The 243,793-nt window shown below is 46.3% G+C and overlaps 3 protein-coding genes and 2 pseudogenes across 16 annotated transcripts in view; 3 read left to right on the forward strand and 2 right to left on the reverse strand.

Moving 5' to 3' along the window:
• SH3BP2 (SH3 domain binding protein 2) overlaps positions 1-21,729 on the reverse strand; it is a 34,585-nt gene extending 12,856 nt beyond the window's left edge. For 2 of the 9 annotated variants that reach the window (XM_072737698.1, XM_072737689.1), the window contains exons 1-2: positions 21,601-21,729; positions 7,125-7,175 (exon numbers count right to left, since the gene is read on the reverse strand). Coding sequence is in view for 4 of the 9 variants with exons in the window: in XM_072737688.1 (XP_072593789.1) it covers positions 4,396-4,478 (83 nt within the window). In the remaining 5 variants the exon portion in view is untranslated. Of the gene's footprint in view, positions 1-4,395; positions 4,901-7,124; positions 7,176-19,662; positions 19,789-21,600 lie in introns of those variants that run through there. The other 7 variants (XM_072737692.1, XM_072737697.1, XM_072737690.1 and 4 more) reach the window with 6 other exon arrangements.
• Positions 21,730-42,948: 21,219 nt separating this feature from the next.
• On the forward strand, positions 42,949-68,708 carry TNIP2 (TNFAIP3 interacting protein 2). Of its 3 annotated transcripts, XM_025999056.2 has the most exons (7): positions 58,226-58,334; positions 58,927-59,129; positions 63,067-63,354; positions 64,907-64,996; positions 65,418-65,684; positions 65,848-65,967; positions 67,963-68,708. In XM_025999056.2, the coding sequence occupies exons 2-7, from the start codon at positions 59,076-59,078 to the stop codon at positions 68,224-68,226; spliced, it is 1,083 nt and encodes a 360-aa protein (XP_025854841.1). In that variant the 5' UTR covers positions 58,226-58,334; positions 58,927-59,075; the 3' UTR covers positions 68,227-68,708. The 3 variants fall into 3 exon arrangements, with proteins under 3 accessions (XP_025854822.1, XP_025854832.1, XP_025854841.1); XM_025999037.2 differs by lacking the exons at positions 58,226-58,334; positions 58,927-59,129 and adding an exon at positions 42,949-43,286; XM_025999047.2 differs by lacking the exons at positions 58,226-58,334; positions 58,927-59,129; positions 64,907-64,996 and adding an exon at positions 42,954-43,286.
• Positions 68,709-77,121: 8,413 nt separating this feature from the next.
• On the reverse strand, positions 77,122-243,308 carry FAM193A (family with sequence similarity 193 member A). 4 transcript variants are annotated; one of them, XM_072737703.1, is made up of 21 exons: positions 242,826-243,308; positions 177,516-177,761; positions 152,039-152,196; positions 151,129-151,296; positions 147,688-147,922; positions 141,480-141,604; positions 136,116-136,263; positions 128,456-128,533; positions 126,863-126,975; positions 126,487-126,729; positions 123,712-123,865; positions 123,415-123,594; positions 118,172-118,423; positions 109,768-109,966; positions 108,516-108,788; positions 106,842-107,121; positions 100,523-100,706; positions 99,296-99,526; positions 96,092-96,923; positions 87,074-87,155; positions 77,122-77,864 (listed from the first exon to the last, which is right to left on the reverse strand). In XM_072737703.1, exons 1-21 carry the CDS (start codon positions 243,057-243,059, stop codon positions 77,771-77,773), a joined length of 4,509 nt encoding a protein of 1,502 aa, XP_072593804.1. In that variant the 5' UTR covers positions 243,060-243,308; the 3' UTR covers positions 77,122-77,770. The 4 variants fall into 4 exon arrangements, with proteins under 4 accessions (XP_072593804.1, XP_072593801.1, XP_072593803.1 ...); XM_072737700.1 differs by having other exon boundaries at positions 152,039-152,193; positions 242,826-243,180; XM_072737702.1 differs by lacking the exon at positions 126,487-126,729 and having other exon boundaries at positions 152,039-152,193; positions 242,826-243,180.
• LOC112922651 (mitochondrial pyruvate carrier 2 pseudogene) lies at positions 202,664-203,075 on the forward strand (annotated as a pseudogene).
• LOC112922641 (Golgi SNAP receptor complex member 2 pseudogene) lies at positions 203,308-203,914 on the forward strand (annotated as a pseudogene).
• Positions 243,309-243,793: the final 485 nt, after the last annotated feature.

The following is a 243,793-nucleotide window of genomic DNA, read 5'->3' on the forward strand; positions in this document are numbered from 1 at the left end:
TCCCACTGCAGCAAGAGGCTCTGTCCCACCTGTATGCTTCTGTTCCTAGTGCCCTTGCTAATCCCTCCCCTGGCAGCATACTCTGCCCTCAAGGCCTCCAGCTCCTCCCAGCCACCCTGCCTGGGCAGCCACTCCCACCCTGCTCAGTTCCCTCCCCTGCTTCCATTCTCTCCCTCCATCATCCTCACTCAGCAGCATGCTCCCCCCCACCCACACATGCCATTCCCATCACTACTTTTCCAGATCTCCAGGGCCTCTTCCTGTGCACTTGGCCTTTCCAGATCTGGCCCCCATGGATCTTTCTCAGGGGATCTCTTCCTGCCCTCCACTTCCTATGCATCTGTGCCATCCAGACCTTGTGAATCCTAAATCCAAAACCCAGAACTACCAAGCACCACCTCCAGGCTGCAGTTCACAGGTTCCACTGCTTGCAGTGCAACCACACTAACGCAGCCCCCAAGAGTTGGTTCAAATGAACACCAATCCAACATTAACTCCTCCAAAAAATAGAAGAGAAAGGAACTCACTTTCTAAGGCCAGCATTATCCTGACACCAAAACCAAAGATATCACAAGAAAACTACAGACCAATAACCCTTATGATTATAGACATCAAAATCCTCACCAAGGGGTGCCTGCATGGCTCAGTTCATCAAAATACTAGCAAACTGAATTCAGCACCATGTAAAAAGGCTTCTACACCATGCTAAGTGAGACTTATCCCAGGAATACAAGTGTAACACTTAGAATTCAATGATCGCAATACAACATATCAATCAAATAAAAGATAAAAACCACACGATTATCTCAGACACAGATAAAGTATTTGACAAAATCTGACAATCTTTCATGATAAGAACAACACTCAACAAACTAGGAATAGGAAAAAACTTCCTCAACATGGTAAAAGATATTTATGAAAAACCCACAGCCAACATCATACTCAAAGGTAAAAGACAGCAAGCTTTCCCCTAAAAGTAGGGACAAGGCAAAGACAACTGCTCTTGCCATTTCTATTCAACCTGTACCAGAGGTGCTATCCAGTGTAATTAGACATGAAAAAAGAAAATAAAAAGTATCCAGATTAAACGAAGAAGTAAAACTATTCACAACTTACATGGTTATGTATATAATACATATCAAGGAACTCACTAAAAAGTTATTAGAACTAGTTAATGAACTAGCAGGATATAAGATCAATACACAAAATCCAGTCCTACTTCTACATACTAGCAGTGAACAGTCCAAAAGTGAAATGAGAGTTAGTTCAAGTGTCCCCTCTTTCAGGTGGGCTTCCCTGACCTCTAGGGCGTCCTGTGTCTCTCTGTGGGGCTAGCACAGCTTTCCCTCCACATAACACTGACCACACTAGCATGTCACCATCCCCCATCCTCACCAGCTCAGGCCCAGCACAGAGGGGGCTCCAAAGGAAGCATAGAATGTTGACCCTGGAGGGTGGTAACAACTGCAATTGCCTGGAAGGCACAGAATGCCAAAATACAGCCCCCATTCTGGTGTACCCATCGTCTCTGATCTGTAAGAAGACCTGGCATGTGTGCTAGGGCAGAGGCAGCATCTGTAAGGACACATGGAACTCACCATTTCACCTGGCTCCACGTGTGGGGGAAGCTGGAGGAGAGGAGTTATAAGGCAATCTACAGCCCCACTCGGGCTCAGCTCAGGGGCCAGGCCAGCACAGGCCTATGAAAGCCTTGCTCTTGCCTGGCCACAGTCTCTCTGTGGGCAGGATGAGGGCTCTTAGGCGGCCACTGACTGACCTTGGGTGGGGAGGTGGGTGGTGACAGAATTAGGTTGCGCCCTACCTTCACCTCCCCCAGTATTGTCCTTGCTTCAGGGACAGATGCCAACATCCTCAGCTCCTCTCAAGAGGTCGGACCACCCAGAGGGAAACCCACCCGGATGCCCCCAAAGCTTCCCCCCGCACCTGGTTCTGCCCTGCACCAGGAGGTCAGCTGGTTTGGCACTGGACCAGGGGCCAAGTGCCAGGCAGGCTGGAGCAGAAAAGGGAAGGAAATGGCGGCTTGTGGGTAGGGGTGATGACGACCATTGTTACTGAGGTGACTACACAGCTTTGGGGACTTCAGTCCATCTCAAAGATTCCAACTCCATGGTGCCTGGGAAAATTTAGGGGAGTCCCCAGGAAACTCCCATACTCCTGGCCACCCTGGCCTTCCTGGTTACCTCCTTCTATGCTCATGGTATCACCCAGCAGCCTGGTAGTTAAAGTCCACTCCTTTATCCCATGGGCTCCTTTATCCCATGGTATCACCCAGCAGCCTGGTAGTTAAAGTCCACTCCTTTATCCCATGGGCAGTAAGGAGCTTCTGTCCCTTCTCCTGCAAGGGTAGACACAGCAGTGGGGGCCCCCTCACACCACGCTGAGCCACCCTGGGTGGGAGCTGTCAGGGAGCCCGGGTTCAAATCCCACCAGGCCTTCCTCCACTGAGCCTCTGCTTCCTCTAATTTAAAGTGGGTACAGAGAGTCCAATCTTCAGAGCACCCCAATACCCCTCAGGGCGTTAATCTCTACAGAGGAGGGTACTGAGGCCACCCTGTGTCAGCACTAGGTTCCATGCTGGGGGGGATCTGTTCCCCACAGCTCAGAGGGGCTGTCTGGGGGCAGGATTCTGATGACACAAGGTGGCCAGCATGGTGGTGGCTGCTGGGCTCCAGGAGCCCTTCCAGAAGGCATGAGATCTTGTGTGCTCGAGTGTGCACTGGGAAGACAGAGACCTCAGGCACACTCTCTGCCCTCTGCTCTTCACTCACCCTGGACCTTCTCTTCAAGTTGAGATTAGTCTAGGTGACCAAGGCCTGAGGTGCAGGGCAGATGGGTGAACAGTGCTGTTCCACGGAGACGGGCCCCATTGAGTTCCATGAAGTATAGGGTTTGTGGGTCTCACCTCCCATGGGGCTGTGAGCCCAGAGGCGTGTGGTCATTGCCAGCACAGGCCCACAAGTGAGCTGAGGCTCCACCAGCTGGTTGGTGCCACAGACCATGGGCTCAGAGAGCTCACAGCCCAAGTGCAGGTTACAGTGTGCACACCGGTGTATGTGCATGCATGTGCACAGGTGTGAAACTGTGCAAGAGAGTGAGCAGGGGCTCTGGAGGCCAAACTCCTGCATCTCTCCTCTTTCACACCTGCAGACACAGCCCTGGCTGTGGTGAGGGAGCTGGTGCCTCAAGTGACCACAGTGTCAGGGGTCCCTTATGGGAACTGCAGGACAAGGAGGGGCCAGGGGTCCCTGACTACACTCACACACACTCACCCCATACAGTCCAACTCATCATATGCAAGCACATACACAATGGTACACATGCTCACTCATTCTCACACACACTGGAGTGTACTATATACTCACACATGTACTTGTGGGCTTACACTGATATACACACACACTCATTCACTCACTCATATGTACACACACACACAGCCTCCAGAGACTCACAAGACCTTTTGTGGGTACCCCCGGTACCCTGGGCTGACAGCCCAAACATAGGTCAGAATCGTCATGACCACCCTCCAGCCCCGCATGCGCCCATGGCCAAGTTCCACTTGAGGCTTGGTGCTTTAGTCCCATTTCACAGACTAGAACAGTGGGCCTAGGAGAAGCACACTGGGCACTCACCAGTGGGCAGGCTCTGCCTTTTGGGGATCTCCCATGTTATCATCTCAACATCCCCTGACGTGTGAGCCAGCAGCAGCATCCCCACGCCACTGATGAAGACACCAAAGGGTCTGAGTGGCTGAAAAACTTGCCCAGAGTTACAGAGCCAGGGAACAGTGCAGGGGGGGGAGGGAGGCTCATCAGGCACAGCCACTCCCCTAGCCAGCCCCCAGTAGCCGCAGAGCCCATCTGTTCTCCCCTTTCAGGTCCCCCCCTGCTTTCTCTTCCCAGAATCTTTCTCCATAAGAGAATCAAAACCAAAAATCTCCTACGGAGGCTGGAGGCCAGTGAGCAGCAGTACCAGAGGGAAAGGGCATGACCTGGTTTCATAAGGAGAGCCCTTCACCCCCTCAGCTCTGTGCCAAACCCCCAAGCACACTCCCCAGGCACACACACACACTCACTCTCATCTATATTCACAGGCTCACTCAATGCGTGTGCTCACAGGACCCAAACGGCAAGCCCAGCACCCCCCCACCCCCGGCAGCATATACGGTGGGAAGGTGCACCCCAACCTTCAGCCAGATGCAGGCTGAGCAGCACATGGTGGGGGGCAGTGGAGTTCCCACTGTGCCCCACTCGGCTCTTGGGGCTCTCCTCAAAGCTTATCACTCTGGAGTCCAGAGCTCAGCTTTCCTGGCCAGTTTTGCAGACACTGGGCCAGTGCCACCTCCCGAGTCCCTAGTCCCAGGGCAGCCCCACTGACCTGATAGCACTGACCCAGCACATGGCTCTCCTCTTGTCTGTTGACGGGCTTGGGGCAGGCTTCCTGAAGCCCAGAGAGGTCATGTGACTCAGGGGTCACAGGGCACATATGCAGCCTGCCTCCCCCAGGTAGGGAAGGGCTGCTGACCCCGCATTGCTCTGAGCACCCTCCCGCTGACAGCCGTCTGCTGCATCTGGGGCCTGTGGCCACCAGGGCTTCCTCCTCACCGACACTTCCTGTTGCCTGTTGCCGGGTCCTTGGGCAGCCCCAGCTTGCCAGCACTTCCTGCTTTCTGTCATCCAAGTCCCAAGGCCAAACCGAGGCCCAGAGCTGCACCCTTTGTTAGTGCTGTCAGGTCTGCTGAGTTTTTAGCCGACCCCTCCTCCCAACCCATCCTGTGGTCAGAAACCACAGCTCTCCAGGCCCAGGGGCAAGGCTGCCTCTGTCCTGGTCCCCAGGGAGGAAGCTCCCCGCAGGTCCCCTACCGCACATACTCCATGGCCACTTCTGCATACTTGGCTTCTCCCCACCAAACCACCAAAGCTCCTTCACAGCCCGGGCTCTCAGACTCCCTTCCTTGGCTCCAGAAGCCCCCTCCCCACACCAAGAAGCTGAGGCTTCCACCCCAGGCAGAGAGCTCACTACTTCCCTCTCTGCCCTTTCATACCAACGGACCAAGGAACCAGGTTCCCGGCAAGGCCCAGGCATTTCCCTTCCCCCTCCCTCCCTCATCTACTACAGGCCTCCCCCATGCACCTGCCAGGCTTACATACCTCTTGTGATCACCACTCCCTGCTGGCCCTGCCAATGCCAGGCTTGCTCTTGCCACTGCTTGACCCTGCCCCAGGTCCCACTCAGGCTCCTCCCAGGCCTCTGCTGCCCCACCAAGGAGGGCTTCCTCCCCTGCCTAGACCCAGAGCCGAGAAGTTGGGGAGCAAGGATTCAAGACCAGGCTGTTTGGTGCTGAGCCCCCACACCCCCTGGCCCTCCTCTCCTGAGCCTGGGCCTCAAGGTCTTACCTCTCCCACAGAGGACAGGGCAAGCCAAAGGAAGGAGCACCCCAGGACCACCCGTACAGAAGGATCTGAGGGTCAGAGAGGCCACAGAGCACAGGGTCCCCGGGAGTTGCTATCTCATCCAGCAGGTTTCCTGGGGCACATCCCCCACAATCGACCATGCTGGCACCTAGCCATCCCTCATTCTTGTAGTTGGGGCACTGGAGCTCCCGGGCTGGAGGGACCTCTGTCCTCCACTTTGATCACAGCCTCAGACCTCTGCCAAGGCCCTAAGCCACCTGGAGGCCTGTTTGGGGTTACAGACTGCCTGCTGTCTCTTGGAGGGTGGGAGTTTAGGTTTCGTGTTTGAGCTCTCCTCAGGCTGAGCGTGGCCCCCCTGCCCCCCTCCCAAGCCTGTGCCAGCTTCAATGCCCTCTGGTGGCCAAGGGCAGACTATGCTTTTGGCAGAAAGATGGCTGGGACAGACAGACCTTATGTAGCAAGAGGGAGGCTTTGCGGGGGGTGGGAGGACTTCTTCCTCTTCTTCCCCTTTGCAGCCTGCCTGGGGTGGACAGAGAACCCCAGAGCAAGACACACTCTGGACACTTGGCCTACCTCCTTTCTGTACTACCCATGTGGCCTCACCCTACTTAGCCCCTCTAAGCCTTAATTTCTTCATCTGGGGGATCCCTGGGTGGCTCAGTGGTTTGGCGCTTGCCTTTGGCCCAGGGCGCGATCCTGGAGACCTGGGATCGAATCCCACATCGGGCTCCCACTGCATGGAGCCTGTTTCTCCCTCTGCCTGTGTCTCTGCCTCTCTCTCTGTCTCTCTGTGACTATCATAAATAAATAAAAATTAAAAAAAAATTAAAAAAAATTTCTTCATCTGTGCTAGGGATGCTGAGAGTTGAGATAAAGTACCAGGGTGAGGAGCTCCTGGGCCAAGATCCAGCCAAGACAAGCCAGGGGGGCAGCGCTGGGCTGGGCACTTTGGCCTCAAGGGGCTAGAGAAGGTGTCAGGCCCAGCAGGCACTAGCTAGGTCAGGGGAGGCCTGGGAGGGGGGCAGGTCTCACAGAGGAGGTGAAGTCTGCTGAGAGGGGCTGGGGTGAGGGAGTCAAACACAAGTCAGGGCTCAGGACACCATCCCAGGGTGGGGAGGAATCCAGGGGCAGCAAGGTGACTGAGGCCCAGGAAGGCTGGGGGACAGGTGTAGGGGTGAGAACCTGCCGTGATAAGAATGAGGAGCCAATGGCTCTCCCTGGGATGTACAGCCCTCACTGGACAGATGGAAGCATGGGTAAGCAGGCCTGAGGTCAAGGCAGCAGCCAGGGCCTCCCCCGCCCTCACCCCCTGGAGGGCCCCCCAGCTCCTAAACACAGCAGAGTTGAAGTGGATGGAAGGGCATGAATTAGGTCCCTGTGGGGGTCAGACTAATGTCGGCCCCTTCCCCAACCCTAGTTGGAGTTTCCTATAGGGGCTGAGGTCAGGAGTCCTGGGCTGCTATGTGACCTCTGCAGACTCCTCTTCCCTGGCCTCAATTTCTTCATGGGCCCTCCTATCTCCTGAGAGGTCCTTAATCCTCGCAGTAAATAACACTGCCATCTATACTCCTGAAAACAGAGCCTCTCCAATAACAGCATCTTTTACGGTATGTAGAAATAGCCACGGAAATGATGGCATACCAGGTGCCCCAAAGTCCTAGGCATCCACCACACTGGATGTAGGGCACTTACCCGTGGGGGTGGGAGGGGGCCAGCAGGGCCAGGCAGGGGCTAAGGGTCGGCCTGGAAAAAAGAGAGAGAGGGAGAGTTTTCAGTCTGGGTTCCCAAGGTCTCAGCCTGCTCAGGAGCAAGGCCGACCCCCAGCACAGTGCCACCTCTGTAGCTGGGCACAGAGTCGGCTTCACATCTGTGCTCACAGCGCATGAAGCTGGTGCTAGCTTCACCTGCACCTCCCACGAGGACACTGCCATTCAAGAGGATGGTGCTCGCCAGGCTGACGGCCAGAGAATGGAGGTGTGAGGAATGGAACCATGTCCCTAGGAACCCCAGCTGCAGCTCTCCTGCAGGCACCCTGGGCCCTCGTACCCAACCTGGTGCCTGCCTGCCACTTTTGGGGGCAGCGCAAGTGCAAAAATTGCCAAGGAGGGCCTGCTGGGCTCAGGGAAGGGTGGCTGGTGCCCATACCGGGGGAAACCTCAAGCTTTCAAAATAAGATGCTTCATATCAGCCACTCCTGCAGGGCCTGGGTCCATCCGCCCAAAGCCAGCCCTAGGACCCCTACTCCCTGAGCCTCACTCTTCTCTCCACACCTGGGGCTGGAAGCTGCCTTCCAGAACAAGGCTGCCAGGAGGGTACTAGGCAGAGGGAGTGGGTAGTGTAGAAGGCAGGGCCCTGCCTGGGTCACCTGGTGTCATGAGCTACATGGGGGTCCCCAAAGAGATATGTCTAAGCCTTAGCCCCCAGGAATTATACATGGGACCTTATACAGAAAAGAGACCTTTAAAAAAAAAAAAGAAAGAAAAGAAAAGGGACCTTTGCCTATGTCATTAAGGTAAGGATCTCATTCTGGATTAGCCAGATGGGCCTGAAATCCAGTGGCAAGTGTCCTTAAAAAATGAAGAGATAGAGGCGATCCCCAGCATTCCCCATTAGCCTGGGTCCCACCAAATCTCCATAGCCAGGTTGGTGCCTGGTCCACAGCAGGGCCCGAAAAACGGATGGATGGATGGATGGATGGATGGATGGATGGATGGATGGACAGATGGGTTCAGAGTTATGTCTGCACACACGACCATCCCTCTACATGGTCTAGGCTGTAACTAGCACGTGCCTAGCCTGGCCCTCAGAGCCACAGTGAGGAATTGTGACTTACAGCTAATCTGACCGTCGACAAGAACTGATGTTCAGGGGATCCCTGGGTGGCTCAGTGGTTTAGCGCCTGCCTTTGGCCCAGGATGTGATCCTGGAGTCCTGGGATCGAGTCCCATGTCAGGCTCCCAGCTTGGAGCCTGCTTCTCCCTCTGCCTCTTTATGTCTATCATGAATAAATAAATAAGATCTCTTTAAAAAAGAAAAAAAAAAAAGAACTGATGTTCAGGGTGGCTACAGCCAAGGCCCACCCATGGCCCAGGACTCTCCTTGGGGGAGTGAGCAGCCAGCTGGCATTGAGCAGGTATTCCAGATTGCTAACTGCAAAGAACAAATCAAGGCACTGGAGCCTGCCAGCATCCCCAGAAAGATAGTAGGGTGCTGGGGGCTAGAAGCCTCCCAAGGCTTTCTCAGGGCTACCCAGGGCAGAGGCAGGAAACAGCTCCGCCACCTCTGTGTCCAAGGACAAAGGAAGTTAAGGGAAGTGCAGAAAGAGGCCCATGTGGGCTTGGGCTTCTGGGCCAAACCAGGGGCAGGGACAGGGCTTCTACTCTGGGACACTTGGACCCCAAACTCTGTCCCCATGGAAGACTCACAGCACCCCTGTCCCTGGATGTCACAGCAGCCCACAGCACCTGGAGCCTTCCTCTCCCTGGCCAGCAATCTCTGCCTCCAGGAAACATTCCGCAGCTGGGCAGTGAGCGAGCTGGGCTGGGGGCTCCCATGGGGAGCAGAGGCTGCTGCAGGCTTGCACCTGGGCCAGAGCATGCTCCAGTAGAGCCGGGGAGAGGGCAAGGCTCTCCAGACGGGAGGTGGGGCCTGGCCATGAAGAGGGGGAAGGCTGGAGGCCCATCAGGCCAAAAGGCCCATGGGAGGGACAGGGTCCACGCTAGGCTGTGGTGAGGGGCAAGCTGGGTCTGGGGTGGGGGAAGCACACGATGCCAAATTGGCATCGTCACAGGCTGGAGCCACACTCCTGCCTCAAACCACAAGCCAGCAAAGGCGTTCAGGATTCACACTTCAGTTCATCACAACACAGACAAGTTTGCAACTTTTAATTGCTTGAGAAAAGATTCTCCAGAGCACTGATGTGTGGGCCTGGTCCACACCACCCCCTCCCTGAGTTCCTGGCTGCCTGCTGGTGGAGGCAGCCTCTATCAGCCTTGTTCCTGGAGTGCTCCCCTAAGACAGACACTCAGTCCTGCCTGCCCTGATGGCTGCCCATGAGAGGGCTACTGTGCCCACAGGACCTGGGTGGCAGGATAGCACAGCGGTTTCCTGTGCAGGCGTCCTTGGGGATGGGCCTGGCTCAATCCCCTTTCCTAATCTTGTGGCTCACTCTGATCCTTAGCCTCCTCCTCTGAAGAGTGGGGCTGACAGCTCTGGAGTCAGGTTGTCCCGTGGTGGGCAGGGGTACCTGGTCGCTGGCATTCTGTTGGAAACACAGTCAGCAGGGTCAGGCTGGAAACAGGGAGAGTTCTCTCCAACCGTCCTGCTCAGAGCTGGGTAACACCTTTCCACCCCACCCCTCTGGGCCCAGACCTTGAACCCTCCAGTCTCCCGGCCCACCATGGGCCCCCTTCTGAGCTACACCCCCGTAGTGCTGGGAACTCTACCCAAGGATGACTCACAGCACAGCACACTTGCTCTAGGCCCAGGGGTGCCTGCCCCTCCCCTCATCTCCAGCACTGGAACATCTCTAGCATCTGTCTGTAGACTGTCTGCCCCTCCCTCAACATCAGCTTGGGAGGACAGCCACTCCCTGTCCATCTCCTGCAAAGTGCCTAGCACAAAGCGAGCACCAAGGACCTCTCGCCCCATCCTCACCCTGACGAGGCTGATGCCCCTTGGTCTCCATGGCATCCAGTTCAGGAGCCTCATTTGTTGAATTAAACCACTCATCTTGCCTCAAGTACCTCAACTTCTCCATCCGTGGGGGTCTCTGGCACCCACCAAGCAGGGCCTGGACCCCTCCCAGAGTGACTTCTTCCAGCCTGTGTCCTTATCCACAAGGCAAGGCTGGTGACCGTCACTGACGAGCAGCACCTTCACACCCCAAGAACCTGCTGGGCCACGCCCGAGGCATAGGGCTGCCCAACACTGCTGCTGACCTTCCAGGGGCCAAGGGAATATGGTTGGCCAGGAGATCTGCTCAGCACCTTGGTCAGGATACCCAGAAACAGAGAGCATCTCCTCTGGGTCAGAGACAAGCTGACTTCTGGCCACACAAGGAACCAACAGAGAGCAAGTCTTCCCCAAATTCATCCTATTCTACCTCTGTCCTTCCCAGGTCACTATGCTTGGCGCTAAGGTCATGCCACACTGACACCCTATTCTGCGGGAAAGCACAAGGCTCCAGCAGACACTCCTGGTGCTGGGTGGTAGGCCTGCCTCCCTAGCCAGACAGGGCCTGCCTGGTCCCACCCCCAAAAGAGGCCTAGTTCCTGCCACCAACCCCAGGCTGGCCTCCTCAGGGTCAACCAGACCCTCCTGGGGATACCTCTGTCATCTGCATATTCCCAGGGGACAGCTTCCCCACTTGCTGAGGCCAGGGCATGGGGGTCATGAGGCTAGTATGCTTTCCTTCTTGTAGTCCCCTCTTCTTACAGAAAGCCAAACTAGTGGGCTGGGGCGGGGACTAGAATGTCCACCCTGTGCCAGTGTGTCAGCCCCATGGCCTACTTGGTCCCCCACTGCTCAAGGATACACACTCCCCTCTATCCCAGGGTGGAAGTACAGGCAAAGCGGGCTTTGGCATGGCCACCCGGCCAGCACTGCCCCGGGGGCCCAGAGCCACCTCGCCCACACTACCCAGCCTGGCATTGCCTGCCAAGGCTAGCTCTAAGAGGGGCATGAGGAAGAGACGGAGGAGCCCTCGAGCCTCCTCTCAGGAAGGACAGTGGTTCCCACCTGGGCAGAACCCGTATCGGCCCAAAGGGCAACCAGAAGAAAGCTGGAGCTGTGGGGAGGCATTGGGCACCGGGCAGAAAGATTGCAGGGTGCAGGTGTATGCCAGCCTGTCCTGATGGGGCTCAGAGTCTGCTTCTGTCTTACTCACATCCAAGGCCCAGGGGGAGCCCAGTCAGGAGACATTCGGCTACAAGCTCCCACTCTGAGCCCTGCTCACTGCTGCCAGTTCCCACAGGGGGAGGGGAGCTGGTGCTTACCCTAGAACGAGGTCTGGCAAGAAGCAAAACCCAAGGCCTCAGTCTCCATCCTAACACGGGCTGTCCCAAGAGCTGGAGGGCTCAGCAGTGCAAGCAGTGCTAAGGCCAGGTGCTCCATGCTAGGGCTCTGTGTACAGGCAGGTCCACACTTCAGCAGAGGTTCAAATGAAGCCAAGGAGCAGGCAGCTAGATATTCCCGGAATAATATCTCCATCAGAAAGGTGGGTGCCCTACAGAGCCATGGCCAAGCCCCACTGGATAGCGAAGAAAACTGAGAAGGAGGGACCAGAGGATGGTCTTTGTTGTCTACCACTGGGCTGGGCTGGGCAGCAGTCATGGGGGCCTGGTCTCTCCTGCACGTGGCATTACCCTAATCCCCAAGTTGTCTTGGTACTGGCACAGAGGGAGGCAGTCAGGGCACTGCCACCTGCCAGAAAACAGCGCATCCTTCACCCTGGGATCCAAGCTGGCCTCACCCTTCATCTGGGGCTCCCAATCTGCTGGGGAGGCACCCACCTCTGACTCACATCCTTGTGACAACTATTCCACTCAGACATGGTGACACATCAGCCAGGTCCTGGGAGCAATCTTCCACGTGAAGTAGCCAAGCAAGGAAATCACATGGAGGGTGTCTTAGATAGGAAGCAGCTAGTGCAAAGGGCCTGGGGTTGGGGTAGGAGGAGGCATGCATCTTCAGACAAGAGGGACAAAAGCAGGCTCATTCCAGAACTGTTTGTCAGGGCCACCTGCCCAACTTAGTGTGGATGAGATCTCAGACCTGCTCCTAGGCTGAGCTCCCAGGCCAGGGTCCCATTTAGGCCTAGGGTCCTGTCCTGGCTTCTGGGCACATGGTACAAGTCACTTCACACCTTCAGCCTCACTTCTTCATTTCCCAAATGAGCTTGTTGCTAATGGCACCTTGAAGACTAAAGAAGACAGCTCCAGGAATTCTGACACAGACCCTTGGCCCAGCAGTTGGTCTCAGGGTCTCTGAGCATCTAGAGGCCTGGCTCAGCCCAGATCTCAGCACCAGGGAAAGGTGACAAGAAGGGAACACAGTGGGAATAACAAAGGCTGTGAAGCTTCCTCTAGGGTGGGATGGCAGTAGAGGAAGCAGCCAGAGAGACCCAGCCCACTGCTCCAGAGGTGAGCCATGAGGGGTGCACTGTACGGACAGTCACGTGTGCCTAGGCCAGGTCAAGGCAGCTGTATGAGCCCTCCACACTGGCTACCACTTGCCAAGTCATCTCAGACTGAGCCGTCAGGGACGCAGCCATAAGCCCCGCAGCCGTGGCTGCTCTGCCCTCTGCCCCACTGCCCATCTCGTTGGTATCCTTCCTGCCACGGCGGTCTCCCTCGGATGGCAGGAAGCCACGGCCCTCTTCAGCACTTTACCTTTCTCCAGGACAGGGTCCCTAAAAGCACCAAGGCCCAGGGGCAGGAGGTGTGGCCTCCAATCTGGATCCTCTGGCCAGGGGACTGACCCTTGCAGGTCCCTGGAGCACTCAGTCACCAAAAGACCAGGTCACCACTGTCCAGTGGAGCTCTGGCCTCCCGCTCCCCCAGCCCCTGCCAGAACCCAGCACTGAGAGTCCACACAGCAGAGCCCCTTCCCTGCTTGTTTCAACCTTGTAGAGTGAGGTCTCTCTTCTGTTTTAATCCATGTGCTGTTATCCTTTCATCTCTGACACTACTGTTTTTAAGCTGTTCTCAAACCATGTTTGTCTCCGATGCTATTGATCAGCTTTGACTCCCTGAGGTTTTTATTTTATTGCATTGTCTTTTGCTTTTGGTCACCTTTTACTCAGTAAAGTTCAGCTTGGCCTCAGTTCTCACACTTGGGCCGGGTCTTACCCGCTTCCTGGCTATCCCCTGGGGTCACCCCCTGGCCAGGAGAGGGGGGCACCCTAGTGAACAGGCCAGCCCCCCTGCCTGGGCCACAGTGGGTAGGGCCGGGGTGGGGAGAGCAAGCTACAGCCACTCCCTGGCCTGGCCCGGGTCTCTGGCTGGATAGAGACAAGGAGCCAGAGACAGGCCCAGAAGGCAGGGAGTTGGAAAGAGGACAGAGGAAGAGGCCAGAGAGAGGGGCCGAAGGGGGAAGGAGGACCAGGCCAGCCCCCCCACACCCCGGGAGAGGAACCGAGAGCAGCGTGTTCCTCCTCTGCCTTGGGAACCCCGGGCCTGGGCGCTGGACAAGATGACTCACAGCTGCTGGCTCCTGCCTGTGCCCCTCATCACAGGCCCACAGGGAGACCAGGCTGTTCCCAGGCGTCCTCACACTGCCCCATTGTTCAGAGGCCCAGTGAGGAAAAAAGCCTGGCAGGGGCCCAGGTTGGCCAGTCTCCCCTGCCCCTCCCAATGTAGGCGAGGTGAAAGGGGGGTCCTCCATCCAGCCATCCTGCTGTCCTCCACACCGTCCCCTTCCCCAGGCTAGCTGTCCTGTGAGACTGCACCCCAGGCCCAGCCTCCCACTCCCCCCACCCCCATGCCATCCGGGGTCTGGGCCACAATCCCAGCCACAGCAGAGGGGGTTCCCAAAGGTGACTGCACTCAGGCTGAAGTCCAAGATCCTCAGCCAGCTGGTGCTCCAGCACGTTGCACACCTCCTACACCGCTGCCCTGACCTCCTCATACTGTCTCCACCTGACAAACTCCTGCCTGGCCTTGGGACCCAACTCAGATCACCCAAGACACTCCCTGAGGCCCCCAGTCAGGCTGGGTAGTGGTCCCTTAGGGGTCCCCAGGCAGTCTGGACGTTCTCAGAACCAGCTGGGCTGGAAACGAGGGCCTCTGGTGGGAGCTTACCTAGGGTGATCCCTGGTGGCTGCCTAGGGATCCCAGGCCAGGCCCTTCCTGAGGAGTGAGAAGCTCCAGTCAGACCTCCAAACACCACAGTCCCTACTAGTATGAGCCCATGGCCAGAGCTCTCCCTGCTGCCCACTTCCCTACACCCTAGCGCCTGCATAGAGCCTTGGAAATCTTCATCAGGTCCCTGGGGCCAAGTGTCTGCCTCGCCCTGACATCTGCCCCTTGGGGCAGCATGAACAGCACTCTCATCTAGCATTCAGTCTGAGGCTCCCAGGGGTGTGGAGGCTTCTGGTGGTTAGCAGAGCCAAGAAGCAAGCTCTTGGGTGCCAGCCCCTAAGGCCTCCCCCTGGCCCGGAACCTGCCACAAGGCTGGGGCAGACTGCACCAAGTGGGGGGGTCCAACTTGGTGGGTGCTCTAGGAGACCCTCCCCTTCTCCAGGGACACAGCCAGGGGGTCACAGCACTGTGGGCTGGAAAAACTGGCAAAGAAGATTGGGATGGGGGGTGTGCAGAGTCACCTACTCCGTCCTGGTCAGTGGACCCCGTCTCCAGCCACCTGCTAGCCTCCTGCAGGCCTGACCTCACCCCCCTACATCAACCAATGCTTCCCCACAGCCATTGTGCAGGGGGAGGGGGCCTGCGGGAGCCTCTCCAGGCCAACCCCTGCTCAAGACCCTCCCATGCCCTGGGGCCTGACCTCTGCAGGCCCTCTGCCTCCTCCAGGCCATTCCTTTATAGCCTCCACACCAGCCCACCTTTCGTCCTTTTCCCTGCCTCCACCTCAAGGAGGCCCCACCATGGATAATTCCCATGGCACCTCCCATGCCACTCTTGGGTACTGCCCACCAGCAGGGCCAGGACTACAGGGCCAGCCACCCCGGAGGACTCCATGCAGGTCTTTAAGGGGTGCATGACTCAGCATGGAGCCCAGTGGCCTGGGCTTGGAGTGAGGCGGTCTTCCCCCACTTCCCAAGACCCAGCCCCAGAACCGCTGCCCCCGTGGTGCGTGGCTATCAGGAGACTGGGGCTTGGTGCAGGGCCTCCCAGGTCCCCTCAGGAGGGGAGTTTCTCTTTCTCAACCCTCTTCCTTCCCCAGCAACTTCCTGCCCCGCAGTGGGCTTGGCTACTACCGACCACAGCATTTCACCCTCTAGTCACAGTCTCAGGACAATGGGAAGACTGGTTTCAGAGAGCTCCGACCCCAGGTGGCAAACCTTTGGAGGCCAGGCACCCAGGACCCCAGAAAGGGTGGGGGCCTTGGAGACAGGCTCCATTCTTTGCTCCATAGTGGACCCCAAGAACTGCTCACTGTTCCCCGAACCTGGGGACTCTCACTGTACCCCACCACCAGACCAGAGACAGATCCCTGACAGAAAAGCCAGGTAGTGCCCTCCCCTGGGAGCTGCAGCCCATGGTCTGGAACCAAACTGGTCTGGGTGGAGGTTATCACGTCTCCTGCCCCCATGGCCCACCCCCACATAGCTCGCTGTGACAGGGAGCTGGCACCGGGGATCCTGGCCCTGGCCCGTAGCAGGTGCACAGCATCATGATAAGGTCCCTCAGAGGAGCATATTGCTCCTGAGCGGATGTGAGAGAAGACAGGAGGCAGAGGGGAGGAGGACCATGTGGGGGAACGGTGACCAGCTGGGGATACAACACAGACAAGGCCCTGGCAGGCGGTCGGGAGCAGGGCAGCTGTGCAGGGCGGCTGCAGCCTGTGCCTCTAGCGCCAAGCACCATCAGCCCCGACAAGAGCTGGGGGGTCAGCAGGGAGGCCTTGGTGGCCTGACACCAACCACTGGGGCTCTGAGGCCAGGTCACTACCAAGCACCCTGCTCAGCCCCAGGTGACCACCTTGCATTCCCAGAGGTTTAAAGCCTGACAGTGACTGGCAGTGGGAAGTCACCTCCCATCTTGGGCTGAGTGGTAGGAGACACAGCCGCTCCACCTTCTGCCTGCCCAGCTGACCACTGACCTGCCTGTCAGGGCCTGGATCCCCGTGCTGCATCTGCCCTGCCGTGAGGGGACCCAGGGAGTTGGCACAAGCTGCTCATCCCTTTCTGGCCCCAAATAGGAGGAGCGGAAGCAGCTGCATCAGGGAGAGATGTGTTCCTGACGTTGTTCAGGAAACAAGGTGGGCGCTGTTTCTGGCATACCTCCCTCTCGCTCTGACACTAGGCAGTCCTCCTCACACCTGTCCAGTTGGGGCCTCTAGGTCCTTCCTCATAGTTGTCCTGCTGATTGCACATCCAACTCTGGTGGCCCCCCTAGGGGACTGGCTTCCTGGGACTCAAAGACCAGGTTCCCAGAGTGGCCTGTAGTTCAGGGGAGCCCAGGCTGACCTCAGCCTTGGCCCTAACATATGTCTCTAGGAAGGAATAGCCACAGAGAAAGGAACCACTTCCGGTTACGGCGCGGCTCCGAGGATACCCCAGCTCAGTGTCCCGTCTGTGCCATGCTGGGACCACTGAGGGCCTCTGCATTTCATGGCTGGGCCTGGGTGGCCGGCTGGGCTGTGGGGCTACAATGGAAAGCCTTCAGCAAGGTTGTGGCACAACCACCCCTGATTATCTGATTGGCAACTCTGCCAAGCTGGGTGGCAGAGGCCTTCCAAGATGACAGAGCACATTTGTGTCAGACGCTGAGCAGACAGTTAAATGTAGGCAGGTAGCAACAAGCCAACCTTAAAGAAGGCCCGGCCCCGCCCGCAGAGACCTGCCCATCCGCTGGCCCTTCGGGCCTTCAGGAGTTTCTGTGATGCTCCTCAGGGGACTTCCCACTGGGAGAGCCTACATGCACCCTCCCCACCTCTGTGCCAGGTCTAGGTGGGCAGTATCACTCAGATATGGCCCTGTCCTTTAAGAGTTCTCAGCTGGGCAGGGGAAGGCAGGGAGGTGAACATGATGACCAAGGAGTGGAGTGGGGGGCCCAGAGGAGGCACCCAGATGGGGGGGGGGTGGCAAGCAAGGGTCCCCAAAGCACCAAGCAGGACAGATACTTAGGCTTTTCATTAAACGGCTTAAAAAAAGAGATTTTATTTATTTATTTGAGATGAAGGGGGAGCATGATGAGCAAGGGGAGGGACAGAGGGAGAGGGAGAAGCAAGTTCCCTGCTTAGCAGGGAACTCAACTGGGAGCTCGATCCCAGGACACTGAGATCACGACCTGAGCTAAAGGCAGACGCTCACCCACTGAGCCCGCCAGGAGCCCCCATTACACTGCTTCTGAGGGAGGCTGGCAGGGTGGGCCAAGGGCTGAGCGGCTACCTGTGGCATCTGCAAGTCTTGCCCTCCAGCCTGTAGGCCTGCCTACTCCTGGGGCCTGTGCTGACCTGGGACTGGTGCACAGAGCACCCAGCACATACGGAGCAGCAGAGGGTGGGGGTAATAGCTTTCTAAAGGGTTCCACCTCTGCTTCAGAGGCAAGAGCTAGAGCAGAGAGAGTGGCAAGCCGCCCAGGCCCCCAGCCAGAGCCTCATGTTGACTGTGGGAGCATGCCACAGCCCCATCCTGGCCTCCTGGGCCCCAAGGCTGACCTCTGACCTTCTGCCACTTCGCTGGGGGCAGCCAGCAGTGAGGGCTAGAGAATGACCGGCTCTTACTGCAGCTCAGGGCAGTGGGTGGGGCCTCAGGCAGCTCAGGGTAGGAGGCCACGTGTCTCTGGAAGACGACAGAACAGGGTTGCTGGATTGCAACATCACCTCAGGAGAGGCTGGAGCACATCCTCAAAATGGAGCGGTCTGTGAGGGGCCAAGGGCCGGGAGGCTTTGCCTGGGCCTGGGGTGCTGCTTTGCTGGGGCTCCTCAAGGGCCTTAGGATGCCTACAGGGAGGGCTCAGTGGCAGCATCTCATTTACATTCCCCAAGGATACAGGAGTTAGAACTGGTTTTACCCTATTTCACAAGGAGGGAACTAGAGCGTCGAGGACGCAGGCTGCTCTGTGCTGGTTAGGGAGGCTGCCCTCTGCCTCCTGACAGAGGCTCTGTGCCAGCCCGAGAAGCCTCCAGGAAGCCTGTGGGCCCACAGGGGAACCCACACCATCACAGCGCACACACCGCCTCTGGGGCTGTCACGCATCGGTGTGGCTGACCCCGGGGCGGCGGGGGGGGGGGGGGGGGGGGGGACTTACTCCCTTTGCAGGCTCCAGCAGGCAGGCACCCACACCCCACCCAGTGGCCTGGAACAGGCATGCTTGGCAGGAGGCCATCCCCTCCCTGGGCTCAGCAAGCGCGCAATAAACATCTGATTCACAAGGAAACGGAGGGCACTTCTCGGAACCAGAGTAGGGCCACAGGGGATAGGGTGTGGATACCACAGGGGTGCTTTTCAACTCCTCAGACCCCCTTGACCTCCCCAGGACACTGACTCCAGTGACCGAGCAAGCTCACACCATGCCAGGAGACCAGCTGGCAAAGAGTGCTAGAACCCGACATGGAAAAAAAGACAAACAAAAAACCTGAGATGGCCAGCCCACAGGGGCCAAGGGTCAGTCACTGCTGGACCTTGGGCCAGGGGTGAAGGAAACACCAGTCCTGCCAGCAGGTTCCAGCATGGTCTATAATCTGGGACAAGGGTGAGCTGGGGGTGACCATTCAGATGGCCTTGGGGCTGGAACCTCAGAATCTCTGGTGCCTGGGCAGACAGAAGGAGGTGAAGGGGGACCTTTATCGCCTTGAGCAGAGTGAGGTCCACCCCAATGAGAGCCCAGCCAGGGCTGGCATTTCACTTGTATTGTTCCTAGCGTTCAGGAGCAGCTCGGAGCCTGGCCTCCAAGGCCTAATCCATCAGTGTGACCCAGAGCCAGGGGCTTCTATCACCTGAGGACCAGGAAGGATGTCTCACTAAGGAGGCTCCGATCTCCTGGTATCATCTTGTCCACCCTCTCATGCACAGGCCCTTGGGGGTGGTGAGGAGGGGGTCAGGTAGCGCCACTGGGCCTGCCCACCCGAGGCTACACAGAGCCCAGAATGTTTTCCCCACTACCTTTGGGACGTAGATGGCCCACATATGGGGCTCCCCAGCCCATGAATGTCAGGGCCACTGGAGAGATCCGGAGGCCTTTTGGATAGGCTGCTGACCTCAGGGGGAGGACTTCACAGCATTCTGAGAGCCCCTCCCGCTGCCTCCCAGGCCCCCTGCCCCTTATTACATTGCCACCATTGCCTGGTCCATGTCCTCACCTTACCCAGCGCACACCAGGCCATTGTGGTCAAACTAGTCTGCCACTCTCCCCACTGCCAAGGCTTTGGCTCAGTCAGTCCCTCGCTCCATGGCTGTCACCAGGGCTCAGAGAGCAGCCCTCCTCCTCTCTGCAAACCCTGCATCCACAGGCCACCAGCAACCCACCTTGCCCAGCCAGGCTGCCCGGGGCTGGCCCTGCTCCCTGGGTTTATTTAAGGACCACATATGTCCGTGCCTGGGACTTACTTAGGTCATCAAGCCTCGGTGTCTCACCACAGAGCTCTAAGGACAGAAGTCAGGAGGATCCAAGTGGCTCCCCAATCCTGGCCACTCCTGATAGATTCAGGCCTTTGCCTCGAGACCCAAGTGGGCAGGGACTTGGAGCCTGCCCTTTGCCCTAGGCCTCTCCATGTGTGACCTCACCCTTGCTGTCCAGTCTAGAGGACCAGTGAAAGCACCCCCAGTGGCTCAGTCACTGAACACCAACCACTTGCCACCACTGGCCCCTTGTCTGCGGATGAGGTAGACGCTCAACTCCCATGCTCCAGATAAAGAAACCAAGGCTCAGCAGCCAAAATCATATAGCTGATACATGGGGGTGACCAAGTTCAAACCCAGGACCTCACCCCTCTGTGACCTAGCTGGGCCACTTGGTCCATGTTCCCTCAGATCTCTTGTTCGCAGGGCTTCAGATGTGCCTGCATCCACATCGGGGGGAGGGATGGCAGGGGCTACCTCAGCACCTTACTTCCCCCTGTCCACGTGAACAGGAAGGAAGGGCCAAAACAGGTTTGCATCCCACCTACCCACCTCCTATCTCTCCCAGGCCAGCCTCCTTGGTGGGTTCTTTCCTGACTCTGCAGGCCTGAGGAACTCCCTGAAAGGGCCAGGACCTGGCAGCACCCCTCTTCCCAGACAGTTGACAGGGGCTGGCCTGGACCATCTATCTGTCTGCCCCCCTGCCTGCTCCCTCTGCCCAGGGTCTGCTCCAATATGGGACAGTCAAGTTACAGGGGTGGGGGAAGGGAGGGAGCTAGTGATTTCAGGAGGTGATGGAGCCCAGCCCCCTCCTCTGCTTCTGAAAAGCCTCGCCCAGAGAGGACAGGGGGCTGATCTCAGGCCACACTGAGTCTGTGCTGAGCTGGATATAACCCTAGAATTCTGCTTCCACTCCAGGATTTGCCATGTTTCCTCAGCCCTCCGACCACTGAGAAAAAATTTGACAACTTTCATCATCACCACCGTTGCAAGTAACATCTCCTGAGCCTACTTTGTTTTGGGGACTGGCTAGATGCTGCAGAAGCAAGATCACATGTGTGCCATGCACAAGGGCACCCTAGCAGTCCCACGGAGTGCCCTCATCTCAGGCCGGGGCCACTTCTGAGGGGTGTTTTACATCCTATGGCCATCCGGGCCGCAGGCACAGACATCACCAGCATTGGCAGATGAAAAAACGAAGGCACAGAGAGAGGCTGTGAGGCACTCATGGTCACAGAAGGTGGCAGAGGGAGTGGGCTCCAACTGACCACTGCAGCAGGGCTAAGTCCCCAACACCCAGAGGAAGCAGACTAGGTCAGCACCATTTCTCAGGGAAGCCAAGGCCCAGAGCAGCAGGAAACAGCTGGGTTGCTGGGAGGGACCGGCCCTCATGCCAGGGTCCATCCCCAACCCTGAGCTCTCCCATCCCCTCTGCCATCCTCTCTGATAGTCACTGTTCCAAGTTCCACTCGCAGACTCCCCAGGGCCACGGGGCTATCCGTCACTCACACTTCAGTGTGAATCAGCTACCAGAGGCAGCTTTCCTCCTACCTTTGTTGAGTGGGCTGAGGCAAGGGAAGTTTGGATTTCCAGGATGGGTAGGGGGAAATCCCCCCCCCCCCCCCCAGCCTTCAGAGTCCTGGTCCAAGGGGTTTGCATGTGGTGGTGGTGGGGGGGGGGGACGTGGGGAGTGCCGTGCAGCCCATGAGCCCCAGGGGCCTGGAGAAGCGGGGAAGGGGCGGGGAGCAGAAGGACATGAGAGCCGCGGGACAGACGCCACACCGCCGCTCTCCACCCCTAGGCCTCCGGGGCACACCGAGCGCGCCCCCGACCCCGCACGCTTCCCCGGGCAGCGGAGCCGGGGACCTTGGCCCCGGGGACCCCGGCCAGTCCGGGGGACGCGATCGCGCCCCGCCAGTGCCTTACCCGCGAGGCTCTGCTCCCGGCCCGCGGGCCCTCCGTCCCGGCGGCCGCTCCCGGCTCCGCCGCCAGGCGCTCCTGCCCGCGGGGCCCGCAGCCAGGCAGCTGGGGCCCGCCGGGGTCCGCCCTGTCGGCCTGGCCACGCCCCCTCCGGGCCCGCCCTGTCGGCCTGGCCACGCCCCCTCCGGGCCCGCCCTAACAAGGCCCCGCCCCCATCGGCCTGGTCCCGCCTCCCGGGCTCCGGGCCCCGCCCCCATCTGCCGGCCCCGCTGCTCCCAGTCCCCGCGCCGCGGCGCGAGGAGCCGCGTTCTCTCCCAGCCCCCGCTCCCAGGGAGGAGAAGGCCGGCGCCGGGGGCGGTGTGAACACACCGTCCGTGCGCAGCACACAGTAAGTGCTCAGTAAATTCAGGCTACTGAACGAATGAGCCGTGTTTCTGTTCCCCGTGCGAGACCGTCCCCGGGACACCCAGTGGCCCTCCTGGAAGTGGCGTTGCCCACCCCATCCCCCCATTTTGATCCTGCAGAAGGAGGCCCTGTGTCCCTGACCCCACCCCTGCCTCTGGAGTCTGATTCTGACTAGGAGGTGTGGGCAGGGGCACGGAATGAACCCTTCCTGACAGAGGAGGACTTGCTGGGAAGTGAACCACTGGAACCTCGCCCTTGTGGGGAAGGAGCCTCCCTTGCACTTTCAGCTGCTTCCAAACCGAGACATGCGCTCTCTTGGACCCCGGGTCTGGCTCCAACGCCAGGAGGCCCAGGAGACAGGATACTTTTCACTTTGCCTCCTGGGAAGCTCCCAACCAACAGGGCCCTTCTGCGCATTTGAAGAAGTGAGGGGGTAGTGCAGTACAGTTGTTTTTTTTTTTTAAGATTTTATTTATATATTCATGAGAGACACACACACAGAGGCAGAGAGAGAAGCAGGCTCCACGCAGGGAGCCGGACTTGGCACTCGGTTCCCTGGTCCCCAGGATCACACCCTGGGCTGAAGGCGGCGCTAAACCGCCGAGCCACTGGGGCTGCCCCTGCAGTACAGTTTTAGACCTTGTTTAGGGGGCGGAGGCTTAGTGGAGGAAGGGGGTTTAGCAAGTCTCCTCGGGGAAGGGCCTTCCAGAGAGGAAATAGCTCTCCACCCCTTAAGGTAGGCAAAGTGAGCAGTGGAGAGAGTAAAGTGTTCTAGGGAGAGGAAGCAAGGCCTGCAAGCTTGTAGGTGAGTGGAGCCTTCTGGGGAAGGCGCCCACTGCTTAGGGCATGAGGAGCAGGAGGCAAGGCTCATCCCCATGAGGAGTGGGGGTTGGATCCTGGTCCCGGAGCCTGGGAAGCTGTGAGCAGAAGAAGGACGGGACCTGGCTGGAGGCCTGAAGAGCAGTAGAGGGTGAGCGTCACCCCAGTGGAAGTTCAAGATCTGCCTCTCTGTTGCACTGGGCATGACAGCCAGAGTCCAACAGGGGAAATGGCTGGACTGGCTGCTCTGAAGGAGGCAGGGATGGGAGCATCCAAAGGCTGGGTTTAGGTCATGCTGAGGCTGAGGTCCCTGAGGGTCCTAAGGAGAGGTAGCCAGGCAAGGTAGGTGCCAGGTTGTAGCTGGACAGAGCTTAGGCACATCACTGTCCTCCTGTCCTAGAGCTGCCTGGCAATGGGTCCCAGGCCCCAGAAAGGGGAGACCTGGCTGCAACAGTTCATGACCCGGCAAGACACACTTGGGGTCAGAAAAGTTACACGGGAGTGGGAGGGGAGTGGGAGAGGAGTGGGAGAGGCCAGAAAACCAAGTGCCAGGCCCTGAACCCATGCATAGGGGAGAGGCCCGTGTCCACCAGGAGGAGACCAGCATAAAGACAGAACCACTGGAGAGGAGGGGGCAATGTTAGGGAGGGGTGGCCAGAGGCAGGTAAGTCTATGGGAAAGCCTTTAGCCAACAGGGCTTCAGTTTCTCTATCTGTGAAATGAGGGTGGGGGCCATCTGCTAGAGAGTTGGCAAAAGTTTGGTGGAGGATAGAAGCAAGCAAGGAGCCTAGTACCCCAGCCCTTCAGCCCTCACCACTGATAGATACTCTCTCTGCTGGCCCAGTACCATCCTCTCTCACCCTGGCCCCCCATCTGTGACTCCACCCACCCACAGCTGAGTCTGGCTCTCCGGGTTGCACATAGACCCCAGAGATTCTGAAATTCTGCCCCTCCAAGCCCACACCATTAGCATCCCACGTAGTCACTCTTGGAACAGGGCTCCATGTGGAGGAGGCCCAGGGCTGGCTGGGCTGGGCTGGAGCTCCTGATAAAAGTGCTTACCACCTCACAGCTGAACATGTGTGTTTTCTGATGGTTCAGCAGACCAAGTGCCAGCCCTCTGCTGCACCCTGGAGACCCCAAGGTGATATAGGAAAAGCCCCACTCTTGCAGCTCATGGGAAGGGGCAGATATATACACATGTGAGCAGACAACATCGTGTCAACCATGAGTGACCTCTTCCTGGAGTGGGTGGCTGGGGAGGGGGATGGACCGGGAACAGGGTGGAAGAAAGCCAGACATTTGTGCCTCCAGCCAGAGCATGACAGCAGGGGCTGGTTTCAAATGCCACGTTCCCAGGTGACTAATGGCAGAGAGGCCTCATGGCAGAGAGGCCTCATCATCAGGGTCACAGCAAACAGTTGGGACAGACCAAGCGCCCCAGAGATATATCACCTGCAAATGCACATCCGCCTCTATGTGTGCAGGGCATATCAGCCAAATGGGGAACAGCAGGCAGCCTCCACCTTGGAGAGAATCGAAAACTCACCTTGCCGCTGTTCTTCCTCGACAGTGTAAGCCAAGCCTTGGGGAGAGAGGGCATCCTGGCTGGACCTCAGCGCTGCTCAAAGCAGCCTGTCAAGCCAGGGAGTACAGGAGGCAGAGGCCAGAGGAGCTGGGCCCTCAGGGGGTTTCCACAGGAACCAGCAGGACAGTCACAGGTAAGAAGGAGGCTCTCAACTGCTGGGGAAAGTATGCAGGCAGGCTGGCCCGGCTCTGCAGGTGAGCAGAATGAGGCAATGAGCTCTGGGTGGCCAGGGGGAGGATGGGGCAGGCCACCGCAGAGCACAACCATATGAAAGGCACACAAGTGACTCCTGAACTGCACTCAGCGGGGGAGGGCCAAAGAGCAGGGCTAGTCCCTCTGCCATAGCCATCAAGAGGGTAGCCATGACTGCTGACTTGGTGGGCTGTGCCAGGGCCCAGCACATCTAGAGCAGCTGCAGTCTAGGGGTGGGGTGCGGGGCAGGACTTTGATAAGATTAAGATGGAGTGGGAGGGGGCAAGATCTGCCACCAGCCCAGGGGTCATCCCCCTTCCCAAAGCCTTGGAGCTGCATGAACCCTGACCCTGCCTAAAGTCATGTCACCAGTGCCAGTCTCTGTGCTGACCACCAGGCTTGGCACAGACTTGCCAGGCTCACAATCCAAGGCCCACTCACCATCTCTGCCTGGATATCTCCAAGCATCTCAGGTTTAACACATCCGAAAGCAAGCCCTTCATGTCCTCTGCCCTCCCCATCTCCAGCCTGTGCTTACCCTGTCTGCCTAGAATCCTGCCCCCTCTCAGACCCTACCATACCATCCTCACTCATCTCGTCTCCTGTTCCTGTCCTTGCTTTGCAATATCCGATGTCGGAGGGATTCAGTCACAATGCCAGTTAGATCATGTTCCCTCTCTACTCTGGAGCTTCCCAGGGCAAATGCCTGAATTCTCACTGTGGGCATGGACCTGTACAACCCTTCTGTTCTCTCTCAGCACCTCTCCCCCCAAGTGCCCACCTCCAGGAGCCACACTTCCTGCCTTCCTGCTGCTGGGGAAAGAGCTCAGTAAAGAAGGTTGGGCCTCCCACACACCAGGCACATTCCCACCCCAGGGCCTTTGCACTTGCTGTTCCTTCTTAGATGATTCTGACCCCAGATTTCTGTATGGCTCACCTCCTCACTTCCCTCAGTCTCTGTTTTAGCTCCACATTCTTAGATAGTTCTCTCCTCATTTCTCATTTCTCTTTTTAAAGCTGCCCACCATTATGCTCTCTCCCTGCCCATCCTCCTCTGAACCCTTATGTGTATATATATATTTTTTTCTTCCCCTTCCCCTAAACCCCTATGTATTTTTATTGATTGTGGTTGGACCTCACCTGGAGTATCATCTTACAAGGCTGGGACCAGGCATCCTCCTTCCCCAGGGCTTCAGTGCCTTCTGTTACAGAGTAGATGCTCAATAAGTGGTTGATGGATGAGCAGACGAAGGCCTCAAGGGGCAGCAGGAAAGGGCAGGTTTACGCAGCTGCTCACCTGGGTGCCCATATCCAGAGGACCCTGGAAGCATCAGCCTCCTCTCCCAGCCCAGCCCCAGGAGTGGCCCTATCGTCATGCCAGGTACTGCCTCACCAGGTTGGCTGTGGGAAGGGGGTTCAGTTCAGGACACCCTGGCAGGCTTACTCCTGGGCCAGGCCAAGGCTGATGGCTGTAGCACTGTACCCTCTGGCAATTTAGCTCCTAGGCGGGAACATGGGGAACCAGTGTCCACCCCATTCCCCTATCCCCCAGGTGAGAACATTTGGAGCCACCCTGGGCAGGGCCCTGGCCACATGGCCCAGCAGGTGAGGAAGAGGCAGTGATGCTGGGAGGGTGTGCTGATTGCTGGGCTCTTCCAGGGGACTCATTCACAGTATGTGCCTGACAAGGGGACAGGCTGGGCAGGAGCTGTCTGCCTTTGGCTCCAGGCCATTTCTGAACCTCCGGCAGGGCCTCCAGTGCTCCCTCATACTGCTTTGCCCTGGGTGGAGGTGGGGATGTCTTTTCCTTTGCTGGAAACAGGGGGACAGCAGTAGAGTGGGAACCAGGGCTGGAGGATGGCAGTATAGGCAGCAGAGGCTTACAAGATGCCTATGCGCTGGGAAGAGATGGGGAGTCTCATTGAGACTCCAAACTAGAGCTCCCAAGCTGGTTTCCCCACTACCTCCTCAGCCTCCTACATCCGTCCTAAGGACCCAGCTGAGTATCCCTGTCCCAGTCACTAGAATTCCTGTCCAGATACCCACCCACATCTCAACCCCCAACTGCCCCATTGCATAGAGCTCACTGGACTTCCTGGCCCGCACTCCCTCCAGGCAGGGACCCTGGGGGGAGGTCTTGTTGGCCAGGTCTGTATCCCCAGAATCATCCAGAACAGGGCCATGCTCAGAGGCTGCCCTCAGCAGGTGGCACTGTCTGTGGGCCTCTGGGTGGGCTGCCAGGATGAGCGCCTGGATGTTGCTCTGCTGCCCCCCGGGCCCTGGCATGGCCTTATGGGTCCACATGTGCTCGTTTCTCAGCCAGCCTGAGACAGGGTGTAGGTTGATAGAGTCAGAGAAGCCTTTCTGGGGATGACAGAACCGAGTGGCCCTGGTAGCCCGGAGGGCTCTCCTGGAAAATGGAGTGCTGTGGGCTGTGGGCCTTCCCTGCCCATCCACCTGCACTCCCCAAGTGGGCTGTACCCTGCCAGAAGCCACCAACAGTGTCCCCCAAGGCCAGATTGGCTGCTGTTTGCCCTTCCAGGGGTTTGTTTGGGTGAACTTTCCACAGAATAACAGTGTCAGGCTGGCCCCACTAAGACATTCTATTTTAAGACACTAACCCCACCGGTAGAGGAGGTAGGGCCCACGCACAGACTCTTGTTTCTATTTTTGCATCCAACCACGCCTGCTCTCAGCCCCCGGAGCCCAATTTGGAACTTGAAAGTGGCCCATTCTATTCTGGGTCCCACTTCCGGCCTTCATAGTGTGGAAGAGGTAGGTGTCTGTACACATGGAGCCTTCTCTCTCCACCTCTTCAACCCCTCCTCTGAAGCTCCTACACCCTGCCATCCACGTGACCTCCTGGAAGGCCCTGGGCTCTGGCAGGGGAAGCTCATGGGGCTTGGGAAGGGGAAGCTGTGGCCCTCAGGATGGGAAGGCCTCCTCGAACCCCTGGCAGGCCCCACCTATCAGCCCATCCAGGGTCAGGGGACATCCAGCCCTCCTCTGCCAGCAGTGGACACTGGGATGAGGTGGAATAGTGAAGCCTTTCTCCTCCACCAGAGGTGGGAGGAATAAAGGTGAGCCTGGGCAGGCTCCAAGGGCTGCCCTCCAGGCCCTGACTCAGCAAGAATGAAGGGGAGAATTGCCCAGCCAGGCTCCCAGAGCTTCCTGCCCAGCTGGGCCCCTCGCAGGTTCTGGGAGAGCCTACAGCCCCCTGCCCCAAGGTGGGGATGGAGGATCACCCCTTTCACCTTTCCAGTCATCCATTCTCAAGAGTGGACTCTGGCCTCAACTCCCACTCTCAGGGGCACTCCCAACATTGGTGGGCAGCTCTAAGGCTCCCAGATGCTGGCCTGGGTACACCACCCCCTGGCCAATCAGCCAAACTGATGTCATGGTGCCTGCGTGTGTTCCCATCCCCCACCCCCAGGCTGAGGCGGAGCCCCCTGGGCCCCAGGCTCAACCCCAGCCAGTGCCCACCACAGCAGCTTAGAATGGCTCAGGCTCAGGGTGCACGGCTTCTGAGCCCCCTGCCCAAACTGCCTTTCGGCTGGCCTTGCACAGTAGTGGGACTGGGAGAAGATGAACATAGACCATCCACAGTGGTATTCTGAGCAGTGTCCAGGTGGAACTGGCTGTGAGAGGGGTGGTGGGGCAAAGGGCAGAGTCCAGGGACTCCAAGGACCACAAGGCTACTATCTCACAGGGAAGCCAGGTTAGCATGCAAGGAGGACCAGGAGGGGAGTGAGGAGGAGGGTTACTGGAGGCATAACCGAACCAGGCCCTGTCAGGGGGGCACCAAGGCCTTCCTGGAGCCCCTGCTCACATCCCTTATTCCAACTCATCCTGCAGCCACTGCAGATGGCACCGAGCCCCATTATCAGATACAAAACCCGGTGCTCTCAGGAAGTCTGGCTGCAGAACCTGTGTGCCTGCTCCCACAGAACCGCACAGAGATACAAGGTTGCTGGGTTTTTTTCTGTTTCATATTGCAAAAAGTTAAGGGTGGTATTTATCTCAACTCATTCACAGATAGTGTTAGAATGTCTGGCTAACCATTAGAGAAAGAAAGAGATCCTACCTTCCATCTTAAGCCAAAATAAGTTCCACCCAGATCAAAGGCTTAACATGTGAGAGAGAAAAAGAAAGAGAGAAAGAAGAAAGAAGAAAGAAAGAAAGAAAGAAAGAAAGAAAGAAAGAAAGATAGATAGATAGATAGATATGAGGGGCACCTGGGTAGCTCAGGGGTTGAACATATGCCTTTGACTCAGGGTGTGATCCTGGGGTCCTGGGATCGAGTCCCCACATCGGGCTCCCTGCAGGGAGCCTGCTTCTCCCTCTGTCTATGTCTCTGCCTCTCTCTCTCTCTACCTCTCATGAATAAGTAAATAAAATCTTTAAAAAAAATGTATGGAAAGAGAATGGGGGTGATTATACACTCTGGATGAGGCAGGCTCTCCAGGCACAACACCAAAGGCAGAAGGACCAGCTTTGGGGGATAAAGGAAAGAACCAGCAGATACGGCAACATCAGAGTGACCCCAAAAAGCTGAACATCAGAAATGCCATAAATAAAATTGAAAGGAAAACCACAAGCTGGGGAGGAATACGTGCAAAATGCATGCATCAACAAGGGATGAATATAAAAAGCAATTTTATGAGCTATTTACAAGTTTTTCCCTTTAGCTGAAAACGGGAACTGTGTGTTACCACTGAGACAGCTTTAAACACATTCCACATCACCAGCAAGGAATAAATACAAACGAGAACCATGAGAAGGCATTTTTTTACTTACTGGCATCAAACTCTTCCTTGGCACCCCAATATATAGGAGCAGGTAAAAGCAGCATTTTGTTGTTACACCTTCATGTATTTACTTATTATAAGGAGAATTTATAGTCACTCTTTCTAGGGTTGCACGAATGAGCTGGTCTTGAGGCACACGTTTACATCCTGCCAGTTTACCAACAAGATGAAATTGGGCACGCAGCTCATTTGAATGTATGTTTTAAATTTAGTTTCAACTCGTTACTGGAGTTACATGTGCATGTGATTTAGAGAGTTACGTAGTTTTTACAAGGGCTTCTTACAGAACACAGCCGTCCCCTACCCCTCATTTTCCATGGCAACTTTTACCTCATTCTTTTAGTTTCACTTCCATATTCCCAAGTAACACACTTTTATTGCCACTTCCTGACTCTGATATCATTGCACCATCATTTTGTTCAGATCGACAGTCATGGCTGGCATCATCATGCTAGCACATAAACCACATCTAAGCCACATAATGTGTCCCAATAACTTTCCTTTCTTGCTCTACTTCTTGTTTCTCTCAACTTCATGTCATCTTTTTTTTTATGTTGTTTAATCTTTCATAACTAATTGAACACGAAATTCTGCCAAATATCCAAATCTCCCTCAAGATATCCTGGCATATCAGGTATTCAATCAACTCAAAGTAGACTCTGCTTTCTCAGCCTGGATGTTGGGCCCAGGCTTCACCCCAGATCTGCCTGCCCCAGTACATTCCCTGAATTTGTCCTCTCTGCTGAGGATCCCCTGATCCCTCTTTTTTGACTTCCTTCTGTGTCTGCTGGAGCACACCTTCCAGCAGCTTCCAGGGAAAGGGTGCTGGGACAGAAACTTTTTGAGACCTTATCTTTCTGAAATGTGAAAATTAACAAAAAGAGCTCACTGCTGTGGATGCAGGATGCTAGAAGGGGAGATTGGCGGGGGAGCTAGAACACTCAGTGTCCAGTGTAGGAGGAATTGTCCATTACAGAGCTCTAACAGAAGCACCCTGGACAGCCCAGAGTCATCGATTACAGGCCCCAGCCAGGAAAGTAGACACTGTATCTCCTACAAACCAACTGTCTAGCAACTCAGCCAATGAGAAACCCTCAGCACTTGGTGGACTTTTTTTTTTTTTTTAAAGATTTTATTTATTCATGAGAGACACAGAGAGAGAGAGGCAGAGACACAGGCAGAGGGAGAAGCAGGCTCCATGCGCCGGGAGCCCGACGTGGGATTCGATCCAGGGTCTCCAGGATCGTGCCCTGGGCCAAAGGCAGGCGCTAAACCGCTGCACCATCCAGGGATCCCTTTTTTTTTTTTTTAAGATTTTATTTATTTTTTTGTGAGAGACACAGAGAGAGAAAGAGAGAGAGAGGCGGAGACACAGGCAGAGGGAGAAGCAGGCTCCATGCAGGGAGCCCGACGTGGGACTCGATCCAGGGTCTCCTGGATCATACCCTAGGCTGCAGGCGGCACTAAACTACCGCGCCACCAGGGCTGCCCTCAGTAGATCCTTTCAATCTTGTTCTTGTTTCATGACTATGATTGTTTCTTCCTGAGGACTTTAACGACGGTTTTTCTAAGTCATCTTCCAGCCCAGTACCTGTTTCTTTCTAGGGGCCATCTTCTGTTTCATCTTGATCTTCCACGTCACAGGTATCCCTCAGATGTCTGGTCATCCTGGCTGGCTGTTCAGGCTGGACAGTGGACTTGGGAATGGAGCTTGTTGATTGTCTATTTTGCCACAGGGTCACCTGGCAGGAAATGGCCCCTGGTATCTCCTGGCTGATTGGATGCCCTGGAGAAAATCCCTCTGCCACCCTGCCTGGAAGGGAAAGACCTGGTTTCCAGTGTCCTTGGCACTAAGGGTGGGGTGGGGCAGGTCTGGGGTTTCAGCATTGTGCATATGAGTGCTACAGCCTCTACCTCCTCCTGCCTGATGGTCCCTGATTCAGAGGCCCTGTGTCCAGTCCACTCCAGCAAAGAAACCTACAGTGTATGGCCTAGTGTAGGAGATCTAGAGGCCCAGCTATAGGTGGGCACTACAGACAGATCTGGTTCTCTGTTTTTTTCCCAGCCAGCCCTGCTTATTTTAGCTCCACTTCATCCACATCTAGAAGTCCCTGGGACCATGAATTCCTGAGCCTTTCAGAGGGACATGGAGGCCCTGGGGTCAGGGGGATATGGGGAGCCCTGCCTCTGTCCTGTGGATACCGAGGCTAGAGTTAGTCCATCCCTCCGAAATCCAACTTCCTCATGCCCTGGGGGAGGACTGCATTTTCCCTGGGCTCATCCCAGCTGAAGGAACTTTACATCAAGAAGGAACTTTCGCAGGACTTCAGCAAACACCCGAGGAGCCCAGCTGGCTGCTGGGGACCTACTTTGCCACCCTAAGACTTTCATTCTTTGGGTTTATCTGTCCTTGGTTCCTTGGCAGTCTGTTTTCAAAAATCTATGTTAAAAATAACCCCAGGGATGCCTGGCGGGCTCCATCTGTTGAGCATCTGACTCTTGATCTCAGCTCAGGTCTTGATCTCAAGGCCATGAATTCTAGCCCTATGTTGGGCTCCGCGCCAGGCATGGAGCCTCATACATAAAACCAAAACAAAAACCAAAACAAAAGACAACATCAAACTCCAGTCAGCATTAGACTTTCACGTCGAACATCTTAACTCACAGACAACACTTTTTTTTTTTTAGAGATTTCATTTATTTACTCATGAGATACAGAGAGAGAGAGAGGCAGAGACACAGGTAGAGGGAGAAGCAAGTTCCATGCAGGAAGCCCGACATGGGACTCAATCCCCGGTCTTCAGGATCATGATCTGGACTGACGGCGGTGCTAAACGGCTGAGCCACCCAGGCTGCCCACAGATGACACTTTAGCTGTTACCCAAGACCTGTGTTGACAGGTAACAGCTTGGTTATCAGCTGTTACCAAATATCAGCCATACCCTTGCTAATTGTCAGGAAGAAGGCTCTGTCTTGGAATGAAATACAGATGGTCCCTTGTGTATGTGTTGGCGGGGAGGGGATGAAGTAGGGGGATGAAGGGTGGCTCCTAGGAGGAAGAAAATGTTCCCATAGGGAATGGAGGAGCCAAGATCCAGAAACCACCATAACCACATAGCCTAAGGGACCGGCTGGGGCTCCAATGGCACCACCTTCACAAGTGAGGTCATTTTCAGCTTATAGGCACATTACCCTCATCCAAATAGGGTGAACTGTCTAGGAGCAGGGACCAAGGCACATGCTAGTCACACTGTGGGTGCTTGATACAAATATGTTTAATAAATAAGAGCGGACTGTGCATGCTTTCTCTCAATTGAACAGATGAAAACATTGGGACCAGAGAGAGGAGGTATTTGTCAAGGGTCCCTCCAGGGGTGTGCTGGTTTCCTGCCCTGCCCGTTCTCAGCTGCCATGCCCCATACCCACCAATCCCTGGAGCACAACAGAGGTGCCCAGCATCTAGGTACCCCCACTGGGGCTTCTCATTTCTTCTTCCATTTTTAAATTTTTTTATTATTTATTTATTTATTTTATTTTATTTTATTTTATTTTATTTTATTTTTCATTTTTTTCATTTCTTCTTCCAAACCTTAGAAGAATCCTGCCTTACTCACCCCCTTAGAAAACTCTTGCTGCCCAGGTCTGGAAGAGGAACTTGAGGGTCCTGAGTTGTCTTCTTGGCCCAAAGCAGGACTACCTTGGCTCCTTTGCTTCCATAAGAAGGCTCAGAAGCTTCCTGAATTCTCTCCCTGGGGCCAAAGGGTTTGGAAAGATGTCCTAGCACTAAATGTGCCTGGGAAATGGAGCGAGGTGGAGAAAAACATGATGTTTCCAGAAGGGGTCTTGGAGATGTAGCGGATGCGGTGGGCAGGGAGGGGCAGGGCAAGCTGAGTTGGGGAGTGCCCTGTGATCCCCCTATAATCCCCCAGGGTTGCTCATCACTCTGGCTGGGGAGGACAAAAGTGTGCGGAGGGTCCCACCCCGCAGGGCTGCTGGAGCCTGCCTGAGCTCCAGGGACTGGCAAGAACTTTGGCTGTCCGGACCTTCTGGCTTCCCACCCCCAGCTAAGGGGAGGGGATGTCAGGTGCATCTCCAACGGTCTTCCCTGGGGAGAGCCACGGCCACATGGTTAAGTATTTCAAAGCTACACATCGAGCTCTAAACCATGAGATAGACATGCTTCCTGTCCACTGGCAAACACACCTCGTAGCATCCTGGAAGGCCAGGTCTGGGTTTACTGTCTCCGGCTCCCCTGAGTGGTTTGCATGAATGGTAAACACAGAGGGAATGTGGCCCGGGCCCCTGGGCTGAGAACTTCAGCCTCCCCCACAGTTGTTGAGTGATGGACAGAGGGGCTCCGGGCTGCAGGGACAGGCTGCGTGCTCTGGAACAGCCAGGAGGCGGCTCAGCGATGAGACCCCTGGGCACCCAGGGTCCAGTTGTGAGTGCTCAGGTGCTGGGTGAGGGTGGGATTCACACCTACTTTGGTTCCTGCCAGAGGCTCTGGCGGTGGGCGGGAGGCTGGTCCCTGGGAGCACTGGGCCACATTGCCCCCTTGTGGACGCTCATGTGGTGGAACACCCACCTGCACCCCCTCAAGGCCCCGCCAAGGCTAAGGGTACAGCCTGGGCGCCCTGGGACCCAGAGCGCCCTCTTGTGAAGGACGTAGTCTGCGTGAGGGGCAGCCCAGGTTCCCAGCGAGCACAGCACCAAGTCAGGTCTCCTTGGTTTGGTGGGGGTAGGGGTGGGGGTGATTTCCTTGGTGTCAGACGACCCCGAGCCCTGGCCAGGAGGTGAGCTGCCCTGAGTGCCTCTGCCCACCAGGAACTAAATACGAACCCCACGCAATGTGTATTTTCATCACTCAGTCAAGAAATGGTCATGGGAGATGGATTAGGGGTCATTCCTCCAGGCAGGCTAAGGGTGGGTCACTGGTGAGCCGTTGGGCACCATGGCCCCCAAGGGTCCTTGTGCAGGCTGCTCCTCTGCTCTCCCTGCTGCTGAGTGTTCACTGCCCTCAGGACCTATGCCCACTGGGGGGAGAGGGTATAATGTCAGAGGGAGCTATGGGGACAGAGGGAGCCACGAGGACAGAAGCCAGGGACCACCGGCAGCTCAGACCACCAGCGGTTTAGGCTGTGTGGGGCAGGCTGGGGCTGCATTGCTGGAACACGGACTTACCCACGTTGGCCTCAGGTCCTAGACTCTTAAATGGTCCAGAATTTTCCATCCCTTGCCTGCCAGCCTCTCAGGAGCTAATGTGATGGTGCCTACAAGCTGGTCAAATACCTCCTCTGGGCCGTGTTCAGGTCTTCCTCATACTATCCTGGCACATATGCTTCAGTTGCATTGGCAGGACGAGGAGGAGCGGGTTCCCTGAGATCTCACTGCCCTGGAGCTGGGGGCAGGACAGGCAGTAGCCCCTGTGTGCATGGCATGCTGAGGGCTTGGGGAAGACCAGGCCTCACTGGAACTCACTCGAGTGTCTCCATTGAGGGCTCTTTCTATCCCAGCTTCTCTCATGCCCTCTCCTGTGGTCCCCTTCAATGGGCCTGGCCCCCTCCAAGGCTCACCCCTGAGACTATGCCCTTGCTGTTCCCTCCACCTAAAAGTGTCTTTGCCCAGACACCTGCATGGCCTTCTCCTCCCTTCTGGTGTCCAGTCACAGGCCACTGGTCTTTCCTGAGCTTTCTGAATGGAAATCAGGAAGAGTCAGGGTTGGAGCTGGGCTCCTGGTAGGGTCAGAGAAGCCACCTGAGGGAGGGGGGATGTGGGAGAGGGGGTCAGGGTCGGGGGCTCTGACCTCCCCTCCTCGTACTCACCCTTGGTGGCAGTCTCCCTGCTGAGCTGGATCTCTGGAAGCCTCATGGGGAGCTGTGGAGTGATGGTGAGGGGACAGAAGGAGGCATGGATGCTGGGCCTGGAAGGGGCTGTGGGGCAGCTCAAGACTTCGCTCCCGGGAGTGGGGCCAGCACAGTGTGTTCTGTGACCACCATGGTGGCTACCTGTGAGCCTTGCCTTGTGGGTGCACCATCTCTGCTACATGCCCTCGATCCCATGGTCTAATGGCCACCCTACAACCTGCCACCACCTTCTGATGAGCAAAGCCGCACCCTTCATGGCAAAATGGTACAAGACAAACCAGGAGACAAAGCCAGGAACACTGATGCTGGAGGTTCCTCTAGGCCCCGGGGGTGGCCAGTTCCTCTCATAGGATCATACCTTGTGAGGTGGGCAGAGGGCACCTGGGACCCAAGGGTGCATAGGGAACTGTGGGTTCAGGCAGGATAACCCCCTTGGGAATGGAGCTATGTGGTGGCTCCTGAGCTATCATTTTCAACAGGGGTGCCAGGTCGGCTTCCTTGGTTTGTGTCACGCCATGACTCTGTCTTCACATGGCCTTCTTCTGTGTACGTCTGTGTCTTCCTTCTTCTGTCTCTTATAAGGACACCTGTTCCCAGATTTAGGGCCCACCTGGATAATCCAGGATGATCTCTGCATTTTGAGATTCTTAACTTAGATTACATCTGCAAAGCCTCTTTTTCCAAATAAGGTCCTATTCACTGGTTCTGGGAGTCAGGACTCAGACATGTTTTTCTGGGGGACACCCCACAACCCACTGCAGGGGGATTCCAGTTTGTTGCTCGGAGAATACTCCATTTCATGGATAGTGCAGTGCTTGCCAAGAAATCCATGAGAAGGGGATTGGCAGCCTCATGAATGGAACATTTCATGCTGCAAGGAGACAGGAGTGGAGGCTTCAAGGAGAGGTGTACTCTGTCAGCGACCAGCACACAGGGCCCGGGCTGGCCGGGCACAGGCAGGGGGCAGCTCCCTGGGGCTACTCAGCTACCCAAGCTTACTTCTCTCACCTGTTATCCGGGGTGATGCAACACATGAGATAGCTGTTAGCTGTGCAAAAAGTGGCAGGAACAAACATTCCAGGCAGAGGGACAGCAGGTGCAAAGTCCAGGGGTGGGAAAGAACTTGATATTTTTCAGGGGCTCTCAAGATGGCTCGTCCACAGTAGGACCGCGGTGAGTAGGGTGCAGACATGCAAGAGAACAAGCAAGGCACAGGCCTTTGTAGCTACGGGTGTGGGTGGGCTTAGCCTTGGCCACTGTCTCATTCTCATTCGAAGCTCCTAGGACTTGCTCTTGGGGGTCTGCGGGGGGCCAAGGGGGGAACAGAAACACATGTCACCCAAGACCTTACCTCGCATGACCTGTGCTGAACCCACTGGCTGGGTTCAGTGCTGAGTGCCAGGGACATAGCCTACTCTAGCTAGGCAGGTACCCAACCAAAGTCACTTGGCAAAGGATATGATGCGAGGTGTTGGGAAGCTGGGATCAGTGATCAGGAATATACATTCACTGTGAATAGCCCTGTTAGGGTTCCCAAGACACCTTCAGGCTCAGGCACTCACTAGAAGGACTCACAGAACTCAGACAAGCTTCTATACACATTTAGGATTTACTACATAGAAAGATATGGATGAAAACCAGCAAAGGAAAAAGGCACATATGATGGGGGCCAGAGAACCCAGGCACAGCTTCTGTTGTTCCGTCCCCGTTGTGTTTATGGACAGCACCTACTTGTTTCAGCAAACACTGTTTGTCTTTTTTAAATAGATTTTATTTGTTTATTCATGAGAGACACACAGAGAGGCAGAGACATAGGCAGAGGGAAAAGCAGGCTCCCTGTGGGGACCCTGATGTGGGACTTGATCCCAGGACCCTGGATCACAACCTGAGCTGAAAGCAGACCCTCAGCCTTTGAGCCATCCAGGTGCCCTCCAGCAACACTGTTGATGACATAGAGGGGTGCTGCTGCTGTTACTGGCTACAGTCCTCAGGCCCAGCAATGGTAGAAATGAGGCTGGCCACAAAATTTAAAAGCACAGGCAAGGCTTCATTGGGGTGTATGCTTTTTTTTTTTTTTTTTTTTAGAGAGAGGGAGAGCAGGGAGGGGCAGAAGGAAAAGAGAATCCTTAAGCAGACTCCTTGCTGAGCAGGAGCTCAATGCTGGGCTTGATTTCACTACCCTAAGATCGTGACCTGAGCTGAAACCAAGAGTCCCCGGCTCAACCATCTGAGCCCCCAGGCACCCCTATTGGGGTTTATGGTTGAGCATGAGGGACACAGCACAAAGGAGAGAATCCCCAGGCTGGCTCTCCAAGGGGAGATCAAGGAGAATTTTTTATTTTTATTTTTTAAAGGTTTTATTTATTTATTCATGATAGACATAGAGAGAGAGAGAGAGGCAGAGACACAGGCAGAGGGAGAAGCAGGCTCCATGCCAGGAACCTGACGCAGGACTCGATCCCGGGACTCCAGGATTGCACCCTGGGCCAAAGGCAGGCGCCAAACCGCTGAGCCACCCAGGGATCCCCAAGGAGAATTTTTTAAAGACACAGGTGGGAAAAGGACCGGCTAAGTAGGTAGAGGTAGGATTTATTCGCACCTGCATGCTTAAAGGTCATGCTGCTTCTTCCTGCAGTTCACATCTAGTTAGCATGTTAAATCTCCACTCGGGTGAGTTTTAGTATTTTCACCAGGAACAAAGTTGGTGAAAGGTCCGCGCTGGAGTCCATCTTGGTGCAAATTGGTTTGGTCCAGTCTTCGTCAGCGTTCATAGGTAGCATCCTCACTCTGCATTCCTTTTTTTTTAATATATATATTTTTAAATTTATGATAGTCACACATGGAGAGAGAGAGAGGGGGGGGTAGAGATGCAGGGAGAGGGAGAAGCAGGCTCCATGCACCGGGAGCCGGACGTGGGATTCGATCCCGGGTCTCCAGGATCGCATCCTGGGCCAAAGGCAGGCGCTAAACCGCTGCGCCACCCAGGGATCCCCTCACTCTGCATTCCTGCAAGATATGCCACTCAAGAGGTGTAGAGTTTTAGGCTTTTTTTTTTTATGGAGGTAACCAAGGAATGCTAGATTTGGGGGGTCAGGGATGGCCAACCAGAGTCCAGTCCCTGTTCTGTCTCACTACCAACCAGGGAAGCTCACCCAGGCTTGATGTTGGTGTGGAGAACAAGTGTGACTGGCCTTGGGTCCCCAGTTTCCAGCCCCTCCAGGGGTCAGGCTGGTACATTGCACCCCCTGGCCCTGCCAGAAATCCTATTGTTAGCATAGACTGTGTGGTGTGGCCTGAGGCCCCCAGGCAAAGATATTTTATCAGACAGGACATGTCAATAGCTCTGAGACTATCTCCTAGGAGCTGGTCAAGGCCAGTTCTTCCTTTGCCGTGTGTGCATTTTGAGCAGCCAAACCTGCATAGCTAATCCTTTACTATAGAAATCCAAACAGTGCACAAGTGCCAGGCATGGAAACCCAACGTTCCCTGTTATCTCCTGCCCAGCTTCCTGTGGAGCAGGCTTTGGAGGTCTTTGTTTCAGGTCCTGTGAGTAAGGACAATGGGTTTAGGGCTGGGGGTAGGAGATTCTTCTGACTAGTGGGTGAGGAATGGAGAGGGGGTGGGGGTGGGTACAAGAGGGTGAGAAGGGTGGGCAGTGGCCACTCCACCCCTAGAACTGAGGGCTGTCTCTTCAACCTTGTGCTCTTTTTTTTTTTTTTAAGATTTTACTTATTTATTCATGATAGACATAGAGAGAGAGAGGTAGAGACACAGGCAGAGGGAGAAGCAGGCTCCATGCCGGGAGCTTGACACGGGACTCCATCCCAGGACTACCAGGATCACGCCCTGGGCCAAAGGCAGGCGCCAAACCACTGAGCCACCCAGGGATTCCCCCAACCTGGTGCTCTTTCTACTGCTCCAATGCACCAGAAGCAAGGGCATCTTAAAAAGGCAAATGGTAAACCTAAAACCCAGTGTAACAGCTTCACATTTGTGCTAGGCTGGCTGGGAAGGTGTGGAGACACTTGGGGCAGAGGGTTTACCTCCTCCTCCATTTACCATGGCTGGTGCAACAGGACCAAACAGCCTTTGCAGGGGCTGTTGTGGGCTGGTGGCCCAGGCTCCCAACAATGCCCACTCTGCCTTCTGTCCTTCTGTGTTCCACCTCTTTCCTCTTCCAAAGGCAGAGGGAACCTTCCTTCATATGCTGGGCACCTTATGAAAGAGCAAAAAATCTCTCTGTGCTCTTCAGGAGCATCCCCACTGTTATCAACGGAATTGTGTCCCCCACCAAATTCCTATGTTGTTGTTTTTTTTTAATTTATTCATGATAGTCACAGAGAGAGAGAGAGAGGCAGAGACACAGGCAGAGGGAGAAGCAGGCTCCATGCACCGGGAGCCCGATGCAGGACTCGATCCCGGGTCTCCAGGATCGCGCCCGGGCCAAAGGCAGGCGCTAAACCGCTGTGCCACCCAGGGATCCCCCAAATTCGTATGTTGAATGAAGCCCTACTCCCAGAATCTGACTGTGTTTGGAGAGATAGCCTGTAAGGAGGTCATTAAGGTTGAATGAAGTTATTATGGTGGGGCCCTGATCCAACAGAACTTGGTGTCCCTGTAAGAAGAGAGAGAGAGATAGGCGGGTCCGTGAAAGTCAAGGAGGAACCAATCTGGCTGGTGCCTCACGATGCCGACTTCCAGAGGTGGGAGAGACAGATGCCCTTGGTTTCAGCCCCCAGTCTGTGGCATTTTGTTCTGGAAGCCTGAGCTAAGACACTCACCTTCCTCCAAGTAGGAAGGAAGGGCTTGAGTTTGGTGGTGGTCGTGGTGGGGGCGTGTGACAGCAGGTATGTGCACCTGACTGGCCCCCTCGGACAGACCCCCAGACCCCCATACTCCTTGGCATGGCTGCTAACAGAGGCCAATCTGGTCCCGCTCTGCCCAGGATGTCGGCCCCTGTAACTCTCTGGCACATTAAAACACTTTTATTTATTTTATTTTATTTTATTTATTTATTCATTTTAGAGAGAGAGAGAGAGAGAGAGAGAGAGAGAGTACACAATGGAGGGGAGAGGCAGAGGGAGAAACACACTCCCCACTGAGCAGGGAACGCAACTGGGGACTCAATCCCAGGACCCCGAGAGCATGACCTGAGCCAAAAGTGTATGCTTCACTGGCTGGCAACCCATGCCTGGGGCACATCTTCCCTCTGCTCAGGACTCACTCCATCCCGTGCCTGGCTCCTTCTCAGCCTTAGGTTGCCGCTGAAACTCCCCTCTGTCCTGGCTGCCCTCTCTTTTCTCCTTCTTTGTCCCTTCTTTGTTTCCTTACTTATCTCTCTCCCTTTCCTGTACAGTTTCCTTACACTGCAAAAAAAAATTTTTTTTTTTTTTTTTGGAAGAGGGTCTGTCTCCGCCATCAGGATGTTTGCCCATGAATCCCCAGTGCCTGACTCACTACTTGGATTTTAGTTGAAGGCACAGGCATGTCGTTAAGTCTGTTAACAATGCTATGAAGTATGTGAGCCTGCCAAATCCTCACAACATCCTGTAAGGCACGTGTTGTTGGGAAGTCTGCCATCCGTCATTTGTGATTTTAAGATCCCCAAAGCTTGGAAACGCAAAACATTTTTCTTAAAGTTGGTGAGAAATTCGCTTGAGAGCTGTAAGGTTTTGGTCATCTTTATTTATCTCAGTCTGAACAGTCATCTTGTCTTTGAGGAGATTTTAATATATCTGGTTTTGAGGAGCTGTCGCATGCTTCAGCACGCACACTCTAACATACTATGTGGGAGTTTTCTAGTGCTGTGTAATAAACTACCCAAATGCTAGCTGACAGCTTCACGGTAAACACTGGTCATATATGCAGCTGCCATGGGTCAGGGATTCGGAAGCAGCTTTGCTGGGTGGTTCTGGCCCGGGGTGCGCCAGGTGCTTAGTTAAGATGTCAGCCCACAGGCTTGAGCGGGCTGGAGGGTGGGGCTCCAAGGCAGCTCGCTGACAACAGTGGGCAAGATGACGCTGTCTATTGGCACAAAGCACTAGTTCCTTGCCACCCACAGGGGTACCTGAGTGTCTTCATGATATGGAGGGTGGCTTCCTGCAGAGCTGGTGATCCAAGAGAGGGCAAGGCAGTAGCCATAAGGACTTTCAACTCTGCTGCAGAAATCACACTCCATCCTTTCTGTGACATCCTATTGGTTATGATGGCATCAGGGTGTGAAATAACTGGAACTGGATGGATCCCAGGACCTGAGATCCTTTCTGGAGGCTGGCTGCCCCCATGACAGGTACCTATGTCAAATACAAAGATTCTGATTTCCAAAATACATGTGATCCTGAGAGTGTTGGATGAGAGACTGGAATGCCCATTTCACAGCTGAGAACCAGGGTCAAGGGCATTTAAGTGACTGGCCCCTAGCTACATATATGGCAATAGAATGAGGACCATCCCACCTCAATCAGCTGTGGGACCGAGCCATTTCTGTCTTTACCACTGCCTCAGCCAAACAAAACGGTTCATCCATAGCCATGGCCAGGGATTGTGGACTTACACTGTGTAGGACATGTGCACCTCCTCTTCTAGGCCCCACAACCCCACCCAGGAGGGAGGGTACTGGCCCTGATCTTCCCTCTGCAGAGGAGGAAGCCTGAGCTGCCTTTGCTCATACACTTGTATGAGACTTGATTACAAGCCTGCAGGGTGTTTCCTGGGCCCAGCCCAACCTTGGCAGTGGACTGCACAAAGGGGAAAACCAGAGGGGGACAAGGTGGAAGACGGGAAGGCGCACACACCAGGGCAGGGTGACCTTTGAAAGGCCACGGCTGTGCTTGGTGTGACCGTGGGCGAAAGCAGATTCTGAAAAACAAAACAGAGTGAAACACACTGGTGGTTGGTCTGGGCAGTTGTGGGAGGGAAAGAGATGGGAAGGTGAGGGTAGAGCAGGGCAGTTCCCTCCGCCTTCTGTTCTAAGAATACCTTGGAGCCGGGCTCGGGCTCGGGGCAGCGCCCTGCTCCGCGCCACTGCCCTGCAGCTGGGAGGGAGCACCCCCCGGGGCTCCGCTCTTGGAACCTTGCCCTGCTCAAGTTGCTCGGCAAGGCCAGCCTGGCCTGCAGGTCGCCGATGTGACCCGCGCACGGGTCCAGCACTGGAGGTCGCCCTTGACTCCCTTCTTTCCCTCCTATCAGCGGCTGCATAGAGGCGGCTTACCCTCGCTTCTCCTCTCCGCTGACTCCTTGAAAACTTCGACGTTGGAGGAGGAGGAGAACCGGGCCGCTGGGACAAGCCTGCCACCCAGAGGAGGACCACCAGGTCACAAAGCTGGGGCCTGCGAAGGGGCGGGGCCGGGCTGCGAGGGGGCGGGGCGGGGCCGGGCTGCGAGGCGGCGGGGCCGGGCCGTGGAAGGGTCTGGGACAGCCTTTCCGTTCCTCAGGGGCCACCTTGGTCGCCGGGGGCGGGGCCGGGCTGTCGGCAGGGGGCGGGGCCACGCGGTCGCCATGGGCGGGGCCGGGCTGCGGTGGGGGCGGGGCCGGGCTGCGGTGGGGGCGGGGCCGGGCTGTCGAAGGGTCTGGGACGGCCTTTCCCCGGGTCAGGGGCCACGCCGGTCGCTGTGTGTGGGGCGGGGCTCTCGGCGGTGGGCGGGGCGCGCCGGGAAAAGTTCCGGGAAGGTGCGGCGCCCGCCCAGCCTGGGCGCGGAAGTTGGCGGCACCCGCGAACGGCGGTCAAGGCCCACGGCCATGGCCTCAGGGGGCGCCGGGTCTGGGGGGCAGGAGGGGGCGGCGCGCGCGGCGGCGGCGCTCTGCGGCCTGTACCACGAGGCCGGGCAGCGACTGCGGCGCCTGCAGGACCAGCTGGCCGCCCGGGATGCCCTCATAGAGCGCCTCCGCGCCCGCCTGGCCGCGCTCGAGGGGGACGCGGCGCCCTCGCTCGTGGACGCGCTGCTGGAGCAGGTGGCACGCTTCCGGGAGCAGCTCCGGCAGCGGGAGGGCGGCGCCGGCGAGGCGGCGCTGCGCCAGGTGCGGCCGCGGGGGGCGAGCGCGCTTCCGGGGCGAGCGGCGGGGACTGACGGGGCGAGCCCCGGGAGGCCCTGGGAGGTCTGCACGCGGTGCCCCGGGCTCGAGAGCGAGGGCGGTGGGCCGGCCCGGAGGGCTGTCGGTGCCGGTGCGCAGCTCCCCGGGCGCTCTCGCGTCAGCCTGTCGGTTCTGAGGACGCACGCGGACGCCTTAACCTTAAAGCTAAGGCTGCCAGTCGTTTCCCAGCAAAACTAGGTTTATTCGGGAGGAGCAGAGAATTGCAGTAGGTGAGGCCGCCGAACAAGGAGGGGCGGCTCCTTGGACAGAAGCCCGCCGTCCTGGGCGATGCCGTCCCGCTGCCTGTCGGGTTTGCGACGGAGGAGGAGCGGGAGGGGGACAGCTCCTCCTGCCCGTCGGGACTCCGTCGGGACTCCGCTCTAGCGTGCTTCTGACGGGTGTGAGGGTTGTGCATTCTTGGTGGCGCTTCGGGGCCTAAGGTTTGGGGGCGGTGTTGCCAGCCCTCAGGTGAGGGTGCGCTCCGGTGTTGCGTCTGTGCGTTTGTGCCCATTCTGGGTTCGAGGTATTTGTGTCCCATTGGACCTAAGGGTGGTTGTGTATGAGGGGTGTTTGTGCCGGTTGGCTCTGAGGCTGGTGTGTGTGTGTGTTATGTTCTGAGGGGTGTGCTCCAGGTTGTGTCAAGGACTGTGTGCCCATTTATATTTGAAGGTTGTGTCAGGCTTACCTGTTGTGTGACTCTGCGGGTTCTGAGGGGTGTATATGAAGCGGTGTTGAGCATAAGGGTTGTACGTCTTTTGGTTCTGAGGTGTGTAAGCCCCCGTCGGGTTTTGAGGAGTTAGTGTGCTTGGTTTGGTCTGAAGGTTGTGTGTTCCTGTTGATTCTGAGGGTATGTGAGTGTGTTAGATTCTGAGGAGTGTATCCTGTGTTGGGTCAGAGGGGCGTGCTCATGTTAAGGGTTGTGAGTCCTTGTTGGTCTGAAGGTGTATGTTCCTGTGTTGGGTCAAGGCGTATGATACTCACATTGGGTTCTGAGGGGGTATGTGCCTGGATTTTGTCAAAGGGGTGTTTGTGTATGTTAGGCTCTGAGGTGTGAGCTCCTCTCTTGGGTCTGAGGGGTGCGTGTTTGTGTTGATTCTGAGGGGTGTGCTCCCATATTAGGTCTGAGGGTTGGGTTCCATTTGGTTTTATTTTTATTTATTTTTTAAAGAACTTATTTATTCATGAGAGACACAGAGAGAGAGAGGCAGAGACACAGGCAGTGGGAGAAGCAGGCTCCATGCAGGGAGCCCAACATGGAACTCGATCTGGAACCCTGGGATCATGACCTCAGCGGAAGGCAGACGCTAACCCTTTGAGCCACCCAGGCATCCCTCCATTTGGTTTTAAAGGGCTGCCTGTCCTTGCTGCTGCTGCTGCTGCTTCTTCTTCTTCTTCTTTTTGTGCTTGTTGTTTCTGACGTGTCTCTATGTTGCATATGAAGGATGTGTATTTGTGTTGATTCTGAGGAGTGTGCTCTCGTCCTGGGTTTTGAGGGGTGTGTGCATGTGTCAGGTTTTGAAGGATGTGCTTCCTGGCTGGCTGAGAGTGTCGTGTGTCTGTGTTGGTTCTGAGGAGTGTGTGTGCCTCTTGGGTTCTGTGGGGCATGTGTACCTGTGTCAGGTCTAAGGGTTATCTGCCCATGTTGGTTCTTCAGGTTTGTGTCTGAGTTGACTTGAGAGATAATGTGCCTGCCTAGGTTCTAAGGGGTTGTGTTTATGTTGGGTTCCGAAGGAGATGTGTACCTCAGTGGCTTCTCAGTGGTGTGTGTGTCCATTTTAGGTCTGAGGTGTTTGTGTCAGTTCTGAGGTCTGTGCATGCATGTTGGCTTCAGAGTGTTATACTCCCATGTTTGTTGTGAGGGGTGTGTACACCCATGTTGGGTCAGAGAGTACCACGATGTCTGTTTTGGTTCTGAGTAGTGTGTCTGTGGTGGCATCAAGGAGTTTGCACCCATGTGGGTTTGTGAGGTGTGTTTGCCTGTGTTGGCTACTGAGGAGTTTGTGTGCCTGTCTGGGTCAGAGGCTTGTGTGTTTATGTTGGTTCTGAGGGATGTATATTCCTGCGCTGTGCCTGTGTTGGGTCCAGTGGTTGTATATCCATGTTTTTTCTAAGGGTTGTGTATGCCAGTATTGTGTTCTGAGGGTTGTGTGTCCATGTTGGTTTCTGAGAAGTGTTCTGTCTGTGTTGAGTCTGGGGTGTGTATGTTGAATGTTGGTTATGAAAGCTGTGCTCCCATATTGGATGAGGGTTGTGTACCGCTGTTGATTTTGAGGTGTGTTTGTGCCCCTGTGTTGGGTCTCAGGTGTGTGCATCCTCATTTTGGGTTCTGAGACGTGTGTTTGCCTATGTAGGGTTTGAGGTGTGTGTGCCTGTGTCGTGTCTGAGGGGGGTATGCACTCATGTTGGATTTTGAGGAATTGTTGTGCCCAAGTTGTGTATTGAGGGGTGTGAGTAGATGTTCATTTGGAAGAGGGTGTGTGCTCCGTGTTGAGTTCTGAGAGGTCTGTATGCCTGTATTGGGTCTGAAGGTTGTGTGTCCATGTTGGTTCTGAGGGTGTTTTTCTGTTTGTGTTGGGACGAGGGGTGAGTTATTGGTTATGAAGTTTTGTGTATTAGGTTTTGAGGAGGAGCTCCCATGTTGGTTCAGAGCAAAGTTTGTGTGCCTGTGGTGGATTCTGGGAGGTATGTGTGCTCGTTTGGGTTCTAAAATGTCATTCTTAGTAGGTGTAAGGGATGTGTGTCCTTGTTAGTTGTTAGGGGTGTTTGTCTGTGTTAGGTCTGAGGGGTATCTGCCTGTGTGGAATTCTGATGGGTGTGTATTTGGGCTCTAAGAAGTCTGCCCCCTCATTGGGTGTGAGGGTTGTGACTGTATTGTGTTCTTAGTGGATTTTGCATGCATGTGGAAGGTTCTGTGTATGTGTGTGTTCAATTCTGTGTTGTGTGTGTAGACACTGGGTTCCGGGGTTTTTGTGTATGTGTAGTACACAAGCATAGGCTCCTGGTGTGTATGTGTTCATGCTGGGTTCTGGGCCATGTGAACCCCGGTTATGTTTTGGGGCAACATTCAGCCTCAGTCGTAAATGAGTCTTTCAGTAGTAACTGTCCTCCTCTGCTGGGAGTGATGACGGGGCTGCGGTGCCTGCGAGTATTGGATAACAGACTTAAATCTCACTTTCCCTCCTCTTCATCCCTGCTGTTGGTGTTATGTTTGTCTTTGTGAAGTACCATAGATGCCCAGTCTGGGAGCAAGAGTCAGTGTTTGTCCTAAGAGCAATTGGGAAGTGCTGCTGCACACCTTTGGGTGGACTCTAGTGCCTCATTTGGGCCATAGCTATTATCTGGGTTGTCCCAGGAAAGAAACTAGGTCTGCAAAAGGAGTAGCTGCAAAAGACAATTTTCATTTCTAGGCTTGGCCCTACAGCCACACTTTAGAGTGAAAAAGAGACTTGCACACATGCCCTCCTTTTTTTTTTTTTTTTTTTTTTTTTACTATAAAAGTAATTTTGAATATCTGAAAAACAGCAGAAAGAATAAAGAATAAAATAACAGCCACTATAAATCCCACAGTGTGGGGGTAACCAGTGTTAATTTATTGGCATACGTCCTCCCTGTTTTTCCTTTACACACAGGGTATATACATACTGGGCTTGCTTGAGATCATGTTGTCTGTACATCTTCATGTCACGTTGCAAGTATTTTCTCATCTGCATCATTTTAGTTGCTTCTAGAAGCTAGATGTCTACCTCACTGAAGTGCTCTCCCTCTTCTGGGGAAGGTGGTTCATAACTCATCAGCTCAGAAGGAAAATTTATTTATTTTTACTTTTTAAAAAAGATTTTTTTTATTCATGAGAGACAGAGAGAGGCAGAGATACAGGCGGAGGGAGAAACAGGCTCCATGCAAGGAGCCTGATGTGGGACTCCATCCTGGGACCCCAGGATCACGCCCTGAGCCAAAGGCAGGTGCTCAACCACTGAGCCACCCAGGTGTCCCAGAAGGAAAATTCAGAAGTTGCTTGGTTGTGGGCACCAGAGATGAGTGCAGAGCAGGGACCAGAGTGCATCATACCCACCACCAGCTTACACACACCTGCAAGTAGCAGGACTCTACTTGGAGTGTGGAGGCTGTTGGTGGTCAGCCCTGGCATCCTGAGGCCCCACAGCCTCTAACCAGGACCCAGACAAGTGGATCTATAGTCCTAGATCTATGTAGTCCTCTACCCGTGACATATAGGTTTCGTTTTAGGATTTTTAATTATTTAAGTAGCATTTTTAACAATCTGGTATCTTATGTGATTAAATGTTTGTGGCTCACTCCTCCACCTGTCTGGGTCTGTCACAGAACCTGTGGAGGAATGGAGAGATTTCACACTGTGCAAAGTGAAAACAATGAGAAGAATTGATCAATAGATTGGTCTCATCAGTGGCCAAGTCGGCCAGCACATTAGGAGCAGGGACTCTGGGTTGGTAGAGACTGAGGGTCCCAGAGAGGATGCGGAGGCTGTGTCCTCAGGTGTGCAGGGACTGCCCCGTGACCTGTGCATCTGTGACTGAGCACAGAGAGCACGTGATGGGGCCAGATCAATCTTGAGGATTCTGGTTCTCTACCACCACAGTAAGACCCAAGACCTTCCCTTGTTTGTAACACGAGGCCCATGTGGGGAACTTTACCCAAAGGCCTTCCAATTAAGACTTTGGGATAATGGTATTAATTCACTCTGTGGCCCATAACTGCTCAACACCACTTCATTACTAGCCGAGTGCTGGCCTCATGGGTCCTGCCTGGTGCTGCCAACCAGCTTCCTCTCCCTTCTGGCCTGCCTTTCCCTGTTCTGCCGTGCTTTCTCTGGAGTGGAGCAGCATTCATCCTTTACAGTGGGCTGTGTTAGCTGTGTCGTTGGTTGGGTTTTAACCATCTGTCTATCTCCATACCTTTTTTGCTCTTGTAAACTGAAACTCTATGCTCTTTAAACTGTAACTCCCCATCTTCCTGCCCTCACAGCCACCACCCTTGGCAAATATGCTTTCTGTCCCTGTGACTTGACTCCTCTAGGGACCTCATAGAAGTGGAATCCTACAGTATTTATCTTTTTGCGACTGACTTATTTCACTCAGCATGATGTTCTGCAGGTTTATCTGTGTTGTATCATGTGCCAGAATTTCCTTCTTTTTAAGGCTGAATAATATTCCATTGTACATATATATCACATTTTGCTTATCCACTCATCTGTTGATAGACACTGGGTTGCTTTCAAGTTTCAGCTATTATGAATAACACTGTTGCTCTGGATATGTGTGTACAAACATACCTTTGAGACCCTGCTTTCAGTTCTTTTGGGTATGTGCCAAGTGGAATTGGTAGATCATAGGGCAATTCTGCATCATTTTTTGAGGAACCACTATGCTGTTTTTCCACAGTGGCTACACCATTTTGGATTTCCACCAGCATTGCACAGGGATGCATTTTCTCCGTGTTCCCACCAACATTAGTTATTTTCCATGTTTTCTTTTTTCTTTTTTTTTTTTTTTTACAGTTGCCATCCTGATGAGTATGTGGTGATTTAATACAAAATGATTGTAGTTTTGATTTGCAGTTTTCTAATGATTAGTGATGTTGAGCATCATTTCATGTGCTTATCAGCAATTTGTGTATCTTCTTAGGAAATATCAAGTCCTGGGATCCCTGGGTGGCGCAGCAGTTTAGCACCTGCCTTTGGCCCAGGGCGCGATCCTGGAGACCCGGGATTGAATCTCACGTCGGGCTCCCTGTATGGAGCCTGCTTCTCCCTCTGTCTGTGTCTCTGCCTCTCTCTCTCTCTCTGTCTGTGTGACTATCATAAATAAGTAAAATCTTAAAAAAAAAAAAAAAGGAAATATCAAGTCCTTTGCCCATTTTTGAATTGGTTATATTGTTGTTGTGGAGTTTTAAGAATACTCTACAGGCATACCTCATTTTATTGTGCTGCTCGGCTCTTATGCTTTTTATAAATTGAAAGTTTGTGACAGGGCACCTGCCTGGCTCAGTAGGTGGAGCATGTGACTCTTGATTTCAGAGTTGTGAGCCCTGCATTGAGTGTAGAGATTATTAAAAAAAGGAAAGAAAAAGAAAGAAAGAATGAAAGAAAGAAAGTAAGTTTGTAACAACCTTGCATCAAGTAAGTCTACTGGCCTCATTTTTTAAAAATTTTTAAATTTATTTATGATAGTCACACACAGAGAGAGAAGCAGAGACATAGGCAGAGGGAGAAGCAGGCTCCATGCACCGGGAGCCCGACGTGGGATTCGATCCCGGGTCTCCAGGATCGTGCCCTGGGCCAAAGGCAGGCGCCAAACCGCTGCGCCACCCAGGGATCCCTGGCCTCATTTTTCTAACAGCATTTGCTCACTTCATGTCTCTGTGTCATAGTTTGGTAATTCTCATATTTCAAAAATTTTCATTATTTTTATTATTGTTTGTTATATGATGTGTGTTCAGTGATCTTTGATGTTACTATTGTACTTGTTTTAGGGTACCATGAAGTGTGCCCATAAAAGACAGCACACTTAATATGTGTGTGTTCTTTTTTTTTGTGTGTGTGTGTTCTGACTGTTCCACTGACCAGCCATTCCCCCATCTATCTTTCCCTCTCTTCCCTCATCCCTGAGACACAATGATATGGAAATTAGGCCAATTAATAACCCTGTAATGGCCTTTAAGTGCTCAAGTGAAAGGAAGAGTCACACATACCTCACTTGAAATCAAAAGCTAGAAATGATTAAGCTTAGTGAGGAGGGGATGTCTAAAGCTGAGAGATGCCGAAAGTAGGCCTCTTGTGCCAAATGGCCAAGTTGCAAATGCCAAGGAAAAGTTCTTGAAGGAAATTAAGAGCGCTACTCCTGCCAACACATGAACGATAAGAAAAGCAAAATGGCCTAATTGCTGATAGGGAGGAAATTTTAGTGGTCTGGATAGAAGATCGAACCAGCCCCAGTGTTCCCTTAAGCCAAAGCCTAATCCAGAGCAAGACCCTGACTCTCTTCAGTTCCATGAAGGCTGAGGGAGATGAGGAAGCTGCAGAAGAAAAGTCTGAAGCTAGCAGAGGTGGGTTCCTGAGGCTTAAGGAAAGAAGTGCCAGGTGAAGCAGCAAGTGCTGATGGAGAAGCTGCAGCGAGTCCTGCAGAAGATCCAGCTAGAATCATTCGTGAAGGTGGTTCCTGACAATAGATTCTCAGTGTAGATACAACAGCCTTATTTGGGGGAGAAGTTGCCATCTAGTAGCACTTCCTAGCTAGAGAGGAGTTCCTCAGCGCCAGGTTGCAAAGGTTCAAGGGACAGGCTGACTCCCTTGTTAGGGGCTAATGCAGCTGGTGACTTTAAGTTGAAGCCAGTGCTCACTTACTATCCTGAAGATTCTTAGGGCCCTTAAGAATTGGGCTCCCTCTCCTCGGCCTGTGCTCTACAAATGGAATAACACAGGCTGGAGCACAGCATATGTGTTTCCGACATGGTTTACCAAATATCCTAAGCCCACTATTGAGACCTACTGCTCAGGAAAAAAAAAAAAAAGATTCCTTTCGAAATACTAACTGCTCATTGACATTGTACCTGGTCACCCAAGAGCTCTGATGATGTACAGAGAGATTAGTGTTGTTTTCACACCTATTAACACCATACTGCAGCCCACAGAGCAAGGAGTCATTTTGGGGAACACATTTCACAAGGCTCTAGATGTCCTAGATGGTGATTCCTCTGCTAGATCTGGGCAGAGTACATTGAGAATCTTCTGGAAAGATTCACCATTCTAGATGCCACTAAGAAAATATTCCCATGGATCAATATCAATACTAACAGGAGTTTGGAAGAAGTGGGTTCCAGTGCTCATGGAGGAAGCCACTGCAGATTTGTTGGGAACAGCAGGAGAACTAGAAGTGGAGCCCAGAGGGGGGACGGAAATGCTGCCATCTCAGGATAACACTTGAACAGATGAGGAAGTGCTTCTTATGGAGGAGCAAGGAAGGTGACTTTTTGAGATGGAGTCTACTTCTGATGATGAGGCTGTGAGGATTGTTGAAACGACAAGGATCGAGAATATTGCATAAACTTGGTTGACAAAGTGGCCGGATTTGAGAGGACTGACTCCAAGTTTGAGAGAAGTTCTACTGTGGGTAATATGCTGTCAAACAATGTCACATGCTACAGAGAAATTCTTTTGTTTCCTATGCCCTAGTGTCATACCTAAGAAATTACTGCCAAATTCAATATTGTGAAGCTTCTGCCATGTTTCCTATAAGAGTTTTGTAGTTTTAAGTCTTACATTTAAGTGTTTGACCCATTTTGAGTTAATTGTTTTATATGATGTTTAAAAAGAGTCCATCTTTATTCTTCTGCATGTGGATGTCCCGTTTTCCTAGCACCATTTGTTGAAAAAATTATCCTTCTCCTGTTAGATGGTCTTAGAGCCCTTGTCAACAACCATTTGACCTATATGCAAGGGTTTGTTCCTGGGCTCACTCTTCCATTCCCTTTGTGTAAATGTCTGTTTTTATGCCAGTATCACACTGTTTTGGTTACTGTAGCTTTGTAATCAGTTTTGAATTCAGGTAGTACAAATCTTGCTTTGTTCCTTTTTTCTTCTTTTAAGATTGTTCTGGGTATTTGGGGTGCCTTGAGATTCTATATTCTATATAGGATGAGTTTTTCTATTTCTGCAAAAAGCAAATCATCTGGATTTTGATAGGAATTGCATTGAATCTATAGATCACTTTGGGTAATGTTAAACCTAAAAATAAACTGTTATTTTACCAGCAAAAATGGGTTTATTCCGGATAGTAGAGATTTGCAGTTCATGCAAACTACAGCAAAACCATAGGCAAGTCCAGACAATAAACAAGAGGAATGCTTTTTTATAGAAGAAAGGGGGGGGATCCCTGAGTGGCGCAGCGGTTTGGCGCCTGCCTTTGGCCCAGGGCGCGATCCTGGAGACCCGGGATCGAATCCCACGTCAGGCTCCCGGTGCATGGAGCCTGCTTCTCCCTCTGCCTGTGTCTCTGCCTCTCTCTCTCCTTCTCTCTGTGTGTGTGACTATCATAAATAAATAAAAATTAAAAAAAAAAAAAAGAAGAAAGGGGGAGCTGAGAAGGCTGTTGTAAACAGTCCATTGCAGCAAACTGGGAGCCAGGGATAACCTTAGTTATGAGCATCACCTTTTCACGGTCTTTAAGAAACTGATGAAGCTTGCTAAAGTTTCCTTTTAGGAGGTTCCCAAGGGATTTGTAGAAGTATTCTGGGTTATAATACTTCCTCATTATTGTGCATCAATGAGGAGCAATTGTTACATTAAGTATTAAAAAACAGTATACTTTAAATCTGATTCTGATGCTTTCTAGCTATGTTACTTTGGGGAAGTCACTTAATATTCTGATTTTCTTATCAGTAAAACTAAAATAACAAGACCTAGATCATAGGAATATTTGTCTATTTATTCATTCATGCATTAGGTATTTGTTGAATGCCTACTCTGTGCCAGATGTTTTGATAGGTCCTGGAAGTGCAGAAAGGATCAAGAAAGGCAGATTCCTACCTTTTATGAAGCTTATATACTGGGTGCTTGAACGGCTTGTCACTTTAGTGTCTGCCTTCAGCTCAGGCATGATCTTGGGGTCCTGGGATAGAGCCCCATGAGCCCCCTGTTGAGCAAGGAGCCTGCCTACTTCTCCCTTTACCTCTGCCACTCCCCCACCCCCAACCCCTGGTCATGTGCTCTCTCTTTCAAATAAAGAAAGAAAGAAAATCATTTTTTAAAATACTTTATTTGAGAGAGAGAGAGCAAGAGCAGGGGGAAGGGGTAGGGGGAGAAGGAGACCCAGTGCTGAACAAGGAGGAGCCCAGCTCGATCCCAGGACCCCTGGATCATGACCTGAGCCAAAGGCAGATGCCCAACCATCTGAGCCACCCAGGCATCCAAATAAAATCTTTTAAAAAAAAGAAGCTTATATACTAGTTGAGAAAATAGAGATTGTAGAAATAATCAATTGCCTTTATGGAAAATGTATAAAACAGTTATATAGTACATTATGAGTTTTGTATTGTGAGGAACATGTGATTTAACATATATGAAAACCTAGCATAATCCTTTGCACCTAGTTGGTACTCAGAAGATGTGAATATCACCTACCATTGCTACTTAAGTGTTTATTTATTGAGCATCTTCTTTTTTTTAAGATTTTATTTATTTATTCATGATAGACACACACAGAGAGAGAGGCAGAGACACAGGCAGAGGGAGGAGTAGGCTCCATACAGGGAGTCTGACGTGGGACTCGATCCTGGGACTCCAGGATCACGCCCTGGGTGGAAGGCAGGCGCTCAAACCGCTGAGCCACACAGGCTACCCTATTGAGCATCTTCTGTATGGAATGGAGTGTGTATGTGCAGGCATCGTGGGTTATGTTTTTCCATTTCTCCTAATATTGAGTCTAGTATATTCATTTCACAAGCATGTATAGTGTCATGGTTGTTGTACCGGGCTTTGGAGCAGTGTTAATCCAGTAGAATTAGAGTGAAGAGTATAGAGAATAACATAGGAAGTGGCTGTAAAGTTAAATTGGGGGCATTGTGACTACCTTCATTACCTTATAAAATGTCAACTACATATTCTTTTAAGCACTACCCTAGGGGAATGCAAAGATGATCAAGGTCCAGTTCTTGCCCTTCAAATTGTGGAATCACACATGGACATAAATGATTACTTTTTTTCCTTCCTTATCAATTTGGATGCTTTTTATTTCTTTTTCTTGCCTGATTGCTATTGCTAGGATTTCCAGTACTATGTTGAATAAAAGTGGTGAGAGTAGACATCTTTAACTTGTTCTGGATCTTAGAGGAAAATCTCTGTTTTTCACTTGAATATGATATTAGAGTGGGTTTTTCATATATGGCCTTTACTATGTTGAGGTGTGTTCTCTTTAAACCTATTTTGTTGAGAGTTTTTATCATGAATGGAATTTTGTACTTTGTCAGATGCTTTTTCTGCATCTATCAATATGATCATATGGTTTTTATTCTTTCTCTTGTTAATATGTATCACATTGATTGATTTGTGAATATTAAACCACCCTTAGATCCCTGGGGTAAATCCTACTTGCTCAGGGTAAAAGATTTTTTAAAAAATTTATTGTTGGATTTAGTTTACTAAAGTTTGTTAAGGAAAAAAAAAGTTTGTTAAGGATTTTTGCGTGTATGTTCATCAGAGACATTTATCTATAGTTTTCCTTTTTTTTTTTTTTTTTTTTTTTTGTAGTGTCTTTATCTGGTTTTGGTATCTGGGGCATGCTGGCCTCATAGAATGAATTTAGAAGCTTTTCTTCCTCTTCTGTTCTTTGGAATAGTTTGAGATGGAGAGGTACTAAGTCTTCTTTTTAAATTTTATTTATGGGGATCCCTGGGTGGCTCAGCAGTTTGGCGCCTGCCTTTGGCCCAGGGCGCGATCCTGGAGTCCTGGGATCGAGTCCCGCGTCGGGCTCCCGGCATGGAGCCTGCTTCTCCCTCTGCCTGTGTCTCTGCCCCCCCCCCCATCATAAATAAATAAATAAATCTTTAAAAAAATAAATTTTATTTATTATTGAGAGAGAGAAAGAATCTTTTTTTTTTTTAAAGATTTTATTTATTTATTCATAGAAACAGAGAGAGAAAGAGAGAGGGACAGAGGCAGAAGCAGGCTCCATGCTGGGAGCCCAACACAGGACTCAATCCAGGGTCCCCAGATCACACCCTAGGCTGCAGGTGGCGCTAAACCACTGCGCCACCAGGGCTGCCCGAAAGAAAGAATCTTAAGTAGGTATAGTACAGAGTCTGATACAGGGCTTGATCTCACAACCCTGAGATCCTGACCTGAGCTGAAATCAAGAGTCAGATGCTTAACTGACTGAATCACCCTAGTGTTCCCTAACTCTTCTTTAAATGTTTAGTAGAATTCACCTGTGAAGCCATCTGATCCTGGACTTTTGTTTGTTGGGAGTTTTTATGTTTGTTTGTTTGTTTGTTTAAGATTTCATTTATTTATTCATGAGAGAGAGAGAGAGAGAGGCAGAGACATAGAGGGAGAAGCAGTCTCCCTGTGGGGAGCCTGATGTGGGACTTGATCCCAGGACCCTGGGATCACGTTCCTCTTCTGGTTTCTTTTTAGGTTTTAAAAGTCTCTTTAGGGACACCTGGGTGGCTCAGTGGTTGAGCATCTGCCTTCAGCTCAGGGCATGATCCTGGAGTCCCGGGATCGAGTCCTGTATCAGGCTCCCTGCATGGAGCCTGCTTCTCCTTCTGCCTGTGTCTCTGCCTCTCTCTCTCTGTCTCTCTCTCATGAATAAATAAATTAAATCTTTTTTAAAAAAAAGTCTCTTTATTCATATTTCCGTTTTGTTTATATAGTGCTTTCTTAACCTTTTCCACATCTTTTCATTTTCTGAGCATTTTTAAGATGGTTGTTTTAAAGTCTTTGTCGAGACGGCCTGCCATCAGGTCTTTTATTTATTTTTATTTTTTTAAAGATTTAAAAAATTTATTTATTCATAGAGACACAGAGAGAGAGAGAGAGAGGCAGAGACACAGGCAGAGGGAGAAGCAGGCTCCATGCAGGAAGCCTGACGTGGGACTGGATCCCGGGTCTCCAGGGTCACGCCCTGGGCTGAAGGCAGCGCTTAATTGCTGAGCCACCTGGGCCACCGCATCAGGTCTTTTATTTTTTTTTTAATTAATTTTTATTGGTGTTCAATTTACCAACATACAGAAAAACACCCAGTGCTCATCCCGTCAAGTGTCCACCTCAGTGCCCGTCACCCATTCCCCTCCAACACCCGCCCTCCTCCCCTTCCACCACCCCTAGTTCGTTTCCCTGAGTTAGGAGTCTTTATGTTCTGTCTCCCTTCCTGATATTTCCCAACATTTCTTTTCCCTTCCTTTATATTCCCTTTCACTATTATTCATATTCCCCAAATGAATGAGAACATACACTGTTTGTCCTTCTCCGATTGACTTACTTCACTCAGCATAATACCCTCCAGTTCCATCCACGTCGAAGCAAATGGTGGGTATTTGTCGTTTCTAATTGCTGAGTAATATTCCATTGTATACATAAACCACATCTTCTTTATCCATTCATCTTTCGATGGACACCAAGGCTCCTTCCACAGTTTGGCTATTGTGGCCATTGCTGATAGAAACATCGGGGTGCAGGTGTCCCGATGTTTCATTGCATCTGAATCTTTGGGGTAAATCCCCAACAGTGCAATTGCTGGGTCGTAGGGCAGGTCTATTTTTAACTCTTTGAGGAACCTCCACACAGTTTTCCAGAGTGGCTGCACCAGTTCACATTCCCACCAACAGTGTAAGAGGGTTCCCTTTTCTCCGCATCCTCTCCAACATTTGTTGTTTCCTGCCTTGTTAATTTTCCCCATTCTCACTGGTGTGAGGTGGTATCTCATTGTGGTTTTGATTTGTATTTCCCTGATGGCAAGTGATGCAGAGCATTTTCTCATGTGCATGTTGGCCATGTCCATGTCTTCCTCTGTGAGATTTCTCTTCATGTCTTTTGCCCATTTCATGATTGGATTGTTTGTTTCTTTGGTGTTGAGTTTAATAAGTTCTTTATAGATTTTGGAAACTAGCCCTTTATCTGATATGTCATTTGCAAATATCTTCTCCCATTCTGTAGGTTGTCTTTTAGTTTTGTTGACTGTATCCTTTGCTGTGCAAAAGCTTCTTATCTTGATGAAGTCCCAATAGTTCGTTTTTGCTTTTGTTTCTTTTGCCTTTGTGGAGGTATCTTGCAAGAAGTTACTGTGGCCGAGTTCAAAAAGGGTGTTGCCTGTGTTCTCTTCTATGATTTTGATGGACTCTTGTCTCACATTTAGATCTCTCATCCATTTTTTTTTTTTTTTAATTTATGATAGTCACAGAGAGAGAGAGAGAGAGGCAGAGACACAGGCAGAGGGAGAAGCAGGCTCCATGCACCGGGAGCCCGATGTGGGATTCGATCCCGGGTCTCCAGGATCGCGCCCTGGGCCAAAGACAGGCGCTAAACCACTGCGCCACCCAGGGATCCCTCTCTCATCCATTTTGAGTTTATCTTTGTGTATGGTGAAAGAGAGTGGTCCAGTTTCATTCTTCTGCATGTGGATGTCCAATTTTCCCAGCACCATTTATTGAAGAGACTGTCTTTCTTCCAATGGATAGTCTTTCCTCCTTTATCGAATATTAGATGGCCATACATTTCAGGGTCCACTTCTGGGTTCTCTCTTCTGTTCCATTGATCTATGTGTCCCATCAGGTCTTTTAAAGGGATAATTCTGTTTAACTTTTTTCCTTTATTTTTATTTATTTATTTAACTTTTTTTCCCTTTAAATAGGCCATATTTTCCTGTCTTTGGATGCCTTGTGATTTTTTTGTTAAGAATTGGACATTTGGATCTAATGTTTTATGTCTAGAAATCAGATTCTCCCCCTTCCTGAAGGTTTTATGCTTTTTCTTTGATTGTTATAGGCTGTCTCTGTGCCAAGGATCAACCTGAGGGATATCTCGAGGTTTGCTCAGGTCTCTTCTGAGCCTGTGCCTCTTCCTGGTCAAATGTGGGCACTTTATAATTTCTTCTTTATATGCAGTTGCTTCTGAATGTCCTTGTCTTTATTTTGTGTGTGTGTGTATTTTTATGTATGTCTGTCTGTATGTCAACAGGCCTGAATGTCCTTGTCTTTAGTGTCTGGTTCCTGAGGGTTGGAAAAGAGAACAATGAAGTGGAGTGGGGGGAACGGGCTCCCTCCCTTTGAATGTCCAGGTTGCTTCAGCTGGAGAGGGTCTTTGCAACCATAGGGGAGCAAAGTGGCTTCCTTTCTCTGCGTCTGCACCTTTGTGATAGGAAGGAACAATCAATGATCAGAGCACAAATTTCCAGTGTTTGGAGGACAGTTTCTTTTTGGCCCACCCTGGCTCCTGCAAGATGTGTGCTAGTTGCTGCAGAAACACAGGTGGGTGGCTGGGTGTGGGGGATGGGCTGGGGTGAAAGGGGTTGAAAGTAAGCTCAGCTGAATGGCCAAGTCCTCCCCTGGAAGTTGCAATCCTTCGGTAGAATTCCGGTTTACAGAACAGTGACATCAGATGGATTCCGTCAGTGCAGCTGTTTTTCAGGTGGGAGATAGAGTCCTGGTGCTTCCTGTTCCACCATCTTCCCAGAATCCTCCAAGCTGCATTAGCTTCTGTCCTTTGTTTGCCTTGCTCTTCCACTATGCTCTTCCAGAGGGGAGGAAACATGTTGCTCTCCTATCACTGCTTCCCAGGGTACATCTGTTTGGCACTTATGGTAAAGGCTCAGTTAACTGGCCTTTCCTAAAATTCCTGTGTTCTTGTTCTCTTATGGTCCTCTTAGGGTGGGTCACAGGGACAGCAGGGGCTGGGCTGCAAGCAGCACATGGGCGCCTATTACGGATGTGCAGAAAGGAGAGAGAGACGGGGACTGCACTGGGTTGGGCATGTCCCTCTCGCCCCCTATGAGTGGGATCTTTTTTGGAAATAGGGTCTTTACTAGATGCAAGACATTAAAATGATGTCATTCTGGATTAGGGTGGATTGATGGTTGGTGTCCTTATCAGAAGGCCTCATGAAGATGGAGGCAGAGATTGAAGTGCTGCATCTACAAGTACAGGATTACTGGCAACCCCCAGAAGCTGGAAGAGACAGGAAGGATCTTTCCTTCTTGCCCTGGAGGAAGCATGGCCCTACTGATACCTGGATTTTGGACTTCTGGCTTCCAGAATTGTGAGAGAGTAAATTTCTGTTGTGGACTTTGTTAGGGCAGCCTGAACACACTAATACGGACGGGGATGAGGGCCGGGAGGCTGTGCCTTTTATTTTTAAGGCTGATCCACAGACTATAGAATTCTTCCTACTTTTGTATCTTGAAATGGAGCCATGAAATTGTGGGTTCCAGCAAAAGGCTCTCGTGGGGGGGACATTAGCCCATGTGCTGATTCCTGTGCAATGTACGTGTATAAAGCTGGGATTCTAGGACAGGCCTTGCTCTCTGACAGCGGTGGTCTGTATTTTTCTGATTACACAGGGCCCTTGGCCAGATCGATCAGTACCTCTCTGTCCAACTTCAGAGCAAGAAGAGTGCCAAAAACCTGGGGCCCCTCATGCTGCTGGTGGGAGGATGCTTTTGGGGGCTGCCCTGCTGTGCAGTGCACCACCCTCTAGTGGTTTTGCTTTTGTTTTTCTAGCTCTGGGAGATTCCCAGCTATGAAGAAGAGTAGGGTAATATCCCCAGCAAGCCTCCAGGTGAACTAGGTTCTTTCTAAAGTGATGTTTGAAAGCTTTTTTAAAGATTTTATTTAGGGGGTCCCCTGGGTGGCTCAGTGGTTTGGCGCCGGCCTTCGGCCCAGGGCGTGATGCTCAAGTCCCGAGATCGAGTCCCACTTCGGGCTCCCTGCATGGAGCCTGCTTCTCCCTCTGCCTCTCTCTCTCTCTCTCTCTCTCATAACTCATAAATAAATAAATAAATAAATAAATAAATAAATAAATAAATAAAGATTTTATTTATTTGAGGCAGAGAGAAAGAAAGAGCTAGTATAAGTGGAGGCAGAGGTAGAGGGAGAAGCAGACTCCCCACTGAGCAGGGAGCCAAAGTAGGGCTCAATCTCAGGGCCCTGCCTGAGATCATGACCTAAATGGAAGGCAGACACTTGACTGAGCCCCCCAGGCATCCCTGAAAGCTGGTTTTGAAGACAAAAGTAAGGCTGGTGAGTCCTTCAGAACTAACCTCACCCCTGCAGTCAGCCACGTGTCTGTGGTTTTTCTGTGTCTGTATCGTGAGCAGGCTGAGAAGAGAGTCCGGATCCTGACTCTTTTCATGCCCAGTCTTACTCCTAGACAGTTACTGGGTATTCACATGGGACTGGGCCTGGTGCCCTGGGCCAGAGTGTGGAGATGGAGCATGCCCTTGGGAAGCTCCATGAGCCCCCTGAGCTGGGGGACATGTGCCCCACTGTTTGTACGGCTGCTTGTTTCTCCCACTGTCTCCATGACCAGGGAGGAAGGATGCTTAGAATTCAGGTCTCGCCTGAAGCCCTTCCGACTCCAGGAGGACATTGAGGCTGTGGTGGCCTCTTTACCCGTCACTCCAATGGCTACCGATCCCATGAGCCTCGGTTGGCCTACTTGTAGAGTGGGAGAGACGGCAGAAGCTGGCTCGTAGGATGTGTAGAAACTGCATGGCTGGCACGCTGCATGGCATGCTAATGATCCCCCGGAGACCAGCCTCTATGGGTATTGTTTATAGGACTCCCAACTGTAGTCCTGTTACATATATTTGTATATGTGTTGTCTGTTTCACACATTGAGATGCAATTACCCTGAATAAACTTCAGTATTAGATACGAACAAGGATAGAGACATTTCTCCATCGTGCTAATTTGAGTAATTTGACATTTTAATGGAAATGGCATCTCAGGGCATACCTCTTTATGCACCATCTGTTCACTCTGCACACACTTCTGGGCCTGCTGTGAGGGGAGCAGTCTGAGATCAAGGAGCACGGCAAAGAAAGGTCACTGCCCTCAGGACTTCCTTCCACAGGGGCAACAAAGCAAGACCAAAGCTGTCATGTAGGCAGAGGGAAACTGAGGCTGGGCCAGGGGGCCGACACATTAGAGGGCGAGGCTCCTGCAGTAAGTACTGTCCAGACAATAAGAACACAGAGAAGGCTCAGCTTGTGAGACCTGTTAAAAAGTGGTCAGTTTTTAAAGAAAAATTCCAGGCTAATAATGAGGCCTAGTTTTGTGTTTCTAGGCTCAAGGCCACAGGAATGGTCTGAGTTTACCCTCAGATTTGGACTTTTCTTGTCTATTGATTTTTTTTTTTTTTTGTCTATTGAGTTTTATGTTAAGGAGGCCACATGGTTGGTTCTCAGCTATGTGGACTCGGCCCCCAGGCCCCGCCCCTCCAAGTCCTGTGGCACCAGCCTGGAGCTGAAGGGCCCTCTGTTGGGAGGAGGTACCGATGCTGATGAGGCAGCTTTCAGGGAGGGGCCTCCTCCTCCTTCAGTCCAGAAAGGCTTGCTTGCACTCTACTCAAGGGTGACGTCAGAGAGTGGTCCTGAGGCGGACAAGTCAGAGGAATGGCCATCACAAGCTGTGCAGCAGAGGTGCCCTGAATTGCGGACATCTGCGGGGGGATGAGGGAACATGGGTGAGGGAACACGTTAGGCAACAATCTCCGTTTTGGGCTCCTCGCCAGGTGCACAGTGTGACACCGTGTCTGGCCATGTCCCCGAGTTCCACCACTTATTTCTTAATCCAGTCTTAAGATGGCCTAGCGTGTGACTCTGGGGCATGTCTCCTGTGAAGGTGTGTGCACCAGCCACATGTTTGTGTGTTGGAGGCTGCTCCACAGACCTGGAATGTGCTGTGTGCTTCCAGGCTGGGTGGGGAAAGAAAGGGGCAAACAGAGGTAGTATGGGGGTTTGGGGGGTGGGGGTGGGGGAGGACAGCATGGTGAAGAGCATGCCGATGCAGGCCCTATCTGTGTGTGAAGGCTGCTGTTGTGGATGCTTGTGCACATCCTGGAAAGATAAGTGCCCACGTGGTGATGAGCTGCCTCTGGAAAGTGGCACTCAGGGTGGAGGGTAAGTGGGAAAAGAGGGATTTAGATTTTCACAGAATTCCCTGAATTTGTTATAATCATGCATGGTTTTTGTTTTTGTCTAACACATGTTAGAGAAGACTCATCCAGGGGCCCTCTGGTAACATGGCCCAGCCTCTCCTCCTGCTGAGGGTCCTGGCATCTGTCCCTCCTCATGCTTGTGGCCGGGGCCCCCCGCTTGCCTGCATGTTCTCCTGGAAGCCTGGCCTCTCCTCTCCTGCCCTTTTCCCCCACCTGATGCTGCCTTCCCACCTGCAGGCTGCTTTCTTTGCCCTGCCCTCCTCCTCTTGCTGCAGGCATTGCAGGGTCCTGTGAACAGAAAAGCAAAAATTAAGGCCAGACAGAAAGCAGACTGTAATTTTAAGAACTTTTTTTAAAGAGGTGACCGTGGTTGGGTGCATTCATTTCCTATTGCTGCTGTGACAAAGCATCATCAACAGGGCTTGGTTCATCAGCCTTGTAGTCTTCCGCACTCCCAGAGGCAGAGCCTGAGCTGAAGGTGTGGGCAGGGCTCTGGCTCTTTCTCTGCCTCTTCCAGCTTCCTGGCTCCCGCAGTCTGCAGCTCACCTCTGCATCTGTGGCCAATGTCATCGCACTGCCTTGTATCTGTCCACATTTCCTTCGTCTTCTAAGCACGAGAGTCACTGGATCAGGGCCTCTTCCCATCCAGAATGGCTTCCTCTGAAACGGTTACATCTGCAGGGACCCTGTTTCTACATAAAGTCACATTCCAAGTGCCAGGGGGCAGGACACACAGACTTCATGGGGCTCGCCCACTGTGGGTTCTAGCTTCCTTATAAAGAAGCGTATGGATGTGCCACACTTTTACTAAGTTTGTTGATGTACTATCTAAAATTGTGCACTTACTTGTGAAAACAGAATTTTAGATTGAACTTTCAGAAAGACCATTTGAGGTTGAAAACTCCAGTTAATTACATTTCAGAAGCTGACCTCTGAATCATGACTGTCATCTAGTGATGGCATGTCCATGCCAATTTTTCTTTTTGTGAACATTTTTCTGACCTTGCTTCTTTTAATAAATGTGCTTTAAAATCTTCCTCTTAGGAAATTGAGAGACTTTCTGAGCAACTAAAAGAAAAAGAGAAGGAGACACAGCAGCTGATGAACCAGCCGGAGCACGAGCGAGAGAAGGAAGTTGCACTGCTGCGGAGGAGCGTGGTGGAGAAGGAACGTGCCCGGGCTGCCAGTGACATTCTGTGCCGCTCCTTGGCTGATGAGACCCATCAGCTGAGGAGGACTCTGGCTGCCACCGCCCACATGTGCCAGCATCTGGCCAAGTGTCTGGATGAACAACAGCGTGCTCAGGGGAACCTGAGGGGGAAGAGTCCTGAGGTAGGCCCTGTACATGTGTGTGTAGATGGTGGTGAAGGCCTCTGCAGGGAGACACTGCTTGGGGGCTGCAGAATCCCTCAGCAGCCACGGGAATCGGGGCGCCCAGAGCCCACTTCTTCCCAGTATTGAGACCCAGCTCTTGTGGCAAAGCCCACCTATCCAGGGGTTTCTTCTAGAATGATGGAACATGCAGTATGTATGTGATAGGAAAGCAGGGCAGCCTGTCTCACCAGCCCCTCCCTCCTGGACGCTGCGTGCACTGTGGCCTCATCAGCCTCACTGAGCTGAGGACAAGAGGGCAGAGCCAGTGCAGGCCTGGTCTGAGCAAATGTCAGTGCTTGAGCATCAGCCAGGTGAGCAGACTGCACAGCAGGGAAGGCAGCCCCTCTTCGTGCCTCATGCACAGGAGCCAGGCCCTAGCCTGCCACAAAGGGCAGCGGGTGCTGACCTTCTGTAGATCCACATGTCTGAGTGGAGCAGCACTGGCTGTGCCCTGGTCCTCCTGCATAGCTGGCTGGGGGTGTGCAAAGCAGGGTCCTTTCTAGGTGGCTCTCTGGGGCTGCCACCACATTCATGTGAAAACACACTCTGTGATGTTCTAGAGGGGATAGGCTGCCTAGCTCCTTAGCAGCATCTTCACTGAGAGCCTGTGTGGGGAGAACCTTCGTTTGAGAACCACCCATCCCTGTTGGGGGGATTCCATGAAAAGGGAACCTCAGAACACTCGTGTATTTCAGAAGCCAAAAGACAAGTGCTGTCTGGGAGGAAGCGGGCACGCTCATTCGACTTTGAGTCACTGTGTCATTTCCTTGTGGGGACCTGGAAGTAGCTACACAGGATGGTTGGCCTGGGGCTGCAGTGAGGCCAGTGCAGCCCCTAAACCAGTGTAACTTCCCACCCTGGGACTCTGCTGAGTCACCTGGGGCTTCCCGTCCTGCTTGGTGAGGACACACACTTCCTCTATCATTCATGGGGAATTCTCAAAAGCAATGTCACCAGCATACAGCCCCTTGTTCTGTTAAATGCACCGAATTTCTCGGATTCAGATGGACTTCTCGAGACTTTTTGCTTAGGTCTGCCCACCACTGTCAGAGTTGGTTAGGGATGTGGCTTTTGGTGTGAACATGGTGTGGGTCGAATTGCTGCATGTGGAACCCCTGAGGTCGACCCTGACTCTGCAGAGGCGATGGTGTGGTGTGCTTGGAGGAGTGAGCCTGGTTCCTGGCCAAGGCCTGCGCCAGGTGGCCCGAGGCCAGCATGTCCTCTGTTCCATCGTGGGACAAAGTGCCTGTGCTCCGACTCCTGTGATGATGGAGAATCTGAGGCCATGGGAGACCGTACACCAGGCTGTCCGGTTGGTGGTGGGGTCTGGGCGAGGCCTGAGCAAGCCCCCCAACCCCCACCCCACCTTCTCGCATCTCTACTCTACTCCTCTCCCAAATGCACACCTGCACCATCTGTGGCCTCCGTCTCCAGGTCCAGCTTCCTCCCCTCTTGCTGTGTGTGTCATGTTCAGCAACACGGCATCTTCCCCTGTCCCTTCCTTCTGCAGCCAGAGTGCACAGGTGGTGCTGCCTCTGTCCAGGCCATTATTGAGAAGTTACAGGAAGAAAACCGCCTGTTAAGACAGAAGCTGATTCATGTGAGTGTCTGTCCTGTTTCACTTATCCCACCATTGGTGGTGCTCAGGGCTGGTGTCTCCCTCGGGCTACCTGGGCTGACACAGTCCCCAGAGACCTGACCTTTTTGTCTAAAGGTGCAGAGAACATGCTGTCACTCTGTCCCCCCACCGGTTAACTTGTAGATCAAGAAAGGAGGTGCAAACATTTCTATCAAATGCAGCTTTTAAGGCAGGAGCATTTACTGAGTCCATGTCTGTTTAAGACAGTTGCTCGTGGACGTCAGCACCGTGCCTTGGTGCGTCTGGTGGTCAGAGTCCCTTCTGAACATCTGAGCAAAGTGAGGCAACATCTGTTTACAGAAAGAACTCATTAGCTAATTGTTGCTAACAGAGCTTCCTGGTCTCGGCTGCCTTGTACAGCTCTGTGGCTCTGTCTCCTCAGGTGGAAGACCTCAATGCGAAGTGGCAGCGCTACGATGCCAGCAGGGACGAGTACGTGAGGGGGCTCCACGTTCAGCTTCAGGGGCTGCAGGCCCCCCCAGAGCCCGAGAAGACCTCCTGCCCTGAGCTGATGAGGAAGGAGATTTCCAGGCTCAACAGGCAGCTGGAGGAGAGGATACGCGCCTGTGCAGATGGGCGGCGGGAGCTGGCGGCCGTTAGGGGGGCCCGTGATGCGGCACTGGAGCGGGTGCAGATGCTGGAGCAGCAGGTAGCCGCTCAGGGCTCCAGGTGGCCATAGGGGGGCGTCTGCCTGCAGGGGGCACTGGCGGTCAGTCGCATGGCAAGTGGCAGCAGGGGTGGGTGGGGACTTTCTCCTTCCTGAGCTGAAATGGTTCAGCACCGTAACTGTGGAGCGTCTGGCCTCCTTTCAGATTCTCGCGTACAAGGATGATTTCACCTCAGAAAGGGCAGACCGGGAACGGGCCCAGGGCAGGATTCAGGAGCTCGAGGAACAGGTGGCTTCCTTGCGGCAACAGGCATCTTGGACACAGGTAGGGCCCGAAGGCTTTTCTCCTCATTTAGGCTCAGTGTTTCTCTCACTTCTCTTTCCATGAATTTCGAGTGCTAGCCTGAGACACTTGTCATGGCCCCAGACTCCTTACTTCCCCGTGTGGGCCCGAGCCGTCCTGCCAGGTGTTGGGACGTGGTGGTGGAGGACCTCCGTTGCACTGTGTGGAAAGCTGGCATGGTGGTGTGGTGGCAGAGGTAGCTGTGTCTATGGGCCTGTCCTGCCCTCTGTGTGGCTGTGAGGTGGGGACCCTGGTTAGCCCATTCCACAGATGTGGATGCTGAGGCCCCAGGTGTCCAGTGATGTCCCCCAGCTCATGGCGCAGGGGCCTCGTGCATGGAGTTGGGCCTTGTGGGCCAGTGGGCCCTCCACCCCACTTAGACAGGCCTGGCAGGCATCAGAATTGACAGTCTCTCACTGTGGGACGCATGGCACCCACCGCCTCTTCCCCTTGGCGTCCAGACCTGCTCAGTGCTCTGCGGAAACCCCAGGAAAGCTTGGTTTCTTCAGCCCCTCTGCCAGTACCCAACATACCTCTGGCCCCAGAGTGAACCCTGGGCCCCTCAAAGAACTTCCATCTGGACACAGACTGGACAGTAGTGGCACCTCTGGGGATCAAGGCAGCTGGTGGAGCAGGGGTGCTGAGCAGACCTTGGAGCTGCCCCTTCTGGTTGGCTTGTGGGCAGTGTTAGTTGTCGACACTGTCCTGTGTTATGGCTGCTAGGGTTCATTGGTGGATTCTGCTTCCCTACGGCAGGAAGGTACAGGGAGCCATGGAGGACGTGCTTGCACGCTCTTGGACCAGTCCATAGCAGTGTGCCCACACAAAGGCAGCTGTTTCTACTTGCGGGTGAAGTGGGTGGGGACCGTGGATGATGTCTGTGTCCCCTCCACATCTGCAGGCCCCCGGAGAGAGGCAGGAGGACCTCACCAGCCCCAGCAGCCTTCTTGGCCGCCATTGGAAATTCCTGCTTCTCCTAAGGCCCTAGGACTGTGGGGTTTGGTTGAGGGATGCACACTGGAGGACCCTCAACCCAAGCATTAGGATTTTTCTGCACTGGGGCTACGGTTCACTGCCCACACCTTCACTCCTGCCCTGGGTCACCCAGGGACTGAGCAACAGCACATGCTCCCCAGTGCTCAGGGGGCCATGGAGGCCACTTAGTGCACATGGCCCGGTCCCCTGGAGCACCCTCCAGCTGGGTGGGGGTGGTCTTCCTGTGACTTGGCTTTGCCTGTGGGGTTTCTGGCTGGAAACATGTTGCTCTTGAGTTGAAAGGTCACTAATGCTGTGGTCCTTGGCAGCCTCCCAACAACTCAGGGCCGATAGGAGTGACCAGAACTTGGCTCCAGGTCTGGTGGGGACCGGCTGTGTGCACTAAGTGGCCTCCGTGGCCCCTCGAGCACTGGGGAGCATGTGCTGTTGCTCAGCCCCTGGGTGACCTGGAGCAGTAGTGAGGGTGCAGGCAGTGAGCCTTAGCCCCACAGTGGAAAATCCTAATTCAGATGTGAAGTCGAAGCAGCAGAGCCAACTGGAACGAAGTTCCTGAATGAGAGTGACGAGTGCTGCAGGCCACTGTCTGAGGCACCCCTGTCTTTGGGGGCTCCAAGTACTCAGTATCCCGGGCCCTGCAGAGAAGGTGTGGTGGGTGGCTGGGATATGGCTTGCCCAGCTTCCCACTGTAAGCTCTGCCACTCCCTCTCCACTGAGGTATCGGGGGCTGGTGTCCAGGGCCGATGGGCCACTCAGGCCTTCTGCCCCAGAGGTGTGGTTCCCTTCACGAGAGCGCAGGAGTGTCCATGTGGTCGCTCTGGTTCTTCATGGAGCATGGCCATATTTGGGCTCTGGGTTACTCCAGGAAGCAGGGTGAGGGGTGCACACTCCACTCAGAAGAAATATCTCAAATGCTAGAACCCAATATGTGATTTTCTGGTCTCCTGTGCAGCCCATGTAACTGGACCCTTGGCTTTTTCCCAGGACCGCCGGGAACCAGGCTCCTGCCGGATTCATACAGGGAACAGAACCCCCAAGTACTTAGAGACTGATGCTCTGGAGCTCATGGCACCTAGTGGCCGGAGGACTGGGACTGGATCTCAGGGGCTGGACTCGCCCACCGAGGGCAGGTGTCCTGGAACAACCCGGAGAGGGCAGGGGGACCTTCAGTGCCCTCACTGTCTGCAGTGCTTCGGCGATGAGCAAGGCGAGGAGCTCTTCATGCATGTGGCTGAGTGCTGCCAGTGAGCCCTGTGGCCGGGGCTGCTGTGCCCGGGCACCTCCCGTGGGGGTTAGAGATCCCTCGAGATCGGGGCCCATACCAGGTCAGAGGGAACCTCTAGGGGGGCATGTGCTCCTGGGAAGGAGTGTGGCCCTCCAGCTGGGCCAAGACCAAGGCGGGCACAGTCAGGCCAGGCCCTCCAGGCCCACATGATGGCCCCGCATAGCCTGCCAGTGGGTGTGCTCTGGCTTGCCGGGAAAAGCTGGCTGCCTGCGGGGACCACACGTGGGGGCCTCAGGGTGAAGGCCTGCCTTGTTCTGGTGACTAAGGACCAGGAGGTTTGCGGAGCTGAGCACATTGGCCATACCTCTTACCTGGGGCTGGTCTCTGCCACCGCAGAGCCATGTGTCTGCACTGAACTGCACTGCAATGCCTTTGCCACATATCTGCAAGTCCAGAGACATTTCACAATCACTTATTTTCATAATAAATGCACTTGCTCTGGTGACTGCTCTAAGAATGCATTCTGGGGGTCGGGGTGCAGGGACCAACGTATTCCAGTGGGGTGGGCATCAAACCAGCCGGTAAGGAAAAACACTCCTGTGTGTCTGCTGCCTGTCAGAGACCACTTGACCTGGCACCAGCTCAGCTTCGCCTTTGGGCTATTTAAGCCCCAGCCCAGGGTGTGAAGTCATGGGCTGGGAATGAGGTGAGAGGAAGCAGGTACCTGCTAAGAGCACATCGGAGCCACAGAGCAAGACATGAGTGTGGAGGTTCAGGAGACAGGAATGAGGTAGCGGGAGGGGAGACTGAGGCACTGTGCTGTGTGTGTGCCAGGTTCACTTCTAGCAATTCCAGAACCTAAGTGTTATGATCATCCTCAACACAGACAAGGGAGATGAGACACAGCAGGGTGAAATCACTTGCCCAAGGTCACACAAGAGCTGAATAACAAAGCTGGGATTTGAACTCCTGTCCTCCCAGGAGCTCACCCTTACATCTAGCTAAGTCCTCAAGTCAGAGTCCAGGCATCACTTCCTCTGGGACTCCCTGTGCACCCCTCTCCCCAAGAGCCCAGCTGGGAAAGATCTGGCCTGTGTGGCACAGGGTGGCTAGGCTGTAGCAGAAAAGCCTCAGTCTTCCTGAACTGAGGAGGTGCAAGTTTGTGGACACCAGAATGCAGGAAAGAGGATGGGGACATGCCAGAGAAGGGAGCCACACAAGGGGGATCCTTGGCTCCCTCAGATCCTTGGCTGACCCCAAATTGTGCGTGCTTCGAGCAAGACCCTGAGGATTCTGGGGCAAGAACAGCAGATGGAAAACAGAGAAGGAACTGAGCAGACATTTCAGTGAACGAATATTACGGGGTGATAGCTTTGAATTTAGGGCTCAGTAAACACTTCAGGTTTTCCTTTGAAACTCTGGGAGGGCCAGGCCTTGGGAGTAAAGTTGACACAGTGGGACAAAACGGAAATAGCCCTTGCTCCAAAAAGGCATTAGAGTTCAGGTAATCAACCAGTAAATCACCTATCCATTGTATTGAAAACCAATTTTCTCCAGAGACGGGCAGCAGAATCTCAAGCCTTATGCTGTACGAGCCACAAGTGCAATATGCAATAGAAAAGACTAGAAGGGCACCTGGCCGGATCAGTCGGTGGAGCATACAGCTCTTGATCTTGGGGTTGTGAGTTTGAGCTTGAAAATAAATTTTATGAAAAATCAAGGCAGCAGGAATGTATTTTCAGACAGTTACAAGGTAATGAAGTTTATATCCCAACAGACAGCCCTACAAGAAATAAATCTGTACTACATATGGAAGTGATTCTGGATAAAAGACAAACAAAAGACAAAAGATAAAAGACAAAAAGGAATGAAGATCATGGGGGTAGGTAGCTGTGGATTACTGACTGCTTCAACAGTGATGTTTGAGGGCTTTAAAACATGCACACATGTGACCACAAGAGCTTTCTAGGTCAGGGAAGGCATATTTCAGGAACTTACACAGAAGTTTTTGCATTGATTTACAGCGGGGTGTAATGCAGTCAGGAAGCATATTATAATCTTTAAAGTAACAAAGAAAATAGTAATACAAATCTTTAAAGAGTGAACATAGGAGAGAAATGTATTTATTAATCCAAAGCAAGATGAGTTAGGAGAGCTAAAGGAATAAGGAAGGGAGGAGAGAAAACAGATGGTGGCAGACTTAAACCCGACTCTATCAATCATCCACTCAAAAATATGGATCCAACAGTGACAAAGACCATGATTGTCATGCTGGATGAAAATCATAGTCTCTAGCAGAGACCTACTTTAAATATAAGAACAGAATGAAAAGGACAGGAAAAGACACACCATGTTAGCACTAACCACGAGAATGAGAGTGTATGTAGCCATTCTCATTTTTTAAAAAGATTTTATTTATTTATTCATGAGACACACACACACACACACACACACACACAGTGGCAGAGACACAGGCAGAGGGAGAAGCAGGCTCCATTTAGGGAGCCTGGCGTGGGACAAGATCCCAGGTCTCCAGGATCATGCCCTGGGCTGAAGGTGGCGCTAAACCGCTGAGCCACCTGGGCTGCCCAAGCCATTCTCATTTTGAAGTGATGAGTAATACAGCTTCAAAACATATGTGAAAGAAGACCTGGATAAATGCACCATCATCGCTGGAGATTTTAACACACTTCTCAGTAAATGACAGAAGCAGGAAAAAAGTAAGCAGAGACACAAAGATTTAACTAAAACACTTAACCAACTTGGCCTCCTTTGCATATGGGGACATAAGGCCCAACAAAATTAGGCCCAACTAAAATTCTTTCTAGTTGCACATGGAACACTTAACAGACAAATCTGTGGGCCATTAATCAAGTCACATCATCATGAAATTGATGTTCTCTGACCACAGTCCCATTAAACCACAACTCAATCACAGATAAATACCAAACTCTCAACACACTTCTAAGTGATCTGTGGGCAAAGGCAAAAACACAACAGAAATGAGAAAATACTTTGAACTGAATGAAAATGAGTTAAAATTCTGTGATCTGAGTGCCCATCTCACCAGCTAGGAAGGAACTGCAAATTAAACCCAAAGAAAGGGAATGAGAGAATATAAGAGCAGAAATCAGATAGAAAACAGAAAAATCAACAAAGCTGAGTTCTTTCAAATAAGGACAAGACCCATGAGGACAAGAGAGGAAATAAATTGCTGGTAATGGGGAATGAAGAGGGGGATGTCACTACAGATCTCTAAGAGGGCTACTCTGAATGCTTTCATGCTAAGAAATCTGACAGATGAAATGGATAAAATAAACACAACTTACCAAAATGGATACAAGAAGAAACAGAAACCCTGAGTAGCTCTGTAGCTATTAAGTAAACAATCTGTAATTAAAAATATTTTCACAAAGAAAATGTTAGGCCCAGATGACTTCACTGATGAGTTCTTCCAAACATCAGAGAAAGATATGCCAATCTTACACTCAGCAAGGGCAGCCTGGGTGGCTCAGCGGTTTAGCGCCTGCCTTCAGCCCAGGGTGTGATCCTGGAGATCCGGGATTGAGTCCTACACTGGGCTCCCTGCATGGAGCCTGCTTTTCCCTCTGCCTGAGTCTCTGCCTCTCTGTGTCTCTCATGAATAAATAAAATCTTAAAAAAAAAAGTTATACTCAGGAAATAGAAGGAATGTTCCCTAACTCATTTTTATGACACCAGAACTGGAGAGAAAAAAATGAGTATCTCTCATGAACACAGATGCAAAAATCCTAAATATTAACAAATTGAATTTGATATAAAAAGGATAATAAATCATAACCAAGTGGAATTTTAATTACAGAGCTACATGATTGGTTTTTTTTAAAAAGCACTAAAAGTAATTCACTAGAGTAACAGAAAAAAATTTCAATACAATCAGAAAAAGCATATGACAAAATTTAATGCCCACTCATGATAACACTCAGCCAACTAGGAACAGAAGGCACTTCCACAATCTGATAAAGAGGTGTGTCCCAAACCCTAGGGCTAACTAACATTCTGGTGACAAATACTGAACATTACCTCCGTTCAGGTTTACATTACCACTGCAGTGCCACATTGTACAGGAGGTTCTAGCCAGTGCAGTAAGTTAACAAAAGGAATAAAGAACAGGAAAATTAGAAAAAAATTGTCCTTATTTGCAGATGACATGATTATAGATGCAGAAAATCTTAGGTGATCTTAAAGTTTAGAATTTGTAAATCATTTTGACAATCTCAAGATACAAAGTTCAATACATGAAAAATCTGCCATATTGCTATGTATTTGCAACAACTGGAGAAGTGAATTTGAAAACTTGTCTCCTTAAAAGATAAGGTGACTAAAAAGATGTTAAGTCTTAACCCCAAAAACCTGTGCATGTGACCTTACTTGGAAACAGGGTCTTTGCAGATATCATGGGAGGTGATGTCATGCTGGATGAGGGTGGGCCCTAAACCCAATGGCTGATGTCCTTATTAGAAAAGCAGAGACATGGGGCCCCCGGCAGGCTCAGTCCGTGGAGCATGTGGCTCTTGATCTTGGGTTTTTTTTTTTTTTTTAATTTTATTTATTTATGATAGGCACACAGTGAGAGAGAGAGAAGCAGAGACATAGGCAGAGGGAGAAGCAGGCTCCATGCACCGGGAGCCCGACGTGGGATTCGATCCCGGGTCTCCAGGATCGCGCCCCGGGCCAAAGGCAGGCGCCAAACCGCTGCGCCACCCAGGGATCCCATTGATCTTGGGTTTGTGAGTTTGAGCCCCACACTGGATGTGATTAAAGTCTAAGAAAAGATACAGAGGGAGGAGACGTGAACTCAGGAAGAGAGACCGGAGGGACACCTCTGCAAGCTAGGGATTGTCAGTGGCCACCAAGAGCTAGGAGAGAGGCATGGAATAGATGGCTATTCACAACCTCTAGAAGGAACCAATCCTGTGGGTACCTGTTTTGGGTATATATCCTCCCAGGGATTTTGGGTTATATCCTCCAGGACTGTGAGAGACTAAATTTCTGTTGTTAGAAGCCACCTAGTTTATGGCACTTTGCTACGGGAGCCCCAGGAAACTAAAGCATAACCCCATTTATGATAATGTCAAAAACCTAAAATGCTTAGAAAAAATTCATCAGAAGTTTGCAAACTCTCTACAACAAAAGCTACAGACTACTGCTGAAATTGAAGAACACATAAATGATGAGAAATCATGTTTGCAGACTGGGAACTCGGTAGTCTCAAGATGTCACCTCTTCCCAGGCTGATCTACCCACTCGACACAGCCTCAGCCATAGTCGCAGCAAACCTCTGCACACTCCAATCACATGTATGTTGGAAGGCCTGACACTGCCCCACAGGTTACAGTTTTCCATCCTCTCCTCTCTGTGCTGCTTTTTGGTAATTTCTGTTCCTATGCCATCAAGTTCATGGGTGTTTTCTCTGAGGTTTCAGGTCTGCTGTTAATTCTACCCAGTGCATATTTTCATTTCAGATATTCTATTTTTTCTTTAGAACTCCACGTAGGTCTTTTTTGGATCTCATGTCTCCCTTCATTTTGTTCATGGTTTCTTTTACAGCTCAAGAGTGACAATAGCCATTTTAAGGCCCCTGTCTGCAAATTTACCAACTGCCATTTTGGGGTCTGTTTCTATTGTTTAGTATTTCTCTTGATTATGGTTTATATTTTCCTTCCCCTGGGCATGGCCTGGTAATTGGTAATTTCTGCTTGGATTCCAACATCATGACTTTTGTTTAGTGTGGGCTATATTTGTATTCAAGAGTGTTGGACTTTATTCTAGCGTGCAGTTAAGATACTTAGGTTTGCTTTTAGATGTAGATTTTACTTTAGGGCTAATTTCACCCCGCTAAGTTCACAGCCTTCTGAGGACTCTACTCTGATGTCTGCACTGTGCATTACAAAGTCTCTCCACCATGGCTGCTGGGACACTATGCCAGCCATACTGCTTTCTGGTGATTTTCCTTTGGGTTCCTGGAAGCTGATACCACACCTGCATGATCAGTTGGTTGCAGGGGACTCTGTTGCAGCAGGCCCCCAGAGCTCCTTATGTACAGCCCCTCCTGTCTGGAAACCTGCCTCACAAATTCCAGCCACCCCGGGGCTCCCCAAATGCCCATCTCTGCTTGCCCTGCTCAGAAGGCCTGCTGGGCTCCCCTCACCCCCACCCTCCCTCCTGGGCCTGGAAACTGCCTCCGGGCAGGAAGCTGGGGCACCTTGTTTCCTCCCCTTCACTCAGAAAACACTGCCATGTGCTGTGTCTATTCCAACATCTAAAAACATTGTTTAAACAACTTCCTCCATTTTACAATGGTGTCTGACAGTTTCTGTGGCAGCTCATCCTTCACGGGTGCCACGGGTACACATTTATGACTCTTCTTCTCAACCTACATTATCTTGTCTGTGGAGAATGATCTGGAGGGCTCCCAGCGACATCGTTTAATGTGAGTTAACAGTTTGTGACTGCTTGAAATCCCGCTGTGCGCTCTGCCTCCTGCCTCTCGGGGCTTATTCTTCCATTTCACTAGTGGCTGCAGGACAGTGACTGCTGGTCACTATGAGGACAGAGAGCCAGGATTCAAGTTACTTCAATTCTGTCATTCTGGGGGTGACTGAGAGCTTTCATTTGGGTTTAAAACCGAGAAACAAAGTGACCTGTGAGGTAAGTTTTTTCTTCTTCTTTAATCTTAATGAATTTAAGAAATGTTCATCCTTTCTGTACCATAATACTCATTTTGATAATATTTTGGTTTAATGGTAGGAGTATGTAGACAAGGTTCAATAAAAGGACAGTTTTATTGTTTTCTAGCCATTGTTATTTTATTTCATCTCACAATTACCGTTACCATGTAAAGGAGGTGATACTCCAACGTGGTCTACATGAGGCTCCCCCGGGGCCGACTTCCAGGCCTAGGCCGTGTGTAGATAGCAGCACTGGAGCTGGATGGCGGCAGATGCACCTGGGGCTGTGCCTTCCCCCTCTGTAAATGCAGTATCTGGGTGTGAGGACACAGCCTCACACGGGGCGGGGGGGGGGGGAGGGGAGTGGGGGGGTCACAGTACAAGTCTTCAGGCCCGGGTCAGCCTCATGGGCACTCTGAACTAGGGAAGCCCCGCTGGCCTCCACCCTCCACTTCCCCCACCCCTGGCCCCCAGGCTCCAAATCCATTCTGTTTTTAATTTCTGAGGCCTGGGAACTGTCAAGTGACGACCCCTTCTTGGGGAAAGGGCTGAAGGAGCAGCAGGGGCGGAGGTGTACAGCCCTGGAACGAGGCATAGGTGGCAGCCTGTGCAAGGGGAGGCAGCATAAGTGTAGGGGGCACCCAGGGCTTGCTCTCACCACTCACGGCCCTGCTCATGTCACACATGGGACCCTGCGGTTCCTCAGTAGCCAACACAGCCTCCCCACAACAGACGGAGGCTGAGGCCCAAGGTGGGACCACCCCTGGGGAGAACAGGGCGAGGCAGGGACAGGGTTTTGGGGGCCTGGGCGGGCAGCTTCCCCAGAGAGCAGGTTCCCCCACAGACCCCTCCCAGTGTTTGCTCCACTTGCCCAGGCAGCCCCTGCTCCCCACTTGCTCTCCCCTTGCTCTCACCAAGAGAGGTTGAGGCCCAGGCTTGGGGGTCCTGGAGGCCTTTCAAGGACACAGCTCCAGCTGTGGTTACTGCCCAGCCTGTTCCTCGCTTTGCTGGGTCACCCCATGAGCAAAGGGATATGCTCATCCTTCTTCCCACCTAGGAAAAAAAAGCAAAACAAGCCAGCCAGCCTCTTGCCCTCACATTCCTCTAGCTACTGCCCTATCTCCTAATCCCAGACCTGCCGTTCCCACCCTGGTTCTCCTGCAAACCAGCTCCCACTGAGTGGTGGCCAAGGTCACCCCAGTGTTAGAGCCCTGTGCCAGCCCCAAACCCCCCTTGACCACAGCTACCCTCCTCCTCAACTCTGGTTCTTGGGCCTGAACCCCTGAGCCATCCACACTGGCTCCTGGGTAGCCTCATAGGCTGGTGAGTGTGGGGCCTTCTGTCCATGAACAACACCCCCCTATGCTAGACATCTCACCTGGGTGTCCAATGGGTACCTCAGACTTGATCCCTCTGCAGGACGGTCAGCCCCATCCTGCCCAGGGTCAGACCAAAGCCTCAGAGGCCCTCTTGCCTCCTCTCTCTCCTACCTGCATCTGTCGGTCCTGTGGATGGAACCGCAGAGTATTTCCAGAGTCTACAAGAAGTGGTGCCCTCATCACTCCCCCTTCACTCAGGGGCATGCCATATCCCTAGGGCTGCACACAAGCAGGTTTCCCAAGAGGAGGGAGCAGGGGGACCTCCGGAGCACTCTGGGAAGCGGGTGGGAGCAGGACTGGCTCTGCCAGAGACTCAGATCGCAAACCTCCTGGAGAGATCGCAGAGGAAAGGATCCATGGCAGCATTCCCATTTTCATCCTAAATACTGCTGTGTTGCTCCATGTTTATACCTGATTTAACACGACTTTTCATAGTCTCACCAAACATCATGATCCCGCCCTCCCCCAACTGGATGGTGCTGCCCATAGGCTCTATGAATCCCAGCCTCCCTAGGTTAGAATGCAGGAACAGCCTCCACCCCCCTGGCTGCTGCTTGGTGGTGACTGCTGCCTTGACACCAAACCCTCTTAAGTATCTGGCTGGGCTGTCCCAGGGCTAGGCCCTGCCTGGTGCATGGGAGGCCCCCCATACACCACTGCATGGAGAGTGGGGGCGCCAGGACCCTGAAACTGTTGCCAGGGGTGACCCGGGAGATGCTCCAGGGCTGGTGCACAGGGGCCCCTGGGAGGGCACTGCCCCCCCCATGTGCCCTGCCCCCCACTCCCCCACTCCGCCACCACCCCCAGCAGAAAGCAACCAGACGAGGTCTTCTGCTGTACTAATGTATTCCATCTTTCAAAAAGAAAGACATGATTTTAATATTACTTAACAATATGTTAAAAAAGTAGCCAGGCAGGCCTCCGTGTTAATACAGTCGTACACTCTCTAACAGACTTGATGGTGTGAGTACTGGGTGGGGTTTTGTTTTGAACTTTCTCATTCTGCAAGGGATCTTACACAAGCTGGCTACAAGTCAGGGGGGTCAGACACAAACAGCGCAACGTGTACACTCTTAAACAGTAGATTGTGGAGGAGAACGAAGCGCGCCTGCCCGCCCAGCCCGCCTCAGGGGGACGCAGGACACACGAGAGCTGAGTGACGGCAGTGCCCCCGGCGGGGACAGATGACAGGACGGGGCGAGATGCAGAGGCAACAAGCCACGTGGATGATGAAACCCGTCTCTGGCCACGTGGTGGAGAACTGGCGGGAGCCACTGTTCCAATCCGACAGCACAGCACTGCGATCGACGCCTCACTCACAGACTACACGCACACGAGCTACCGATGCGGGCCGAGCTGCAAGTTCTCGGTCTGGGGGGGTCTCAGGTGCGGCGGCCCACCCGGCACAGCCCTGGGCAAGCACAACAGCTCCGGGGCCTGGCCCACCTCCCGCGCACTCCTCTTCAGGCGGTCCTCATTCAGTGGGCAGCAAAAGTGGCTTTTTTCAAGCTAAAATTGGACCAGTTGATGGACAGTCTTTGCCGGGTCTGTCGAGCGGAATCCAAACAGAATCTGTGGAGACAAAGAGCCCAACAGTCATGGAAGGAAAGAGCCTACCCCTGAGCAGGTGCTGGCAAAGCCTAGCCTACTCCTGGGGACTGGGAGTTGGGGGAGGGGGACTCAGTGTGCCAGACCCAGCATCAAGATCCCCTCCACCCCTGGCTGCCTGGCCACCCTTCAGAGTGGAGAAGGGCCCTGGGGAGGGCGGGCCCCTCCTTCAGGACCCTGGCCAGTGCCCTCAATGTCCTCTGCTGTCCTCCAGGAAAGCTGCCCAAGGTAAGTTTCTGGAAGAGCCCATCTGAGAATGTGCAACCACCCTGCCCTCTCCATGTGTCAAGCCACAGAGATCCCACCTCCCCTCATTCGCCCACAAACGCATGAGTGCATGCACTATGAATGGGACTTTTCACAGTGAGACTTGGTCACAGCGCTGTCTGCCATCAGCTCCTGGTGCTCAGGCCCAGCAGGCGCAGAGGAGTGCCCTCAGGCCTCAGGGCCAGACCTGCACGCCCAACAGTGCTTGTAAAAACACCTGCTTCCCAGGCAACAATGGCCGACTCTGAATTAAATGAGGAACATTTTCTCTCAAAGACCTTTACTCTGCAGAATTTCTGACGTTCTCACCTGTCCAGATCTCATTTGCATCACAGAAACTGGAATTAAGCCTGAAAATGGTTACTGCTGACACACCACCAGAAACTGAATGGATTCATTTACACGGTGGTTAACCTGACCACCTGCAATTTCTGGCGCTGCTCACCCGGCGGTCTGAGGTGGATGGAGTTGTGTCCCCCTGCATCACCTGTCCCCCCTGCCACCAAGCACCACACCACCTCCCAGAATCCAACCTCTCTTTTCCTGGCCACAGCTGGTCAAAACCCAAGTCCTAGTGGTGTTGCCTTTCCGATTCCACCGATTCCACCGTCTCCTCTCGTTCCAGCCCCCTGCTCCTCTCCACGCTCACAGGTGTCTCCAAGCCAACTGAAGCAAAGCCTCCAACGGGCCAGCACAGGGGCCATGGTCACCAGCTCTGCTGCCTCCTCCCCACACCGTGTGCCCGGCTCCCCTGCACCTGACACCCCGCTGCCACCTGCCCATCAGGCCTCCGCGTGGTCAGCTATGCACCACATTCCATGGACAGAGCACATGTACATGAGTAACCACACTCCAACCCAGGGCAAGAAGCCCGACCCTGCCAACCCCATGGAACTTTGTTGTCCTCTCCCAGGGGAGCCCACACCCTGGTGTCTGGGACCATCAGACTGACGATCTCACAGCTCAACAACGTCTGCCTGTGCTCATTTCCAAACTTACAGGAACAGAATCGTCCTGTCTTTCTTTCTTACCGTGTTCAATCCACATCATGTTGTGCAATTCCTCCATGAGGCCATAGTGTGGTTGTTTCCAAGGTGTGAGAGCTCACCCCATGGGACTGACCGGTGGGTGCCACTCACGTGGTTCTGCCTGAGTGGCCTACATGTGCACCCATGCGGGACTTCGAAGCTTGAGTCGGACAGGAGGAAGTGACTCTGCAACTCCCTGGCCACTTCACGTGACAGCCCACCCGGCACTGCGTGTCTTTTCCTATTCTGAGTATTTCTATATCCTGATATGCACCCTTGGTGACGTGCTGCAGATACAGTCTCACTTTAAAGAGCTGTTGATTTTAATGTCATTTAACAACTTTTTATTTTATGGTTGGTGTTTGTAAGAACTCTTTCCCCACTCTGATGTCAAAAAGATATCCCCCTACATTCCAAATTAAAAGGTTTGCTTTTGACACTGAGAAACTTAACTTGTCCAGAGCTGACCTTTAAATATGATGCGAGGTGAGGATCCAATTTAAAAGTTTTTCTTATGTCAACTTTCACAGCTCCATCTATGAACACACCTTTATTTCCACAGTGATCTGCCTGTCTTTTGTCATAAACCAAAGCTCAGTGTTTGTATAGTCTGTTTCTGGGCTCCGAAGTCTGCATGAATATCACAATGTTTTCATAATTATGACTAAGTCTTTGTAACGGGTAGAAAAAGGAATCCCAGTTCTTTCTATTCTAGGAGGGTCAGATCAACCCTTTATAAATTTATTTGGTGAACATAATACACATACAGAAGAGTAAACAGATGTGCATGATACAGGAAAACTTTAAGGCAAACACTGGATCACAGCATTGAGCTGTGGGACAACTAATCACTATTCTGGCTTTTTATGTTGATAATTTCCTTACTTTTCTTTACAGTCTTAACACCAATGTATTGTTTAGTATCCCTGAATGATATACTTTACTTAAATTATACTGAAGTATAATTTATGTATGATAAATTGCAGTTACTATAGAGTTCATAGTGCTGACAAACATATACATCTGGGTAACTATCCCCTCAATCAAGACACAGAACACTTCCAGGAACCCCTCTTTTCCCCAGGCCCGTTTGTTGTCATCTCCTTGATGCCCCAGCCCTAGGCAAACAGCAATCTGTTGTCTGTCACTATTTGTATTTTGTGCATTTGTATTTTCTGGAATCTCATGTACATGGTACTTTGCAGTATGGACCTCTTGTCTGGCCTGAGATCCATCTATGGTGTATGATCAGGAGTATGCTTTCCACCACTGAGTAGTGTCCACTGGATGGACAGAGCACAGTTTATTTGCTCATCTGTTCTGGATATCTGGGTTGTCCTGTTTTTGGCTATTACAAATAAAACTTCTGGAAACATTCATGTACAAATCTTTGTGTGGTTACATGCCCTTCTCGAAGGCAGACAGCCAGGGGTGGAGCTGCTGGATTGAATGGTGTACATTTAATGGAAAGAACCCAGAAGTCCACTGACAGATGAATAGATAAAGATGTGGCGTATACAGACAATGGGCTATATTACTCAGCCACCAAAAAAAAAAAAAAAAAGAAAGAAAGAAAGAAAGAAATTTTACCATTTATAATCATGTGGATGGAACTAGAGGGTATTATGCTAAGCAAAATAAGTCAAAGAAAGACAATTACATGATTTCAATCACATGTGGAATTTAAGAAACAAAACAGAGGAACACAGGGGAAGAGAGGGAAAAATAAGACAAGATATCAGAGAGGGAGACAAACCATAAGAGAGCCTTCATCACAGGAAGCAAACTGAGGGTCCCCAGAGGGGAAAGAGGTAGAGGGGACAGGGTAACTGGGTGATGGGCATTAAGGAGGGCACGTGATGTCATGAGTACTAGGTGTACTACAGGCTGATGAATCACTGACCTCTACCTGTGAAACCAATAAAATGTTAATTAATTGAATTTAAGTAAAAAGAATTTAAATGTACTTTAGTTGCATCTAAACTGAACTTTATATAATGTATTGTGTATATTCTCATGTTCTGCCTTTTGCCTACTATTCTTTTTTTTTTTAATATTTTATTTATTTATTCATTCATGCGAGACATAGAGAGAGTGAGAGAAGCAGAGACACAGGCAGAGGGAGAAGCAGGCCCCATGCAGGAAGCCTGACGTGGCACTTGATCCTGGGTCTTCAGGATCACGCCCTGGGCTGAAGGCGGCGCTAAACTGCTGAGCCACCCAGGCTGCCCTACTATTCGTTTTGTAAGAACCATGTTGCAGACTGCTGTAGTTCATTCCTTGCTGCTGCTGTATACAGCATTCTGTGTGTGACTGTATCACGTTTCCACCCTAAAGTGTTTGAAAACCACTCAATTTTATAGAATCCTTCTTGGGTTTTAAAATCTACAGATAGGGGATCCCTGGGTGGCTCAGCGATTTGGCGCCTGTCTTTGGCCCACGGCGTGATCCTGGAGTCCCGGGATCAAGTCCCGCGTTGGGCTCCCAGCATGGAGCCTGCTTCTCCCTCCTCCTGTGTCTCTGCCTCTCTATGTCTATCATAAATAAATAAATTGAAAAAAATAAAATCTACAGATAAATTTAGGGAGGTGAGATGGCTTTATGATATTCACTTTTCCTATCAATGAACATAGGATGTATTCTAGGTCTTCAATGCTCTTCACTCATGCTTCACTACCTTTTATGCATCAGTTGTGGGCAACTTCTGTTAAGATTTATTCATGGAGACTGCACAGATTCTGGTGCTATTATAAATACTGTCTTTATTTAAACTATATTTTCAGATTACGGATGGTGTAGAGAAACTAACTTTTTGTACATTGATCCTACAGCCAGGCCCTTTACTAAATTCTTTTTCTTGCTAAATTCTTTTGTAATTCCCTTTGTAGACAATTAGTTCACCTATAAAATGGAATTTTATTTCATGCTTTCCACTCAAGCGTTTCTCTTATTATGCTACCTAGGAAGGATGATTTAAGGAAAGCATCTTTGTTTTTGAACATGCGTCCATGTTTCCTGTTTTAGAAAATGTTTCATGTAGACCTCTCTTCTCTTCTCTCTTTTTGTAAATCTCCTTTTCAGGTTAAGGATATTTCCTTCTACTACTAGTTTGCAATTTTTTTAAAATTAATTAAATGCTAACATTCTATCAAATGTTTCAAATGTTTTTTCTGAACCTATGGAAATGATCATATGGCTCTGCTTTAATAAATCAATTTAGCAAAGAGCACTTGTGGATTTCCTGATACTAAATGCTCCTTGCTTTCGTTCCTGGGGTACAACAGTTTGGTCATATGCTGCTTTTTAAAATACTGTTGGGGGCAGCCCGGGTGGCTCAGCGGTTTAGCACTGCCTTTAGCCCAGGGCCTGATCCTGGAGACCCGGGATCAAGTCCCGCATCGGGTTCCCCACATGGAGCCTGCTTCTCCCTCTCCCTCTGCCTCTCTCCCCTCTCTGTGTATTCTCATGAATAAATAAATAAAATCTTAAAAAAAAAAAAAATAAAATACTGTTGGATTTGGAATGTGAAATTTTTTCTTGATTTCATCCAATTAGTATTCATGACTGAAAGAGATCTGTGATTTTTCATGTTGTCTGGCTGCTTTTAGCAGATTTTGGTATGAAAATCTTCCTTCTCTCATAAAATGAAGTGGGGGCCTTGTGCTGTCTCTTCCTTTCAGTTCTCTGGTAGAATCAGGTACAAGGCTGGATTATCTCTTTGAAGTTTTGGGAGAATTCTCTGCACAAACGTCAGATGTAGTATTTCAGTAGGATTACTTGTAACTCCTGATTTCTTTGATGGTTACTAGATCATTCAGGCTGTTTTGTTATTAGTTGGATTTTGTGTTAAAGTTTTAAAACTAACTGTGAAGTTGTTCCCAGTGTTATGTTCTATTTGAATCACTGCAGTGCCTATAGCTCGGCCCACCTTTTCACTTACACAGTCATAACATTAAAGATGCCCTTTCATTACAGAAGGTGTCGAACCCACACCAAAGCAGTATGATGACGTGGGCGCAGCCATGGTCCAACTTTGATAACTGTCAACATCCTGGTTCTCTCCCAGCTGATTATTATATTGTGTCTTTTTCCCTATTTTTCTTGACCAGTCTCTCAAAAGGTTTATTTATTTAATTAATATTTTCAGAGTCAAAGTCTGGCTTTGTTGATATTTTCTATTTTACTATTCCTTTTATGTATTATGTCCTTTTTTTTTAAAGTTTTTTTTTTAATTATTTTTTTATTCATAGAGACAGAGAGAGAGGCAGAGACACAGGCAGAGGGAGAAGCAGGCATCATACAGAGAGCCTGACGTGGAACTCGATCCAGGGTCTCCAGGATCACGCCCTGGGCTGCAGGCAGCGCTGCTGCGCCACCGGGGCTGCCCATATTATGTCCTTTTACTTTCTTTGGGTTTATTCCCTAGTTTCTTGAATGAAATCTGTAACTCATTAATTTTCAGGTTTTTAAAAACTCACTTGGCAGCTTTAAGGCTTCACTGAAAGAGCGCTCGAGAGTAAACTGTGTCCACATCCCATAGGTTTTCACATACGATGTTTTCCTTAGTTCCACATATTTTTAAATATCTACTGAGGTTTCTTATTAAACCCATTAGTGCATGTACTTTCCAATTTCCAAATATTTAAGGACTTAAAATTGTCAACTGCCTACTTAAATGTGGTGTGGTCAGAGAACACAATTATACACATGCATTTTCTGAAACTTCTAAGCTTTTTTTCTGCGGCCCAGTACCTGCTCCACTTCTGAGCACCTCGTCTGCCAAGAACAGACACTCTGTTCCCTGGAGGCACTTTCTTTCTTTCTTTTTTTTTTTTAAATATTTTATTTATTCATGAGACACACACACACACACACACAGAGAGAGAGAGAGAGAGAGAGAGAGAGAGAGGCAGAGACACAGGCAGAGGGAGAAGCAGGCTCCATGCAGGGAGTCCAACGTGGGACTCGATCCTGGGTCTCCAGGATCACGCCCTGAGCCAAAGGCAGGCGCTAAACCGCTGAGTCACCTAGGGATCCCCTTGGAGGCACTTTCATCTGCATTCCTTGCTGGCCAAGCTCTGCTCATCATCCACAGCCCTGTGGATGTGTGCGCTACTCAAGCAAGCAGCCACGCAGAGAAATAGTCTGAGATGCCCTCCAAAGAGGGTGGATTTGACTCTCTATGGAGCCCAAACAATTTTCCTGTTTGTATTTTGAGGCTATTCCATTAAGTACCTAGTTTAAAATTTCTACATCTTCCTCACGTGTTGAACCTTTAAACACTATGTAGCAATCTTTATCTGTCCCTTATATTAAGCCATATTCTGTTTAATAATAACTTAACTATACAACAACTTCCTTTCCCTCTTTACTTCCACCTTTCTATTCATTGTATTTTAGGTATGTTCTTGTAAATGGCATGTGTGTGCGTGCATGTGCATACGTATATATTTAAGACTGTTAACACCATCTGGCACTTTTTTTTGGTCTGTTATGGTTGCTGATAAAACTGAGATTCTGTCTCTTGTGTTTTTAAAATTCGTTTGCTGTACTTTATTTACATGTTTTTTTTTTTCTTGTTGGAGTTCTGCTTTTTTCCTTCTACAGATTAGCAATTTATATATCCTACTTCTATTCTTTTAATGCTTGCTGTAAAACTGTATCATGTCCATTTAGCTTGAGGTCTGAATATTAAATACTTAACTGCTAAATACCTCAATAAGAAAAGGACCTGAGGGTATCAGCCCCATCTCATACTTAGCTTACACACTCCTGTTCAATACAGCAGTTCTTTCAGACATAATGTCAATTGGACATTACTGTCTTGTTACAAAGAAAATGTTTTATTTAATGACATTTATAAGGCTGTTTTCTCTTTCCTTCTTGCAAATCAGACTGAGATGAATCTCCTTTTTTGCTTCAAGATTTTTTTTTTTTTTTTTACACAGACCTCTTTGTAGCAAGTTCCTGCAGTTTTTCTTTATTATGGAAAAGAGTAAGTTTGTGGGATATATAGAAAATTTTCTCCCAAACCTGTAAATATCACTCCATGGTCTTCTGGTTTCACACTGGCTATGTTGAAGAACAGACTTTGGTTTGTTTATTCCACTGGTATATGTTGTGCTTCTGGATTTCTCATTAGTTCTGCAAAATCCCCAGGTACTGTTTCCTCTTCCAACAGAACTTCTCTGGAATGTCCACCTTCTCCCAGGGGTCCCAGGTACACCATGTCAGACTTGGTCTCTCCTCCATGTCTCTGAACCTCTCTCCTCTTCTCCATTCTCCTGTATCTGGGTGCATCTTTCAGATTGTTCTTCCAGTTCACTAATTCCCTCTTCAGCAGTGTCTAACCTATTTATCATATATCTACTAACATCTTCCTTTTCAACACTGTATTTTTCATTTCTAGATGTTTGATTTCCCCAGGTGCTGGCTGTCTGAGAATCTCTGTTTATAAGGCCAGGCATGAATTTAGAGCACAGGAGTCCCACAGGTCTACCTTGGGAAAATATCCCTCAAAGTTCTGCCTTTACGCATGAAATGTTCTTATTCTATCCCCTGCTCCGAGAATCCAGCTCCAGGGCAAACTGTCTTAGTAACTCAAGTGATTTGCCTACAGGATTTTTTCAGACTTTGTACACACACACACACACACACACACACACACACACACACACACACTACACACTCTCTCTCTCTCTCCTGTCACCTGAGAAAAGATAATTCTGTCTTCCTTCTGATTCTCATCCCTTTTGATTCTTCTTACACCTTCTTAAACAAAAGTTGTTTATAATGGGCATCCTTATCTTTTTTCTTCTTTAATCTCAAGGGACAGCTTTTAATGTTTCACTCTAAGTATGGCATTTATTTATTGTATTTTATGGATACCTTTTATTATGTTAAGGATGTGCCCATCTAGTCCTACTTAAGAGTTTTTATTATGAATGGGCGTCCAACTTTAGTAAATGCTTTACTCTGCCTGCTAAGATGAGATATATACATACACGTACACATATATAAATTATATAATAAATATGATTTCCAGAATCATTTAGAATTCTACAGTATTTCATTTATTTTTGTCTTTTATTTTTTTAAGTAGGCTCCACGCTGGGCATGGAGCCCAACACAGGGCTCGAACCCCCAAGCCCGAGATCAAGACCTGAGCGGAGATCAAAAGTCAGATGCTAAACTGACAGAGCCCCCAGACACCTCTCCTCTATACCATTTCAGATATGAGTTCATGACTTTTTGCACCACAAACTGTTTCTTCTGTGTATGTGTGTATTATCTAAAACAAACAAGTTAAAGAAGAAACCTGAAAACAAAACTCACTTGCTATAATTCACAAAGTAGATAAAATACTATAGAATACATTGTATTCTAATGTATAGAATACATTTCCTGCTTATCAGGAAAACTGAGCAAATATCTAAAATGTCATTTTTCTCCTTAAAAGCATGCCATATCAGTGTGTTCCAATGTCAGCACACATGAGGATCATCAGGGATGCTTGTGAGAATACAGATGTCTGATTTGGCAGGTTTAGGGGGGTGGGGTGGTGGGTGCGTGCCCACGTGATGCTGCTGGTCTGGAGCACTTTGAGAGAAATGGTCCTAAACCAGTCTTCACACAGAGGTGAAGAGAGCAGTGACTGGGTACAACGGTGAGTGAGGAGGCCGTATGTGTGCCAGTGCTGGGGCGGAGACATGCGGGGCAGGCTTTCACAGGCTGGGATGCTACTGAGTAGCCAGGCTCCTTGGCCAGCTGACAGCTCTCGTGTCCAAGAAACCCTTCAACACTATGGGAGGGTCATGAGGGTCATGTACAGCAGCCATGAAACCATCATTACTTCAGACACATAGCCCTAATATTTACCTTTTGAAATATTCCACTTCCCTCTCTGTCTCATCCATATCCACACTGTCTAGGTCAATATCTTTAGGCAGAAAGACATCATCTGTAAAATGAAAGAAAAGAAGCAAGTCAGATTATAAGAGAACAAATTACCTGGGCTTTACTTAATTTTAAGAACTTCAAAACTGAAACTTTTTCTAAAATGAGATTTTACAAACAACCAAAGGAGGACAGATGTCTCTCCTGTGCTTGTGAACATCAGGTTCAACCTGGAAATTATGGAACTCACATGTTTGCTGAGCAAAGCAACTGTGGCTTCAGGTCCCACTAGAAGAGATCCATTTGCTGGCACCTGGATTCCCCAAGGGACTGGTCTTTACTTGACATGTTTCCATGATGGGAGAGCCCCTGAGAAGATTCCTGGAAACCTAAGGAGCTTGCAAGCCCAGTCCGTTCTAAGTCCCTACTGGAGGGAGGGAAAGAGTGGGACATGCTGGTAAACAGAAGCTGCTCAGAAGGCAGCCTTATGTGGGGGAGAATGCGGTCCCTTGCACCAAGAGGACATGACTGACTACCCAGGACCCAGATATCAAGCTCTATAGGAAGATGGCGCTCCCAGGCGTTCAGTGTATACATGCAAGATCCCAGAGACATCATCAAAAACTTTTCAGGATGTTCCAATAAAAAAATAGTTACATCACTCTCTTTGAAACACAGGCAGGATGGCAGGGAGACTCATGATTCAGGATCATTCCATCTCCTAGAATCTCAGCAAGTTTGAGGGGTTCAACTTCTTGCTTCTTCTCCGCCTGCCTTGTCTGGCACCTGTGCAATGCTGGGCACTTCCTGGGCACTGAGCCCTGTGCGCCAGAGGCGACATCAGTGCATACCGCTGCAATGAGAGCTGGTGGTGCAGACACAATACCCAGCCCCTATGATACAGAGCCTCCACTTCCCTGTAGACTTTAGCAAGGATCATTTTTTTTTTGTCATCTTAAAAAAACAAGGCCACACTTTTTCCCCTATCACTGGGGTACTTGCACAGTAGCATAAGACATGGTTCACCTCTATAAGAGCAGGTAACATTTTTGCTGACTTATACCACCAGGCCAATGTCTTCACATCTGGAAGCTCACAGAAATGTCAGTGGAGAGCTTCCCTGTAGGGACTTGCATGACCACAGCCTCTTCAGCCCACCTTCTGCTGGCACCCAAAGCTCCCTATGGGGTCAGCTTTCCTCCTCTGCTCCCCACATCCCATCCCTCCTTCCACAGGGATCACCAAACTTCCACCCTTGCCCCAGACTGCTCTCCTGAGTTCTGCATCCATTGTAGGCACCTCCTCTGTACATGGGCCTTCAGGCATCTGACCCCCAATAGGGGCAAAAGTGCTCCTTTTCTGACAGTGACCCTCTTGCCCCACCTTACACTCACATCATACCTTCTACATGCCAAGCAAGTTCTTGTTGGCCTTCACCACCCTCCCAGTTAGGCTCCTTGGTCTCAGCTTCCACCATGCCCAACCCGGCCAACACGGAGTCACCCTCCTAACACATCCAGTCACAACTGTCCTGCTTCCACGGCCCAGTATGTTCCTTTCCAGCCACTAAGACTGTTCCAATTGGGCCTCCGTCTAGATGTCTACTTACAGACTTTGCTTGGCTGCCAACTAGACTTGCTGAGGCCCTGTTCAAAGAAATGCTGGAGTGTGAGGAAGGGGTAGGAATGTTTAAAGAAATAATGAAAGTGAAGATGTAGGAAAGTGAATTTCTGATCAACAGCGTTCCCATTATAGTTCTATAAGAGGAACAAGCACAAAAGCAAACAGAGCAGGCATGTCTGCTGGAAAAGCTGTCTTCTAAATGCAATTTCTAATACTCTTTTCTTCTAAGTAGAACTAATAATCAGGACAGAACATCTTGGTATAAGAAAAAAGAGACAGAAACATAAGCAGATTCAGTACCAGGAAGACATTTTTCACAAAAAAGCTATGTTAACTAGAGTGGAAAGTGTGACCCGAAGGTTTCACAGCCAGCCAGGCTGTGGCTGTGTGTACATCATTAAGACTATAGGCAACATCCTTCTTTGCCAGAGCTCAGAGGATTCTGTACCCCTACTTGAGGGCATGCGCCCAAGGGTGAGCCTCACTCAGCCAGAGGAGGATAGGGAACAGCTCACAGGAGGACCAGCACAAGCACGGAATGTAATCAGCTGGAGACTTATGAACACTGTGTGTCCAACAGCAGAAATAATGCAACTGGAAAACGGGAAGAGAAGGGACTGCAAAGGGAGTGTGGTGGAAAGAACAGAATCAGTTCCCAGACCATTGTCCAGGCAAGTAAGTGGGTGTCAGAGGACCTGCCCTGCAGCCCACTGTGGAAGGTAAGCAGGGAAACCAAGGATGGGGCAACACAAGTATGAGGGTAGAGGAATGCACTCAGGCAAGATTGCCAAGTTTCCTAAACCCCAGTGATTTTCAAAAATAAAAGAAAACACACCACAGAGAAAAAGAAACAGCAAATATAAAATACACAGAGTAATTATAAAATGTTGTTGGACTTGAGACAAAGCGCATAGTAGTAATAAATGGGAATGGACTCAAATTCACCTATAGATGAAATTTTTCATTTGGCTCACAAAACAAGATTCAAGATTTGTGCTGTCTGAAATCAGAGAACAAGCTAAAGCTGAGTGATTCAGAAAGGGATGAGAAGAGAGGTGCCCACCACACAAATGGAAACATGGAGAGAGAAGGGGCAGTGATCACCATCTCAGACAAAGTAGAATTCAAGGCAAAAGCACAAAAACACAATGAAAGGACATTTTTTAGTACTAAAACCCATAATTCACTAAGTAGATATTAAAGTTAGGAATGTGCACCAAATACAAACACCACCTTTATAAAGTTTTGCTTTATAAAACTTGCAGTTTTGCTTGCAAGAGTCAAAAAAACACAGAAATTCATTTTTTTTTTTAAATTTATTTATGATAGTCACAGAGAGAGAGAGAGAGAGAGGCAGAGACATAGAGGGAGAAGCAGGCTCCATGCACCGGGAGCCCGATATGGGATTCGATCCCGGGTCTCCAGGATCGCGCCCTGGGCCAAAGGCAGGCGCCAAACCGCTGCGCCACCCAGGGATCCCAGAAATTCATAATAATAAAGAATAGAAGACAGGTCAAGAGGACAAAAAACCAGGAAGGAAAGAGAAAAGCTAACTTTAAATATTATTCATAAGTACATCATGGAGATATATATATATTTTTCAATTTTCACCATGATAACAAAAAAATCATACTTTTATCTGAAAGTATATGGAGCAGTCACAAAAGGTGGTCACAAAAAAAGTATCAGTGATTTCTATAAAGCTGAAATATTACAAACAATATTCTCTGATTGTAATGCAGAAAATCTATAAATTATTAACATATAAAAGGCTCTCCCAAGGGTGCCTGCATGGCTCAGTCAGTGAAGTATCTACCTGTGACTCGGGTCATGATCCCAGGGACCTAGGCTTGAGCCCACTTGGGGGCTCCTTGCTCAGCAGGGAGCCTGCTTCTCCCTCTCCCTTTGCTCCTTCACTTGCTCGTGCTCTCTTTCTCTCAAATAAATACAATCTTAAGAAAACAAAAAACAAGTCTTGGAAACCTGAAAGCCACCTTTTTAAACTACTGAGCAATGGGGACAAAAATGAAGAAACTCTTGAGTTTCATAAAACAAAGTAAAATGCCAATAGAAGTATTATCAGACTATGAGATATATTTAAAGGAATGATCACAGGAAAATCTGAAGTGGGAAATACTTTGATCAATAAAAATAGTGGAATGAAAACAAATGAACTAAATTTGTAAATCAAAAATTTAGAAAATAAACAAAAGAAAAAGAAAATAAAGCAAAGTAAAAGAAAGCACACGAGAAAATAAAGATAAAAGCAGAAATTGATGAGGTATTAGAAAGAGCCACAGTAAACCTGTGTGAAAGCCACAGTTCAATAAATAAAGAGCCTTTTTTTTTTAATCTTAACAAAATAGACAAATTATTTTTCACACCCAACTTGGGACTTGAACTCATGACCCCACCATGATCAAGAGTCACATGCTTCACCCACTGAGCCAGCCAGGCGCCTCCCAAATAAAAGAGAAGCTATTAACTAGCAGAATGAAACAGAAATGGGGAGAAAACACAAATATACAAAATAAGAAATGATGATGAAGACAGGCACTGAAAAATACATTTTTAAAAATTATGTAGTTTCAGACATCTATGTAAATAAGTTTGAAAATCTAGCTAAAAGAATTTATTATGGAAACATAGTTTACTAAAATTAACCCCACTGGAAAGAAAAATACCAAATAGACCAATTTCCATTTCTTTCTCCGCAAAGAGAGAAAATTGTTAAGGAACTCTCCCACAAAAAAAATACCATGCCCAGAGTGTTGCACAGATTTCTCTCAAACCCTGAAAACCTAGACGGTCTCAATGCAGGGTGAATTGTTCTACAACACTGAAAATGAAAAACAGACAAGAAATCCTGATTCTTTAAACCTCCTTATGAGGTATAATATTAATACCCAAACCTAATATAGGCATCAGGGAAAAAAGAGTTACAGACCCATAGTTCTTATTAATATTGATATAAAAATGCTATATAAAATATTAGCAAACAGAAACCAAAACTAAAGAATGCAATACGCTACAAGCAAGTGGACTTTATTCCAGGAATCCAAGCCTGCCTCAGTATTAGAAAATCCAAAAATGTAACAAATATAAGAAGAAAAAATATGTTTCTCTTCAGAGACACTAGAAAACCTTTGGCAAAATACAACACTCATTCTGATAAAAACACTTACTAAGAGTAGGACTTGTCGCATATTTTCTTAAGATGATAAAATACGTAAACCTTATCCTAAGCCAGAATGTTACTTTTAATGTGGACCAGACCTTTCTGTTAAGATTGAGAATGATGCAATCATTTGAAATGATTGCATCATTCTCAATCTTGGAGTGAAAGAATTGGAAAAGTTGGAATAAAAAGAGAAAAGGCTTTCTCTATTTGCACAAATACGACAGAATACCTGGAAAACCCCAGAGCATCAAGAATAATTTGGTAAGTTAGCAGATATAAAGTTAATATACAGATATCAGTAGACTTCATACACAAATAACCTGTGAGAGCAGTACTAGCCAACAGAAAGATGATGTGAGCCACAGATATAATTTAAGATTTTCTGGTAGCCGCATTAAAAAAATTAAAAAATAGGTAAAATTAATTTTAGTAATATATATTTTATTCAGTTAAACAGTGCCAAAAGATGATCATTTCTACATGTAACCAGTAAAAGATTTATACTGAGACATTTAAATTTTTTTTAAATCTTTTTTTTTTTAATTTTTATTTATTTATGATAGTCACACAGAGAGAGGGAGAGAGAGAGAGGTAGAGACATAGGCAGAGGGAGAAGCAGGCTCCATGCACCGGGAGCCCGACATGGGATTCGATCCCGGGTCTCCAGGATCGCACCCTGGGCCAAAGGCAGGCGCTAAACCGCTGCGCCACCCAGGGATCCCGACATTTAAAAAATTTTAAAACCTCATACAAGGTTTTCAAAATCCAGTGTATGTTTGTACTACAAGACCCATCAATTTGGAGCAGCCATATTTCCAGTGTTCAGTGATGACATGCGACTCGTGGCTAATGCACCTGAAGTGCAGAGCTAGCAGACATAATGGTGGGGAGTACCCTAATGAAACTAAAAACAAAGAAGGTCAAATACTTAGCATTAAGCTCAATAAGAAATGTGAAAAATCAATGAGAGAAAATATAAAACATTCCTAAAAGCCACAAAAATAGACTTGAACCAATGGAGAAACACCTCTACTTCAGGAAAAGACAATCAACATCATAAAGAGATCAATTCTCCCTAAATTAATTTATAAATGTAATGCAACCCTGACAAAGATCCAACAAAGGGTTTGTATGGCTCTAGCACACAGACACTTTAGTGAAAACACAGATGCATGGACAGGAAAGAAGAGTTGGACAACAAGGGAAAGCAGGGGAGGAGAGGCCTCCCCCCGACACACAGAGTGCCCGAGATAACCAAGTCAGTGCAGCAGTGGCACATAAAGCAAGGAGGAAAAGAAGAGAGATTCCTAAATAGACCCAAGACACAGGGAAACTTACTATAGCACAAAGGGGGCGTCTTGTATCATGGGGGAGGATGAATTTTTATTAACTGATGCTGAGCCAGCAGGCTAACTAACAATTTAAGAAAATACTAGACCCACGGCTCTCCAAGTGTACCAGGGGCTAAATGAGAAAGGTAGAAACACGGGCACACTCCTCTTCTACCTTAATGTTAGATTAATGTTAGATTAATGCTTTCTGATCATTGTTTAAAATCCAGAGGCACTAAAAGATCAATGAAATGACTATATAAAACAAAAAAAAAAACTTCCACAGAGACACAGTCCAAAGGAGTACATATCTGCAGCCTATGATGCAGGTAAAAAGGCGAATATTTCTCACATATGAGTCTTAAAAATGTAAGGAAAAAACCCCCAAAACCTAACTAAAAAAACAAGAAAAAAATATGAACAGAAAATTCACAAAAAAGAGACAAATAGCCCTTCAAAATACCTCACTGTATTGGAGGAAAATGCAAATGAAAGCGACACTGGGGACTCCTGTCCCCTCCTGTCTTGGCTTCAATTACCAGGACTGTGGTGCTGCCTTCGGACTCGGCACTCCACCTTCTAGGGAGTTCCTGAGGAAACTTGGCCCCACAGAGGCCCTGGCTGTGATGACGAGTGATGATGAACCAAGGACACAAGGCCAGGAGCCCATGCACACAGCTTTCCTGCTTATGTTCAGTTGGCGGGAGGGGCAATCAAAGGGCAAAAGATCTCTACTGTGTTACTTTTTGTGCAAAAAAGAAAAGACATTGAGTCATCCCTATAGGGAGCAGGTGGATGCGAGGTGGAAAGAGGAAAACTGGGCTGGGAGTGAGGAGGGGGAGGCATGCAAACAGGCTAAGGAGCCTAGAGCAGCAGTGTGCCCTCAGCCTGGAGACACACCGAGGGAACACGGGCACAGGGCCAGGCCATTGTCTTTTCCAGCAGGGAGGGCGAGCATTCCTGGATGCACACTGTGGTGAACTGCTGCACAGCCATGCTGAAGGAGGGAGGTGCAGGTAGAGCACCACCAGAGCCATCAGTGTGAACTTTATTATTTTTATTATTTTAAATTTATATTTATTTATGATAGTCACAGAGAGAGAGAGAGAGAGAGAGGCAGAGACACAGGCAGAGGGAGAAGCAGGCTCCATGCACTGGGAGCCCGATGTGGGATTCGATCCCGGGTCTCCAGGATCACGCCCTGGGCCAAAGGCAGGCGCCAAACCGCTGCGCCACCCAAGGATACCGAACTCGGCTTTTATTTTATTTTATTTTAAAAAAAAAATTTTTTTTTCGAACTCGGCTTTTATTACAGAAAATACACCAGCTGCTTGTGTAGGCTACATGCGCGCGCACGCACACACACACACACACACACACACACACACAGAGCCACTTGCCCTGCTGTGTTGATAGGAAGGGTCTAAAAGCAACAACACACCAGCAGCCCCTGTGTCTGGATTTCTCAATGCCACTCTGCTCTAAAAAGAACCAGGGCTTCTTGGAAAGTGGTAGATTCAGAGCTGGGGCAGGAAAGCACAAGATAAGCCCAGAATACCTTCCCTGACTGTGCAGGAAAGGATGCAAGTGCTCCAAGAATGATGGGGTTGAGGGGCCATCCAAAGGGGCTCCCACTGTGACTCAGGGACAGCCAGGGGACCAAAATATGTGGGGTCAGTAATGGACTCTAATTGACAGCATGAAGACAGATTCCATGAACCCACCCTGATATAAATATCTGAATGAATGCAAACAATACACAGGGGAGACGGGAAGGAGGCGCCTCCCACAGAACACCAAATAAGAAACGCACATAGGGAATAGTAATGTTAGAAAAATAACCACTTTGCAAAGAACTTGGGAACAACCACTTTGGGCAAGACTCGCTGGTGAATGTTAGCAGCAGCAGGAAACCCCGTCCCCATCAGAGCAAAGGAGAAAAGTGTGGGCCTCACAGCAGGAAGGCTGAGTCCCTGTCACTAGATGCTGTGCCCCCCACAGCAGGCACCAGCAAGCACCCACCACTTCCCTGGCATTGCTGCCCAGAACACACAATCTGAATCTGATCATGAAGAAATGGCACATAAAACCAGATTGAAATTATTGTAAACAATAAATTATTGTAAAAAATAAATGGACTGTACTTTTTAGAAATATCAAGGTCACAAGAGACTGAGGAACCGATTCATTAAAGGAAATTAAAGAGAGAGGATTTGTGATCTGGACTGGATCCTGTGTCAGGAAAAACAGTAACTTTTTTTTTTTTCTGAGGGTTGGGGGAGAGATGGGGGTAGGGGAGAGGGAGGGGAGAGAGATGGGGTAAACGGTTGGTGGGCACTGAGGTATTACAGAAAACTGACACATCACTGACCTCTACCTCTGAAACCAAGAATACAATATGTTTAATTAACTGAATTTAAATAAAGCTTTTAGAAAACCTAAAAAAATAAATAAAAGGACATTAAAGGGACAACTGGAGAAATAGCAATAAGGTCTATAATTAGATTATCCCATTGTGTCAGTAGTAATTTCTTAGTTTTGATAATGGTATTGTGGTTTCCTAAGAGAGTACCCTTGTTCTGAGGAAATATAGACTGGAGTATTTAAGGGCAAGGAGCTTCACGCTGAAAGTATTCTTCCTCAGTTCAAGAACAATGAAAGAGGGAGAAAGAGAAAGCAGATGTGGAAACAGAGCTTGGGGGACCGGTGCGCAGAGGAATTCTCTGCACATCTGTAATAATTTCCAAACAATAAAAGAGAACGATAGTGGCTATTTGTGTCTCACTGCTGTGGCCAAGCCACAGAAAGCCCGGGGCCAGGAGAGGCCGGGGCACCAGCACACAGACCCCTCTGCTCCCTATTTACCGATTGAACTGTTGACTCTGTCTCCTTTCTTCTTCCTATTTTTCTTGCTCTTGCCCTTGGGCTGTGGAGAGTCTGCCAGCACCAGCTTGCTGTCCGGCAGGGGCTCGCTGGGGGGAGCAGGCTCCAGGGGGGCCGGAGGCAGCCTTTCCTCCTTGACATGGTTCAGCTGCTTTTTGTTATTGTTGTTACTGTTCACTCTTCTCTCCTCCCTCTTCTGCTCTGCCAGGGAAGCCAGGTCAAGCACCTTGGCCTTTGGCTCCATCTGGGGCCGTGGTCTGGGCTGGCCCTCTGAGGCTCGGGGGGCCTCGGCCGGCTTCCTCGCAGGCTCACTGCCTGCCTTGCTGGTCTGCTTGAGCTTCTGCTTGCTGTTCCCCTCTTTGTGGTGATGCATTATGTCGAGGAGGAAAGACAGCGGCTCCTGCTGCTTCCCACTGGCCTCCTTAGGGAGGAGAAGCTTGGAGTCTCTGGCGTCCACTGGGCTGGCAGCATCCCCATCAACCCCCGGCCCCGGCCTGGCCTCTGAGTGGTCCCCATGTGTGGAAGGAGAGAGACAGGAGGTTTCCGGTTCTTCCATTTGCTCTAGTGAGCCATTGTGCATGGTTTCAGAGTTAGGTACAGACTCTGTTGCTGCCTGGAAGTTTCTAGCAAGCATGTCCAACTTGGGACAGTCTTTACTTGGTCTCTCCTTCTTCTTCTTCTTCACGGCCCTCAGCTTCTGAAGCTCTTGAAGCCGCTGAAACTCCTCCTCCTCCTCCTGTCGCCTCTGCTCCTCACGGAGGTGCAGGTGCTCCCGGGCCCTGGCCTCAGCTTCCAGGCGAGCTTTCTCCTCCAGCTGCCGATGGGAAAAGAAGACACAAGACAAGAGTGAGTGTTCTAAACATTAAAACACACAAGAAAAATAAAATTATTTTAAAAACAAGTCATATAACAAGAATATATACTCTGAAACAGGTTATAATAAGCCAAGTAGCTTAAAACGTACCTCACCCAAATTATTTTACTCTCCAGGATTACTAGATTTAATCTTTCTACTAAGGTATACATTTATTACTTTATTGGTGGTGGGGGAAGGGCTCCGTAACAAAAAGTTCCCGATAGCCTTTGCTCTAGTGGCTAAGCATGTCTTTAAAACAAGGTAGGGGCACCTGAGTGGCTTAGCCGGCTCATGATCTCAGCTCAAGCCTCGATCTCACAGTCGTGAGTTCAAGCCCCACACTGGGCTCTGCGCTGGGCATGGAGCCTGCTTAAGAAATAAATAAATAAAATAAAACAAGGTCAAAGCAGCTACTGTGTCTGCCCTGCTCCAGCCTCCTATTTGCACATGGGGGCTGGATGGTTACATGATTGAAGGTACACACCAGTCACACAGCAGCCAACCAGCTGCCAGTGGGCCGCCTCTCCAGGTAAGGCTGGTGCATTCACATGCACATCAATAGGACACGTAAAAAGTATGCACTACAAACTTGAAATTCCTTTTTCCCACCACAGCAGATACACCAAACTCCCAACATATTTTCACCAGCGTGAGAGAGCAAGTGACATTCTAGTATGTTCCACATCACATAGCAGGCAGACATTGCCTATTTCTGCCCTCCAGCTTGGCATGAAGTTAATTTTCATTCCAAATGACACCTAACCCAGAAGCCCCCAGGGAAACTATTCCTTTTGCTCAGAAAACAAATTTGTCTGTTAAAAGTGCACGACTCTGCATCACTGAGCTCCAGTAAAAGCTTTGGCAAATATATTTTGCATTTAAAATCCTTTCAAAAGTAAAAAACAATACGATTAAAAAAATAAAAGTCCTTCCAAGTTTCAATTATTTTTCACAACATCCCAGTAGGCACTACTTAAAAAAAATTTAACTTGACAATTCAAGTAACACTTATTTAAAAGCCTGGTTCCGTCTGTTAAAAGCAAACCTTGGAAGCAGCTCCCAGAGTGGCCCTGTGTCTAGTGAGCAGAGTGCCTCCCACAGCACAGGTCAGGAGCAAATCTGCCCCAGGACAGAATCTACAGGAAACTCACAACCAGCCCGTCAACCAGATGCTCTATGAAGATGGGGTGCAGGGTACCAAGTGCATGGGGTATGAGCGGGCCCTGACCTAACACTGCCAATGGAGAGCAGGTCTCACTGCTCCGCTCTAGTGGGGCTGGGCAGACCCTTGTCTCCCAGGCACAGAACAAGCTTCTCAAAGCCTGTGAGTTAGACACTGATTAGGGCTGTGAGATATAAGCAGGGCTCCCGACAGGTGTTCCACTTTGGTGGAGCGATCCCAACTGTCTCCCCATCACAAGCAGCTAAAGGTGGGAGCTCCTTGTCCAGTACACTCTGGGATGTCCTCCCACCCCGGCTCTGCTGGACCTCACAGGGGCCCAGGTTCTTCTCCAAGCCTCCTGTTTGCCGTCAGAGCCTCCACTGTCGTCCCATGTTCCTTCTGTACACAGCCTGGATCTGCCTGGCATGGTCTGGCTCTTGAGGAAGCTAAAGCAGGGACATCCATGGCATGGGCCCAGCCCCAGGGCGCACTGTCCTGCCAAAGAGCAGACACTATCCCTCCCTTCACTAGTGAAGTATAGACTACAGGTTGTCACACGCTGGTCGACAGCCTCTGCATGCCACGCCCACCGCTGGGCCAACCTGGCTTGTCTTGGTAGACGCTTGCTTCCAGGACAGCCCACACCCCGTGGTGGTGCCCAGGGCTGCTAACAATAGCTGTCCGTCTTACTTTTGGACCCTGGCCACCAATGCTGCATGCCTGACCTCTTCTGGGAGGGCTCTGACTGACTCTCCTCTGCCAGTTGAGGGACAAGGAGCATGGGGTGGGGCACTCAGATTATGTCTGAAGGATACTGCTGGGCCAAGGGCCCTGTCCTAGCCTTGTGTCTAAGTGACCCCCTCCTATTCCTTCACAACCAGGGGCTCTTTCCTCAACCTCCCTGAGAGAGAAGGCTCTTCCTCCACAGACAGCAGCTAAGGGTCTGCTGCAGCATGCCCACTTGGGGCACAGGGACCCAAAGGCCCATTTTAGATCTATGTTATAAGAGGGAAAGCCATGTCCTGAAAATACAACCTGGGGTTCTGACCAGCTCCAGCTCAGGCCACAGAGACAGAGACAGTGACAGGCTCCCAAGGCCTGCTGTATCCAGCTGGGCTTGGGCTCTTCAGGTCGCCCTTGAGCAGAACCACACTGGCATGCCATTTACCTTCCTCTGCTTGTGTCTGGCTCGCTTGGCGGCTCGAGTGCTGCTCACAGGCTTGGTCTCTGAGCTGTTTATGAACTGCAGCAAGTCTTCCACCCTTCGATGGTCAACCACACTCTCTCTGTCTGAGAGCTGGTCCGCTTTTTTAGGCTGCTCTTCTTTCCTCTTGGTCAGCCGCAAACGAAGCTTCTCCCTCATCTCTGCATAATTTCTACTTGTTGGTGCAGCTGGAGGCTAAGGCAGTTAAAGGAGAGTGTGGTTGAATTAAGCTTCAAGTTTTAATGATGCTGAATATTGCAAATTTCAGAATGTATCTCTAAAAACAAAAGTTTTCTTATTACTTATGTAATACATGTTCATGGTGAAAAATAAGGAAGATAAACAAGTGGCAGAAACAAGGAAAACCTGCTCTAGAGTGACCCAAAGATTTGTTCTGGCACCAACCCCTCAACCTGCACATGTTCGTGAAAAATATGGTAAAACATGTACAACTATGTACACAAATGGACATTTTTAAACTGAAAAAAAAAATCACATATACTGATTAATCTACTTCTTATATAATGCAGTGTGATTATTATTTCATGTCAATAAATGCATTTGTAGAATCTTTTCATTCCTTTGTGGGTTTCTCATTCAGTGCCAAAAGGGAAAAAGAAAATTGCTCTCAATCCCCCTGCCAATATTTCTTCCTGGCACTGCACGTGTGTGTACTCATGTTCAGCAAATGCAGACAGGACAGCAGTAAGAAAAGCAACTACCAGCCATTGCTTTTCCTATCAGCCACCCCTAGGCACAACATGGCTGACATCTGCTTGTACTGAGACCGTGAGGTGTCCCACAGCGCACACCATGTACAGCAAGTGCCCCCCCCCCCCATCATGCACGTGGGTTGTGCATGATCTGGACCCAACAATTCCCAAAGATGGCTGTTCGTGAGGCCCCTAGCTCATCAACTGATTTAAAAATCACAAACAAATGCAAAAATGGAGTAATGAAATCCTTATAGGTAGATCTTTGGGCAAACATTTGTTTTTTTGTTATTTCTTCAAGATAAGCACAACCTAGGAGCAGAACCACTGTTTCAGACCACACCTTGATTTTAACCACACTGCAAATGAAGCTTTACACACAGTATGATCACACCGAGGATTCCACCTGGTACCCGCTCGTTCTAAGTACCTGCTCGCTGCCCGCCCCCGGGGCACTTATCCCAGCAGGGGTACTTACCCCACCATGCCCGAAGAACTCACAGTAGCAGCAGTCACAGTACTTGCCCTCCTTCTGGTTGGTGGAGGTTGAGGTGCTAGAGCTATGCTCAGAGCAGCTGTCCTCGTCGGCACTCTCATCCCCATCGTCCTGCTGTGGGTCATACACGCCGTTCTCACAGCGGTGCCCCTCACAGTCAGGGTCACTGCAAAACCACACATGGGCTGGTTAACAATAGCTGCCCCAAGAGAGGCACATAGGGCAAGTGGCCATTTGGACGCTGGGAGTCACACAGGAAAGGTGATGTGGGCTTGGAGGGCACGGTTTCTCCACTGTCACTCCTACCACCACTTCATGGCTTCAAACAGGTAACATAAATTGTCTTTTTAAAACTGTTGTCAGTGTCCAAGATGGCGGAGGAGTAGACCTTAGTTTCATCTGGTCCCAGGAATTCAGCTAGGTAGCTATCAAATCATTCCCAACACCTGTGAACTCAACCAGAGATCTAAGAAAATGGCAACAACTTTACAAATATAAAAGCAACCACTTTCTGCAAGAATGACAAGATGGAAAAACTCACCTCGAAAAAGAACACGAGGCAGTACTGACTCTAGGGACCGAATCAGTATGGATGTAAGTAAGATGTCAGAACTAGAGTTCAGAATAACCATTATAAAGATAGGGACGCCTGGGTGGCTCAGTGGTTGAGCATCTGCCTTCGGCTCAGGGTGTGACCTGGGGATCCAGGATCAAGCCTCACATCAGGCTCCTTGTGGGGAACCTGTTTCTCCCTCTGCCTGTGTCTCTGTCTCTCTCTCTCTGTGTCTCTCATGAATAAATAAATAAAATCTTAAAAAAAAATTATAAAGACACTAGCTTGGCTTGAAAAAAAGCATGGAGAACACTAGAGAATCCCTTTCTGGAGAAATAAAAGAATTAATAAAATCTAAGCAAGTCAAAATCAGAAAGGCTATTAATGAGATGCAATAAAATAAGCTCTCACTGCTAGAATAAATGAACCAGAAGAGAGAATCAAGGATACAGAAGGCAAAATGATGGAGAATAAAGAAGCTGAGAAAAAGAGAGAGAAACAACTGCTGGATCACGAGGGGAGAATTCTAGAGGTAAGTGATACCATAAAGTGAAACAATATTAGAACAACTGGGATCCCAGAAGAAGAGAAAAAGAGAAAGGGGCAAAAGGTATATTAGAGTAAATTATAGCATAGAATTTCCCTAATCTGGGGAAGGAAACAGGCATCTAAGTCCAGGAAGCACAGAGAACCCCCATCAAAATCAATAAAAATAGGCCAATACCCCCAACATATAACAGTGAAACTGGGAAATCTCAGAAACAAAGAGAAAATCCTGAAAGCAGCTTGGGACAAGAGGTCTGTAACCTATAAGGGTAGAAACTTTAGATTGGCAGCAGATCTATCCACAGAGACCTAGCAGGCCAGAACAGACTGGCATAATATGTCCAGGGTGCTAAATGAGAAAAATATGCAGCCAAGAATACTTTACCCAGCTACAATATCATTCAAAATAGAAGGAGAGATAAAAAGCTTCCAGGACAGAAACTAAAGAATTTGTGATCACTAAACCAGCCTTACAAGAAATACTAAAGAGGATCCTTTAAGCGAAGAGAGAGCCCCAAAGTAAAAGAGACCAGAAAGGAACAGAGACAATCTACAGAAACAGTGACTTTAATACAATGATAATACAATGGCACTAAATTAATATATTTCAATAGTTACTCTGAACGTAAATGGGCTAAAATCAAGACACAGGTACGGTATTAGACTGGATAAAAATACAAGACTGATCAATATGCTGTCTTCAAGACACCCATTTTAGACCAAAGACATTTAAAATGAGGAGGTGCAAGGCACCTCAGTGCTTGAGCATCTGCCTTTGGTCATGGTGTGATCCCAGGGTCTTGGGATTGAGTTCCACATCAGGCTCTCCAAGGGAGCCTGCTTCTCCCTCTCCCTGTGTCTCTGCCTCTCTCATGAATAAATAAATAAAATATAAAAAAAAAATAAAACAAAGGGGTGGAAAACCATTTATTATGCAATGGACATCAAAAGAAAGGTGGTGTGGCAATCCATACCGGACAAATTAGATTTTAACCCAAAAACTGTAATAATAGATGAGGAAGAACACTATATCATAATTAAAGGGTCTATCCAAAAAGATCTAACAATTGTAAATATTTATGCCCCTAACATGAGGACAGCCAATGATATTAGCCAATTTATAACAAAATTAAAGAAACACATGGATAATAATACAATAATAGTAGAGGACTTTAACACTCCACTCACCACAATGGACAGATCATCTAAACAGAAGATCAATCAGGAAACAAGGGCTTTAAATGACACTGGACCAGATGGACATCAGATATATTTAGAGCATTCCATCCTAAAGCAACAAAATACACATTCTTCTCAAGTGCACAGGGAAATTCACCAGAAGAGATCACATACTGGGTCACAGCTCAGGTCTCAACCAGTACCAAAAGATTAGGATCATTCCCTGCATATTTTTGGACCACAATTCTTTGAAACTGGAACTCAATCACGAGGAAATTTGGAAAGAACTCATATACAGAGGCTAAAGAGAATCCTACTCAAGAATGAATAGGTCTACCAGGAAATTAAGAATTAAAAAAAAAATTCATGGAAACAAATGACAATGAAAACATAACAGTTCAGAACCTTTGTGATGCAGCAAAAGTGGTCCTACGAGGGAAGTATATAGCAATATAAGCCTTCCTCAGGAAACAGAAAAGCTCTCAAGTACACAACTTAATCTTATACAAACAGGAGCTGGAAGAAGAACAGCAAGTAAAGCCTAAACCTAGCAGGAAAAAGAAATTATAATAAAGATTAGAGCAGAAATCAATGAAACAGAAACCAAAAGAACAACAGAGCAGATCAATGAAACTAAGAGTTGGTTCTTTGAAAGAATTAATAAGACTGATAAACTCCTAGTTTAAGTTTCCTAGCCAGACTGATAAAAAAGAAAGGAGAAAGGACCCAAATAAATAAAATGAATGAGAGATCACTACCAACACCAAAGATATACAATTATAAGAACATAGTATGAACAATTAAATGACAACACATTAAGTAATCTAGAAGAAATGGATGTATTCCTAGAGACATATAAAGTACCAAAACTGAAACAGGAATAGAAAACTTGAACAGACCCACAACCAGCAAGGAAATTGAAGCAGTAATCAGAAATCTCCCAACAAGAGTCCAGGTTTGGATGGCTTCCCAGGGGGATTCTACCAACCATTTAAAGAACACTTAATACCTATTTTTCTGAAGCTGTTTCAAAAAAATAAAAAATGGCAAGAAATGAGGCCAGCATTCCCTTGATCCTAAAACCAAAGATACCAAAAAGGAGAATTATAGATCAATATCCCTGATTAACATGGATGCCAAAATTCTCATCAAAATACTAGCCAATAAGACCCAACAGTACATTAAAAGGATTTTTCACCAGGACCAAGTGGGATTTATTCCTGGGCTGCAAGGGTGGTTCAACAGCCACCAATCAATCAATGAGATACACTATATTAATAAAAGAAAGGACAAGAACCATATGATCCTCTCAATAGATGCAGAAAAAGCATTTGACAGAATACAGCATCCTTTCTTGATTAAAACTCTTTATAGTGTAGGGATAAAGGGAACATACCTCAATATCATAAAAGCCATCTACAAAAAGCCCACAGTGAATATCATTATAAATGGTGGAAAACTGAGAGTTATCCCCCTAAGACTGGGAACACAGCAACAATATTCACTCTCATCACTGTTGTTCAATATAGTCCTAGAAGACCTAGCCTCAGCAATCAGACAACAAAAAGAAATAAAGGGCATCTGAACCGGCAAAGAAGTCAAATTCTCACTCCTCACAGATGACATGATACTCTATGTGGAAAACTCAAAAGAAAGACTCTACCCCAAAATTGCTAGAACCCATATATGAGTTCAGCAAGTGGAAGGACACAAAGTCAATGCATGGAAATCAGTTGCATCAAAATTGCTATACACTAAAAATGAGGCAGAAAAAAAGAGAAATCAAAGAGTCGACCCCATTTACAATTGCACTAAAAACTCAGATGACCAGGAATAAACCTAACCAAAGAGGCAAAGATCTATATGCAGAAAACTATAAAACACTCATGACAGAAATTGAGGAAGACACAAAGAAATGGAAAAATATTCCATGCTCATGGACTGCTGGAACAAATATTGTTAAAATGTCTATACAGCCTAGAGCAATCTATACATTCAATGCAATCCCAACAAAATACCATCAACTTATTTCCCAGAATTGCAACAAATAATCCTAAAATTTGTAGGGAACCAGAAAAGACCCCGAATAGCCAAATGATTGTTAAAAAAGAACACCAAAACTGGTGGCATCACAGTTCCTGACTTTGAGCTCTATTATAAAGCTGTGATCATCAAGACAGAATGGTCTTGGGAAAATACAGACACACAGATCAATGGAACAAAATAGAGAATCCAGAAATGCACCCTCAACTCTATGGTTAACTAATCTTCGACAAAACAGGAAAGAATATCCAATGGGAAACAGATAGTCTCTTCGACAAATAGTGTTGGGAAAATTGGACCACCACATGCAGAAGAATGAAACTGGACCACTTCCTCATACCATACATAAAAACAGACTCAAAATGGATGAAAGGCCTAAATGTGAGACAGAAATTCATCAAAATCCTAGAGGAGAATACAGGCAGCAACATCTGTGACCTCAGTCAGAGCAACTTCTTGTTAGACACATCTCTAAAGGCAAGGGAAACAAAGGCAAAAATCAACTACTGGGACTCCATCAAGATAAAAAGCTTTGCACAGAAAAGGAAACAGTCAACAAAACCAAAAGACAACCTACGGAATGGGAGAATATATTTGCAAATGACATACCAGATAAAGGACTAGTATCCAAAATCTATAAAGAACTTATCAAACTCAACACCAAAAGAACAAATAATCCAGTCAAGAAATGGGCAGAAGACCTGAACAGACATTTCTCCAAAGAAGACCTACACATGGCCAACAGGCACATGTAAAAACGTTCCACATCCCTCAGCATCAGGGAAATACAAATCAAAACCACAGTGAGATACCACCTCACATCAGTCAGAATGGCTAAAATGAGTAAGTCAGGAAAGGACAGATGTTGGCAAGGATGCAGAGAAAGGGGAACCCTCTTACACTGCTGGTAGGAATGCAAGCTAGTGTAGCCACTGTGGAAAACAGTATGGAGGTTCCTCAAAAAATTGAAAATAGAACTACCTTATGACCCAGGAATTGCACTATTAAGTATTTACCCCAAAGATACAAATGTAGTGATCCAAAGGGGCATCTGCACCCCAAGGTTTGTAGCAGTAGTGTCCACAATAGCCAAACTATGGAAAGAGTCCAGATGTCCATTGACAGATGAATGGATAAAGAAAATGTGGTATACACACACACACACACACACACACACACACACACACACACATATATATATATAATGGAATATTACTCGGCCATCATAAAAAAGAAAGAAAAGAAAAGGGGAGGGGAGGGGAGAGGAGACATCTGGCCATTTGCAACAACGTGGATGGAACTAGTGGGTATTATGCTCAGTGAAATGAGTCCATAAGAGAAAGACAATCATGATTTCACTCATATGTGGAATTTAAGAAACGAAACAGGATCATAGAGGAAGGGAGGAAAAAATAAAACAAGACGGTATCAGAGACGGAGACAAACCATAAGAGACTCTTAATCACAGGAAACAAACTGAGGGTCGCTGGAGGGGAAGGGATGGGGGGACAGGGTAACTGGGTGATGGGCATGAAGGAGGGCACATGATGTCATGAGTACTAGGTGTAATATAGACTGATGAATCACTGACCTCTATCTCTGAAACCAGTAATACATTATGTTAATTGAGTTAAAAAAATAAAAACAAATAAAAATAAAGCAAGCTGTTGAATATTTCTAGTGTTCTTCACTCAATGTGTAACAAATACAACTTAAAAAATGCCCAGCCCCTTCCCTTCTTGCTGCCGGTGGCTAGGTGGTGATCTGTGTACCTGATCCATGGTGGCTCCACCTTTGAGGACTAGAGGCAAGACTAGCGTCCTCCTGGGACCCATGGCCTCCACTAGGCATGCCCCTTCCCAGCGTCTTTCCCTGCCTTGTTCAGCTGCATGTGTCTGGGAGCAGAGCTCTGATAGCCCTTCTGCAACACACAGGCCAGTGTGGCTTCTCGATTCTGGCACCAGCAGGACCCGGGCTCACCTGCAAACGCTGGGTGGAGCGCTGATGGAGCCATCGGTGGTGGGGGGTGGGGGGGCTCCTGGAGCAGGACAGAAGCTCTTTCGTGTATCCACAAACCCGGGGGATGTGGCTGCAGTGTTGGGAAAGGACGGGGCCGCAAGACTTGCTAGGTGAGGCGAAGAGGCTGGGGCGAGCGCAGCAGGGGCGAGGGCGGGAAGCGGTGCCAAGCCCGTAGGACTGTTCCTTGGGGCGGCCGGCACCGCGTGTCTGTGGTCCTCCTTGACGCCATGGAACACCTCACCTGCATTCGGAGATGCAGAAGGGTCACCGAGGACGGCTGAGCTGGATTAGTGTCTCTTCACTAAAGCTTCCTCTACCTCTTCATGTGAAGATGTTCAAAGTTACAGAAACTTCGAAGGAACAGTACAAAGAATTTCCATACGCTCATCTGGACTCATGACTACTTAACATTTTGCCACATTTACTTTATTTCTCATGTACACACAATTTTTTGGCTTAATATCTGGAGGCTGCATGCATCCTAAATACCTCAGCACAAACCCCAGGGAACATGACACTTCACTGTGTAACCACATCCGAGACGTGTACTGTCCCCATGACATGCTCATCCCATGTACTACCCCATCCTATCTCCTGTCTCCCCCACACGGTCTTTGCAGCTTTTCCCCAACCTAGCCTCTTCTAAACTTTTTTCCTTCAGTAACACTGACATTGTCTGAATTGAGGACAGTTGCCCACCAGTCTGGGCTTATGGTATCATGTCAGAGTTACCAAAGATGTTTGGGGCACAACTCCTGCAAAGGGTATGTTGGATCCTTGTGATTGCATGAGAAGCCACTAATGTGAGTCTGTTCCATGCCAGTGAGGTCACATCTGATCAGTGTGCAGGGGGTAATCTGCCACATTCCTCCAGTGAAAGGCACTTTATCTTCCCTTCGTGATCTGCCAGTCACCTGTGGGCACTACTGTCAGACACTGAGGATGCTACATTCCCCAAACAGATATCCACTGTTCTTAATAACCACTGGGGATGCTCACCTAGACTCATGGTCACACAAGCTGCACAGTGGCCTTCCCTGTCTGTTATGTCTATATAACAGCAGCAGCGAGCATTTGTCAAAAAGAGCTTCCCTACCCACCTCTTTTCTGAACACCCAGGGGATTCTTGACCATGCATGCTATCATCCATCCTATTATTCTTTCTGATGCTCCAACTGTTCTAACTTTTGCTAGTGAGGGCTCTCTGAGCCAGCTCCCATGTGCTTTCAACACGTTTCCAGATCGCCACTCCTTGTGCTCACACTAGGGCATGGAGCCACACCTCCTTATGCCATAGATCCCAGTGGCAGCAGGGGCTGTGTCACAGGCTGGCCAGGAGCCCCATCAGCTCACTCTCCACCAAGCTTCTGCTTTCAGAGGACTCAAAATTCCTCCATTTGCTCAGAAAGCAGTGACCTTTTCTTTTCACAAAGCAACAGGTACCAAGAAGAAAGGCAAGACAGCGCAGCAAAAGCCAGAGGATATTCATGGGGTAGTAAAACTCAAATCCGACTTCCAAAGGACATGCTACCTGTGTACGAGCATTTTCCAGAGTTGATTACTACACCCAGGCCTTTGGCCACACTGAGGATAAGGTGATTACAGAGATGGTGAGGAGGAAGCCGCAGGTCTTACCTATGGAAGGAGGCCTCTTGGACGACACTTTGAACTGGCTGTTGCTAGACTGCACGGTAGTGGCTGTGCAGGATACGGAGGAAGTGGCTGACGACGTGGCCATCACAACTTTGTTCGCTTCCATAAAAGCATCTTGGAAATTGTACAAGCATTTCTTTTTTGCAGCATTTTTTTTCTCCTTGCTCTCTGAAACCATAGGTGTTTCACCGCTGGATGGCGTTGGAAGGGCTTCGGGTCTTGTTTCTGAGAGAGTTGGTCCTAGTATGTCACTCCCTTCAGAGAAGAATAGTAGAAGTAAGGCTTCTAGAAATATGTCGCTAAAACCTAAGGGATGTCTGCTGACTGAACTTCTAACACCGGGGCTGCTATCGAAGCTGGGACTTCACTGGGAGGATATCAGTCAACTAGTTTTTATCCAAGAAAAAAAATGTATTGAGCACCTACTATGTGCCAATCCCGTGCTAGGTGCTTTCCCAAAGTTCTTTTATTTAATGTCTTAAAGCTACTTTCTGAGCTTGGTACTATTAATCCCATCCTACAGATAGAGAAGCTGAGGCTCAGAGAGGCTAAGCAACTTGCCCAAGGTCACAAAGCTAGAAACCTTTTCCAAGCACAGATGTCAGGTGTAGCCTGCTTTTCTGAGCATATGCAGGGCTGGGTGTGGGGCCACCAGGGGCTCTAACCATGTAAGAGATAAGGCTGCAACCAGCCCCTCTTCAGGTGCACCTTTCCCTACGACTAAAGTAACAGCTGTACCTCGGCAGCCAGAAGCTGGAAGGAGCTTGTTAGAGGGCACAGATCCCATGTAGGGTTGATATAGCACCAGAAGAGGAACATAAGTCATAGCACTGAGGTGGTTGGTGGCACTGCTGCAAGACCCCTGTACACTGGGCTGAGTGGCTGTTGCCGCTGTTCGAGGACCACAGGCCCAACATCGAGGCCTAGAGAGAAGAGGCTTGGCAGCGCCAAGGCATGGGATATCCACTACGTGCAGGGCCTTGGAGAGCCTGCTGCTGAAAACAGCCACAGGGTGCCAGCGCCTTGCTCTGCTCTGTCCATACAGGGGAATATGGCTAGTGGCAGACGTGGGTGGCTGGGGCAGCAGGACGAGGCCCAGGGGCCACCCAGGAGCAGCGGAGGCAGGGGCCTAGCTAGCCCGGGGCTTCTATTGGGGGACCGCGGCAACAGAGACAGCAATCCACCCAGCTCAGGTCATTTTAAACCTTTAAGAAAGTTTTAACAAGTTCCTTACCAGAAATTGTATCTGGCAAGAAAGTGCCAGGATTCCAGTTCTTATCATTCATCACTTCTGATCCCCAAAGACTTATAAATTTAGAACTATTCCACTCTGGAGTATTCCCAAAACAGCTTGGATAAATATGGTCTTGAAGAGATGCATTGAATACCTGATGCTTATTTGTGTGATTCTGAACAGGTGCTGGCGGTAAAGCCTACAAAAAAAAAGTTCTAATCACATTTCAAAATTCATATTCTGCTTACCTACGTAGTTAAACCACAGACAGACCATGACTGAGAACCCTGGGGGGCTGTGCTTGCGGTGGGAGGGCCTCCCGGGCTGCATGAGTCTCATAGAGCACAGACTTGCCTGGCTGTCACACTACATCCGATTGGTCACATATGAACCAGGAGTAGACTTTAAAAGTAACTGATGTTTCAGGGAATCTACCAAACTGACTTGAGACAACTTAGCAACTTACAGTGCCTGTCCCTTGGCACAGTCTACATGGGGCTCACTAGCATACGAGGTGCTTGCTCCCAGGGCTTATTAGTCTCATCTGACATTCTAAGGATCACCACTAAAAAGTCAACTCTAGAATCACTTAACAACAAATAGTAAATAAAGCTCCTCAACTGTTCTCTCACACCTGGGCCCAGGGCACAGCATGTCTAAAGAACTACAGATTTTATTTGAGCCTGGAAGCAGCCCCGCAGCCCTACCATGGCAGACTGTGGTCTGAAGGGTCCACCCACATATCGAGTGACCAGTGTGGGCTGCTCCCCTGCACACCCCTGTGCATCCTTGTGCCACCCCCAGCCACGGCCTCCACCACCTGCGCAGACAGCCCCCATGGCTCACACCCAGCCTCCTTCCAGTCCTTTTCCTCACAGCCACCAAGGTGAGCTTTTGTGAAGTCAGTAAGAATGAGTCCCTCCCTTGCTCAGAATGCACTAATGTCTTCCCACTGCTCTTAAAATAAAATAAAAAATCTTCCATATGGCCTGGCCTATCCCTGTCCCTGGTGTTCCCCAAGTGCCTGGACACAAAGTCCTTCCCTTGGTCCTCAAATCCAAGCTTCTTCTTGACCTTGACCTTTCCTTGTGCTGCCTCCAGCTTCCAGAACATCCTAACCTCAGCTCACAAGCTCACTACGTACTGTACTCCTTCAGCCTCAGCCCAAACACCTCAGAAGTTATCACCTCACCACCCAGCACCCAAGACCAAGGTGGGCTTTCCCATTTAACACACCTAAAAATCCACAATTTTCTCTCTTAGCACTTCCCACAGTTATAATTTGAGACTTACTGGTAGCCTTCTGGTCCCACAGTTCCCCTCCCCAGGAGGACCCAGTGCTACAGGTCCCACCCAGAGAAGCTACAGGTCTGGCACTGGCAACACCTGGGAGTCTCATCCTTTGGGAGATAAAACTGGGCCCTGGCCATTGTAAAGTCAAGTGGGAGGGTTTTGGGAGGATTCCCGAGCAGGTGATGGTTGGGCAGAAGATGGGAGGGAAGGGAGGATAGCATAGGCACAGTCCCCATTCATGGACAACGGCACCACAGTCAGATAGGCTGCAGGGACCAAATCAGAGATGCCTCTGCCCAAAGGGGAAAGGGCACCAAAGGAAGCCATCAGTTGGGGTCTGAGAGATGAGGAGGTAGAGGCAGTGGAGAGGAGGGGTTCTGGGGCCATCAGGACAATCGCTGTGACTATCAGAGCAGCAGCCCAAGATCACAGTCCCTGGGAGGTATGGCTGTGAACAGCAACCTGTCCTCAGCCTTTGGGACGCACGGCCTGACAGGATGCATGGCCTGATGGCTTTGGATGCCGGCTCTCCCTCTACTAGCAGTGTGATTCAGGCAAATGACTCAATCTTTTTGTGCTTTAGTTTTCTCATCTTTTATTTGGGAATACCTACCTCCAGGGTTTGTGGTGAGAATTTAACTGGACAGTGGGTGTAAGTGTGCAGCGCAGTGAGGGATGAGGTGGGATATCCCCACCTGTACGACTGGTTCCTACACAGAGAACCACCCTGCTGCACCCCAGGCTGTGCTGCCCATCCTGGGTACAGAGAGGAAGTCAGGGTCACTCCACTTGGGTAGCTCAGCACACCTGCTGGCCTGAACGGGCTCAGGGAGGTGGAGGGTGAGAATGGTATGGACACATGGGGTATGAAATGAGAAGAAACAGGTCTGGATGCTCACGATCATGACAGGAGCCTAATATGGTGGTTCTGGCAGGGCAAAGAGTGAAGAAATAAAAAAACCCGTTATTTCTACAGACATCGTTTTCCACAAAGTAGTGATAAACTAAGAGTTGCTTTGCTGAGAAGGAATAGATGTGAAGACAACTAAGCAGAAGGAGGTTTCTCGGTCTTGCACACCTTCTGCTAAGGTGCAGAGACACGTGGCAGGTAGAAACCAGCTGGCTCCTCAGGCTGCACCACAGCAGCATGTGGAGAAGCAGCTGGGCCTCACTGGCCACTGCACAGCAGAAGCCCAGGTGAGCTCTGAAGCTCCCCTCACTACTTTCTGAGGCCCTCCCAACTCATGGCTGCCAGATAACTGCCTTCTCCCTGGAGGGGGCCTGTCTAAGAGCCTGAACCTGCCACCTGAATGTATCCAGAGAGCTTATGCTTACCCTTCAAAACCCCATCCAGCATCACCTCCTCTGCAAAACTACCTGACAGGCTCAGTCAGAAGCCCTCTTCCCTTCAGTGAGGCTTTCCTACTCTGTAGCTACAATTTCTGCTAAGGTACACCATGGAATTTTGAGGTCTTAATTTGATTAGACTGAGAGATCCCTAAAGGCAGGGATGAAGATTCCCTGGTTTGTACTTTGCTAGCATGTAGCACAGGGCCTGGCACATACTGGATGTTCAATAAAGGCTGAAAAGATTTAGCTTAGAGGGACAAGGGAACACAATTCTCAAGCTGTAACACTGAAAGCATAAGTTAAATTCGATTCACACACTTCCCATTTACTAACATGAGGTCCAGTTGCAGAGACCAGGGGAACTGGGGGTCTGTAACAAGCTGTGTTTATAGCAATGCTTTCCCATAAAACAGCTACTCAACAGGTGTGAGTATCCTTGAGAAAAATATAGGCCTCTGTCAACTAGACCAATTTTGGGCCATGCCTCCATAAGCACACCAATAATTCAGGCATAGAATTAGTCTCTCAACATGTGGACAATGCTGTTGAATTAGAACAGATTTATTTCACTGTGTACAAATAGAAGTTTTGAATGGTTCTCCACTTTGGAGACAAAAGTGATTCACAGGAAAGTAAAATCTTTGCTTTAAATGAGAGCTCGGACAAACATACGTTAACAGATGCCTTCTAAACACCTGAGTTTATGTAGGAGCCAGGAGACCTGGCCTGTATTGCACGGCACCACATCCATCCCAGAACCTATTAGAACATGGTGAGGAAAACAGAGCCAGGTGCAGGTGTGGGGGAGGGATGACTGCCCTGAAGGCACATGCACCATAGTCACGGTGATGGGGGGCAGATCCATGATCCCCACAGGAGGCAGGAGAGCTGGTGATGGTCAGGTGGAACCCTAGGATCCCAGGTGAGTCAGCACTGGTACCTCAGCCCTACTTAGTGCCTTGCAGTTCTCACAGAGTAAGTTGAACAAAAACATAACCTCGTTAAAAGTTACTGTACATCTACAGAAAAACACATCCACAGGAGCAACAAAAAAAAAACAAATTCAGATCCTCAAGGTTTCAAACAGAGAATTATGTGTAAAATGTTTAAGAAAAGATAAAAGAAAACATGATGAAGGAACAAGAGAACACAAAGAGTTGCTAATATAAATTAAAAATAAATTAATTAAAGCTTACAGATAAGAATCACAGCTGGAATTAAAAAGTCAAACTTCAGCAGCATGTGAGAGAGACCATCAGAGAGTTGTTTAACTGGAAGGCTGATGCAAAAGGGGTTCTCAGGGAGGCCAAAGGGTGAGAGGCAAGAAGACAGGTTCAGGACACAGAGCAGGGTGGGCAGGCTGGCCCCGATCAGACAGCATCATGGCAGACTAGGGGCATGAACATAACAGGGCTCACCATCACAGACAGGAACTTGAAATAATAAATATGCTGAGGGCTCCAACTGAAAAAGCACACAATGCTTAAGCGTCCAACTCCTGGTTTTGGCTCAGGTCATGATCTCAGGATTGTGGGATCCACGCTCCACACTCAGTGAAGGAGGCTGCTTGGGATTGTCTCTCCCTGTCCCTCCACTCCTCCCCTGCTCTCTCACAAATGAAATAAAATTTTTTTTTAAAAAAGCACACAATAGGCAAGAACTAACAGGTAACGTGAGCAGTGAGACAGTGAGATGGAATCTCAAAGAATAAAGAAAGCTAGAGATAAAAACACCTCGGGAGAAACAAAGAATGCTTCTGATGAACTGATCATCAGTGGATGGGAAAAACACATGTGCATCAAGATATGTCAACAGAAACTTCTTAAACTGAAATGCAAAGAGAAATGAGAATTTAAAAAAACACCAGAACTAAAAAACCACCATCAACAACACAAAATAGAACAAAACATCCAAGATGTACGGGACAATTTCAAAAGATCTAACAGGAATTGGAATACCAGAAGGAGAAGAAAGAGAAAAGAAAATGGAATATTGGCTGAGAACTTTCCAAGATTAATGACAATGAACTACAGATCCAGGAAGCTCAGAACTCCAAATGGAAAAAACACTCCCAAATCTACACCTAGGCATTTCATATTCAAACTGCAGGGAGCCAAAGACAAAAAAAGAAAAAAAACAACAACCTTGAAAGTAGCCTTGGGAAATGGAAGGGGGCAAAGGAGAGAGGGAAAGGGGGAAGGGGGAGGGAGAGAGGTGGGGGAGGGCCCTGTACCTCTAGAACAGAGGAGAATCAGAGGATATCTGGTCAGAAACCATGTAAGCAAGGTAAGAGTGGAGTGAAACTTGTTTAAAACACTGAAAGAAAACACCCACCAATCTAGAATTCTGCACCCAGCAAAATTATCCTTCAAAGGTAAAGGAGAAACAAAGACCTCCTTAGACAAATAAACACTGAGGGAACTTATTGCCAACAGAGAACAATGGCAATGTCACAAGGGACAGGAGGGAGGGAAGAAGGAGGGAGGGAGGGATCAGGAACTCTCTGGGAAAAGGTACCTATGCTAACATGAAATAGAACAGTGTTATCTGAAGGGAGACTCAGATTAGTTAAAATGTATATTCTAATACAACTGCTGAAATATATTTTTTAAGTATAACCAATATGCTAAAGAGAGGAGAGGAGAGAAAATTGAATCAGAAAATGCCTAATTAAAAGTGGAGAAGGCAGAAAAAGAAAGCCTCTGGTAATGAAAACAGAACAAGGGTTACTATTAACCCAAACACATAAAAAATCACTTTAAATATGGCTAGTCTAAAGATATAAATGGAAAGACAAACATTATTAGAGTATATTAAAAAAACAAGCCCCACCTAGATGTGTCTACAAGAAACATACTGGGAGTATAAAGACCCCTTTCAGTTAAAAGTAAAGAGATGGAGAAAGAGATACCACACTAGTGCTAATGAAAAGCTGGAGCAGCTGTCTTAATATCACACAAGTCAGACCTCAGAGCAAGGAAGATCATCAGGGATGATGAAAGGCATCCCATAATGATAAAAGGGTCATTCTCCCAAGAACACATAACAGTTCTAAATATGTAAGCACTGACCAACATGGTGCCAAACAACAAACAACACGAGACAAAAACTGACAGGACTGCAGGCAGAGGAGGAGAATCTGCTGTGGAGTTTGGAGACTCCAACACCCCTCTATCAGGTGCAGGCAGATCTAGCCACAGGTCAGGAAGGACACTGCGGAACTCAACAACGGCACCATTGGTCAACGGCACATGATGGACGTGGACAGCCTACTTCATCCAAAAACAGCAGAATACGTGCATTCTCAAGATCACTTGGAGCATGCACCAGGCCAGACCACATTCTGAGCCACAAAGCACACTTTAACACATCCAAAAGAATAAAAAGTCATACAATGTCTGCTCTCAGACCACAGTGAAATTGAAATAGAAATTAGTAACAAAAGACAGCTGGGAAATACCCAAATATCTGTAAATAAAATTCCTTGCCATATAGTTTTAATTTTTGTCTAGAATTTCATTACTGTATTTTTCTCTTGCAACTACTTTTAACTTTCAAATAACTTTTATCTCAACATATAAATGAAATGTATCACTGGTACAAAGACCTTTGAAAACAGAAAGTCATCAGATTATTCTAAGTCCAAAAAAATAAATTTTCTATATTACGCATCCCAAGCATTTTAGGTACTAAATATTTACCTACAACAGCCAGAGTATGAATTAAAAGTTACAACTATTACAACTACAATGACATAAAGTCCTAAAGGTGACAAACATCACCTTACCAGAGCAAAAATCCCTGAAAGCCTAGAGAATACAAACATGGAAGCAGCCGAGCTCACACACAGCCACACAGGGGGCACCCCATTGAACAAGCCGCCTCTGAGGTAACTGAAGACAAGTTTGTGCGTTCTCCAGAAGGGGTTCTACCAACTCCTATGGGGTTGTGAGCCCATCATGAGTTAGGTATACAGGTATTCACAGTAGTCAACCAAGTCAAACTAACTTAAATAACAAAAACTAATTTTGGAAGACACAGTGACACTGCAAGCTTGTCTGAAGAAACAAGCATTTTTATACCAGATACAAATGAAGTATTTTGCCAAATGCAACTCATTTTCCCAAATAAGCCTTACTAGCTTATCTTCTGCATTGCTTTTCTACCCATGAATCCTCCACATCTATCTACTAAAGTTTATAAGGTATTAAATAGATTCTATATACAGATGACACTTTCTCAAAATGTTTTTCTTCTCTTTTACCCTTCTCTGGACTACCTAAAATGCCCTGGGAAAAGGCCAAAAGTTAGGGGTAAAAATCAGCTTTTAACTGGAGTATCCCAACAGCCTTTAAGAATAATCAATTTCCTACTTTTCTTAAAGATTTTTAGGGACTGAATCTTGAATAGGTTTTACTACCAGCAAGACATTACAACAGACCATTCTCTACTCTTTCCTAGGGTTGGTTCCCAAGGACTAGGAAGCAGTTGTATTCAGGTAAGACAGAACAGAGAGCTTCCCCACCTCATACAGTCACCCAGAGAGATTGGGCCAACCATGGAAACAGCCTGGCTTTTTTTTTTTTCTTTCTGGCTTTGAATATACACCTGAAAATGCTATTTCAAATCACTCTATCAGTAAAGTGATCATTAAATATCCAAACTGAGTGAAGTTCAATCTAACAAAATTTAAGCATAAATATGGGCAGTTACCAAGTACTTATTGCAACAGAACATGACAAACTGATTCTATTATACTGTAAATCAGAGGTTATTAACTCTCCTACCTGTACCCCTCTCCTCAGCAAACAAACAACACTCTACTTCACAGCAAATGTCCCTGGGTCTGAAAAAGCCTCTTCTATCCCATGTCCTCCTCTCTTCTCTCAGTTGAGAATCACTATTTTAAATAATAAATCTAGGGTTTGGGGGGAAATTTTATTTTTGATTGATTAAAACTAACTCTGACCCAGAATAACTGATAAAAAGGAAACCAAAAATCAGAATTTATAAGAGCCAATAAAGCTAAGTTCAAAACGGCTAGGGACACAAAGCTATCTGTGGTGCCAAGAATAAAACCAAAGTAAAAATTTCATTGCAAAGTCAAAGCTACTAATATAAGCATGGGGTTCTCTGAGAATAAATACATAAAAAGCACATCTCTCTACATGCTCACTCCTTTTCTGCACAGGCACCGAGCACAGCTGGTCTGGGAGGCCAGCATGGCACTGCAACTTCGTCTTGGATGACACTTAGGATTCCTCCTTTGAGCCTGTGTATTTCATTATGTCTTTCATTTTCGTGTTTAGGGAGCATGTTCATTTCAGACACTATAGAGCCCAACCAATGTCAGAGGACCCATGCTGTAATCACAATATTTTACCCAAGTAGCATTAAGGAAAAAAACCAGGCCTCAGGAGGCCATGAGGAAATAACTAAGCTGTTGTCTGGGTAGGCAGAAGAGTCGTCCGTGTCTGGTGTTCCCCCAAGTACAACCTATTACACCAACGTCATCTGGAAAACTCTTTACGCTCTACTTAATTCTGAAGGAGTAAGCCACCACTTTTGTAATTGTTTTTACAACTGTGAAGGTTCAAAATTCTGAAAGCTTAAGGGATTACAGTAATCTCTTGCAGACCTCCCTGTCAAGAGTAGACATGGCCTATACAAATTGCCAATTTGTGGATTTTTGTTTAAAAATGCACTTCTGATAAGATCTTAGTGACAGGTGAGCTTCCAGGCCCTCTCTGCCCTGACTTACCTTACTGTGTGTGAAGGGGGGCGCTGTATACAAGGTGGGGTGGATGAGAGGGCGGGGCAGGTGTGGGACCGCGTGCAGGGGCACGTGTCCATGGATGTGGGGGTAAAGATGCAGAGCAGGGTGTGTGGGCTTCTCAGGGCTCATGAACTGATGGCCAGGGGGAAGGGCTCCTGCAGTCATTGCTGATGCGGTCAGTCCAGAAGCTTCTTGTTTACAAACATGACATTCACAAGTGTTTGGAGCTTGTTCGGCCTAAAAGGAAAGAAAAAAAAAGTACTTGGTTATTTAGTAAAACAAAGAATGGAGTGAAATAAATTAAGTCAAGTCACATTGTGCTGAGCAGTCACACAGCCACTACAGAGAAGACAGGGCTCATCTGATGCCTCAAGTTGTCCAGAGCCCTCCTTATAGAGTACAGAAGGGACCCCGAGAGCCTGGGATGGAGGAGACCTGATGAGAAAAAATGCAGACCTCACTACCCAGCTAAGTAGGTGCTGAGGTGGCAGCCACACCAATCTGCTCCTGTGACTGTCTGTGCAGGGACAAGGGGACCGACAAGGGTGGCAGAAGGGAGAAGGGAGTTGGGGCCAAGGATGACAGAGCACTGGTGCCAGGCTCCACGGGCCTCACACTGCTCAGGAGTGGTTACATGGAAACTCTGCAAAAGACACCAGAGGTGAGACTCAATAGTCAGTGGCTCTGCCCTCTTAAAACAAGGGTAAAACTGAATGCAACTGTCAAAGCAACCATTTGAGGATCTGAAAATCAGCCAAAGGGAAAAAGCAAACAGAAAGGCATTTCTTCATGCCAATTAGCAAGAACATCAGGTAAGAGCAGCAGGAGCCAGGCCTTTTTGCCTGGGGCCCTTCCCATTCCCAACTCCCAAAAGCCCTTAAAAACAAACCAAAAAAAGACCAAAGAATCAATAGCAGAATTAAAATAGTACACTAAAAATTTTGTTTAATACAAAAAATAAAGTAAAGGAGGAGCAGAGGAACAAAAAAATAGGAGACCTATGGAAACAGACAGCAAAGTAGTTGTACATACCGCCGACCATGACATTAAACCATCAATGAAGCACTCCAGACAAAAGGCAGAGATTGGCAGACAAGATACAAAAATACAAGACCCAACTAAAAGATTCAAAGACAAATCTTAGATTCAAAGACACAAAGAGGCTGAAATGCAAAGGATGAAAAAATAGGTAACATGCATACAGTAACCCTAAGACAGCAGGAGCGATTCTGCAAGTGGGAGGAGTCTTTCAGATGAGAAATGCTAATGGAGAAGCATCTCATAAGGACAGAAGAGCCGATAGAATAGGAAGGGGTAACAGTAACACACACATACACCTTCAACAACACTGTCCCAAAGGCATGAATCAAAATCTAGCCAATCTGAAAAAGAAACAGTCCAGTAGCAATATGTGAAGACTTCAGTGTGCCTCTCGGCAATTTTTAGAACTGGACAGAATAATCAGGAAGGATTCAGAGCACCAGAATGATATCAACTCGACCAAACTTTCGTTCTTAGGACACTCCATCCAACAAGAGCAGAACGCAAATTATTTTCAAGTATATATAGAACATTATCTAGGACAGACCATATGTTAGGGCATAAAACAAGTCTCAATAAATTCTCAAGTTCTAAAATCAGTAATCTAAGGCTTGGATTCAACAAGCTAGAGAGGGGAGAACAAACCAAACCCAAAGACTATGGAAAGAAATAATGAAGATCAGAATAGAAATCATTGAAATAAAGGGAAAAACAAATAAAATTAACAACAAATTTTTTGTTTTGTTTTGTTTTGTTTTGTTTTGTTTTGTTTTGTTTTACAAAAACTGATAATCCTTTAGGTCAGTTTGAGGGTTTTAAAAAAAAAGTAGACAAAATTACCCAAATCAGGAATTAACATCACTCTAGACCCTGCAGAACTAAAAGAATCATAAAAGAATATAGTAAATATCCTCACGGCATCAAAGTAGACAATATAGATGAAATAGAAAATCTGAATAAACCTGTAACAAGTAAAGTAAATTAGTAATTCTAAATCTTCCCACAAAGGAAAGACCAAGCCCACAGATTTCACTGGTAAATTCAATCAACTATTTAAGAAATCTAAATTTTAGACAAATTTCTTCAGAAAATATAAGCAGAGCACACATTTCCCAACTCATTCTATGAGGCCATTATTACCCTGATATCAAAGCCGAACACTGACACTCTAAGGTTAGATGACTACAGAACAGTATCTTTAACTAACACAGAAGCAAAAATGTTAACTGCAGATTATTAGCAAACCAATCCAACATACAAAAATAAATAAATAAAATATTATACACCATGATCAAGTGGGATTTGTCCCAGGAACACATGGTTGGTTTAATATCCAAGAATCAGGGGTGGCTGGGTGGCTCAGTAGGTATTGGATCTGACTCCTGATCTCAGCTCAGGTCTTGATCTCATGGTCATGAGTTAATGCCCGGCACTGGGCCCGACTCTGGGTGAGGAGTCTACTTAAAAAATAAATCTAAGAATCACTTGATGCAACATACCACAGTAACAGAATGAAGGATGAGAACTACAGGAACATCTTAATAGATATAAAAAAGGGCATCTGGAGAACCTAATATACGTTCATGATAAAATTCTTAGGAAAAGAAGAGTTGATAGGATTTACTTCCTTAACTGGGTAAGGCTATCCAATGAAAATGTGCAGCTAGCATGATCCTAGTTACAGGCTGAGTTCCTGGGGCCAGAAACAAGACAAAGATGTGTGCTTGCAACACTTCTCTGCAGTGCAGCACTGGAGGTTCTAGCTAGCTCAGTAGGGCAAGAGTAAGACATGAAAATCATCCAGAAAGAGGAAGAAAAACTATCTTTATGTCTACATAATCTTGCATGTAGAAAATCCAAAGGAATCTAACCAAAAAGAGAAAGAGAGAGAGAGAGAGACTCCAAAGAATAAATGTGTTTTAAGCCACAGAACACAAGTATTTAAAAATCAACTGTATTTCTATGTATTACCAATAATCAACTGAAAATTGAAATTAAAAAATACCATTTACTACAGAATCAAAAACTTCAATAATTAAGAATGACTAGAAACTTTTTTAACAGCTAGAAGAAAGATGATTTAAATAAATGGAGATACAGCACATTCCTAGGCTGACAGATTCAACTTTGTTAAGATTGTATTTTCCCCAAACTGATCAAATCATCCCACAAAGAAAAGACTAGGCCCAGAGGAGTCTGCTGGTGAATTCCATAAAATATTTGAGAATTCAGTACAATTTCTACCAAAATCCAGGCAGGTTTCTTTGTAGAACAAGCTGGTTCTAAAACTTATATGGAAACACAAAGGGCTTTGAACAGCCTAAACAATATTTAATAAGGCCTACCAAGCTGGGGGGCAGATCCTCCCTGATATCCAAACTTACTATAAAGCAGCAGGTAAAGTACACTATGGGAAAGAACCCAGAGGTCAAATGAACAGAGAATGCAGAGTGCAGACAATAAACACTTGTATTTATAGCTCTGTGATTTTCAACAAATGGCTGATGCAATTCAACCAGGAAAGAGAGGGTCCTGTCCACATATAGCACTTGGACACTGGACATCCACATACACAAAAAGATGAACTTAGACCCTAACCTCACAGCATAAGCAAAAACTGAATCAAATGAACCACACCTTAAGTGAGAGCTGAAATTATACATCTTGTAGAAGAAAACAGAATTTTGTATAAGGCAAGGTTTTCTTGGATAAAACATCCTAAGCACAATTCATAAAAGAAAAAACTAAGGAACTGGAATTTATCATTAAAAACATGTTTTTCAAAAAATACCATAAAAAGACATAGGGAGCCTGGGTGGCTCAACGGGTGGTGCGACTGCCTTCAGCTCAGGTCATCATCTCAGGGTCCTGGGATTGAGCCCCAAATTGGGCTCCCTGCTCCACGGAAAGTCTGCTTTTCCCTCTGCTCCCTGCTTGTGCTCTCTCTCTCACTATCACTCTTCCAAATAAATAAAATCTTAAATAAAATAAAAAAAAAAAGAAGGCGGCTGACAACAGTAAGATGGAACAGGAAATGAAAGGCCCATCAACGTATAAGAGAATGTTCAGCTTTGCCTATCATAAATGAAAGGAAGACTGAAATCTCAAGGGGCTGCCATTTCTCAGCAGACTGGTCAAGTCCCAAGACCATGACATCACTCTCTTTTAGGGGGGAGGAGAGGCCATGACTCTGTGACCCAGAGAAGCCACCACTGGTAACCAATCCTAGGGAGAGACCTACTTCTGTAGAAAAAGCCAGGTATCAGATGGCTCACTGAACAGTGTGGAGGGAAAAGAATGGGAGACACACACATGGGCCCATGGATGGGGGACAAGAAAGAGAAACCGAACTATGGTGTGTCCACCTGTTGGGACACAGACAGGGCAGCAGAGGGGACGAGGAAGAGCGCTATTTGCAGAGTCAGGCTGTACTGCGGAGAGAAAAGCAAGGGGAACAGAGTGTGCATCAGTATGAGCCTTCTCACAGAACAAGGGAAGAATGAGTATTAGCATTTGTATAAACACATACTAGTAAGTCAGACTAATCACCTACTGGGACTAGAACTGGGCGTGTGTAGGTGCTGGACAAGGCTGGTGGGGATGGATGTTGGAGCAAGACTTCTCAACATAACACCTTTTCATGTCACCTTTCATGAACTGTGTGTCTACACTGCCTATGAAGGAAGGTGGTTAACCAAGCACCCCCACCTCCGTTTGTTCTCTCTTTCATTTCAGAACGAGGTGAGCAACTATTTATGAAACTAGGAGCCTTTAAGAGAAAAGTCATCTCATGAGGTACTCTCATAACAGAACAGGTGTCCACCAGAAAAAAACTTCCTTTACAAAGTCAACCTTTTCTGAAATTTTAACATTCCATTATTTTATTAAAACAAACAAACAAGCCCTCCTCTCTTGCTTCTTTAAAGTCAAAAACCTCTATGACAGCTCAATGTCTGGAGCAGCTCCAGGGTGCTGCAAATTCAAGACTGTTAAGAGGGCTCAAGCCAGAGGAGCAAGATGAGAACATGGTTAGAGTCATGTTTGAGTGTTTTATATACAAGCCTCGATCCTCTCTAGTTCCAATCTTCAGAAGTTATTTAAAATAACAATTTTGCATTCACTAATGCCCATGTTTAGAGAAAATGTACACAGAGAAAGACACAGAGTTGGGAAAAATGAAATCGTACCTGCTGAGTTGGGTAAGATGGGGGTGGACTGTCCACTTTACTCTCCTCTTTCCTGGGACTCCCACTGCCTAGAGCCACGTCTTGCTTTGGGGCTCCTGGCGGCTCCCCACTGCTCTCGCCATCTGCCTCTTCATCGTCAGCCTCTGAAGAGCTACTACTGGTACTGCTTACCTGAGGGGACTTTAAAGACAACCTTTGTAATTTATACCTTTCAAGATGGAAGAATATAAAACCATTAAGACAGCAGATCGGCACCATTTGCCGTTCACTATCACCAGGGGGGAGTCATGCCCATACCTCATCTTTGAGAGCCATGTTTTCCCCGCCACCATTCAGTTCGCTGTGGAGTCCATTCATGTTGGCCACCACCTCAGCATCATCGTAGTTACTCAGTGGATAAATATCAGCAAATTTAGCTGACAATGGTGCAACGTCTTCATCATCACTACAACTGAGACAGGCAGAGTTGGTCACCATGAGGCCATCCCCCCAGCGCAGTGAGGGAACCACCCTCTAAGCACAGAAGCTTCCTTTACAGACTCAGTTCTCGAGAGTATTTCACTGAGCACCACGCACACTTCTCAACATCTCTTAGTAATCTGAACACCAGAGAAAATGCCTGAAAGATTACCATTTGTGCTATTTAGACAAATGGAAAACAAAATGCCAAAAGAAGAAAAATATCTAGGAAACTGCCAAAATTTAATCGGATTAATTATTACTGCACTTCCATTTGGCCTGAAGTGCCTTGGTGCACAACTGGTGCCATTTCCAAAAAGACACAATTTTTCATTAAAATTAAAGAGGGTACAAAAGAACCACCAAAATTGCAGATGTAGCCAGGTGAACAAAACTTTAAATGCACTTAGGCGCCAAAATACTAAAAGATTTTTACTACAAGTCCAGCTCTGGACAAGACAGTCACGATCTTAAATATCAGCTTTAACAAGACATCTAAACAATAAGCAAATGACATATTTATTTATTAAAAAAATGTAAGCAAATTTCAAGGCTGTGGTCAAAGACCATTTCAAATATAGGCTTTTCTGGTGCGTGAAAAGAGTGGGCACAGAGTTCCCTATTAGTGCAAATTGTTCAAGGCATGACCATACATGGTAACCCTGCAGTCTACATAAACAAGCCTGAGTCCATCTTCAGCCTTGGCATACCATAACCTCCAGAAGGAAAAATTCTACAAACTAGAGATCTCTTGGGTTTAGAAGAGTGTCCAGAATTGCTGAACTTGGATATCCTTCCCATTTTTGGAAAAAGAGTGAATGTACGACATGCTATAATCTGGAGCTCGCCAAAGTTAACAAACACAGAGCCAACCAGGTGAAGGCTCTCAGGTGTCCTGAGGCCTGTGGCACCTAAGGTGACAGAAGTGCTGCTGTGGTCAACACTCACACCCAATCCTGAAACATGACCACCACCACAATTCAGATGAGGAGGCCAAGGTTCAGACATGAAGTGATTAAATCATCTGCTCAGTGTAATGAAGGCAGGCTTCAACTACTCAGAGCCCATCAAAACTAGAGAGCCCCACAGTATGGAGACTCCAGTTGCACGATTCTCTTTAACAACTTAATAATGACACCAAGAAAGAGATAACACAAACCAAAGGCAACACTGGAGGCTTTCAAGTCACAGCAGTTCATGTTTGGGAGACATTAATCTCACGTTGCCAGAGGAGCAGAGGCCCAGAGCAGCTGCAGGCAGTCCCAGCTCTCGGAGAAAGATGCCCAAACCCCACTTCCTCCACCACTTGACACAGCATGGGAGCCTGCACCTTACATCGGCAGCTGTGACACATGAGAAGGGATGGGCTTTTCCAATATAAGTTTTTATTAGACCATACGTGCTTAATTCTGGTATGTTTTTGTAAGAGGCTGGCAAACAGCTAGCTGGGAAATACCTCGACCCTCCTTTGCAGGCTCCCAGAGAGAGCACACAGTATTCAGGACTAGAGAGTAGTTCGAGCTCAACAGAGTCATGGCGTTCGGACCCATCCCCTTAGAATTATTTTGTGTTTGGGATCCCTGGGTGGCGCAGCGGTTTGGCGCCTGCCTTTGGCCCAGGGCGCGATCCTGGAGACCCGGGATCGAATCCCACATCAGGCTCCCGGTGCATGGAGCCTGCTTCTCCCTCCGCCTGTGTCTCTGCCTCTCTCTCTCTCTCTGTGACTATCATAAATAAATAAAAAATTAAAAAAAAAAAAAAAAAAAAAAAAAAAAAAAAAAAAGAATTATTTTGTGTTTTGAGACCAGATCCATATTGAGGACTGCAAGACTCTGAAGGAAAGCCTCAGAGTCGTCGGGAGAAATCCAGACGGAGGCATGGAGAAATCTAAGAGATGCTGAGCAGCCCAAAGTCAGGGCAACAATCTCTCCCACTGGGAACTGCGCTGGCATCCATCACCTCCACAGGGCTCCTGACACCTGCACACTCTACAATAAGCAAAATACAAACCTAAGTTTACCTAAATAAAATAAAAACACACATCCATGTGCAACCCATCCAGAAGTTAGAGTGGAAAGCCTCAACAAATGACAGGGTCACAACTCTGAAGAAATGTGGGACCACTCACCTACAGTGGGAATTGGCGACAGCTGCACAGCCACCTCGCTCATACAAAATGTACTTCTAGATAATGTGGGAACACGGAAAACAGAACCTTTCAATCGCTTGCTAAAGTGATCATCTGAGTTTTTAGCAAGACATGGAATAAGCATGAATGCTGAACGGACAATGAGGCGGAATGAACTTCGGGCTGATCACCCTCAAATAAAATGAGGAAACGTGAAGCCAGAACTGAAGAGACACTTCCCTGCATACCAACATGGTTTTTTCTTTACCGGCATTTATAAATTTACTGTAATTTTTTTTCAGGTAATGAAATAGTGTCAAAGTTTGGGTTTATTGATTTCGTATTTTAAAAGTTGCTTAAAAAATGAAGGATCCTTTTTCTTGAAAAACACTATAATGATATCCATACTTCTGCAGACATTACTGTCCATATTTCTCAATGGGTTACATAAATTTCTGAAATCTTATTACAAAGTCACAACTTACAAAGTTGGTGCAGAGCCATTGTCTGTGAGGATGAGTCTGGGATGTTGCTGAATTGTAATGGGAGAGCTGGAACCTGACCCTGAGCTTGCTGAGGACACGCTAGGTGGGCGCATCTCAGAGAGATAGTCGGGAGCAGAATCCACTTGGAGGGGCAGCTGGTGACTGTGGATGTCGCCAGTGACGGGGGGGTCCATGACACCACAAGTGAGGATGTGTGAGAGGCTGCAGTCATCACAAGCACATCTGAGTGGGAATGAAGGACAGTTACCCAGAGAGCCGAGAAAGAAGGTCAGACCATGCGGTGTCAGGGTCAGTGCCTCGACTGAGGCTGTGGGTCCCACGGGCTCACTGCACCCACACGACAGCGGGGGCTCACCTTCTCCTGTAGTTGCAGTTGGGGCAGTCGGGCATGCTCAGCCGGGATGACAACATGTGCCTCATGGCATCTGTGAAGTTGTTCTCACCAGCAACTGTTTTCTTATTGGTCAGCTAGAGGAAATCATCAAATGAGAGGTTAACTCTGCAAAACTTATTCCCCAACCAGGCGGTTCAACTTCTCAATAATCATGGTAATATGTGCCATGCCCATTTAGAAGACAGTGGCCACAGCTTCCTAGAGTGGGACAGGGCCACGAGGGGGCAGACCAGAAATGCACAGCAGCCACAAGCTTGAGCCTCACTGAGGCTGGGGACAGTAGCCCCTGGCTGGCACCTCACCAGCACACACCAGCCTTTACTTGGAATTGGCTGTGTGCACAGTCCTCACGAGGAACCAGAAGCACAGAACTAAACTAAGGCCCCGAAAAGCTCAGACCCTGGAAAAGGAAACTCTGATGTGGGAGGTGCCCTGGCACAAATCTGTTCAGGCTGCCACAGAAGCAGAAAAGCAGCACAACAGGACACCAGGCCCAAGCTGGGTCCAGAGGAGGCAGAGTTGGTAATTCTGTCAGAGGCAAAGAGGCCATCCAGCTCAGTGGCTAAGCACTGAGCTAGGCACCCACTGAAACAGCTCTGGAAGGCCTGGCTGACCCTGGGCTGACAGGGAGGGGGGTGCCATGCCTGACAGGGCAGCCTGGAGGGACACAGGCCTGTGTATGGAGCTGTAGCACCAGAGCATCCACGAGTTAAACAGGCATTTGTAATCCACGATAGAAGCAGCGGGTGGGAGGAAGGCCAGCTGGGGAGGATACCCACTGCAGGAACAAGGTGAAGGGAGCAGACCAGAAGCTACCTGGAAATGGCACCCAAACTTCCATTTGACAAGGCAAGCATCTGAATTTCAGAGAAGAAACCTATAGACCACCTCTGGCAATGGGAAAGGTGGTGCCAGAAGGGCCATTTCATAGGATAGAAGCCATGGAGGAAGGGCTGGGGGATGGAGCAGGTGAGCGGACCAGTGTGGATGCCCAGAGACCACAGGGGTGAGGACAGTGGCGCGGGGGCTGAGGCCAGGGGCCACCAATGCCTAAAGAAGACCAAGGAGCAGAGCTGCCTAGAGAGAAAGCAAGAACAATACCAGCTCATAGACGAGAATCAAGAGAAGCAAGCTTTCAAACAAGTCAAGTGCTCTGAAGCCCTTGGGACAAGGCCTGCAGCCAGGCACATAGCAGAGGGGTAGGGAAGAGCCCGTGGGGAAGGAGGGGGAGGAAGAAGGCTGTGTCGCCAGCAGCTACAGTGAAAGCAGGGCCCAGGCCAGTGTGGGGAGGCCCATGAATTGGGCCAACACCCTGCTCCGTGATGGCACCATCTGCCTGTGCAGAGGCCAGACAGCAGGAACTTGGGTCCCTGTGGGCTAGCATGGGTCACTCGACAAATAGAGTCTTCCTTGAGGATTACAGAAATCAGGAAAGAGACAGGGAAAACTAGTTTATCTAGGATTAACAACACTCTTAGGAGCAGACCCACAGGGTGGCCTTGACACAGTGGGTGTTTTTCCCCGATCTGGCATGCAGCCTCCCTGCAGCCTCACCTGTTCTTCAATGAATCGCCTTTGTTTGAAAAGCTCCCAGTCCTCCGTCAGCATGCGCTGTTTGGTTTTCATTGTCATCTAGTAAAGAGATGCAAACAATAAAACCTTAGTGCCAGCAAGAGCCACCTGGGCGTCTGCGAGGAGAGATGTCAGCAATGGTGCACATGAGGAACACCCCCTGGAGGCATGATACAGACTCGCTGCCTGGCCTCTATCTCATTCACATGTTCTTCTCGTGTGGGAAACACAGAGGAGCTCAGATTTAGGAAAGAAATGAAGATCCCAGAGCTGAATGTGTCATTGCAGTAAGTGAGCATTCAGCCTGTACTGAATGCCCATCACATGCCCTGCCTGTACCAGAAATAAGAACTTGAGGATGAGCGCCCCATGCAGGAAGAGCCTTGAGTGAGGGGAAGACCCATGAGCAACCTGTTCCCGCATGGATGGGCCTGAGGACAGGACACAAGGGAACCAATCCGGTCACACAGGGGCAGATTCTGTACGCCACTGCCACACGAGGCCCTTGGAGGACTCAAAAGCACAGAGACGGAAAGCAGACAGGGGCTGAAGGGGCTGGGAGGCCAAGGAGCTGTTGCTCAGTCAGGGAAGGTGGAGGGGCTCTGTGGGTGGAGGGTGGAGCACTTGCCACAATTTAAATGGACTTAATGCCCCTGACCTGGACCCTCAGAAATGGTTAGAATGGTACATTTTACATTATGTGTATTTCACCACAATTTAAAAAGACACCAAATTGAGAGGGATAGGGAATGAAGAATGGGCTCAAGATACAGTTTTACTGGGGTAGGGGAGACTATGAAAAAATTGGATCTTGATGTTTATCTATGTGTTCTTATAATTACTGAAAAGAACTAAAAACTACTAACTACTAAAAAAAAGAGATATGGAATATGTATCTTCCAATTTTTTTGGAACACAAAAAGGGGAGGGGGGACATATTTAATCCACAGGCAAGAAAATACTGCCAACAAACCCTCCAAAACAAGTAATTTCAAAAAATAAATTCGTGCATTTGAAAAAAAAATGTACATAAACGATGAGAGAAGAAATCAAAGCTAAAATTACAGTGCATGGAAATCCCAGATAATGAAACCCCCACAAATCAAATCATGTAAGATGTATCCAACACAGAAGAAGAAAATGTACAGGCTTCAAGGCATTTATGAGAAAACAAAAGACTGAAAAGTATGTGTTCCATGTAAGAAGTCAAAAAAACAAAACGAGAAACCAGCTGATAAGGCAGGAAGAAATTAAAGTAAAAGCAGAAATTACTGGGAAAAAAGAAGCAAATGTGATCAATAAATCCCCAAACTATGGTTCTCCGGACTCCCTCTCAGGCTGACCAAGGGAAGAAAGGGCCACACAGAAAACGTGGGCATGAGGAAGGACAGACACGGGCACAGGAGGTTTCTCTTCAACCACAGGAGGAGGTATCTGTACAATGTAGATGTTCATCTCCAAAGCAGCTTCAAGCAGGTGGCTCATGGGCCACTCTGCTGTGCCTGCACAACCCACTGTTTTAAAAGCTGAGTCAACATTACAAAGCTCTTGAGATTTCACCTAACAGCCCAGACATTAGCTTCTCTGGATGTTACTGCAGCTCTGAAGCACTCTACCCTCTGCTGCCCTCCCAGCCCAGGGTAGGAGGTTTCCTTTTGGCACAGAAGGTGCACTCTCCGCACAGTGTGACAGGGTGGCACGACAGGGGTGTAGAGAGGCTCCCCCAGTCTCATCACCTCCCCTCTGAGCACAAGCTTATCATCCCTTGTCTACATAGTGTGGACAATCTCCTAGGTAAACATCAATGTATAGCACTCACTCAGGGAGCAGAAACCCCCAATCAGATGACCAAGTGTAACATGAATTGAAAAGGTGGTACAAGACCCAGAGTCCTGGCTTCTCCTCCCTGCAAAAATATGTCACACCCCAAGTTTTAGGGTGGATTCTATCAAACCCTTTATTGGAACAGAAGATTTAAACTATTCCTGCAAATCGGGCAGCCCCGGTGGCGCAGCGGTTTAGCGCCGCCTGCAGCCCGGGGCGTGATCCTAGGGACCCGGGATTGAGTCCCACGTCAGGCTCCCTGCATGGTGTCTGCTCCTCCTTCTGCCTGTGTCTCTGCCTCTCTCTCTCTAGCTGTATCTCTATGAATAAATAAATAAAATCTTAAAAAAAAAAAAAAACTATTCCTGAAAATTAAAAAAAAAAAACATGGAAAGTTTCTCAATGCATTCTATGGAACTAACAGAACCTTCATACAAAATGGACAAGGCGGGGATCCCTGGGTGGCGCAGCGGTTTGGCGCCTGCCTTTGGCCCAGGGCGCGATCCTGGAGACCCGGGATCGAATCCCACGTCGGGCTCCCGGTGCATGGAGCCTGCTTCTCCCTCTGCCTGTGTCTCTGCCTCTCTCTCTATCTCTCTGTGACTATCATAAATAAATAAAAATTAAAAAACAAACAAACAAAACAAAATGGACAAGGCCTCAAAGAGAAACATTTAATGATGCCTCAGAATACAAACCCAAAAATCCTAAATAAAATATTCGCTACTTAAATCTAATAATAGATTAACAGAAAATACATCATAACCTAGTAGGCTTTAATCCCAGGAATGCAAGCATGTCTCAAAATTAGGAAACCTAATGCCTTTTTCATTTGTTTTCATAGAGAAAAACAAATACCATACCAATTCAATACCTATTCCTGTTTTGTTTTTTTTTTAAATCATAACTTAAGTAAGCTAGAAAAAGAGAAATATCCTTAATTTGCTAAAACTCTCACCAGTACTTATGGCAAGCATCTGACCTCATGGGAAGCCAGAGCTGTGCTCAGTGCCGCCAGTTACACTCAATTGTGAAGAGCTGAGGGCTCTAAGTGAAGCCAAACAGTGCAAATGCCAGAGAAGCTAAGACAAAACTATTATTTGCAGGAGACATGGGTCTTCTAGAAACTTCGAGGCAGCTAACTCACAAACTCCTGGAGAGTCAGTAAGGGCACTGGGTGGAATACCAACAGCCAGACAGCTGTGAGCACATAGCGTGGCCTTGACCCCAGAAGCCCCGGGGAATAAACTTGATGGGAAGTACACAAACTGTAAAAGCGTCATACAGAAGACAAAACACAACCTAAAACCAGAGATGTATACCATCTTCTTGGATGAGAAGATTCAATGCTGGTGCCAGTTCTCCTTTTACATCCTGTATGTCTGCCACTTTCAGGAAAAACATTTTCCTCTTAGAAGCAGCAATTACTGTTGCATGTTTAAAAATGATTTGGGGGTAGAGGGGATGGTGCGCCAGGGTGGTTCTGTCAGTCAAGCATCCGACTCTTGATCTCAGCTCAGGTCTTGATCTTGGGGTCATGAGTTCAAACCCCATGTTGGGCTCCATGCAGGGCATGGAGCCTACTTAAAATAAAATCTTAGTAACACCTGGGTGGCTCAGCGGTTGAGTGCCTGCCTTTGGCTCAGGGCATGATAGCCAGTCCAGGGATCAAGTTCCACATCAGGCCCCCTGCAGGGAGCCTGTTTCTCCCTCTGCCTATGTCTCTGCCTCTTTCCCTGTGTCTCTCATGAATTAATAAATAGAATCTTAAAAGATTTTAAATGGGCTAAATATCAGGAAAGGCAATTTATTTTAGTACGGAACTCAGTCCAGAGCTGTTTGATAGCTAATATCAACAGAAACCTCCTCCTCTTTGACCCTCTCCTCACGTCCTCTGGGATTAATTTTTCTGAACGTTTGGGTGTCTGCAGGCTTATGTCTGTGTCGAACAACAAATAAAGGATACATTTCAAAAAGCAAGCAAAAACAAGTGATTTCAAAGCTGTCACCTGTCTCCCACGTCCATGCTTATTTATGAATACTCAATTATTTTACAGATGTTTGAAACCCTGAAATTACTACATGATTTCTAAACTATTACTTGATTAGAAGAAAGTGGTGTCCATTCCAAGGATTCCAGAATGACTAGTACCCTCTGGATGCTGCTAAAATTGTTCAGTTTCCCTGACTTGTATTAATGGCATCATGGTTTCTTGATAGGGGAGTGAAAATAAGAATACATTTTCTCGTTGCTTTAGTAAGGAGTATGGGTTTTCTTTTTCTTTCTTATTGTGGTAAAATACACATAACATACAATTTACCATCTTAACCATTTTTAAGTGTACCATTCAGTGGCATTAAGTACATTCACATCATCATACAAACATCCCCACTATCCTTCCCTAAGATGAGAAACTCTGTCCCCCTGAAACACTCCCCGTTCTCCCGTCCTGCAGTCCCTGAGCCCATGAGTTACACTTCCTGTGTCTAGGAGTCTGGCCTCATATGAGGAGTGGGGGACCTTGTATACACAGATTTCTACAATACTTGTCCTTTCATGTCTGGTTTTGTTCACCGAAAGAAATGTCTAAGGTTCTTTATTTTAGATCTTCTATTTAGGCCTTTTCCCACTTGAGTTAGTTTCTGCATCTTGGCTCCAAAGTCATTCTTTTGCATGAGTATGTGCAGTTTCCTCAGCAGTTTGTTGCAGACTGTCCTTTCCCCTTTGCGTGGCCTGGCACCCTTACTGGACATCATGTGACCACATATGTCAACACCACATTGTTGGGATTACTGCAGCTTTGCAGTCAGGTGCAAAATCACAGGAGTGAATCCTCCAGATTTGTTCTTTTGCAAGACGGTTCCGGCTATTCTAGGTTCCCTGAGATTGCATAGGAATTTTAAAATGCGTTTTTCTGTTTCTACAAAAATGACTTTAGGATTTTGATAGGGATTGCACTGAGTCTGTAGACCACGTTAGCTAACATGGACATTTTAATATTAGTCAGTCTTCCAATGAACGCAGCATATACTTCCCTTTATGTCTTTAATTTCTTTCAGAAATGAGTCAGAAAAGACTCCTTGAGTCAATTTGTAAGTATTTTACTCTTGATACTGTTGTAAATGGGACTGTTTTTGTAACTTCCTTTGCAGATTATTCGTTAACATACAGAAATATCACTTTACGCATTTACTTTGTTACTGATGCTTTGCTGAATTCATTTATTCAACAGCATTTATTTTTTTTACAGTCTTTAGGATTTTCTACACATAAAATCATATCACCTGCAGAAATAATTTTAGTTCTTCTGTTTCAATTTGGATGTGTTTTATTTTTTTCCTGAGCTGACTGCTCTGAGCAGAACTTCCAGTACCATGTTGAATGGAAGTAGTAGAAACAGCATCCCTACCTTGTTCCTCATCTTAGAGGAAATGCTTTCAGTCTCACCATCAAGTCTGATGTTTCTGTGGGGTTTTATGTGTGGTTCTCAGTATGTGGAGGTGGTTCTCTTATGACCCTAGTTTGTTTGATGTTTTTATCATGAGAGGGTGCTGAATTTTGTCAAAAGCTTTGTAGATCTGCATCAATGGAGATGATCCCATGTTTCCCCCTCTATTCTGCTGATGTGTATATTACATCGATCAGTTTTCATGCCCTGATCATACTTGCATTCGAGGAAGAGATCCCACTTGGTCGTGGGGTACAGTCCTTTCGATACGCTGCTGAATCCTGTTTCCTGGTATTTTGTTGAGGATTTCTACACCCGTGCTCTTCATGTATGTTGGTCTATAGTTTTCTTTTCTGATGGTGTCTCTGTCTGGCTTTGGTATCAAGGTGATGCTGGCCTCACAGAATGAGCTGGGAAGTTTCTCTCCCCTTCAAGTTTTTGGAAAAGTTTGGGAAGGATTGGTGTTAATTCTTCTTTAAATGTTTGGGAGAATTACCTGTGAAGCTCTCAGGTCCTGGGCTCTCCTCTATGGGGAGATGTTGGATACTGATTCAATTTCTTAAACGGACTGTGTCTCCATGACTTAGTCTTGGTAGGTTCTGTTTCCAGGAATTCTTCCACCTATCTGAGTTAACCTGTGTTGGTGTACAACTGTTCATGGGACTCTCTGACAACCCTTTTCGTTTCGTTAGGATCAGTAATAATGTTCCCACATCATCTCTGATTTCAGTCTTCTCTCTTCTTGTCCTAAGCCTGTCTAGCTACAGGTTTGTCAACTTTTGGTTTCACTGACTTTTCTCTATTCTCTATTTTGTTGACCTGCTCTAATTTTTATTATTTCTTTCCTTTTGCCAGCTTTGGCTTTTGCTAGCTTTGGCTTTTGTCTTTTTTCCCCTAGATCCTGAAGTTGCCAAATTAGGTTGCTGATTTAAGATCTTTCCTACTTTTAATTCTAAGCATTTAGAGCTGTAAGAACATACACTCTTAAATAAATTTCATTTCAGCTTTACTTTTTAAACTAAGACTGTATTTTCCTTCCTAGAGAAAACAAGTATGTCAGCCTATGCAGGTGACACGGTGTGGCCAGGTCAACCCTGACCTGATTAACAGCTGCTGCCAGCCCAAGGCACAGCTGGTCAAAGGTTACCATGGTACCTCAGAGCCTCAGTTCCCTCTGGAAACTGTTATTTTATACATGCCTTTTTTTCGTCAGAACAGCAATGATAATGCTGTGTATTATATTCCTAAATAGACTTTTAGCTTCAGGTACAAGTACATTAAGAAATTACTATTCCTAAAGGTTTTCTCAATCTTAGTAAAGTCTCAGTCTTTCCTTTCTTCTAAGAGTTATCTTGGGGCACTTTTTGTTTAGTCCCATTTCAACTGGAGAAAGGAAAGGATTTCTGAAACTAGAAGTGCATTTATATCTGTTATACCTATAATGAGAAATGAGAAAAAAAGACTGCATAGGGCAGGATGTAGACCCCCTGATCCAAATCCCAAAGTCTCAAAAGTATAATATATAGAGGGGTGACTGGGTGGTGCAGTCAGTTGAGCATCCAACTCTTGGCTTTGGCTCGGGTCATGATCTTAGAATCGTGGGATCGAGCCCCACGTCATAGTCTGCACTCAATGCAGTGTGTGCTTGATATTCTCTCTCCTTCTGCCCCCACCCCTATGCTCTCTAAAATAAACAAATATATCTTTTAAAAAAGAGAGAGAGAAAGTATAATACAGAGCTCTAACAGTGTTCCCTCATTACTCCTTATGCCCTATTACCTTGAAAATGGCTGTTCTGAATGCCTCCTCCTCTGCCCACCCTCTTGCGGTTTTGGAAGGTGGGCAGGCAGGCTGGGGTGCCCTCTGGGAGTCCTGCTCTGTGTTCCCAAGAGGTTCCTGCTGATCAGCTGCATCTGCCCTTCAGGCCCCACCCTCACCAGGAGTACCCTGCTTTCTTGGGTCTTCCTCCATCCCTGTCAGCCAGCTGCCAAGCACAACCAACTCAGTTCTGTCTGCATTCCCTCTCTGGATAGTTAAAGACAGAGAAGGGGGTCTGAGCAGCAGAGCATTCCATGAATGGTTCCACAAATTACAAGGCTCAGCAGCTCCCCAAGGCCCCACAGGCTCTTGCAGATAACACTGAGCTAGGTGGCAGCCTATGCAGGTGACACTGGGTGTGGCCAGGTCAACACTGACCTGATTAACAGCTGCTGCCAGCCCCAGGCACAGCTGGGTGAAAAGTTACCATGGTACCTCAGAGCCTCAGTTCCCTCCGGAAAACCAGGGACTATACTCCTCCCACCTGTACCTCCCCGATCACCTTGGCACATGTACCTTACCCACGGCAGGTCCTGGTGGCACGCACTCACCTGCTCGTCGACATAGGCATCGATCCTTTGCTGGCATTCCAGCCACTCCTCCGCCACCCTGCGCAACTCCTCCTCAGAGCGCTGGTACCGCTGCAGCAAGGTGCTATAGGTGTCTTCATTGCATGTGTCATGCGTCGTGGTTCCTAGCCTAGGGAGAGAGGCATTTCAGCAAAAGAAAGGGGCCCAAAGGCTCTGGGCCAGAAACCAGAGATTTGCTTCTGTGTCACCTCCTCTCCCAATGTGACACATGGGCACCACCACACACCACACAAGGCTGCTGTGAGGGCTCAGCAAGTACATGTGCAAGGCACCAGAACACAATCTCGCATAAAGGAGAAGCTCAAAGAAGAAAGAGCTTCAAAGAAAAAAAAATAGTAGTGAATAAGACTGTCCTACAAGACTAAGGCCTTGGGGCACCTGAGGGGCTCAGTCAGTTGAGCATCTAACTCTTGATTTTGGCTCAAGTCTTGATCTTGGGGTTGTGAAATCGAGCCCTGCATTGGACTCTGTGCTCAGTAGGGAGTCTGCTAGAGAGTCTTTCTTTTTCCCTCTACTCCTTCCCCTGCTCTTTTGCGTGCACGCTCTCCCCTTCTCTCAAATAAATAAATAAGGCCTAGGATCCAGTTTACTAAATGTGGGCTTGTAAATTATTTTTCCCCAGTGAAATATACTGACCCAGGGAAAACACAACATTTAATGAAAAATATAAAACTTGGACCCAGTTTTCAAATTAAGTAAAATAGAAAATCTGATCCAAAGAAATACATTTTATAGTGTTTATTTTTATATTATTTGTTAAGAAAGATGGTTAAGATGCAAACGAGAAAATGAACTGAAAATAAAACACAAATACTATAAACAATGAGGAAGACACCTAGACTTCCAGGAAAGAGAATGTGGGATGAGAGGGTGGCCTGGGGGTGAACAGAAAGCCAAGCAGGGCAGGCAGGGACAAGGGGGTGAGCAGACTAACATGGTAAGTTGTCATCAGAAAATGTTCATTTTCTTAATATCCAAATACATTAATGCTGGAACCAAACAACTGTAATAAAGCATCTTGACAGGGAATTTCAAAATCAAGACAACATTTATCATCACTCAAGGGCAAAAGGCCGTACAGGAATAATCATCATGTCGACATAGAGAAACTGGAAGCTACACAGTGGGGACATCTAGATGAAAGGATTCTAGATAACGAGGTACCCGTTAGGAAGCTTATAATTACATCTCTTCACTCACAGATGTGCAAATATATACTGTACTTACACCTGTGCTTTGAGATAAACTATGCCCAGGTTAAGTAAAGATAGGATGATGGCATCATGTTTAAAAGATGTGTGTTGGGCTGGACATAAGGAAAAAATCTAGAGGAAACACCAAATTGTTTACAGTACCTCTTTTTCTTTTTTTTTTCTTTTTAGTACCTCTTTTTCTTCATGATTTCTGTATTTTCAGAGATTCACTGCATGACAATCTAATAATTTTATAATAAAAATAAACAATTAAGTAATTTTAAAATTAGGACCATTTCAATGGGCACAAATGGCTCCCTCTCCTTTTATGTGTCTCCATCTGTGGGTGGACCCCACTTGTGACTACTGTGTAAAACGGAAAACCTACAAAGGAACTCACAGCTGCTGAAGTTATCTGCACACATGTCCAAGTGTGGAATCACTCCAAGGAGGGACCAAGCAGAAGCCAGGCCTAACTGAACAGGTGTTTAGGGGAAGCCAGAGACAGGAAAGAAACCAACACTGACCCACACAGTGACTGAGACTCTCAGGCACCAAGGCTGTCCTTCTAAGGCTGTTTCTGCCCCTCAGGATACAAAACTCCTCAAGGCACAGAATCTAGGGACTCTGAGGCTGCTCTGGGCTCTGCACAGCTACTAGATGGCCCTTGGGTCTAAGAACACAGCCCTCTGTCTTGCAGTTCACCAGCCCATGGAGCAGTTGCTTTCTTCCCATTTCTGTTTCCACAACCTTGCTTGTTACAGACAGATTTCCACGCTTCACACAAAGCTTGCCTTCTATGTAATGCCATCGCACCCTTCTTGTACTACTTGGAAAACGGTTATGTTAAGGGAGCCCGGCATCTGCCTGGCACACACCCCTCTTCCTCTCCTACCGGAAGTGAGAGCTGCTCTCCTCTACCATGATACAGGTTCCATTTTGAGCCAAAGTAGCCAGGGTTCCTGGGACATCTCTGCTGGGATAATCGGAGCACAATGTGTAGGCACAAGGCTTACATTCAAGCTGAGCTGAGCTGGAATCCAGACAGAAAACAAGGAATGTCCTCACGGTCACACGACACAAGTGGTTTAGCAAACAGATTACTATCTAAGTATTCACTCTGTAAACACATGATAGTGCTATGGACAGATCCTCACAGTAACATCTATTACAGATAGTGCATGTGCAACATAAGGAGAATGAAATAAAGTCAGTTTTGGCAAGTTTATTCACAAGCCTAATCAAAAATTTCCCTAACAATTAATATCATGTATTTAAAATAAAAACCAATTGGGCAACCCTAATACCCACCAAAACAAACAAGCAGATAGTGAGGCTCCTGGTCTTGCCACCGGGACAGACACAAGCCTGATGAAGCTCCTGGACCTCACTACCAGTCCTCGGGCAGCACAGACAGAAAGCCTGTGTGGTGCTCCATGAGCACACATGCCACAGAACCTAGATGCTGGGCATCGCTGCAGGTTCTCCAACAGATATATTATAAGGGAAAATGAATAGGGTGGGGGCCTGCAGACTAAAGAATTATAAAAAACGTGGGGAAAAGAAGGAGTGGAGTCATTCACAATGATAGAGTCTCTGGGTGATGAGAAAAGTCTTGGCAACAATCACTGGTGATGGTTGCTCAACACTGTGAAAGTAATTAATCCTACTTAACTGTACAGTTAAACGTGGTTAAAAATGGCAAGTTTCGTGTTGCATATATTTTACCACTATTTTTAAAAAGTAGTAATGTGATATACCAACAGCTGTTGACCTATACACTTTAAATGAGTGAACTGTAATGGTATGTAAATTATATCTCAGCACAGGGGTTTAGAAAAGGAGAAATAATTTACCTGAACTAAGTGAGCTCCTTTACATGAAGTCAACTTCATGTAGATTACTTGTATTAAAAAACAAAACACAAAAGATACATCAAATGAAAAATGAGGCAAGACTATGGAAAGGCACATTTGAACAACAGAAGAATAAACAAGGAAGGAGTAGGGCTGCTGTGGCCAGCAGTGTAGTGGCAGTTCCAGGGGACATAGCAGGCAGAACGGACTGACTTCCTGGGGCCACGGCACACTTGCCGGCAGCTAAGGCACACTCATGCAGCTGCACATCTGCTCCGTGTAGTCTTCGCAATCTGTATCATACTTTAAACACATAGAGCCAGAGACCAGGGTTTATGTGCCATAGATACAGTCATTACTTCAGGGGGTGGTATTTGTATATAACGTGTGTCAAAACTTTTACAAGTTGTTCAGTGCCTATCTGTACACTAGAAGATCAGATCTGAATTATTCTTGGGTCTGACAAGGGAGCGTGCTGGAGAACTCGAAGGAACTGTCCCTTCTGGTGTCACCAGCTCCCCTGGGAATGCTTCGCTTGCCTCCTCCCAGCTCTGTCCCCATCTGTATTTCCCCTGCTGACAATCATTGGAGTCTGACCATCAACTGCAATGAGTGAGAAAGAAACCCAGAACTAGGGGCACCTGGACGGCTCAGGTCAGGATCTCAGGGTCGTAGGATTGAGCTCTGCATTGAGTTCCCTGCTCAGTGCGGAGTTTGCTTCTCCCTCTCCCTTCTCCCTCCCTGCTTCTCTGCCCCTCTCCCTGCTCATACATGCTCTCTCAAACAAATAAAGACAGAAAGACAAGAAAGACAAGAAAGACAGAAAGAAAGAAAGAAAGAAAGAAAGAAAGAAAGAAAGAAAGAAAGAAAGAAAGAAAGAAAGAAAGAAAAGGAAAGCAAGTAAATAAATAAATCTGGAACTAGGACACGGCCAAGAATGAAGTTTCAGGATACATTTCAGGTCCCTGTCACTCACCCCCAATTGATGACAGACCCATCAAATGAACTGGCTCAGCAGAAAAAAAATACAAGGCCCTAGAATCTTCCTGTAAGAACCCCCACCTTCTGAAGATGCATTATTTCGTAAAAAGTGGCTTTGGTGGATGTAAACATCAGTGACTAGGGACAAAACTATCTCCTACATTTCAAACTCACAACTCTGAGAACTTCCCTGACTCTCTCTTTGGTGGAGGTGACAGGACACTCAAGTCTCCAAGACCCACCATGTAACGTGCCAGATGCTATGAGACTAGACACACAGGGAAAGGGCAGGCAGGGAGCAGGCTGTGGGGAAGGGGATGCCGGGAGGGTCAGGAGCCAAGCAGAGTACAGGCTACACCCACACAACACTTCATTCAGGTCTCTCTGCCCCCACCACCTTTATTCAACTACTTTCAGGGTTATTCTTTCTCCAGAGGTGAGGGTGTGAAGTGGGACCAGTTATGACCCCTCAGATAGGATTTAGAAATACAGGAAACAAGACTAGGTCGATACATGGATTTCAGGAGAAAACAAAGTGGTCTGGAAGCCAACCACAAACTTACTTAAAAATAATTTCCCTTTTTTGTGAATCTGGTCCAAATAAATTTCAGCATGGACATTTAAATAAAGATGACCAGGTCTATAGTACAGGAGTCCATTCCTTTGTAGGAAGCCCACAGGAACAAAAGCGCCAGACAGCAGAACCATGGAAGCATGCACCTAGCTCAGCAGTGCACAGTGACTGTGGATTCCAGGAGCCTCCTCCCAACTGAGCCGCATGTTGTCCACCCTGCCAGCCAGGGCAAAGGCCCTGAGCACCATCCTTGGCACCACTTGTCCTGGCACACATGAGGAAGCCCCATGGACACTCTACACCGTAAGGAGAGGCCAAGCCATGGACAAGGCACTGAGGGAATGTGTGAGATGCAAATCCCTGCCCTCAGTGCCCAGGAGCCCTCCTCCCTATTCCCACACCCTCTTCCTATCTCCCGCTGCACACCTGAGTGCCACAGTCATCTGGCCAATCCTGAGTCTCATCAAAGTAAAACTGCACATTTATCACAGCTTTTTCTTACTTACAAGGAATCTGCGGTGTTAAATCTTAGGGGCATTACCAGTGAGTTTGTGATTTGAAAATTTAATAGTTCTCTTGGGGTTTGTAGTTTCTGTCCAAACTAGATGGTTCCCTGAGCAAGAACTTCCACCAGGCGCTGGTGTTCCAAGGCACACATGCTAAAAGACAGGGAAAAGTACCGTGCTGTATGTATGTATGCAGATGAAGACCAGATAGATACCTGATCTGCGACACCAGTGCTGGCAAGTTGCTCTGGAGAAGTGGCTCCGAAAAGACCAGATTTTCAAACAGATGTTTATTATGCAGTTCCCATGTCACCTGGAACTTTTTCAAGTGTTCATTTTCCTAGTCAAAAAAATAAATAAATAAATGGAAGATGTACCGAAATGATGAAGACTAAAGACTCCCCAGAAGGATCAATCCCCTCCATCCCTCTTTCAGGCCCAGAACATTCTGCGGACAAGGGGTTGCTGCTCCCTGTACATCCAGAATACACCCTAATGCAGACCTTTGCCACACGCACACGGGACCCCACTTCTCCTCCCTTCCAGATCCCTCACACACAGAAAGGGGCTAAGACACACACAGATGAAGAAGGGACAGAGAAAGAAACAAATGCATGTATTTGACGGTCATTCCTTACAACCGTGCTCTCAAATGTACTGAAAGCCCTACTCTTCAAACATTTAAATGCCTACAAATCCTGATGTCAGAGGGCACTCATTTTCTCACCTAACTTAAGAAATCTCCCATTCTGATAGATGCAAATCATTTCTCCACTAGTGACATGCTGTGAGAGGACAAGTCCTCCTCTCCCTAATAAAGGCAAACTCATCAGTTACTGTAGATAACTTAAACATTTGGGAGTGTCCTGGCCCTCACAGAGAATGACATTAGAAGAAACATCCATTTGTCCTCAACAGCAAGGTTTCCTAGAGGCAGATCTTGCTACGACATATGCTCATGGGGATCCTTGCTTCCACCTGGAAGTAAGGCTATACAGCTACTTGTCCTTCAGTCATCTTACATCCTTGGCTAGATGTTCCTTCCCTAAACCACAGACGATTGGAGGAACCACTGAACAGTATGTAGCAACACTCAGGGTGACTACTTTTACAATTTAGCCAGACTGAATCCAAATCATCACACCTGGAGAAGTTAGTAAACAATCTACACATTAGGACTCCACTGTTTTGTCTCCCAACAGCTGGCTGGCGTGGAGGCTAGGAGAACCAGTTAAAATGGCCATTTCCTGTTCCTGAGCACAAGCATCGCTGAAACAGTGCTGAATGCACACCAGTGGCACCACTCCACCACAAAAGTATGCCAGCTCTGCCACCTACAGTCCTCTGCTCACACCCAATACAGAGAGAGGCCTTGCAAGGAAGCTGTGACACCGGCAGAGAACCTCAAACCCACACTTTTGCCCAAGTTTTCAGAGCTTGCTCTCACTCTCTGAGATGTGCATTTCAGCACCTCTCACTGCCATTACTCAATACAGGAAAGCTGGCCTGGGAACAGATAAACTCCGCCCATTTTCTGGAATGAGAAACTGTTGCCCAAGAATCTGATAAGGACGTGGCCACAGACAACACGTTGAACACATCATGTGTCACAGACGTCAGCAGAGACCACTCTGTGCAGGCACCGTGCCAGGTACAGGGACAGAGAGACTAATCCAGTAGGTCCCTGCTCTCCAGGAGTCACCAAGCGACAGAGGAGTAGGCAGTGATCCAATTTTTGTCTCTATAACAAAGAACATGCAGGAGCTAAAGCAAGCCAGACCAGTCCCCCAGCTGGCTGAGGGCGGGCTCTGGGGAGGTGGCTCAGGAGAGCTGCGGGCTTGCCTGGGCTCCCCAATAAGCCTCTGGGGCTGAAGTGTGTAGTCCCTGCGTGCCTGCCTACTTGTGGGAGTGGGACACAGCTCTGGTTCTTGGGGCTCATGTTACAACAGGGAACTGGGTGAAGGCTGACTTAGGAAGATGTTTGGCATTTTTAAATGAAATCTGAGGGGATCCCTGGGTGGCTCAGTGGTTTAGCACCTGCCTTCGGCCCAGGGCACAACCCTGGAGTCCTGGGATCAAGTCCCACATCGGGCTCCCTGCATGGAGCCTGCTTCTCCCTCGCCCTGTGTCTCTGCCCCCACCCCTGTCTCTCATGAATAAATAAAATATTAAAATTTTTAAAAAATAAATAAATGAAATCTGAAATCATACTTTGAAATGAAGCATGCAAGAGAAACAGCAAACCCCAAACTCATTTCCCAGCTTAAAATCAACTTGGGATAACAACATGCACAGGCACCAGAGTGCTTGCAGGAAGTGTTCTTGGCACTTGCAAGTGTCACGTCATCAGTGCCCTTGACAACCCTGAACTGGGTGCTGCCAGGCCCCATTTTGCAGGCCAGAAACTGCCTAGAGAGGCTGACTGATGTGGCTGGGGGACCATGGGGATGGGAGTTTGTGGGGGGAAGGAGTGGTGTGCACTCACAGCTGCTAGGACAGGTGGTGCCTGCACATGAGTGGGGCTGAGACTCAGAGCTGCCTGAGCCAGAGGCAGGGAGAAAAAGCTCGCTAATGACTCACACTGAGGCTTTTCTAACCAAACTAGCTTTACTTCTTACATTCAACTGCAAAAAGGGTTTTGGGGGTCTGGAAGAAGAAAGAGGAGGTATTTAGAATCAAGTTCCATACCAGACCTTGAGAAATACTAGGATATTCAAGATTCTTCTGTCCTCGTGGATGGAAATTTAGATTTCATGATTACTGCAGCCAGGCAAGGAATTTCTAGATGGTGGAAGGCACAGCCCAAGTGTAGTCCAGTTCTATTTTAATACTTTAAATAAATTTTTAAAATGTGACCCTATCATCCTGTTTGATCCCCAGGGTAGTGCAGAATAAAGCCACAAAGGCTTTTCCCATGAAAGTCGTGTTTTTAGAAATACCTGTCTATGTCTACATGTACTCTGGGTTCCACAGATTCAGAAAAACAGGGGATGTTGTTTACAGAGAAGCCAGCTGAGTTAGCAGAGAATGACTTGGAAGGGTTTGTGCAGCAAGCCACCTTGCTGCTTGCTTTAAGGAAAACAAATGATATGATTTATGGCCAATATAAGATCTAAGCAAAACTTAGAACTTTGGAAAACTTGCACCTGCCACTGTGGCCTTAAAGCTTCTCCATTCTGATGAGGATCAATGGTGACAATAACAAAGGTCCTTTTTTCTACTGAATATCATCAGGAAGGTCTGCACTAAATTACTTGGTGAACCAGTATATCCCAAATGACCAATGTATGATGCTCGAAAAACATGTGCGGGCAGATCCATTCCAAGCGTGGGCTGGCTGCACCACTGGTTCTGATGTGACAGAGTGTGGTCAGCTCAGGGACATGCTTTCAGATTCTACACTGCAACCAAACGTTAAGAAGCACTCAGGCTTTGCTGTACTCTCAGAGAAGAATGGCTGAAAAGACTATTAAGATATTCCTCTCTATTCCAAATACAAATCTGTGTGAAGCAAAATTTTCTTCAAGAACTTCAGCCAAAGCACCCTACGACAACAGTGTGAGTGCAGAGCAGTTAGGAGAATCTATGTGTCCTCTATGGATACAGAAACTAAGATTTGCAAAAATGTAAATGATGCTCCTCTTCTTACTAAATATATTGGGGAAAATGGTTCTTTATTTAAAAATATGTGCTATTTGTGTTATGTGATGGGTTTATTATTCTAAAAGTGATTTAATACATAGTTTTAAGTTTCTCTTTTAATTTCAATGCAGCAAATATTGATAGATAAAATCTACAAGCGCCAGAGCCCTTCTGAGTCCTCAGTTTCTAAGTTGAAAGGACCCTAAGTCCAAAAATGCTGAGAACTACTGTCCTGAGACCCTGAGTTTAACTGCATTTTAACTTAGCTCTGTTAACTCTGTATACCACAAAGATCACTGCGTGGGCCTAAAAGGATATTGTTATAATTTTGTCAATCTTGTTGGATCCTCATGTGAACACTCCAACCATAAGAGAGACTTTTAAGGAAATTTTTTTTTAATTTTTTTTAATTTATTCAGAGAGAGAGAGAGAGAGAGAGAGAGGCAGAGACACAGGCGGGGGGGAGAAGCAGGCACCATGCAGAGAGCCCGATATGGGACTCGATCCCGGGTCTCCAGGATCATGCCCTGGGCTGCAGGCGGTGCTAAACCGCTGAGCCACCCGGGCTGCCCTTTTAAGGAAATTTCTACAGACTGAGTGTAAGTCAGTAACAAGAAATCATGGTTAGTTTCTGTGGCCTGACAGGGTACCTTGGTACCTAAGATGATGCCCAGCCCAGCATCTGTGCACTGCACTGCCTGACTCACTGACAGTCTTGACCACTGTAAAATGACATGTGGGCCTGGGAGGTTTTCACACCCCACCAATAGCACTTGTTGAAACCACAAACCTAGGGGGCAGTGGCTTATGACAAAATTTCTGGGTGGCGGTACCTCACCTCCACCCACCCCAAGATCACAATGGGCCCACGCCCCTGCTGTCTGTCCAGTGCCAGGGCCTCCCCTTCACCCTCACACCAAGGAGGTGGCCATCTGTGGCCCAAAACTGCGTGCCGATGCCACCCAGGGTGGGATTCGGGCTGTACCTCCTGTGTCTCTCAGGGTCAGAAGTTCTTGGAGTGAATGTTGGCTTTGGAGCGCACCAATTTCTCAGAATTCCAGCTTTCGGTTTGTTTTTCACCCCCAAGGCTTCTTGCCTTTCATGCCACCTCAGCAATATGTTGTAAAAACTTTTATCCAGTTTATGTTATCTGATAATTCCGTCGTTTCCCTTGAAGGAAGGAAGAGTTCAGGGTGCCTCGTCTGCTGTACCACTGGAAACCAAAGTGAGTACCTCTGCGTATAGTGAAAGTGACATAAATCACTGATCAAACAACTATATTTTGTTCTGAGCATTTACGAGTTTTTTTCCAAACCATAAGAAAATATTTCTAGGTAAATTGCTAAGAATTTGCTCCAATAAGCAGGATCCAAGTCAATCTCTGTTTGCTTCAAAACTGTGTTTCCCCTCTAACTGCCTGCAGAGGGCCTGGGCTTAAGAACCATCCAGGGCACAGTGGTAGCGCTCTTCACTGCTCTGCACGAGGTTCCGGGAGCAGAGTGACACTCTTCACACCTTGGCGAGCTTCTCTCCCAGCAGACTCAGGAAGGTCCAAGGGTGCTGTCCCAGAGGAGGTGGTGCTGAGGAATGGGTACTTTCAGTAAGTCGAGGCAGAAGAAGGAGAGCTGTGTGAGATGTGACATGAAGGACTGAGGCACCGGAGGCCTGCCTGGCCCTGCTCGGTGGGCATTCAATCCCAGAATCTAATCTTGAAGCACAGACAGTAGTCCCTCCCGACTCAGCAGCTCCTTTTCTCACAATGCACGCTCTCCTGAAGGCTGTCAAGAGTCACTTACCGAAATGGCAAGGTCTACTGCAGGGATGCCCAAGGAAGTCCATGAGCCCCAGGCCCAAAACTACTTGCAAAATTGGACGTCTATAAATTTTCCTAGCAGGAGGTCTATCAATTTTAGAATCACATAAAGACCATTGTATTTAAAATCTCAGGAAATAATGGTTACTGTATTTGTTTCAAAACGTAGTTTTACCAGTAAGAAAGTACCCAAAACTAGCCCAATGAAATATCATTTAGTAACAAAATTCAGGTAATGACAACTCCACAGACTATTGACAAATCAGTATTTCTCTAGCATTTGGATAGCATGAATGATGGGTTTCTTGGGGAGCATGGCCTCCCTGCAAGCAGGAGCTGCACCGGCTAGTGAGGTTGCCTGAGGGTTCCAATACCCAGCTTGGCTGGTTTCCAGTGGCCATGCTTCTACGACATGCTGCCTCCTACCCACATATGCTAACTTACCTTGTGAAGTGGTCAGAGACCCATGAGGACACACTTGCTTGTCTCCTTCAGTAGGACTACCAGTGGGGTGCTGACCTGACTCTGTGAACCCATTGTCAACCCAGGGCTGGATTGTGGGATCAAGGACTGTGAGCAAGTCCGTGTGCACACCGACAACAGAGCTAACAGCTTAAGACAGAAGCCATCTCTCTCTTTTCTCCCTATTAACACACACATGGGTCCTCACTTCATGTTGTCCCCCTCTTTCACTTCCTAGGCCTCAAGATCTCACACTGTATTCCCATGATGTATCACCCAGATATCAGTCCATGCTAAACTTTCATCCCACCGCAAAGTCCAGAGAGAAGAGAAAGGGGGGAGAGAGGATTCAGGTTCTCTCCTTCATGCCTGAACGCCGCAAAGGGGGTGCCCATGACGGTGCACAAGACCCACCACACACAAGCTTCAGCACCACCTCATGCGACCACAGTCATCCACTAGACTTCTGCCCGACAGAACTGGAGGAAGGTGGCTTTCTCTCTTACCAGTGTGCCAAGGAAGGTGCTGATTGTGCGTGCCGCCTGGCAGAGGGCGCCATACTCCTCGAGGAGGAGAGAGATGAACTGGTGTGCCTGTGGAGGGCCCTGCAGGGCAGACGGCGCTTTCACTTTAGATGCTGCCGACAGCTGCCGGAGGAGTCGGACCTTCATCTCCAGCACGTACTCCCTAGCTTGTTGCTCCAATCGCTGGTACAGCTGGTAGGGGTCCCTCTCACAGAGCCTGCACAGAGAAGACAGCGTCACCACTCACCTGGGACCCACCCACACACAGCCCTCTGTGGAACTGCTCTGCCAGCAAGCTGCAGGCACCCATCCAACAACAGCAACAAGCACCATCTTCTCAACAACCTGTGAGAGGTGCCATCACCCTGCTCAACACAGCGCATCAGCTGACAAAGCTCAGTATTTACACCAAACTTACTCTGTACTAGCACTGTGTCTCACATGTACCAACTCAAGTAATCACTGAGTTAATCATTGAGCTGAACCCCAAAGTCCACACGGGCTGGGTAAAACACTGGAACTCATGTGGCCAGCAGGTGGCAGAGTGTCCACACCAGGACCTCAGCAGCTGTCTTGAGAAGAATGCACTTTCTCAACCACAGGACCATTAAAAACACAGGAGACTGAAAACAATTCATTTTCAATGCCCGTATGTTAGGTTGAAAAGCAACGATTCCAGCACAGGTGGTACCTGGCTTGGAGGACTAGAGTAGACTGTTCTGTCCTTCTTCCTAGGAATTCAATATATAGTCCAAATGGGCTTGTATTATTTTTATAATCAGAGGAAACCGTAGAAGCAATATGTTTCTTTTTCAGTTATCCCACCAAAGAAACAATGAAAATGTATAAAATAAAATCTCTAAATTGAAAAGAAGGGAAAAAATTAATATGTGCCTTTTCACCAGGGCCACAATAGCAATTAACATTTTTATGAATGTTTTTCCTAACCTGGAACTAATCTACTAAAGTGGCTGCTACTTCTAACTGGGCACTTGAAACTGGCACTGGCCTGCAGACAGACCCAAGACCACTGGGGCGAGGACAGGACCCAGCTGTGAGGAGCCATCAGGAAAAAGCACCCAAAGCCAGCACTTTATCAGACACGAGTGGTGAAACCTATCAAGCTATGGTTCCTAGATTCTCCATAGTTCCTGGATCCTTTTACCTTCAGGGCACCACATCTGGTCAAGAGAAAAGAATGGATAGTGCCTTCTAGTCCAGTTTTATGCTAGTGCACCCCCTTGTTATAAAAACAAGAGGGGACTAAAACCTAGCAATAGGGCATAGGAAGCCTTCCACACAACGTGGCCAGAAAACAGAAAGACTTATGGAATTTCCACTGGGTTCAGTACATTTCAGAAAGATCTATCAGTTTTTTAGTGTTAAGAATCCCAACTACCCTGTGAAACAGAATGCATTTCATCTGTTAAAGGAATGCCACAGAAGACTCAAATGACAGAGAAACAACCAAACTTTCCAGTAGACTGGATGCCTCTTAGCATGGCCAATTAAACATCCATTTTATTTTTTATTTCTTTGCCCATTTTGTATCTTAGAAATTTAATGAAATGGCCATGTGGTACTTTTGCAATGAAATGGCCATGTGGTACTTCTGCAAGTAGATTTTTTAAAAAGTCGTATGACCAAGAGGCAGGAACATGCTAAAAGATGGTATGGTGGCTCATTCACATATACATTCAACAAACACCATTCTATGTGCGCTAAAGGCTATTCTAAGATGGCAAAGCCACAGCAGTGAAGAAGCTAAGGAAACAAACTCTCCACCCTTATGATGCTTATGGCATATGCAAGTGGATGATGGAATTCTGGGTAATGGCAGGAACATAATAAATAGGGAAGGCAAAGGGATAAAAAGTGATGGCAGGGAGGCCCCCGGGGTCTTAGAGAGGGTGGCCTCTTGAGAAGGTGACTCTGAAAAGTAATGTGAACAATGGAAGGGAGAAAAAACAACCCTGAGAAAGGAAGAACACTGCAGAAAGAAGAGAAGAGCAAATTTGAAGGCCCTGCAGCAGGAGCAAGTGTGGCCAGCAGAGGAACGGTGGGAAGCTAGCACAGCTGGAACGCAGTGATGAATGGTCTGAGGGCAGCATAGAGCAGGACCATGTGGGACACAGAGGGCCACAAAGAGGAGGCAAGGATTATCACCACTAGCTGTACAGACTTCCAGAAACGGGCTTTACAAACATCCCTCTCCTGATGTCTATCAGCCCACAAACGACAAAGACAACAGCACTCTTGGATGCAAGGACAAGGAAAGTGCAGCATATCTGATACAGGCACACTTTCAGCTAAAGGCGTAACATTTCCACATTCTTAACAGCGTATTTCACTAACAGGGTGATGCTGTTTCCCAAACCCCAGCAATTCCCATTACCACCTTTACCCTCTGCCATAACAGCTCTCATGGCTACTAGTGTCTGCCAAGTGTTTTCCTTCAACTGCTTATTTGACTCCAGTAGCTTCCTAAGCATTGGTAGTCTATGAAGTCATATGCCTGAATGGCAGGTCCCATGTTTCTTCCTCACACACACTAGGAAACCTAACTTCCAGAGCAGACACCTACCACCCGGAGCCATATCCTGTAACACTGGGGGTTTACCAGTCAAGTCCCAAACACACTGGCTTGATTCATCCATCTGTTAAGAGGACCCACAGCCAAGCACTACTCCTTGCTCCAGGATAAACTGTGCTGTACAGAAAACAACAGTTTCTAAAACCCCCATTCAAAACACGAGAAAAACAAACCAAAAGGAGAACTGACCCTTGAAATGTCTAGCTCAAATGCATTCCTTTTATTTGGAACACTCAAAAAAGAGGGAAAAAGATGTTACAAATTCTAAATAAGAATAAAAATGATGCCCATCTCAACTTCTGTATTGTCACTGGGCACAAGGTATCTGCTGGAGAACAGACACTCAGCTGTAAGCCACTCCTCGCTAAGAAACACCCACACAGACAGGCTTGGCTACAGCTGGCTCTGCACTCACACTACATGCACTTTCTCAAACTACCTGACCTTTCAGAAGGTCAGGCTTTCTTGCCCCCATAATAGGATAACTGCCTGTCCTCCATGGGTTGATTGCCTGAGAGAGTGCTTAGCATCATCCCTAGCACCGTAAAGATTGGAAAGTTGTGTTACAGTCTGTTACACTAAGAAATGAGAGAAACATGTCGATTCATTTTATTAAAAAGGCAATTAGCATTTCATCAGAATTAGAATTTGAAACTCTACCCAGAGGGCTTGCTTTTGGCAATCCCTCTGCTGAAGACTGGCCGTGCAGCTGGGGCTGAGCAAGTGGAGCCGAGCTTACTGGGTCCTGAAAGGAAAGCCCACCCCAAACAGAGGGGAGGCTTCCTGGGCAGCAGGTGAGGAAGGGACATGACGCAGGGGGCAACGTGTACCTATCCACGAGCTCCTTCACCCCCTCCTTGTCGGGCACGAGACTCTGGTCTTGGTCGTCGGCCAGTGGGGTCCCCGCCTGGCGGTAAATGCAGCGGACCATGTAGCGCACTTCTGACCAATAGTTCTGCAGCTGCTGAGGTTCCCGGTCCGTCTCTGCCGAAATCTCTCTGTGAGACGGCACAAGAGCAAGGAGGTCAACAGTTAGTGGACAGTCTGGGTCACCCTTCACCCTCTAGACAGCCTGAGGGGATGGGGGACAGACTCCCACCAGCACCCTCCAACTTGTTCAGCTCCTGGAGCTGGCTCCCATCTGCTATGGCCACAGGGAGGCCTGATGACCAGCACAAGCTCCAGGTGCCTGCAGCTGTCCAATCCCCCAGACCCCCATCCCCAGGAGAGTATAGACCCTCCTCACACAACAGGAGGAACCACACCTAGCATCTCCTGTCGGGAATGCTGATGGTCTCCTCCATCTCGGGGTGCCCAGTAGGCAGCTCTCACTCCCCACAAAGCCCCTGCTCCCCACTTGGCTGCACCAGCTCCTGTGATGACTTGAGTGCAGAGCCCCCAAGTCCCAGCTTCTCTTCCCTTCTGCCCTGCAGCCACTGCAGTGCCAGTCTGCTCAGCCTCAGATTCTAAGAGGCAGCTCTCTCTCCAGCAGGCCAGCCTCAGATTCTAATGACTTCGCTCTGCCTCCTTTCCCTGAATACTAGCTTGGTCCTGCCAGCCCTCAGTAAGGACCCAAAGATCCACATCCATCTTGTTCTTCTGCGTGACCACCAGGCTCCTCAGACTCAGGGATGGCTCAAATGCCTGCTGTCTTTACGGAAATGGCTCCTTTCCCGTTCCAGCTCCAGAGCATGTCAGAGTGGCCCTGCTCCCATCCATCCCGCAGGCACACACCGGTACCTGCGCTCGCTGCAGGCCTCACAGGCGCACGCGGCGTCCGAGGGGGCAGTGCCCAGCCCCGTTGAGGGCAGTGTCTGTGCACCGAGGGCTAGCCTCCCGCCGCCTGCCTCCGGCTGGGACCCACCAAGAGGGGAGTGAAGAAGAAAGTCTTGGCCCTGCTTTAAAAAGAGAACAGAATAAACTATATTCAAATGTTCACGGTACAAATTTATTAACATGTCAGAAAAATACCTTTTATTTTTTTATTTTTTATTTTTTTATAGAAAAATACCTTTTAGAAACAAATTTAAACCTAGACACTGACAAGATCTCCAATGACATCATCAGCATAACTTTCTCTTGGACATTCAAGAATTTTGTTTCCAACCAATTATTTTTTACCTTCGGACAGTTCTACCATAATCTCATGAAGACAGTAAGTTTCTTTCATGCTTTAGAAAAGAGCAGCTCCACTACCAGGGTCCTAATCAGCACATGCAACAATCAGCGCAGTGGGCGCCTCCTCCAAGTGACGCCCCAACACTCATGCCAGCTCCAACCCTCATGACTGGACCCAAAAGCCCCTAGAAGGTCCCATCAACAGCCATTACAGGTAACACAAATACAATCTTTGCCCTCACCCACCCAACCCCCCTCCGATCTTGGTTTCTCCTGTCTTGGGACATGACCCCACACCCACCCAACTGGCACCTTGTCCCTCAGTGACAGGACCTGAGAGGGACTCTATTATTACAACACAGACGTGTGGGCTCCAGTCCTAGAACAGATGATCCCCGTGGTGAAGAAAGGGTAGTAACAGGGTAGCTAGCCCCAAGCCATCGCTCCAACAGCCTAAGTAGAAGGGCAGAGCCAGGGGAGCAGCCCCTGAAGGGAGTGCACACACACAAACAGAACAGAGACCAGACCTGAGAGGCTGCGGCGTCTGCCGGGTGCTTGTACAGAGGGGTTGGACACCTGTGGCACCACCCCAGCCGCCTATTAGATGAAGCACAGGGAAACCAGGCCTGTCAGGGCCCCCCTGGGAGTTTGGGCACATGGACACGGAAGGGAGCAGCCTCTATTACATGGCAGGCTGGGGCTTGCGTCAGCAAACAGCTCCATCTGAAAAAGTTCCTGCTGGGTGAGTATGTCCCAGAATTACACCAGGGGGCAGAGCAGGGGCGGGAGGTGTCACACCTCCTTCCATGGCAGACAGTCTGGTGCAAATTCCCCATTGAGGTCTAGGAAAACCTAAAGGAGGGCCTCTTATATGCAAGAGCCACTCACCTGTGGGACACCTGTTAGGACCCTGGGCCTTGGTCACCAAAGAGAACTCACAGACAGCCCGGAAAGGAGACCTCCCCTGAATAACTCTGGCCCAAAGCCCCTTCTCCAGCCAGGCAGAGTTGGGAGGGCCAAGGAAGCAAGATAAGCACCACTGCCCTCCACCCCATGACATGCCCTTGGTGATCCACGAAGGCTCTTAGAACGGTGACACTCAGGTTTTCGGTAAATGGGACCAGAGCACCTGAAAGTGAGAGGATTCTAATACCCACAGCGACTAGAAGAGCTTGACAGGGGATCCCTGGGTGGCGCAGCGGTTTGGCGCCTGCCTTTGGCCCGGGGCGCGATCCTGGAGACCCGGGATCGAATCCCACATCGGGCTCCCAGTGCATGGAGCCTGCTTCTCCCTCTGCCTGTGTCTCTGCCTCTCTCTCTCTCTCTCTGTGACTATCATAATTAAATAAATAAAAAAAAATTAAAAAAAAAAAAAAAAGAAGGGCTTGACAGGTCTGAAAGCAGTGCTGGCAGAACCAGGCTGTCCCCCAAGAGCAGCAGGTCAGTGCACTGCACAAAGGAGGATTCATCTCTCCTCCAGCCCCCTCAAATCAGACAGCAAGGCTGCCCATGCGACTCCCATGCTCAGCAGATGCACAGCTCACTCCTGCTTCTCCCTCCACTGCTCCCAGCCAGTCCACCATTTCCATCTACACTCACAGCCCTTTTGCAAGCAGCAGCCAGAGTGGTGGTGAAAGTAAGACCCTGTCACTCCCCTGCACAGAACCTTCCATGCCACTTAGAAGCAGATTCTAAACTTCTTACCCGTCTTCAAGGTTTCCTAGGACACATTTAAAAGCTTTTCTTTCACTGAGTCTTTGCCTAGATTACTAATCCACTCAATCTGTGAACGGCCTGACAGGCTGACAGAATTCTCAGTCATACCTCAGCAGGGACTCGGGTGGAGCCAGGTAGCAGCATTCCTGCCTCTCTCTCTGCCCCACATCCACCCTTCTTTGCACTGCTGTGTGCACCAACAAAGCACCCAGCAAACATAGCTGCTTGGCCAGTGGCACCATGCAGGGGCCGGGCCGGCAGGGGGCGCTGGAGGAACATCACAGAGGTGGCAGCGACTGGCCATTTGGGCTGGAGCAGGACTGAGCACACCCACTCCCGTGACAGCCTGTCAGGCCTTGGCCTGCAGCTTCTCAATAGCTGTTCTGCTACCCAGAGAGCCTCTCTCAAGGGTGTCCAGCCTGAAGTCCTCTCCTACAGCTGACCCGGCCTGATAGTGGGGGCTCCCCGGTTGCCCACGGCTGGACTCTAGTGTTCCCTTCCCAGATCTACGCAGCTGATCTTCTGTTACTAGTTAACAGTCGATTCTTGGCGCCAAAGTGTCCCTGTTCAAATGACTGACCTTAGTCACTCCTGTTAATCTTTTATTCACAAACTGCTACATGAAATCCTGGTGTTTTCCTTGTTCTTTGTTGTTTTGTTTTTACCTGTCTTCATCACTGGAAGATCAGTTCCACAAGAGCAGGAACCTTTCTGTCCTGCTCACCGCTGTACACTAGCACCAACAATGCTGCCTGACACACAGGACAGTCTCAGAACAGCAACCAAGAACCTGGAAAGTAACATTTCCTGGTGACAAGGGATGAAATGAAGCCCTTTAAAATAGCCCATGATGACTACATAGTACATCCTTAAATGTGTCACCTTCTAGTACTCATCTTACACAGATTTAACTTTAGTTATTTTGTTCTGTCCAAGTCTAACACAGTTAAAAGAATATAACAAAACCCAGCACTCAACAATGTAAAATACACAATGTCCAGCATCCAATGACAAAACCAAGAAGGAAAATACAACACATAACCATGAGGGAAACCAATCAACAGAAACAGATCTTTTTTTTTTTTTTTTTTTTTTTTTAAGATTTTATTTATTCATAGAGATGCAGAGAAAGAGGCAGAGACATAGGCAGAGGGAGAAGCAGGCTCCACGCAGAGAGCCCGACGCGGGACTCAATCCCGGGTCTCCAGGATCACGCCCTGGGCTGCAGGCGGCGCTAAACCGCTGTGCCACCGGGGCTACCCAGAAACAGATCTTAAAATAACAAAAATGAAGCAACCAATGGATAAGAATCGGAAACTGGTGATTATAAACTCTATGTGTCAGAAAGTAGAGGAAAACATAAACACGAGAGGAGAGAAAGTGAAGATGTATAAACAGTAGCAAATGGAACTTCTAGGGATGAAAAATATATCTTACAGTAGAGTATTAAATCTGAAACAATAAAAAATTCAAATGAGGCACAGCAAGAAACAAGACAAAAAAATAAAGCATTTCTAAAAACTCTAACATGTGGGTAATGGTGTCTCAGCAAAAAGATTATATAAAGAAATAGTTTAAAATTTCCCATATTTGATGAGACTGTAACTCGAATATCTTAAAAACTCCTCTAAACCAAAGCACAATAAACAGAAAGCAACCACACCAAGACACATTAAAAAGGGCTGAGAAGTAACAATGAAGTACAAATCTGAGAAACAGGCAGAGGAAAACATCCCTTCTATGCACAGGAGCAGAGACAAGCATGACAACATGCTTTCAACAAAAACCGGGGAAGCCAGCAAAGAAATGACCAAAGAATTTTAAACAAAAATAACTTTTTAAAATGAAATCAAAAGAAAAGCTCTCAAACAGAAGCTTCCCTGTACTATAATAACTGTTACAAGCAGTCCTTGAGGCAGAAGAGGAGCCAAAGACGAATGGAGTTACATGCAGGAGTAAAAACCCAAAAAGTGGGGGGCAAGGACCTTGCTCATTTTAAAAGGCTTTAAAAAAGATAATTAACTATTTAAAGCAAAAATAAAAATGTATGGCAAAGTCTGTAATGTATATGAGAAAAACAGACAACTACCCAACTGGTGGAACTCAGAGTGCAATATTTTAAGGCCCTTAATATTACATATTAAATATATAATATTCCTTGAAAGTAGAAGTTGCAAATTTGAAGATATGTACTGTGAATTCTATAACCACTAAAAATAATGAAACAAAGTGAGATAGTTAATAAGCCAAGAGGAGGCAAAATAGAATAAAAAAATACTCAAGAGGCGCCTGGGTGGCTCAGTCATTAACTGACTCTTGATCTCAGCTCAGGTCCTGATCTCAGGATGGTGAGTTCAAGCCCGGTGTTGGGCTCCATGCTGGGTGTGGAGCCTACTTAAAAAAAAAAAAAAAAAAAAAAGAAAAAGAAAAAATTCACTTAATCGTAAGGAAAAGAAGGAAACAGTAGGAAAGAGTAGCAGACAACAGATGGGAAAATGAGAGGGAGGAGAAAAAAGCAAGATGGTAGATTTACATCCAAACACATCAATAATTATATTAAATGGAAATAGTTAAAATTTCCAATTATTAGAAGAGATGGTCAGACTGGATTAAGAAGCAAGAGCCACCATGCTTTCTATGACGGATTATAAAGACTGTACAAGTAGGTTAAAAATACAGATTGGAAGATGAATTGTATGCAAATACTAACTTAAAAAGGCTGGATGGCTCTATAAGCGTCAGAGAAAGTTGGCTTCAGAACAAGGGATGTTAGCAGCAATTAAGGAGATAATCATGATGAAAATAAAATAAATATACAATAACAACATGATTGATTTAACAAGAAACAGTAACTGGTAAATATGCAAGCACTCTAAGAACAGAGCTCAAAATACATGAAGCAGGAATTAAAAGGAGAAATATACACAAACCCATAGTTACATATGGAATTTCAACAGTCCTTTCAATTATTGAACTAGACAAAAACATCACAAAGGATGCAAAATATGTGAACATCACCATCAACCAGTTTGAAGTAACTAACATTCTCAGTACACTCTTCCCAACAACAGAATTCAAATTCTTTCCAATGAACACAGAACATTAAGCAAAACTGGCCATAAAACAAATTAACAGATTTCTAAAAATTAAATAATATATTAAGTATGTCCTCTGATTACAAAAGAATTAAGCTAATAATAACAAAAAGAGGGTCAAAAGGTACAAACTTACAGTTATAAAATAAATAATTCATGGAAATATAATGTACAGCATGATGACTTTGGTTAATACTGTGTTGCAAACTTGAAAGTTGCTAAGAATAGATCTTAAAAGTCCTCATCACAAGGAGAAAAAACCTTTTTTTGTAACTGGTGACATGTTAATTGGAGATTATTTTGTAATATACACAAATATTAATCATTATGCTATATACTAAACCTATGTAATGTGTCAATTATATTTCAATTAGAAAAAGATATCTGGGGGGGGCAGGGGGCACCTGGGTGGCTCCGTGAAGCAGGTGAAGCATCTCCCTTTGGCTCCCAAGATACTGGGATCATGCTCAGCATGGGGCTCCTTGCTCAGCAGAAAGTCTGCTTCTCCCTCTCCCCACAGCTCGTGCATGCTTGCTCTCTCTCAAATAAATAAATTAAAATTAAAGTTTAAATAAAAAAAGAAAAATATCTGGAAAATATGCCAAAGTATTTAGAAATTAAAAAATACAATTCTAAATAATTCACGAGTCAAAGAATAAATCACAATAAGGGCAATCATAAAATATGATTTCATAAAAATGAAAAACATAACATATCAGAATTTGGAGGATGCAGCTGAAGACATGCTTAAATAGAATTTTATGAAATTAACTATGAAGTCAAAAGATAATAATAATAAACCTAAAGGCAAAAATTAATGAAACAGACAAATGAAAAATCAATTCAACTAAAATATGGTTCTTAGCTTAATAAAAATGATAGACCTATAGCCGGGGTTATTACGGGGGGGGGGGGGGGGGGAGATAAAACTCAACCAACTAATATCAGGAAAAAGTGGCAGGGGCATATCACTATAGATTCCATGGAAATTAAAAAGACAGGTATAGGAGAATATTTGGAACAACTTCATGTCAATATACTTGATACACAGAATGGGCAAATTTCTTTCTTCCCCAATTTCCTTGAGATATAACTGTCATACAGCATTATATAACTCTATGCAGGTATAGAGCATAATGACTTGACTTACATAAACTGTAAAATGACTATACAAATTTCTTTAAAGACAAAAATTAGTAAAACACACTGGAAGAGATAGATAGCCTTTACCAAATAAACTGAACTCATAGATGAAAACCATCCTAATAAGGCAACTCCAGGTCACTGGTGAATTCCACCAAACATTTAAGGTATAAATAATACCAACTTTCCACAAACTTCTCCAGAAAACTAAAGAGAGAATACTTCCTAGTTCATTCTACAAGGTATTATCTTGATACCAAAACCACACAAAGACATTGTGAGACAAGAAACTTAGGCTATTATCCATCATGAATACAGATCAAATAGTCCTTAACAAAACCCCAGCAAAGCCAATATAGCAACCTATTGGAAAGATAATACATCATGATCAACTGTGGATTATCACAGGAATGCATGGTCCATTCAACATCTCAAAAATTACCATAATTAATTTTGCTAACAAACTCAAAAAGAAAAACTCTGATCACCTCAAGAGATGTAGAAAAAGAATCTGCCAAGATTAAATAACCATTCACGATAACCCCCAGCAAACTAAAACTAGGAGACCACCTGATGTACAAAATCCTACAGCTAACATCACACTTAATAGTGAAAGACTGTTTTCCCCCTAAGACTAGAAATAGGGAAAGATGTCTGCTCAGAGCACTCATATTCAACATCATACCAGAGGTCCTAGCCAATGCAGTAAGACAAAGAGGAAAAAAAAAAAAAAAGAGAGAGAGACATACAGATTGGAAAGGAAAAAATATATATATTATTTATATACATAAAATTATATTATTTGTAGATGATATATTTTCATCTATGTAGAAAATCTTGAGGGGGATCATGGGCGGCTCAGTGGTTCAGCGCCTGCCTTCGGCCCAGGGCGTGATCCTGGAGTCCCGGGATCAAGTCTCACATCGGGCTCCCTGCATGGAGCCTGCTTCTCCCTCTGCCTGTGTCTCTACCTCTCTCTCTCTCTCTCTCTCTCTGTGTGTGCGTGTCTCTCATGAATAAATAAATAAAATATTTTAAAAAATTAAAAAAAAAGAAAATCTTGAGGAACCTACCAGATAACCAATAGAATTAATAAATGAGCTTTCAAAGGATATAGTCAATAAAAAACTCTGTATTTCTTTTTTTTACATGCACTGTTGAAAAAAAGGCAAAATGAGAACTTCTACCTAGTTTCATGACTTACTGTAAAAAGCTTCAAGAATCAAGACTGTATGGCATTAGCAAAAGGATGAGTATATAGGTAAAGTGGAAGACAGAATCCAGAAGTAGACCCACACATAAAAAATAAAACTGATTTTTTACAAAGATGCCAAGGTAATTTAACAAGGAAAAAAATAGTATTTTCAGCAAATAGTTCCCAAACAAGTAGATATCCACATGCAAAAAGGGTAAACCTCAACCTTACTTATAAAAGATATAAAACTTCATCAAAATGGATCACAGAGCAACCATATGAGCTCAAAACACAAGACATCTAGAAAAAAAAAAAAAAAACCACAGGACAAAATTTATAACCTTGGGTAGCAAAGATTACTTACATGGAACACTAGAAACGCGAATCATTTAGAAATTGATCAAATTTTAGAATTTTGCTCTTTAAAGAAACGTTCTGTAATGAGAAGACAAGCCACACACCAGAAGAAAATATCTGAAAAACATATCTGATAAAAGGCTTATATTCAGAATATACTATAGAGATCTCACAATTCAATAATAGTAAGACAAACAACCTAGTTAAAAATAGGCAAAAGATTTGAACAGCCACTTCCCCAAAGTGATATAGGTGAAAAATGAACACATGAAAAGATGTCCAGCATGTCATTAAGAAAATGCCAGTCAAAATCACAGGATAGCACTATGAGCCACTAGAATGGCTACTATAAAGAATTAAGGACTGTTAATATGTCCAGCCTCAGTAAGGATACAGATTAATAGGAACCCTCATACATGCCTGGAAAATAGTATGAGCACTTTGAAAAATTCCAACTAAAATGTTAATCATACACTCACCCTATGACCTAGCAATTCCACTCCTAGGTATTTACCAGAGAAATAAACTGTACACACAAAGACTTGTATTCAAATGTTACTAGTAGTTTTATTGTTTGTTTTTTGAAAGTAGGCTCCATACTCAGTGGTGGAGCCATAAGCAAGGCTTAAACTCAGCACTCTGAGATCAAGACCAGAGTTGAAATCAAGAGTCAGATGTTGAACTGACTGAACCACCCAGGCGCCCCTGAAATGTTACTAGTAGCTTTATTGTTTTTTTTTTTCCACAGGCGCCCAGGGGGTTCCCACCTGCCCCGCCCCACACCACACCAGGGATGCGGGGTGGCGGGGCCCGGGGCGGTGGAGTCTGGGGGAGAGGGGACTCTCACCGTGGGCCCGACCGCCCCAACACAAGGCGGACGGGTGACCCCCAAAGGGTCTTTAAACCTCCGCGCCAGGATGCGCTAGGTACCTGGACAGAGGGTGGGGGACGGGCGAGGCGGGGTGGGGGAACGAAGCCACAGGCCACCGCCACCGCGACACCAATCCTTCCCCCCACCCCGCCCCGCCGGCTGAGGCCGACACCGCCCGCAAGGGGCGCGAGCCCCTAGTAGCTTTATTCTTAACAGCCAAAACCAAAAACCACGAATGTCCTTCTATTGGTAAATGGATAAACAAATTGTGCTTCGTGCATACAATGGAATACTACTCAGAAGTAAAAAAAGAATTTCCTGTAGATGCATACAACAACACAGATGAATCTCAGAAGCATTATATTAAGCAAGAAAAGCCAGAGACCACCATTTGGATTATCTTTCTCTTTTTAAAAGTTTTTATTTATTTATTCATAAGAGACACACAGACACAGGCAGAAGGAGAAGCAGGCTCCTTGCGGGGAGCCCGATGTGGGACTTGATCCCAAGACCCCGAGATCACGCCTTGAGCCAAAGACAAATGCTCAACCACTGAGCCACCCAGGTCCCCCTGGATTATCTTTCTATGTGGCTGATTCAAGTTCTGTATTCCCAATCTAACAGCTCTGAGCAGTGGTAACAAACCGTATCAGCAACCACTTTTACAATGTTCATTACAAAGGAATTTTATATGTTTATATTAGGAGCCAAGACCCAACAGGGCAAACATTCAAGATATGAACAAATATTAGCAAACTCTTAAATGACTGGTTTAAACTGAGACCATATGCCTTGATAAGACCCAAGAGCACGGTAACTGTTGGGAGAATCTGGCTCCTTAGCATATAATGCAAGACTTACAATTCAATGATACATATGAGAACCAAGATACAACTGTTCATGCCCAGAATCAAGAGAAAGCCTTTAAAATGATCAAGCTTAAAAAAAATAATAAAAAATAAATAAAAAATAAAATGATCAAGCTTGAAAACAGAAAAATAGAAAAAAAATTTTTAAGTAGAATTTTTCTACTTAATTTGACAAGTAGTCCTCCTTGAGGCAGGATGCCCATGTGCTACAAAGACCCCTTCACAGAAAACAGTAATTCTCCCAAATACCATCTCTCACATCCTCACACCAGACTTTTTTTTTTTAAAAAACATTTATTTATTTATGAGAGAGAGAGAGGCAGAGAGGGAGAAGCAGGCTCCATGCCGGGAGCCCGACGTGGGACTCAATCCCGGGACTCCAGGATCGCGCCCTCGGCCAAAGGCAGGTGCCAAACCGCTGAGCCACCCAGGGATCCCCCTCACACCAGACTTAAATTATTTTCATTACTTAAACATACACAAGTGTAAAATGCAATATAATTTATACTTTTTAAGCCTTTGTGTAATTATAAAAACCCAAGCTGGTCTACAACTTAAAATTTTAAAAACCAGAAATCATTATTCAAATTAACATTATTTTAAAGAGACAGATGAATGAACCCAAAATGCTAAATTCAACACAGGCTTGGTTCTGACTACTAAGTAGCAGGCTCTTCTGAGTTAGGCCTGTATCCCTGGAAATCTCTCTACAAAACATCTGGACCACCCCACCTCTCTGCCTGTCTCAATCTCTCCTGCACAGAGCAGGCCATAGCTTTGGAAGGTCTCTGCTTGGCCTCAGAGAAGAACCTAATGATTAAGAGAACCTCTATTCTTTCCTCAGTGGCCTTGACAAGCAGGGCATCCAGGCTCAGCAGGTCACAGAAGGCAGGAGCAAAAACCCTCTGATAGGGCAGCCCAGGTGGCTCAGCGGTTTAGTGCTGCCTTCAGCCCAGGGCGTGATCCTGGAGACGGGGGATCAAGTTCCACGTCAGGCTCCCTGTATGGAGCCTACTTCTCCCTCTGCCCGTGTCTCTGCCTCTCTCTCTCCCTCTGTGTATGTGTCTCTCTCTCATGAATAAATAAATAAAATCTTAAAAAAAAAAAAAAAACCCTCTGATACATAGCAGGCCCTTCCCCATTACCAGAATACAAACAAAAATTATTTTAACTGTCAGAAAATTCACTGAATTCCACAAAAATACATCCACAGCCTCCCAAGCTGTAAACGCTACTGTGTAGGATGAATACTTGTAAATGTTTTGAGGTCCTAAAATATTTATATCCTTTGGATATAAATTAAAGGTAGGCTCATTCCTTCATCCAAAAACCATCCATGTGGGGCCTATTCTGTGCCAGGCCTGTGTAGAAACGCTGAGCTAGGTGAGACAGGAGCCAGGACAAAGTGGCTGTGGCTGAGGTGGATGCATGCATGTGTCAAGCGAAAGGGATGGTGCATGCCTGTGGGATGGGGTATGGAGTGGTGGAGTCAAGCAGGCATCCTGGAGGCCTGGCTTCTACTGGGCCTGTGCAGCCACCCTTCCCCTTCCCAACCAGCCCTGCCTTTTTCTCCTGGTCCAACAAGCACATACATGCTGGGGATGCAGGGATGCTACTGAAGAGAAAGTGCTGGGTGCTGGGTAGGTCAGGGCCACAGCACAGCCATGTCTCCACCTCCAATAGGACCTCAGGCTAGCTGCAGCCCATACACCCTGACAGCTCACCACCGTTATTTCTCAAGGAGACCATCTGAAACCTTACCCACTCTCTGGTTCTTCCCAGTCCCATGAAATCCACTCTCCCTCTCAAAAAATTTTTTATAAAAGAGGGTGCCTGGGTGGCTCAGAGGTTGAGCATCTACCTTTGGCTTGGGTCATGATCCTAGGGTCCTGGGATCGAGTACCGCATCAAGCTCCCTATAAGGGAGCTTGCTTCTCCCTCTGCCTGTGTCTCTGTCTCTCATGAATAAATAAATAAAATATTTTAAAAATAAAAATAAAGTAAAAGGTGCATGGTCTTAAATGCCATCTTAAAAAAAATTTATAAAAGAGATTTCTGGCAGCAATTTTCTTGACTTCCACAACCCCCACCCCACCTAACTTTTACACCTATACAGCCTTGTCTGAGAATCCTGTCTCAACAGGCTGATTCTTCTTGAAAGAGACTCCAGCTCTCCTGTCCTGGTGGGACCTGATGGGCACTGCCGTTTCTCTCTACCTTACTCATTCCCACTCCCAAACAAATTCAAATTCTGCCTACCCACTGCTAAGTGTGGGCAAGAATATGGGTAACCGCAACTCAAACACCACTGGCAGGGATATAAACGGGAACAACCACTTGGGAAATTGTTACTATCTTGTGTGAGCATTTGAGTTACCTACAACCCAGCCATTCTACCCCCTAAATAAGCACTCTGATAATTTTTTTTTAAAGATTTTATTTATTCATGAGAGACACAGAGAGAGAGAAAGAGGCAGAGACACAGGCAGAAGGAGAAGTAGGCTCCATGCAGGTAGACGCGACACTTGATCCCGGGTCTCCAGGATCACGCCCAGGGCCGAAGGCGGTGCTAAACTGCCGAGCCACCGGGGCTGCCCAAGCACTTTGATAATTAATTTTGCACTTTGATAATTAATTTTATGTGTCAGCTTGACTGGGCTAAGAGATAACAGCAGTAAAATACTACTTCTGGGTGTTTTGTGAGGATGTCTCTGGAAGAGATGAGCATTTGAACCCAAAATCTGAATGAAGATGATCTCCTCCAATGTTGAGGGTGGGCATTACCCATTCCACTGAGGGTCTTAAAAGAACAAAAAAGGAAGTGCTTGGGGCGCCTGGGTGGCTCAGTAGGTGAAACATCTACCTTTAACGCAGGTCATGATCCCAGTGAGTCCCTGAATCGAGCCCTGCGTCAGGCTCCCTGCCCTGTGGGGAGTCTGCTTCTCCTTCTGCTCTCCCTGGCCCCCTGCTCATGTTCTCCCTCAAATAAATAAATAAAAGCTTTTAAAAAGGAGGAAGAAGGAAGAAGAGAAGGAGGGAGAAGGAAGAGGAGGAGGGGGAGGGGGAGGAGGAGGAGGAGGAGGGGGAGGAGGAGGAGGAGGAGGAGGAGGGAGAGGAGGAGGAGGGGGAGGGGGAGGAGGAGGGGGGAGGGGGAGGAGGGGGAGGGGGAGAAGAGAGAAGGAGAAGAAGAAAGAAGAAGAAAGAAGAAAGAAGGAAGAAGGAAGAAGGAAGGAAGAAGGAAGAAGGAAGGAAGAAGGAAGAAGGAAGGAAGAAGGAAGAAAGAAGGAAGGAAGAAGGAAGAAAGAAGGAAGGAAGAAGGAAGAAAGAAGGAAGGAAGAAGGAAGGAAGAAGGAAGAAGGAAGAAGGAAGAAGGAAGGAAGAAGGAAGAAGGAAGAAGGAAGAAGAAGAAGAAGAAGAAGAAGAAGAAGAAGAAGAAGAAGGGCTGATTCACTATCCCTGCTTCAGCTGAGACATCCACCTCCTGCTCTCAGACATTAGCACTCCTAGTTCTCAGGCCTTTGGACTCAGAGTGAATGACACCCCCAGCTTCCTGTGTCTCCAGCTTACAGATCACAGGTTGTGGGACTTCCCAGCCTCCAAGACAACATGAGCTAATCTCTATAATAAATCTCCTTCCTTCCTTCCTCTTTGTCTCTTCTTTATCTATTTACCTACTTACCTACCTATAGATCTACCTCTCTCTGCCTCTCCCCATTGGTTCTGTTTCTCTAGAGAATCCTGACCAAAGCACACTCTAACAAAACTCTTACAAATGAATACCTGGAGAGAGGTATACAAATGCCCTGACAGCATTTTTAAAAATCACTAATCCTTGTTTAAAAAAAAAGTAAAACTTTGTATCTTTCAACAAAATTAGTGATGAATAAATTATATACAGTAACATAGTGAATTATATACAAATCATGGATGAATGAGTGAAAATGAGTAAGTGAAGCTACCCAGACAACATGAGGAATCTTTTTTTCCCCAAGATATCTGTTTGTTTGTTTGAGAGGCAGAGATAGCAAGAGAGCACGAACAGGTAGGAGAGGGAGAAGCAGGTTCCTCCCTGAGCTGGGACTTGATGCAAGACTCCATCCCAGAACCCTGGGATCATGACCTGAGCCAAAGGCAAGACACTCAACCGACTGAGCCACCCAGGCATCCCAGCATGAGGAATCTTATAAACAAAGACGAATTAGATAACAGAAGCATACACCACTTTCATCAAGATCAGAAACAAACAAAATTAAACAACTTATTATTTAGAGATACACATAAAGGCAATAAAGTTTTATTTTAATTATTTTTATATTTTTTAAAGATTTTACTTATTTATTCGTGACAGACACACACAGAGAGAAAGAGAGAGAGGCAGAGACACAGGCAGAGGGAGAAGCAGGCTCCATGCAGGGAGCCCGATGTGGGACTCAATCCCAGGTCTCCAGGGTCACACCCCGGGCTGAAGGCAGCGCTAAACTGCTGGGCCACCGGGGCTGCCTGGCAATAAAGTTTTAAAGGAATTTTAAAATATGGAAAGGATAACTATAAAATTCAAGGACAGCAGCGACCTCAGAAAGGGGAGGAGGAAACAGGGGAGGGGACACAGAAAGGCACCTGAGTATCAGGAATGGTCTGGGTATGATGCTGGCCGGTGTCACTTTACTGTCTTCACAACGTGCTTATTATACATGTATTTATATATAGCTTTCTCAAATATTACATAATAAAAAACAAAATTTAAGTCAGGGAACATCTTCCCACCAGCAGCTCTTCCCTTCCACAGTTTGATGCCAGTCCCCCTCCAACCCCCTATTCCTGTTTGTCCTCCCTGCCTTCACAGTCAAGCATCTTGAAAATCAGCACCTCAAACTGACTTTCTCAGTTTCACCAATAATTTACTCTTCATGCAGCTCAGTCTGGCTTTTGCTCCCACACTTCCACTATGAGTCTAGCAAAGGTCAGATACAATCTCTTTGTTGCCACGTTCAACACTTCATATCTTTTCTTGGTTAACATTTTAATGTCTGTTGGGAGGACAGTTGGGAAACAGCCGTCCACAGGTCTCCCAGGCCAACTCTCAGTCTTGCTGGATGTGCCAAGGCTGTAAGGCTCTGCCTATTCTCCCCTGTGCCCTCCCAACCCTGGACTGGTTCTCAGAGTTAATGCAGCAGATGGTCTTGAGACAAAGTGCAGGCAGATGTCCCCCTCAGTGCTCCTGAGCCCCAACACAAAGTCACCGTACCCGCAGCATGTATGCAGGCCTCCCCACTTCACAGACGGGTTTGGGGAGGGAAAGGGAACAAGCGGAGCAGACATGCTCATGCTCATGACAGCTGCTGCGCTATGAGCAATAAAGTCCTCTGTCTCTGACGCAGGAGTCTCATGTCCTGCCAGCACCCATGAAATAGTAACAAGGTACTTTATTACCTTCAAGTAGGGCAAAAAAATCCAATCTTAGGCCCAACAGCTACTAACCACACCATCCTTTAAATGATTACTGTCACTTAGCTCTGCTTATCACACTTTCTTGTTTTTCTATTTCTCTGATGTCTGCTTTTCACTCATCTCTGTCTCAAATGTCAGATGTTCTCCAGAACTGCCTCCTTCATATTCTACTTCCCACTCTACCCGCAGCCTCAGGTGTTGTGCCAGTGACCAAGGTTGAGACAGAGAGTAAAAGTCATCTGTGCAGAGTCTTTTAGTGAGTGCTACAGGACTATCCAGCAATACAAACATCTGAGCGACCAACTGACTGTAACTTGAAATTGCAACTTAAAAAAAAAAAAAAATTAAAATTCCACTTCAATTAAGAAAAGTAAGGTCCAAGACCTATTTGAGTCATAAACTAAGGGTTTTGCAATGTCCTTTCAATTAAAAATTTAAAAAGAGAGAGTGGGGCTGCCTGGGTGGTACAGTTGGTTAAGCGTCCAACTCTTGATTTTTAACTCAGGTCGTGATCCTGGGGTTGGGAGATGGAACCCCATGTCGGGCTCTGTGGTCAGTGCAGAGTCTGCTTCGGCTTCTCTCTCTCCCCCTCTGCTCCTCCCCTCCACATGCATTGTACACAAGCTCATTCTTTCTCATAAATAAATAAATCTTTAAAAATAAATTAAATAAACAAAAAATAAAAAGTGAATACATCTGTACCAATAAAGTTAGAAGAGGAAGAATAGAGAAAGTATCATTTAAAATAGAACGGATAAAAGTCAAATACCAATGGGTCAATCTTCTTTTTAAAAGATTTATTTATTTGGGGGGGGGGGGTAAGAGCCAGTGGGAGAGGGTAAATCTCAAGCAGACTCTGCAATGAGCATACAACCCAATGTAGGGCTCGATCCCACGACCCTGAGATCATGACCTGAGACAAACCAAGAGTCAGAAGTTTAACCAACTACGTGACCCAGGTGCCATCCCTCTATTTTTTAAAGGAGCAATACATGACACTGAAAAATATAGAATACTTAGAAAAAGACTCTCTACTCAAAAGGATTATTAGATTTTTTTAAAGATTTATTTATTTGAGAGAGAGAGAATCCCCAAGCAGACTTAGCGCTGACTGCAGAGACTGACCCCACAACCCATGAGATCACAACCTGAGTCAAAACCAAGAGTCAGACACTCAACCGACTAAGCCCTCCAGGTGTCCCATGTATTCGATTATTAATAATATTAGAAAGAAGTTAATTCTCCTCCTACTGATTTACAGACTCCATGTAATCCCAGTCAAATCCTAACAGGGTTGTTCTATATATTTTGGGTTTGTATGTGTAAACTCACAAGATAATTTTCAGTTGTACAGAAATGCAAAGAATGAAGACTAAGTAAGACATGTATAAAGAGTACAGAGTTAAGAGTACTTTTTCTCTGAAAATGAGATTTATTACAAAGCTACAGTAATTAAGACAACACGCTGTTAGTACAAGGACAAACAAAGCAAGGAAACAAAACACAGAGCCCAGAAATACATCCACACATATACAGATGCTTGATCTATAACAAAGGTGGTACTAAAAAGTGGGGCAAGGAGGAGGGGGGTGGGGAACAGTCATTTCAACAAACACTGCTAAGGAACTGGATTTCCACACGGAAATAAATTTAGCTAGATCTTTATCTCACACCATATAAAAATTTAATTTCAATTCCATGAGGGCTGCAGGTCTAAATATGAAAGGCAAAACAATAAAAATATAGGACTGTGCTGTTTACTATGCCAGCCACTAGTTATACATGGCTACTGAGCCTGTGAGATGTGAGCATCCTAAGTGATGCACACTGTATGAGTAAAATATACAAACTCTGAATATTTAATACAAAACAAACTGAAAATAACATAACATTTTTTATATTGAGTACTGGTTGAAATGATAGTTTGGATACACTGAGGGAAAAATAGATTGTCATATCACCTATTTCATTTTAGTTTTTGATATGTGGCTACTAAAATATATTATTCACATGGTGGCCTCCATTTGTCATTCACTTATTTCTTTGGACAGTACTAATAGAAAAAGAAAATACATTCTAAAGAATATGCTGGGGCAGCCCAGGTGGCTCAGTGGTTTAGCGCCACCTTCAGCCCAGGGCCTGATCCTGGAGACCCAGGATTGAGTCCCTCGTCAGGCTCCCTGCATGGAGTCTGCTTCTCCCTCTGCCTGTGTCTCTGCCTCTCTCTCTCTCTGTGTCTCTCATGAATAAATAAAAAAATATTTAAAAAACAAATAAAGAATATGTTTATTGTGTCATGATAGGAAAAATCTGTAATAAACAGAACTAAATAAAGTGGCAACTACTTAGGAAAAATTTGAGAAATCTGACTAGATTAAAAATGAATTTGTGTTTGGGGTGCCTGGATGGCAAAGTCAGTGAAGTGTCCAACTCTTGATTTTGGTGCAGGTCATGATCTTGAGGTTGTGAGATTGAGTGCTGTGTCAGGCTCCACACTCAGTGCAGAGGTTCCTTGAGACCCTCTTTCCCTTTCTCCTTTGTCCTCTCGTGTTCTCTCTAATAAAATAAATATTTTTAAAAAATGGATTTGTAGTCATCAAAAGACACTATAAACAGTTAAAAGAGAAGCAAAAAAGAGGCAGCTGGTCTCTGCAATGCATAAAACCAGCAAAGGGGTCATGTTCAGTAAAACATAAAGAAGTCCCATGGGTCTGAAGGAAAAAGACAAATACAGTCACCCACCTTATCAACAAGGGATATGTTATGTGACCCCAGGTGGATGCCTAAACCCATGAATCTATCATACCCTACCTATACTATGTTTTTTCCTATACTTATATACCTACGATAAAGTTTAATTTACAAATTAGGCACAGCAAGAAATTAACAATAGTTACAATAATAGTAATATTAATATGTAATAATAAACTAGAACAAGTGTAGTAATACACTGTAATAAAAGTTGTGTGAATGTGGTCTCTGTCTCTCTCTCTCAAAATTTCTTGCACCCATGTCCTGCACTCACTCTTTTCATGCAATGATGTGAGATGATAAAGTGCCCACATGAAGAAATGGAGGAGAGAAGTGAGATGGGTGTTGTGACCTAGTGTCAGGCTACCACTACCCTTCTGACCACACATCAGGAGGAGGATCACTTGCTTCTGGATTGGCTGACTGTGGGATCTGAGACCATGGAAAGGGGAACGGCAGATGGGGGACCACTGTACTCGAGAGAACAGCGGCTCTCCAAACATGGTCCGTGGACCCATGGCAGTCCCCAACACCCTTTCAGCAAGTATACTAGTCAAAATTATTTTCACATTAACATCTAGATGTTATTTGCCTTTTCCCTGTGTTGACTGGTGGTGCAGAAGCAATGGCAGGTTCAGCAGCCAGCGCTTTGGTGAGAATGAAAGTTGCCCAACGAAGTGTGCCAGTAACCACTGCTTTTCCACCTTCCACACACTTAGTTTAAAAAAGAGGAGTTCCTTGGGCAGCCCTGGTGGCTGAGATCAAGAGTCAGATGCGTAACCAACTGAACTACACATGTGCCCCACAAATATAATTTATATTGAATAATGAACGGTGTCCGTATCGGAAAGAATCTGCCCAACTCAGTAAACCATTATTATACAAATGTATGCTGTTACAAAATCACCAATGAGTAAGGTATTCTTCAGAATTCAAGAAAGACAATGTATTTTAATTTAACCACACAGGAAAAATTCACTGACACTGTTTCATACTCTACAATTCCACCAACCATTAAGAAACTATTACTTGTCATAGTTTGGAGCAGTATCAAAAACTAATATCCACAATTATCTGAAAAAGCTCTCATATTACTTTCTTCATAATGCTTCAATCAAAACAACCTATAACAACACACTGAATACAGAAGCAGACATGAGAATCTAGCTGTCTAATATTGTCTAAACACTAACATTGTTTATAAAACAATGCTACTTTACTCATGAAATTATTTTTGTTTTGGAAAATAGTTTTCATTTAAAAATATGCTATTGGGGGATCCCTGGGTGGCTCAGTGGTTTAGCATCTGCCTTTGGCCCAGGGCACGATCCGGGAGTCCCGGGATCGAGTCCCGCATCGGGCTCCCGGCATGGAGCCTGCTTCTCCCTCTGCCTGTGTCTCTGCCTTTCTCTCTCTCTATGTCTATCACGAATGAATAAATAAAAAATCTTTAAAAAAATATGCTATTGATCTTAACTTGTAATCAGTTAATTATATAAATTCTCTATGACTCAATAATTCCTTTCCCACACGTACACACAATAGAATGTATGAACATGTGTTCCAAGTACATCAATCATAATAGCAAAATTTGGAGACAACCAACATATAGTATATTCAAAATGGCAGATAGTGTATAGTAATGAAAATGAAAAAAAAAACCTATAACATTGAGGAATCTCAAATATAATGATGAACAAAATAAATCAGGCACAAAATAATGTATACTGTATAGTATTTCTATGAAATTCAAAACAAGAGACTAGACGACTGTTTAGGAGCAGAGGCATACAGGTGCCAACGATTGATAGAGAAGAGCAGGAAGACTGAGTGCCAGGAACATCAGGACAATGTCAACTCCAAGAAGGCACAGAGGGGATGTGAGCTAAGGTTGATGCTTGAGTCATAACCTGCATGGTGGCAGAAATAAACCCTGATTGCTGAGTGACAGAGTAATTTCACCACTAAGGAGACTCTACAACAAACCAAATCAAGTCTACCTTTATGCCGACTACACAAGACCACCTAAAACACACCAACACCAAGAGACGGAAAATGATAGTACATGAAAGGAGGGGAGAAGGGGAGGGAGCTCAAGTAGCTCTGCAAACTGCAGTCCTTTAGGAGAAACCACACATGGCTTCAGTGCAATAAAAGAACTATAACACAACAGGATTTAGTCATTTTAACATGTATTCACCAGCAGAGCTTTAAAACGTAGAGCAGAAATGAAAATATTTATAAGGAAAAAAGGACAACTATACATGCAGAGTAGGAGAGTTCAACTAATCTTACTCAGAAACTGACAGATTAAGCGCACAAAAAACTTAGTAAAAACATAGAAGAAAGTGTAATTAACAAGAGGTTGACCTAACCGGGGAATAGAGTCCTCTCAATCCTGGGAATACATTTTCAAGTACACGTGGAACACTGAGAAAAAGTTAACCATGTATTAGTGTAACTGACCAGAGAGCAATCACTCTAATAGAGACTATGATATCCAACAGCATGAAATTAAAAGTCAATGATTAAAAGTAACCTAAAAGATCTGTTTGCGTATTTACAAATACTTCTCAACAATTCATGGTTGAAAACAGAAATAATGAAAATTGGATAATACTTAAAATTGAGCCAATGTAACTAACATTTCAAAATCTAGTATAGCAATTAGAGGTTTCCAGTGCCTATCAGAGAAGAATGATAAAAACGGTGGGTGAAAACTCAGGAAGGCAAAAGAGCTACCATAGAGAAGAAAAAAACCAGATTTGTAGTCATGAGCAACAGGAACTGCATGACAATATCTGGTGGCTCTTGGCCTGGAAGCCAGAAAGTGGGACAAGACTGTCCCCCTGCCTGCCTCTAGGCAGGCTCAGGTTCCCACAAGATTTCCCACAAGGTGACATCTGCAAGGAATGCGATTCCCAGAAGCAGTTGGTACTGCAGCACAGGCACCCTGGATACCTTTATCAAGAACCCTCAGAAGAGGCTTGGAAATGGACAGCACCCTCCATCAACGTGCACCTCACCTTGCCATGGCATCCATGCTCTTCTTCCAAGGAGAAGAAAGTAAGAGAACCCCATGCCTCTACTTACTAACAGGTGTGTACAATGTAGGACACTGTGGTGTTTGTCATCACTACCTTTCAATACTCAGAAAAGAATATATCTGGAGGAAAAGACAAGAACCTGCCCACACTGGAAGCCTCTGCAAGACACAGGGGGACTGGCTGGCACTACTTTTGGCTGTGCTCCCAAAGTCTCACCACACTTGCCACAGCACTGACTAATCAAGTCTATACACACACAGCAGTAATTAATGAAAACAGAAAGGAGATTTTTTTTTTTAAGTTAAAAAGTTCTTTGAAAAGACAAAACGGAAAGACTTCTAGCAAGACTCGTTCAAAAAAGAAAGAGCACAAATATAAGGATAAAGATTTGTATGTGTAAGTCCGATAAGTTATGAACACACGGCCTCTACACAATTTTGTACCAGGAACTCTTAATTTCTCAGAATGTAATTCATCAAAACTAACTGGAAAAGAAATGGAAAACCTCTTACCACCAAGGAAACTGAACCAGGATTTTATTATTTTCCCAGAGATGTGCACAGCTGCAACGGGAGTAGGAGCGAGAGTGACGGTTGCGAGGGACCACGAGGTCAGAGGCGGGTTATTGGAAAAATAGACAATTCTAGAGCATCTGTACTTTCCTAGGCATGAGGCAGGACAGAAGAAAAGATCTGTGGCGCCCAAGAAGAAAAGACTCACCAGAACAACAAAGTCCTGGAGAAGACGAAAGGGGAGAGGCACCTGAAAGCCTCAGGGAGGGCGGGCCTCCCCCAACTGTGGGGTGGCAGATGAGCCAGGGCCCGAGTGTCCCTGGAGTGTGAGGTCAGCTGCTGAGCTGAGCAAGGCAAAGAGGTTGTGGGAGTTTGGGAAGAAAGGAGAGGAAAGGTTCACACCCTTCTGCGGTCAGGTACAAAGCCAGAGCAACATGCCAGATGCCTGTCTACAGCCCGGAACCACGATGTCAATGGGCAGCAGGGAGCAGAGGCCTGCAGCTTTCTCCAGCAGCACTCTACCAGGTGGAGGGAGGGGTAGTGCTGAGCCAGTGAGCTAGGTCCTAGGCAGAAGACTTATGGGGTTTTGCAAGCAAGTGATGGCAATGCTGAGTCATGGACTCTGGCTGCTGGAGAATGGAGCAGTCAGAGGGACCTGCCAACGTGAAACGGATGAGGATGTCTGGAGGGAAGATTTCCTGAGTGTCCGGGCACGACAAGGTCCGGGAATGGAGGGAGTCTATAGTATGGAACTGTAAAGGCAGGGTGCCGGGGCATCCAGGATAATCTTCCACGTCAGAGAAGGCCTGATCCTGCTCTGGTAGGAAGCAGCTTTGCTGCAGTGGTGGCAAGCGCCCTCCACCTGAGGCACAGGCCTGATCCACTGGCAGGAGGGCATCTAGCTTTCCACCGTGGGAGATAGACACAGGTCAGCCATTCCAGGGAGGCTCTGGGGGTGTATCCCACCCAAAACTTCTAGAGATACTGGCAGACTCTGGCTTCTATCACAAGGGGACAGGATCACCAGCAGAGCTGCACTGGAGCCCCAGGCACAGGGAAGATACCAGGGTGGGAGTCTTGTGCTGAAGGGGAGGTAAGGGTGGCCCACTGCCACACAGAGGGGGCTGGAACATGAAGGGAGACCCCTCCCCAGCCCACATACGCTGCTACAGAAATGAGTGTGTGAAGACAACAGGAGCAAAGCCAGGCCAGCTGAAGCGCTGACCAGACTGCCCCAGCCCCCAGGTATGCATGAGGGTGACTGCCGAGTAAGGAGCACTCAGCCCTGTGGTCTTTTCCTTTTTTTAAATTTTATTTATTTATTTATTTATTTGTTTGTTTATTTATTTATTTATTCATTCATTCATTCATTCATTTATTTATTTATTTATTTTTAAATTTATTTGTGATAGCCACACAGAGAGAGAGAGAGAGAGGCAGAGACACAAGCAGAGGGAGAAGCAGGCTCCATGCACCGGGAGCCCGACGTGGGATTTGATCCCGGGGCTCCAGGATTGTGCCCCGGGCCAAAGGCAGGCGCCAAACCACTGTGCCACCCAGGGATCCCCCTGCGGTCTTTTCCATGTCCTGCCTGGCATCCCACCTAACAGTTTGAGAGACACAGAAAGCAAGAACCAACAACACTTAAGGAAGAAATAATACTAAATTCTACACAAACTCTTCCAGAAAAAAAGATGAAGCAGGAACGCATCTCAACTCATCTTATGAGGCCTTGAAAGACATTAAAGACAAGACTTCAGGCAAACATCCTTCATGAGCACAGACAAAAAGTCCTTAACCAACAAAAGCAAATCATTCCAGCAACATGCAGAACAAATGTCTAGAGAAGGACCTCTACAAGCTTCGCATAGCTTTATGCAAAATAGTCAGAATTTGGAAACAGCTCAAACACCCATCAGTGGTGAATGGATAAACAAAGCGTGGTGCATCTCTACAACTTCTCCAGCAACAGAACAAACTACTGCTGCATGGCTCTCCAAAGCATTATGACTAGTGGAAGGAGTCTATGTGACATTTAGAAAAGCAAAACCAGGGGCAGAAATCAAGTCAACGGTTACAAGGGACCGGGGGAAGGGCATGCCTCCCAATGTGACCAGGGGGAACTTTTGGGGCGACGGAAATGTTCTACATCTTAACTGCAGTCATGGTAGTTACATAACTATATAAATGTGTCAAAATTCACTGAAATATATACACAATTTAAAAGAATTTTACTAGATGTAAATTATACCTCTTTTTTTTTTTTAAAAGGCCAGCAATCTTAGCTGGCTTGAACAAAGATAACAACCTCACAAAAGTAGCAGAAGAAGAGTCTACAAACATAGGCCAGCATTTCCTCTGTAGCGGCCAGAGTCACTTTTTTTTTTTTTTTAAGATTTTATTTATTTATTAATGAGAGACACAGATAGAGAGAGAGGCAGAGACATAGGCAGAGGGAGAAGCAGACTCCATGCAGGGACCCCGATGTGGGACTCTATCCCGGGACTCCAGGATCACGCCCTGGGCTGAAGGCAGGCGCCAAATTGCTAAGCCATCCAGGGATCCCCTCACGTTTTTGATGAGAAAAAGCCTCCTCTGACGATTCATTATCCAGGACAAATGGAGTTAGGGAATGAGGCCACCCCTGCATCAGGGCAACTTCTGGGAAATCACTGCTATTTCTACTTGTCTCCCAAACCAGCCTGAACAACAGCCACCCTTCTTCCAAAGGCACAGTTGGGCTCAAACAGAGGAGCAGACCCAGGCAGAGAAGCCAAGACTGGAAGTTCAGGGAGCACAGGCAGTGCTTCCAGCCAGGGCAGAGGACAGCAACAGGGGACAGAGCAAGGGCCACACACATTAAAAGGACACAGAAAGGAAACAAAGTAAAACAATAAAATGATGAAAGCAAGAGGATTGGATGGTAAAACACTTAAGATCGACTATGCCATCTTTTTAATCCCACTGAGGGGGTTCCACCATTTATTCACTTCCATGCTCATTCATTCACTAACTCAAATATTTGGGTTTCTTAAAATATGCCAGGCTAGGCACTGTTCCTGCTTAGAAAATGCACAAAAACAGCCACCCCTGTGGAATGTCGATTCCAGTGAAGGAGCTAAGCAAGACGAAGAAGCTGAATGTGCTGTATATCAGAAAGAGGCGCAGCAGAGAACACACAGGAGAAGGGAGCAAGCAAGAGGAGGTGGGGTGAGACATCAATTTTTATTCCAATAAATGACGAGATCTTGAGTGCAGACATTAGCATGTGTTTGGAGGCATCACCTTCATGGAAACCCTAGGACAGAAGTCACTGGCATAAAGGTAGTCAGGAATGAGGCCATGAGACCAGAGACAAAGGAGACTCACAATGACTATTCACCACAGCGGCACACTTGCCCTGGACAGCAGTCCCCGGGTACAGCAGAGAACAGAGCATGGTGGTGGTGGCCTCATGTAGGGAGGTATCTGAAGACAAAAGCTCAGGAAACTGGTAGCTGCTCACAGGCAAAAATAAAAGGAACAGAAAAGCCCTACAATGTGGGACCTTACATGGTTGCAAAAGCCGAGTACTTCCTTCTAGAACCCAAATAGCAGACTAAGGCTGTGGCCTTCCCATGTATGCCTGAAGGCCTCAGAATGCCTCCATTTTGCTGAGGCAAGAAATGAGGAAAAAACAGGGTGGGGAAACCCGACCTGAGAACTGCATCTGGGAAAACATTTCAGGTGAGTTACTAGCACATGGAACCAGCCAGAACCAAATGCTCTAAGAGTCTCTGAGCTTTCCAGAAAAATGGCACTGCCATCCTGAGGCCAGACTTAAAAAAGCCAAAACACATCCTTTGGGCCCCCTGAGCTCGCTGACCAAGTTATGAGACCAGGGAGGGCAGATCCCCTACAACCCACTGCAGGTGTGTTACAGAAGACCAGGACGAAAACCCCAGAGGGTGGAACAACGGACCGGAAGATGGCGCAAGAGGGGTTTCCTTCCAAAAAGCTAACCCAAATTCATGATTTCACTGCCCAATCCATCAGCTCTGTAATCCATAGGGTAAGGAAGCTGACAAGCCCATGTGTTCTGTGCCAGGCACTCACCGACGGCTGATCAAGGCTGCTGGGCCTCTCCTCCTTCTCCACAGCCCGCCGGCAGTCTGGGCACACCCACAGTGGCAGGTGCAGCACGCTGTTGCCCTTGGGAGCCATGGAGAGGGCCAATTTGCTTGCAGTCTTAATTCCACTCTCTAAGAATGAAGAGTCTTTCCGCTCACTTCTGCACAGAAGGCAATAATCCCCAGCGGGGTAGGGTGGTGTTCTATGATTCATGCCAAAATTAAAAGGAGTCTGGAATAGAAAAAGAAAATTCTATTTTCAAAACATGATCCACAAAGCCAAGATCATTTAAAAATACAATATAGTTTTAAATGATAATGTACATGTATGTTTACATAAGCATCAAATAGGGAATTTGTTAAATAAAATTCTATCTAGTGAACTAGAAACTCATAATACTCCAAATAAAGAGAAGGACCATAAAGAACATCTTAGTAGGAATAAGAAAACTGCCCAGCAGAGTTTAAAGCCACTCTTCCAGAGGTGTGTGCATACGAGGGGTCACACCCATTGCGTTAATTCCAGCCTAGGTGTGTGTACAAACCCCCAACCATGTCAGAGGGGAGTGTTCCAGTTCTAGAGGCAAGATCAGTGTTAGAGAAGTCTGGCGGCACCACACATCCAAGACCCAGCTTCCCTTCTGGCTCAGCATCAGTGCTGCTCAGTTCATCTCAGTTACTCAATTTCAATGTCTGCTTTTTTAAAAAGGTAAGAGGCAAGATCACTGCCCTAGATTCTCTTCAAAAGATTTCCATCACCCATCAGAAAAGGAAAATTAGCTTCAAGAACACACAAACGGGTCAAACATATTTAAAACACGCCTAAAGTAGTAAGGTTAGCAAGCAGGGGCCAAGACTTTAATCCAAATCAATGAGCCCAAGATGTGTCATCTGCAGAGAGGAACCATCCTGCAAATTCTCAAGAGGGGTTCAAGAGAGGCAGACCTGGGCAGCACATGAGCAGGGAAGCCAGGCATGACCTTCCAGAGTCAGGCACAGCTCTGCCACGGTTCCAAGCCAAAGCACATGTGGGATCAAGGCTACAGAAATCCCCCCAGGCCTCCAATGCTGTCCTCTGCCACAGGACATGTGGCACAGGGGAGTGTAAAGAGGACCAGGACCGATGCCAAGGTTATTCATGCTGGAACCTCAAGGTATTTTACCAAGTCTCCAGTTCTACCCAGAAGCTCCTCCAGTACCTTACCCAGGCCTGCCCAGCCAGCAGCCCAGCTCTTCCCTCAGCCCTCGGTGCTCTCCCTGTTCTCCTGTTCGAAGGCTCTGTTCTCCTGCTCCAAGGCTCACATAGGTCTTTGGCTGTGCTTGTTCACTGAACTACAAGTGTGCATTTACACAACTGGCTCCACAGGCTCCATCTCTAAAACCCAGGATGGCTGGCAGGTGACCAGGTACTTACACAGGGGGTGGGTAGGGGATGCCAGGGTGAAAGATGAATGAATGATGAAAGGAGTGAATAACAGCACCACTAAGACTTGCACATATATTCTTACCTGCTTTATAATCCAGTGACCAAAACTACTTAAACCCGTCACATCTGCAGGTTCCATGGTTTTAACCAGACCCCACTCAGCAATCACTTGAATGTGTGGGTTGTGTGTCAAGGGAAGAGTACTATATCCCAGTGAGTGGTATTCCAGAAAACTCCAGACTGCTCCTCAAACCACAGAATACCATGGGAGGAGATGTCTTTCTCTGTCCCAACAAATCCAGATGTAGAAAATAAGACAATTTCAAAAACCACACTGATTTAACCCTATGTAAAACCATCTCTTGTCCCTAGGCCTATAAAAAAACAACCCATCATCAATAGAACAGCCACAGCCTTCAGATCTTTCTAGGCCATCTTTTTACTCAGAGAAGGAGCTGCTGGGCTTCAAGGTTACAAAGTCCCCAAGCCAGAGATTAGAAGAGCCAGAGCTGACCTGAGGGTAACCAGTTCTGCTCCAGATCATCTGCTCATCTGCATAACGGGCAGCCTGTCTATCCAGTATTTACTGGGAGCCGCCATGTGCCAAGGCACCCATCCAGGCACTGAGCACACAGCAATAACTAAAACAAAGTCCCTGCCCATGGGAAGCTAATATCCTTGCAAAAGATAAGACTACATATGACACAGATCAGGACAAAATACAGAACATGAGATAGTGGTCACTGAGAAGGAGAAAAACATAGAGCAGGCAGGAGTGTCTGGGGTTGGGAACAGTGCTTCCTATTCAGGATGGCCAGTGAGAACTCCCTCCAGGAGAAGAAGGAACTGTGAATAGCCCAAAGGGCCTACTGTTTCCTGAGAGGTGTCAGACAGGCAAATTCAGACATAAGCACCTGCCTTCCAATGGCAGGAAGTATTCCTCCATGAAGAAATAAATTCAGCAAGGATACAGAGCAGAGCTATAAGGAGGGCACCATATTATCATGGGTGAAGCAAAGCTAAGGCCCAACAGAAGCAAACACAGCTGCATGAAAATCTGGGAGAAGAGCACTGCAAGCAGAGGCAGCAAGTGGGGACCTGCACAGGCTTGAGGCCCCAGATGAAGGCCAGGAGCACCACCAGAACAAGGGACAGGCGGGGGCTGCTCTCCAGGGCTGAGGGCCATGGGAAGAGACCAAAGATTTCTCAGAAGGACAGGTAGGAGCCAGCTGGCATCTTAAAAGGAAACTTTACTGTGTAAAAAATGAACTCTGGTGGAGGTAATGCTGTTCTAGGTGGGTCCAGGTGCAGGCAGGAACCATGGAGGTCCAGAGCAGTCAGACTCACAAGTGCTGAAGGTAGAACCACAAGACTTGCCTGCCAAAAGACCCAAGGATGTGATGAAGATGTGAATGCCTAGACAGTGGGCATACGAACAATAGAAATGCCAAACACAGCCAGACAGGCTGGGGCAGTGGCAAGAACCAAGGTTTGCTTTAGATGATGTACCATGAAGTTTGTGTTAAACATCCAAAAAACATGGCGACACTTCGGGAGTAGGCTGCAATGGGATATATAATTCGGGATCAGCAGTGCATGTGGTATGTCAAGCCATGGAGCCAGGCCAGATGATCCTTGGGGAGAGGGTAGACCACCTCCTGAATCAAAGTCAAAACTTCTCAACTCTTGACCAATGTGCTCAAGTATGAAACTAGTCTTCTCAAGGGGGTCAACCTCTACTCTCCACGCCTTTCTTCAGATGAAGCAAAGTAACAGATTACTACAAGATACCCACGTGTGCATACTATACACCTGACCAAAATAACCAAACACTTGTATCTGCCACATAGTTACTCTCCTATCTGTGATTAAATGGGAGGTACAAATATAAACTCCACTGAATCTTTTAAAAGCATTTTCAGCTATACTGAAGTATAACCAAGGTAAAATAAGCTGGACAACTGAGGCATGCAATTGGAGTAGTCCTAACACAGACACACCTGTGAAACCACAGCAATCAAGATAATGAACATTACCCTCCAAGTTTCCTAATGTCCTTCTGCACCCTCTTCCTCCACATCCCCCTCCCTCCTATCCCATTCACAGGTGACCACTTCTGTGTCTATCCATTACTATGCAACTTCTAGAATTGTATATAAGTTATATCACACAACATACTCTCGTTTGGCTTCTTTTGAAAAGTATAGTTATTTGGAGAGGATTCCCAGGTATGTATCAGGAGTTGGTCTTTTCCTTTCTTTTTCCCTTTCCCTTTCCTTTCCTTTCTTTAAGATTTTGAGATAGAGACAGTATGCATGAGTCAGGGGTGGGGGGCAGAGGGAGTCAGAGAAGCAGATTCCCCACTGAGCAGACAGCCCAACATAGGGCTCTATCCCAGGACTTCAGGAGCATGACCTGAGCTGAAAGTAGACGCTTAACTGACTGTGCCCTCCAGGTGCCTCAGGAGTTGATTTCTTTTTACTGCTGAGTAGTATTCCATTATGTGGGTAAGCTACAACTTGTTTATCCATCCTCCCATTCGGAGACATCTGGGTTATTTCCAGTTTCTGGCTATTACAAATAGTAGCTGCTGTGAACACTCATGTAGAATCTTGGTGTAGACACATGCTTTTGTTTTTCTTGCATAAATACCAAGGAACAGAATAACTGGGTAATATGGTAGGTACAAGTCTAACTTTTGAGAAATTGCCAAATTCCTCCCCAAAAGCAGTCTTCGAGAGTTCCAATTAATCCACATCCTCATCAATATGATGAGTTGATTGTAGCTACTGTAATGACTGTGTGGTGCTGCCTCACTGTGGTTTTCCCTAAGAATTAATTATGTTAAATATCTTTTCACAGGCTTATGTAGTATTTATTCAAATCTCTGGTCTGGATTAAGGTTTATCAATTTTATTACTCTTAAAAGAATCAGCTTTCAGGGGCGCCTGGGCAGCTCAGTCAGTTGAGTGTCCAACTCTTTTATTTTTTTTTTTAAGATTTTATTTATTTATTCATGAGAGACCCACAGAGAGAGCAGAGACATAGGCAGAGAGAGAAGCAGGCTCCTCCCAGGGAGCCCGATGCAGAACTTGATCCCCAGACCTGGGATCATGCCCTGAGCCAAAGGCAGATGTTCAACACTGAGCCACCCAGGTGTCCCTTGAATGTCTAACTCTTTATCTCAGCTCAGGTTGTGATCTCACGGTTGTGAATTCAAGCCCAACGTTAGCTCCACACTGGGCGTGGAAACTACTTAAAAAAAAAAAAAAGGAAAAAGGAAAAAAAAAAACCCAGCTTTTGGTTTTGTGGATTTTCCATATTTAAAAATTTTATTTTCATTGATTTTTGCTTTTATGATATTATTTACTTTTGGGGAGGTTACTTTGGGTATAACGGCTCTTTGATTTTCTACTTTCTTGTGGTGGAAGCACAAGCCATTCAGCCCTTTCTCTTGTATGAAGAGGGAGTTAGTACTGTAAGTTTCCCTATACTCAGTGCATTGGCAAGCACTTTAGAAACATTAATATGCTGTTTTTTCATTCTCATTAGGTCCAAAATACTTTCTGGTCACCCTCTTGATTTCTTCTTCAGTTCATTGGCTGTTTAACATGTGATATGGTTCCCTCATGTGTATGGTTTTTTTTTTTTTAATTTTTATTTATTTATGATAGTCACACACAGAGAGAGAGAGAGAGGCAGAGACATAGGCAGAGGGAGAAGCAGGCTCCATGCACCGGGAGCCCGACGTGGGATTCGATCCCGGGTCTCCAGGATCGCGCCCTGGGCCAAAGGCAGGCGCCAAACCGCTGCGCCACTCAGGGATCCCTCATGTGTATGGTTTTGTTAGTGATTTCCAATATAATCCCATGTAGTCAGAGAAGCTGTTTTATACAACTTTAATTCTTATAAATTTATCAAGACTTTTTATGGCTCAGAATATGGTCTGCTTTGGTAAATGTTCGACATTTACTTAAAAGACTATGTAAGCATGCTGCTGTTGTTGGGCAGTGTCCTATAAACATCTGTCAGGCCAAGGTGGCTAGCAATGTTATTCATCTTCTATAAACCTTAGTGACTTTTTTTTTCTTTTTAAAGAATATTTATTTATTTATTCATGAGACACACACACAGAGGCAGAGACGTAGGCAGAGGCAAAGCAGGCTCCCTGCAGGGAGCCCGATGCAGAATTTGATCCTAGGACCCTGGGACCATGACCTGAGCCAAAAGACGCTCAACTATTGAGCCATCCAGGTGCCCTTAGTGACTTTCTGTTTACTTATCAATTATTGAGAGGTCTTAAAATCTCCAACCATAATAAATTTGTATTTGTCTATTTTTGCTTGATGTTCTATCAGTCTTTCATCCACGTATTTTGAAGCTTTATTAGGTGCAAAGACATTTAGGATTCTTATGTCCAATTGATAAACGGACCCCTGATCAGTATGAAATTACTCTTTACTCCTGCTAATATTCTTTGCTCTGGCATCTGTTTTTCTTACATAGCCAATCCAGCTTTCTTCTCACTTATATAAGCAAGGCGTTATCTTTCCCTATGACTTTACTTTTAGCCTACTTGCATCTTTATGTTTAAACCACATTATAGCAGAAATCATATAACTGGGTCTTGATTTTTTCTCACTCTCACAATCTTTTAAAATTGTCATGCTTAGACTATTTATGTTAAGTACAATTATGGGATAGGATTAAGTTTATTAAATTTTCCATCTAATTTTTTATTTTCCTAGTGACCCATTTATTTTTGTTCCTTTTCCTCTTTTTCCACTTTTTAAAAATTGGGAATTTTTTATGATTCTACTTTACCTCTCTTGTTGGACTGTGAGCTATATTTTTGTTTGGAGTGGCTATATTAGTGTCACAGTATACATTTTAATTTACCACAAACATCTATCTAGTAAGACTTTATGACTACACCACGGAAGAGCCCTCTGCTCCCTCTCCTAGCCTTCGTGTTGCTTGTCAGACATGCTGCTTCTACATGTAAGCTCTATAAGGCATTGTTGGTTTTGCTTTATTTTTTTTTTAAGAAAAAACATTTTTTTTAAAGATTCCATTTATTTGAGAGAGAGATCTGAGAGATCTGAGACATGTGAAAGATCACAAGCAATGGAGAGGGAGAAGCAGGCTGCCCATCAAGCAGGGAGCCTGATGTAGGGCTCCATCTCAGAACCTTGGGATCATGACTCAAGCTGAAGGCAGATGTTTAAATGCTGAACTACCCAGGTGCCCCAAGAAATTCTTTTTTAAGATTTTATTTTTATGTAATCTCTGTCCTCAATCAGGGGCCTGAACTCATAGCCAAGATCAAGAGTCGCACACTCTATGGACTGAACCAGACAGGCACCCCACTGTTTTTGCTTTAAATAGATTATTGTATTTCAAAGTAATATAAAAAGTATTTCCCCCATACAGTCACAATCTCCAGTGTCCTTCCTTTCTCCGTGTAGACCCAGACTGCCATCTGGTGTCATTTCTCCTCTGCTTGGAGTTTCCTTTATCATATTCTCTGATGAAGATCCACTAGCCATGAAATCTTCCAACATTTTACGTCAGAACGTTTTTATCTCACCTTCACTTTTGTGTCTTTTTGTTTTCATGCAGCCCCAAAGGGGCATCATTTTCACTTTTGAAAGATATTTTTGCTGGTTTAGAATTCTAGGTTATGCTTTTCCCTTTCCATACTTTAAAGTTGTTCTTTCTCTACTTCTAGCTTGCACTGTTATTCATGAGAAGTCTACCTTTGTCATTGCTCAATGTGTAATGCATCTTTTTTTTCTAACTGCATTTTTCTTTTAAACATTGTTTTTAAGACACCTGGGTGGCTCAGCAGTTGAGTATCTGCCTTCAGCTCAGGGCATGATCCTCAAGTCCTGGGATCGAGTCCTACATTGGGCTCCCTGCATGAAGCCTGCTTCTCCCTCTGCCTATGTTACTGCCTCTCTCTGTGTGTCTCAAAATCTTTTTCAAAAAAATAAACATTGTTTTCAGTGATACAATGATGATGTGTTGTGGTGTATTTTCTTCATCGTTCTTGTGCTTGAGGCTTACTGAGCTGCTTCGATTTGCACATTTTCCCACCATTATTCCTTCAAATATCTTTTCATAATCCCCATGCCCATTCTTTCTTTCTGGAACTCCAATGACACATACATACAGTGCTGTGGGCCATGTGAAGTTGTTTCAAGGCTCACTGATGCTCACGGTTCTTTTTGGATACCTTCTATTGCTATCTCCTCAAGTTCATTAATCTTTTATTCTGCAGTGTCTAATCTGTTACTAAGCCTCATAAAATGTATTTTTCATCTCAGACACTAGTTTGCAACTCTAGAAGTTCATTTGGGTTTTCTTACATCTTGTGCTTCTTCTTAACATGCTCATGCTTTCCTCTGTCTTCTTGAAAATGCAGAATATAGCAATAACAACTGTGTTAACGTCTACCTAATAATTCTATTATATGTGTCATTTCTGAATCTGTTTCTGTTTATTTATTTTGAACCTCATTATGAACTGTATTTGCTTGCTTCTGTCTCTGCATGCCTGGTGATTTTTGACTAGAAAGTAAACACTGTGAATTTTACTATGTTAGGAAAACGGGTATGGTTTTACTCCTTCAAATATTTCTGAGCTTTGTTGTGGCCCATAGTTAGGTTATCTGGGAAGAGCTTGGTCCTTTCAAGGCTTGCTTGTAAGATTTGGGAGGTGGGATCTGAACATTTCTTTTAAAAAGATCGAATTGGGGCAGGCCCGTGGCTCAGCGGTTTAGTGCCGCCTTCAGCCTGGGTGTGGTCCTGGAGACCTGGGATCGAGTCTCACGTCAGGCTCCCTGCATGGAGCCTGCTTCTCCCTCTGCCTGTGTCTCTGCTTCTCTCTCTCTTTCTCTCTCTCTCTCTCTCATAAATAAATAAATAAATAAATAATCTTTTAAAAATAAATAAATAAACAAACAAACAAACAAATAAATAAAAAGATCGAATTGGTTTTATTAAGTGATTCATGAATCAGGCAGCATCCTATTTGGCAGTAGAGAGATGCTCCCAGGATCAGAGCACCTTTAACCTTTCCCACTGTGTGGCTCACTGGTTGAACGTCTGCCTTCAGCTCAGGGTGTAATCCCAGGGTCCCAGGATTGAGTCCCTCATCAGGTTCTCCGTAGGGAGTCTGCTTCTCCCTCTGCCTGTGTCTGCTTCTCTCTGTGTCTCTCATGAATAAATAAATGGAACCTTTAAAAAAAAATCTTTCCACTACTGAGGCAATACCCTTGTGACCTCACTTTTGCGTTACAAGATTTTCCCTCTCTGGCTGGTGGGAACACAAACTGTTTGGGGTCCCATAGGAGCTCCATGGATTGTTCTACTACTCACTTCCTGGGTTCTTCCCTTGATATACAGTTTCCACACATGCATGTGCTCATCAATACCCAGCTGAATATTCTGTGTGGCTCTCCAGAACTCTTTTTTCTCTTTGCAGCCCTCTCTTCTCTGGTACTCTGCCCTGCAAATTCACTCTGGCCTCCAAAAGTTCTCAGGTAGATCTCCTCAACTCAAGGAAACCATCAGACTCTCTTCAGGCTACTCTCTCCTTTCTTCCTGAGCCATGACCTGCAAATTCTCTCCAGACAGTAAGGTTGACCAACCCTCAGCTCCTGGATTTTCTATCTCTCAAGGATTACTGTTGTGCACTGCCTGCTGTCCAGCATTGGTACACTACTGCTTGAGATATTTTGCCCTTCTTTTAGTTAAGGCAGGAGGATAAATCCAGTCCGATTTCATTAATACTTTTTTTTAAAGATTTCTTTATTTATTGATGAGAGACAGAGAGAGAGAGAGAAAGAGAGAGAGAGGGAGGGAGGGAGGCAGAGACGTAGGCAGAGGGAGAAGCTGGCTCCTTGCAGGGAGCCCAATGTGAGACTCGATCCCAGATCCCAGGATCACACCCGGAGCCAAAGGCAGGTGCTAACCACCGAAGCACCCAGGCATTCTTCGATTTCATTAATATGTATTAAAATACATTTAAATAGCAATATTTTATTTACTTACTTCTGTAAGATCCTATGTTGTAACCCAGAAATTTTTCCACAAGAAGATGTGCTTATTCCTAAATTGGCTAGATTGCTGAAAGCACTTGAGAAGGCCACTAACAATTGAGTTCTACACCCATGATGTAAGATATTTTACCCTTTCTGAGTAAACTGGTTTTCCACTGTCTGGCATAAGCTGTCATTTGTGGCCAGTGTGTATGTTTAATAAAAGATATCAAATTCATATTCTTGCTAGGCTTATCTCTAATTCTAAAAGTAACATCCAAAAAAAGAAACTGCAAATTCAACATGAAAAACAGACTTACTATTTAAAAACTTTACAGGTAAACTTATTATTAACACAAAGAAAACACAGCATCTTAGGGCATAAACACACTAAATGCGCTCAGGTGATAGTGGCCCATCTCAGGTCACACAGCCTAGGTGAAGACTAAAGCCAGGATACTCATGTACACAAAACACAAAACAAATGTGCCTGTTTTTGTTGCATTAACAACTCCTGCCTTGGACACGGCACAACTGTGTCTTCCTGTCTGGTCTGCAGCCTCCAGGTCTGTCTACTTTCCCACATCCTTTATTTACCCTGCTATCGGGATGATCTTTCAGACTGCACACGTGAACAGAATATTCCTCTGCTCTGAACACTTCAATAGTTTCCCTAACTAAAAGGATCAAGCGTGACATACAAGGCCCTTATCACATAGTGCTGCACGACCCAGTAGTTCTACTCCTCACAATTACAGATCCCTGCCCCATTCTTAGTACATGCCATTTCTCACTCTGAAACACCCATTTCCCTCCTATACTGGGCAACTGTCAGGCATCCTTTCAAACCCCACTGTACTATATCATTCTTTCTCTGTGAATTTTCTTCTCCTCCAACCTGTTCCCCACCCCTCAACCAATACAGCCCCCAAAATTACTCCAACTCCTGTACACCCTCCATACTTTACACAAACTATCTTATGCTTTCACGTGTTCATCTTCTCATTAGACACTCAACAACTTTTAAGTCCCACAAAGCACACAATAGGCATCCAACAAACGCTCAAAGAAGAAAATGAAATGGGTAGTCCATATGAGTAATTCACATTTTGTGCTCCCTACCTTTTTTTTTTTTTTAAGATTTGACAGGCAGAGGGAGAGAGAGAAGCAGACTCCCCACTGAGCAGGGAGCCCGACGTGGGGCTGGATCCCAGAACTCCAGGATGAGGACCTCAGCTGAAGACAGACACTTCACCGACTGAGCCACTCAAGTGCCCTCTGTGCTCCCCACTTCAATCACAAGTTTCCTTCCTAATTTCACACACGATCTTTTATCAGCTCCCTGTGTTGAAGTCCAGGGATGACTACATGTGTAGTCACTAAAGTATCTATAGTCTTTTCCGAACTTTCCCAAAGCACATGCGAGTTCTTTAAGCAAGTGGTACTCCTTGGGAAATAATTACTAACATTAATACTTAAGTTCTCTTCCAATTAGTTATCAAAAAGACTGATAATAGGGGCAGCCCAGGTGGCTTGGTGGTTTAGTGCCGCCTTTGGCCCAGGGCCTGATCCTGGGGAGCCAGGATCAAGTCCCACGTCAAGCTCCCCGCATGGAGCCTGCTCCCCCCTTTGCCTGTGTCTCTGTGCCTCTCTCTCTCTCTCTCTCTCTCTCTCTGTGTCTCATGAATAAATAAATAAAATCTTAAAAAAAAACAAACCTGATGATAGAATCCTAAGTTAGAGGTGAAATTACCTTAAGTGTTTAATGTTTGACATGTAATTTATATAATCACAGAGTAAATATTTAGCAATTTATAGATTTCAAAGGTGTTTCCTGAAAACTCAATATTTATTACATATGATTCCATATTATTACATTATTATAGCATCCTTTTTATAGCTCATGTGAAGTACGTTTTCTTTAGGATTTACTTTCAGTTTACATATTCAAAAAAACAGAGAAAGCCTAAAAAACCTGTAACCATTAAAAAATATATATTTATATTATAATAATCATATTAATTATAATAATTATATTATATATTTACTTATTTATTTATTTGAGAGAGAGAGAGCATGAGAGAGTATGCATGTGTGAAGAGGGAGAGGGGCCACTAGTGGGAGAGGGAGAGAAAGAATCGCCTGTGGACTCCTGGCTGAGCGTGGAGCCTGATGTGGAGCTCAATCTCACAACTCCGAGATCACGACTTGAACTGCAATCAAGTGCTGGATGCATGAATGAGCCACCTGGGCACCCCAACCATTTTTTCTTTTTTTTTTCTCCATTTTTTCTTATGACTGCAGTTAACTTCCTGAATTGGCCTACCTACAAATGACCAGTGGTTCTACAGAAGTAAATAGGGTAGCTTTGGGCATTAATGAAGGCACAGTGGTATTGGCTACCTGCCAGAACTATAGTTACATAAAATGGATTTAAGTATGTAACCATTATTAATACAGCATTTCTATACAGATGAAATCGTGTTCTATGTCTAATAAACAATGTAATTATTGTTTGTTTTGATTCTACTTATCTGGAAGAAAATAAATATCTAAACCAGCCTCAGAACAAGTCAGGATGCCAGGGCAAGTTTAGCACCACTGCTCCGTCATCTGGCAGCATAGCAATTCACACATTCAAATATTTACAAAATACTTCAGGTCTCTGCATTTAAGCTCCATATGGCAAAAGAGAAAAATAACTTGCATTTATTAATAGCAGCAAATCAGACAGTTAAAAAAAAAGATTTGCAGCTCTGAAAATATGTATTTCTTACATTCCTCTTCACCAATCTTTAAAATACAAATGATCTCCTGTGTTCAAGTGGTGGGTTGATATCAAAGTACTACTAACTTCTCTGGCTACAGTTCACATACCCTTTAAAATCTGAAAGTCCCAGTAACCAGTCATTTTGCATAGGGTGCTAAAGGTCTTTACAGCAATGCCCAGAAATTGCCAGAGGGGAAGAAAAAAACTCATACATAGAACAGAAGCTGGGAAAGGCTTTGAATCAGAAACCCTAAGTGGGACAGGCAACATTGGAAAATTCAGTGACCTGAGGTTATTCCAAAGGTAGCTAGCCACTCACGTAACATACCGGCAAGCCTGTCATCAATACGGCCTTGCTAACACGGGCAGCCAGGCCAGGGGCAGCCCCCACCATCCACTCCATTTCCATCACCATCACCACCACTCATGTGGCTACAGAGAGGAACTTGGCGCCGGGATAGTCAAACCAGAAACTAGCTAGTGACCTAAAATAATAACCACAGAAAGTACTTGCTTTTTACAGAATCCTCAATTTCCCTAATACAGACTTTGATAACACTGAGTCAGTCTCCAGGATTGTTACTAAAATTTTTATGGTCCAAGAAATTCACAAGGCAAGGAGATGAGTCAGAGTAAGGAGGCACAGAAACTCATCAGAGCTAAGAGCATAAAGGAATGGGGGGAGGGTGCCTCCTGGCAGGAGCTGGACAGGAAAAGGAGCAGAGATGTGGAAATCAAGCAGAGCGGAAGCAGAGCAGAGACTTACAGGTGAACCACGTGCACAGGTGGGTGGCAACAGGAAGTATGACATACTGGATATGTATGTCTCAAAAGGGCATCCTGGCCAGGCACCCAGGTACCTGTCAAAGCTCTGGTCTCCATGGGTCTCACAAGGGGAGGAGTAGAGAGGCCTCTTGCTAAAACTTTGCAAACATTTAAAGACTATGACAACACTCAGTGCTGCAGAATGAAGGAGGAAGGGCATACTCACATCCTGCCAATGGTGGCATGAGGCCTAATGATGTGCTTGAAAACCCACTGGCAGTATGTTTCCACAGGCTCCACACCATCTACCTAAAGCTGTGCCCTTCGGCAGCTTACCCATTACACACTTCCTCGCCTAGGTGAAACCTCTGCTCATGCACCAGGCCCCGCCATCTGCTTGAGGACTTTGTTCTACGGATTCTCCCCTCCATTCCTCGGATCATCAATCTTTCCTTCTTTCCTGCATCATTTCCATGAGGATATAAGCACACTGTTACTACCAGGCTAAAGAAACAAAGCACCCTCCTCGAGACCATACTTCCACCTCTAACCTACAAACAGCTTCTTTTCCTCACTTTTCAATTCCTTCAGAGCTGCCCATCCCAGCTCTTTCTCAGAGAAATACAATGCAAGCCATAAATATGAGCCATGTATTAAGTTAAAAAAACAAACACGCAAAAAAACAGAAACACTGGTGAAAACAAAATAACACATCACACCTATCAGAATGGTCAAAATCCAGTACATGATGGCACAGATGTATAGCAACAGGAATTGTCACTCACAGCTGGTAGGCAGGCAAAATGGTACAGCCACTATGGAAGACAGTTTGGCAGTTTCTCACAAAACTAAACATACTCTTACCATATGATCCAGCAATCAAGCTCCTTTGTAATTTTTTTAAGATTTATTTATTCATGAGACACACAGAAGGAGAGGCAGAGACATAGGCAGAGGGAGAAGCAGGCCCCCAATCGGGAGCCCAATGCGAGACTCGATCCCAGACCTTGGGATCACGCCCTGAACCAAAAGCAGACACTCAACCACTGAGCCACCCAGGTGCTCTCCTCCTTGGTATTTACCTAGATGAGCTGAAAACTTCAATCCACACAAAAACTTGCATATGAATGCTTATAGTACCTTTATTCAGAATTTCCAAAACTTGGAAGTAACCAAGATGTTCTTGGTGAATGGGTCATAAACTATGATCTATCCATCCAGGTAATGGACCGTTATTCATCAATAAAAAGAAACGCGCTATCAAGTCAGGAAAAGTCAGAGGAACTTTAAATGCATGTTACGAAGATTAAGAAGCCAATCTGAAAAGGCTACACGCTGTAGGATTCCATCTACAGGACATTCTGGAAAAGGCAAAGCCACAGAAATAGTAAAAAAAATCAATTGTTGCCAGGGGTTGGGGGAGGGAGGGATAGAAAGGTGGAGCACAGAGGATTTTTAGGGCAGTGAAACTACTCTGCATGATACCACAATAATAGATACCTGTCATTATACATCTATCCAAATCCATCAAATATACAATAGCAAGAGTAACCCCCAATGGAAACTATGGACTCTGGGTGATAATGATGCGTCAGTGTAGGTTTACCAACTGTAACAAATGTCCTACCAGAGTGGGATGCTGACAGTGTGGGAACATGTGCATCTGTGAGGACGGGGGAGGGGAGTACATGGGAATTCCCCATACTTCCTGCTCAGTATTTCTTGAGCCTTAAACTGCTCCCCAAAATTCTGTAACTATGTATGATAAGAGATACTAGACTTACTGTAGTGATCATTTTGCAATATATACAAATATTGAATCGTTATATTATACACCTGAAACTCATATGTTGTATGTTATCATACCTCAATTAAAAAAAAAAAAACCAAGAGCAAAGTCAAAAGCAACTTTAAATAGTTTTAAACTAATTCCTAAACTAACAAAAGACAGAGCTGCACATCTAATTTGATAGCCACTGTCCAAATGTGGCTACTGAGCACTTGAAATATGGCAAGTCCAACGGAGATGTGTCCAAGTATAAAATACACACCAGACTTCAAAGACTTAATATGAATAAAGGAACTTTAAGTATTTCAGTAATAATTTTTATATTGATTCCATGCTGACATAATATTTGTGGCAGGCTATGCAGGGCTATATAAAAGACACTACATAAAATTGATTATATGTGTTTTTTACTTTTATGATATGGTTACTTAAATTTTACAATTACGTATGTGGCTTCCATTCCACTGAGCAATACTGGGCTGGAGAGTCACTACTAGTATCTCCCTTTTCCCATCTTCTATGAGTGCTAATATACTTATAAAGAATAAAATATCCAACCCTGGGTGGTAAAAGGAAATGAAGCCACAGGAATAATTTACAGATGGGAAAAAGAACAGCTAGAAAATCAGAATCTGACACAGCTGACAATAGCTCTAAATACTCCTGTTTAACTGTTTTAAACCCCCAAAGTCTTTAACACAGAAATTTTAAACTTTTGTATAGTTTTTTTTTTAAATGCCAACTTAGACAAAATATCTGCAGTACAGAGGCAATATATGCTAATTTCCTAAATATGTACTAATCATCGTCGTATGTACTCCTAACTATCCCCAAAGCCCTATACTATTGCCCTATATTGTTAGTGTATTCTGACTAAAGAGAAAATTAAGGCGCTTTGAGAGTTTGAGAGATTTATCTGTGCTAGGAAGTATCAGAGCAAGGATTCAAACCTAGGCAAGTTGAGGGTGCCCAGGTGGCTCAGCCAGTTGAGCATTTGACTCTTGATTTCAGCTCAGATCATGATCTCAGGGTTGTGGATTGAACCCCACACTGGGCTCCACACTAGGTGTGGAGCCTGCTTAAGATTCTCTCTCTCCCTATCAAAAAAAAAAAAAAAAAGCAAGCCTAGGCAAACTGGCCCCAAGACCACTGAAGGATGTGCTAGGGTCACTTCCTGGACAAGGCAGCTTCTCACAGCAAGGCATCCTTCCTGGAAAGAATGCATAACAGCTGGGGCATGGACACCAGGTAAGGGAGTTTGAGCCTAGGTTGGGCATCAAAATCAAAATACATGTACATTAGCAGAGACCAATGAAGCCAAAAGTTGCTTCTTCAAGAGGACCAAAATAATGGACAAATAATGGTAAGACTCATTGAGGAGGAGAAAGTAAAAAAAAAAAAAAAAAAAAAACAGGTCAAAAATGAAAATGACATCATTAGGAATCAGTCCCTTAAAATAAAATAATAATAAGGATATCACCAACACCTTTAGGTTAAACTTTAAGTGAAACTCTGATGAAGTGCTCAAAGAATTCCTAGAAAATACAACTTACCAAAATAGATAAATAGAAACTGGAGCAATACTGTAATTATTAAATAAACTCAACCAAATCTAACTACAAGCTGAGATGGCTTCTACCAAAAAATTTAGTAAGTCCAATTTTTTTTTTAAGATTTATTTATTCATGAGAGACAGAGAGAGAGAGAGAGAGATGCAGAGACATGGGCAGAGGGAGAAGCAGGCTCTCCTGCAAGGAGCCCGATGTGGACTCAATCCTGGACCCCAGGATCACGCCCTGAGCTGAAGGGAGACGCTCAACCACTGAGCCACCCAGGCATCCCAGTAAGTCCACTTGTAGAGAAATTCTTCCAGGTAACAGAAAAAAGTACATACCAAAAATTAACTATAATCTATATCCTGAAATCTAACAGAAGAAACTCCAAGTTACTCTCTTTCATGAAAATAAACGCAAAAAATTCTAAATAAATTTATGAGCAAACCCAACCTACCAATATATAGAAAAAGATGCTACTATAATCAAGTGGGTTCTTACCCAAGAATGCAAAATTAATTTAAAACTGAGCTGATTTTCTACTTATTTTATCACATTACAGAATAAAAGACAACTACCACGTAATTAAATAGATACAGAAAAGGTGTTTGATAAAATTGAATATCCATTAATAAAAGCATTCCTAATAAACCAGGAATATAATTTTCTTAAACTGAAAATTGCCACCTTAACAAAAAACAACCACCACCCCAGGATGTGTGGGCAGCTCAGTTGGTTTAGCTTCCAACTCTTGGTTTCAGCTCAGGTCATGATCTCAGGGTTATGGGATCAAGCCCCACATCAGCCTCCACGCTTAAGGGAGTCTGCTTTTCTCCCTCTCCATCTGCCCCTCCCTGTGAACTCTTGTTCTCTCTCTCAAATATTTTGCAAAAATAAAAATAAAAGTGTGATATTGGCCCAAGGATAGACAAAGAAAGAATACAGAACCAAGACATATACAGACTCTAAGTTTATAAAAAATTTGAATTTAGGAGCACCTGGGTGGCTCAGTAGTGTCTGCCTTTGGCTCAGGTCGTGATTCCTGGGTCCTGGGATTGAGTCTCGTAGCAGGCTCCCTGTGGGGATGTCTCCCTCTGTCTATGTCTCTGCCTCTCTCTGTGTGTGTCTCTCATGAATAAATAAAATCTTTAAAAATTTTTATTTATTTTTATTTAAATTTTTAAAAATGTGGCACATGGGTGGCTCAGTCACAGTTGAACTTCTGACTCTTGGTTTCAGCTCAGGTCATGATCTCAGGACCCTGGACTGAACCCTGTATCGGGCTCCTTGAGCAGAGGGAGAGCCAGCTTCTCCCTCTCCCTCTGCCCCTTTTCCCTGCCTGTGTAAGTGCTGTCTCTCTTTCTCTAATAAATAAATGAATCATTAAAAAAGAAAAAAGGCGAGAAAGCAAGAAAAATATATAAAATTCAATAGAAAATAAATGAGCAAAAGACTTGAATAGGCTTTTCACAAAAAAGGATCTCCAAATGGTCGATTAACATATGAAAAGTTCACATGTAATCAAGGAATGTAAATTAAAATCATGTAAAATACCAAGCAGAGTAGCTAAAATAAGAAATTGTGACAACTTAGGCAAAAATAGAACAATGGGAACACTCATGCATTGCTGGTGGAGTGGAAGGAAATAAGAACAACCACGTTGGAGAACATTCCCCAACAACCACATTGGGGAACATGCATCATATATGTATGCATGTGTGTGTGTGTGTGTGTATATATGCGTGTTTTTGAAGTCTTAATATGTCATATATATATGTATGTATATATATATATATGGTTTTTAAATTGTTTTTATTTACTGAGAGAGAGAGAATGAGCAGGGGGGGAGGGCAGAGGAAAAGTAGGCTCCCCAATGAACAGGGACCCAGTGTGGAGCTCGATCCCAGGACCTCGGGATCATGACCTGAGCTGAAGGCAGATGCTTCACCGACTGAGCCACTAAGGTGCCCCCAAAACACACATATATTATGACCAAGTAGCTTCTCTTCTAAACACATATCCTTCCTGATATTAAGTTTTGTATGCACCAAGATACAAGTACAAGATTATTCATACCAGCTCCAAACTGGAAATAGCCCAGATACTCATCAACTGCAGAATATACATTGTAGTGGAATACTACTCAGCAATTAAAATGGTCAAACTGTACCTCAATTCAAAACAAATCTTAATGACACCTAGGTGGCTCAGTGGTTGAGCTTCGGTTCAGGGTGTGATCCTGAAGTCCCGGGATCGAGTCCCACATTGGGCTCCCTGCATGGAGCCTGCTTCTCCCTCTGCCTGTGTCTCTGCCTCTCTCTCTCTGTCTCTCATGAATAAATAAATAAAATCTTTAAAAACAAAACAAAACAAATCTCAAAAATACTATTTCATTTTTTAAAAAGCCATCTACCAAAGACTGTAAGTAGTGTACTTCCACTTATATATCAAAAACGAGCAAAACTATAGTGTTTAGGAATGTATGCTTAGTGATGACTTACAAAGGGAAAGAAAAGAATTGTAACCAAGATACAACTTTTAGTAGGCTTTTAGAGTTCCCAAAACATTCTATTTGTTTATCTGAATGGTGTTCATACTAGGGGTCAAAATCAAACAATCTGCCTAGCTATACATTCATTTTATGCACTTTTACAGTATTTAACAATAAAAAAAAGTTTTGAAAAAAGAAAGAAATGTTTGACAAAGGAAAGAGGAGGTGATTTAGTTGGGAAAGAAAAGGTTTCTCTATAAATGATGTAACTGAAAATCCATATGAGGAGAATACATCCAACTTCCCTAACATCACTTTAATTTTTTTTTTTTAACATTTATTAGAGAGAGAGAGCAAGAGCACACAGGAGCATGGAGAGAGCCATAAGGAGAGGAGAAGCACTGAGCAGAGAGCCCAACATGCCACTCAATCCCAGGACCCCAGGATCATGACCTGAGCCTAAGGCAGACACTTCACCGACTGAGCCACCGAGGTGTCCCTTTGCCACCAGTTTAAAAATTAATGTGAAATGGATAACAGACCTATACATAAAAGCTCAAATTACAGGGGTACTGGCTTGCTCAGTTGGTGGAGCATACAACTCTTGATCATGGAGCTGTAAGCTTGAGCCCCATGATGGTAGTAGAGATTACTTAAAAATAAAATCTTAAAAAGAAAAAAGAAAGTTAAAATTATAAGACTTTAATAAGAACAAGAAGAAAAAAATCTCAACCTTGGAGTTTTCTACTTAAAGTAGACCAAAAAAAAAAAAAAAAAAAAAAGTAGACAAAATATTTTAACTTTGGGGTAGAGAGAGATTTCTTTGGACCCTAAAAAGCACTAATAATAGAAGAAAAAACTACTAAACTGGACTTCATCAAACTTAATAAAACTTGTCCCTCAAGACATGGTCGCTTCTGACTTCTGCCCCAGGATGGAGAAAGCTGGGAGATAGGAGGGGAACATTGCTCCCACACTTAACAATGAAAACGAACTAATTTCAAGTCCATGACTTTCTTGAACCTATCAGGGAACTGAGGTCACAGAGCAAACTGGTCCAAAAAGTAAATGGCTGCAATGAAAGAGCACACACACTCACCTGAGGAAGATGCCATCAGATACTGGTGAAGAAGAGTCTGTTGAGAACAGATGACATATTGTGAAGATGGGGTATAAGCTGTCAGGACAATTCCTGGGGTCACAGAAATTGGGCAAGTCTGCATCCCTTTGCAACCTCTCTGTGAAACCCACTGGGTGGTCATGGAAGGGATGTGAAAGAGCTCTAAGAAGCATGATCACCGTACAGAACTGGGGAAGGAGCAGCAGGCATGTGGGAGGGGCAAGACACTCTACCAGGTCCTTCCCCTCCATCTCCACTAAGGAACACAAGCCTTAATCTATACAGGGAAGGGCTTTGGTGAACACTCATTACATCTCCTGGAGACAATGAGCCCACAACCTCAGCCAAGGAAGGGACGGGAGAACTGTGCAGTCCATACCCCAAGACTCAGGGTTGTCATACATTTCCAAATAAAAAAAGCTTTCAAGACTACTACTAGGAGAGACAGGAAAAGAATAAGAGTGTGCAAATACACACTATGACCACAAATAGGTAAATAGGAAAGACTTAAAAACTTAGAATTACAGAGTTCTATGGGGACCTGGGTGGCTTAGTGGGTGAAGCATCTGCCCTCAGCTCAGGTCATGATCTTGGGACCCCAAAAATCAAGCCTTGTGTCAGCCTCTCTGCTCACTGAGGAGTCTGATTCTCCCTCATCCTCTCCCTCAAATAAATAAAATCTTAAAAAAAAAAAAAGAAAGAAAGAAAGAGTTGTAGTAAACTATCCTCACACTAGACATAAGCCATTGCTACAGAAATTTGAAGGCTGTGGTGCACTGACAATAACCATAGCAACAACCAATCCTAAACCTAAGCCAACTCTTAACAAGAGTAATGCAAACTACAGCACTAAAGGCCGAGTTGAGAGAAAGCTGTGTCTATTTCCAGGTATAAAAATGATTTACTTCAGTTTTGACTGTCCTATACATGTCTAAGTTTGAAAAAAATTATAATTTTGTATAATCATAGAAAAGGTAAAATGCAAACCACACTCCAAAGAGACAGAGTAATCATCAAAACAAGACTCAGACATGAAGCAGGAGTTGGAACTAACAAGGAACTTAAAGTAACTATAATTCATATGTTAAAGATGGTTAAGAGATGGGGATCCCTGGGTGGCTCAGCAGTTTGGTGCCTGCCTTTGGCCCAGGGCATGATCCTGGAGTCCCGGGATGGAGTCCCGCATCGGACTCCCAGTGTGGAGCCTGCTTCTCCCTCTGCCTGTGTGTCTGCCTCTGTGTGTGTGTGTGTGTGTGTGTGTGTGTGTGTCTATCATAAATAAATAAATCTAAAAAAAAAAAAGAGATGGTTAAGAGAAAAAGTAGACAACATGCTCTAGATCAGATGGGTAATTTCAGCAGAGAAATGAGCACTACAGAACCAGTGGACCTGAAGATAGGTCAAGTTACCCAAAGTAAAGCACAAACAGAAAAGGGGGTTGGGAACAGCCAGGAAGTGTAAAATAACATGACATGTTCTCACATATATTTAATTGGAATCCCACTAAGATGTGAACAGAAGAAATAATATTTGAGAACTTTCCAAAATTAATGAGACACCAAAACACAGATCCAAGCAGCACAGAGAACATCAATTAGTGTAAAATAACAAAAACAAAACAAATTTGCCTCATCCTATCACTTCCAAACTAAAAAGGAGAAAATCTAAAAACAAAAAAGGAGAAAATCTTGAAGGCACCCAGAGATAAAAAAAAAAAAAGAGAGAGAGACATTACATATAGAAGAATAAAATAAAGAATTATAGTGGCTTCTTTGGGAAAAAAAAAAAAAACACAAAAACCAGAAGACAGTGATTTTTTAAGTACTAAAAGGGAAAAACAACCACTGCCTGCTAAGTCAAAATCCTATACCCAGCAAAGATATCTTTCTAAAAATAACAGAGAGAAACTTTCTCAGAAATAAATACTAAAAAAAAAAAAAAAAAAAAAAGAAATAAATACTAAAGAAATTCATTGCCAGGAGACTTAACCTACAATAAATGCTAAAGAAAATATTTTATGCAGTAAGAATTTGAATAAAACAGAAACTTGGGTCTACGAAAAAGAAATGAAGGGCCCTTAAAATGTAATACAAGTGAAACAAAATTAGTTTTTTATCTTTTTTAAAGAATTGCACTAAAAGATGACTTTCAAAAGCAAAAATAGCAATGCACTGTGTGTTTACAGCATATATAAAAGCAGAATAAATAACATCAATAGCACAAGGAAGAATTGGGAATATGCTGTGTAACATACTTAGGCAGCATATCTTACAGAGACTGTGGGTTCAGCACCAGATCATCACCAGTACAGCTAGTAAATAAATGTTCTGGTTTCCCAGTATATACTATACTATAGTCTATTAAGTGTGCAATAGTATTATGTCTAAAAAAAAAAAAATTATGGGGCAGCCTGGATGGCTCAGCAGTTTAGCACTGCCTTCCGCCCAGGGTGTGATCCTGGAGACCTGGAATTGAGTCCCACGCCAGGCTCCCTGCATGGAGCCTGCTTCTCCCTCTGCCTGTGTCTCTGCCTCTCTCTCTGTCTCTCTCATGAATGAATAAAATCTTTAAAAAACTAAAAAAAATTATGTATCTTAATTTAAAGATACTTCATTTTTAAATTACTAAAAATATTATAAAATACTGTATTAAAAAATACTAAGCATCATCTGAGCTTTCAGCAAGTTTTAATATTTTTGCTGGTGGAGGGTCTTACCTCAATTTTGACGGCTGCTGACAATCAGGGTGAGGGTGCTGAAGGCTGGGGGTGTCTGTGGCAGTTTCTTAAAATAAGAGAATAAATTTGCCACACTGATTGACCCTTCCTTTCCCAAATGATTCCTCTGTAGCATGTGATGTTGTCTGATAGCATTTTACCTGCAGTGGAACGCCTCTCAAAATTGGAGTCAGTCCTCTCAAATCCAGCCACTTTGTCAACCAAGTTTATTCAATATTCTCAATCCTTGTTGTCATTTCAACAATCTTCACAACCTCATCACCAGAGGTAGAATCCATCTCAAAAAGTCACCTTCCTTGCTCCTCCATAAGAGAAGCACTTCCTCATCCGTTCAAGTGCTATCCTGAGATGGAAGCATTCCCATCACCCCTCCAGGCTCCACTTCTAGTTCTCCTGCTTATTCCCACCAAATCTGCAGTGACTTCCTCCACTGAGTTTTGAACCCCTCACCGTCCTCCATGAGCACTGGAACCCACTTCTTCCAAACTTCTGTTAGTATTGATATTGATCCATGGGAACATTTTCTTAGTGTTTAGTGGAACATTTCTTAGCATCTAGAATGGTGAATCTTTCCAGAAGATTCTCAATGTGCTCTGTGCTCAGATCTAGCAGAGGAATCACCATCACAGCCTCATGAAATGTTTCTCTCATTTTTTTTTTAAGATTTTATTTATTTATTTGAGAGAGTGAGTGAGAGGGAAGAGAGTACAAGCTAGGGGAGGGGCAGAGGGAGAGGAAGAAGCAGACTCCCTGTTGAACAGAGAGACCGATGTAGGACTCGATCCCAGGACCCCAGGATCATGACCTGCGGAGAAGGCAGATGCCTAACTGACTGAGCTACCCAGGCACCCCTGAAATGTGTCTCTTAAATAATAAGAATCAAAAGTCAAAATGACTCCTCGCTCTGTGGGCTCCAGTATGGGCGTTGTGTTAGCAGGCATGAAAACAACACTAATCTCTCTGTACATCATTAGAGCTCTTGGGTGACCAGGTACAATGTCAATGAGTAGTTAGTATTTCGAAAGGAATCTTTTTTTTTTTTTTTTTCTGAGCAGTAGGTCTCAATAGTGGGCTTAGGATATTTGGTAAACCATGTCGGAAACACATATGCTGTGGTCCAGCCTGTGTTATTCCATTTGTAGAGCACAGGCCAAGGAGAGGGAGCCTAACATACTTAGGGCCCTAACAATCTTCAGGATAGTAAGTGAGCACTGGCTTCAACTTAAAGTCACCAGCTGCATTAGCCCCTAACAAGGGAGTCAGCCTGTCCCTTGAACCTTTGCAACCTGGCCCTGAGGACTCCTCTCTAGCTAGGAAGTGCTACTAGATGGCAACTTCTCCCCCAAATAAGGCTGTTGTGTTTACACTAAGAATCTATTGTCAGGAACCACCTTCATGAATGATCCTAGCTGGATCTTCTGCAGCTTCTCCATCAGCACTTGCTGCTTCACCTGGCACTTCTTTCCTTAAACCTCAGGAACCCACCTCTGCTAGTTTCAGACTTTTCTTCTGCAGCTTCCTCATCTCCCTCAGCCTTCGTGGAACTGAAGAGAGTCAGGGTCTTGCTCTGGATTAGGCTTTGGCTTAAGGGAACACTGGGGCTGGTTCAATCTTCTATCCAGACCACTAAAATTTCCTCCCTGTCAGCAATTAGGCCATTTTGCTTTTCTTATCAAGCTCATGTGTCGGCAGGAGTAGTGCTCTTAATTTCCTTCAAGAACTTTTCCTTGGCATTTGCAACTTGGCCATTTGGCACAAGAGGCCTATGTTTCGGCATCTCTCAGCATTAGACATCCCCTCCTCACTAAGCTTAATCATTTCTAGCTTTTGATTTCAAGTGAGGTATGTGTGACTCTTCCTTTCACTTGAGCACTTAGAGGCCATTACAGGGTTATTAATTGGCCTAATTTCCATTGTTGTGTCTCGGGGACTGGAGAGGCCCAAGGTGGGGGGGGGGGGGCAACCAACAGTCCACAGAGCAATCAGAATACACATATTTATCAGTGAAGTTCACCATCTCAAAAAAAAAAAAAAAGTTCATCTTTTAATGGGCACGGTTCGTGGTACCCCAAAACATTTACAATAGTAACATCAGATGTCACTGATCACACATCACAGTAACTAATATAATAACAACGACAAAGTTTGAAATATTTCAAGAATTACCCAACTGTGACTGAGACACAAAGGGAGTAAATGCTGTTGGAAAAACTGCACCAATAAAAAACCTTGCTCAATGCAAGTTGCCACAAACTTTCAATTTATAAAAAACACAGTATCTATGAAGCACAATAAAACAAAGTATGCCTGTGCTACACTGTAAAGTGGTATAGTATCATTTGAAAGTACACTTTGGATGAATTTAAAATGTACACACTAAGGGAAGAAGAGGATGTGAGAGACTGTGGCAGGAGAAAGTGAGGAGTGCCCCTGGCTGTCATGCCACTATCCCACTCAGCCACCCATGACCAATCAGTCACTGGCATCTGGGGCCTTTAGGCCACCTACCACCGGATCCTCGATAAAGTGGAGCTCTTGCTGGTAGAGAAACTGAACCTACTATACAACCACTCAGCAGGTCCCAAAACAGTTTTTTCTGGGCTCCAATTATGAATGGGGGGTTGGTGTGTGCTGGATTGGCTGACATGGCCAGACCTGCAGAGAAACTCAGCACAGTTCATTCTGCTGTGTCGATGGCTACAGGGTTACATGGTCAGGATACTCACTTGTCATTGTTCCAAAAAGCTGGAGTCTGTCTGCTGTTAATTTCTTTGTGGGGGCAGCAGAAGCCTTTCAGCTCTTTTATATTTGGAGATATAACCAAGAACTAAAAGCTAAAGCAAACAAATAGGAATTCCTGACCACTCGAACAGTCTAGATATGGACATAACCACTGGGAGTAACTTACTATTTCACTATTGACATGGTGGTATTAACCGTGCTGTTTAGAAGGCATTTAAAAAAAAAAATCAACCTGTATGCTAGGGGCTAATACTTGACTCAACAGAAAAAATAAAGCAGACTTTTAACAACAAACAAAATACAACTGTAAAACCAGGGCTGGACCCATCAGGGCTGGTGACATGGAGCCATTGCACCAGGCAAGGCACAAGCAGGTCCATAAGACCTAGTGTCAGAAGGGACAACCTGAGATGGCAAATATCTTCTACACTTAGTAGAAAACAAAATCCAAGCAAACAAAGACCAGGTATTCAGCCATCCAGAACGTCTGGAGATGATGTCTGGAGAGCAAGGAGCTCTCTAACAGAAGACAAAATGCCAAACTTCATGTTGACCACTTAAAGTATCATGTCCAGCAGGTGTAGACTGCTTTCAGAAACTTCCCACATCAAGGATACACAAGGGAGCAGCAGGACAGATGGCAAGAAGAGCTTCTATAACACACTTCCACCACTAACAACTCAGACACCACCATCCTAATGGGATGACTCGCTGCAATTCAACTCTTCCCTCCAGAAAGTTCACCACACATAGATGACCTCACTGGAGTTGGGTGCAGTATTCTGAACTTCTGAAGGGGTCTCAGAAGAAGATACCTGCCACAGCCAACAGGCTAAGCTTGTCACAGCATGAAGTGAGAAGTGGGCTTTCCAGAACAAGTACTTTATGATTGGTGGGATGCTGCTCATCTGTGTGATCCTGTTTCTCGTGGTGCAGTACTTGATGTGAGCTGCAGAGCCCACCAGCTGAACAACGTTTCCACTGTGTGAGAGTCTGTGTGAGTGTATGTGTGTGTGAAAGAGAGAGGGGAGCCTAGAGGTTGCCTTCTGAAATGTAGGCCATCTTAACTATGAAGACCCCTTGGAAGTCACTGTGATCTGTAACCCAGCATGAGTTTCCAATCTGCTCTGTCTTCTGTGACACTGTGGTGGGGAGGCTAGTGCCAGGAGGAAGCATGGTGCTCAGGAAATGAAAGTTCATGTTCTCTCTCTCAAAATAAATAAATAGAAAATTTAAAAACATACACTATAAACTCAAAGGCAACAAGTATACAAATATTTTAAGAGGTATGAATAATAAGTCAATAAAAGAGATAAAACAGAATCATAATACATGCTCAATTAAACCCAGAAGAGGAAGGAAAAGAGGGAAACCAAAAAATAATTGATGAAGAGATAACAGCTAGTGAGATGGCAGATTTTAATGAAACCCTATCAATAATCATCAGTGGCTGCCTGGGGCAGAGGAGAGGACAGACTGGCAAAGGAGCATGCAGGAACTGTGTGGGTGATGGGCATCTCCTAGGTCTTCACTGGGGTGGCAGACATGTGTCAATCCTCCTAAAACTGATGTTTATTTTTTTTTAAGTTTTTTTTTTAATTTTTTTAAAATTTTTATTTATTTATGATAGTCACAGAGAGATAGAGAGAGAGGCAGAGACACAGGCAGAGGGAGAAGCAGGCTCCATGCACCAGGAGCCCGACGTGGGATTTGATCCCAGGTCTCCAGGATCGCGCCCTGGGCCAAAGGCAGGCGCCAAACCGCTGTGCCACCCAGGGATCCCAAAACTGATGTTTAAAATGGATGCATCTTACTGTGTGTGAAATATACTTCGATAATGTTTGTTCTTCCAAGTAAAGAATGAAAACTTAAAGAAAAAACAAACTACTGAAATAATTAAGAATGCCCACTCCAGGCCAGACAGCCCAGCCTCACCAGCATGTTAACATGGGCGTTACTCATTCTCCCCTTGCCTCAGCTCCCTCATCCTAGAACATCTGCTTCATTGGCCTGCCCTGAGGAGGCACAGTTAGTGGCCATCCAGTGCTGGTTCGCACTATGATTCATAAAGAATGACCTGTGTTTACACTTTGATCACATATGGTGGTTCCTTGAGGGAGAGGTCACTGGCTCTGCTCTAAGCAAATGAATGTCTTCTGACTAAAGACTCAAAAGACTGAATTTTTAAAAATCACTGTGGACCAGATAGTTCAAAAAAACATTCTACCCATGCACTATACTCTTATTATCTCAAGATATATTTTTTTAAATTACTCTTTTTCAGGTTAAGATACATTTTTAAAAAAATATTTTATTTATTTATTCATGAGAGACACAGAGAAAGAGAAGCAGAGACACAGGCAGAGGTAGAAGCAGGCTCTATGCAGGGAGCCTGATGTGGGACTCGATCCTGGATCCGGGGATCACGCCAAGCCAAAGGCAGATGCTCAACCACTGAGCCACCCAGGCGTCCCAATACATTTTATTTTTTAAGATAACTGCTCTATGTTCTTAAAAGTTGTTAAATTAAGTGAGAAGAGACTAGGTGATCATAAGCTGAAAACCCTGGAAGCCTTCTCTCAGAGAAGCTGGCTTTTCTAGATGCTTCTAGTAAAGGGGCTGCAGGGTTCTCAGGACAGAGCAGTACCTACTCAGATCCATGCTTGGAAACCCTTTACCAGATCCACTGAAGGTCAATGGCAGTGGTGCAAAAGAAGCTGCCAAATCGCCTACCTTCAGCCCAGGGCATGATCCTGGAGTCCCAGGATCGAGTTCCGCGTCAGGCTCCCTGCGTGGAGCCTGCTTCTCCCTCTGCCTGTGTCTCTGCCTCTCTCTCTCTCTCATATGAATAAATAAATAAAATCTTTTAAAAAAAAAAAAGCTGCCAAATAATCATCCCGTTAAAGGTGTCTGTTCTCACCTGATGGTCTATGGTGAGTACAAAAAAAATTAAGTACAAATAATACATATTATCAGAAATAAACTGACAGAGGGGATCCCTGGGTGGCTCAGCGGTTTAGCGCCTGCCTTCGGCCCAGGGTGTGATCTTGGAGTCCCAGGATCGAGTACCACATCGGGCACCCTGCATGGAGCCTGCTGCTCTCTCTGCTCTGTGCCTCTGCCTCTCTCTCTCTCTCTCTCTCTGTGTGTGTCTCTCATGAATAAATAAATAAAAATCTTAAAAAAAAAAAAAAGAAAAACTGACAGAAACACAACTTGTGATTAGAAAATATTCCATTTCTCCTACATTCCTACTTCCTCTGTACAGTTCAGTCAGGGTTTATGGAAGACCTACAAGGCGCTGGAGATGGTTCCAAAGACCACATACATGTTCTGGTGCTTGAGAAAATGGCAGGGGAGTGGGTGTTCCAACATAATGAAAGAAAAAGTACTAATATAAAAAGATGTGCATGTTAAAACAGAAGCCCCAGGACAGGAAATGACTCACATCAGGATACAAAGCTAAGAACCAAGTGCCAGCAGGCATTATGATAAATGCCATACCTGTATTTTCTCTGATAACTCTTAGGATGACCCCAAAGACAGGCACTACGGTCTCATTTTAAAGCTGTGACATCTAAGAAACGAATCAGGGAACCTCATCTGACATCACAGAGCGAGGCTTCAAATCCAGGCAGTATGAATCCCACAGCTGTACTCACACCACCACAACAGACTGCCTCTCTGCCAGTACACCTCCTCCCGTTAGCCACCTGGAAAGTGCCTCTCATCTTTTTTTTTTTTTTTTTAAAGATTTTATTTATTTATTTATGAAAGACACAGAGACAGAGAGGCAGAGGCATAGGCAGAGGGAGAAGCAGGCTCCATGCAGGAAGCCTGATGTGGGACTCGGTCCCAGGACTCCAGGATCACACCCTGGGCCAAAGGCAGACGCTCAACTGCTGAGCCACCCAGGTGTCCCATCCTCTCATCATTCAAATGTAGCTCACGCTTCTTCTCTTTAAAAGCTGACTCACCCCACTTTCACTCTCTCCCAATCTCAATAGTTAGTACTGTCCTCCTCCTGTTCAAACAGCACTTGTCAACCACGTGAGCTCCTCTTTCTCTCCCAGGAAACTGACCACAAATTCTTTGAGACCACAGACTTTGTCCCAAGCACATTCCTTCTACTAACACCTTCCATAATGTCACTCCTAGGCAGGCAGTGTCCATGTAATGAACAAGGAGAAGACTCTCCAGTGGTTTCCAAAGTGATGGTGAGAGATGAGAGAGGCTGACTGCCTGACATGGGAGCTACCTGAGCCGCCCACTAGAAAAACTTGTGCAAGGAGACCCTGAAATCACACACATACTGCATAATCAAGTTCCTGCGCTGCCACTTCAAAAACTACACCTATGACGAACAAAGGAAGAAAATTTAGAGTCTATTTATAGACAGCTCTAAATGATAGGTTGGCACCGGCCAGCAGCGGATGGCTGGAGCTGCCACCGTCCTCAAACATGATCCTGAAGGCCCCTTCCTGGAGGGAAGATACAACCAGTGAGCAGAAGTCTGAGAAGTGTGCTTGCCTGTATGCTTTGCCAGGAGGAAGAGATGGTCAGAGATGGAGATCTATGCCAATGTACGAACACAAGCTGGTGTCTGGCCAGAAACCTAAAAAGAACAAGAAGGGATAACTAATGGCAAAGGGCTCTAGAGGTGGTGTCTGAGGATGGCATGGAGTGCAAGGATATTGTGTCCTCTGTGAATGCTGAACAATGACAGCACTGCAAAAGCAGCTCTCAAAACTCAGCAAGATGAGATGAGCTTCCCTGAATATGTATGTCTCTGAGCTTCTTTCCCCAACACTTATTCAAATATGCTCATGAACGAAGAGACATAACAGCAAGGATAGAAGTGATGCATTTGCTCAGTGACATGAACCTCCACCAAGGATGATCTGAATTCTCCAATGCTAGGCATCTGCAGGGCAGCTTCTCTGGTGTTTGTCATTCTGTGCTTTCCCCAGCACTGGACTCACTCAGGAAGCAACAGCATAGCTGGGAGCCCCAGAGAATCTGAACTGGGCCCCAGCCTTAGTCACTGCTTCCTGTACCCTCTCCTCAGCTCCCTGTCTCAGCACATGGAAGAGGTCCTGCAGGGCTGGCTGTCCGGTGAGCCTATTATTACCCAACCTTGTCCCACACAGTGGCCTGGGGCCACCCGGGCTCAAGTAACCTTCAGAAGTGTGTGAGTAGCTGGTTAAGGGGGCTACTGCTCTAGCAAACAGTTCTGACAGTACTTCCCAGACTCCTGCACACTAGCCCATTAACGCTGGCTCACCTGAACCCTAGAGGTATGCTTCCCATGGCCCTCCCAACACAGACACAACACACCCCAGGCAGCATGCCGAAAGGAGGGCCTGACTGCCTCTGCATGACCACCCACTTGCCTCAGCTTGTCTAGTGATTATGGACTAGCCCTGGCCCAGGCAACCTAGCTACAACCATATGTGTTCCAACAAAATATGAATCCCAGTCTTAGGGTGTGGTCCCCTTCCAAATGTATCCTTCCTTGGGGGTACTATCCCTCAGCCCTGGAATATACTTTATATAGATTTCTCTTTCCAATTTATAGCTACCCTGTTGAACCTCACTAATTTCTTGATATACTAAATTTCCCTTGTTTAAATTACTATATGGTTTTGTCTCCTGATTGGTCCCAGACTGATATACCCTGTTTTCCGTTACCATCTATGGACTTGCTGTATAACTTTTCACTGTGTATGACACTACACTGACCAAGGAGTTTGTTTTATGATAACAGTGAGGTGATGACCCATGGTCATGAGATTTACTCATCTTGTCACATACTCCATCATCCAAAAAAGCTGGCTGCAGAGAATGGTGAAATGGCCCAATGGGGACTCACCACTTCAAACAGGAGACCTCTGGGGTTAGAAAGCTGTCCCACAAGATGTAGTTGTATATATTCTGCCCAGATGCCCAACAGTTGGTATTGCTTCTTCAGGAAAGAAGGGTCCAGGGGATCCCTGGGTAGCTCAGCAGTTTAGCGCCTGCCTTTGGCCTAAGGCGTGATCCTGGAGTCCCGGGATTGAGTCCCACGCGTCGGGCTCCCAGCATGGAGCCTTCTTCTCCCTCTGCCTGTGTCTCTGCCTCTCTCTCTCTCTATGTCTATCACGAATAAACAAATAAAATCTTTACGGAAAAAAAAAAAAAAAAGGAAAGAAGGGTCCAAAAGCAAGTAGCATCTGATTTATACCTTCTGGACCAATCCAGAAACCTTTTCCTTCCAACTTCACTATTTTGGGGTCTGACAAGTTTTGTTTTGTTTTTAAAGATTGTATTTATATTTATTTATTCATCAGAGACACAGACAGAGGGAGAAGCAGGTTCCTTGCAAGGAGCCTGATGCGAGACTCAATCCCTGGACTGGGATCATGTCCTGAGCCGAAGGCAGATGCTCAACCGCTGAGCCACCCAGGCATCCTGGGTTCTGACAAGTTTGAAGCCTTAGTACCCAAGAGTTGAATACTTGTATCAGGTGATAATAGTTTCAGCATACCAGAAGCTACCCTGGCCATCTGGACTCCTGGTATCTCTGAATCAACATGTTCAACAAAAAACACAGCAAACATTGACTAGATATTGTGATGGTCAAAGGTAAAGAGAACATGAGACAAGTGGTGGAATCCCAAAAGTATGTCTTTAAAAAATATATATATGTATTTCTAAATTAAATTTCCCTCTGAAATGCTGATATATATTCCAAAAATAGCAACATCAATGCCTATATTTTTCAGCTGAGTATGTCACAAAACAGAATAAAGAAAAATTCATAAAACATTACGTCCAAACTACATGTCCCACTCCAACAAAATTTAGTTAGCTATGACTTGGTTTTCATGCATACACACGCTTCTAAATAAAATATGCTTGATATAAATAGTGCCTGGCTGTCTTAGTCAGTGGAGCATGTGACTCTTAATCTCAGGGTTGTGAGCTGGAGCCCCAACTTGACATAGAGATTATTTTTTTAAATATTTTTAAGTAAACACAAATAAGAATATATTGGAATATCTTCACCTCTCAGCACCATTTACGATCAAGGGCAGGTTAAGACAAATAGAACACTAGCAGTGGTTAAAAAGAGAAACTGCAGAAAGGCAGCAATGTTTGGTATAGAGAGACTGTAGTCAGGAGCCTGGGTTCAAATGCCAATTCAACCCCCTAATAAGCTACGTAACTTGGAGAAGTCATCTTTGTAGAACTCATTTTTCATCCCCCCCCTTTTTTTTAAGATTTTACTTAAGTAATCCATATTCCCAACGTGGGGCCTGAACTCACAACCCCAAGATGAAGAGTCACATGCCCCACCAATTGAGCCTGTTAAATGCCCCAGAATTCATTTCTCTTCTTCTGAGAAAAAGAAATACCTTGTAAGGTATTAAAAAATATTAAGATTATTTCTTAGAAGTCCATACCCAGCGTGGAGCCCAGCATGGGGCTTGAACTCATAATCCTGAGATCAAGACCTGAGCTAAGATCAAGAATCAGATATTTAACCAATGGCCACCCAGGTCTCCTAAGTTTTTTCACTTTTTTTTTTTTTAAAGATTTTATTAATTTATTCATGAGAGACACACAGAGAGACAGGCAGAGACACAGGCAGAGGGAGAAGAAGGCCCTATGCGGGGAGCCCGTTGCAGGACTCAATCTTGGGACTCCAGGATCATGCCCTGGGCTGAAGGCAGGTGCTAAACTGCTGAGCTACCCAGGGATCCCCAATTTTTTTCACTTTTAAATTTTTTTCAAAGATTTATTAATTTATTAGAGAGAAACAGTGAGAGTGAGTTGGGGAAGAAGGGAGACAGAGAATCTCTCAAGCAGATGCCCCACCAAGCATGAAATTAGATGTGGGGCTCAATCTCATTACCTACAAGATCATGACTTGAGCTGAAACCAAGAGTTGGATACCCAACTGACTGAGCCATCCAGGCACTCCATATTTGTTTATTTTTTAAAGCAACACTGCACCCTATGGCTGCTTAGAAAATACATACTTAAAATACTGTACAACTATGGTTGAAAACTACTCACTATTCACCCTTAAGCAAATCCTTAACCCTGCAAGCCTCAGTCTCCTTATTTGTAAATGAAGGGTTAAAAAAACCACTTAGGGGATCCCTGGGTGGCGCAGCGGTTTAACGCCTGCCTTTGGCCCAGGGCGCAATCCTGGAGACCTGGGATCGAATCCCACGTCGGGCTCCGGGTGCATGGAGCCCGCTTCTCCCTCTGCCTCTCTCTCTCTCTCTGTGTGTGTGTGACTATCATAAATAAAAATTAAAAAAAAAAAAAAAAACCACTTAGAAGGTTGCCACAGAATCAAATAAGATAGGACAAGTAAATTGCTTAATAGAGTATAGGACATAGTAATCATTAAGTCAAAATGGCAGCTGTTTATTATCATTAAAATGACAGAATTTTTTAAATGGGCAAAATAAAGCAGGCAAATGCAAATAAAATAAAATGCACAGGTAGCAATTTAAAATCAGAAAAATTTAAGTGGAGTGCCTGGCTAGTGTAGTCAGTGGAACACACAACTCTTGATCTTGGGGTTGTGAGTTCAATTCTCACTGAATATATAGATTACTTAAAAATAAAATTTTAAAAAGAAAAATACTGTAAGTAACAAAGTTCCTCTGTTAATAGAAGGTATACTTTTAATAAAGACATGAAAATGATAACTCAATAAAAAAAAATAAACACGTTGAGGGATGCCTGAGTGGCTCAGCGGTTGAGCGTCTACCTTCGGCTCAGGGTGTAATCCTGGAATCCGGGATCAAGTCCCACATCAGGCTCTCCTTGCCAGAAGCCTGCTTCTCCCTCTGCCTATGTCTCTGCCTCTCTCTATCGCTCATTCATAAATAAACAAATAAATAAATTCTTTTAAAACAAATAAACAAACATGTTGAGGGTGCTTGTGTGGCTAGGCAGTTGAGCGTCTGCCTTTGGCTCAGGTCAGGATTCCAGGATCCTAGGATCGAATCCCACACCAGACTCCCCAGAGGGAGCCTGCTTCTCCCTCTGCATGTCTCTGCCTCTCTCTCTGTCTCTCATGAACAAATTAAAAAACAAAACAAAACAAAAAACCATGTTGAATATGTAACGAAAAACCCAGTAAATAAGGTAAAAATTAACAGATGTTACCAACGGTGAAATAGGGCACCTATCAACCTGTAACAAACCAAGTCAAGAAAAACATTGATGGCAAATTTAAATAAGGCTTAATTGTTGGATTTATGTCAAGATTTAAAACTCCACTGAATACTTCTAGGGTTAAGCGCCATGAAACACTTGGAAAACCGATCAAACAGGCTACCAAAAAACAAACAAAAACTTACACTACAAAAGACGAGTTGTATACAGGCAATATTCACTTAAAAACAAAAAACAAGGGCAGCCCCAGTGGCGCAGCGGTTTGGCGCCGCCTGCAGCCCAGGGCGTGATTCTGGAGACCCGGGATCGAGTCCCACATCAGGCTCCCTGCATGGTGCCTGCTTCTCCCTCTGCCTGTGTCTCTGCCTCTCTCTCAAGCTGTGTCTCTATGAATAAATAAATAAAATCTTAAAAAAAAATTTTTTTTTTAATTTATAAAAACAAAAAACAAGAGTGCCTGGGTGGCTCAGTTGGTTAGAGTCTGACTCTTGGTTTCAGCTCAGGTCATGGGATCGAGACCTGCATTGGGATCCACACAAATTGGCACCAAGTCAGCTTGAGATTCTCCGTCTCCCTCTTCCTACTTGTGTGCTCTCTCCCATTTCTCTAAAATAAATCTCTAAAGTCCCAGAACTTACCTTAGTAACTAGCACATAATATGGACTAAGTGAATGTGTGCTGAATAAACAGATTCAGAAAAACAACAGAACTGCCAGCCCTTTGTATCAAAAACGGTAGGTGTCTGGCCAAAGTTGTACTTAAGTTCACAGCTTTAACGACTACAAGTTTTTTGTTTTGTTTTTTTTAACGACTAGTAGTATTTTCAAGGGAAAGAAAAATATTCAGCTCAAGATCAGAAATCAATTCAGAAAGCTGCCCTCTTCAAAACAGGAACAAATTATTAAATATGAAAAGCTAATGACTCAGTAAAGAGACTTGTTAAATAAAAACTAGTTAAAACATGGCAAATCTCTCTAAACTGTATACTTTAAAAATGGTTAAAATGGCATATTTTATGATATATATTTTTATCACAATTTTTTTAATTGGGGTTTTTTTAGAAGGGCAAATTTAAGGGGGGGTGGATACTGAAAATTAAAAGAAAAAAGCCCAATAGATTAAAAAAGAACTGTCCTAGAAAGTTTAACAGATGATCATCGTTTTAGAAATAGAATATTCCTGAGCATTAATAATGAACATACTTCATGAGTTAAAGAGTAAATGCTCTAACACTAGAATGTCTTAGAATCATGAAAGCACATGGTAACAATTAGCATTCATGGAGTCCTACTAAGATTCTCACTCTCTCATCTACCTCCAATTACCCATACATTCCCCAAAGCCATGGGGTTTTCTTTGTTGTTGTTGTTGTTTTTTTAAGATTTTTAATTTATTTATTCATGAGAGAGAGAGACAGAGACAGAGAGGCAGAGGGAGAAGCAGGCTCCATGTAGGGAGCCCGACACAGGACTTGATCCCGGGTCTCCAGGATCACGCCCTGGGCTGGAGCGGTGCTAACCCGCTGAGCCACCTGGGCTGCCCCAAAGCCATGGTTTTAAATGAATTCCTACCACTGTTCCACTACATATGGATGTTGTCAAGTCCGTTTATCTTCTATAACAGACTCCTGGTGTTCTCAAGGACACACAAGGACCTTCAAGAATATCTGCTATAACAAATCACTAAAACATTCAAATGACATCATCAGACCTTTAGGAAACATGTAAGATTAAAATGAGTTTGGGCCACCTGGGTGACTCAGTGATTGAGCGTCTGCCTTCGGCTCAGGACATGATCAGTCCAGGGGCAGGGGATCAAGCCCCGCATCGTCATCATCATTACCATCACCATCTCTAGACATTCTTGTATTATTCTCAGGAGATGACCACTGTTCACAGGGCAGGAAAACCACAACAAAGCTTAAGTGAAAGGATTGGTGGGATATGGGTAGCCAGCCAGCAGCTGTGACTTCCAGACAACACTAGGAGCTTCAAGATTTCCCCTTTTCAAATTCATGCCTTCACAAAATTGACACTAGAATGGTAACCACTGGGGTGCCTGGGTGGCTGAGTCGGGGAAGCCTCTGCCTTCAGCTCAGGTCATGATCAGTCCAGGGGCAGGGGATCAAGCCCATCATCATCATCGTCGTCATCATCATCATCATCATCATCATCATCTGGCTCCTTGCTCAGCTAGGAGTCTGCTTCTCCCTCTCCCCCTGCTTATGCTCTCTCTCTCTCAAATAAATAAAATCCTTAAAAAAATAATGACTATCTGGAATAATTATTACATGGACTCCACAATATTCTCAAAAATTGAGGTATTTTAGTTCTCTCATGTCAACTAAAAACCTGAGGTAATATAACTTTGAGTTCAATACCTGTACAAAGTCCAATAAAACTCAAGTGAACACACTAAATCCTCAAAAATGCTGTATGGAAATTATGGTCTCAAACACGGACTAGTCTGAAAATCAGCATATCAAAAAAAAAAAAAAAAAGAAAATCAGCATATCACCATCTTAGGTTGCCCTACACCTTAGGGTACCTCCCCAGCCCCTTATAACCAAAAGAGCAGGTGCTGCTGGCCCTGACCCCTTGCTCCTAGCTATGCAGTTGGCCCTGGACACTTCCTTAGCCGTTCTCTTCCTGTTTCCTCAACATAAACTGGGGAAAAAGCACCTCCACTTCAGGACACCGTGAGAACAGAAGGGAGACACACATGTGGATGACATCATACTGTGTGACATGAGAAGTGCAGTATAAACGCCAGGTAATGTTAACACATTACTATCAGGTTTGTGGGAGAACTACTCAGCAATTACTGCTTACACTGTAAATTAATGCCAAAAGAACTATATAAACTAATTTCTGATTTCTATTATAGTTCCAGACTGCTGCTATTTATATCTCATTGCTGTCCAACTCACCTAAAAACATAAACCTCCTGGGAGCAGAAACCACTCCAGCAGACACTTCCTTGCAACCTGATCACGCCAAGAAATATACAACAAGGTTTAGGGATGTTCTTCCAATGTTACAATCCCAGGATCTAGCATGTACCCAACATATCAAAAAATGTCAATAAGTGCTTGCTCAGGAATAAATTTGAATTATTTCAACTATTTCAACTTGAAGTCCAAGGCCCTGACACCGCTTGGTGAGTCTGGCCCTAGTAACCATACCTTAGCACGAACTGTCAATGACCAGATTCTACTCAGCCATTGGGCATCAACCATGACTTCTTTCACTTGAGCAAACACTCTGAGGTCTTGCTGTGGTTCTCGGTCTGCACGGACAATGCGCTGTCCTTCAGCCCTCCCTCTTCCCTGCATGGACAAGTCAACATGCTCTCTAGCCCAGGGCCTGGGCCAGGAGCATCTCAAGTATTTGGGAGGGAGGCAGTTAGAGAAGTGTGGACTCTCAGAGGGGGAAGGAAACTTTTATTCTCAGTAAATTTTTCTTTATTTCATTCAGCTTTTCAATACTTCTAAGAGGACAGAGGGCTACTACCTGTACCCAAATAACTCTTTGTGTTTTTTTTTTTTTGTTTTGTTTTGTTTTTTTTAGAGAGAAGTTTTTTTTTTTAATTTTTTTATTTATTTATGATAGTCACAGAGAGATAGAGAGAGAGGCAGAGACACAGGCAGAGGGAGAAGCAGGCTCCATGCACCGGGAGCCCGACGTGGGATTCGATCCTGGGTCTCCAGGATCGCGCCCCGGGCCAAAGGCAGGCGCCAAACCGCTGCGCCACCCAGGGATCCCCCCAAATAACTCTTTGTTAAACAGAATTAATTGATAAATTCATGTCACTTCTGATTTTAATGTTCATTTTTTAATTAATGCCAAATGATTAATTCATGTAATAAAAAAACTATGCATGTGATATTTATTGAAAACTCCTCAAAAAAAAAAAAAAAGAAAAAGAAAACTCCTCTGTTCCAAATCTGTTTAAGGCAATAGATGAATAGATGTAAGCATTAATAATGTAAGAGAGGTGGGGTACCTGTCTGCTAAGTCAGTGGAGCACTGGACTCTTGTTTGCAGGGTCATGAGTCTGAGCCACTGGTCAGGCTTAGAGATTAGTTAAAAAAATTAAAAAATAGGGCAGCCCAGGTGGCACAGCGGTTTGGTGCCACCTGTAGCCCGGGATGTGATCCTGGGGACCCGGGATAGAGTACCACATCAGGCTCCCTGTGTGGAGCCTGCTTCTCCCTCTGCCTGTGTCTCCGCCTCTGTGTGTGTGTGTGTGTGTGTGTGAATAAATAAATAAAATCTTAAAAAAAAATAATAATAATGTAAGAGGGGTCCCAGCTTCCTAGTGTTACAGAACCCCAAGGGCCCGTTCTCGGCCTCTCCTCACCAATGCTTTCTCCCCACCAGCCACAACCACACCATCAAGAGATGCTCAACTCCAAGAAGTTGGTTTGGGGCTCAGATGTTTACAGTGGAGGAGGACCCTAAGCTCACCTTGTTCTACAGATACAACTAGTTAACACTCAGATCAGTGTAAATAACCCAGAAAACGACCCAAAGACTGGCAGAACAAACTTCACATTGAAGGTTGGAAGGGCAAAGACACAGTGTGGGAGCAAAACAGACTGTCATCTACAGTGCAAAGGGAGCCAGTGGCACAGAGAAGGACAAATATCAGTTGTCTATGAAACAGGTGCCTAATCCACATCAACCCTTGGATGTCTCCTCCAAGCTCTTAGAGTTCAACACATCTGAAACCAAATCTATACTATGGCAGCAGTGAACCAGAGAACCTGGGAGTCATCAATGCAAAGAAAATGAAAGGTGGGCAGGCAAAGCCAGCTCAGTGTGTGTGACAGCTCGCCCCCTGTGAAGCACACTTGTGCTCTAGAGAAGATGCCTGCGCACCCTCCCCATCCCATAAGCAGAAATCAGGGGTATGTACCACATTCCCTTGGCAAATGCTCACTCTATGCCTGATACCAGGCCTCTGATGGGCCTTTCTGCTTCAGTCTTTGCCCCTTACATCCACAAAGCATCAGCAGTAATTCTTGTAGAACCTGAGTCATGGCATATCACTCTTCAATTCAAGATTCTCCCATGTTCCTATCTCAACATGATTAAAACTAGTGTTGTTAGAGTGTCAGCCAAGGCCCTCCACACCTGTCCAAAGAGCCTGACAATCCAGCACTGAGAAGACACTCATGGGATGGATGGACAAATGTGACATACACACGGTGACAAATGATCTCTGACATGGAGCTGAGAAGTGAGAGCAAGACCTCACACCATTTGGTAATAAACAATGAGAGCAATGCCTCACACCATTTGGTAATAAACAAATACATACAAAGGATTTTTTACAGAGATTCATATCTATCCAAATACAGAAACCAATCAGAGGAGGAATGAGCATAAAATGAAGTGGGGGGGGATAGGAAAGCAGGAAAAAGGAGAATGATATTTATCAGATGCTAAGCACACACTGTGAAGCAAGGAACATGAGGTCCTAAATCAATGCAGCTAACACATCATCACACCTCCCCCTCAGGTCCAGCCCTCTGGTGGTATTTCCAATTTCAGGGGAAATCATTTCTGAAGTCAGACTCCTAAAACTTTACTTTGCCCCTCCCACATGCAACCCACCTCACTCTCCTATGAGTCTCAGAGCTGTGCCCTTCTGCCAATCTTTACTGCCACCTGGCCTCTCATCTGATGACAGCGGAGACTCCCACCTGTCCCCCTGTACCCACTGCTATCCTGCAAACCCTAGCCCTCACTGCAGTCAGGGATGTCTACTCCACTTTTCAAAGCCCTCAACTGTCTCCAACTGCTCTTAATCAAAAGACCCAAACTCTGGCCCAAGCCCTCAAGGTCGCACCATGGGCACTTCCCACCCACAGGCCCCTTGCTCCAGTTCCCTGGGGGGGGGGGGGGGGGGGGGGTTGGGTGCAGCACATGGCTTTCCTCCTACCTGGTTCACTGACAGCTCCCACCCACAAGCAGCAGCCAGGCCCAGCCGGTAGCCTTTTCAGAAGTATTTGTCAAAACATTAGTATTGTCAAAAAATCTGAGAGAATGTATCACTAGCTACCTATGTGCTCTGGAACATCAGGGATACGAGTTGGACCCTTTTACAACAAATTCATGTAACAAAAAAAAATTTCTTTTTACTTGTAAGGTCCCACTTTATTTTCTTGTTAAATTTTATTTAAATTCAATTAACATATAATGTATTACTGGTTTCAAAGGTAGAAGTCAGTGATTCATCAATTTCATTAACATCCACTGCTCATGACATCACGTGCCCTCCTCAATGCCCAACACCCAGTTACCCTGTCTCCTCACCTAACTCCCCTCCAGCAACTCTCTGTTTCCTATGGTCAAGAGTCTCTTACGGGTTGTCTCCCTCCCTGATTTCATCTTGTTTTATTTTTCCCTCTTTTCCCTCATGATCCTGCTTTGTTTCTTAAATTCCATATGAGGAAGATCATACTATAGTTCTCTTTCACTGACTGATTTATTTCACTTAGCATAACATCCTCTATTCCATCCATGTCACTGCAATATTAAGATTTCATCCTTTCTGATGGCTGAATAGTATTCCACTGTCTACATATACCACATCATCTTTATCCATTCATCTGTCAATGGACATCTGGGCTCTTTCCACAGTTTGTGGACTGCAACTCTCTCTGGGTCACACAGTGACTTCCTGGCAAGGATAGTAAAATGCTCAGGTCCCCAGTCCAGCCCTTGCTGTGAGGTCACATCCTTGGGCAATCTGGTTTCCATTAGGTACCGTGCAGGACTTCATTCTGGGAGAAAGGGGATTAAAAAGAAAGCTTGAAATATTACTTTGGCTTTAACTTTTAGTTGAAATTCAGTCTTTATAATCTGTTTTGATTTCCTGAGCAAGATTTAGAAAGTGATAAATAGAAAGTCTTGGTCTAGGATTTTACTCTATACATATCACTCAAAATTCTCCTTCACCAAAGACACCTTTATATTTTTTTAAGATTTTTTTAAGATTTTATTTATTTGTTTGAGATAGAAAGAGAGAAAGTGCACACAAGTGCATACACATGGGGAGGAACAGAAAGAGAGAGACAAGCAGACTCCACATCCACACTGAGCGGAGAGCCCAATGTGGGGCCCAATCCCAGGACCAATCCTGAGATCATGACCTGACCCAAAACTACGAGTCAGACGCTCAACCAACCGAGCCACCCAGGCGCTCCACCAAGACACCTTTAAATAAAATGAACTGTTCTACCTCTGAAGCCACTTCCTTCCAAACTCATACTACACATACAATATTTTTTACACATAACCAAACAGAAGTTCACTGTTCTAACAGGTGTGCGTTTCTAAGCTTGTCTGAAAGATGACTCTCATAGGGAAAGTGCCCTCACAGTCCCCCTGCTTAGTAACCCAGGCCCTGCCCCTTCCTTCATGCCTATAGAGGGGTGAGGGTTGAGGAAGACAGGCAGCCCATCACAGTATACCCAGGGACCCAAGATGAAGCCTAGCATAAAAACATGGTCTGGTCCACTTCTGAGAAATGTGAATCAAAATACAAAGTGAAACCAGTCAGTAATCACTAGAGGCTGACAAAAGGAAAGGCTTGAGCCATGCAAGCAGAATCACCAAAGAACAGAACCCATGGGTAAGATGGGCCAGCCAGAAGAGAAGCTCGGCAAAGCCGCCCCACATCAAGAACGAGCAATGGTATAGGCAGGTTGGCCTTCTGTTTCTTGAAATCTCAACAACCCTGAATACACCAGAGAGCAGGAAGGGGATGGATGGGGTAGGAGGGAGATTAAGAGGCACTGGTGTGGTCAGCTCTCTTGGTGTTCCATTTCCATCTAGGAAACCAGACCAAATGCAGCCCATCTGAGTGTGAGACTGGGCTAGCACAAAAGCTCCCAGCCCAAGGAATAAGGACTGAAAAGGAGTGGTGGCTCTAGCCAAACATTGCTCTGGGAAGGAGCTCTCCGAGTCCTGTACCCATGGGGTATTTTGCATAACTTTTTCCAAGGTATCCAGACATGGAAAGGTTCATCTCCTGTATCACCATGGGATTTCAATAATGAAGGGGTGAAAGATTTTTAATTATTCTAGTCAAGAGAGAGGGCTTTACTGCTGTGTCCTACACTGAAGACTGTGCTGTGACCCCTACAAGGAAGAAGAACAGATCAAGTGACCGAGAGTCTTTTTTCTTTTCTTTTCTTTCTTTTTTTTTTTATTGTGACTGAAAGTCTTAATAGTCTTACCCGGTTCATGGAATACTTAGGAAAAGTTTAAAATATATGGACTTAAAATATATGGAGTAAAAACATGGAGGTCTGGTTTAGAACATGTGATCGAAACTCTTTTAATAAACTTAAAACTGGGGATCCCTGGGTGGCTCGACAGTTTAGTTCCTGCCTTTGGCCCAGGGCGTGATCCTGGAGACCCGGGATCAAGTCCCATGTCGGGTTCCCTGCATGGAGCCTGCTTCTCCCTCTGCCTGTGTCTCTGCCTCTTTGTGTGTGTGTGTCTCTTATGAATAAATAAAATCTTAAAAAAAAAAAAAAGAAAAAGAAAAGAAACTTAGAGCTGCTTCTTCAGCTCAGAATGACTCTCTGAACCTACAATGCTGTAAGAAACCCAAATGACCAAGTCCTCAATGGCTCACAGAATGTATTACTTTCTTAGAAATGGAAGATGTGAACACACTAAATTCAACCCTGCAGGGAGAAACCAAAGGAAAATGATTTGTCCAAGAAGCACAGATTCAAATTGGTCCCTGGAATGAGCAGATGGCAACTGGAGACTCCACTCACTACTGCTGAACAACCCAGAAGCACAAATTCTGAAGAAGTGCTGGGCTATTTAGTAGTCACAATTTCAGATATTCAAAAATGAAGATTGGGAGTCATGCTTTAAGTGCCTGTATCTAATATTAGGTGTGAAAACCTCCAGATGTATGTGAATTATGCAGCAACTGACCCTAAGAATATGGCTCGACTTGCAAAAGCATCTGAATGAAATGAACTCAAATTATGTTCACCATGACAATATGCCAGTCCTAAAATTCTGAGGAAGAATGTATGAATAAAACCATTCAGAAATTTGTGACTTTGTGACCAGATTCTAGATAAAATTCCAGTCTAATTGATTAGGAAAGCATCTTTTCTTACAGTGGCATTATTAGCTAAAATTATGAGAGTCACAGGGCCTTGGCACCTGCTTATTCCCTCTGTCTATAACACTTTTATCTGGATGTCTACATAGCTTTGCTCTCTGCCTTTGGGTCTCTGCTCAGTGCTACCTTCCCAGGAAGGCCTTCCCTGACCTCCCTTCATTTAACTCTGGAGGCATCATGTTCACACACCCTACTTCATTGCTCACCATCCCACCACTTCATCTCATTTACTACCTCTTCCCATGAAAGGGGGCAGGGGGCACTTGATGGGATGAGCACTGTGTGTTATACTATATGTTGGCAAATCAAATTTCAATTAAAAAAGAGAAAAAGGGCAGCCCGGTGGCTCAGCGGTTTAGTGCTGCCTTCAGCCCAGGGCGTGATCCTGGAGACCTGGGATCGAGTCCCACGTCGGGCTCCCTGCATGGAGCCTGCTTCTCCCTCTGCCTGTGTCTCTGCCTCTCTCTCTGTGTGTCTCTCATGAGTAAATAAATAAATAAATAAATAAATAAATAAATAAATAAATAAATATTTAAAAAAGAAAAAAGAAAGGGGAAGGAGGACCTTCATGTGCTCTGTTTGCTGACGTATCCTCAGTGCCAAGAACAGCTCCTGACACATCCTAGGTGCTCTAAATACAGGTACCTCAGGTGTACCTTTGACTGAATCTCCTCCTCCAATACACACAGCTCTCAAGAGTGTTTCACGATGGTAGACACCAGCGCTCTCACGATTAAAACTGACAAATAGCACTCAGCTCGTATCTGCACATTTTGTTTAAATAAGACTGAATAAACCAACTTTGGACTGCATTTGTATTACTGCTAAATAAAATTTAGTTTTTATTAAGTTATAATCCACCCACTGTTAGCAACAAAGTTTCTATTACAATTTCTCAGCCCCACAGTTGAACTTCTGATCAGTTGGCTCTTCACAAGAGTCTGGATGACTAAGGCTGAGTGTTTCAATGAATAACTAGGACAATATTGAAACTGTTTGGGAAAGGAGAAAAAATAAGTGGGAAATATCAGAAAGTGAGACAGAACATGAAAGACTCCTAACTCTGGGAAACAAACTAGGGGTGGTGGAAGGGGAGATGGGCAGGGGGTGGGGTGACTGGGTGGCGGGCACTGAGGTGGGCACTTGACGGGATGAGTACTGGGTGTTTTCTGTATGTTGACAAATTGAATACCAATAAAAAATAAATTTATTTAAAAAAGAAAAAAAAAGAAACTAACTCCCATAGTGACCTAAAGACTTAACCCTACCCCATCAGGAGTTTCCATGCCACCAAAGGGAGGACAATGATGTTCCATACTGCAGAATCAACGAAATCTATAAGTGACTTTGTACACAAGAAACATATCTAACCTGTTACCTCCTAAGACTTAAGTCCCAATTCTCCAAATAACCACCCCTGCACTTTGTCACAGTAATGCCCCTCTTGCTTTTACCTTACACTGTGGTAGCTATACCTGGTAATAACATTCACACTTCTCTGTGAGAAACACGGCCTAGTATGTTTCACTAAGCTTTTTAACTTAGTATGTTTGAACATCTGGACTAAATTAGCCAGACTGTCCAAATGGTAGAAAATGTCTACACTTCAAATGCAATAGCGAAATTTTTAGACTTTTAAAAATTCCTAATTCTACATCTCATTTGATTCATTCAAATGAATGAATGAACAAGGTATTTTGCCTTAAAATCTTTCTGCATTCAGTAAACTACCAATCTAGTAAAGATAATGAATACATAGGTAAATACAAATGTGTTCAGTGTCCTGAGAGGTAACTCCTATCATAGAGCTGAACTGAGAAGGCAGCAACAAGCCAAGCCTCAAATAACAAAGAATAACAAGCAACAAGCCAAGCCTCAAATAACAAAGAATAACAAAGAACAGGAGGGTTTTCAGGAGGCAGAGGGGAAGGAAGAGACAAAGAATGGGAAAAGAAAAGAGGATGTGAGAGAAAAAGCCTTCCTGGAGAGAAGAAAGGTAGGGAGCCAAGGTCCAGATGTGATGTGTAAGAAAGGACAAGGTAATGGGAGAAAGGAGGAGAGGTCCCAGCTGGACAGAGGTCCTGCTTGCACCAGCAGGTGGACTTCTCTGCAACTCCGGGTCAGGAAGATCTGAGTGCACACCACCCCCACCCACATAACAGACTGAACATCTAGGCATGGCACAACAACATGGCTCTGAGGTCATCTTACATCTCTTACCAGTAAAGTAGATGGTATTCAGATAAAGTTGATGAACGTGATTTACATACAATAAAAAATATCCAAAGGCACCTAAGTGGCCTAAGCAGCCACTCTTGGTGTGAGCTGGGGTCGTGATCTCAAGGTCCTAGGATGGAGCCCCAAGTGAGGCTCTGTACTCAGCGCAGTCAGCTTGTCCCTCTCCCTCTGCTTCTCCCCCTGCTCCTACACTCTCTCTCTCCATCTGTCTCTAAAGTGAATAAATTTTAAAATCTTAAAAATAAATAAAATAATATACAGTAAGATAAAAATGAAATCATACTTCTGCATACTTTTTTTTTATTAACAATACTGAAAAGCTTTTTTTTTTTTTTTTTTTTTTAAGAGAGAGAGAAGCGTAGGCAGGGAGAGAGGGAGGAAAAGAATCTTAAGCAGGCTCCATGCCCAGCATGGAGCCCAACACAGGGCTTGATTTTACAACCTTGATATCATGACATGAGCCAAAATGAAATCAAGAGTCGTACGCTTAACTGACTGAAGACACATAGGCACCTCAGAAAAACTTCTTACAACAAAGAATCACAAGAAAAAAATTTAAGGAGGCCAGTGTGATTGAATGTACTTTATTATTTTTCAAAGTCTTGGTATAATTCTTTGTTAAAACCAGGTCTTTGGAACACTGTAAATTCAATTACTTCAGAAAGCTGGTTTTACTGGCAGTGTTCACTGAAAAAGGTCCCTCTCCTTTCAATACACACAGATCTAAATGGAAGAAATATATCATTTGCACTTACCAAATCATGCTAATCTATTTTCATCCCATCAATCAATTATACAAAGATTTTTACTGAAATTCAGTCAATTTTTATCTTCCTCAGAGTTGTTTTTACACAAACAGATCAGAAAGTACATTTTATATTTTTAATAAGTTCTTTTACACAACAGATCAGAAAGTATCATTTTATATTTTTAATAAGTTCAAAAAGAAACTTTACAAAAAGCTAATAGTATAAAAATTTCATTTCCCAGTTTAAATGTGCAGTAAGAGGACTATTTATATTACTCTTCGCAACAAAACAAAACAAAACATTGTGGCAACAACTCTAAACATCCATTTTCAAGATGCTCTCTATAGCAAGAGCTTCTTTCAAAAAGCAATTTTCTACTCATTGTTAAACTGTCACCTTTACCTTGAGGGGGCAGATTAAGTGTTTATTTTCTTAAAAATACTGAATTTGCTAGGTAGCTTTCTACTGAAAGCCACTTATTACAGAAAAGATCAGCAAATTTAGACTACCTGCCTTGTGTAAAAGAAAAACACTCAATTCACCCTCAGAATAGGCACTGCTTTTAATTTTGCCACAAGATAACCAGCAAAGCTCTGCATCTTGCCAATGAGTACTTTCATAGTTATTCCCCATCTCATTACAAAACAATGTAAAGATTTACTACTTTTGTAAAGGGCTCAGGCTGATCCCATATATGATTCCAGTTTCAATTTGTTGCTATAAGAACTTATTTATGCATCATGTGGTGAATAAATTTCACATATTGTTCTTTCTGCCATCCTAGTCTATTCAAGCATCTTTTTTTTTGTTTAAATAAATTACAGTAGCTGCTTCATCACTAGTTATATCTATTTTTTCCACAAATCCCTGGTTTTTTTTTTAATTCTTTTTTTTAAATTTTTATTTATTTATGATAGTCACACAGAGAGAGAGAGAGGCAGAGACACAGGCAGAGGAAGAAGCAGGCTCCATGCACCAGGAGCCCGACGTGGGATTCGATCCCGGGTCTCCAGGATCGCGCCCCGGGCCAAAGGCAGGCGCCAAACCGCTGCGCCACCCAGGGATCCCCCCACAAATCCCTGTTAATTAAGGAAAACATTTCAGAATATATATGCTCCAGGATATTCAGTGTGTGTGTGTGTCTCACACACACACACAAAAGTACTCAATCTGAATCTATAAAAAGTGTAACCTGAAACCTGTTTAGAAGCCTATTTCCATAATGTTTCCATTATCCCAGAACAAACCCTTCTATGTAATGTTTATCATAATTTATTCTAGTAATTTTTCAAATCTTCCGCAATCATTTCTACGAATACTCCCAAAAGTATTTGCTGACCAAGTTATTTGTTTTGGTACCACCTTGTTTCCTATGAATTATTTCAGCCTTTTTGCCTACCGCTTCCTCCCTTGCTGGAAGAGGAGCTTCTCCCACTGGTATGTGGCTCTTCTGTCTCTGGGTGTTAGTAAGTATGGCAGATGCTGCAGACTAGTTTGATCAACCCCAGGTGAGCACTGTACTTTTGTTCTGGAAGTCATTCTTGGAAGCCCATCTCAGAGACCTGTTCCCCTGAACTTCTCGTTATGTTGTATGCTCCTGATTCTCAGTATTAAAAATGTTTATGCAAATTAGCTAGAGTTGCTTATGCAACTGAACCTTTTAGAAATGTAAAACTTCAGGAGGAGCTCATCCTTAAGCTTTATGAAATTTTATAAAGTGGTAGATTGAGTAACCATAACTTTAAACACTGCTACAAAATTTACAGCTGTTTCTCACTTGGTTTATAAATGTTTCGCTGACTATAAAGGCTCACTACTTTCCTTCCCTAACGTCTCAAGGCAAGATAACCACTTTGGACATCGTGGCTCGTCATTAGTAACATTGCATATAACTTCACATTTCTTATAATCTTTGAGAGTTGGTTCTCAGCTCTGCTTAGATCATTTTCCTACTTTATTTCACAGCTAATAAAGAGCCTATGCAGGAAGCAGTAGTGGTGTTTCTGCCATCAATTTCCTGATTGGTCCATATGCTTTCATCATTGGCATTGTCGTCAATCCAGAGTTTCTTTGAAGACTACATAGTTTGTGAGGCTCAGCTTAATTAAAATTAGCAGAATTCATGAACATACTTAACGAGTTCTCACTAACTGGCTTCAACTCACTGGAAATGAACAGGCTTCCTCTCTTGACTCAGGATACATCAGCATTCATGCAAGACTCATGGCTCTGAAATACAGTGCAAGTGAGGGTGCCAACCTCAATCCACGTAACAAATGTTTGTAAAGCATAATGTCTGCCAGAAGATATAAGGACTAACACACACTTCCCACAAAACCACCATCCTTAGTTTGCCTCTTTCACACTTCACAGCAGAGACTTCTGCAGCAGCCAATGTGTGGTCTCTGAAAGTATGTGACCAAAGGACTGACAATCATAGAGGCATAAAGATGGATCTTCAAGATTACTCAGTATAGTCCTACCTGACAGATAAAGAAACTATCTGATGCACAACACCACACAGAGCTAGCCTGAGATCTTTAGACAAAAACTTATTTTGAGGGGCACCTGGCTGGCTCAGTCGGTGGAGCATGTAACTCTTGATCTTGGGGTTGTGAATTCAAACCCCATACTGTATACAGAGATTACTTAAAAATAAATCTTAAAAAAAAAAAAAACTTACTCTGATAAATCAGCTAGCAAAGAAATCACCATGCTATTTTGTAAAGAAGACTTTAGTCTAAACGTGTATAGGCTGAGTTCACTTGCCAGAGATGAGACAAGAAAGGCCTCAGCCACCACTCTAGTAACCAAGTACAACCACAATGTTAGAGATGGATTGATCAACATACAAGTTGCTAACTATTATCAGAAATTTCTACCAATATACGCTAAAATTATCAAGTATAAGAAAGAACTGGATGTAGACTCACCTGCATCAAGGTGAGTACTATAAATATAGGAATAAGTAAGTACAACCAAAGCCAGAGTAAGGAGAACCAGGACACTGCCATTTAAAGAAGGCAAAAGCGGGTGCCTGGGTGACTCAGTCACTTAAGCATCCAACCTTGATCTCAGAGTTGTGAGATCGAGCCCTGTATAGGGCTCTGCACTGGGTGTGGAGCCTGCTTAAGATACTCTCTCTCGGGATCCCTGGGTGGCGCAGCGGTTTGGCGCCTGCCTTTGGCCCAGGGCACGATCCTGGAGACCCGGGATCGAATCCCACGTCAGGCTCCCGGTGCATGGAGCCTGCTTCTTCCTCTGCCTGTGTCTCTGCCTCTCTCTCTCTCTCTCTCTCTGTGTGACTATCATAAATAAATAAAAAAATTAAAAAAAAAAGATACTCTCTCTCCCTCTGCCCTCACCTCTCCCTTCCAGACCAGCTGTCACTCTTGCATGCTCACTCTCTCTAAAAATAAAATAAAAAGAAGGCAAAGAGAGTTCCAGAAAGGTATATATAAGCAAGATCAAATGCAACAAGCTCAAAGGACATCAGGATTGAACAACTACAGAATTTGGTAATGATACGATCACTTACTGGCCTCTGGAAAAGGTGATTAAAGTGGTAGATGGATAAGGGAGTAAAACAGGAATTGGAGATGAAGAAAGTAGAAGCAACCAGTATTATTAACCAATATTTCAAGTTATTTAGTAGCAAAAGGTAGAACAAGGTCAGACAGAAAGGTACCTAAAGTGGTTAAGTTAAGCAAGGTCAAGAGAAGGACTCGGGGAAGGGAAGACGAGAAATTCAAAATGTGGATGCTAAGGAAAATAATCCAATAAAGGATAAAAGATTCCAGATCCAGGAGGGAAATAACAGAGCTTCTGAAGAGATCTCAAGATAATGTACTTACATAAATTTTGCAGTAAGTTTCCATGGGTTAACAGACTCTCTAAAATCTACCAATTAAGAATCCCAGGAAGAGAGGATCCCTGGGTGGCTCAGCGGTTTGGCGCCTACCTTTGGCCCAGGGCGCGATCCTGGAGTCCCGGGATCAAGGCCCGCGTCGGGCTCCAGGCATAGAGCCTGCTTCTCCCTCTGCCTGTGTCTCCACCTCTCTCTCTCTCTCTCTCTATTGTGAATAAATAAATAAATCTTAAAAAAAAAAAAAAAAAGAATCCCAGGAATAGAAGATTAACTTTGGAAAAAAGGATGATACTTTCTTCCAAATTAGAAGACAAAGAAGACAATAGATTTCAGAAAAAAAGGGAAAGATGGAGGAACTGCAGGGGCTCACATCAACTAGACTGGATCCCAGAGAAACATTCTGAGCAAGTCCTATGTGCTGAGTAAGCCACAGACCAGTTTAGAAGACAATGTCCCAATCAACTAGGGATCACAACCCACTCTAAGTGCCATGGCCCAGCTAAGGAGAGACACCAAAGGAACCCAGAAGAAAGAACCCAGCAACAGCCTTGCCTAGGATGATGCAGGCACACTTCCCACAGGGACAGCCCCTGTCCTTCTTCCAAGCGGGAAACAGCAGTTAACCAGGCAAAAAAGGGAGAGAAACTGTGCAGAACGAACACCAGCAAAGAGGAAAAGAGGACTGGGTCCACTCACGGGGCACAGCTGCACCCTATCAGCAAAACACGGCAACTGCTACAGGCTCAGATGCAGGTGGGGACAGCAGCAGGACAACAGAGGCGATAGAAGCAAAGAGCAAGAATGGGAACCTCTTCACCTGACCAGAGCGTCTGTCAGGCAAGGCCTGGAAGAACAAGTGAAGGTGTCCCCAAAGGAAAGGGAGGACTTCCAAATGCTCAGGCAAGTGCAGAGCTATGTGTGGAAAGGGTGGAGGAGCTCATACGAAACAAATTTTATATTTGTGTGAGTGTTATAACACTCACAAAGATGAATTTACAGAGAGGGAGACAAGAGTAAGTTAGGTGGTCATGTAAATGCCACCAGGAGCTGAAAGGGGCAGGAGAGGAGACCGATGAGAACAATTAAAAGGACTTTCCAAACTCAATTCTTTGGGCCCCGGCTTCCTCAGCTAGCAAATACCATCTCAGCAGAAAGCATGTGTTCTGTTGTTGTCCCATCCAGTTCTAAAGTTCTGTGAGTCTATGATTTGCCAATCCTAGCATTCCAACTGGAATACTGGTGTGGGCATCTGCAAACATAAAAATAACAGTTAACTCACTTTGTGGAGAGGGATTTAATAGTAATGACTGATCGACAAGGCAGCCCCGGTGGCGCAGCGGTTTAGTGCCGCCTACAGCCCAGGGAGTGATCCTGGAGACCCTGGATCGAGTCCCACGTCAGGCTCTCTGCATGGAGCCTGCTTCTCCCTCTGCCTGTATCTCTGTCTCTCTCTTTCTCTCTCTGCATCTCTATGAATAAATAAACAAAATCTTTAAAAAAAAAAAAAAAGACTGATTGACAGAGCCAACCTTCCTATTAATCATTTTTTAAACAGATATAATTGACCTATCATTCTTTTAAAGGAAGGGAGAGTATTCACAGTAGCTACAATTTAAGTCAGTCAATAAGTGATTTTTTTTCATATTTTAAAAACAGAAAGTAACAATACTATAAGCAGAGTCAAGAATTCAATTCTGGGATTTCTTTATTTAAAGCAACCGCACAGCTTTGCAAGGGGCTGGCAACCCCATTCTCAAGGTGGGCCTGGTCCTTCACACTTTCAGTACCTCAAAAGAGAAGGCCAATCACTGAGCAGGCACAGTAGAGAATGTTTACCCTCCCAGGCTACTTTCACCAGTGGAGTAATTGCCAAGCATTAGGGGGAAAAAAGAAAAGAATTAGGAAAAGGAGAAAAAAAAAAGGAAATTAGATTGTAGCAAACTATTAGTTAACAATTCCACTGAATTTTGGCATTAATATAAAATTACTACCATACTTTAAACATATATATTAATTAGCTTTTGGTAGAAGTTCCCTCAGGAAGATAAAAATTAATCTTCCCATTCCACAGATGAGGCAGCTAAAAATAATTTTAGCTCCCGGACTCCGGGATCACACCCTGAGCCGAACGCTGACCCAACCGCTGAGCCACCCAGGCATCCCAAAATTTAAAGTTTATTAAAAAAAAAAAAAAAAAAAAAATCCAGGGATACCTGGGATCGAGTCCCGCATGGGGCTTCCTGCATGGAGCCTGCTTCTCCCTCTGCCTGTGTCTCTGCCTCTCTAACTGTGTCTCTCATGAATAAATGGAATCTTAAAAAAAAAAAAAATCCAGGCTGGAATACCTGGGTCACACAGCTGATTAAGTGTCTAACTCTTGGTTTCGCCTTGGGTTGTGATCTCAGAGTTGTAGGATCGAGCCCCCTGTTGGGCTTGCACTCAGCAGAGTCCACTTAAGATTCTGTCTCGGGTAGCCTGGGTGGCTCGCGGTTTAGCGCCGCCTTCAGCCCAGAGCGTGATCCTGGAGACCGGGGACTGAGTCCCACGTCCGTCTGACTCCTGCATGGAGCCTGCTTTTCCCTCTGCGTCTGTCTCTGCCTCTGTCTCTGACTCTGTCTCCCTGTGTCTCTCATGAATAAATTAAAAAAAAAAAATCTTAAAAAAAAAAAAAAAGATTCTCTGTCTCTCCCTCCCTCTTTCTCTAATAAATAAATCAATCTTTAAAAATAAAAAAAAAATTCTGGGCCATAAGAAATTAAATTCCCCAACTTCTCACTCAGTTTCATGATGTACTCAAAATATTTAAGGGTAAGGGGATCCCTTGGTGGCTCAGCGGTTTGGCGCCTGCCTTTGGCCCAGGGCGTGATCCTGGAGTCCCGGGATTGAGTCCTGAATCGGGCTCCCTGCATGGAGCCTGCTTCTCCCTCTGCCTGTGTCTCTGCCTCTCTCTGTCTCTCATGAATAAATAAATAAAATCTTTAAAAAATATATATTTAAGGGTTAAATGTTGGGGCGCCTGGATAGCTCAGTAGAGTAAGCAACTCTTGATCTTAGGGTTTAAGCCCCACACTGGCTGTAGAGATTAGTTTAAAATAAAATCTTAAAAAGAGAGAGAGAGAGAGAAAGGTCCTTTGCATTCTATGAAAATATATGGAAAAAAGTCAATTTCCACAGGAAATGTGATAATTCAATGCCACATATGTTCTTGGGATTACTCTAAGAGGGTGAGAAAATAAAATTGATTTCTACAGTAAAAATATAAATACATACATACATACATACATACATAAATGCTTTGTAGGTTCATGAGATACATATTATTTGATCCCAACTCATACTGGTTAAAGTCTCTCTAAAGACAGTTTGTGTCTCCATGATAGTGTATTCCAACAAATGAGTTCAGAAAGCCTACAGGGTCAAGAGTCCAATAAAGAAAGCTATACAATGCACAGAAGCAACTCATACTAGCACCAAATATATATTCTACTAGTAACTAGGTCAGGAAAAAAAAGGCCTCAAATTAATAAACATATTTCACATATACCTCATAATTAAAGGTAAAAATATGAATATAAACAATGAAAATTAATCAAGCAACTATCGGTAAAAAACACACTTCAAATATAATTATATAGATAAGTTAAAATTAAATAGAAAAGATATACCATGCAAATAGTAATGAAAAGAAAGCTAGAGTGGTTATGTTAGTATCAGATAAAGTAGAGCCAAGAAAACCATCAGACGGGACGCCTGGGTGGCTCAGCAGTTGGGCATCTGCCTCCAGCTCAGGTCATGATCCTGGAATCCGGGGACTGAGTCCCACATCGGGCTCCCTGCATAGGGCCTGCTTCTCCCTCTGCCTGTGTCTCTGCCTCTCTCTTTCTCTGTGTCTCTCATGAATAAATAGATAAATCTTTTAAAAAATAAATAAAAGGGCCATTTCACCAAGACAACATAACAATCCCAAATGTATATATATATGCACCAAAAAACAGAGCTCCAAAATACATGAAGCAAAAATGAAACAAACTCTTAGAAATCAAGAAATCCACAACTTGGGGCAGCCCCAGTGGCGCAGTGGTTTAGCGCCACTTTCAGCCCAGGGTGTGATCCTGAAGTCCTGGGATGGAGTCCCACGTCAGGCTCCTTGCATGGAGCCTGCTTCTCTCTCTACCTGTGTCTCTGCCTCTCTATGAACAAATAAATAAATAAAATCTTAAAAAAAAAAAAAAAAAGAAATCCACAACTTTAATCAGATTCCAACACAACTCAGCAACTAAGTACCAGGAAACAAAAAATCAGCAAGAATATAAAAGAATTCAAGAAATCATCACTGACTGGAACTAAAAGGCATTCAGAAAACACTCCACTCAATAAAAGCAGAATATATTTATGTGTATAAGCAAAACTCACCAAGATCAATCATAAAATCTTAATCTTTTTTTCTTTTAAGAATTAAAATCACACAAAGCATGTTTCCTGATCATACTGGAATGAGACTAGAACTCAGTAACAGAACGGTAACAGGAAAATAAACGTTCTTCTAAATAACCTGTGAGTCAAGGAGGAAATTCAAGAAAAATCAGAAAATAATCTAAATTGAATTAAAATGAAAGTACAACATACCAAAATTTGTGAGATACAGCAAAAGTCTGGCTTAAAGCACTATATACATATGTTAGAGAAAAGAAGAATGGTCTCAAATCAATAATCTAAGCCTCTGGGGGCACCTCGGGGGCCTCAGTGGTTGAGCATCTGCCTTCAGCTCAGGTCATGATCCCAGGGTCCTGAGATCAAGTCCCACATCAGGCTCCCCACAGGGAGCCTGCTTCTCCCTCTGCCTAGGTCTCTGCCCCTCTCTCTGTGTCTTTCACGAATAAATAAATAAAATCTTTTAAAAAAATAATCTAAGCTTCTAAGGAATTAAAGAAAGAAAAATCGAAATAAGCCCAAAGCAAGTAATAAAGCAGAACCAAAAAATAAAAAAAATAAAAATAAAAACCAGAAAACAGAAAAATAAAGGGAAAAAAATCAATAAAACAAAAAGCTGGTTCTTCAAAAAGATTAAAAACTTGAGGAACCATACAGCCACTCTGGAAAGCAGTACAGAGATTCCTCAAAAAAATGAAAATAGAGCTACCCTAAGACTCAGGAATTGTACTCCTGGGCCTTTACCCAAAGATACAAATGTAGTGATCCGAAGGGGTACCTGCACCCCAAGGTTTACAGCAACAACATCCACAATAGCCAAACTATGGAAAGAGCTCAGATGTCCGTCGACAGATGAATGAATAAAGAATATGTAGTATATACAGACAATGGAATATTACTCAGTCATCAAAAAAAGGAGGAAATATGGGCAGCTCCGGTGGCACAGCGGTTTAGCGCTGCCTGCAGCCCAGGGTGTGATCCTGGAGACCCGGGATGGAGTCCCGTCGGGCTTCCTGCATGGAGCCTGCTTCTCCTTCTGCCTGTGTCTCTGCCTCTCTCTCACTCTCTCTGAATAAATAAATAAATAAATAAATCTTTAAAAAAAAAGGGGGGGGGAGGAAATCTTACCATTTACAATGATGGAACTAGAGGGTATTATGCTAAGCAAATAAGTCAGTCAGAGAAAGGGAATTATCATATGATTTCACTCATATGTGGAATTTAAGAAACAAAACAGGATCATAGAAGGGAGGGAAAAATAAGATGAAATCAAAGAGGAAGACAAACCCTAAGAGATTCTTAATCATAGGAGACAAACTGAGGGTTGCTAGAGGTGAGGGGGTGGGGGAGACAGGGCTATTGGGTGATGGGCATTAAGGAGGGCACGTGATATAATGGGCACCGGATGTTACATGCAACTGATCAATCACTGAACTCTACCTCTGAAACTAATAACCACTACATGTTAATTAATTGAATTTAAATAAAATTAAATTAAAAAAAAAACACTTGGGGATCCCTGGCTGGCTCAGCGGTTTGGCGCAAGCCTTTGGCCCAGGGCACGATCCTGGGGTCCCGGGATCGAGTCCCACGTCGGGCTCCCGGCATGGAGCCTGCTTCTCCCTCTGCCTGTGTCTCTGCCTCTCTCTCTCTATCGTGAATTAAAAAAAAAAAAAAAAAAAAAAAAACACTTGAGGAACCTCTAAAGACTGTCAGGAAAAAAAGAATCATCATAATATTAAGAATGAAAGAAATCATTCCCCCCTGTGGGGGGGCGGTGCGCCTGAGTGGCTCAGTTGGTTGAGTGTCTGCCTTCCGCTCAGGTCATGATCCCAGGGTTCTGGGATCCAGCTCCATGTCAGGCTCTCTGCTTGGCAGGGACCCTGCTTCTTCCTTTCCCTTCGACTGCTACTCCCCTTGCTTGTATGCTCACACTCGCCCTCTCTCTGTCAAATGGGTAGAATCTTAAAAAAAAAAAAAAAAAAAAAAAAGAGTAAAAGAGGGGGCATCACTGCAGACCCCCAGACACATTACATATTATAGTAGAATACTAAGACAACTCTACACACTTAAATTCAACAACTTAGAGGAAATCGACCAATTCTTTGAAAAGCACACACTATAACAGAGAGAAAGGACCACTTCCCTAAGTTACTTAATGAGGCCGACATGATGCTGATACCAAATCTGGCCAAGAACAATAGTACAAGAAAACTACTGACAGAGTTCAAGAAAACAGATACAATAAAGCTCAACAAAATACTACTAAATTCAAAATACTACTAAATTCAACTGAAAAAGTAATATACCATGACCAAGCAGGGTTCATTCCAGGAAAGCAAAGCTGGTTCAATAGTCAAAAATCATTAAGGTGATCTACCACATTAACAGTCTAATAAGGAAAAACTACATGATCACATCAATTTGATTCAAAAAAGCATTTGATAAAATCCAACATCCACTAATAAGACTCTCAGGCAACTAGAAGTAGAAAGGAATTTCCTCAGCCTAATAATGAACATCAACAAAAATCTACAGGAGACATACTTTATGGTGAAATACTGAATGCTTTCAATCTAAAATCAGAACAAGGAAATTGTAGTACAAGTCCTAGCCAGTGCAATAAAGAAAAAGTGTATGGAATGGAAAACAAGAAAAAAATCACTACCCAGACACCATGATTGTCTATACAGAAAATTCCAATGAATCCACCCCAAAGTTCCCAGAATACGATTTTAGCAAGATCAAAGGACAGAAGATAAACACAAAAAAATTAATTAATTTCTCTATACTAGTTATACATAAGTAAAACAAATTTTTCAAAAGCACATTTAGAAAGTTGGCAAAAATGTATTACTTATATATAAATCTAACAAAACATGTACAGACTCTATCTGTTGGAAACTACAAAACACCAACGAAAGGAATCAAACACAAATTAAATGTCAATTATATCTCAATAAAAAAAAACAAAATCAAAGATCACCAAATAGAGATGCATACCATGTTCACAAATTGTAAGACTCAAAATAATAAATGTGTCAATTCTCCATCAAACTGATCTATGGATTTAGGGCTATTCCATTCAAATCCCAGAAGCATTATTTGTAAATACAGGCAAGCTGATTCTAAAATGTATGGAAAGCAAAACAACTAAATAGTCAAATTTTTTTTCTTTAAAGTTGGAGAAATAAAAAAAAAAATAAAGTTGGAGAAATCACCTTGCTCAATTTTAAGACTTGCAATAATTAAGACATGAGGTATAGGCAACGAAATAGACCTATAAATCAATGGAACAGAAGAGAGAGTACAGAAATAACCCACTTAAATAAGGCCAACTAATTTCTAACACAGGTGAAAAGTCAATTCAATGGAGAAAGGATATCCTTTCAACAAAAGGGCCTGGAACAACCTGACACCCATATGCCCAAAAACAAAACAAAAAACAAACTAAAAAAAATCCCTATCTGAATATGATACCTTATATATAATTAACTCAAAATGAATCACAGATCTAAATGTAAAACTATGAAACTTCCAGAAGAAAACAAGAGGAGAAAAAAATCTTTATAATCTGAGGTTTTACAAAACAGAGTTCTTAGATATGACACCAAAAATTGTGATTCATAAAAGAAAAAAGCTGAACTTCATCAAAATTAATTTTTTTCCTTGAAAGAAATAAAAACAATTAATAGAATAAAAATACAAGATACAGACTGAAAAAAAAAAAAAGTTTGGGGCAGCCCGGGTGGCTCAACGGTTTAGTGCCGTCTTCAGCCCAGGGCGTGATCCTGGAGACCCAGGATCGAATCCCATGTTGGGCTCCCTGCATGGAGCCTGCTTCTCCTTCTACCTGTGTCTCTGCCTCTCTCTCCTCTCTGTGTTTCTCATGAATAAATAAATAAAATCTTTAAAAAAAAAAAAAAAAAGGTTTGCGAATTACAAATCCACCCTAAGATTCCTATCAGAATTATAAACTATAAAAATTCAAAAGTAAGGAAATAACCCAATTAAAAATACGCAAAGTCTGAATAAATACTTCACCCAAGAGAATACAAGAATGGCAAACACATGAAAAGCGTTCAGTATCAGTAGTCATTAGGGAAATGCAAATTAAAACCACACCACACCTATTAAAATGCTTAAAATAAAAACTACTGACAATATCAAGTGCTACCAAGGATGCCGAGTAACTGGAACTCTCATACATTGCTGGCAGAAGTTGAAAGAATAGGTAAGGCCACTCTGAAAATAGTTGGGCAGTTTCTTATATTACCATATGACAGGGGGAGCCTGGGTGGCTCAGTGGGTGAAGCATCTGCCTTGGGCTCAAGGTCACCATCTCAGGGTCCCTAAATGGAGCCCGAGTCAGGCTCCCTGCTTAGCGGGGAGTCTGCTTCTCTCTCTCCATCTGCCTCTCCTCTCTGTTCTCTCTCTCAAATAAATAAAATCTTTAAAAATATATATATTACCATATTACCCAGCACCCACACCTTAGTAAATATGAAAACACTAGAAAAATGAAAATTTACTTCCATACAAAAAACCTGTACACAAATATAGCAGCTCTATTTATTTTCACAAAAACCTGGAAAGAACCTCAACATCCACCATGGGGAAAATGGATAAACTGTGGTACATCCATATAATGGACTACTACTCAGCAGTAAAAAGGAACAATTCAGATGAGTCTCAAAGTTGTTAGGCATGCTGAGTGAAATAAACCAGTCTCAATAAGTTACATACTATATGATTCCATTTAAATGACTTCTCCAAAAGATAAAATCATAGTAACAAAGTACTGGCTGCCAAGAGTTTAGGGGTGGGAGAGAGTGTGATATCACAGGGATTCCATGAGGGAGCTTTTGTGGGTAATGAAACCATTCTGTATCCTAACAATGATAATGGATACATTAATCTATATATGTGTTAAATCCGCCAGTACATTTTAAAACATCAATTTCACTACATGTTAATTTTTTAATTAGTATACAATAAAACCACTTAGAAAAACTGCCTGGCAGTATCTACTAAAGTCAAACTACATGTACACTTAGCAATTCCACTCCAGATATATATACAGATATACACTGGACTGAAATGAGTACTCACGGTCAACAGAAGACATGTACAGGAATGTGCATGTCAGTCATAACATAAAATAACCCATATATATATGTCCATCAATAATAGAATGAATAACTTATGGTATATTCACACAATGGAAAACCGCACGCCATGAAACACAATGATGAGCTGCTACCTCAACAACATGGCTGCATCTCAATGTTGAGCCAGAGCACTGGCAGAGTACTTTTACGTGAAATTCAAATAAAGCCAAAATGCACAAGAAGAGTTGGTGGGGATGACTGCAAAGGGGAACAAGGGAGCAGTCTAGGGTACTGGGAATATTCTTTATCTGTATTTTATATCTTGATATATTAGTTACACTGGTGTACACATACATAAAATGCTGAATCAAAGAGGTGCTCTTTGCAACTTCATCAAATTGTTAATCTTACTTAAAGCACATTAAGGTTCTAGATCTTTATTTGACATACATGCTCAGGTCATTAAGGCAAATGCGAACTAGAAAGTTATGACTGAACCTCATTTTATCACAGCAGCAATTTCTGCAACACATCCAACGTACCCCCAAATCCATAATTATACCATCTAACTATGAATATACTTGTAGGATAACCTTTAGACATTACTAACATTATCTCCTTCTTGCCACCTTTTCATCAATGAAAAGGATTCATATTGTTACAAATGCCCCCTACACCACAACAGGTTTCTCTGACTTCACAATTTTAATATCCCTGTTTGAAAATGTACTTTGATCCCTACCCCCAAATGGCTTCCTTTTATAAATCTCTAACAGCATTATAAAAATAGCTCTAAACTCCCTTTTGAGCCCTCCATGAGTGTAAATTATATGTAACTTGATATTCCAACAGCTAGTGACATGGGTCAATTTCCATAATAGAGGAATTCTGGGTTTTGCAAATAATATGTGCATGACTTAATTTTGCACACCTATTCAGGAAACAGGATTCTGATGGTGTAAATACATTTTGCATATATTGACTATTAAAAATAGAAAAAGCAAAAAAAAAAATAAAAATAAATACAAATAGAAAAAGCTCAAATCAGTTTTATTTGAAAAATGATGTGGGGCGACCACTCATTTGGTTAAGTGGCTACCTTTGGCTCGGGTCATGATCTCCAGGTCCTGGGATAGAGTCCCAAGTTAGGCTCCCTGCCCACTGGGAAGTCTGCTTCTTCCTCTTCCTCTACCTCTCCCCTCTCCCTACTCGTACTCATTCTCTCTCTCAAATAAATAAAATCTTAAAAACAAAAAGAGAAAGAAAAAAATGTTAGTAATATCAGGTTGTAAAAGTATCATTCTTTTTTTTTTTTTTTTTTTTTTTTTTGCTCTACAAGTAACACTCAATGTAGAAAAGTCTTAAAGCTTGAGGCATGTGCAGAAAGGAAAAAAAAGCCATCAGAACTTCCACCACAAAATATTTTGATGCATACCCTATCAGACTTTTCTATGCAAATATATATACACACAGATATTTTACAAAAGCGGGTCTGTACAACAAACATTTTCTATTTTGTAAGCTTCCTTCTTCACTTAATACATCACAAACGTTATGAAAATTACATTTAAAATAGAAATACATGGGACATCTGGGTGGCTCAGCAGTTGAGCATCTGCTTTCAGCTCAGGACGTGATCGAGTACCACACTGGGCTCCTTGTAGGGAGCCTGCTTCTCCCTCTATGTCTCTGCCTTTCTCTCTCCGTGTGTCTCTCATGAATGAATAAATAAAATCTTTTAAAAAAATAAAATTAAAAAAAAACATAAAAGGCATGGGGTGCCTGGGTGGCTCAGTCAGTTAAGCGTCTGCGTTTGGCTCAGGTCATGATCTTGGGGTCCTGGGATCGAGCGCCCCACATCAGGCTCCCAGCTCAGCGAGGACCCTGCTTCTCCCTCTCCCTCTGCCCCCCACCCCCACCCTAGCTTTTCCTCTATCTCTCCCTCATAAATAAATACATATTTTTTTTAAAAAAGAAATGCAAAATAGTAAGATCTAGTCACAACACCCTTCACCTACCAACTTTTCATTTCAGAGCCAACCCTTTACTAACACATCAGAGCAGACTGCAGAACAAGGCTATTAGAACAAGGCCTTATACAAGACCCATTCATGTTCACCATTCTTAACTGTACAAGGTTTTCCCATTTCACAAGCGGAAAAAGCTTGATCAAAATCATCCTGTGGCAAAATCCCCAAATAAAGTCCAACCCAGCCTCCTGGAAATTAATGACTATGCACATACACAGCACATTATGTGTTACCAGGCACTGTTTATTTAATTCTTACAATAACTCTAGGAGCTAGGTGCCACATTACTTAGGACACCAAGGCAGCGTGAGGTTTGACACCTTGCCTGAGGGGGCAGAGCCTATCCAATTTGTATCCCCCAGGTTTTGGTGGGTCAAAAACTCTATAAGCTACATGATGTTTTCCTACTGGCCTCTCAGCCCTTGCTTCTATGTAGAAGCCACCCACATGCAGAAAGGCCCTCTGCCTGAGCAGCTGCTCTGGGGAAGGCGGTCGTAGGTTTAACACTCAGGGCTATTTCCAACACACAGGACCCCTCCTGAGAATCAACACAGTGCTTCCACTCTTACTTCTCTCTCAGGCACTTTCTGGTCTGGTGACCCCACATAGAATGGAAAAGATGCACCCCTGAAGTCAATCATAAGCTTCTCCCGGAAATGGAGGGCCGGTACCCACTCCCTGTTATTTGTTGACAACAACTGTTCTGGGGTGCCTCTTCTGCAACAGACAAGATTTCCCCAAAGAGCTCACCTTCTTGGGGAAACAATCCAGAGCCTTCAGAATTACAATAAGGATTTTTATGATCAGTGTCAAGAACACTTTTAGCCCTGTCACCGTGGGTATGTTTCACAGTTACCAAAAATACTTGCAAAGAAATTTTAAAGCTCACGATAGGACTTTAAAACTTTAAAATACAGTAAAAGAGGGGATCCCTGGGTGGCTCGGCGGTTTGGCGCCTGCCTTTGGCCCAGGGCGCGATCCTGGAGCCCCGGGATCGAGCCCCACGTCGGGCTCCCAGCATAGAGCCTGCTTCTCCCTCCTCCTGTGTCTCTGCCTCTCTCTCTCTCTATGTCTATCATAAATAAATAAATCTTTAAAAAATAAAATAAAAGTAAAAGAAAGTGTTTTTCAAGGTGCAGGTCACGAATCAATGGTACACAGTAAAGTAATTCTGTGTACCACAACCACTTTATTAATGAAATGGAACAGAATTAAAAAGATTAAAAAGTACTGGAATATTATTCATTAAAATTTTCGTTGTGTAAGCAGAAGTATACTCTACAGGTCTTAGTCTTATTTCTTACAGGGGTTCATGGTCAAAAACCTTGATTCAGAAGTTTAACAGAGTAAGACAGTTCTGTCAAAAAGAATACTAGATGGGGGTGCCTGAGAGGCTCAATCGGTTAAGGGTCCAACTCTTGGTTTCCTCTCAGCTCATGATCTCATGGGCGAGGGGCTCCTGCTGGGTGTGGAGCCGGCTTGACAGTTTCTCTCCCTCTGTAGCCTGCATGTAACTCTCACTCTCTAAAAAATAAAATAATGATGATAATAATACTTGATAAACAGTTACATATGAATTTAATGTGGTTAGAATAGCCTAAAAGAAGACTATTCTACCTAAGTATTGCAAAGTAAATGGGATTTATTAAAACCCGAAACAATGGTACCACAAACTTGTTTTTACTGAATCAACATAAATGTTCTACTTTACACCAAGATACAACAAGTATCATCCACATTTTTGTAAAGGATTTGCACAGGCAGACCTTCTACCCTCACCTCCCCAGCAGCAGCAAACACTGCCCTTAATTTACAGCCCAGGATCCAAACGCCTAAACCTCATCCCTGATCCCAACAACTGTACCTTTTTCCCTGTCCAGAGTATTGGAAAGGTTAGCCTCTGGAGGCTGAAGGCCAGGATCCCAACAAAGGTAGCAATATCATCTAAAGAAAGCTCCAACAAGAGCACTTATTACTCCACTACAGCGGAGGCTGAAGGGACTTTAAACTGAAACTAAAGGACACATACGTTGCTGTATGCTCACTAACAGCAAAAGCATCAGAAAGCCACGCCGTATGCAATCGTTCCTTAACTGCTCTCACTGCATACCATTCCAACACAGTACTGAGCATCTTGCACACAATTCATGTGTCATAATCTGGCACCGCAAATGCTCCTAATGAGGCTCTCTCTTAATTGCAAAGATCTTTAAAACAACCTGATTTCAGTCGTAACCACCCAACTTTGTTAAAGTCCATGATCCTTCAGGAGCCATTGGAACGAACTGGAAATGCCTGTCAAGCGCACACCCTCGCACTACCATTGTGTCTTCTCAAGTGCTGGGACCAACCGCCTAACAAAGGTGCAGCAACCCACCACCACCGGGAGATGCAGCGTGTGCTCGCTGCTTTCGTAAACACAGAAAAAAAAAAAAAAAAAAAAAAAAAAAGTACTTTTCAAATTCCTCAAGCCCAAACACTAAATACGTGCCCGAGTCACCAGACCACCGATTACCCCTGAAAACTTTTTTAAGAAGCTGGAGGCGAAGAGCCAGGGCTCCAAGAGACTGTCAGGTAGCTTTCAAATGACCAAATCGGAGCAGAAAAAGAAAACTTCTGTGAGGGCGCTGCTCAGTCACCCCTCGCGAGGGATGGAGAAGGGAGGCACCGTGACACAACCTTTGAAAGCACGCTCGACTCCGAAGGGAAGCCCCGCTCGTCACCTGACTCCTAATTATTCTGGAATTGCACACGAGCAATTTCAAGGACGAGCTCGGCGCGGGGCGGGATGGCAGCAGCCCCGGGTCCGTGACAGCACCGCGCAGGTGGGCAGAGGCGCAGGCAGCGCGGCGCGCCGCACCCAGGAGATGCCGGCACCTGGCGCGGGCAGCCGGTCCCCCGCGCTCGCCGGCCCCGCGGGAGGGCTGTCACGGCGCCAGCGGCCCGCGGCCTCCCCGCAGCTCCCGCCCGCCCCGGCCCGGCCCGGCCCGGCCCCGCGCCCGCCCGTTACCCGCGCAGAGCCGGGCCCCCGGCGGGAGGCCAGCCGGGTCCGCCCGCCCACCCCGCCCCCGCCCCGCCGCTGCTTACCTCGAAGTAGCCTCCGGGGGCGGCGCCGCCCGCGCCCGCGCCCGCGCCGAGGGGCCCGTTGGCCGCCGCCGCGCCGCCCGGAGCCGCCAGGCCCACGGCCTGGGAGCCGCGCAGCACCGCCGCCGGGCCGGCCTTGCCGCCGCCCGCGCCGCCGTTGCCCCCGCCCGAGCCGCCGCCGCCGCCCCGCTTGTTCTTCCGGCGCTTGGCCCCGCGCTTGGCGTCGGCCGGGCTCATGGCGGGCGGGCGGGGAGAGGGCGCGGAGCGGGCGCGGGGCCGCGGGCGGCGGCGGAGGGCGGGGAAGGCGGGGAGGCTTAGGCGGCGGCAGGGCGCTCCGGCCGGCCGAGGGCGGGGGGCGCTGCGCGGGGTCGCCTGCGGGCGGGGAGGGCCAGGAGGGCCGGGCGGGCGGGAGCTGCGGGGAGGCCGCTGGGCGGGAGGAACGGCGAGTCCACCGGGCCCGGCGCCGCCGCTGACCAGAGTTAGAGTCCAATATGGCGGACACAAGGGGAAAGGGATCCCAGTTTACGTCGGGGGAGGGGGAAGGAGCGGCGGGGAGGGGGAGGGGTGTGGGCGCCCTCCCCCCCCCGCCTTACTCCGCCCTCCCGAACGCCGCTCCCCCCTCCCTCGCCCGCCCCCTCCCGCCGTTAACGAGCGCCGGCGCGCAGGGCACGCTGGGAGTTGTAGTCCACGCGCTCGCGTTGCCGCTGCAGGCACACGGCGGGATGACCACGATTCCCGTCAGGCTGCGCGCGGCCGAGTGCCCGGACGCCGCGAGGGGCTGGGCTGGGGGGGAGGGTGCCGGCTGCGCCGATGACGTCACCGACGCTGTCCGCACCGCCCGGCCACGCCCGCGCAGCTCAGCCTTCTGGGAGTTGTAGTTGGGCGGAAGGGCCGGGCCGGCGCGGGGCTCCGTCGCCCGCGGTGGACGAACTACAGGGCTGGAGCGAGGAGTTCCGCCTCTTTGACAGGCA

The sequence above is a fragment of the Vulpes vulpes genome, chromosome 14 (genome assembly GCF_048418805.1).
Source record: "Vulpes vulpes isolate BD-2025 chromosome 14, VulVul3, whole genome shotgun sequence".
Taxonomy (NCBI): domain Eukaryota; kingdom Metazoa; phylum Chordata; class Mammalia; order Carnivora; family Canidae; genus Vulpes; species Vulpes vulpes.

Bases quoted from the DNA above. Each gene is read 5' to 3' on its own strand.
- FAM193A (XM_072737703.1), bottom strand. From the start codon at position 243,059: ATGAGCCCGGCCGACGCCAAGCGCGGGGCCAAGCGCCGGAAGAACAAG. The intron at 151,297-152,038 runs GTACCGGTGTGT...GCCGTCTCACAG, and splicing joins GAGGCCTGCAGCGAGCGCAG to AGAGATTTCGGCAGAGACGG. The intron at 126,976-128,455 runs GTGAGGCTGCAG...GATTTCCTCTAG, and splicing joins GGCGATTCATTGAAGAACAG to CTGACCAATAAGAAAACAGT.
- TNIP2 (XM_025999037.2), top strand. From the start codon at position 43,008: ATGGCCTCAGGGGGCGCCGGGTCTGGGGGGCAGGAGGGGGCGGCGCGC. The intron at 64,997-65,417 runs GTGAGTGTCTGT...CTGTCTCCTCAG, and splicing joins TAAGACAGAAGCTGATTCAT to GTGGAAGACCTCAATGCGAA. The intron at 65,685-65,847 runs GTAGCCGCTCAG...GCCTCCTTTCAG, and splicing joins TGCAGATGCTGGAGCAGCAG to ATTCTCGCGTACAAGGATGA.